The sequence below is a fragment of the Anomaloglossus baeobatrachus genome, chromosome 10 (assembly GCF_048569485.1).
Source record: "Anomaloglossus baeobatrachus isolate aAnoBae1 chromosome 10, aAnoBae1.hap1, whole genome shotgun sequence".
In the NCBI taxonomy this organism is placed as follows: Eukaryota; Metazoa; Chordata; class Amphibia; order Anura; family Aromobatidae; genus Anomaloglossus; species Anomaloglossus baeobatrachus.
The window spans coordinates 79,281,997-79,570,354 of record NC_134362.1 but is presented as its reverse complement, the minus strand read 5'-3'; positions in this window follow the sequence as shown (position 1 = coordinate 79,570,354).

The following is a 288,358-nucleotide window of genomic DNA, read 5'->3' as shown; positions in this document are numbered from 1 at the left end:
TAAAAGTCCTGGCATAAACTATTATACATAAAGAGATCTTTATGAAAAGTATTTCTAAGGATCCTTTATGATATGCTAGTGAGCACAGGGACTAGTCGCAAAGGAATTATTTCCCCTGACTAGTCCACCCACAAGGGCGTGCTAATACAAGATTCAATGTCCAGCATCATCAGTGGTGATGGGCGTACCTGTGTCCATTGTCAGCGCCCTCGGTACTTTCAGTCATGTCCACTAGACCTCTCTAAAGCCTGGACGCATATACCCGGCTTCATAGTGCGCATGACTGGAAGTGCCGGGGACTTGTGATCATGTGCATTGAGCCTTAAGTTATTGAAGTATTAAGTAGAGTTGAGCGCGGTTCGCGGTTCTCCAGTTTGCGGCTCGAGTGATTTTGGGGGCTGTTCTAGATAGAACTAGAACGCGAGCTTTTTGCTAAAGCTCGATAGTTCTAGATACGTTCGAGAACGGTTCTAGCAGCAAAAAGCAGGGTTTTTTTACAGCTACAGTGTGCAGGAGCCATCGCTGGCAGCCTGCCAGAAGCTGGTAACGAAGATAAACATCGGGAATCCAAGCAAAGCGCTTTGGTTAGTAACCCGATGTTTATCCTAGTTACATGCAGGAAGCCCACACTTCCCCGCTCAGCTCGCTCCGCCCCCTCCTGCTTGCGACATGTACACATACATACACACACACACACACACACACACGTCCCCAGCCATGCAGTCCACAACACTGACGTCCTCCTGGTACTCTGCACACATGGTCCCGCTCGGCTTACCTGCGGTGATGAAGTCCCGACCTCAGCGCTGTCACTGTCCTCCATGGCCGCCACTTGTCACATCACCTTCTCTCGCTTTCGACCCGAGACTGACTAGCGGTGACGTCACGGGCCTCTCGCGATACTTGGCTGTGAAGGCGGCGGTCATTGAACTCAGTGACAGGTGCTGTCGGCAGTGCAGGAGATCAGCGCAGGTAATGTACCTCGCTGACAGCAGCACTTGTCATGCCCTGCAGTGACCTGGGCTGACCCATTGATGTTAGCTCAGGTCACTGCACTGCTCTCCCAGCCAATGGGGAACATCCTGCTCTTCATTGACTGGGACAGTGTGGATCGTCATGGCAACCCCTTGGATTACACCAGACCTGGATTTGGTTTTCTTTCTAATAAATTGGTTAAAGAGGGAATGTATTGGGGAGTATTTTTTCAAATAAAAATGTGTTTGTCGTCTATTTTTTTTTATTACTGACTGGGTTGGTGATGTCGGGTATCTGATAGACGCCTGACCTCACCAACCCCAGGGCTTGATGCCAGGTGACATTACACATCTGGTATTAACCCCATATATTACCCCATTTGCCACTGCACCAGGGCGCGGGATGAGCTGGGGAGAAGCACCAGGATTGGCACATCTAATGGATGCGCCACTTCTGGGGCGGCTGCGGCCTGCTATTTTTAGGCTGGGGAGAGTCCAATAACCATGGACCTCCCTAATCTGAGAATATCAGACCCCAGCTGTCTGCTTTACCTTGGCTGGTGATTCAATTTTGGGGGGACCCCTACGTGGTTTTTTTTTTAAATTATTTATTTAATTTAAAATAACAGCGTGGGGTGCCCTCAGTTTTGGATTACCAGCCAAGGTGAGGTTGCCAGCTGTGGTCTGCAGGCTGCAGCCGTCTGCTTTACCCTAGCTGGCTACAAAAATAGGGGGAACCCTACGTCATTTTTTTTTTCATTTTTTTGGCTAAATACAAAGCTAAGCACCCCTTAGTGCCACATGAAAGGCACCAAAGGGTGCAAAATTACAAAATGCAGGAGAGTGGGACATTATGTGTCTTTCTGCCTTTATAATGACAGAAAAGACTGATATGAAGTGCACAAGCACAAGAAAATCACCAGAGCGCTCTACGCTGTGAAAAGCAGTAGAAAATGGCACTGGAGTGAACATGTGACCGCCTCATGTAGGATGAAGCTATGGATCCTGGGTAAATTTATGCATTTACCCTCCTTCAGTTTTTTTGCAGTACACAAAAAAAATGGAAGGCACACGGATGACAAACAGATGACATACGGACCGTCTACGGAACGGAAACTGATGCCACACGGATGCACCCGTGAAAAAAAACGGACTGTTTTTTGCAGACCGCAAAAATGGATCGGTCGTGTTAATGTAGCCTTATTCTGATCTGCCGTTTATAAACAGCAGGCAGAAATAAGTGAATAACGCCACCCAGCGTCAGAAAATCTCCGGGGTTTCAGGGCTAGCTGAGACTCTGGAGATCATGATTCAGGACGGTTTTTCCGGTCCCCGCTCACGTGATCACAGGTATACACCGTACACCGATGATCACGTTACAGTAAATGACAGCGCCGGTAAAAAATTATTTATCTCCCATCTGGCATGAACAAACATGATAAATCTCCTCCCCGGTCCCCTCCGGTCCCCCGGTGTCGCCAAAGTGCCCCCCCTGATGCCCTCCCAGAAATCCAAGATGGCCGCGCGCACAGCAGCGCGCCTGCCACATTCACCCTACTCCTCTGATTTCTGTCGCATGTGCCATGACACATGCGACAGAAAACTCCTCCCCAGGCCCTGCCAGGTCACCCCCTATAACCCCACCGGTGTTCCCCGGTGTCCCACGGTACCTGTGCAGCGTTGATCCCCCCACAGCCCTCTCCTTCACAATAGACGCTACCGCATGCACAGAGCGGCTGTCAGCTGAGCTTCCTGTGTTCAGACACAGTGAGTGGTGGTTATGCATCTGTAAGCTAAACGGGCGGCACGGTGGCTCAGTGGTTAGCACTGCAGTCTTGCAGCGCTGAGGTCCTGGGTTCAATTCTCACCAAGGACACCATCTGCAAGGAGTTTGTATGTTCTCCCCGTGTTTGCGTGGGTTTCCTCCAGGTACCCCGGTTTCCTCCCACACTCCAAAGACATACAGCGCTATGGAATTAATAACGCTATATAATGAATAAATTATTATTTTTACTGCAATGCCCTGCTCATGAGGTAAGGAACATAATTGATCAGGAGAGCTATATACTACATTTCCAAATGGAGGGATTTGCTTTTATAGTTTCCCTGCTGAACGACTACCAAACATGAGAGTCCGTTATATGCCACAAGAAAACACATCTAAATAGCGAGCTCTGTTGTTAAGTATTCATTCAGCTGGATAACTGGGCTTAAAGAATTATTCCATCTCCAAGATCCTATCCCCAATATATAGTAGGTGGAATAGCAATAATATCAGCAAATACCAATATTTGGAAATGTAGAATAGTTCTCCTGATTAGGCATGCCCTTACCTCATGAGCAGGGCATTACAGCTTTGGTAGCAACTATTACGACATGGACTCTGCTGCTGTGGACCCGGGGAGAGTGAGTGGAGATTCATTGCACCCACACTCCTCCCATGAAGGGTCTGCACTCCTAGAAAATGGGGGATACGTTCCCTGAGTGTCTCCCCCCCATATTCTAGACGGCCCAGAGTCGTCGTGGGACTCCTTTATTTTTTTTCTTACAAGAAATTGGTGAAAGAGGAAATGTTTTGGGGACTGTTTTTTCAAATAAATTTCTTTTGTTGATTTTTTTTTTTGTTAGTACTTACAGTTTATGATGTTGGGTATCTAATAGACGCCATGACATCACAAACTGCTGGGCTTGATGTCAGGTGACCTTACAGCTAGTATCAACCCGATTTATTACCCCGTTTGCCACTGCACCAGGGCACGGGATGAGCTGGGGTGAAGCGCCAGGATTGGCACATCTAGTGGATGCGCCACGTCTGGGGTGCCTGCGGCCTGCTATTTTTAGGCTGTGAAGGCCCAATAACTATGGACCTTCCCACCATGAGAATACCAGACCACAGCTGTCCGCTTTACCTTGGCTGGTGATCCAATTTGGGGGGGACCCTACTTTTTTTGTGTAATTATTAATATTTATAAAATAGTTATAAAAAAATAGCCTAGGGCAGGGGTCTCAAACACGCGGCCCGCGGGCCGCATGCGGCCCCTGAGGCTGCTTGTTGCGGCCCGCAGACCCCGTGACAAATCGCTGCTCTATGCTGAGGGTCGGCGCCGGCAGGAACTTGCATTTGAATCCATCTGCGGTGCCGCGCAAGGAGCTGTCAGTTCTATCCCAGTTGCTGCTGCTGCCTGCCAATCAGATGCAAGGAGGTGACGTCATACAGCGACGTCACTTCCTTGCATCTGATTGGCAGGCAGCAGCCATTGGTCCAGACACAGCTCCTCTGCGCTGCACCGCAAATGGATTCAAATGCAGTGAAGTTCCTGCCGGCGCCGACCCTCAGCACAGAGCCGCGATCATCACGGGCCGCGACAAGCAGGTAAGGTACGTGCTGAAGATCAGGACCCGCTGCGTGCTGGACACAGCGCGTCCTGATCGGCGGGGCCGCAAGTCTGCTCCTTAGGAGACCGCAGCTGCCCGTGCCTGCGATCAGGGGTTCGGGCCGCTGCGGTCTTTTCGCTGTGCTCTGCCTAGGGAGGACGCTACAGACGCCGCAGCATAAATTCACATGCTGCGGCCTCTGGAAGCCACACCGCAGTTCCGTTTTCACTGCGGGCCGTACACGCACAGTGGGCATGGGATTTTTAGAAATCCCATGCCCACTGTGCTTTTACCATACATAGCAGGGTTTTGGACGCAGCTAAAGCATGCTGCATCCAAAACTCTGCAAGTACTGATCGTGGGCACACAGGGAACGAAGGAAAGGTGAGGAAATTTTTTTTTTTTGTTTGCGTATTACTAAAGGATGGGCAGAATACTACAAGGGTGGGCAGAATACTACAGGGCTGGCCACAATACTACAGGGCTGGCCACAATACTACAGGGCTGGCCACAATACTACAGGGCTGGCCACAATACTACAGGGCTGGCCACAATACTACAGGGCTGGCCACAATACTACAGGGCTGGCCACAATACTACAGGGCTGGCCACAATACTACAGCGCTGGCCACAATACTACAGGGCTGGCCACAATACTACAGGGACGGGCAGAATACTACAGGGCTGGCCACAATACTACAGGGCTGGCCACAATACTACAGGGCTGGCCACAATACTACAGGGCTGGCCACAATACTACAGGGACGGGTAGAATACTACAGGGCTGGCCACAATACTACAGGGCTGGCCACAATACTACAGGGCTGGCCACAATACTACAGGGCTGGCCACAATACTACAGGGCTGGCCACAATACTACAGGGATGGCCACAATACTACAGGGATGGGCAGAATACTACAGGGATGGGCAGAATACTACAGGGATGGCCACAATACTACAGGGATGGGCTGAATACTACAGGGATGGGCTGAATACTACAGGGATGGGCAGAATACTACAGGGATGGGCAGAATACTACAGGGATGGGCACAATACTACAGGGATGGGCAGAATACTACAGGGATGGCCACAGTACTACAGGGATGGCCACAATACTACAGGGATGGCCACAATACTACAGGGATGGCCACAATACTACAGGGATGGGCAGAATACTACAGGGATGGGCAGAATACTACAGGGATGGGTAGAATACTACAGGGATGGGTAGAATACTACAGGGATGGGCAGAATACTACAGGGATGGGCAGAATACTACAGGGATGGGCTGAATACTACAGGGATGGGCTGAATACTACAGGGATGGGCAGAATACTACAGGGATGGGCAGAATACTACAGGGATGGGCACAATACTACAGGGATGGGCAGAATACTACAGGGATGGCCACAGTACTACAGGGATGGCCACAGTACTACAGGGATGGCCACAATACTACAGGGATGGCCACAATACTACAGGGATGGGCAGAATACTACAGGGATGGGCAGAATACTACAGGGATGGGTAGAATACTACAGGGATGGGCAGAATACTACAGGGATGGGCAGAATACTACAGGGTTGGCCACAATACTACAGGGTTGGCCACAATACTACAGGGATGGGCAGAATACTACAGGGATGGGCAGAATACTACAGGGATGGGCAGAATACTACAGGGATGGGCAGAATACTACAGGGATGGGCAGAATACTACAGGGATGGCCACAATACTACAGGGATGGGCTGAATACTACAGGGATGGCCACAATACTACAGGGATGGGCTGAATACTACAGGGATGGGCAGAATACTACAGGGATGGCCACACTACTACAGGGATGGCCACACTACTACAGGGATGGCCACACTACTACAGGGATGGGCAGAATACTACAGGGATGGCCACAATACTACAGGGATGGGTAGAATACTACAGGGATGGGCAGAATACTACAGGGATGGGCAGAATACTACAGGGATGGGCAGAATACTACAGGGATGGGCAGAATACTACAGGGATGGGCAGAATACTACAGGGATGGGCTGAATACTACAGGGATGGGCTGAATACTACAGGGATGGCCACAATACTACAGGGATGGGCTGAATACTACAGGGATGGGCTGAATACTACAGGGATGGGCTGAATACTACAGGGATGGCCACAATACTACAGGGATGGCCACAATACTACAGGGATGGCCACAATACTACAGGGATGGCCACAATACTACAGGGATGGCCACAATACTACAGGGATGGCCACAATACTACAGGGATGGGTAGAATACTACAGGGATGGGTAGAATACTACAGGGATGGGTAGAATACTACAGGGATGGGCAGAATACTACAGGGATGGGCAGAATACTACAGGGATGGGCAGAATACTACAGGGATGGGCAGAATACTACAGGGATGGGCTGAATACTACAGGGATGGGCAGAATACTACAGGGATGGGCTGAATACTACAGGGATGGGCTGAATACTACAGGGATGGGCTGAATACTACAGGGATGGGCTGAATACTACAGGGATGGGCTGAATACTACAGGGATGGGCTGAATACTACAGGGATGGGCTGAATACTACAGGGATGGGCACAATACTACAGGGATGGGCACAATACTACAGGGATGGGCACAATACTACAGGGATGGCCACAATACTACGGTAATTGGCAGAATACTACAGAGCACAATACTACAAGGATGAGCACAATACTACAAGGATTGGAACAATATTACTGGGCACAATACTACATGGCACAAGGATGGGCACTATACTACTGGGCACAATACCACAAGGATGAGCACCTTACTACAGGGCACACGGATGGGCACATTACTACAAGATTTTGGCTAAGATTACTATATGATGTTGCTAATTGTAAAACAATTACAAGAAGGTGATAAAATGTAAAAAAAAAAAAAAATCCTAAAGCATGACTTTTTTTATTCACATTAAAAATGCTTTTCTGTATATAAACTTAACAAAAAAAGTACACGTTTGTTATAATAAACAAGCGAAAAATGTTTACAAAAGTGATCCAAGATGTATAGAAAAAAAACATGGATTCATTAAAAATGTTCACTTTGTCCTGCAAATAATGCGGCCCCCCTCATTTTTTTTTTTCTATATGCGGCCCATACACCCAGCTGAGTTTGAGACCCCTGGCCTAGGGGGACCTCCACATTGGATCCCCAACCACGGTAAAGCTGCCAGCTGTGGTTTTCAGGCTACAGCTGTCTGCTTTACCCTAGCTGGCTATCAAAAATGGGGGGACCCAACTTCATTTTTTTTAACTATTTTTTAAATAGAAAAAATTAATGGGCTTCCCTGTATTTTGATTGCCAAGCAAGGTAACGGCAGGCAGATGGGGGTGGCAACCCATAGCTCTCTGCTTTATCTGCGCTGAGAATCAAAAATACCGCAGAGCGCTACGTCATTTTTTTTAAAGATTTATTTTTACAGCACTGTGATGTCCAGCAATCAAAATACAGGGAATCCCATTTTGTTTTTAGTTATTTAAATAAATAATTAAAAAAAATATATATGGGCTCCCGCTGCATTTTTTGTATTGCTAGCTAAGGGTAATCCAAGCAGCTACTGGCTGCTAACCCCCACTGCTTGGTGTTACCTTCACTGGCAATGTAAAATCCAGGGAAGCATTTTTTATTTTTTTTGCCAAAAAACTACAAAAAAAGGATGTGAGCTTCGCCATATTTTTGTATGCTAGCCAGGTATAGCAGGCAGGTGCTGGAAGAGTTGCATACAGCGCCAGAAGATGGCGCTTCTATGAAAGTGCCATTTTCTGAGGCGGCTGCAGACTGCAATTCGCAGCAGTGGGGCCCAGAAAGCTCAGGCCAACCTGTGCTGCAGATTCCAATCCCCAGCTGCCTAGTTGTACCTGGCTGGACACAAAAATGGGGCAAAGCCTACGTCATTTGTTTTCTAATTATTTCATGAAATTCATGAAATAATAAAAAAAGGGCTTCCCTTTATTTTTGGTTCCCAGCCGGGTACAAATAGGCAACTGGGGGTTGGGGGCAGCCGTACCTGCCTGCTGTACCTGGCTAGCATACAAAAATATGGCGAAGCCCACATAATTTTTTCAGGGGGCAAAAAACTTCTGCATACAGTCCTGGATGGAGTATGCTGAGCCTTGTAGTTCTGCAGCTGCTGTCTGTCTGTATGGAGAAGAGCAGACAGCAGCTGCAGAACTACAAGGCTCAGCATACTCCATGGAAAGTAGAGAAAAAAAGTATTCAGCTCACCCATGTAAGGTCCTCCAGTCTGCGGTTGATGCACGTAGTCCTGCGGACAGGCAGGTCCGGCTTCAGAGTAAACGGTAATAGAAAATGAGTGGGACTCAGCACCAATATGGATGAATAAAAATCTTCATGCTTTATTTGAGAAGTTTAAAAATAGAGAAAAAGGTCACAAATCATCCAAAATCGCCATGAGACTTGCCGTGCGGCTTGACGCGTTTCGGACACAAAGGGGGGAATTAAAAACAGTCCTTAATCATAAGCGGCTTATGATTAAGGACTGTTTTTAATTCCCCCCTTTGTGTCCGAAACGCGTCAAGCCGCACGGCAAGTCGCATGGCGATTTTGGATGATTTGTGACCTTTTTCTTTATTTTTAAACTTCTCAAATAAAGCATGAAGATTTTTATTCATCCATATTGGTGCTGAGTCCCACTCATTTTCTATTACCGTTCAGCATACTCCATCCAGGATTGAATTTTAATTGAGATTTTTTTAAATAAAAAATCCCCAATAAACCAGCACTGATGAGAGGTTATTTTATTAATATTTTATACTTTTTATTGCTATCCTTGTTTTAGACACAAATTTATTCAAAACAATTCAAACAATAGAACAAGGAAAAAGAAAGAAGAATAAACCACATATAGTAGAAATAAAAATAAAAGTAAAAATAAAGAATAAGTAATTGATAGTGCAGCAAACAGATACCAGGTGTCTGGTTGCAGTATCCCGGCCGGTAGTAGAGCAATTATTAAATCTAGTATAGTATATTAAGTGATGCTTCAAGGCATATGATATTTAATGCCAATTGAAACTATCACTGCAATATGATTTTTCAGATACCTGGAGAGTTTTTTTCAATCCATAAGCAAAAAGGTTTTTAATAGAGGCTTAAATTATAAGCAGCAATTTCAGCTTTCCAAGTGCCTTTAATTTGAAGAAACTGCACTTCAGGATTGTAGTGAGGATGAAGTGCCCCAGCTCATCAAGTGTTCCAATAGGAGTTTACCTGCAGTCAAGTTCAGGCAGCAATTTCAGCGTTCCAAGTGCCTTTAAATGAATTTGAAGAAACTGCACTTCAGGATTGTAGTGAGGATGAGGTAAACTCCTATTGGAACACTTGATGAGCTGGGACACCTCATCCTCACTACAATCCTGAAGTGCAGTTTCTTCAAATTCATTTAAAGGCACTTGGAACGCTGAAATTGCTGCTTATAATTTAAGCCTCTATTAAAAACCTTTTTGCTTATGGATTGAAAAAAACTCTCCAGGTATCTGAAAAATCATATTGCAGTGATAGTTTCAATTGGCATTAAATATCATATGCCTTGAACCATCACTTAATATACTATACTAGATTTAATAATTGCTCTACTACCGGCCGGGGTACTGCAACCAGACACCTGGTATCTGTTTGCTGCACTATCAATTACTTATTCTTTATTTTTACTTTTATTTTTATTTCTACCATATGTGGTTTATTCTTCTTTCTTTTTCCTTGTTCTATTGTGTGAATTGTTTTGAATAAATTTGTGTCTAAAACAAGGATAGCAATAAAAAATATAAAATATTAATAAAAAAAACTCTTATCAGCGCTGGTTTATTGGGGATTTTTTATTTTAAAAAATCTCAATTAAAATTCATTTCTGATTCCAGGCAAATTAAAGGGGATTTTTTGCCTACAAACCTAGCTGCAGATTTAATGGTTATTGGGGTCAAGCGCTAACAATTGTCTGTAGACTACTTGGTATATCCATCCAGGACTGTATGCAGAAGTTTTTTGCCCACCAAAAAAATGACGTGGGCTTTGCCATATTTTTGTATGCTAGCCAGGTACAGCAGGCAGCCACGGGCTGCCTCCAACCCTTAGTTAGGCTGGGAACCAAAAATATAGGGAAGCCCATTTTTTTAATTATTTCACTTATTTCATGAAATAATTAAAAAACAAATGACGTGGGCTTCGCCCCATTTTTGTGTCCAGCCAGGTACAACTAGGCAGCTGGGGATTGGAATCCGCAGCACAGGTTAGCCCGAGGTTTCTGGGCGCCTCTGCTGCGAATTGCAGTCCGCAGCCGCCCCAGAAAATGGCGCTCTCATAGAAGCGCCATCATCTGGCGCTGTATCCAACTCTTCAAACAGCCCTGGAGCCGGGTGGCTTGTTGGGTAATCATGAGTTAATACTGGCTTTGTTTTACTAGCCAGTATTAAGCCAGAGATTCTTAATGTCAGGCACGTTTGACCCGGCCATTAAGAATCTCCAATAAAGGGTTAAAAAAAACACCACACAGAGAAAAAATACTTTAATAGAAATAAATACACAGACACATTAGAGACTCCATCTTTATTACCCCCTGTCAGCCCTCAACGATCCATGGTCTTCTATCTTTCTCGTTCAACAAATGCAGCTCTGCTCCATCACTGCTGCATGGGGGAAGACGCTGCTTCCCGTGCAGCCTTCACTCCGTGAAGGCTGCACGGGAAGCAGCGTGCAGCCTTCACTCCGTGAGAGATCAGTGCTGCTGGCTGTCAGCGGTAACAGCGGTAACGCTGACAGATGCATTACCATAGCAACGGTGCTCCTGGAGCCGCGGTTAGCGGTGACGTCACCGCTAACTGCGTTGCTATGGCAACGGTGATCTCCGTTAATGACCGGCTGTGTCAGCCGGTCCCTAACGGAACGGGGAGTCGACCGTGTGCTAGAGCATGTCGCCGGTAAACGGCGATACACAAATGTGTACCGTGTACCGGAGAGATGCACTCGCAGGTCCTACATGATGCGTCAAAGTCATGTGACCAGTCTGTAGCCAATGAGATAATAGCCACGTGACTGGTCACATGGCTATTTTGACGTCACGATAGGTCCTGCATCACTGCTGGCAGTGCTGGTCACCGGGAGGATTCAGCGATCATCGGATGGAATAGCGGCAGGAGACAGAGGGCAGGAGAGATCGCGGGGACCGGTAAGTGTTATGGCAATGTTTATTAACTGTTTGTGTACATTTATCATGCATTTTTATGTGTTTGTGATTGCCTCCCATTATATCCTATAGGTTCCAGTTTGGTTCGTCGAACCTTCGACGAACCGAACTCGAACGGGACCTCCGTTCGACGAACCGAACTCGAGTCGAACCACGACCGGTTCGCTCATCTCTAGTATTAAGTAGAATCTGTATTGAGGCTTTATTTACTTTCAGTTGGGCTCTAGAATTCTGTAATATTGCTGGGCACTATAATTCTGAGATATTATGTTAGAATAGTTTTTATTAAAAATAAAAGTTATAAAACTGGCACAAAAATGGGAATGAAAGCAAGAAGAGTATTATTGAAAAGGTTAAATGACTTTGAGCCGCTGATGTCACAATACAGACACACAGATAGTGATGCCTCACATCTAATTCCGGTCACCCCAGCCTGGCAGAAAATACACAGGACTGCAAAAAAAATTTTTCAAGACCTGTTTTGGTTATTCCACGTGATCTTTATATTATTGAGTGCGCTGAATCAGAAAATGACCTCCATTTTGTCATAGGACAATACGTTTTCTGACAATTTAATTAACTATGTTAAAAAAGACATTACCTCAAAATAAATGAAAATAGACTCCTAAAATGATTTTTTTATTACAAATGTTTCATGAAAATCATTTTTTTAACTGCAATGAGCTCACTAACACACACTAAAATCGATTCTTCTTCCCTGTGAGGCTTCTCTTGGTACATTTACGCTTGTTAGTAGCATCTGTAATGTCTCTCTGAAGCATCCAACAGTAGTCTGCCATCATTGTAATGCTTCATCTTCCCTGGTATCTTCTTTCCATCTCTTTAATGTCCTGGTGGAATCGTTCACCTTGCTCTTCACTCACAGCTCCCAATTTATCAGGAAAGTTGTCAAGGTGGGAATGGAGAAAATGCACTTTCAAACTCTTCAGGCAACCTAAAGCTTGAAATGCTTTCAGTATTCGTCTGACGATTTGTTTGTAGTTAGGGTCTTTGTTATTGCCTAAAAATTTCTCTACGACCTCTTTAAATGCAATCCACCCTTCTTTTTGAGGATGCGTCATGGTATTGATAAACTCTTGATCAGCTATAAGCCTTCTAATGTCTGGTCCGACGAACACACCTTCCTTCAATTTTGCCTCCGAAAGGCCTGTAAACTTGGCAACCAAGTATTTGAAGCATTATCCATCTTTTGGAAGTGATTTTACGAATTGCTTCATTAATCCCAATTTGATGTGGACAGGTGGTAGAAGAACTTTATGGGGAGGAACCAAAGTTTCTCGGAGGACATTTTTTTCACCAACTGTGAGCACCATCGGCTGCCAATTCATCTTGGTCCAGTGATTTTGTCGGTCTCGACTGTCCCATAGGCACAGAAAACAAGGGTATTTGGTATACCCAGCTGGTTGCCCGAGCAGCATGCACAAGACTTTCAAATCTCCGCACACTTGCCAACCGTGGTCTTCATATTTAAGTTTACAAAGAACCAATTCCAAGTTCTCGTAGGTTTCCTTGAGGTGTATTAAACGACCTACAGGGATGGAAGCATAAAAACCGCCGTTGTGGAGTAAAACTGCTTTGAGAGTTCTTTTTGAAGAACTTAAAAATAAATAATAAAAAGCCGCCATTGCACTGAATCATATTGGATTTTGAGTTGACCCATCAAACCTTCGACATCGATGCAATAAACCAACTTATCTTCCTGGGCAAAGTAAGAAACAAACTCGCCTTCACGATGTCTGAACCATGAAAAAGACACTCCTGGCAACAATAAATTCTTGCTTTTGAGCCTTGAGCCGAATAACTCAGCGACATCTTTGGAAGATTTAAGTTTCTTACCAAATCATTCATCTCCTCCTGGGAAAACAATTTTGGTCTTGCATCATCTTCAAAGTCAGAAATTGATTAATCTAGTTCAGGTATGACTCCACCTTCATCGGACATAGTTATCTCTTCCAAGGTAGTAGGGGCCTTGGGTACTGGTATATCTGTGCCATGGGGGATGGGATGAATTGCTGAGTGAATATTGAGCTATGAAATGGAATGCTTCCATTTTGAATTATACCCTTTCACATCCCATGAACAAAAGTAACAATCATCACTATGGTTCTTTTGCTCTCGATATACCATAGGAATTCCATAACGGAAAGCTTTTTTCTTACCCTTGAATTTAACTCCATTTATTATATGCTGATGACGCCTATGATTAGTCGATGGGTCGTTAGTAGAGATGAGCCACCCCCCTAGTGTTCGAGTTCGGTTCGTCGAACGGCAGCTTAGTTCGGCAAACATTCGACGAACACCTTTGAACCCCATTGAAAACAATGGGAGGCAAACACAAACACATACAAACACATTATACATGTACATATACAGTTAATAAACATTGCCATTACACTTACAGGTCCCCGCGACGCGTTCTGCACTCTGTCCCCGACGCTTTTCCTTCCGATCATCGCTGCACCCTCCCGGTAACCAGCACTGATGATAGGACCTTCCGTGACGTCGTCATAGCATGTGACCAGTCACGTGTTTATTATCTCATTCGCTACAGACTGGTCACATGGCTAGACGTCATGCTAGGTCCTGTCAGTGCATCTCTCCGGTACACGGTGCTCGTTTGAGCATCTGCGTGTAACGGCGAGATGCTTGGGCACATGCTTGGCTCCTCGTTCCTGCATGTCAGCGCTCTTTACAGAGTCAGCCCACATGCAAGGACTGGATGCCACAGCCGGTTACTATAGCAACGGTGGCAGAGGTGACGTCACTGCTTACAACCCGCAGCCTCTGCTCACTCACTGAATGATTAGACTGCACAGGAAGCAGCGTCTTCCCCCATGCAGCGCTGTCTGATGTAGCAGAGCTGCATGGGTTGAAGGAGAAAGAAGACAGATGAAAAGGATCGTGGAGGGGTGAGAGGGAGTAATAAACATGGAGTCTCTAAGTGTGTCTGTGTATTTATTTCTATTAAAGTATTTTTTCTCTGTGTGGTGTCTTTTTTTTAATCCTTTATTGGAGATTCTTAATGGCCGGGTCAAACTTGCCTGACATTAACAATCTCCGGCTTAATACTAGCTAGTAAAGCAAAGCTAATATTAACCCATTATTACCCAGCGAGCCACCGTCACCAGGGCAGCTGGAAGAGTTGGATACAGCGCCAGATGATGGAGCTTCTATGAAAGCGCCATTTTCTGGGGTGGCGGCGGACTACAATTCACAGCAGAAGGGCCCAGAAAGCTTGGGCCAACCTGTGCTGAGGATTCCTTTCCCCAGCTGCCTAGTTGTACCTGGCTGGAAACAAAAATGGGGTGAAGCCCATGTCGTTTTTTTTTTTTAATTATTTCATAAAATAATTAAAAACAGGACTTCCCTATATTTTTAGTTCCCAGCCGGGTACAAATAGGCAGCTGGGGGTTGGGGGCAGCCGTACCTGCCGCTTGTACCTATCTAGCATAGAAAAATATGGCGAAGCCCACGTCATTTTTTTGGTTGTCAAAAAACTCCTGCATACAGTCCTGGATGGAAAAGGAGGGGAGCCAGCACTGCTTATGAATGGCATGCAACAATGAAGAAATAAAAAGTGTAATATTTACAAATTCATTCCTACTGTAACAATTCAATGAGATTTTTTGCAAATGATTGATCAATGATTTGAGCCCCCTGCCCCGTCACGGCAAATCTCTATAGGGGGTCCCTAACGCTATATTATAAATTATTATTGTACCATAAGGTCTCATATAATGAGCAGGACCATATGAAAACACCACTTACCCGTGACATGTCTGAACCGCTCCCATGCTGCAAGGACTGACAACCGCGAATAAAGGCAGCCCAGGTGCCAGTGTGTGTGGCAAAACCACACACACCAGCACAATGTCAGGACTGGCCCTCACAGTGCCAGACCAGCAAACATGGATGAGGGCGGAATAAGGTTCAGGCAGGTGGTGTTTAAATAATGATGCCTGTGGAGCAGGAGGCGGTGGCTGTATGTGAACAAGCACCAAACTGAATTTTGATGGCGACAGAAGGAATTTGCAAACCACACTGGGCGTGCATGGCATGGTGGCGGTCGACAACCTGACCAGTAAACGAAAAAGGAGGGGAGCCAGCACTGCTTATGAATGGCATGCAACAATGAAGAAATAAAAAGTGTAATATTCACAAATTCATTCCTATTGTAAAAATTTAATGAGATTTTTTGCAAATGATTGATCAATGATTTGAGCCCCCCTGCCCCGTCACTGCAAATCTCTATAGGGGGGTCCCTAACTCTATATTATAAATTATTGCAAAAAATGTCATTGAATTGTTACAATAGGAATTAATTTGTGAATATTACACTTTTTATTTCTTCATTGTTGCATGCCATTCATAAGCAGTGCTGGCTCCCGTCCTTTTTTCAGTCCTGGATGGAGTATGCTGAGCCTTGTAGTTCTGCAGATGCTGTCTGCTGTCTTTCTGTATGGAGGAGAGCAGACAGCAGCTGCACAACTACACTACCGCACGCATCATCCTCGCACACACGCAGGCATTACCTCAGTGACGTCCCCGCTGACAGTGCGGCTCACGTCAGTTGCTCCGTTGATCTGACACAGAGCGCTCATGTTCTACGGCGCTCCTGTCAGCTTCATGTAGCAGAGCTGGATGCATCGCGGGACCTCTGTGGATTACGCCGGACCTGGATGGGTATTTGGGGATTTTAATAAAATGGTGAAAGAGGGTGTTTTTTTGTCTTTTTTTCCAAATAAAGGATTTTTCGTTGTGTGTGTTTATTTACTTTCACTTACAGGTTAATCATGGAAGGTGTCTCAGGGAGACGCCTGCCATAATTAACCCCTTATTACCCCGATTGCCACCGCACCAGGGCAATTCAGGATGAGCTGGGTAGAGTCCCAGGACTGTCGCATCTAATGGATGCGGCAATTCCGGGTGGCTTCCTGCTGATATTGTTAGGGTGGTGGGCTCCCCATAATGTGGCGCTCCCCATCCTGACAATACCAGCCTCCAGCCGTGTGGCTTTATCCTGGCTGTAAACAAAATTGGGGGAACCGCAGTTTTTTTTTTAATTATTTTTATTTATTTATTTATTTTACTGCACGATATAGACCCGCCCACCGGCGGCAGTGATTAGTTGCAGTGAGACAGCTGTCACTTATCATCACTTATCATGGGGGCGTGTCTGACTGCAACCAATCATGGGTGCCAGTTGGCGGGGAAAGCAGGGAATACCAGATTGAATAATGAAGCAGCAGCCATTTTCAAAAGAGGAAAATCCGCCGGAGCTTTTTGACAGCCGTACAGCGCCGCGTCCGTGATCATTGAGTAGGAAAGAGAGAGGGATTGTGCTGGGCATGCAGGATGCATGCGGATACGCAACATGCGCACATAGCCTTACTGTGAAAAGCTACTCTTTTGGTGATCGAACCGTTATCGAATGTAACTCGAACTGCCGAACTTGAAGCAAATCGTTCGAGTTCGTCGAACGACTCGAACACCGCCCAAAATCACTCGAATTTGAAATTGGAGAACCATTCAAATCGAACATCGCTCAACTCTAGTCGTTAATTCCCCAGACTAGTCAGCCTGTTGCGGGCGTGGGCCGCTGCCGCTTCTCTCGGGGGCCTGCTCGGATCTGGATTCGCTGCCGCGGCTCGAGTGGTGACCGGACCCGGGCTTGCACGGCCGCCCATCCTCACAACCATCGGAAAAGGGGATATTTACAAGGGAGGTTGTCTGTGACGCCACCAGTGGGTTACATAGTTACATATAGTTACATAGTTACTTAGGTTGAAAAAAGACCTAGGTCCATCTAGTTCAACCTTCCTCCACCAGTTCTACATTTAGTCACTAAGTCATTTATAACCAACAATGTTTTGTGTACTGAGGAAATCATCCAGCCCTTTTTTAAAAGCTGTTATAGTATCTGCCATTACTACCTCTTGTGGTAGTGTATTCCACAGTCTGACCGCTCTAACTGTAAAGAACCCTTTCCTATTTAGGTTTCGGAATCGCTTTTCTTCCACCCGCAGTGAGTGCCCCCTGGTCCTTAGTACTGTCTTTGGAAGAAATAAGTCATGTGCCAGTCCTTTATATTGACCACACATCTATTTATACATATAAATGAGATCTCCTCTGAGACGTCTTTTTTCTAAGCTAAACATATCTAACTTTTTCAACCTGTCATCATATGGGAGGCCTTCCATTCCTTGTAATAGTCTAGTTGACCACCTTTAAACTGACTCTAACTTCTGAATGTCCTTTTTAAAATGTGGAGCCCAAAACTGGATCCCGTATTCCAGATGTGGCCTTACAAGTGATTTATAGAGTGGTAACAATACGTTGGGATCACGGGATCTAATCTCTCTTTTTATACACCCTAAAATTTTGTTTGCTTTAGCAGCTGCTGCTTGACATTGAGTGCTGCTGCTCAGCTTATTTGTAATGAGAATACCCAAGTCCTTCTCCTGTTCTGTAGTCCCGAGTTTACTTCCATTTAATGTATACGCAGCTATAGGATTACTCCGTCCTAGGTACATTACTTTACATTTATCAACATTAAATCTCATTTGCCAAGTATCTCCCCATTCTGACATCTTATCCAGATCTTTTTGTAATATTGTACTATCCAGGTCAGTTTTTAATATCCTACATAGTTTGGTGTCATCGGCAAAGACTGACACTGTACTATCAATCCCATCCACAAGGTCATTAATAAAGAGAGTAAAAAGAATCGGTCCAAGCACAGATCCCTGCGGCACCCCACTGCTGACTATAGCCCATTTAGAGAATGTACCATTTATGACTACTCTTTGTTTCCTATCTTTTAGCCAATTCCTTACCCAGTTGCATATTGTATCCCCTAGTCCTTGCTTCTGGAGCTTTAGTATAAGGCTATTATGTGGTACAGTATCAAATGCTTTTGCAAAGTCCAAATAAATCACATCAGCTGCATTACCAATATCCAGGTTTGAACTTACCCCCTCATAGAACCCCAACAGGTTGGTTAGACACGACTTATCTTTCATGAATCCATGCTGTTTGTCAGTTATCATATTATTTTCTGCAATATATTTTTGCATGTCATCCCTTAAAATGCCCTCAAAAACTTTGCATACTACTGATGTCAGGCTTACCGGACGGTAGTTGCCTGGATCTACCCTCTTACCTTTCTTAAATATCGGTACCACATCAGCAATCCTCCAATCCTGAGGCACCAACCCTGTTACAAGTGAGTCTAAAAAAATGAGATACAGCGGTCTGTCGATTACGGAGCTCAATTCCCTCAATATTCGTGGATGAATGCCATCTGGCCCTGGGGATTTGTCAATGTTTAATTTACTCAGACGTAGGCGTACTTCATCTTGTGTTAAATTAATTATATCGGGTGGTGGACTTTGATTTTTCACTTGTTGAATGATCCCTGGTACAGTCAGTTCCTTGGTGAATACAGATGAGAAATGCCTATTTAATATCTCAGTCTTTTGTTTGTCCTCTATAACTAACTTGTTATTATATTTTAAGGGGCCAATACTATCCTTTGTTTTCCTTTTGGCATTAATGTATTTATAAAAGATTTTGGGATTTATTTTAATGTCATTGGCGATTTTTGTTTCAGTAGCTAATTTTGCTTGTTTGATTTCTTTTTTACATTTCCTATTGATATCTTTATACTCCTGCAATGCTATTTCTGTATTCTCAGCCTTTAAGATTTTAAATGCCCTTTGTTTTTGTTTTATTATACTTTGTACAGTCTTATTTATCCATAGTGGTTTCTTTTTATTCCTGGACATTTTATTACCAGAGGGTATACGTTTTTTACAGGACTCTAGTAGTAAATCCTTAAACTTACCCCATTTATGTTCGGTATCCCCAGTTACCATGACTTTGTCCCAATCTACACATTTAAGCTCTTCCCTTAATTTGTTGAAATCAGCTTTCCTAAAATTCCAGGTTTTAGCATTCCCCCTTTGAAATGTTCTATTGAATATTATGTTGAAGCTTACCATATTATGATCGCTGGTGCCCAAGTGCTCCCGGACCTGTAGATCTGAAATTGTATCCGGTCTATTTGACAGGACCAGATCTAGCAAATTATCTCCCCTGGTCGGTTCACCTACCATCTGAGAGAGGAAATGGTCTTGAATGGTAGATAAGAACTTACAGCTTTTAGCAGAACCAGAAGATTCTATGTCCCACTGAATGTCTGGATAGTTGAAATCCCCCATAATAAGAACCCGATTATTATTATTATCTGCCTTTTCAATTTGTTCCAGCATTTCACCCTCTATTTGTTCAGGTATGTTAGGAGGCTTATAGCAAACTCCAATTAGCATTTTTCCATTATTCCCATCCCCATGTACATTTACCCATACTGACTCTACATTGTTGCTGTTCCCCTCAATGTCATCATACAACACAGGTTTTAGGTTAGATTTAATAAATATACACACCCCACCACCTTTTTGGCCTTTCCTGTCCTTCCTAAATGTACTATAACCCTGTATGTTTGTCACCCAGTCATGGCTTTCATCCAGCCAGGTTTCCGTAATGCCCACCACATCATAATCCATGGTTGACATAAGAGTCTCCAATTCATTCATTTTGTTTGCAAGACTTCTTGCATTTGCCAGTAGACATTTAATCCTATTAACACCTTTATTACTCCTAGCCTCCCTACGTTCCTTGTATGTCCCATCCCCCCCTAATCCTTCATTGACCCCTACCGTCTCCCTGTCTCTATCTGCTCTATCTATCCCCTTATTTGCTCCACTACCCTCCCTCCCCCCCGATCCTAGTTTAAAAGCTCCTCCATCCGTCTGACCATTTTCTCCCCCAGCACAGCTGCACCTTCCCCATTGAGGTGCAGCCCGTCCCTACCGTAGAGCCGTAGAGGGTTGCGGTGAAGGATGTTGGCACCGCCGCTGTCTGTTGATGGGGCGCCCGGGGCTAATGGAGCAGGGGGCAGCAAGATGGGATCCTCTCCACGGGTAGGGTAAGCGTAGTACCGGGGCCCGGAGGAGACGAACATGCGAGTGATGGCTGCTGGAGGTGGCGCGCCAGACTGGACCGGGGGACAATGGTGTACTCTCAGTTCAATAATTTCACACAAGTCCAGTAGTAAACCAAGTTGCCAGTGGCCGCCTGCCTTTGGAGGGTGCATTTGGGTCCCGCACCCAGGTTGATGAGCAGTTAACCGTGGCGCACAACATTGCTAACACCTGTCACACATACTTACCTGCCCTGCAATGTCGCTGTGGCCGGCGATCCGCCTCCTTTCTAAGGGGGAGGTTCGTGCAGCGTCACAGCAATGTCACACGGCAGCCGTCCAATTGCAGAGGAGGGGCGGAGATGAGCGGCCGGAACATGCCGCCCACCTCCTTCCTTCCTCATTTCCGGTGGATGCAGGTAAGGAGATGTTCGTCGTTCCTGCGGTGTCACACATAGCGATGTGTGATGCCGCAGGAATGACGAACAACGTCGTACCTGCAGCAGCACCGGTATTAACGAAATGAGCGATGTGTCAACAAACAACGATTTTTCATGTTTTTGTGCTCATTGATCGTCGCTCATTGGTGTCACACGCTGCGATGTCAGTAACGGCCCCGGATGTGCGTCACTACCGACGTGACCCCGACGATATATCGTTACCGATGTCGCAGCGTGTAAAGCACCCTTAAGTGTGGGTTGTGATGGTAACAAGGAGGATGTGAACTATTTGTGACTACCTGGTTTTGCCAGGGCGTCACAAGCCCACCTAGCATGTTATCAATAGGCACTCAGGGGGCGTCATTACTTTTTAAAGGGACTTGTGTTATTCCTAAAGGGGGCAGTCAAGAGCGTATTTTTTGTCTTCTTATTACTGCTCTAGGGGGCCAATAATTACCTTGCCCCAGACGCAGGCAACACACACTACGTCACAACCTAGAAGTTTTACAATTATAAAGTATGGTAATACAAAGATAAATAAATATAAGTGAATGATAAAAAAAGCATAATAATCATAACAATAATAAAAAAATCTTTATTTCAACAGCGCTGTACAATTCAGGAGGATCAGATACAAACAAGTAACTTATAGAAAATACAATAATTAGAGTCGTAAAAAAAGACAACCATGCTCGTGAGAGCTTACAATCTACAAAGATGTGTGGGGGGACAAGGTACAAGTGCTTATTTCCAATGACAATCCAGCCATCTCAAAGAAATGGGGGATAGCATATTCACTTAGCGCACGCGTCTGTCCACACAATGAATGAAGACGTACATATTACATATGTGACAATGTGCAAAAAAGGGTAGTTCCAAAAATTGTTCATACTCTGCAACATTGTGCACTGGATTCCCAGGGATTACTTTTAGGGATTATCTGAACATGAAAAATAGGTAAAATTGCAAAGTGCTTATATAAAAACAAGGGACTTTATAATTTATTTGTTTTTAGAAATCCTCTCTGACATCTAGACCAGAGAGACATTTAATGTTTTAGCTTACAGCATGTTGCAGAGATTACCGGCCACCTCTGGAGTCTATCAGTGGTGGTCGGACTGATAGTCAATACGTGTAGCTTCAGAGCCCCAGGATCCGGTCAGCTTCATCCTCCCTGCACTTATTTAATGCTGCAGAGGAAAGCTGCCTCCTATAGCAGAATGGGAGAACATCCACTGCCGGCCAGTGGCTCAGCCATGCCGCCCACCCAGAATGGCACGGAGAACATATGAACAATCAGTGGGGCCAACAATGTATACCACAACTATAAATGACAAGTAATGATTGGAGGAAGCCGGGCACAGGTTATCATAGGATATATCCATCTCTGGACTCTGCTGGTCATCTTTGGTTATGTTGAGTAGATGAAGAATAAACTGTGTTCTATGATTTACCACCTGATTCTTTTCTCTTCTGTTGTATTTTGGTGCAACTTTGACGCAATTTAAAATATAAGTGCAACAATCTCACTGCAATACTCATCAATGGAGCCGAGCAAGACTGACATGAACCACCTGCATTGGGCGGCTGCAGATGTCACAATATATCACATGTTCCATGAGGTTCTCTGTGATGTCATGCTGCTCTGTGACATCACATAACCTGTGACTTGTGCGCTCGGCCATCTTCTTTCCCTCTGTGGACCTTTACCGTCTGACGTGTGAAGGTGCACTTTTTTTTTCTCTTGCTCAGTGAACTTCTGATTGTGATAATACCACAAGATGAGAGTTAGAGTGGGAAAAAAGCGGAAAAATACTTCCAACAGAGAAGAGACAACCAGTTCTAACAACAGGGATGGTCTCTTATTTAGATATAGTGATGTCCCTCGCATCACCAGAGTGGACACTAAGAGGGAGTGTAACACCCCCAACTTACAGCCTCTCCGAAGAGGAAGAGACAAGTCTAGGACTCAGGAATCGAGGACCAGAGATGAGGCTCCTTATAGAAAAAGGAGATGTGTTAATGCTGGAGAGGGTGAAGCCCTAAACAGCCCCCAGAAATGCAGGTGGGCCCCAGAGTTTTCAAAAGTAAGAGAGAACAACTGGAAGAGAAATGATCCTCCACTGATAGATGGTTGTTATGTAAAGCTAAATATCGTCATCAGAACCGTCAAGTCTATGGGTGCACAAAAAAAATCAGACCCCACACAGATCATCCACATTGCATCCGATTTTTCCAGAGACTTTGCAATTATTAACATAAGAAACTGTATTTGGTTTAGGAAATTTTATCAATTGTGTATATGTATATATATAAATATATATACTCTGGATGAAACTCAGATGATTCTTTTATTCGCTCATATGAAATTGTCCTAATGACTCCATGTTTACTGCTCTTTATCTCACCAGGAGAAAGCTCCACCAGGTCAGCTGCCACGTCATCCTCTTTGCCAGACACCCCGATGGTGGAGAGCTTCATCTACCACGAGGTTCTTGGGAAGGGACGTTTTGGAAAGGTTTGTAATTAATGGATTTTTCTCAAATTTGTACTTTTTTGACTAATGCTCATAAACTGTGAAACCCATAGAAAGATTGGGGTTTAATGATCCTCTCCTCATCATCAAAAGGGGTTATTAAGGATTAAAGACATCACTGTCTACTCTCAAAAACAGAGCCTCATCTGCAGCCCAGCTCCATTGAATTCAGAAGGATTGTATTGCTATTCCACACACAACCTGTAGACAGATGTGGCGCTGTTTGGGAAGAAAGTGGCTATATTTCTGTGCTCCCGGCAGCCCCTGTCACCTGGTTAGAGGGTTTTTTACTGTTTGGAATCTCAGCATTTCTCTGTAATTGTAGGGAAACCAACATCATATATTTAATATCACATGTGAAATACAACAGTACATGGTGTTTGTCAGGAAAAGGCGGGGAAGTCACTCAGAAATCCGCAGCTGTTCACTGATTTGTCACAAACACGACTACTCTCTAGCACCTCCCTTGTCTGCAGGCCACTTTTGGTACTGCAGGGCAATGCATAAGATGAGGCTGCTGAGCTAATAATGCCAAATATTGGAGGTCTCACAGCAAGGGTAAATGTATATATCACAGATTCCCGCTAATGGAATATATATATCCTCAGTACCCTTAATGATAGCACTCCAATAATTCTATGCAATAATAATTACGCTGCCACCAGCCAGGTAGCTGGGGACCCGTTTCAGATAGCATTAGGCCCTTCGGGTTTATTGGATTCGTATATGAAGCATGAGTAAAAGAAACTCTTAAATTTTTATATTTAATCCGAAAATAGGCAGTGTTTAAAAAAATATACAAGAATTTACAAAAGGGAACAATACACATACAGTATAGAAAGTTACATAAAAATAAAAAGTATAAACATGAAACTTACTAAGCTTGTGCCATAGAAGTGGCGTTTACTTAGGGAGTGGAGGGAACTCCAAGATGGTAGAAGAACGACCAGCATCACCCTTCATGATGCCCTCCAAGTACTGACTGACCCCCCAGAAAGGAGCTAGTTCCTATTATACCTTAGCTAAGCCCCCCTTTCTCTGCGACATTATTTTACAGTCGCTTGTGGGCTGTGCTCCGATGTTCACCAAGTTCCATAATTGTAGGGTTTTTCATATGTTTGCTCCTGGGTCACACAGGTGAAAGATATTAGCGTCATATTTTATATCTCGATTTTACAGTTACATTGATACCAAACACAACGCCTCTAGTACGATTTTACTGGCCAATACTAATTGGTCGTGATTCCGGCGATCTCCCCGTCGGGCGAGACGGTGCGCTGGGTTCCGCACGACACAGGGATTCTGGCAATATGTTTTTCATTTTTCTAGCATTAAAGCAGCACTTAAAACGTGCTTTGGAAGTTTTCCCGCCCAATAGCACAAAGGATTGTCTTTCTCTGCATCTTCTTTTTCTGTAGCTCTTCCATCACCCATGTCGTAAATACCTTAAGCTTTCAGGCCGATCAGATAATCGTCATGACGATCTGTAGCTGATGGTGGAAATGAGGGGGGCGAAGACCCTTCAACAGTTTTACATGACACCTCCCCCTTTTTGAGGTAGCATGGGAGATCGATTTGCCAATCGTCTCCTAAGCCTACCTCGCTGGCATCTCCCTGCCGGGACAACGCGTCAGCGTTGCCATGCTCAACACCCTTCCTGTGTTGAATGGTAAAATAATACTGCTCTAGTGCCAAGCTCCACTGCAGTAGCTTACCATTGTCGCCGGCCACCCGGTGTAGCCAGCTGAGAGGGTTGTGGTCTGTTACTATGGTGAAGTTGCGCCCATATAGGTAGGACTGCAGCTTCCGCAGGGCCCACACTATAGCGAGGCACTCCTTCTCCACAGTGGTGTAGGCCACTTCCCGAGGTAAGAGCTTACAGCTGAGAAACACCACCGGATGCTCTTCTCCCTCCCCATTTACCTGGCTGAGTACTGCACCCAGGCTAAATGCACTGGCATCTGTCTGAACTATGAACCGTCGGGTGAAGTCTGGGGCTTGTAGGATTGGGGAATTGGTGAGGGCAGCTTTCAGTGCCCACAGTCATCTGTCCAGGTGACTACTTGCGGTAGCTTCTTTTTGGTGAGGTCCGTCAACGGCTTAGCAAGAGCACTATAGTTAGGAACAAACTTCCTATAGTAAAACCTAAAAAATGTAACCCCAATTTTTCAATGAATAAAGGTGGGGATACACCAAAAAGAGGACCACGAATAGTCAAGGTGAAATACAAAATTTAATAATTTGTACAAAAGGTGATACAGGACACACAGTGGAGGCAGGCTAGATGGAAACAGCCTGCCAGGAAACAACCCACAGCAATACCAGGACACCCCACCAGATGACAGCCTGCTGACAGGCAGCAATGTAATAAAGATGGTACAAGGTAAAAAGGTAAAAAGAGGCCCAAGAAAAGTCACAAGGGACAGTGTGAAAGATGGATTATACAAAGGAGATCTGTAAAACCCCCTAAAAAGTCCCAAAGAGCACGAGGGCATAAATAACTAATCACTGTTACCTTGCGTCATGTCAGAGCAGGAATGGTGGATGTGTCCGGGCGTGGGGGCGGGGCCTCGACGCGCGTTTCACCAAAGGCTTCGTCAGCTAAGTGGACTTTTAGCCAGAGAAGCAATGGCATGTGTGATAGGATGTCCATGTCACATGTCCCTGCATTATAAAAACGGGTATCTGCCCGTCTGGACGCCATTATCTCTTCTGCGTCTGGGTGTCAGTCACCGCTGGCGTAGCTCCTGTCTCCAATACTGCTGTGTACGCTCTACACACAGCGCTATACAGAATAGGGATAGAAGTTTCTATTAGCCCTTGTAAGGGCTAATAACAGCAGGCTCAGAGCCATAGGTGACAGTCAGGTCCGTGGAAACGGATTTTAACAGCTACAGAAGATAACAGCGCCTGCGTAGCTAAGGTCAGGGACTTCCTCGCTGCTTTTCCCCATTAGGAGGGATAGAAAGTGAGGCTTCCTTTCCTGTACACTGACCCACAACCCTGCCACTGTACCCTCCTGCCCTTTGCACACTCAAGTTCATTGTTACTAAGCCATTATACTAGCAAACACTGAGTAAACTTAGTGGCATCCTAAAAGTGGCTGTTGGACTTCCATTAGTGTCCCACTAGTGCAAATCTATTTGCAGCACCACTGCATTGCACACTCAAGCTCATTGTTACTACGCCATTATACTAGCAAACACTGAGTAAACTTAGTGGCATCCTAAAAGTGGCTGTTGGACTTCCATTAGTGTCGCACTGGTGCAAAGCTATTTGCAGCACCACTGCATTGCACACTCAAACTCATTGTTACTAAGCCATTATACTAGCAAACACTGACTAAACTTAGTGGCATCCTAAAAGTGGCTGTTGGACTTCCATTAGTGTCCTACTAGTGCAAATCTATTTGCAGCACCTCTGCATTGCACACTCAAACTCATTGTTACTAAGCCATTATACTAGCAAACACTGAGTAAACTTAGTGGCATCCTAAAAGTGGCTGTTGGACTTCCATTAGTGTCCCACTGGTGCAAAGCTATTTGCAGCACCACTGCATTGCACACTCAAACTCATTGTTACTAAGCCATTATACTAGCAAACACTGAGGAAACTTAGTGGCATCCTAAAAGTGGCTGTTGGACTTCCATTAGTGTCCCACTAGTGCAAAGCTATTTGCAGCATCACTGCATTGCTCACTCAAGCTCATTGTTACTAAGCCATTATACTAGCAAACACTGAGTAAACTTAGTGGCATCCTAAAAGTGGCTGTTGGACTTCCATTATTGTCCCACTGGTGCAAAGCTATTTGCAGCACCACTGCATTGCACACTCAAACTCATTGTTAGTAAGCCATTATACTAGCAAACTATGCTGCCAGTTTAAGGGCCGTAGTTGCATTGTCAGGGATAGTTATTGTTGTTTATTCTGCTATTAATAAAGATAGACCACGGCTGCAATCTACACCATCTCTCAATTTTTACTACCATATTTTAAGTGCACAATCTTGTCGCAATCAAAATGAGTGGCAAAATGACAGATGCTGGAGGAAAGGGGAAGAGGCGTGTTGGAAAAGGAAAAAAGGGTTTGTCCATGGGGAAGGTGGCAAAGTTCCATTAACATCTGCTGAAGATAGACCATCTTCCAGCAAAAGTAAGATGTCTACTACTTACCGTGGACAATCCGATGTGCTCCCTTTTTACGGACACTAACAACTGGAACAAAGGTAGATGATGGCCAAAAAAAGAAAATGCTTGAATGGATCTCAAGTTGTCCAACAAGTGCCCTCTCCGCCACCTCAACTACTGCATCCAAAAAACACCAGTCCTCTGAGTTGTCATCCCAATCACACTTGCTTTCTCCCAGCTCTGAAGTCTCCATCCGCCCTGCACAGTATGGTGGAACTGAGATGGCTGAGTCTGCAGAGCTGTTCAGTCACACTACAGCCTGGGAATCAGAGGTCTGCTCCCAAGCTTCAGTGAGTAAAGACCAGGAAATGGTCTGCAGTAATGCCCAGAACCTTTGTGACTCAGATTCAGGCCGTGAGGACCAAGTTTCTGAGCATAATGTTGACCCTTATTCACAAACTGTAACATCTGTTGTTATAGACAAAGAGGAACATACTGATGACGATGAGACGCAGATACCAGATTGGGATGACAACTTAAATATTGGTTTACGTCAGGAAGAGGCTCGGTCTGAGGGTGAGGGGAGTGCAAACACAACGCTTGATGAGGAAGTTCTAGATCCCACCTACTGTCAACCCACAGTCAGGCACTCGAGGAGGTCAACAGAGGCGGTGGAGGAGGATGCTAGTGACGACGAAGTTACCTTGCGCCTTCCTGGACAGAGGAGTAGTACCGGTAGCACGTCTACAACTGCATCCTCAGCCACCACTCTGCCTCTGAGCACTAGTCGGGGGGGCTCAGCAGGTCGCATGCCCTCTAAGCCTTGCCTAGCCTGGACCTTTTTTGACATAGAAAAAGATCGCCCGAATCATGTGATATGTAAAATTTGTCATGATTCTGTTAGTAGAGGGCAAAACCTCAGGAGTTTGACAACTTCTTCCATGAATCATCACATGAATAAATATCATATGTCCCAGTGGAAAGCTCACCGTGCTGCAATGCGGTCTAGCGGAGCGAACCATCCACCGCCTGCCCCTTCAAGTGCATCCGTGCGCTCTTCATCTTCTAGGACTGTGAGGACAGCTGTCACACCTGGTTTTCCACGCACAACTTCCACCACTGTAACCTCAACAGGCAGTTTGCTTGGTAGGTCGTCATTTGGTTTGGAAGGGGAAACAAGTGCGTGTGTACAGCTCTCTCAGACATCGATAGCATCAACGTTGGATGAAGGCGACATCATGTCTACGCCTGCACTTTCCTCACAAACCTGCATTTTTTCAGGGACACCCTACTCACCACCGTCTACACACAGCAGCCAGATCTCTGTCCCTCAGATGTGGACAAATAAAAGGCCATTTCCTGCGACCCATGACAAAGCTAAGAGGTTGATGTTATCCCTCTGTAAGCTCTTGGCTACCGAAATGCTGCCTTTCCACCTGGTGGACACACAGGATTTTAGAGACCTTATGTCTGTCGCTGTGCCCCAGTACCAGATGCCCAGTCGCCACTACTTCTCTAAGAAAGGTGTGCCTGCGCTACACCAGCATGTCGCACACAACATCACCGCTACCTTGAGAAACTCTGTGTGTGAACGGGTGCATTTCACCACCGATACTTGGACCAGTAGGCATGTACAGGGACGTTACATGTCGCTGACTGGGCACTGGGTAACTATGGTGATAGATGGTGAGGGGTCTGCTGCACAAGTCTTGCCGTCCCCACGACTTGTGTGTCAATCCTCTGTCTGTCCAAGTTCCGCCACTGCTTCTGCCTCCTCGACCTCGTCTGGGTCCTCCACCTCCGCCCCAAGCCTGCCTGGTCAGGCCACCTGCATTGTAACTGCGCAGAAGGAATCACGCACCCCTCATTACTATGCTGGCAGCAGAGCGCAATGGCATCAGGCGGTCTTTAGCTTCAAATGTCTTGGAAATAAGAGTCACACAGCGGCTGAGTTGTGGGCAGCTCTGGAAACTGAGTTTAATAAATGGTTGTCTCCACTCAACCTGCAGCCTGGTAAGGCCATGTGTGACAATGCTGCAAACCTGGGTGCGGCCCTTCGCCTGGGCAAGGTGACACACGTGCCTTGTATGGCTCACGTGTTGAACCTTGTTGTCCAGCAATTATTAACAGACTATCCCGGCCTAGATGGCTTTCTGAACAGGGCACGAAAACTGTCTGCTCACTTCCGCCGTTCAACCACCGCTGCTGAGCGACTTTCATCGCTCCAGAAGTTCTTCGGCCTGCCGGTTCATCGCCTGTAATGCGATGTGCCGACACGCTGGAATTCGACACTCCACATGTTACAGCGACAGTGGCAGCACCGTCGAGCCCTGGTGCAATACGTCATGACGTATAGCCTGGGCCAACGAGATGCAGAGGTGGGCCAGATCACCCTGATGGAGTGGCCTCAGATTAAGGACCTATGCACCCTTCTGCACAGTTTCGACATGGCGACGAATATGTTTAGCACTGACAATGCCATTATCAGCATGACAATTCCAGTCATTTACATGCTGGAGCACACACTAAACACTATTCGGAGTCAGGGGGTGGGAGAACAGGAAGGAGAGGAACTACAGGAGGATTCATATGCGCAAGACACAACAACGTCACCAAGGTCCAGAAGTTCATCATCACCAACGCGGCAGGCATGGGACCATGGGGGACAGGGATCAACAAGGGCGCAAAGTAGCAGGCGAAATGTTGAGGAAGGTGCAGGAGAACATGAAGAAATGGAGGACGAACTGTCCATGGACATGGAAGACTCAGCGGATGAGGGAGACCTTGGTCAAATTTCTGTTGAAAGAGGTTGGAGGGAGATGTCAAAGGAAGAAAGAACAGTTAGCACCTCTATGCCACAAACACAGCGTGGACTTGGTCCGCATGGCTGCACAAGACACATGAGCACCTTCTTGCTGCACTACCTACAACATGACCCTCATATTGTCAAAATTAGAAGTGATGATGAGTACTGGCTTGCCACACTATTAGATCCCCGGTACAAGTCCAAATTTTGTGACATAATTCCAGCCATAGAAAGGGACGCACGTATGCAGGAGTATCAGCAGAAGCTGTTACTCGATCTTAGCTCGGCTTTTCCACCAAACAACCGTGCAGGTGCAGGGAGTGAATCTCCCAGTTGTAACTTGACAAACATGGGACGGTCTCGTCATCTTCAACAGTCTACCCGTACCAGTAGCACCATATCTGGTGCTGGTAACAGCAATTTTATTGAATCTTTTCATAATTTTTTTAGACCTGATATGGATAAACAGTGGAAACCACCCAAGTGACTCCATTTTGGAAACTAGACCCCTCAAGAAAGTGTTCTAGATATGTGGTGAGCACCTTGAACACCCAGGTGCTTCAAAGAATTGTATAAAATTGAGCTATAAAAATAATGTCACTTTTTTCCCACAAAAATGTTGTTTTTTTTCCAAATTAAGCAATTTTACAAGGGTAACAGGGGACATTTCACCATCAAATTTGTTGTACGATTTCTCCTGAGTATATGGATACCCCATATGTGATAGAAAACTACTGTTTGGGTGCACGGCAGGGCTTGGAAGGGAAGGAGCGCCATTCCACTTTTGGATTTCAAAATTGACAAGAATTGTAGCATTTGGCTAGCCCCTGGTGTACATAATCAGTGGAAACCCAAGACAAGTGACCCCATTTTGCAAACTAGACCACTCAAGGTATGTATCTAGATGTGTGGTTTTATCTCCATATTTAGCATTTGCACAAGGTTAATAAGAGAAATTGCGCCATACAATTTGTTGTGCAATTTCTCTTGATTACGCTGGAATTCCATATACTCCTCAGAAGGGAAGGTGCATTATTTGATTTTTGAAGTGCAAAAAGTGACACCATTTTGGAAACTACACCCCTCAAGGAATTTTTCTAGGAGTGTGGTGATCATCTTCAAGCCTTTGGTGCTTCACAGAATGCTATATATAATATTGAAAATGAAATTTATTTTTTTTTTCAACTAAAATGATACTGAAGACATAATTTTTAAATTTTACAAGGTTAGCAAGAGAAAATGGACCACAAAATTTATTAAGCAATTTTTAGAGTGTTAATCAGCAGGGCCGAAAGGGGAGGGGACGCCAACATGGGTCCCGACATCTCTTCCCGTGCCGGTCAACTGTCGTTGTTTGCTGTCGGCACAGATCTATCACTGACTGTTTTCATACAGTGACAGTTTAAAGCCATGACTGACATAGCACGCCATGATGAGGGAACTGACACTTGATCATGTCGTACTATGAACATTGTACCGCCCCCGTAGCAGCGGCCGAGCCACTCGGATCCGGAACCGCAGTGGCTCGAGGGGTCTCCGGACCCCTGTGGTGAATTACACCACAGCTGCCGCAAATACTGCGGGACCTACTGAAGCCCATATGGATCCAGAAAACAGTTAAGTTTGGAGGAGGAAAAATCATGGTCTGGGGTTACATTCAGTATGGGGGTGTGCGAAACATTTGCAAGGTGGAAGGCAATATCAATAGCCTAAAATATCAAAAAGTATTAGCTACCTCTAGGGGTCAAATTCTGCAGCAGGATGGTGCTCCATCTCATACATCCATTTCTACAACAAAGTTCCTCCTGGCAAAGAAATTCAAGGTGCTTAAGGACTGGCCAGCCGAGTCACCAGAGATGAACATCATTGAGCATGTTTGGGGTAGGATGAAAGAGGAAGCTTGGAAGACAAAACCAAAGAATCTAGATGAACTCTGGGAGGCATGTAAGACTGCATTCTTTGCTATACCTGATGACTTCATCAATAAATTGTATGAATCATTGTTGAACCGCATGGATGCAGTCCTTCAAGCTCATGGAAGTCACACAGAATATTAAATATGGCTCTAATAGCACCACAACTCATTCACCAATGTTATGCAACATATCTTTGTATTAGAAGTTAATTATTTGTTTGAATTTCACATTACTTTCTGTGGGCGACAAAACTTTTGTCTTGCCAAAATCTGACCTTTCTGTGTTCATTAAATGATCATTATTTCAGCTTTGCAGCAATTTTATTTTCATAACCTAAACCAAATTCGGGAGGGTTTCAGCTTTCAAAAGACTAATTTATAAAACCAATGGATGAATTTAAAGTCAGGTTATAAACTTTTTACATACTGTAACATGGATAAGCGACAGAACTTCTGTCAGAGACTGTAGTACAGCCATACTGATGGTCACTATAAAATTAATAAAACATAACGGAAAACAAATAGATTAATTTTATTTTATGCACTCTTTAACCCCTTCACCCCCGGGAAATTTTCCGGTTTTGGGGGTTTTTTGCTCCCCTTCTTCTGAAAGCTGTAACTTTTTTATTTTCCACCAATTTTGCCACATGAGGGCTTGCTTTTTTGTGTACTTTTAATTGAATCCATAATTTTACCATATAGAATACTGGAAAATGGCAAAAAAATTCCAAGTGTGGACAAATTGCGAAAACAGTGTGATTGCATGATTGTTTTGGGATTATTTTATTCACTGTGTTTACTATATGGAAAAACTGATGTATTGGTGTGATGCCTCAGGTCAGTATGAGTTTGTAGACACTAAAGGGGGCTTTATACAGTAGCGATATCGCTAGCAATATGTAGCGATAGCGAGCATGTAAGTACCCGCCCCCGTCGCGCATGCGATTGTTTGTGATCGTTGCCGTAGCGAACATTATCGCTACGGCAGCATCACACATACTTACCTGGTCGGCGGCGTCGCTGTTACTGCCGAACGATCCCTCCTTCAAGGGGGAGGGACGTTCGGCATCACAGCGACGTCACTGCAACGTCACTAAGCGGCCGGCCAATCAAAGCGGAGGGGCGGAGATGAGCAGGATGTAACATCTGTTAGGGCCAGGTGGACAGGCAGACCCAGGAGGTGGATCCACTGGGCTGAACACCTCACCGAGGGCAAGGTGCCCGGTAGCCGGAGCACTACAGGTAGCAGGACAGTCCGTTCAGAGGAGTGTAGAAGTCCCTGGGACCACGGAGTCACTGAAGGTAGTCCGGGTGACGGAGCTCAGGTTCGGAGGCCGAGATGACGTCAGGCAGAGTCCGGAACCGACGGAGCGAGAAGACGGGTCACCACAGGGATCGGAGATGGTATGAACTTGACGGGATGGCAGACCGTCACCGTTCGGGGTTCGGGTATCGTCAGAACCGGTTGGCGAGGCAGGAGCGGCTCTAGGAGAGAGATAGGTAAGTATACCACAAAACACAAGGAGACCTGACTCCTAGCTTAGCAAAACACGAAGAACAGGCCCCGCCCACTTGGAAAGGATCTCCCTATATACTCTGTACCTGATTCTTCAATATCCTGTTGGAGGACACTGGCCCTTTAATTTAAGAGAGGGTCAATGACCGCACGTGCGCCCTAATGCGCATGCGCGAGGCCCGGGTGCCAGAAGCCAGAGCAGGGAGCGGTGAACAGGAGGCAGGAGAGCCGGGCTGGAGCAGAGTTGCCGACGGGCGCCGGGAGCGGGGACCAGGCTGCCTGGGGACTGCAGGTGATGGGACATGGAGGCTGTGGAGCGGGGGACGCCTGGCAGAGGAGCCGGGAAGCGAGGCAGGGGAGCCGGGGAGCGTGGCAAGGGAGCCGGGAAGCGAGGCAGGGGAGCCGGAGAGCTTGGCCAGGGAGCCGGGGAGCGTGACAACATCCCGCCCACCTCCTTCCTTCCGCATTGTGGACGGCGGCAGGTAAGGAGATGTTCCTCGCTCCTGCGGTGTCACACATAGCGATGTGTGCTGCTGCATGAGCAATGAACCACCTGGATAAACAACCCTTACAGATTTTTGAGTTTGGGACGACCTCTCAATGGTGAACGATTTTCACCATTTTTGAGGTCGCTTAAGGTCGCTGGTCAGTGTCACACGCTGCGATATCGTTAATGACGTCGGATGTGCGTCACTAACAACTTGACCCCGACGACAAAACATTAACGATATCGTAGCGTGTAAAGCCCCCTTAAAGGCCCTGTCACACACAGAGATAAATCTGAGGCAGATCTGTGGTTGCAGTGAAATTGTGGACAATCAGTGCCAGGTTTGTGGCTGTGTACAAATGGAACAATATGTCCACGATTTCACTGCAACCACAGATCTGCCAAAGATTTATCTCTGTGTGTTCTCATTTTTTGGGACATGCGACTCAGTGAAAGCTTATTTTTTGTGTTTCGAGCTGACATTTTTAATGGTACCATTTTTGCGCAGATGCTACGTTTTGATCGTCTGTTATTGCATTTTGCGCAAAATTTGGACAACTAAAAAATGTAATTTTGTCGTTTGAAATTTTTTTGCTGGTACGTTGCTTACCGGTCAGATTAACTGATTTTATAATTTCATAGACCGAGCATTTCTGAAAGCAGCGATAGCAAATAAGTACTCATTCCTCCCGGAAGAAGCGGTGATAACCGTGAAACGGCCGTCGGAGGTTCCCTTCTGGTCTGTCCTGGCTCCCCTGCACCACCACGTTTATTAGGTAAGCGCTCCACTCGCCCTGTGGATATGGACCAAAGTTATTAGCTTGTACTTAACCTCTATGCAGTTTACAAATGGTCCATCCCCCCTCAGGGCTTCATGGAGTCCTTATGCACATCTTCCTAATCTGACTCTGTGACATTTTTAAGGGCTTCTTTTTCCTATGAACTAAGCCACATTATTAGATTTCACTAATTTTATGACTGTGGCCTACGGGACCCGGACTTCTGCTGGAGGTCCCCCTCCGGTCCGGCTCCCTTATACCATCACCGTGAGCAGGCAAGCATTTTAGTGATACTTATACAGGGTAACATATTGATTGACCAGTTTTTATATATATACTGTGACCCCCCTTATGTCTTGCCTGACTCCTTATAATATCTGTGGATATTCTTAGCTCAAGCCCTACTATACTGATCTACTATACAGTCTTTTTCATTGTGGTCCACGGGACCCAGGTATTTATTCCCCCATTTGTGCTTTAAAAATGTCCTTCTTACCTGTTTGTTATGTATTGTGATTGAAAATAAATTTTCTATTTTTGCACCAGTACTCCTAGTGCTCTTGTTTATTCGATAGCAAATAAGTGTATATTTTTTATTTTTTTAACCCTTTCATTTTCAATGGGGTGAATGGGGGTGATTTGAACTTTTATTTTTTTTGTTATTTTTTAGATCTATTTTCTTACCTTTTTTATTGTATTAGTCCCCCTAGGAGACTATAAGGATCAGCAGTCTGATTGCTGATTCATTTCTCCTGATCAGAGCAGCATCGCTCTGAACAGGAAAAATACTACGTTACTGTTACAGCCAGCGCTCTTCTTGCTGGAACAGGAACTACATTATGATAGTGAGAAGAGTCGTCATATGACCCTGTGCTACCATGGCAACCATCTGCTGCCCATGATCGCGGCGCTTTAAATTGCACTGTTAAATTTTGACAGCGTGATATAAGGGTTATCAGGTGTAGGTGGATCGCGGATCCACCTGCATCTACAAGGCGCATATCTTTGCTGTACAAATCAGCAGACATGTGCAGGGATCTTCGCCAGTGCACCGCAGCAGACGGCAGTGACTACCCCTTCATGATTTAGGACGTACCGTAACGTCCTAGGTCATGAAGGGTATTAAACAATAATAAATATCACAAATCTGAACATAAAGATATGATTAGTATCCATGTAATTGTTATGCTGGCTTTACATGTTATGATCTATCGTGCGATTGCACGTGCGATCGTACCTGCCCTCGTCATTTGTGCGTCATGGGCAAATCGCTGCCCGTGTACCACAAAGTCGTTAAACCGCCATCACACGTACTTACCTGCTGAGCGACCTCACTGTAGGCGGCGAACATCCTCTTCCTGAAGGGGGAGGGACATTCGGCATCACAGTGACGTCACACAGCCGCCGGCCAATAGAAGCGGAGGGGCGGAGATGAGCGGGACGTAAACATCCCGCCCACCTCCTTCCTTCCGCATAGCCGGCGGGTGCCGCGGGACGCAGGTAAGCTATGTTCGTTGTCCCCGGGGTGTCAGATGGAGCAATGTGTGCTATTCCGCGTACGATGAACAACCGGAGTCATGTTAAATAAACAATTTTTTAAAACTTAGCGACGAGTACACGACTCACGATTGGCTCGGTGGTGTCACACGAGACGACGTCGTGAACGATACCGGATGTGCGTCATGAAAACCGTGACCCTGACGATGCATCGCACGATAACTTGTCTCGTTTAAAGCCTGCATAAGAATCCACACAACACAGCAATCAGATTATTTATGAGGATCAATAAGTGGCTTAAAAATATGACGCAATTGATTTTATTTTCTATAAAACGAATAAATAAATAATGTAACACTGAAAATTCACATGTAGTGCATACTCTCCGTTTTTTTGTGCTGCTTATGTACCGCCCCCATAGCAGCGTCCGAGCCGCTCGGATCCGGAGCCGCGGTGGCTCGAGGGGTCTCCAGACCCGGGGGTTCGCGCGGACACTCGAATGAAAAAGGGTTGGGAGGTATGTACAGGAGGGTTTAGGAAAGTTTGTGACGCCACCCACAGTGCGTGGTAATGTGAGGGACCACCGCTGTTGTTGGGGAGCGCGGTGACGATGGTGCGGCAGCCAGATGTTTAACCCCTCCGTGGGTAGGGGGTTTGTGTCCCGGGGCCCGTTGATGGTGTTTGGGTGCCATTGGGGAATAGGTGCAGGGGGAATGTCCAAGGTACTCACTCAGTCTTAGAATAACTACACCGACAACTGGTAAACCAAAGTTCCGTGCACCGCTTTAGTCTGCGGGGAGTTCGCCTGGATCCGTGCCCCTGGTGTTGTTGTTGATCTGTGGCCCTATATCTGGCAACTTAGTCTCACTTGGACTCGTCGGTATGAAACTCTCTGGGTCCCGCTCACCCGTATGGCTAACGGAGTGAGCTTGCTCTCAGGGTTCACGCGTAAGATTTCTTTGGACTGTAGTTGGAAAGTCCTATCCCATCGGTGCGCTAGTACCCCGATTTTGGAGCGGGTTGGGGATGACACTTGAAGTCTTCACCCCCGTCGGGTAAATTACTGGAACGCGTGAAGCTACTTTCCAGCCTAGGGTCCACGTACTCCATTGTGCCCTGGCCCCTGCCAGGTGTCCAGCTCAAGGCCACCGGCTGCCCCTTCTCGGACGTCCGTGCCCTTTGACACTGTCCCATGCAACCGGGTTCCAGCTCCCACCAGGCCCAGACCAACGTCTGCCACCTAGGATCCAGGAGCTCTCCTCCGTGGCCTCTCCGCACGAGAGCCATTTCACCTCCACTCTTCTCAACTATCTCCACACGACTCCAACTCGGCTCCAACTCAACTTCAACTCAACTGACACTGTCCTCACTTTTCCTTACCAACCCACCCATGTGGGCGGCCTTATTCCCTTCAGGCCCCCCATGGTGTGTCTGGTAGGTTCCAGTGGGAAGTGTTCCTAGGATTTTAATTGGACTAGCTGTTAACAACATCGAAGGACTGGGATCCGTTAACCAAGGAGGGTGGATACTGTGTGGGAGGGCAGATTGCACAATACCCTGTGACGACCTGATAGGCCAGGGCACCACACTTATTTTTCGGTATGTTTTCTGGAGATGTCCGCACCAAACAATGAAATGACAATCTTCTCAGATTACTGCGTGTTTGCTACTTTTCTTTTATGCATTTTCTTTTTTATTTGATGTTTTTGGTGCAGAATAGAAGCTGCATTTTTAACACTTTTTAATACTACAATAAAGCTTTGATTTCGTGCTAAAAAACACACTTTTTTTCAATTCATTTTTTCTAGCTCCACATAAAAGTCAATAGAGAAAATGCTCCAAAACAGCACAGTTCAGCAACGTCTTTTGAAGCACCGATGGCAGAAATTTCATGAAATCACATTGTTTGCTTGGGTCGTGGTGATGATGGGCACCACCGCTGCTGGTGACAGGGATCCCGGGAGCGATGGCAGGGATCAGCTAGGATGTTGTCCCCTCCATGGGTAGGGGTTGGTGATCCCGGGGCCCGGTTGTGGAACGGGGAGGCTGGATGGCTGGGGTGCAGGGATGCAGGGGCAGTGCGGCGCGGAGCCGGATGGCACTCTGGTACTCACTCAGACACAGATGCACAGAGTCTCTGGTAAACCAAACGGCTGGATGGACGGGTCCCATAGCCGGCTGCAGTGTTTGTGCTCTCCCCGGACAGGGTGATGGTGGCTGTCTTCCCCTGCACCTTGTTAGAATGTTCTGACTCCTGTGGTTACCCACTGGTAGTCCGCTCCCTGGCGTATAGGTACCGAAGGAGCCCGTTTTGCCCGCAGGCGCTGGCCCTTGTGTCTCTAGCCTATGGCGGTGGCTGTGTATCCTCACGGTGTGGACTGTTGCCTTCTGTCGGGTCTTGGTTGTTAGGAAACCCCTGGAGTTCCAGTCACTTTCGTATTTGACCGTTGTCGGCGGCTCCAAGCCTAGTCGGGGTCCGATGGCCCTGCCTTTGTGCTTAGCTTCACTCCATTCCCCGGTTCGGTACCGGCGACTGCCTAGCTCCGCCCCACCTGTTGTGGACATCAGACCCTGGAGGGAGGCAACAAGGGTTTTGTTTGACTGGTGTGAACTGTCCAGGGTAGGGGATGTGTGTGGTGTTATGTCTGTGACTACCTGGCTAGTCCAGGGCGTCACACATGCACTAGGGTTTTTGCATCTTCTTCGGAAAAGAATGTACGAATCCGGGAAATATTTTTGAGTTGGAGGTGGCAGGAGGTGAAGAGGACTTGGATGTGTGGCTTGAAAGAAAGATCAGAGCCTAGATTTATTCCCAGGTAGCGACCACATTGGACTGGAAAGATTGAGCAACCATTAACTTTGATTGATAGGTCAGTTGGGGAGTGGAGTGAGGAGGAGGAAAGATAAGGAATTCTGTTTTATCCATGTTCAGTTTTAGAAATCGAGCAGAGAGAAAGGATGAAATAGCAGACATGCATTGTGGGATTCTAGTTAGTAAGGAGGTGATGTCAGGTCCAGAGAGGTAGATCTGTGTATCATAAGCGTAGAGGTGAGGACATAGAGGTTAGGGGACACTAACAGATAGGGGGCGAGGTGAGGATGTGGTCTGAGAGTAAGAGATGCTTAAAGTCTGGTCTATTAGGTAAGAGGACATCCAAGATAGCGCCAAGTCTGTGATGCCCATGTGACGCCCTGGGCAAGCCAGGGGTCACAGGTCATCACACCACCACACCCTACACCCCAGTTAGGAACACCCAAGCTACCAAAATCCTTGTTGCCTTCCTCCAGGGGCTGATGTTCACAACAGGGGGTGGGCCAGGCGGTTGGCTCCGCCCACCGAGGAGTACACAGCCCTGGAGGCAGGAGGAACCAGGCAGTTCAGTTAAGGAAGTGAAGGAGTAAACAGGAGAGTCGAGTGAGGAAAGTGAAGTGAAGTGGAAGGAAGGAGTAGTGAAGCTAAAGAGAGAAGCTGAAGTGACAGTAGTAAAGCCTGAAGTTGGTCCGGCTGTGTGCCCGGACAGTGTCAGCAAGGTCAGCAGACGGCGGTGATTGTCTGGAGGGGTGACTGCTCGGAGGTTGCTGGAAGGACTGCGGACGGGTAGTGGCCCGGCGGTCTGGAGCAGTATACAAAGGACAGTCAGCACCAGGGCAGGGGCCTTTCGGACCCCGGCAAGGCTAGGAGTCGCCATAATTTGCCAAATCCGTCAGTGAAGGGGACGACTGTCTCCCAACAACCAAGTCCCGATTGAAGGCAACAGTCCGACCATTACGGAGAGACACCGCCACCGCCAGGGCACCAGTTTCTCAGGGCCAGCGCCTGCGGGCAAAGTAGGGCTCCTTCGGCCCAGATTGAAGCCGAGGAGCGGGTTACCGGTGGGAACCCATCGCTACCAACACAGAAACATTAGGTGCAGGAAGAGTGACCGTCACCGTCACCTACTGGGGAGAGCAAGTGCAGCCGTCCATGGGAACCGTCTTTCCAGCCGTGTGTTTTACCGAGAACTGTGTCATCGTCTCAGGCTGAGTGAGTACCACAGTGCCGCAAGGCACAGCGCTGCCCCCGCGTCCCTGCGCCCACCAAGCCCTGCATCTCCCACCTCATCACTGGGCCCCGGGATCACCAACCCCTACCCACGGAGGGGCAACACAACAATTAGCTGCTCCCCACCATCATTCCCGGGATCCTCATACAGAGCAGCGGTGGTGCCAACAAATCACCACAACCGTGGGTGGCGTCACGGACAATAAACTATATCCCAAAACCCAATCCCCTTTCACTCACGGGCGAGGAGCGCCGCTAGAGTCCCCAGGATCCGGCCCGTCGCTCGAGCCACCGAGCAGCAGCAGGCCGCAGCAGCCGCGGCAGCCGGACCCAAGTAGTGGGAGAGAGCGGTGTCCCCTCCACCGCCCGCGACACCCAGAGACAAGAGAATCTGTAGTAGAAGGGATGGTCTACTGTGTCGAAGGCAGAGGACAGGTCCAGGAGGAGGAGGGTAGAGTAGTGTCACTTGGCTTTGGCAGTGAGTAGATCATTGGTGACTTTGTGATGCCCTGGCAAAACCAGGTAGTCACACATAGGCCCCCGCATAACACCATCCCTCACCTTGGTGACATACAACCGACCTGAAACCCTAGTCACCCCCCCTTAGGGCAAGGCAGGCACACCAGTGGGCAGGACCAGGCGGTAAGGAAACACCCACCTAGGGGTCTAGACAGCCCAGGGCGGGAAAACAGCAGTTCGAGTTGTAGTTCAAGTTGAGAGGAGTATGGGCTGGAGCTAGGTGTAGCTCCAGCAGATAAAGTTCAAGTTGAATGGTGCTAGGGTCGGAGCCCTGGTACCTTGACTAGGTGGCAGACGGTGGTCTCCATCAGCAGAAGACGGGAAGATGGCTCGGCAGATCCGAGAAGAACCAGAGAAGGGTTGGAGCCCACCAGTACCGACACCGGAGAGCTGACCGGAAACAGAGGGGGTACTCGGACCCTGAAGCCAGGACTGAAACCAGCAGCCTAGCTAATTAACCGATTGAGGGCAGGATTGCAGGTCCTGTCCCAACCACAGTCCCAAAAGAGGACCACCATTCACAGATAGGGATAGGGCAACCGCCAGGGCCCATAGATCCCACAGGTCAGGGTCAGCGGGCACGGCTTCTTAGGCACACAGAAAGCTGGGAGTAGTCTCCTAAGTTACAAACCAGGCAGCCCACAATACACAAAACAGTGCAGAGGAAAGGACAGAGACCACCAGCCCGGGTGAGCGGACCAGAGTACAACCAGCCATGGTGGCCGGCCACCAGCATCTTGGTTTACCAAAAGACTTGTGTGATTCATTCCATTGTAAGTAAATGACTCGCCCACCCCAGGGCTAGGGGACACCCGGTGTCGGGCCGGACTAGTCCGGGGGACGTCAGTGGTGGCGGGGCCCGACTCTGTGCCCTGGTGGGGTCAATTAGTATGGCTGCAGTGTTGGGGGTGATTAAAGTTTATATTTGTCGTGACGCCACCTGTGGTTTGCGGCTATTAAGCCACCGCTGCTGTATGGGGCCTCCGGGGCTGATGGAATGGCAGCTTGGATGGTCCTGCTCCCCACAGTTGGAGCGGTGCCCCGGGGCAACAGTTGGTGCTTGGAAGTGTCTATGGTGATGTTGGTGTGAATGATATGGTGCAGGGCCGACAGGCAGTGAAACAGTCACAAACAGTAGTCTCTTTACCTTCTCCTCTTTTACTTTGAGAACAATCCAGTCCTGGGAGACCGTTACAGGTGGTCGAGGCCTCCGGCCGGCCTGGAAGTAACGGAGGTATCTTTTTGGCCAGATGAGTATGAGGCCTACTCCTGTTCTTTCTTTGCTGTTATAGGACCCTGCACTCTGGATTAGCAATTGCCCTCTTGCTGCTGGGACTGATGATACGTCCCTCTGCCTGTGTGGTAGGCTGCGCAGGCCCTCTCTGGTGCTTCTTTGCTGGAGTCCACACCGGGCCCTGGTGATGCAACTGTACCTTCAGGTTGTTTATGGGCCAGGTGCTTGCAGCTCTCCTGCCCTTCGGATTCAGTTACCAGGGAATATTTTAGGCCCTGGTAGCCACAGACTCCGATCTCCAAGTCTACTTCTTTGCCTCTCTGCAGCTCTGGCCTCCCTGGACTGAGCTAACCAGCTCCAGCCCCAGTTCACCAGACTGCACACTCTGCGTCTGCTCTCTCTGCCTTCTCCTCACAGACTGACCACTAACTCCTCCCTCAGGTCAGACTTAAGGAATGCTCCCTGGAACTCCAGGTTCAGAGCTCCCCCTGCTGGCCTGAGGGAGAAACTGCGTTGGATGTTGAACTTACTGGCCAATGATTCCCCCAATTACCTCCAGGCTCAGCATTAACCCTTTGGAGAGGCAATGCTTTTGTGGCGACCAGGTCCTGGGGCGCCACATAAACAACTTTCCCCTGGTTCACCTGGGCGTGCAAGGCCCTGCCGTCACCATACGCTGCACAGAGACACTGGGCCCCGGGGCAACCATCCCTACCCACGGAGGGGTTAACATGTGGCTACCATTACATCTTCCCCTGGGTATCCGACAACAGCAGCGGTGGTGTCCCACTTCACCACACTCCGTGGGTTGCATCACAGACATTCTACAATCAATCCAGTACAATTATGTCACACTTTTATTCGGAGTGTCCGCGCGACCCCCGGGTCTGGGGAACCCCTCGAGCCGTACCGTAAGCCCCGGATCCGAGCAGCACCGGCTGCTGGCACGGGGGCGGCACACCCCAAAATTTGGCGTTACGAATAGGATTCCAACCCATCCACCTACCTGGTGGAAGTGCGCCTTGAATTGGACAGTCAGCGGTGATCCGTTGAGAAATCTTCAGAAGTCACCATTTTTGCCGCCATTTTTAGGCGTGAAAAACTACAGCCCAGCTTCTTCTCCCCCGATAAAGGGCGCGAAGCTGAAGCCCCACCCCCTGGGAACATGGGCGGAAGGTAAACCCCGAGGTCGTAAAACAAAACTGATCAACCGCACAAGGGAGTGCTGGCAAAAGACCAAGGGGGGGGTGAAGAATCTGCAACATGTGACCCGAGCGGTTAAAGGGCAGGACTCTGCCACCATTTTGTTCCTGGATCCCGACAGAAGAAGATGGCCGAGCAGTCTGGCAAGCCCATCATGGAGAGATTTGTGCCCGGAACAGCCGACTGGGTGGAAGCCCAGACAGCACGGATGTGCCACAGGATACAGGCTCAGGCCAACGTTCTATTAAGGCGATGGACGGCCGAGATGGCAGAGCTGGCTGCAGCTGTTCGGGCTCGCGAAGTGGAGGCAACCTCAGAGGAGCGGGTAAGCGACCCACGCCCCTATGTGCCACCAGGACTGGCCCACCAGGGGCCCGGTCTGCCCCCATCCGCCACGCTGCCTCCCTCACCACCCGCATCTGCAGCCGACACCCCGCTTGGTCCGCTACCACACGCAACGGCAGCGGTACTTGTCCCATCTGCCTGTGAGGACCCGCCAGCGGAATCCTCAGGCTGCGAGCACTCCACCGATCCAGCACCTGCACCAGCTCCAAGCCAGACCACGTCCCGGCAGATGTCCCGTCCGGTTCGGAGCCAGGCCTCAACCCTGATGACATCACCCCCGGTCCCGGAGAAGGCAGCGCCCGCGATGACGACGGCCCCGACAGTCCGCCCGGCCGCAGCGGAGGCAGACCCCGACCAGGACTCTGCGCCGCCAGAAACGCTGACCGCTCCCAAGCTCCCGGCCTTGGCTGAGGCACAGCGGGGATGCACCTGCAGGGCAGCAGAGCGGGCCATGACACAGCGGAACCCTCCATTGCCAGTGGTGCTGGTCGTAGCCGGCACGTAGGGAGTCCAGCTGGACCCAGCCCCCGCGCAGGTGGAAGCAGAGCATGAAGCAAGTGCTCCGTGGGAACGGCGGTGGCGCCAGCTGAACAAAGAGATAGCGGCCCGGGAGAAGAGAAAGGCGGAAGTACTGTCCCAGACGTACACGAAAAAGGACCATCTCCGAAATGCCCCTTTCCGGATGCGGGGCCCAACACATCCGATTGCCATTACATCTCCCCCGGGTATCCCACAACAGCAGCGGTGGTGACCCACTTCACCACACACCATCGGTGGCGTCACAGACATTCTACAATCAATCCCGCACAAATATGTCCGCTTTTTATTCGGAGTGTCCGCGCGACCCCCGGGGAATCCCTTGAGCCGTACCGTAGACCCCGGATCCGATCAGCGCCGGCTGCTGGCACGGGGGCGGCACAACTTTAGTTAGGGCAGTTTTAGTGGAATGATGAGGTTGGAAGCCAGATTGTAGCCGATCAAAGAGGGAGCAGGAAGAAAGGTGTGAGGACAGTTCAAGATGGACATGCTATTCTAGTAGTTTTGAGGAGCAGGGGAGAAGTGATATGTGACGATAGTTTGACACAGAGAAAGGGTGAAGGAAGGGCTTTTTGAGAATACGTGTGATGGAGGCATGTTTAATGCATAAAGGGAATACACCGGTTGTTAGTGATAGGTTGAAGAGGTGGGTTAGGGTTGGGATGAAGACTGTGGTGAGATTCGGGATGGAAGTGGGTCAAATGAACAGGTGGAAAAATGATCTTCTGTCATAGTGTAGAAGCTGGATTTGGAGGAAAAATACTGAGTAGTTATGTGGAGGGGCTGTGGGGATTGTTGGCCAAAGCTTGCTCTGACGTTGTCAATCTTCTCCTTGAAGAAAGATGCAAAGTCTTCAGCTATGATGAGAGGAGAGGGAACTTAAAAGAAGTTTTAAAAAATATAGAAAAAAGGAATCAACATAAAAGTTCAAATCACCTTTTACCCCATTAAAAATAAAGATCATACAAAAAAACCCACATATGTGGTATCTAAATACAATTAGAATCACCAGATCCATTTTAAAGATATATTCATCAGATACCCTATAATCCCCAATTAACTGATTAGATCTATTAATGACCAAAGGCCTAAAGTAATCAAAATAAAGTCCAAGTGGACAAAGATTATCAATAACAATTCTTAATTGCAAAAAATATATAAGTTAGATCACACAGTGTAGATTCAGTGAGTTAAAAACAATCGAAGAGGAATTTCAAAAGAGAAACATACACAGGGCAGTGCAACTGGAGACACAGTTAAAGGTTATACATAATATAGACTCATTTGATGGTTCAGATCTAAATCAGTTCCTATCACAAATACTACTTCAATATAATTTATGTGGCAAAGTTAGCTTGAGCAATAGTAGCATATGTATCATCGTTGCATTCAGAAAACTCTGGTCTATCAAAAAATATAAAATACAAAAGTAATTAACCCCATCGTCAAATAATGTAAGCAAAAAAAAAATTAAAGAACGCCAAGATGGCGGTAGCCGCGTATAATAATACACTCGCATTACACTAAATGTATATATTCACAAAATTAGTGAAAAAAAGTTCATAGAAAGCTGAGAGGGATAGAACCCAGCCTGAACAATAGTACATACATTTTTATAAGAGTAGACTATAACGTGACTTTTGCTTTGTTGCTTCCTTTTGTTATGCGCCAGATTATCGCTTCAAAGTCATTTATGGTTTAGTTGTCAAAAGTCACAGCTCAATAATTCCCAGGAAAATAACTATGTATTTAACATTATGTTTCATGCAAAAGCCTTTATGATGGAAACTATATATGACCTTGGTAGAGGTCAATGAGGAGAACAGTGCCATTAATAAGCCAGTCTGGTAAATATAGACTGAACAGAGCAAAGCACTTGCATATTAAATGGAACACGTATGATGTATTGACCTGAGTTTACTTTGTGAATTACAACACTATGACAATAATTACCGGCTTTATGTAATCATTTTCCATATTTACAGTGTCCTTCTCCAGTGTCCTCCTCTCAGTACATGCATTCTGAAGAACTGGCCTTCAGGGGATGATGAAACATGGAAGAAAAAGCGCCAGCATCCACAAGAATGGTGATAAGTAGAGATGGTCAAATAGTCAAATATTCAGGTTTGGATTCTTGGTGCTGAACAGTTTCTATTATTCGTGTACCGTAATCGTTTTGAATAACGAACCTAATGCAAGTCAATGGGAAACTCAAATAATTGTCTGGAGGACCTTGGAAGGGCTGATAGGGCTGTGAAAATGCTGCAATGGATGGAAAAGTGTTGAAACTCAATGGGTACAGCTAGGGGAAGAAGCCTGGATGCATTTCTGACTCACATTTGGTTTCTGTGAATAATGTTGTCAGAGTATGACAGGAGTTAAAGCAGGAGAATTATACTCACAGTTCACCATGGCTGACACACAGCTTCCGGGCTGAAACATTAAAGTTCATGAATATGCACTGCTTCTACCGCCCACCCTCTGTAACAGTGTCTGTGATAGGTTCCAGTCCTACTTCCCCACCCACCCCCTCCTGTAATGGCATCTGTGATTGGTTGCCCTCATACTAGCTGTCTGGTTCAGGAAGTGGAGTGTAAAAATATATAAATAATTATAAAAAATGGTGCACTGTCTCCCGTATTTTGATACCCAGCACAAATAAAGCAGAGAGCTAGAGGCTTCAGCCTTCAGCTGCGCACGTTGTCTTGTCTGTGTATCAAAATACAACGGAGCCAAGCATTTTGTTAAATTATTGAAATAAATAATTTTAAAAACCGTTATGAGGTGCCTCCCAAATTTATTACCCAGCCAAAATAAAGTGGGGGATTGGGAAATCTTATGGTTATTGGGCCCTCCCCAGCCTAATAATAGCAGCCTGCAGCCACCCCAGAATTGTCACATCCATTAAGCCAGCTTTACACGTTGCAATTTCACATACGATATCGTATGCGATTTGCAACGCCCCCATCGTATGTGCGGCACGTTCAATTTGTTGAACGTGCCGCACAAACGATTAACCCCCATCACACATACTTACCTTCCATACGACCTCGATGTGGGCGGCGAACGTCCACTTCCTGGAGTGGGAGGGACGTTCGGAGTCACATCAACGTCACGCGGTAGACGGCCAATAGATGCGGAGGGGCGGAGCTGAGCGGGATGTAAACATCCCGCCCACCTCCTTCCTTCCGCATTACCGGCCGGGAGCCACAGGACGCAGGTAAGCTGCTGTTCATCGTTCCCGGGGTGTCACACACTGCGATGTGTGCTACCTCGGGAACATTGAACAACCTGACGTTCAATCTATGAGGAATGAACGAAGTGCGTGCGATGAACGTTTTACCGTTCAATCGCAATCGCACGTACCTGTCACACACTGCAATGCACCTTACGATGCCGGATGTGCGTCACTTATGACGTGACCCCGCCGACGCATCGTAAGATACATTGCAGCGTGTAAAGCCAGCTTTAGATGTGTCAATCCTGGCACATTACCCAGCTTATCCCAATTTCCCTGGGATAATGTAAGAGATTAATTACAGATGTGAATTGTCAAAACAACACAGATGTCTTCAAGACTGACGTTAGTAAGGAGGAGGGGTCTATGAAACCCTCTCATTACTAATCATGAAAAACAAAATAAATGCACACAAAACACAAAGGAAAATCTTTTATTTAAAGAAAACACTCTCTTTCTCCAATTTATTAACCTCTAAAACACCCCTGAAGGTCCAACATAATCCACAGACACGATATCCCATGATGATCCCGCCTCTGCTACATCTGAGGTTGCAGTGAGCCTTCATCTTTCCCTGCACATTTTGGCTGATCTGATTAGCCGTCATGTGCCTTTAACAGCCATGGTTGGATCGGAAATCCACCAGTTACTGCTAACCAGTTAAAGGGAATCTGCATGTCGGTGTTCATAGGAGATGATGATTTCCACTGTACAGAGCAGTGCTGATGCATTGCTCTGTACACTACAAATGATCGGATGATCACAGCTTCAAGTCCCCTAAGGAGACTAGTAAAGACAATTAAAAGTAAGGAAAAAATGTTTTTAAAATTACAAAAAATACAACAAAAGTTCAACTCACCCCCAGAGTTACGTTTTTGGGACCACCATAACATTACAATAAAATATAATAAGACCTAAACATAGTGTTTACCCCAAAATGTTATCAGCAAAAATGTAAGGGGATTTTTGCACATAACACTCTTAATGCATACTGAATAAATCAAGAATTTTTGAAAAGTTGTTTCCATTTTTTTATAATCTGCTTATCATTAACATATCTGTTTGTAGGAGAGTGACTTGTAACCTAAAACCCCATAAAGATGTCATTGCTTTATCAGAGTGCACAACATGTATTTATATATGTAGTAGCATTAAGATGTAAGTTCCCTTTGTGTGTGTCTATGGGTACCTTCACACTTAGCGATGCAGCAGCGATCCGACCAGCGATCTGACCTGGTCAGGATCGCTGCTGCATCGCTACATGGTCGCTGGTGAGCTGTCAAACAGGCAGATCTCACCAGCGACCAGTGAACAGCCCCCAGCCAGCAGCGACGTGCAAGCGACGTTGCGCTTGCACGGAGCTGCCCTCTGGAAGCTGCGGAGACTGGTAACTAAGGTAAACATCGGGTATGGTTACCCGATGTTTACATTAGTTACCAGCGCACAGCTGTGTGTGCAGGGAGCAGGGAGCCGCGCACACTGAGCGCTGGCTCCTTGCTCTCCTACCATAGCTACAGTACACATCGGGTTAATTAACCCGATGTGTAATGCAGCTACATGTTCAGAGAGCAGGGAGCCGCGCACACTGCTTAGCGCTGGCTCCTTGCTCTCCTAGCTGCTGTACACATCGGGTTAATTAACCCGATGTGTACAGCAGCTACATGTGCAGAGAGCCGGAGCCGGCAGCACAGGCAGCGTGAGAGCTGCAGAGGCTCGTAACTAAGGTAAATATCGGGTAACCACCTTGGTTACCCGATGCTTATCTTGGATACAGCTTACCTCAGCTGTCAGATGCCGGCTCCTGCTCCCTGCTCGCTTCATTTGTCGCTCTCTCGCTGTCACACACAGCGATCTGTGTGTCACAGCGGGAGAGCGGCTTTGAAGAAAACGAACCAGGGCTGTGTGTAACGAGCAGCGATCTCGCAGCAGGGGCCAGATCGCTGCTCATTGTCACACACAGCGAGATCGCTAATGAGGTCACTGCTGCGTCACAAAAAGCGTGACTCAGCAGCGATCTCGGCAGCGAGCTCGCTGTGTGTGAAGCACCCCTATGGGTGCAGTGCTATCAGCCACCATTAGATGTTTACAGTTTTAGGTTCCTTAGTTGTAAAGGAAGCTTAGGCCTCAGTGTATAGTGACAGGGCTGAGGTGGTTAACTAGACAAGCCGGCCATAGTGTAGGGAATATAATGGGTATTTCCTGATTTTAGGGAGTTCAGTTAGTAGTGAGGTGTGGAGAAGAAGTAACAGTAGTGTGGTTTGGAGAGTAAGCCAAAGCAGACATTTTGGGCAGGAGGACCAGGAAAGTGAATTAAGGGTACCCCCCATCATAGTGTAAATTGTTCAGACAGTGCGGGTCAGTGTTGACTGATGGTCACTGACACTGGGGAAATCGACTTTATGAGTGATCCCGAAAAAGTAGCATAGCCATGTATGGTACTCTAATCACAGCAATACACATTGACCCATGTGGTCAGATACCCAGAAGACAGAGATGCGCCAACTGCCCCAACCTTCCTTGGTAGCCGATGTGAATTTGTCTGCAGCCATAATGGAAGAGCCGGTCTGTACTGGAATGTTAAAGGGAACCTGTCACTGGATGTTTATAATACTCACCTAACGGTCAGTGCAGAGCAAACTGGTCGGATGGGCGTCTCCGTTCTCCGGGTTTGCACCGCCTCTTTTGGCCATCTTTGTCCTCCTTTTGAAGCTAGTGTGAATGATGAGTTCTATGTCATGCACACAAGCCGACATTGAGGTCCTGCGCAGGCGCACTTTGATCTGCCAAGTAGGGCAGATCAAAGTATCGTAGTGTGCATGCGCAGGACCTCAATGTCTGCTAGTGTAGATAACATAGAATGCATTATCCACACTAGCTTCAGAAGGAGGAAAAAGATGTCCGAAAGATTAGGTGTGGACCCGAAGAACGGAGACGCCTATCCGACCAGTCTGCTCTGCACCGACCGTTAGGTGAGTATTATAAACATTTGGTAACAGGTTCCTTTTAATGCCTTGTGAGAAACCAACTGTGAAACCTGTCACCAGAGAAGTGACACAGTGTTGTAAACTTGTTATCAGTAAAGCCTGCTTTACATGTTATGATTCTGCATACGATATCGTATGCGATCGTAACCGGCCCCATCGTATGTGCGTCACGCTCAATTTTGTTGAATGTGCCGCACAAACGATTAACCCCCGTCACACGTACTTACCTGTCCATACGACCTCGCTGTAGGCTGCCAACGTCCACTTCCTGTAGTGGGAGGGACGTTCGGCACATCGACGTCACGTGGCAGCCGGCCAATAGAAGTGGAGGGACGGAGATGAGTGGGTCGTAAACATCCCACCCACCTCCTTCCTTCCGCATTGCTGGCCGGGAGCGGCAGGACGCAGGTAAGATATGATCATCGTTCCCGGGTGTCACACACTGCGATATGTGCTACCCCGGGTACGATGAACAACCTGACGTTCAATTCATGAGGAATGAACGACGTGCGTGCGATGAACGTTTTACCGTTCAATCGCAATCGCACGTACCTGTCACACACTACAGTGTAACTTACGATTCCGGATGTGCGTCACTTACGACGTGACCCCGCCGACACATCGTAAGATATATTGTAGCGTGTAAAGCGGGCTTAAGCCACATGCAGGTTTAATCCGTTGTGGACTCATCTTAAATAACCATGAATGCGGAAACGCACAGTGTGAACAAGACAATGAGAAACTAGCTTGTGCCCAAGAAGTACCGCTGTGACCAGATAACACCCCCACACCCACTCATACTCTCGTATATGTAGTATGACGGGGTAAGCATCGTTACATAGGATTAATATCAAATGTAAAATAATTTTTTCCATCTCAAATGTGTACACAATATTTAATTCTAGACTTTCAACAAACCAGAAATGAATGTCCCTTCTGCAGAAGCAACAAAATTATATGACATTTAAGTGAATTATTTTTTTTAATCTCCCGACATTTGTACTTATAGAAATTGCAAGGTTTCTTACTTTTCAGTACCAAATTACTGGGGTGAAATAAGGGTAGGGAATGACTTGGCATGAAGTAGAAGTGAAAGTACATTGTAGCCAAAGGGATGATGGTACAAATTGCACATGTCAAGTCAGGTTACCTCCTCAGGTCATTGTCATGGAATATACAGAATTATTATCCAACCAGCCCAGAGCAATTCTAGACTATATTTTGCCTATGAACGAACATGAAATGACAATTCTTCACCTGTCAGCTTGTCACTTTAGGTATTATCTTTAGTAAGTCTAATACTGAGTTTAGATACAGTCATGAACTTGTTCCATACAATTAAGTATTTTTCCCAGAAAATGATTGCAATTGCACTTATTTTGTCATACACATATTTAATTCCTTTGTGTGTATTGGAACAATACAAAAATAGACGAAAAAAAGGCAAATTGGACGTAATTTCTCACAAAACTCCAAAAACATGCCGGACAAAATTGTTGGCACCTTCATCTTAATATTTGGTTGCACTCCCTTTGGAATTAATAACTGCAATCAATCACTTCCTATAATCATCCACAAGCTTCTTAATCCTCTCAACTGGAAGTTTGGATTCTTCTTTTACAAACTCCTCAAGGTCTCTCATATTTGAAGGCGCCTTCTACAAACAGCAATTTTACGATCTCTCCACAGATGTTTAATGAGATTTAGATTCAAACTCATTGCTGCTGTGGCGCCCTGGACAAGCCAGGGGCCACAGAGCACAACACCCACACACCCCACACTCCCAGCAGGCACACCAAAGCCAGAACACAAAACCCTTGTTGCCTTCCTCCAGGGGCTGATGTCCACACCAGGGGGTGGGCCAGGCGGTTGGTCCCGCCCGCCGAGGAGTACACAATCCTGGAGGTGGGAAAACCAGGCAGAAGAGTTTGAGATAGAGTTTGGAGAGGAGTGAGATCAGTTTGAGAGTGAAAGTGAGAGGAAGGAAAGTGGTAGTAGAGCAGCCTGAAGTTGGTCCGGGTGTGTGGCCCGGACAGATCAGCAAGGTTGGCAGACGGTGGTGACCGTCTGCAGGAGTGGCCGATTGGAGTCTACCATAAGGACCGTGGATGGGCGGTGGCCCGGCGGTACCGGACCGGTACACAAAGAGGAGCCAGCACCATCTGGCAGGGGCTTTTCGGACCCCGGCAAGGCTAGGAGTCGCCGTGAATTTGCCGAATCCGTTAGTGAAGGGGACCTCCTGGGTTTCCAAACAGTCAAGTCCCGACAGAAGGCAACCGTCCAACCGAGTGAGAGAGACACCGCCACCGCCAAGGCAACCGTTTCTCAGGGCCAGCGCCTGCGGGCAAAAGGGGCTCCTCCGGCCCATATCCAAGCCGGGGAGCGGGTTACCGGTGGGAACCCGTTGGAACTGTACAGACATCTTAGGTGCAGGGAAAGACAGTCACCACCAACCTGCTGGGAGCAACAACACCGCAGCCATCTGTGGGACCCGTCCATCCAGCCGTGTGTTTTACCGAGACTGTGTCTTCATCATTGGGCTGAGTGAGTACCACCGTGCCGTGCGGCACAGCGCTGCCCCTGCGACACTGCACCTCGCCAGGCCCCGTAGCCCACCTGCCATCAATCCCTACCCCATCACCGGGCCCCAGGACAACCAAAGCGCTACCCATGGAGGGGAGAAATAACAACCAAGCTGCTCCCTGTCACCGCTCCCGGGATCCCCGTCTAGAGCAGCGGTGGTGTCACCATTATTACCACAACCATGGGTGGCGTCACGGACAATAAATCCCCACAATCAAATCCCCTTTTCACTCACGGGTGAGGAGCGCCGCTCGAGTCCCCGGGATCCGGCCCACCGCTTGAGCCACCACCGAGCAGCAGCAGCGGCCGCAGCGGCAGCCGGACCCGAGCAGTGGGAGAGCGCAGCGTCCCCTCCTCCGCCCGCGACACTGCCACTTCAGAAGTCTCCAGTGCTTTGTTTCCATCCATTTCTGGGGGCTTCATGCAGTATGTTTGCGGTCATTGTTCTGCTGAAAGAATCATGAACTATTGTATGACAAACAGGGCCGCCATGAGGGCATTACTACTGTGCCTGGTGTAGGGGGCCTGGTGAAGAGAGGGGGCCCAGACAGACCCGGGGTAATTAATTAGCTTTTTTAAGCACCTGGCAGGACAGGCCCCTCCTCTTCACCAGGCCCCAGTCACAGCAGCAGCAGCAGAGGGGCCCCGCAGTGTCACTTCACTTCCTTACATGACTAATTTGCATGCGACAGGGCGGAACATGCAAATTATCCATGTGGTGGAGGGGAGGCAGGGTCATTGGAGCGGAGCAGGGCTCCGGCACATCATCGCTATGCCTTGCAACAGTGTGGTGAAGTCATCACTCTGCGACCTCATTACACTCCTGCAAGTAACAGCGGCAGAGATCAGACAAGGACGCGGCAGCCAGCGGAGACAGGTAAGTGCTGTGAGCTGAAGACAATCGCCAGGTGGGGTGAGGTGGCCCGCCCGTTGATCTCTGCCCGGGGGGCCCGTTCATTGATCTCAGCCCGGGGGGGGCGCTGATCTCAGCCCAGGGGGTGGGGCCCTGATCTACGCTGGGGGGACCGCTGATCTCAGACGGGGGGTGGGAGCGGCGCTGACCTCAGACTGGGGGGGCCTGCCGACCCCAGCCCCTGCCTTGCCTCAGCTTCAGCTAGATGCGCGGGAGGGTGCTGAAATGCATCATGGGCAGGTGAGTATAATGTGAATCATGTGTTATGTGCTGTCTGTATGTGTTATGTGCTGTCTGTATGTGTTATGTATAAGATACAGTAAGGTGTCCTGTATAGTGTGCAATATGTACCTCTCTGTCTATATATACTGTCTGTGTATACTGTCTGTCTGTCTATGTATACTGTCTGTCTGTATATACTGTCTGTCTGTATATACTGTGTCTGTGTATACTGTCTTTCTGTGTATACTATCTGTATGTATAAACTGTCTGTGTATATAGTCTGTATATATAGTCTGCCTATCTGTGTATACTATATGTCTGTGTATACAGTCTGTCTTTATATACTGTCTGTCTATACAGTCTGTCTGTCTGTGTATACAGTCTGTCTGTGTATACAGTCTGTATGTCTGTGTATACAGTCTGTCTGTATGTCTGTTATACAGTCTGTCTGTCTGTCTTTGTATACAGTATGTCTGTCTGTGTATATAGTCTGCCTGTCTTTCTATACAGTCTGTCTCTCTGTATACAGTCTGTCTGTGTATACAGTCTGTCTGTATACAGTCTGTCTGTATATAGTCTGTCTGTCTGTGTATACAGCCTGTCTGTCTCTGTGTATATGTGGCGCCCTGGACTAGCCAGGTCGTCACAGGTAACAACACACAAACACACCCACCCCCAGCAGTTCACAGCAGTCATCCCCAGTGAGACCTGATTTCTTCCCTCGGGTTCAGACAGACACACCAGGTGGGCGGAGTTAAGCAGATAGGCACGCCCACCGAGAGTCTAGCTGGCCTGAGGCAGGAAACAAGTTCAGACAAGTCCAGGCAGAGGAAGGGAGAGGAGGTCTGCAGAGAGGCAGACACAGACTGGGGCCTAGGTTGGAGCCTAGGGCCCTTGTGTAGCCAGCCAGGCAGACAGTAGTGGCCGTCTGCGGGAGCCGGGAAGAAAGTCTTGGTGGAACCGTAGGTAGCCGGGACAGGGTGTTGGCCCTTCCGGTACCGAACCGGGGAACCAGCTGGAAACCGGAGCACAGGAGGAACATACAAGGAGGTGCAGGAAAGGACTCAAAATACCAACCCGGGGTCAGGGGAAAAACACTGCAGCCGGCTGTGGGACCCGTCCATCCAGCCGTTTGTTTCACCAGAGACATTGCATATCTTTGTGGCTGAGTGAGTACAACCGTGCCATCTGGCGCCGCACTGCGCAGCCCAAGCGACCCTGCACCTGGCCAACCCTGCCTCCCCGTCACCTCAACCGGGCCCCGGGACCACCAACCCCCTACCCACGGAGGGGGAAAACATCTCAGCTGCTCCCTAACAACGCTCCCGGGATCCCAGTTAACAGCAGCGGTGGTGCCCAACCTCACCACAACCCGTGGGTGGCGTCACGGACCAAATCACCAAACCAAATCACCCCTTTCACTCACGGGCGAGGAGTGCCGCTCGAGTCCCCGGATCCGGCCCACTGCTTGAGCTACCGAGCAGCGGCAGCAGTAGCCGTGGCAGCACCGGACCCGTGCATTAGCGAGAGCGCAGCAGCGACGGCCTCCTCCCCGCCCGCGACATAACTTGGCATCACGAACAGAATCTTACCATTCTACCGGCTGGTAGAGGTGCGGCTTGTGTCCCGCCGGCGCTACCTGGCCGAAAAATTTCAGAAGCCGCCATCTTGGGCGCGAAGATTTTCCCGCTCGAGTGTCTTCTCGAGCAGTGGAGGCGCGAAAGCCGAAGCCCCGCCCCTGAAGAGGAGGTGCTGAGAAAAGACCAAGGGAGGGTGGATGGCGTCCGGCCGCATGTAAACCGAGGCCATAAAAGCAGGGACGCCAGGACTCTGCACCCGTCTGGTTCTTGGAAGCAGTAGCCGCAACCCCGATGACAGCTCACCCGGCTCCGGCAGTCCGCTCGGCTGCAACGGTGATACAGTCTGCTCCGGCAGTGCGCCTGGCCGCAACGGTGATGACGTTGGCTCCGGCAGTCCGCCCGGCCGCAACGGTGATGACGTCGGCTCCGGCAGTCCGCCCGGCCGCAGCGTTGGCGACACCCGACCGGAAGTCTGCCCCAGAAGCGGTGCCAGCCGCTCCCATGTACCCCGTCCCGGCTGTGGAGCAGCTGGAGTGCACCTGCAGAGAGGAGCAGGCTAGTGAGAGATGGGGCCCTCGGCAGTTAGCGAGGCCGGTTGCAGTTGGCGCCGAGGGCATCCGAGTGGGCCTGGCTCCTGAGCAGGAGGCAGAGCAGGGAACCCGTGCCCCATACTGGGAGTGGTGGCAGCAGCGGTGGTAGCGGAGCATGGACGGCTACCCGGAAGTTTAACGTTTACTGTTTTATGACACACTATGAAGAAAAAGACATGGATCGCACATCCCAAAAATACAATGATCTAAAGCCGCTAGGCAAAAAATTAAATAGAACATGAGGTTCTTTTGTTACCATTCTGATCAGATTGTATTAAGCCCACTGCCACGTCACGGCAAACCTCTTGAGTGGGTCCCTAACCTGACCTTTTTGTGCGGCACTGTGCACTGACCACCGCCGCAGCGACAAAGCATCAGCAGGGCGGGCGACCTGGTGCCTCACAGCACCCATGCTGCAAGGCGAAGCCCCCAAGGCTCCAGGCTGCGCTGCCCCACTGACATGACACCACCACAACAGCAGCCACCACACAGCACCAGCACACAGTGAGAGGAGCTGTGCACTCACCTCCCACTGGCTCCCATATGTGGACTGGGAGCAAAAAGAAGGCTGACCCCTCTTGCAGTCTCCTGCTGATTAAAATCACCTGTGCCAAATGGGGAGAGTGCAGATCCAAGCATTACCGCCGCAGCGACAAAGCATCAGCAGGGCGGGCGACCTGGTGCCTCACAGCACCCATGCTGCAAGGCGAAGCCCCCAAGGCTCCAGGCCGCGCCGCCCCACTGACACGACACCACCACAACAGCAGCCACCACACAGCACCAGCACACAGTGAGAGGAGCTGTGCACTCACCTCCCACTGGCTCCCATATGTGGACTGGGAGCAAAAAGAAGGCTGACCCCTCTTGCAGTCTCCTGCTGATTAAAATCACCTGTGCCAAATGGGGAGAGTGCAGATCCAAGCATTACCGCCGCAGCGACAAAGCATCAGCAGGGCGGGCGACCTGGTGCCTCACAGCACCCATGCTGCAAGGCGAAGCCCCCAAGGCTCCAGGCCGCGCCACCCCACTGACACAACACCACCACAACAGCAGCCACCACACAGCACCAGCACACAGTGAGAGGAGCTGTGCACTCACCTCCCACTGGCTCCCATATGTGGACTGGGAGCAAAAAGAAGGCTGACCCCTCTTGCAGTCTCCTGCTGATTAAAATCACCTGTGCCAAATGGGGAGAGTGCAGATCCATGTTGTGGTGGTGTCGTGTCGGTGGGGCGGCGCGGCCTGGAGCCTTGGGGGCTTCGCCTTGCAGCATGGGTGCTGTGAGGCACCAGGTCGCCCGCCCTGCTGATGCTTTGTCGCTGCGGCGGTAATGCTTGGATCTGCACTCTCCCCATTTGGCACAGGTGATTTTAATCAGCAGGAGACTGCAAGAGGGGTCAGCCTTCTTTTTGCTCCCAGTCCACATATGGGAGCCAGTGGGAGGTGAGTGCACAGCTCCTCTCACTGTGTGCTGGTGCTGTGTGGTGGCTGCTGTTGTGGTGGTGTCATGTCAGTGGGGCAGCGCGGCCTGGAGCCTTGGGGTCTTCGCCTTGCAGCATGGGTGCTGTGAGGCACCAGGTCGCCCGCCCTGCTGATGCTTTGTCGCTGCGGCGGTGGTCAGTGCACAGTGCCGCACAAAAAGGTCAGGTTAGGGACCCACTCAAGAGGTTTGCCGTGACGTGGCAGTGGGCTTAATACAATCTGATCAGAATGGTAACAAAAGAACCTCATGTTCTATTTAATTTTTTGCCTAGCGGCTTTAGATCATTGTATTTTTGGGATGTGCGATCCATGTCTTTTTCTTCATAGTGTGTTGACTGTTTTATGGACTGTCACCCCTGTTGAGCATCCTCAAGTTCCGGAGGGGGCCGTCTGCACCGCAGGTGGGGGGGTGGCAGAACAGTTTAAAGTTGAAGTAATGTGCCTCCCGTTAAGGGAAGATTTCTAAATATGCTTGTTTTATCTTTTTGCAGTTTAAAAAGAAAATAAAACCGGTGATGGACGGGTAGCCCGTGGACGGTCTGCATTTTACCAAGGGGGAATGTGGCGCCCTGGACTAGCCAGGTCGTCAGAGGTAACAACACACACATACCCCCACCCCCAGCAGTTCACAGCAGTCATCCCCAGTGAGACCTGATTTCTTCCCTCGGGTTCAGACAGACACACCAGGTGGGCGAAGTTAAGCAGATAGGCACGCCCACCGAGGAGTCTAGCTGGCCTGAGGCAGGAAACAAGTTCAGACAAGTCCAGGCAGAGGAAGGGAGAGGAGGTCTGCAGAGAGGCAGACACAGACTGGGGCCTAGGTTGGAGCCTAGGGCCCTCGTGTAGCCAGCCAGGCAGACGGTAGTGGCCATCTGCGAGAGCTGGGAAGACAGTCTTGGTGGAACCGTAGGTAGCCGGGACAGGGTGGTGGCCCTTCCGGTACCGAACCGGGGAACCAGCTGGAAACCGGAGCACAGGAGGAGCATACAAGGAGGTGCAGGAAAGGACTCCCAATACCAACCCGGGGTCAGGGGAAAAACACTGCAGCCAGCTGCGGGACCCGTCCATCCAGCCGTCTGTTTCACCAGAGAGCTCAGCAGCGATGGCTTCCTCCCCGCCCGCGACATATACAGTCTGTGTATACAGTCTGTCTGTGTATACAACATGTCTCTGTATACAGCCTGTCTCTGTGTATACAGTCTGTCTGTCTGTGTATACCATCTGTCTGTATACTGTGTGTGTATACTGTCTGTGTGTATACTATCTGTGTATACTGTCTGTCTGTGTATATATATATATATATATATATATATATATCATACATACATGTTTTTGCAAGAGTGGCAGTGAGACTGTAGGAAATTTGAGGGGTTGAGGCGGAGTTGGGGTGAAGCCTGGGCAGAGTCCCAAGGGGGCCCGAAAATCTTGCCAGTATGGGGCCCTGAAATTCCTAGTGGCGGCCCTGATGACAAAAACACAGCTTTCTGACACTGGGCACTACATGGCGACACACAATCTTTTGGTGAACTTCAGACTGCATGATGCCTTTCACACAGTCAAGGCACCCAGTGCCAAGGCAGGAAAGTAACCCCACAACATCTTTGTATCTTCTCCGTATTTGACTGTAGGTACTGTGTTCTTTTCTTTGTAGGCATCATTATGTTTTCAATAAAAAGTAGAATGATGTGCTTTACCTAAAAGTTCTATCTTTGTTTCATCTGTCCAAAAGATACTTTCCCTAATGGATTTTAGCTTATTCACGTACAGTTAGGTCCAGAAATATTTGGACAGTGACACAATTTTCGCGAGTTGGGCTCTGCATGCCACCACATTGGATTTGAAATGAAACCTCTACAACAGAATTCAAGTGCAGATTGTAACATTTAATTTGAAGGTTTGAACAAAAATATCTGATAGAAATTGTAGGAATTGTACACATTTCTTTACAAACACTCCACATTTTAGGAGGTCAAAAGTAATTGGACAAATAAACTAAACCCAAACAAAAAAATTTTATTTTCAATATTTTGTTGCGAATCCTTTGGAGGCAATCACTGCCTTAAGTCTGGAACCCATGAACATCACCAAACGCTGGGTTTCCTCCTTCTTAATGCTTTGCCAGGCCTTTACAGCCGCAGCCTTCAGGTCTTGCTTGTTTGTGGGTCTTTCCGTCTTAAGTCTGGATTTGAGCAAGTGAAATGCATACTCAATTGGGTTAAGATCTGATGATTGACTTGGCCATTGCAGAATGTTCCACTTTTTTGCACTCATGAACTCCTGGGTAGCTTTGGCTGTATGCTTGGGGTCATTGTCCATCTGTACTATGAAGCGCCGTCCGATCAACTTTGCGGCATTTGGCTGAATCTGGGTTGAAAGTATATCCCGGTACACTTCAGAATTCATCCGGCTACTCTTGTCTGCTGTTATGTCATCAATAAACACAAGTGACCCAGTGCCATTGAAAGCCATGCATGCCCATGCCATCACGTTGCCTCCACCATGTTTTACAGAGGATGTGGTGTGCCTTGGATCATGTGCCGTTCCCTTTCTTCTCCAAACTTTTTTCTTCCCATCATTCTGGTACAGGTTGATCTTTGTCTCATCTGTCCATAGAATACTTTTCCAGAACTGAGCTGGCTTCATGAGGTGTTTTTCAGCAAATTTAACTCTGGCCTGTCTATTTTTGGAATTGATGAATGGTTTACATCTAGATGTGAACCCTTTGTATTTACTTTCATGGAGTCTTCTCTTTACTGTTGACTTAGAGACAGATACACCTACTTCACTGAGAGTGTTCTGGACTTCAGTTGATGTTGTGAACGGGTTCTTCTTCACCAAAGAAAGTATGCGGCGATCATCCACCACTGTTGTCATCCATGGACGCCCAGGCCTTTTTGAGTTCCCAAGCTCACCAGTCAATTGCTTTTTTCTCAGAATGCACCCGACTGTTGATTTTGCTACTCCAAGCATGTCTGCTATCTCTCTGATGGATTTTTTCTTTTTTTCAGCCTCAGGATGTTCTGCTTCACCTCAATTGAGAGTTCCTTAGACCGCATGTTGTCTGGTCACAGCAACAGCTTCCAAATGCAAACCCACACACCTGTAATCAACCCCAGACCTTTTAACTACTTCATTGATTACAGGTTAACGAGGGAGACGCCTTCAGAGTTAATTGCAGCCCTTAGAGTCCCTTGTCCAATTACTTTTGGTCCCTTGAAAAAGAGGAGGCTATGCATTACAGAGCTATGATTCCTAAACCCTTTCTCCGATTTGGATGTGAAAACTCTCATATTGCAGCTGGGAGTGTGCACTTTCAACCCATATTATATATATAATTGTATTTCTGAACATGTTTTTGTAAACAGCTAAAATAACAAAACTTGTGTCACTGTCCAAATATTTCTGGACCTAACTGTACATGTGGACTAACTTAAATCTAGCTTTTTTATGTCTCTGTGCCAACAGTGGGACCTCCAGGGCAGGGGCGTGATGATAGTAGTCGCGACTGGGTCCAGGGCTGGAGGGTTCCCACCGGCACCAGCCCATATTTCTGCTGGATGTCCCGCTTACGGCATCACAAGGTCTATCAGTTCTGGTGCGACAAACATGACACTGGAGGTGTATGCTCATAATAGTGAGATCACAGTCGTCCATGCAAGCACCGTGCGATTCATGCAACTAAAGTCTGGGATTGTGGTACAAAAAAAGATGACGAAGCCTCAACTTCAGTATCATCATAGGAAGTATCAGCTCGAGTTTGTAAAAAAAAGTATAAAAAGTGAACAGTAGAAGATTGAAAATGTGTCTGGAAGTAACAAGGGAAAAAAGGGCTAACGGATTGAGAAATTGAAGAAACCGTCAAGTTTGGTGGGGAAGCCTGATGATATGCAATTGCTTCACAGCCAAAGGCATTAAATACTTGATCAGGATCAATGATTATCTCAGTGCTGAGTTGCATGTGAGTATTCTACAAGACAAATAACTTCATATACTGGAGTACTAGGCATAAAAATGATGACATAGTGTTCCAGCAGGACAACAATCCGGATCATATATTGAGATTGGCAACAAAATGGATCAATGACAATGAAGTGGAGGTGCTGGACTGGCCTCCAGAGTCTCCAGACCTCAACCCAATCAAACACTTGTGGGTAGAGTTGAAGAAAAAGCTGCATACATGCCCAACTGAGTCGACCAGTATGCACCAACATTGGGAACGTGTAGAAAAGACTTGGGATCAGAGATCAATTGAGACATGCTTACAATGATTCAGGCAGTATTAAAATTCAAAGCTAGATTTACAAAAACACTAACAAAATGATAACAATTCTAATTTTGATTTTTAGGATCAAAACAGTAACAATTCAGTGACATGACAAGTGACATAAAAAATGTATACCACATATATGACATTCTGGCCCTTCAGCTAATCTGGCCCACAGGCTGATTTTATTTGGCCCATTACGCTGTAAGGAAGGCTATGTGGGGCCATTATTCTGTACAGAGGTCTATGTGGGGCCCAATTTCTATATGAAGGTTTTTTTGGGGCCCATTCTTCTGTATGGAGCAGTATATGGGGCACATTATTCTGTATGGAGGGCTACATAGGGCACATTATTCTGTGTGGAAGGCTGTGTGGGGCACATTATTCTGTATTTAGGGTTATGTGGGGCACATTATTCTGTATGGAAGGCTATGTGGGGCCCATTATTCTGTATGTAGGGCTATGTGGGGCCCATTATTCTGTATGGAGGGCTATGTGGGGCACATTATTCTGTATGGAGGGCTATGTGGGGCACATTATTCTTTATGGAAGGCTATGTGAGGCACATTATTCTGTATGGAGGGCTATATGGGGCCCATTATTTTGTATGGAGAGCTATGTGGGGCATATTATTCTGTGTTGAGGACTTTGTAGAGCCTAGTATTCTGATGGAGCGCTATGTGGGACCCATTTTTTTTTGTTTGAAGGACTATGTGGGGCCCATTATTCTGTATAAAGGGCTATTTGAGGCCCACTATTCTGTATGGAAGGCTATGTAGGGCACAATATTCTGTTTGGAGGGTTACGTGGGGCTCAGTATTCTGTATGGAGGGCTATGTTCGGCCCATTATTCTGGATGGAGGGCTATGTTAGACCTATTATTCTGTCTGATTTTGTCCAATTTTTTTAATTTCGGTTCTTGGTGTATTTGAGTTTGACATCCCTGCCCTACACTATATCATCTACTGTAGTGATAGGCAACGGGAAAATGCAGTGAACAATGGGCCAGCTATTAAGGCTATCTTCAGACCTTGTGACTCGCCCCAGGGCTATGGGGCACTTGGTCCCGGGCGGTGTACTACTGGGACGTGTCACTAGGTGGCCGTTGCCCTGTTCCGTGACCCTGGGGGTCACTTTAAAAGCAGTTATGTACAGGGGAGTATTTAATAAAGTTTATGTCGTGATGCCACTTGCGGGATGTGGTTATGGAGATAGAACCACCGCTGCATAGTCTCTCCGCTGGGGTTGATGTTGACGACAGCCTGAATGTTGGGCACTCCGCAAGTAGGGCCGGGGCCCAAAGGGGTATGTGATGGAGTTAGGCGCAAGAAGAAGATAGGCCACACAAGGGATTGCAGTGTAACTGGGCTCTTTACTCACAGCAGGTTGGTTACTGGTACCCGGAGGAAGGCTGGTTCTCACCGCTGGTTCCCTTAGTCCCAGTGCCGGGTACGTGACCTGGTGGCTTCTTTCCCCTGCACCTTTCTCAAGTTGGTGGGTCCCCGTGGCTTGGAGTGTCTGAGGGTCTCCTCCTGGTAGTCTCTCAGTCTCTGGTCTGTACGGCGGGCAGTGTGAACCCTGTAGGGTCGGTGTTTCATTCCGTTCCCTGGTTCTTCAGTTACTGCTGGTGCCCCCGGACTTTTAAAGTCAGTGAGATCCTGGATGGTCCCCTCATTGTGCAGATTTTATCAGGTGTCTGCCTGGAGCTTTTGCCTGACCTAGGGCTCTGAACCCCTATCAGTGCTATGGTTCCAGGAGTACTCCACCGTACTCCATGGGCAACCATACGCCTCAGGTCACCGTTACACTCTCCTGTCAGTGCTGTTACGTCCGTCTCTTCTCACTTCCACTTACTAACTGGCTGACTGTCTGTCCCTTCCCACCTGGTTGTCGTCTAGTGGACTGGATTAGCTCCACCCCTGGGTGGCCATCCATTGGGTCCAACTCTAGTCTGTCACCAGTCCTAGGGGACGGGGAAAAATTGGGATTATAGTGTGTTTTACTGTTACTGGCTCTGGTCTTCCAGGTCCCTGGGGGTAGGCCCTGCATCTTTGACAGGATGCAGTTGTGACGGGGTATGCGACAGAGCAGTAAAAGACGCTAGGCCAAGGAACAATCCAAAGGGCTTTATTGGAACCACAAAGATAAAGCACCAAATATGAATATAAATCCTTAAAGTCTGCAAGGCGTCCACAAAAAAAAACACAAATCCGGGGGCGCCTCCCGGTATTCCGATGCCAGGGAAAATATGGCAATGGTGCTTATTTGAGTTTCTTGAGCAGTGTGAACAACAAAACATAATCCCAAGTGGCCACTGATCTCCAATCTGTAACAGTCCATACACAGGCACTAGAATCCAGCCTCAGCTATAGATCCTAGTACGTCTCCAGCCGAGATCCAACTAACTAACATTTGTCTCATTGTTCTCTTCTCCTGGGATCAGCCCCTTAGGTGGGCAGAAGGGCCCACCTCCCCTGGACATTTGATACATGACATGAAAGGATTCTAGATGTCCTGGCTCTGTTCTGTTTATCAAGTTGTGGATTGGAGGAGTCCCATGTTAACAAGACAAACAATCCGCACCAGAAGAAGTACAAACAGGACAGTCAAGGAGGGACAGACTATTACACCATGAGCACAGGCAGGGGAAGGACACACTGTTACAGCAGTGCCTTGTAGTGCCCTGATGGGTTCAGGGGCGCTACACTTGCATTTTGCATCGTTTTTGGCAGTGTTTTATAATGAGTTTGATGCATATTAAAAACTGATTTTACAGTCCCAGCAAGAGCGTTTTTGCCTGTGTTTTTCACCATTGAAAACAATAAAAAAAAGTATGCAAAGAAAGCATAAATAGCCCCAATAACGTCCTTTTTTTGTGCTACCATTTTTCTACCAATAGATGCAGAAAATGCCGAAATCTCTGCAACCAAAATATTCAACGTGCGCACACACCCTTAGTGTGAATATAGCCAAAGGGGTGGAGCAGGCAGTTTATCTCTCTAGTTAAATTTGCCTAAAGCAGGCTTTGCACGCTGCGATATCGGTCCCGATATCGCCAGTGTGGGTACCCGCCCCCATCTGTTGTGCGACACGGGCAAATCGCTGCCCGTGCCACACAACATCGCCCAGACCCGTCACACATACTTACCTGCCGGCGACGTCGCTATGACCGGCGAACCGCCTCCTTTCCAAGGGGGCGGTCTGTGCGGTGTCACAGCGACGTCACTGAGCGGCCGCCCAATAGCAGCGGAGGGGCGGAGCTGAGCGGGACGTAACATCCCGCCCACCTCCTTCCTTCCGCATAGTGGCCGGGAGGCAGGTAAGGTGAGGTTCCTCGTTCCTGCGCTGTCACACGGAGCAATGTGTGCTGCCACAGGAATGAGGAACAACTTCGTTACTGCTGCAGTAACGAATTTTGAGAATGGACCCCCATGTCACCGATGAGCGATTTTGCACGTTTTTGCAACGATGCAAAATCGCTCATCGGTGTCACACGCAACGGCATCGCTAATGCGGCCGGATGTGCGTCACCAATTCCGTGACCCCAACGAGTTCGCATTACCGATGTCGTAGCGTGTAAAGCCCCCTTTAGAAACATGTCATTATACAGAAAAGAATGTTTCCTAACATTTTGTCCATTAAAATCTATTTTGCAAATGGTTTTTTATGTTTTCTTGTCAGTCCATTAAAGGGACCTAAGACTCTGACAGCATTGTTTTCAGCTGCTACTTGGGAGTTAGAGATGTGTCCAGGCATCTTCCCCATGCTGTCCCCATTCCATTTAAGTGCTGCTTCCATCCATTTGACTAATTTCCAGGATGACCTCAAACTTCTGGTGGGTCTGCCGGTAAAATGCTAGAGTTTCCCATTGACTTCCCTTATGGTCGTTACTCAAGAAGGGCACCCAAGCATCAGAAATTGCTCTCTTCGAGTAATGAGCACTCAAGCATTTTAGTGCTTGCCCATAACAGCTCATTTTGTCGGCATATGAGGCAGCTTGGTATGAGAAATGTGGTAGAAATGGTGGAAAGGGTTAAATTTAATTTTACTGATGATCACACACTGCCTGTTTTTTGAATTTCGGCTGTGTCCTTGGATGGTCTGTACGACTGAAGATAAGAAGTTTGTTCCTATGAGAAAAAGCTACAAACCCACACAGCACGAAGGCCATGCTTGCTTTAGTTTATGTATGAATGTTTAATTATTTGTCCATTTTAGCCCTGCAGTAGTGAAATAGGGCACGGCAATCCCAAGTACTGAAATAGTGGGCAAGCAAAATGCTAGAGATAAGCAACTGCTATATGACTTCAAGATGTTTTTTTCTTAAATAGATTAAAACTCTAAAGGCCCCGTCACACTAAGCAACATCGCTAGCAACATCGCTGCTAACGAACAACTTTTGGGAGGTAGCAGCGATGTTGCTAGTGATGTCGCTGTGTGTGACATCCAGCAACAACCTGGCCCCTGCTGTGAGGTCGTTGGTTGTTGCTGAATGTCCTGGGCCATTTTTTAGTTGTTACTCTCCCGCTGTGAAGCACAGATCGCTGTGTGTGACAGCGAGACAGCAACAACTAAATGTGCAGGCAGCAGGAGCCGGCTTCTGCGGAGGCTGGTAACCACAGTAAACATCGGGTAACCAAGAAGCCCTTTCCTTGGTTACCCGATATTTACCTTCGTTACCAGCCTCCGCCGCTCTCACTGTCAGTGCCGGCTCCTGCTCTGTGCACATGTAGCTGCAGCACACATCGGGTAATTAACCCGATGTGTGCTGTAACTAGGAGAGCAGGGAGCCAGCACTAAGCGGTGTGCGCTGCTCCCTGCTCTCTGCACGCATAGCTGCGTGCGCTGGTGGTAACCAAGGTAAATATCGGGTTGGTTACCCGATATTTACCTTAGTTACCAAGCGCAGCATCTTCCACGCGACGCTGGGGGCTGGTCACTGGTTGCTGGTGAGCTCACCAGCAACTCGTGTAGCCACGCTCCAGCGATCCCTGCCAGGTCAGGTTGCTGGTGGGATCGCTGGAGCGTCGCAGTGTGACATCTCACCAGCAACCTCCTAGCAACTTACCAGCGATCCCTATCGTTGTTGGGATCGCTGGTAAGTTGTTTAGTGTGACTGGACCTTAAGATTGGATAAACTTATGTAAATTCTGAAGGATGGGTTTTAGGTATAAATGCACGAGCAACTAGGAAACACCATAGAGATTGCTGAATCCACAGCACTGTGAACTTCTCTTCTCTCTGGCCTTTATATCTGTAAACTGTACGCCTATATACTATATACTGTGTACATAACTTTCAAAAAGTTGGCTGCTTCTGTCTTTTAGATCCTATAGTGAAAAGTTTATGGTTACTGAAGTAAAATTATCGGCATTTCAGAAGTTTTAAAACTTATTAATAAAATCATCAGGTTTATACAGTCACTAGCTGTAGTACCCAGCATTGCTCGGGATAGTAACTGTCTCCCTGTCTCTCTCCCAGTCTCTGTCTGTGTGTCACTGTCTGTCTGTCTCTCTGTCTGTCTCTTTCCTTGTCTGTCTGTGTTTATGTCTCTGTCTGTCTGTTTCTATCTCTCTGTCTGTAGTTGTATTAGTCTATCTGTCTCCATCTCTGTGTCTGTCTCTCTCTATCTCTGTCTCTATGTGTATGTCTGTCTATCTCTCTCTATGTCTGTCTCTTTCCCCATCTGTCTGTGTCTGTCTCTTTCCAGGTCTGTCTCTTTTCCCGTCTGTCTCTTTGCCCATCTGTCTCTTTCCCTGTCTGTCTCTTTGCCCATCTGTCTCTATGCCCGTCTGTCTCTTTTCCAGGGCTGTCTCTTTTCCAGTGATGTCTCTTTCCAGGGCTGTCTCTTTCCAGGGCTGTCTCTTTCCAGGGCTGTCTCTTTCCAGGGCTGTCTCTTTGCCCGGCTGTCTCTTTCCAGGTCTTTCTCTTGCGCCTTGTGGTGCGCCAGTAATAGACACGACACAGTTCATGCAGATTAACCGGTATTTACTCACTGGATGTTGTAAGTACCGTTTGGTATGGCTGGTCATCCAACTTTCCTCTGTCCCGGTGCTGACTTGAGACCCAGTTGAGCACTCCATGCACATAAAGAGCTGATGGTCCCCTTGCCTGAAGCTGTTGGTGACCTGCGGCGTTCCGCTCCTTTGTTTTTCCAGGCCCAGTATGACAGGCCTCGCAGTCCCTTGTGGGGTAGGCTACTTCTTGGTGCCCTCTCATGGGTCCTATATATGAGGCTGTGTCCCTGAGCCTATGTGTGGCGTGGTACCCTGGAAGTCACCACACACAGCTGGATCAGCAGACCGCCTGGAGCGGTTGTCTACTCTGGGGTTCAGTATCCCATCTTGCATAGTACCTGGGATCTGTGTACCCTCAAGCAACAACCTCCTAGTCACCCTTTGGGGTCTCCTCACAATCCTCACATCCTTCTCACTCACTGGCTCCTTTCAACTGTCACTCCTTCAACTGTCGTTTTTCCTCTGCCTACTTGTAACGGGGGCAGGGGGTGCCTCAGGGGGTGTAGTCGCGGTCTCTCGCCCTGTGGGTGACAGGCTGGCCCCCGGCCCGGCCGTCACTGTTAAAACAGAGGTGTTGTTTGTGGGGCAGAGTGTGGGTGGCAGGGACGCTTCCATGTGGGACATTTGCTTCTTAGTAACACCTTTTTCTCTCGGTTCACAGGCCTCTTCACCACTCCCAGTGAAGAGCCACAGACAGGCAGTTGGTGAACTAAGAAACATTTTATTGAACACAACTTCCACTCTTCTTTACACCCTTCAGCATCAAGTCACTTTGGTTTACAGGTTACACTTCTTGCTGACGGTTTCCTCTTTCCCCGGTAACTTTCCCTCGCCTGCAGGGGACATACGTTAACCCCCTAGTAGCTGTACTCTGAACCCTGTTTCACTGTAGGGCAGATCTAGCACAAACTACCAGCTCCGGATAAGTTCTCACCTTTCCACTTCTTTGCCGGGGAACTGCTTCACTTGTTTTCTACGGGCGTTCCCATTTACCTTCACTTCTTTGTCAGGGCACTACCCTTTGCCTGCAGGGGCCACTTGTTATCCCCCTGATAGCTGCACTGCACTGTAGTACACACTACCGGCTTTGGGACTAGTCTTGACTCTTCCACTTCTTCTGCCACTGCACCACTTCCACACTCTGCCCCGTCACCTCAGACTTCTTTCTCCAGTCACATCTCACTGCACACTGGACTCTGCATTCAGAACCCTTCCTTCCCCACCTAGGCTGCCCTGCCCCTTCCTTCCCTGCCACTGTTACCAGGGGAACCACTGCTCTACACTGGCACCTAGTGGGGAAACAGTTTATGACAGGTAACATTTTACCATCAACATTTACAATTTGCCACCATACTACTGTGGCGTCTTCAAGGGGGGAAAAACCGCTCCTTCACTACCAGGGGTCCGACTACCCCTTACATACTCTGCCTAGGAACCCCTGTCACTTCCCACTAGCCACGCCCCTTCCCCAGGCTAACAGCTAAGGAATTGGGTCTCACATCTGACTACTTTTAACCCTCTACATGCTGCGCCCAGTTCTCAGGGAATGTACCCCTACCTGTGTGTGAGGTGTGGGTTGTCAGCAGAGGGTGTTCCAGAAAACCTTTGGATCCTGCAGACCACTGGGGTAGCATACCCCAGGGTGCTGCAGTTGCACACGTTTTGGAATAAATACCTGCAATCAATTTCTTTCACACAAGTTTAATACACCTCGCAACTGGAATTTTGGAGCACAAAATATTTTTGAAAAAAATTAGATACTTAGCTGATTAAAGGGAACCTGTCATCAGAAATTTGGCTTTCAACCTAAATGTTTCCCCCTCTGCAGCTCCTGGACTGCATTCTAGTAAGGTTCCTATACTTTTTGTGCCCCCTTTTAAACCAAAATAAATACTTTATAAAGTTATACCTTTTGGTATGAAAATCTTGTAAATTCTCCATGGGGGTGGGCCGTCTGGTGTCCGCTGCTGTCCCTTACGCCGTCCCCCCACGCTCCAAATCATCCCTCAGGACGCCGCCCACTGTGCCCGAGGTCCCGTGCACACCAGGACACCTGGTGACGTGGTCGCAGGCACGAGAGTATGGGCGGCGCTGTGATTGCATCGCAAGTGCCCGCCCATACTCTCGTGGCCGTGCTCTCCCCTCTGTACGTCATTCAGATCCTCTCCGCTTCTCCTGTGCTGTGCTGGTCCGCTCCTCCCATCTATTTCCTGCTGCAGGGTATGATGGGAAGGAGGTGACGTCTGGTCATTTGGACCTCGGGCGCAGTCGGCGGCGTCCTGAGGGATGATTTGGAGCATGGGGAGACGGCGTAAGGGACAGCAACGGACACCAGACGGCCCGCCCCCATGGAGAATTTACAAGATTTTCATACCAAAAGGTATAACTTTATAAAGTATTTAATTTGGTCTAAAAGGGGGCACAAAAAGTATAGAAATCTTACTAGAATGCAGCCCAGGAGCTGCAGAGGGGGAAACTTTTAGGTTGAAAGTCAAATTTCTGATGACAGGTTCCCTTTAAATTTATCAATTTTATTCGAGCCCTGTTACCATGTCACGGCATACCCTCAGTGACAGTGTCCATGATTGGTTGCAGTCAGACTGCACCCCCACCCTCTGTTCCGACATCTGTGATTGGTTTCCCTCACACTATCCATCTGGGTCCCTGAAGTGGAGTGTAAAAATAAATAAATAATTGGCAAAAATGATGTGCGCTCCCCGTATTTTGATACCCAGTGCAGATAAAGCAGACAGCTGGAGGCTGTGTCTGAACTCAACAGGAAGGTCTGGAGAGTAAAACAGCAAAGAGTATGAAAAGTGTGCCTCAGAGGTCCTGTACATGAGCAAGCTATCTCAAAAGTAATTTTATCAGTGGCGGACATATCACCGATGCAGTGGCCCAGGGGCCCAAAGGTTCAGGGGGCCATTGCTGGCTGGTTAATAATCAGAACAATTTGACCTGTTGTCTGAAGCTCCAGGCTCCGGAGGGCCCTGGCCAGACTGCCCTAATCACATGCAGCGTGCCGGGCAGGGAGCGACTATGCAACGCAACACAGTGTTGGCAGCGGAATGCAGAAATCTGTCATCTGTTCACTACCCAGCACTTTCTCTGTGACACACGTGCACGCGCCCTGATGTCGTTGGTACGGCACACATGCGTGTGTCATTTGAAAAGTTCCAAGAGAATAAACAGTTCAGTGTGGGGGCCTGAGGAGGGGACAATAAGGAGGGAGAGGTGAGTGGTGACTAATAATCTGAGAAGGGAAATGAGCACAGTGGGTAAGTGGTGACTAATATTGGGGGTGTAGTGATGTAGTATATTACAGGTGTAGTATATGGGGGTATAGTGATGTAGTATATTACCGGTGTAGTATATGGAGGATGTAATGATGTATTATATTACAGGTGTAGTATATGGGGATGTAGTGATATCATATATTACAGACGTAGTATATGGGGATGTAGTGATGTAGTATATTAGAGGTTTAGTATATGGGGGATGTAGTGATGAAGTATATTACAGGTGTAGTATATGGCGATGTAGTGATATAGTATATTGCAGGTGCAGTATATGGGGGTGTAGTGATGTATATTAAAAGTGTAGTATATGGGGGATATAGTATATTACAGGTGTAGTATATGGAGAAGTAGTGAAGTAGTATATTATAGGTGTAGTATATGGGGGATGTAGTATATTACAGATGTAGTATATGGGGATGTAGTGATATAGTATATTACAGGTAAATTACTGTATATGGGGATGTAGTGATGTAGTATATTAAAGGTGTAGTATATGGGGGTGTAGTGATGCAGTATATTACCGGTGCAGTATATGGGGATGTAGTGATGTAGTATATTACAGGTGTAGTATATGGGGAATGTAGTATATTACAGATGTAGTATATGGGCATGTAGTGATATAGTATATTACAGGTATACTACTGTATATGGGGATGTAGTGATGCAGTATATTACCGGTGCAGTATATGGGGATGTAGTGATGTAGTATTTTACAGGTGCAGTATATAGGGATGTAGTGATGTAGTATATTATAGGTGTAGTATATGGGGTGTAGTGATGTAGTACATTACAGGTGTAGTATATGGGGATGTAGTGATGTAGTATAATACAGGTGTAGTACATGGGGGTGTAGTGATGTAGTGTATTACAGGCATAGTATATAGGGATGTAGTGATGTAGCATAATACAGGTGTATTATATGGGGATGTAGTGATGTAGTATATTACAGGTGTAGTATATGGGGATGTAGTGATGTATATTACAGGTGTAGTATATGGGGACTGAATTGTATATATACAGTATATATATAGGCACTATATATATATATATATATATATATATATATATATATATATATATATATATATAGTGCCTACAAGTAGTATTCAACCCCCTGCAGATTTAGCAGGTTTGATAAGATGCAAATAAGTTAGAGCCTGCAAACTTCAAACAAGAGCAGGATTTATTAACAGATGCATAAATCTTACAAACCAACAAGTTATGTTGCTCAGTTAAATTTTAATAAATTTTCAACATAAAAGTGTGGGTCAATTATTATTCAACCCCTAGGTTTAATATTTTGTGGAATAACCCTTGTTTGCAATTACAGCTAATAATCGTCTTTTATAAGACCTGATCAGGCCGGCACAGGTCTCTGGAGTTATCTTGGCCCACTCCTCCATGCATATCTGCTCCAAGTTATCTAGGTTCTTTGGGTGTCTCATGTGGACTTTAATCTTGAGCTCCTTCCACAAGTTTTCAATTGGGTTAAGGTCAGGAGTAGAGATGAGCGAACCGGTCGCGGTTCGGCTCGAGGTTGGTTCGCCGAACGGACCTCCCGTTCGAGTTCGGTTCGTCGAACGTTCGACGAACCGAACTCGAACTGCATAGGAAACAATGGCAGGCAATCACAAACACAGAAAAACACCTAGAAAACACCCTCAAAGGTGTCCTAAAGGTGACAAACAACTCAAACACATTGGAAAGTGACAAGGACATATACTCATGCGAAAACAAAACAGCTGGACAAGGAAAAAGAGGAGGACACACAGATATAGGCATGGCACGCCCTTCTAAAATCATGTAAAACACCGCAAGGTGACTCCAAGCGGAGTCTCCATTTTTTCCAAAAATTGGGCCACACACACACCCACCCCTTCAGTGGCAGCACTTGTGCCCCAGTTGTACACTTCACAGCTACATTTGCATCAAGCACATTCAAAAATACGCCATTCTTATCCGTCCCCAGGATGACACCGGGGTAGGTAGCAAAGTCTTTCCTGATCCCAGCTCTGTTCATCTTGGCTTCTTTTAAAAACACAGCAAGCAAGGGTTACTCCAAGCGGAGTCTCCCTTTTTTCCAAAAATTGGGCCACACAGACACCCACCCCATCAGTGGCAGCACTTGGGCCCTAGTTGCAAACAGGATGTTTTGATTTGCATCAAGCACATTCAAAAATACGCCATTCTTATCCGTCCCCAGGATGACACCGGGGTACGTAGATAAAGTCTTTGCTGATCCATGACTTGTTCATCTTGGCTTCTTTTAAAAACAATGTAAGCAAGGGTTACTCCAAGCGGAGTCTCCCTTTTTTTCCAAAAATTGGGCCACACAGACACCCACCCCATCAGTGGCAGCACTTGGGCCCTAGTTGCAAACAGGATGTTTTGATTTGCATCAAGCACATTCAAAAATACGCCATTCTTATCCGTCCCCAGGATGACACCGGGGTAGGTAGCAAAGTCTTTCCTGATCCCAGCTCTGTTCATCTTGGCTTCTTTTAAAAACACAGCAAGCAAGGGTTACTCCAAGCGGAGTCTCCCTTTTTTCCAAAAATTGGGCCACACAGACACCCACCCCATCAGTGGCAGCACTTGGGCCCTAGTTGCAAACAGGATGTTTTGATTTGCATCAAGCACATTCAAAAATACGCCATTCTTATCCGTCCCCAGGATGACACCGGGGTAGGTAGCAAAGTCTTTCCTGATCCCAGCTCTGTTCATCTTGGCTTCTTTTAAAAACACAGCAAGCAAGGGTTACTCCAAGCGGAGTCTCCCTTTTTTCCAAAAATTGGGCCACACAGACACCCACCCCATCAGTGGCAGCACTTGGGCCCTAGTTGCAAACAGGATGTTTTGATTTGCATCAAGCACATTCAAAAATACGCCATTCTTATCCGTCCCCAGGATGACACCGGGGTACGTAGATAAAGTCTTTGCTGATCCATGACTTGTTCATCTTGGCTTCTTTTAAAAACAATGTAAGCAAGGGTTACTCCAAGCGGAGTCTCCCTTTTTTCCAAAAATTGGGCCCACACACACCCACCCCTTCAGTGGCAGCAGTTGTGCCCCAGTTGTACACTTCACAGCTAGATTTGCATCAAGCACATTCAAAAATACGCCATTCTTATCCGTCCCCAGGATGACACCGGGGTAGGTAGCAAAGTCTTTCCTGATCCCAGCTCTGTTCATCTTGGCTTCTTTTAAAAACACAGCAAGCAAGGGTTACTCCAAGCGGAGTCTCCCTTTTTTCCAAAAATTGGGCCACACAGACACCCACCCCATCAGTGGCAGCACTTGGGCCCTAGTTGCAAACAGGATGTTTTGATTTGCATCAAGCACATTCCAAATCCACAAGCATTTACTCTCCCCAGGATGACACAGGGGTAGTAAATTCCTTCTGGATCCATGACTTGTTCATTTTGATGAACGTCAGTCTGTCCACATTGTCACTGGACAGACGCGTGCGCTTATCTGTCAGCACACACCCAGCAGCACTGAATACACGTTCAGAGACAACGCTGGCAGCTGGACACGACAAAATCTCCAAGGCGTAACTGGAGAGCTCTGGCCATTTTTCTATGTTTGAAGCCCAAAAGGAGCAAGGCTCCAGTTGCACAGTCATGGCATCGATGTTCATTTGGAGATACTCCTGTATCATCCTCTCCAGCCGTTGAGTATGTGTCAGACTTGTTGTCTCTGGTGGCCTTGCAAAAGAGGGTCTAAAAAAATTATGAAAAGATTCCATAAAATTGCTGTTACCGGCACCAGATACGGTCCTACTGGTACGGGTAGACTGGTGAAGATGACGAGACCGTCCCATGTTTGTCAAGTTACAACTGGGAGATTCCCTCCCTGCACCTGCACGGTTGTTTGGTGGAAAAGCCGAGCTAAGATCGAGTAACAGCTTCTGCTGATACTCCTGCATACGTGCGTCCCTTTCTATGGCTGGAATTATGTCACAAAATTTGGACTTGTACCGGGGATCTAATAGTGTGGCAATCCAGTAGTCATCATCACTTCTAATTTTGACAATACGACTGTCATGTTGGAGGTAGTGCAACAAGAAGGCACTCATGTGTCTTGCGCAGCCATGCGGACCAAGTCCACGCTGTGTTTGTGGCATAGAGGTGCTAACCGTTCTTTCTTCCTCTGACATCTCCCCCCAACCTCTTTCAACTGAAATTTGACCAAGGTCTCCCTCATCCGCTGAGTCTTCCATGTCCATGGACAGTTCGTCCTCCATTTCTTCATGTTCTCCTGCACCTTGCTCAACATTTCGCCTGCTACTATGCGCCCTTGTCGATCCCTGTTCCCCATGGTCCCATGCCTGCTGCGTTGGTGATGATGAACGTCTGGATCTTGGTGATGTTGTTGTCCCTTGCACATATGAATCCTCCTGTAGTTCCTCCCCTTCATGTTGTCCCACCCCCTGACTCCGAATAGTGTTTAGCGTGTGCTCCAGCATGTAAATGACTGGAATCGTCATGCTGATAATGGCATTGTCAGAGCTAAACATATTCGTCGCCATGTCGAAACTGTGCAGAAGGGTGCATAGGTCCTTGATCTGAGACCACTCCATCAGGGTGATCTGCCCCACCTCTGCATCTCGTTGGCCCAGGCTATACGTCATGACGTATTGCACCAGGGCTCTGCGGTGCTGCCACAGTCGCTGTAACATGTGTAGAGTTGAATTCCAGCGTGTCGCCACATCGCATTTCAGGCGATGAACCGGCAGGCCGAAAGACTTCTGGAGCGATGCAAGTCGCTCAGCTGCGGCGCTTGAACGCCGGAAGTGAGCAGACAGTTTTCGTGCCCTGTTCAGAAGGCCATCTAGGCCGGGATAGTGTGTTAAAAATTGCTGCACGACAAGGTTCAACACGTGAGCCATACAAGGTACGTGTGTCACCTTGCCCAGGCGAAGGGCCGCACCCAGGTTTGCAGCATTGTCGCACACGGCCTTACCAGGCTGCAGGTTGAGTGGAGACAACCATTTATTAAACTCGGACCGCAGAGCTGACCACAACTCCTCAGCTGTGTGACTCTTATTACCAAGACATGTCAAGCTAAAGACCGCCTGATGCCGTTGCGCTCGGCTGCCAGCATAGTAATGAGGCGTGCGTGATTCCTTCTGCGCAGTGAGAACGCTGGTGGCCTGACCAGGCAGGCTTGGGGCGGAGGTGGAGGACCCAGATGAGGTGGAGGATGCAGAAGCTGTGGCGGAACTTGGACAGACAGAGGATTGACACACAAGTCGTGGGGACGGCAAGACTTGTGCAGCAGACCCTTCACCATCTATCACCATAGTTACCCAGTGCCCAGTCAGCGACATGTAACGTCCCTGTCCATGCTTACTGGTCCAAGTATCGGTGGTGAAATGCACCCGTTCACACACAGAGTTTCTCAAGGAAGCGGTGATGTTGTGTGCGACATGCTGGTGTAGCGCGGGCACACCTTTCTTAGAGAAGTAGTGGCGACTAGGCATCTGGTACTGGGGCACAGCGACAGACATAAGGTCTCTAAAATCCTGTGTGTCCACTAGGCGGAAAGGCAGCATTTCGGTAGCCAACAGCTTACAGAGGGATAGAGTCAACCTCTAAGCTTTGTCATGGGTCGGAGGAAGTGGCCTTTTATTTGACCACATCTGAGGGACAGAGATCTGGCTGCTGTGTGTAGACGGTGTTGAGTAGGGTGTCCCTGGAAAAATGCAGGTTTGTGAGGAAAGTGCAGGCGGAGACATGATGTTGCCTTCATCCAACGTTGGTGCTATCGATGTCTGAGAGAGCTGTACACACTCACTTGTTTCCCCTTCCAAACCAACTGACGACCTTACAAGCAAACTGCCTGTTGCGGTTACAGTGGTGGAAGTTTTGCGTGGAAAAACAGGTGTGACAGCTGTCCCCACAGTCCTAGAAGATGAAGAGCGCGCGGATGCACTGGAAGGGGCGGGCGGTGGATGGTTCGCTCCGCTAGCCGGCATTGCAGCACAGTGAGCTTCCCACCGGGACTTATGATATTTATTCATGTGACGATTCATGGAAGAAGTTGTCAAACTGCTGAGGTTTTGACCTCTACTAACAGAATCATGACAAATGTTACATATCACATGAGTTGGGCGATCTTTTTCGATGTGAAAAAAGGACCAGGCTAGGCAAGGCTTAGAGGCCATGCGACCTGTTGATCCACCCCGAATAATGCTCATAGGCAGAGTGGTGGCTGAGGATGCAGTTGTAGACGTGCTACCAGTGCTCCGACTCTGTCCAGGAAGGCGCAAGGTAACTTCGTCGTCGGTTGCATCCTCCTCCACCGCCTCTGTTGACCTCCTCGAGTGCCTGACTGGGGGTTGACAGTAGGTGGGATCTAGAACGTCATCATCAATTGTTGTGTTTGCACTCCCCTCCCCCTCAGACCGAGCCTCTTCTTGCCCTGACCGAATATTTAAGTTGTCATCCCAATCGGGTATCTGCGTCTCATGTTCCTCATTGTCTATAACCACAGGTGTTACAGTTTGTGACAAAGGGTCAACATTATGCTCAGAAACTTGGTCCTCACGGCCTGAATCTGAGTCACAAAGGTTCTGGGCATCACTGCAGACCATTTCCTGTTCTGTACTCACTGTAGCTTGGGAGCAGACCTCTGATTCCCAGGCTATAGTGTGACTGAACAGCTCTGCAGACTCAGCCATCTCAGTTCCACCATACTGTGCAGGGCTGATGGAGACTTCAGAGCTGGGAGAAATCAAGTGTGATTGGGATGACAACTCAGAGGAATGGTGTTTTTTGGATGCGGTACTTGAAGTGGCTGAGAGGGCACTTGTTGGACCACTTGAGATCCATTCAAGCATTTTCCTTTTTTGCCCATCATCTACCTTTGTTCCTCTTGTTCGTGTCCGTAAAAAAGGGAGCACATCGGATTGTCCACAATAAGTAGTAGACATCTTACTTTTGCTAGTAGATGGTCTATCTTCAGCAGATGATAATGGAGCTTTGCCACCTTCCCCACTGACCAAACATTTTTTGCCTTTTCCACCACGCCTCTTCCCCTTTCCACCAGCATCTGTCATTTTGCCACTCATGTTGATTGCGACAAGATTGTGGACTGAAAATGTGGTAGTAAAAATTGAGAGGTGGTGAAGATTGCAGTGGTGGTCTAGCTTTATTAACAGCAGAATAATAAAGAATAAATATCCCTGACAATGTAACTTAGTTATAATTCGTTGGAGTGTGCAACGCAGGCAGACGTGCTGCAAATGTCTTGGCACTAGTGGGACTATAGCAAAGTCCAATAGCCACGTATAGGATGCCACTAGGTACACTGAGTGTTTGCTAGTATAATGGCTTCGTTATAATTAGTTGGAGTGTGCAACGCAGGCAGATGCGCTCTGCAAATGTCTTGGCACTAGTGGGACTATAGCAAAGTCCAATAGCCACGTATAGGATGCCACTAGGTACACTGTGTGTTTGCTAGTATAATGGCTGAGTTTAAAAAACTTGGAGTGTGCAATGCAGGCAGATGTGCTCTGCTAATGTCTTTGCACTAGTGGGACTATAGCAAAGTCCAATAGCCACGTATAGGATGCCACTAGGTACACTGAGTGTTTGCTAGTAAAATTGCTTAGTTTAAAAAACTTGGAGTGTGCAATGCAGGCAGATGTGCTCTGCAAATGTCTTGGCCCTAGTGGGACTATAGCAAAGTCCAATAGCCACGTATAGGATGCCACTAGGTACACTGAGTGTGTGCTAGTATAATGGCTTCGTTATAATTAGTTGGAGTGTGCAACGCAGGCAGATGCGCTCTGCAAATGTCTTGGCACTAGTGGGACTATAGCAAAGTCCAATAGCCACGTATAGGATGCCACTAGGTACACTGAGTGTTTGCTAGTATAATGGCTTCGTTATAATTTGTTGGAGTGTGCAACGCAGGCAGATGCGCTCTGCAAATGTCTTGGCACTAGTGGGACTATAGCAAAGTCCAATAGCCACGTATAGGATGCCACTAGGTACACTGAGTGTTTGCTAGTATAATGGCTTAGTTAGAATGAGTTGGAGTGTGCAGAGGACAAGAGGGTACAGTGGCAGGATTGTGGTGCTCTGGGTAGAGGAATGGAAGCCTGCCTTTCTATTCCCTCCTAATGGTGAAATGCAGGGAGGAAATCCCTGACCTGGGCTACACAGACGCTGTTGCTGTTTGCAGGACCTGTCACCTATGGCTCTCTGACCCTGCCGGTACGAGCCCTTAAAAGGACTGCTAGAATGTGCTCTCCCTAAGCTGTCTAACGCTGTGTATGCAGCGCATACAGCTGTATCGGCGATAGGACAAAGGACGGAACTGCGACAGTGATGTCTGACACCAAAGACGCAGAAGGCAGATAATGGCGATCGTGAAGAAAATGTCCGGTTTTATAATGCAGGGACATGTGACATGCAGATCCTATCACACATGCCGTTGCTTCTCTGCCTCAAAGTCCACTTAGGTGTGTGTGTGTCTGTGATTGGCTGACATGCTGGCCAGCCCCACAAGACGCGTGCGCTTAGGGAAGGAAGACAAGAAAAAAAAAAAAAAAAAATGGCGATCGCCATTATAGAAACAGCAGTGATCTGAAGGCGCTGTTCACGCACACTATACACTGAAATGTGATAATAGTTTGATTCACAGAGTGACTTACACTATTACAGCAGAAACCAAGCTAAGATTTAGCTGTTTTTTGGCTGCTAGAACCGTTCTCGAACGTTTCTAGAACTATCGAGCTTTTGCAAAAAGCTCGAGTTCTAGTTCGATCTAGAACATGCCCCAAAATCACTCGAGCCTAGAACTGGAGAACCACGAACCACGAACCGCGCTCAACTCTAGTCAGGAGACTGATTAGGCCACTGCAACACCTTGATTTTTTCCCTCTGGAACCAGGCCTTGGTTTTCTTGGCTGTGTGCTTTGGGTCGTTGTCTTGTTGGAAGATGAAATGACGACCAATCTTAAGATCCTTGATGGAGGAGCAGAGGTTCTTGGCCAAAATCTCCAGGTAGGCCGTGCTATCCATCTTCCCATGGATGCGGACCAGATGGCCAGGCCCCTTGGCTGAGAAACAGCCCCACAGCATGATGCTGCCACCACCATGCTTGACTGTAGGGATGATATTTTTGGGGTCGTATGCAGTGCCATCCAAACTCCAAACGTCATGTGTGTGCTTGGCACCAAAGATCTCGATCTTGGTCTCATCAGACCAAAGAACCTTGAACCAGTCTGTCTCAGAGTCCTCCAAGTGATCATGAACAAACTGTAGATGAGCCTTGACATGACGCTTTGAAAGTAAAGGTACCTTACGGGCTCGTCTGGAACGGAGACCATTGCGGTGGAGTACGTTACTTATGGTATTGACTGAAACCAATGTCCCCACTGCCATGAGATCTTCCCGGAGCTCCTTCCTTGTTGTCCTTGGGTTAGCCTTGACTCTTCGGACAAGCCTGGCCTCGGCATGGGTGGAAACTTTCAAAGGCTGTCCAGGCCGTGGAAGGCTAACAGTAGTTCCATAAGCCTTCCACTTCCGGATGATGCTCCCAACAGTGGAGATAGGTAGGCCCAACTCCTTGGAAAGGGTTTTGTACCCCTTGCCAGCCTTGTGACCCTCCACGATCTTGTCTCTGATGGCCTTGGCATGCTCCTTTGTCTTTCCCATGTTGACCAAGTATGAGTGCTGTTCACAAGTTTGGGGAGGGTCTTAATTAGTCAGAAAAGGCTGGAAAAAGAGATAATTAATCCAAACATGTGAAGCTCATTATTCTTTGTGCCTGAAATACTTCTTAATACTTTAGGGGAACCAAACAGAATTCTTGTGGTTTGAGGGGTTGAATAATAAATGACCCTCTGAATAAACTTTTCACAATTTAAAAAAAAAAAAAAAAAAGAAATAACATTCTTTTTTGCTGCAGTGCATTTCACACTTCCAGGCTGATCTACAGTCCAAATGTCACAATGCCAAGTTAATTCCGAATGTGTAAACCTGCTAAATCTGCAGGGGGTTGAATACTACTTGTAGGCACTGTATATATACTACAGTATACTATACATATCTGCAGCTTTGTCGCCATAGAAGGGGAGCCTAGGCACAATTTCTTGCACAGGGGCCCCAAGATGACTAAGTGACTAAGAAAAATTTGACAGATCAGATGACCTATTCCATAGATGTCCAGAAGGGATGGATAAGAGATACCAAGGAAATGAAAAAAAAATTGTTTAAAAGAACTGAGAGTCCTCAGAGGTTGATACCTTTTAATGGCTAACTGAAAAGATGGTAATAATTGCAAGCTTTCGAGACTACTCAGGTCTCTTCATCAGGCATGGTATAACACAAAATCTGAAGAGTCACATATTTATACACAATGCGGTACATTCTGGTATCCACCTCTCTTCAGATTTTGTGTTATACCATGCCTGATGAAGAGACCTGAGTAGTCTCGAAAGCTTGCAATTATTACCATCTTTTCAGTTAGCCATTAAAAGGTATCAACCACTGAGGACTTCAGTTCTTTTAAACAATTTTTTTATCCCTACTGGCTAACACGGTACAAAGATATATTTTACTTGTATCACCAAGGAAATGGTCATTTGAAGGCCTATAATGTCCTGTTTCAAAAACAACAAAATCTGAACTAACCGCTGTTTATCCAAGTTCGTAAAACACCATCATGAAGACCCGAGCGGGAAATGTATTACCAAAAATGGGAAACATAGAAGAGTATTACGGTATAATGTGGACACGTACTATAGGACAGGAGCAGTATGAAAGGTTATCCCCAATTGTGGGATGTGTCCCAAGCGCTTTGTCCAAAGATGGGCCTAACCAGGGAGCCAATATAGGAGAGATATTTGTAAAGCTTTTCTCAATCTCGACCCACGCTTTGCCAGTGCCATTCCTATACCAGTCTAATATGTTATAATGGTGGGGGGCAATGTAATAAGATTTAAAGTAAGGCAAAGCCCTATCCCCTGAAAATTTAGGACAATGTAATATGGTTCTTCTAATATGAAGAGTTTGTCAGACTAAAACGTGGTTTGTACCGATGCTAAACTTCTAAAGAAGGGCAAGGGAATCCTAATAGGGAGAACCAGTATAACATACAGAATTCGGGGTAGAATTAATGTTCACTTTAAAAATTACTTCTCCCAAACCATGTAAAGATGTTCCTTCTCAATTTTAAGCAGTTCTCTTTCACTAAATTTCATATAGTCTGTGTTTGCATATATCTTAGCACCCACAGAGTGCAGCTGTATCCCTTTTTTGTGTAATGTATATTGATGGCAGCTTGCATGTGTTCACACTTGCTTTTTTCAGTTTGGAGGTGCTGGTAATTTTTTTTGCTTTTTCTGTCATGAGTGTGTCCTGCCCTGGGGAGACCTCAGGTGAGTCTGGTATCAGAAGGTCACAGCAAGACAGATCCACTGCTGGTATTTGAATAATATCTTTTTGCTAGTAGTGCTGTAAGGGTTAAAAATAAACACCCATTCCTGCCTGGCTGCAGTTTTCAGGTGCAGCTGTTTGAGCTCATCCCTATCACTATTTTAGGTCATGTGCCAGATCAGCTGATGCCGGTGTTCCCTCATTTTTATGTGGCTCATTTTGGAAAGAGCCTGCTCTGGAAAAAATGTGTCATATTGTGTGCAGCTGTGGTGTTAGCTGCTCTGAAGCTACCTGAAGTGTTTGCCCTCCTCATGTCTATCCCTCTGTCTGTTTTCCTACCCATGTGTTTCTGTATTGTACAGGTGAGACTAGTGATCTTGCTGGCTTGCTCACTAGCCAGGGTGAATTTAGGGCAAATGAAGACCTTAGACCGTAGTCGGCGATGAGGTGAAAAAACCCAATAAGGACATCAGGGAGTGCAGGGTTCAGCAGATGGTGCCCCTGCTCCCCCCTTCCTAGCGCCAGGGACCTCCATTGTATTGTGACCCCTGTGTTCCCTGTGTGAAGTAACACCTAATGGTTGATTTTAGTATCTGGTTTAACCCTGTCAATCACACTCGTGACATTTTCAGTATACACTCCCTTCTGTCTGAGCACTCTTCCCATCAGCCTTTCTGATTAGCTGGATCCCACGTCGGTGTCTAGGTAGAAACCTGCCAATCCAGGGTAGTGGGGGGATAAGGAGGATAAGAAGCCACCAGGGACCCATCTCTCCGACTAGTCTGCCACGCAGCTTAGGCTGCAACGTTTTTTTGCTGCAAAAGCAGATCCTGTTTTTGCAAAGAAAAACGCATGCAAACGCATGTGTTATTTTGCAGGATTCTGTCACTTTAAGTTCATGGGTGGGCATTGGAGTCATGTGATCGGGAGTGAGGGGAACTGAACGTGAAAGACTGAGAGCTGACATCTGACAGCTGCGGAGGCTCGTAACCAAGGTAAACATTGGGTAACTTGCTTGGATAGCCGATATTTACGTTGGTTACGAGCGTCTGCAGCTGCTAGGAGCAGGACTGCCTTCTCCCTGCACACGTAACCAGGGTAAACATCGGGTAACTAAGCCCGTGGTTACCGATATTTACCTTTGTTACGAGCGTCCTCCGCTCTCAGGCGGGGGAGAGAGGAGAGAGAGGGAGGGAGAGAGAGGGAGGGGAAAGAGGGAGGGAGAGAGAGGGCGGGGGAGGGGGAGACTGATCACACCAGGCTGGTTTCTGGGCATGCTCAGTAGAGCAAGCAGGATCCTGTCTATCAGCATGCCAGTGTTCATATGCTTTTGCGTGCAGTATAGTCAGGATCCAGCAATTTGCAGTATTTGGACGCAGCTCAAAAACGCTACAAGTAGCGTTTTTGAAAAAAGTTAAAAAACTGCAAGTCGCTGGATCCTCACTATAACGCACGCAAATGCATGTCAACGCATGAAATGAAAATGCATTTGCACTGGATCCGTTTTTGCGATAAAAAAACGTTCATGACGCATGTTAAAAAAACGTAGTGTGAAAGCAGCCTTAGGGCGGCTTTGCACACTACGACATCGCAGGTGCGATGTCGGTGGGGTCAAATCGAAAGTGACGCACATCCGGCGTCACTTGCAATGTCGTAGTGTGTAAAACCTTTTTGGTACAATAAACGAGCGCAAAAGCGTCGTTATCGTATCATCGGTGTTTTCTCCGACATTTCCATAATGCTGGTGCAGAGACAGGTACGATGTAGTTCCTCGTTCCTGCGGCAGCACACATCGCTGTGTGTAAAGCCGCAGGAGCGAGGAACTTCTCCTACCTGCCTCCCGGCTGCAATTAGAAGGAAGGAGGTGGGCGGGATGTTTACATCCTGCTCATCTCCACCCCTCCGCCGCTATTGGCCGCCTGCCGTGTGATGCCGCTATGACGCCGCACGACCCGCCCCCTTAGGAAGGAGGCGGGTCGCCGGCCAGAGTGACGGTCGCAGGGCAGGTGAGTGCATGTGAAGCTGGCGTAGCGATAATGTTCACTACGCCAGCTATCACAAGAGATCGCAGCTGCGACGGGGGCGGGGACTATCGCACTCGACATCGCAGCATCGGCTTGCAATGTCGTAATGGGCAAAGCCCGCCTTAGTCCCCAGCGGCAATTATAAGTATGTTTTTCTCTGCAATACAGCAGCATTTCAGAGGTTACATATAACTTATTTTGTTTCTAAAAAGAAGTAGATATATTTTTCGAAATCCCAACAACACTTTTAGGAAAGCCACGGTTCCACTTCCTTGAATATACAGAACATCTCTCAGCTATCAGTAATTCATCTTTTTTTTTACTTAAGAATTATTACTACAATCATGTACCTATTAATATTCATGATATATGAAAATGTCTTGCAGCTCATGCTCGCTGGAAGCTTAATAATATCAGTTCTATCTTCTAAAGATTTTTAGCAAAAGAACTGCAGAGATTAAAGAAGGTAAAGGATGTGGCAGGTAGCTTGTTATCGCTTCTTTATTCCTCTTATTTATGTTACTGTGTTTTTTTATGCTTTTAATTTGCACATTTGAGTGCCTGTTGGCAGAAAATCTGTTTTAAGCCATTCTTTCATTCATGGCTTTAAAAGATAAAAATCCAAATTACTTTTTTATCACAATAATGTACACAATTATTTGTGCATCCTCTATATTGTGACAGGGACCTTACCTATAATTTTCAGGCTCCCCATTTGAATAACATTGGCTTCAGAGAGAGCAATAAAATCAAGCCTCATCCTAATAAATCACATCTTCATTTTCTTTACATGTGCAGAGAAGAAAACCATCATTTTTCCTTGGACCCCAATCACAAGCAAGTTTGCTCTTGCAGAAGCTTATTGAAACATATAGATCAACATAGTCTCCATAGCACAGTCAATTCCAACCTTTCTGAAAGAGTTGGTTGATGAATCCCTCTTTAAAGAGAACCTGTCAGCAGGATTTTGCTACCGTAATTGCTAACATGGCCACACTGGCGATGCTACACTGAAAAAATAATACCTGTGGTGCAGAAATCCATTTTGTGGTTTTTGTGTAATCAGTATTTGAAGTTTTCTAGTAATCATAGTTTGTGCATTAGGACAGGCCTGTGGCAAGGTCTTTTTTTGGCATATTGGTCCCTCTGTTTGCTTCTTGTGTTTGAATAACAGGGCACTTGTCCGACAGTAACCTGTCTCCTGTTTTAAATATTGTATTTAATAAATGTTCATTGGTAAAGGTCTCCAAGGAGATAAAAATAAAGTTTGGAAACCCCTGCTTCAATCTACACCCTGTGCAGAATTATTAGGCAAGTTGTATTTTAGAGGATTTTTTTTTATTATTGATCAACAACTATGTTCTCAATCAACCCAAAAGACTCATAAATATCAATGCTTCATATTTTTGGAAGTTGGAGTGGGTTTTTTTTAGATGTGGCTATCTTAGGAGGATATCTGTTTGAGCAGGTAACTATTACTGTGCAGAATTATTAGGCAACTTGATAAAAACCAAATATATTCCCATCTCACTTGTTTATTTTCACCAGGTAAACCAATATAACTGCACAAAATGTAGAAAAAAACATTTCTGACATGCAAAAACAAAACCCCAAAAAATTAGTGACCAATATAGACACTCAACAGCCTACCATCCATAGATTCTGTCAGTTGCTTGATCTGTTTACGATCAACATTGCATGCAGCAGCCACCACAGCCTCCAGACACTGTTTGAGATGTGTACTGTTTTCCCTCCCTGTAGATCTCACATTTTATGAGGGACCACAGGTTCTCTATGGGGTTCAGATCAGGTGAACAAGGGGGCCATGTCATTATGTTTTCATCTTTTAGACCTTTACTGGCCAGCCACGCTGTAAAGTAGTTGGATGCATGTGATGGAGCATTGTCATGCATGAAAATCATGTTTTTCTTGAACAATACCAACTTCATCATGTACCACTGCTTGAAGAAGTTGTCTTCCAGAAACTGGCAGTAGGTCTGGGAGTTGAGCTTCACTCCATCCTCAACCCGAAAAGGTCCCACAAGTTCATCTTTGATGATACCAGCCCATACCAGTAGCCCACCTCCACCTTGCTGGCGTCTGAGTCGGAGTGGAGCTCTCTGCCCTTTACTGATCCAGCCTCTGGCCCATCAAGAGTCACTCTCATTTTATCAGTCCATAAAACCTTTGAAAAATCAGTCTTAAGATATTTCTTGGCCCAGTCTTGACGTTTTATCTTATGTTCCTTGTTCAAAGGTGGTCGTTTTTCAGCCTTCCTTACCTTGGCCATGTCCCTGAGTATGGCACACCTTGTGCTGTTTGATACTCCAGTAACATTGCAGCTCTGAAATATGGCCAAACTGGTGGAAAATGGCATCTTGGCAGCTTCACGCTTAATTTTCCTCAATTCATGGGCAGTTATTTTGCGCCTTTTTTCCCCAACACACTTCTTGCGACCCTGTTGGCTATTTGCCATGAAACACTCGATTGTTCGGTGATCACACTTTTAAAGGTTAGCAATTTCATGACTGCTGCATCCCTCTGCAAGACATCTCACAATTTTGGACTTTTCAGAGCCTCTCAAATCTCTCTTCTGACCCATATTGCCAAAGGAAAAGAAGTTGCCTAATAATTAAGCACACCTTATATAGTGTGTTGATGTCATTACACCACACCCCTTCTAATTATAGAAATGCACATCACCTGATTTACTTAATTGGTAGTTGCTTCTCAAGCCTATACAGCTTGGAGTAGGACAACATGTGTAAAAAGTATCTTGTGATCAAAATACTCACTTGCCTAATAATTCTGCACACAGTGTATTTGAAGCCTCGGGGTTGACTGATGCCTTCAGCCATCTCAGGAAAAACTGCCACCCACCTTAGCTGGAGCAAAATCAAAGTTGGATGTCTGAAGGTCCTTGTTGTGCCACTTGTACTCTGAGTAGTGGCCTCCAGGACTCCTTTTGTTGGTCAAAAATGTTCTACTTCTTCTAAATGTAAATGTTTTCTGATTCCCTACTCTGTGTGTTCCAGGGTGTATTGGAATTCTTCCTTATAATTTTTGAAAACTCTTAAACATAGTGCATAGGCTTAACCAGTCTAGGAGTCTCATTCCTTCCAAATGGGGAAAAATATTTTCTGAGGCCATGTGTATTCCAGGGTGTATTCCCTCCTTTCAGTTTTTGATAAGCCTTGCACTTAGCGCATAGGCTGGGGTTGATGTCAGCTGTGTTATGTCAGCTGGCATCAAGCCCTGATGTTAGTAATGGAGAAGTCTCTATAAGATACCCCCATTGCTAAACTAGTAATCCAAAATAATCCTACACACAGGAAAAAATTATGTATTTGAATAAAGACTCTCTGACACTATCCCTCAATCACCAATTTACTATCAAAAATTCCCATGAAGTTCCTGCATCATACTCCATGCTCTCCGAATGCAGCTCCGCTGACTGTGAATAGCAGTACAGTACAACTTTTTACAACAACTGACCACAAATCACCAAAAATGGTATTATGGAGAGTATATGGGGGAGTCAGACACATTTGTGGAATGCAGCAAAGAGAGAGTTAAACGTGGTGGCATTTGTTCATAGAGTCAAATACTGATGACAGGTTCCCTTTAAACACAATGATTTAAATACTAAAGTGTGTGCCTTGTTTAAAATAACTTATTGAGCCTTTTATATTGTTCCAATATTCTAATATTACAGGGAACAGGAATTAGGCAGTATTACTGGGCATCGCAGACCACAAAGGCACATTTTATTTAACTTTTTTTATTTTCTCACATAGTCCCACAGTTTGACATGATTTTTTTTTCACTCTCATCACTGATCTCATGTTCCAAACTTCCATGGGTCTTCTCATCTCTAGCGCTATTGAAAAAGGCCCCTCAGTGACCACCGTAAAGAGATATAATCAGCGGTCATTAAGGGGTTAATACAATAGTTCTCTTTTTATTTTGAGAACACCTGGCTTAATTGTCTATTCAAGATACCGTACGCTCCATGACCACACTGACATTGTTGCCATGTTTATTACCGGTCATGAACAAGAAATGTGGCAATGTTGCAACCTACCATTATAGGTTTCATAATTTTCATTTTGGTGGAACATCACTATTTAAAAAAAAAATAAAAAAGGTTAAGGTTTTCAACTGTTTGACTAGTTGCATTTAACAATCATAGGCACCACAGCAATACGGCTGGGTTTTGACAGAAAATACCTTTTGTGTATGCAGTTAGTGACGTTATTATATAAGTTTAAAAAACTAATGTGACGCCGTGGCCTATCAACTCATCACAGGGTATTGTGCAATCTGCCCTTCAGCACAGTATCCATCCTCCTTGGTTACGGGTCCTGGTCCTGGAGAAGTGCACGGGCGGCGGCTATTGCGATTACGTACAAAACCAATAGCCAGGGAGAAACGCCGGAAAAGAGTTGCTGCTCAGGAGCTTGTGAGTGGAAGTGCCACCTGGGTCTGGGACCCATGGAATGGTGGCGGGAGGCAGCGCTGTACCCTGGAGGGGCCACTGGCGCAGATTGATCGTGATTGTCCATTGCAGTAAGCAGCGGCCAAGAGTGTTAAAAATGTTACAGTACCAGTAGTTGCGATGCCATAGAATTGTTAGGTATCGGTGTTTTCGTCTGTTATTTTCCATAGTTTATTATTTTTCATATAGAAAATGTTAGTGAATAAGTGCCTAATCAACCAGTTTTAATACCGGTACCGATATCGCTAGCGTGCATATCCGCCCCCATCGTTTGTGCGACACGGGCATATCGCTGCCCGTCGCGCACAAAATCGCGCTCCCCTGTCACACGGCTTACCTGCCCTGCGACGTCGCTCTGGCTGGCGATCCGCCTCCTTTCTAAGGGGGCTGGTCGTTCGGCATCACAGCGACGTCACACGGCAGGTGTCCAATAGAAGCGGAGGGGCGGAGATGAGCGGGACGTAACATCCCGCCCACCTCCTTCCTTCCTTATTGGCGGTGGACGCTGGTAAGGAGATGTTCCTCGCTCCCGCGGTGTCACACACAGCGATGTGTGCTGCCGCAGGAATGAGGAACAACATCGCTAATGAGAGGTAAACGATTTTTTGTTTCAGGACGACCTCTCCGCGGCAAACGATTTTGGACGCTTTTGCGATCGTTTTAGGTCTCACATAAGTGTCACATGTTGCGATTTCGTTAATGACGCTGGATGTGCGTCACAAACACCGTGATCCCGACGATAATTCATTAACGATATTGTAGCGTGTAAAAACCCCTTTACCTGATTTACAAGTAAATTGCTGAAAAATGTACAACCGGTACATGGACTCCGTTAAAAGTTTTAAATATATTAAGTAAATATGGACCACGGTCACAGGACTGGCGTGACCAACACGAACTTGTGTCTTGTATAATAGTTGGACCTCCTGTGCCAACCAGAGTATTCTAAAATACAACACCCGGGATTGTAACCCGGTCTCGGACTCACCTTGGCTTTCCAGGGGGAACAGGTTGTTTGGGTGGCGGGTTGTGGGGACCGGGACGTTGGGACTGGACTGTCACAGGAAGGGGCTGCAACGGAGTAGGTTGAGCCTCCGTTACCATAGAAACCGGTAGAGTGCCACCATTGGGCGACGAACTCTTAACAAATTTTAGTAACGTTTAAGTGCATTGCCTCCCCTGTGTGGGATGGAACCGTTTAATAAAAATGTGTTAATATGTTATATTTTTCCTTTCTACAGTTAAAAGCAAAACAAAAATAAACCTCTGGTGTCCTGTAGCTCGGGGACGAGCTACGTTTAACCAAGGGGGAATGTGATGCCCTGGCCTATCAGGTTGTCACAGGTTATTGTGAAATCTTCCCTTCAGCACAGTATCTACTCTCCTTGGTTACGGGTAGAGTTGAGCGCGGTTCGTGGTTCGTGGTTCTCCAGTTCTAGGCTCGAGTGATTTTGGGGCATGTTCTAGATCGAACTAGAACTCGAGCTTTTTACAAAAAGCTCGATAGTTCTAGAAACGTTCGAGAACGGTTCTAGCAGCAAAAAAACAGCTAAATCCTAGCTTGGTTTCTGCTGTAATAGTGTAAGTCACTCTGTGAATCACACTATTATGACATTTCAGTGTATAGTGTGCGTGAACAGCGCCTTCAGATCACTGCTGTTTCTATAATGGCGATCGCCATTTTTTTTTTTTTTCTTGTCTTCTTTCCCTAAGCGCGCGCGTCTTGTGGGGCGGGCCAGCATGTCAGCCAATCCCAGACACACACACAGCTAAGTGGACTTTTAGCCAGAGAAGCAACGGCATGTGTGATAGGATGTCCATGTCACATGTCCCTGCATTATAAAAACGGACATTTTCCTCCAGGACGCCATTATCTGCCTTCTGCGTCTTTGGTGTCAGACATCACTGTCGCAGCTCCGTCCTCCTGAGTCCTATCGCCGATAAAGCTGTATGCGCTGCATACACAGCGTTAGACAGCTTAGGGAGAGCACTTTCTAGCAGTCCTTTTAAGGGCTCAAACCGGCAGGGTCAGAGAGCCATAGGTGACAGGTCCTGCAAACAGCAACAGCGTCTGTGTAGCCAAGGTCAGGGATTTCCTCCCTGCATTTCACCATTAGGAGGGAATAGAAAGGCAGGCTTCCATTCCTCTACCCAGAGCCACACAATCCTGCCACTGTACCCTCTTGTCCTCTGCACACTCCAACTCATTATAACTAAGCCATTATACTAGCAAACACTCAGTGTACCTAGTGGCATCCTATCTGTGGCTATTGGACTTTGCTATAGTCCCACTAGTGCAAAGACATTTGGAGAGCGCGTCTGCCTGCATTGCACACTCCAACTCATTATAACTAAGCCATTATACTAGCAAACACTCAGTGTACCTAGTGGCATCCTATCTGTGGCTATTGGACTTTGCTATAGTCCCACTAGTGCAAAGACATTTGCAGAGCGCGTCTGCCTGCATTGCACACTCCAACTCATTATAACTAAGCCATTATACTAGCAAACACTCAGTGTACCTAGTGGCATCCTAAACGTGGCTATTGGACTTTGCTATAGTCACACTAGTGCAAAGACATTTGCAGAGCACGACTGCCTGCATTGCACACTCCAACTCATTATAACTAAGCCATTATACTAGCAAACACTCAGTGTACCTAGTGGCATCCTATACGTGGCTATTGGACTTTGCTATAGTCCCACTAGTGCAAAGACATTTGCAGAGCGCGTCTGCCTGCATTGCACACTCCAAGTCATTATAACTAAGCCATTAGACTAGCAAACACTCAGTGTACCTAGTGGCATCCTATACGTGGCTATTTGACTTTGCTATAGTCCCACTAGTGCAAAGACATTTGCAGAGCGCGTCTGCCTGCATTGCACACTCCAACTCATTATAACTAAGCCATTATACTAGCAAACACTCAGTGTACCTAGTGGCATCCTATACGTGGCTATTGGACTTTGCTATAGTACCACTAGTGCAAAGACATTTGCAGAGCGCGTCTGCCTGCATTGCACACTCCAACTCATTATAACTAAGCCATTATACTAGCAAACACTCAGTGTACCTAGTGGCATCCTATCTGTGGCTATTGGACTTTGCTATAGTCCCACTAGTGCAAAGACATTTGCAGAGCGCGTCTGCCTGCATTGCACACTCCAACTCATTATAACTAAGCCATTATACTAGCAAACACTCAGTGTACCTAGTGGCATCCTATACGTGGCTATTGGACTTTGCTATAGTCCCACTAGTGCAAAGACATTTGCAGAGCGCGTCTGCCTGCATTGCACACTCCAACTCATTATAACTAAGCCATTATACTAGCAAACACTCAGTGTACCTAGTGGCATTCTATCTGTGGCTATTGGACTTTGCTATAGTCCCACTAGTGCAAAGACATTTGCAGAGCGCGTCTGCCTGCATTGCACACTCCAAGTCATTATAACTAAGCCATTAGACTAGCAAACACTCAGTGTACCTAGTGGCATCCTATACGTGGCTATTTGACTTTGCTATAGTCCCACTAGTGCAAAGACATTTGCAGAGCGCGTCTGCCTGCATTGCACACTCCAACTCATTATAACTAAGCCATTATACTAGCAAACACTCAGTGTACCTAGTGGCATTCTATCTGTGGCTATTGGACTTTGCTATAGTCCCACTAGTGCAAAGACATTTGCAGAGCGCGTCTGCCTGCATTGCACACTCCAAGTCATTATAACTAAGCCATTAGACTAGCAAACACTCAGTGTACCTAGTGGCATCCTATACGTGGCTATTTGACTTTGCTATAGTCCCACTAGTGCAAAGACATTTGCAGAGCGCGTCTGCCTGCATTGCACACTCCAACTCATTATAACTAAGCCATTATACTAGCAAACACTCAGTGTACCTAGTGGCATCCTATACGTGGCTATTGGACTTTGCTATAGTCCCACTAGTGCAAAGACATTTGCAGAGCGCGTCTGCCTGCATTGCAAACTCCAACTCATTATAACTAAGCCATTATACTAGCAAACACTCAGTGTACCTAGTGGCATCCTATCTGTGGCTATTGGACTTTGCTATAGTCCCACTAGTGCAAAGACATTTGCAGAGCGCGTCTGCCTGCATTGCACACTCCAACTCATTATAACTAAGCCATTATACTAGCAAACACTCAGTGTACCTAGTGGCATCCTATACGTGGCTATTGGACTTTGCTATAGTCCCACTAGTGCAAAGACATTTGCAGAGCGCGTCTGCCTGCATTGCACACTCCAACTCATTATAACTAAGCCATTATACTAGCAAACACTCAGTGTACCTAGTGGCATTCTATCTGTGGCTATTGGACTTTGCTATAGTCCCACTAGTGCAAAGACATTTGCAGAGCGCGTCTGCCTGCATTGCACACTCCAAGTCATTATAACTAAGCCATTAGACTAGCAAACACTCAGTGTACCTAGTGGCATCCTATACGTGGCTATTTGACTTTGCTATAGTCCCACTAGTGCAAAGACATTTGCAGAGCGCGTCTGCCTGCATTGCACACTCCAACTCATTATAACTAAGCCATTATACTAGCAAACACTCAGTGTACCTAGTGGCATCCTATCTGTGGCTATTGGACTTTGCTATAGTCCCACTAGTGCAAAGACATTTGCAGAGCGCGTCTGCCTGCATTGCACACTCCAACTCATTATAACTAAGCCATTATACTAGCAAACACTCAGTGTACCTAGTGGCATCCTATCTGTGGCTATTGGACTTTGCTATAGTCCCACTAGTGCAAAGACATTTGCAGAGCGCGTCTGCCTGCATTGCACACTCCAACTCATTATAACTAAGCCATTATACTAGCAAACACTCAGTGTACCTAGTGGCATCCTATCTGTGGCTATTGGACTTTGCTATAGTCCCACTAGTGCAAAGACATTTGCAGAGCGCGTCTGCCTGCGTTGCACACTCCAACTCATTATAACTAAGCCATTATACTAGCAAACACTCAGTGTACCTAGTGGCATCCTATCTGTGGCTATTGGACTTTGCTATAGTCCCACTAGTGCAAAGACATTTGCAGAGCGCGTCTGCCTGCATTGCACACTCCAACTCATTATAACTAAGCCATTATACTAGCAAACACTCAGTGTACCTAGTGGCATCCTATCTGTGGCTATTGGACTTTGCTATAGTCCCACTAGTGCAAAGACATTTGCAGAGCGCATCTGCCTGCGTTGCACACTCCAAGTCATTATAACTAAGCCATTAGACTAGCAAACACTCAGTGTACCTAGTGGCATCCTATACGTGGCTATTGGACTTTGCTATAGTCCCACTAGTGCAAAGACATTTGCAGAGCGCGTCTGCCTGCATTGCACACTCCAACTCATTATAACTAAGCCATTATACTAGCAAACACTCAGTGTACCTAGTGGCATTCTATCTGTGGCTATTGGACTTTGCTATAGTCCCACTAGTGCAAAGACATTTGCAGAGCGCGTCTGCCTGCATTGCACACTCCAAGTCATTATAACTAAGCCATTAGACTAGCAAACACTCAGTGTACCTAGTGGCATCCTATACTTGGCTATTTGACTTTGCTATAGTCCCACTAGTGCAAAGACATTTGCAGAGCGTGTCTGCCTGCATTGCACACTCCAACTCATTATAACTAAGCCATTATACTAGCAAACACTCAGTGTACCTAGTGGCATCCTATCTGTGGCTATTGGACTTTGCTATAGTCCCACTAGTGCAAAGACATTTGCAGAGCGCGTCTGCCTGCATTGCACACTCCAACTCATTATAACTAAGCCATTATACTAGCAAACACTCAGTGTACCTAGTGGCATCCTATACGTGGCTATTGGACTTTGCTATAGTCCCACTAGTGCAAAGACATTTGCAGAGCGCGTCTGCCTGCATTGCACACTCCAACTCATTATAACTAAGCCATTATACTAGCAAACACTCAGTGTACCTAGTGGCATCCTATCTGTGGCTATTGGACTTTGCTATAGTCCCACTAGTGCAAAGACATTTGCAGAGCGCGTCTGCCTGCATTGCACACTCCAACTCATTATAACTAAGCCATTATACTAGCAAACACTCAGTGTACCTAGTGGCATCCTATCTGTGGCTATTGGACTTTGCTATAGTCCCACTAGTGCAAAGACATTTGCAGAGCGCGTCTGCCTGCATTGCACACTCCAACTCATTATAACTAAGCCATTATACTAGCAAACACTCAGTGTACCTAGTGGCATCCTATCTGTGGCTATTGGACTTTGCTATAGTCCCACTAGTGCAAAGACATTTGCAGAGCGCGTCTGCCTGCATTGCACACTCCAACTCATTATAACTAAGCCATTATACTAGCAAACACTCAGTGTACCTAGTGGCATCCTATCTGTGGCTATTGGACTTTGCTATAGTCCCACTAGTGCAAAGACATTTGCAGAGCGCGTCTGCCTGCATTGCACACTCCAACTCATTATAACTAAGCCATTATACTAGCAAACACTCAGTGTACCTAGTGGCATCCTAAACGTGGCTATTGGACTTTGCTATAGTCACACTAGTGCAAAGACATTTGCAGAGCACGACTGCCTGCATTGCACACTCCAACTCATTATAACTAAGCCATTATACTAGCAAACACTCAGTGTACCTAGTGGCATCCTATACGTGGCTATTGGACTTTGCTATAGTCCCACTAGTGCAAAGACATTTGCAGAGCGCGTCTGCCTGCATTGCACACTCCAACTCATTATAACTAAGCCATTATACTAGCAAACACTCAGTGTACCTAGTGGCATCCTATACGTGGCTATTGGACTTTGCTATAGTACCACTAGTGCAAAGACATTTGCAGAGCGCGTCTGCCTGCATTGCACACTCCAAGTCATTATAACTAAGCCATTAGACTAGCAAACACTCAGTGTACCTAGTGGCATCCTATACGTGGCTATTTGACTTTGCTATAGTCCCACTAGTGCAAAGACATTTGCAGAGCGCGTCTGCCTGCATTGCACACTCCAACTCATTATAACTAAGCCATTATACTAGCAAACACTCAGTGTACCTAGTGGCATCCTATACGTGGCTATTGGACTTTGCTATAGTACCACTAGTGCAAAGACATTTGCAGAGCGCGTCTGCCTGCATTGCACACTCCAACTCATTATAACTAAGCCATTATACTAGCAAACACTCAGTGTACCTAGTGGCATCCTATACGTGGCTATTGGACTTTGCTATAGTACCACTAGTGCAAAGACATTTGCAGAGCGCGTCTGCCTGCATTGCACACTCCAAGTCATTATAACTAAGCCATTAGACTAGCAAACACTCAGTGTACCTAGTGGCATCCTATACGTGGCTATTTGACTTTGCTATAGTCCCACTAGTGCAAAGACATTTGCAGAGCGCGTCTGCCTGCATTGCACACTCCAACTCATTATAACTAAGCCATTATACTAGCAAACACTCAGTGTACCTAGTGGCATCCTATACGTGGCTATTGGACTTTGCTATAGTCCCACTAGTGCAAAGACATTTGCAGAGCGCGTCTGCCTGCATTGCACACTCCAACTCATTATAACTAAGCCATTATACTAGCAAACACTCAGTGTACCTAGTGGCATCCTATCTGTGGCTATTGGACTTTGCTATAGTCCCACTAGTGCAAAGACATTTGCAGAGCGCGTCTGCCTGCATTGCACACTCCAACTCATTATAACTAAGCCATTATACTAGCAAACACTCAGTGTACCTAGTGGCATCCTATACGTGGCTATTGGACTTTGCTATAGTCCCACTAGTGCAAAGACATTTGCAGAGCGCGTCTGCCTGCATTGCACACTCCAACTCATTATAACTAAGCCATTATACTAGCAAACACTCAGTGTACCTAGTGGCATTCTATCTGTGGCTATTGGACTTTGCTATAGTCCCACTAGTGCAAAGACATTTGCAGAGCGCGTCTGCCTGCATTGCACACTCCAAGTCATTATAACTAAGCCATTAGACTAGCAAACACTCAGTGTACCTAGTGGCATCCTATACGTGGCTATTTGACTTTGCTATAGTCCCACTAGTGCAAAGACATTTGCAGAGCGCGTCTGCCTGCATTGCACACTCCAACTCATTATAACTAAGCCATTATACTAGCAAACACTCAGTGTACCTAGTGGCATTCTATCTGTGGCTATTGGACTTTGCTATAGTCCCACTAGTGCAAAGACATTTGCAGAGCGCGTCTGCCTGCATTGCACACTCCAAGTCATTATAACTAAGCCATTAGACTAGCAAACACTCAGTGTACCTAGTGGCATCCTATACGTGGCTATTTGACTTTGCTATAGTCCCACTAGTGCAAAGACATTTGCAGAGCGCGTCTGCCTGCATTGCACACTCCAACTCATTATAACTAAGCCATTATACTAGCAAACACTCAGTGTACCTAGTGGCATCCTATACGTGGCTATTGGACTTTGCTATAGTCCCACTAGTGCAAAGACATTTGCAGAGCGCGTCTGCCTGCATTGCACACTCCAACTCATTATAACTAAGCCATTATACTAGCAAACACTCAGTGTACCTAGTGGCATCCTATCTGTGGCTATTGGACTTTGCTATAGTCCCACTAGTGCAAAGACATTTGCAGAGCGCGTCTGCCTGCATTGCACACTCCAACTCATTATAACTAAGCCATTATACTAGCAAACACTCAGTGTACCTAGTGGCATCCTATACGTGGCTATTGGACTTTGCTATAGTCCCACTAGTGCAAAGACATTTGCAGAGCGCGTCTGCCTGCATTGCACACTCCAACTCATTATAACTAAGCCATTATACTAGCAAACACTCAGTGTACCTAGTGGCATTCTATCTGTGGCTATTGGACTTTGCTATAGTCCCACTAGTGCAAAGACATTTGCAGAGCGCGTCTGCCTGCATTGCACACTCCAAGTCATTATAACTAAGCCATTAGACTAGCAAACACTCAGTGTACCTAGTGGCATCCTATACGTGGCTATTTGACTTTGCTATAGTCCCACTAGTGCAAAGACATTTGCAGAGCGCGTCTGCCTGCATTGCACACTCCAACTCATTATAACTAAGCCATTATACTAGCAAACACTCAGTGTACCTAGTGGCATCCTATCTGTGGCTATTGGACTTTGCTATAGTCCCACTAGTGCAAAGACATTTGCAGAGCGCGTCTGCCTGCATTGCACACTCCAACTCATTATAACTAAGCCATTATACTAGCAAACACTCAGTGTACCTAGTGGCATCCTATCTGTGGCTATTGGACTTTGCTATAGTCCCACTAGTGCAAAGACATTTGCAGAGCGCGTCTGCCTGCATTGCACACTCCAACTCATTATAACTAAGCCATTATACTAGCAAACACTCAGTGTACCTAGTGGCATCCTATCTGTGGCTATTGGACTTTGCTATAGTCCCACTAGTGCAAAGACATTTGCAGAGCGCGTCTGCCTGCATTGCACACTCCAACTCATTATAACTAAGCCATTATACTAGCAAACACTCAGTGTACCTAGTGGCATCCTATCTGTGGCTATTGGACTTTGCTATAGTCCCACTAGTGCAAAGACATTTGCAGAGCGCGTCTGCCTGCATTGCACACTCCAACTCATTATAACTAAGCCATTATACTAGCAAACACTCAGTGTACCTAGTGGCATCCTATCTGTGGCTATTGGACTTTGCTATAGTCCCACTAGTGCAAAGACATTTGCAGAGCGCATCTGCCTGCGTTGCACAATCCAAGTCATTATAACTAAGCCATTAGACTAGCAAACACTCAGTGTACCTAGTGGCATCCTATACGTGGCTATTGGACTTTGCTATAGTCCCACTAGTGCAAAGACATTTGCAGAGCGCGTCTGCCTGCATTGCACACTCCAACTCATTATAACTAAGCCATTATACTAGCAAACACTCAGTGTACCTAGTGGCATTCTATCTGTGGCTATTGGACTTTGCTATAGTCCCACTAGTGCAAAGACATTTGCAGAGCGCGTCTGCCTGCATTGCACACTCCAAGTCATTATAACTAAGCCATTAGACTAGCAAACACTCAGTGTACCTAGTGGCATCCTATACGTGGCTATTTGACTTTGCTATAGTCCCACTAGTGCAAAGACATTTGCAGAGCGTGTCTGCCTGCATTGCACACTCCAACTCATTATAACTAAGCCATTATACTAGCAAACACTCAGTGTACCTAGTGGCATCCTATCTGTGGCTATTGGACTTTGCTATAGTCCCACTAGTGCAAAGACATTTGCAGAGCGCGTCTGCCTGCATTGCACACTCCAACTCATTATAACTAAGCCATTATACTAGCAAACACTCAGTGTACCTAGTGGCATCCTATACGTGGCTATTGGACTTTGCTATAGTCCCACTAGTGCAAAGACATTTGCAGAGCGCGTCTGCCTGCATTGCACACTCCAACTCATTATAACTAAGCCATTATACTAGCAAACACTCAGTGTACCTAGTGGCATCCTATCTGTGGCTATTGGACTTTGCTATAGTCCCACTAGTGCAAAGACATTTGCAGAGCGCGTCTGCCTGCATTGCACACTCCAACTCATTATAACTAAGCCATTATACTAGCAAACACTCAGTGTACCTAGTGGCATCCTATCTGTGGCTATTGGACTTTGCTATAGTCCCACTAGTGCAAAGACATTTGCAGAGCGCGTCTGCCTGCATTGCACACTCCAACTCATTATAACTAAGCCATTATACTAGCAAACACTCAGTGTACCTAGTGGCATCCTATCTGTGGCTATTGGACTTTGCTATAGTCCCACTAGTACAAAGACATTTGCAGAGCGCGTCTGCCTGCATTGAACACTCCAAGTCATTATAACTAAGCCATTAGACTAGCAAACACTCAGTGTACCTAGTGGCATCCTATACGTGGCTATTTGACTTTGCTATAGTCCCACTAGTGCAAAGACATTTGCAGAGCGCGTCTGCCTGCATTGCACACTCCAACTCATTATAACTAAGCCATTATACTAGCAAACACTCAGTGTACCTAGTGGCATCCTAAACGTGGCTATTGGACTTTGCTATAGTCACACTAGTGCAAAGACATTTGCAGAGCACGACTGCCTGCATTGCACACTCCAACTCATTATAACTAAGCCATTATACTAGCAAACACTCAGTGTACCTAGTGGCATCCTATACGTGGCTATTGGACTTTGCTATAGTCCCACTAGTGCAAAGACATTTGCAGAGCGCGTCTGCCTGCATTGCACACTCCAAGTCATTATAACTAAGCCATTAGACTAGCAAACACTCAGTGTACCTAGTGGCATCCTATACGTGGCTATTTGACTTTGCTATAGTCCCACTAGTGCAAAGACATTTGCAGAGCGCGTCTGCCTGCATTGCACACTCCAACTCATTATAACTAAGCCATTATACTAGCAAACACTCAGTGTACCTAGTGGCATCCTATACGTGGCTATTGGACTTTGCTATAGTACCACTAGTGCAAAGACATTTGCAGAGCGCGTCTGCCTGCATTGCACACTCCAACTCATTATAACTAAGCCATTATACTAGCAAACACTCAGTGTACCTAGTGGCATCCTATCTGTGGCTATTGGACTTTGCTATAGTCCCACTAGTGCAAAGACATTTGCAGAGCGCGTCTGCCTGCATTGCACACTCCAACTCATTATAACTAAGCCATTATACTAGCAAACACTCAGTGTACCTAGTGGCATCCTATACGTGGCTATTGGACTTTGCTATAGTCCCACTAGTGCAAAGACATTTGCAGAGCGCGTCTGCCTGCATTGCACACTCCAACTCATTATAACTAAGCCATTATACTAGCAAACACTCAGTGTACCTAGTGGCATTCTATCTGTGGCTATTGGACTTTGCTATAGTCCCACTAGTGCAAAGACATTTGCAGAGCGCGTCTGCCTGCATTGCACACTCCAAGTCATTATAACTAAGCCATTAGACTAGCAAACACTCAGTGTACCTAGTGGCATCCTATACGTGGCTATTTGACTTTGCTATAGTCCCACTAGTGCAAAGACATTTGCAGAGCGCGTCTGCCTGCATTGCACACTCCAACTCATTATAACTAAGCCATTATACTAGCAAACACTCAGTGTACCTAGTGGCATTCTATCTGTGGCTATTGGACTTTGCTATAGTCCCACTAGTGCAAAGACATTTGCAGAGCGCGTCTGCCTGCATTGCACACTCCAAGTCATTATAACTAAGCCATTAGACTAGCAAACACTCAGTGTACCTAGTGGCATCCTATACGTGGCTATTTGACTTTGCTATAGTCCCACTAGTGCAAAGACATTTGCAGAGCGCGTCTGCCTGCATTGCACACTCCAACTCATTATAACTAAGCCATTATACTAGCAAACACTCAGTGTACCTAGTGGCATCCTATACGTGGCTATTGGACTTTGCTATAGTCCCACTAGTGCAAAGACATTTGCAGAGCGCGTCTGCCTGCATTGCAAACTCCAACTCATTATAACTAAGCCATTATACTAGCAAACACTCAGTGTACCTAGTGGCATCCTATCTGTGGCTATTGGACTTTGCTATAGTCCCACTAGTGCAAAGACATTTGCAGAGCGCGTCTGCCTGCATTGCACACTCCAACTCATTATAACTAAGCCATTATACTAGCAAACACTCAGTGTACCTAGTGGCATCCTATACGTGGCTATTGGACTTTGCTATAGTCCCACTAGTGCAAAGACATTTGCAGAGCGCGTCTGCCTGCATTGCACACTCCAACTCATTATAACTAAGCCATTATACTAGCAAACACTCAGTGTACCTAGTGGCATTCTATCTGTGGCTATTGGACTTTGCTATAGTCCCACTAGTGCAAAGACATTTGCAGAGCGCGTCTGCCTGCATTGCACACTCCAAGTCATTATAACTAAGCCATTAGACTAGCAAACACTCAGTGTACCTAGTGGCATCCTATACGTGGCTATTTGACTTTGCTATAGTCCCACTAGTGCAAAGACATTTGCAGAGCGCGTCTGCCTGCATTGCACACTCCAACTCATTATAACTAAGCCATTATACTAGCAAACACTCAGTGTACCTAGTGGCATCCTATCTGTGGCTATTGGACTTTGCTATAGTCCCACTAGTGCAAAGACATTTGCAGAGCGCGTCTGCCTGCATTGCACACTCCAACTCATTATAACTAAGCCATTATACTAGCAAACACTCAGTGTACCTAGTGGCATCCTATCTGTGGCTATTGGACTTTGCTATAGTCCCACTAGTGCAAAGACATTTGCAGAGCGCGTCTGCCTGCATTGCACACTCCAACTCATTATAACTAAGCCATTATACTAGCAAACACTCAGTGTACCTAGTGGCATCCTATCTGTGGCTATTGGACTTTGCTATAGTCCCACTAGTGCAAAGACATTTGCAGAGCGCGTCTGCCTGCGTTGCACACTCCAACTCATTATAACTAAGCCATTATACTAGCAAACACTCAGTGTACCTAGTGGCATCCTATCTGTGGCTATTGGACTTTGCTATAGTCCCACTAGTGCAAAGACATTTGCAGAGCGCGTCTGCCTGCATTGCACACTCCAACTCATTATAACTAAGCCATTATACTAGCAAACACTCAGTGTACCTAGTGGCATCCTATCTGTGGCTATTGGACTTTGCTATAGTCCCACTAGTGCAAAGACATTTGCAGAGCGCATCTGCCTGCGTTGCACACTCCAAGTCATTATAACTAAGCCATTAGACTAGCAAACACTCAGTGTACCTAGTGGCATCCTATACGTGGCTATTGGACTTTGCTATAGTCCCACTAGTGCAAAGACATTTGCAGAGCGCGTCTGCCTGCATTGCACACTCCAACTCATTATAACTAAGCCATTATACTAGCAAACACTCAGTGTACCTAGTGGCATTCTATCTGTGGCTATTGGACTTTGCTATAGTCCCACTAGTGCAAAGACATTTGCAGAGCGCGTCTGCCTGCATTGCACACTCCAAGTCATTATAACTAAGCCATTAGACTAGCAAACACTCAGTGTACCTAGTGGCATCCTATACTTGGCTATTTGACTTTGCTATAGTCCCACTAGTGCAAAGACATTTGCAGAGCGTGTCTGCCTGCATTGCACACTCCAACTCATTATAACTAAGCCATTATACTAGCAAACACTCAGTGTACCTAGTGGCATCCTATCTGTGGCTATTGGACTTTGCTATAGTCCCACTAGTGCAAAGACATTTGCAGAGCGCGTCTGCCTGCATTGCACACTCCAACTCATTATAACTAAGCCATTATACTAGCAAACACTCAGTGTACCTAGTGGCATCCTATACGTGGCTATTGGACTTTGCTATAGTCCCACTAGTGCAAAGACATTTGCAGAGCGCGTCTGCCTGCATTGCACACTCCAACTCATTATAACTAAGCCATTATACTAGCAAACACTCAGTGTACCTAGTGGCATCCTATCTGTGGCTATTGGACTTTGCTATAGTCCCACTAGTGCAAAGACATTTGCAGAGCGCGTCTGCCTGCATTGCACACTCCAACTCATTATAACTAAGCCATTATACTAGCAAACACTCAGTGTACCTAGTGGCATCCTATCTGTGGCTATTGGACTTTGCTATAGTCCCACTAGTGCAAAGACATTTGCAGAGCGCGTCTGCCTGCATTGCACACTCCAACTCATTATAACTAAGCCATTATACTAGCAAACACTCAGTGTACCTAGTGGCATCCTATCTGTGGCTATTGGACTTTGCTATAGTCCCACTAGTGCAAAGACATTTGCAGAGCGCGTCTGCCTGCATTGCACACTCCAACTCATTATAACTAAGCCATTATACTAGCAAACACTCAGTGTACCTAGTGGCATCCTATCTGTGGCTATTGGACTTTGCTATAGTCCCACTAGTGCAAAGACATTTGCAGAGCGCGTCTGCCTGCATTGCACACTCCAACTCATTATAACTAAGCCATTATACTAGCAAACACTCAGTGTACCTAGTGGCATCCTAAACGTGGCTATTGGACTTTGCTATAGTCACACTAGTGCAAAGACATTTGCAGAGCACGACTGCCTGCATTGCACACTCCAACTCATTATAACTAAGCCATTATACTAGCAAACACTCAGTGTACCTAGTGGCATCCTATACGTGGCTATTGGACTTTGCTATAGTCCCACTAGTGCAAAGACATTTGCAGAGCGCGTCTGCCTGCATTGCACACTCCAACTCATTATAACTAAGCCATTATACTAGCAAACACTCAGTGTACCTAGTGGCATCCTATACGTGGCTATTGGACTTTGCTATAGTACCACTAGTGCAAAGACATTTGCAGAGCGCGTCTGCCTGCATTGCACACTCCAAGTCATTATAACTAAGCCATTAGACTAGCAAACACTCAGTGTACCTAGTGGCATCCTATACGTGGCTATTTGACTTTGCTATAGTCCCACTAGTGCAAAGACATTTGCAGAGCGCGTCTGCCTGCATTGCACACTCCAACTCATTATAACTAAGCCATTATACTAGCAAACACTCAGTGTACCTAGTGGCATCCTATACGTGGCTATTGGACTTTGCTATAGTACCACTAGTGCAAAGACATTTGCAGAGCGCGTCTGCCTGCATTGCACACTCCAACTCATTATAACTAAGCCATTATACTAGCAAACACTCAGTGTACCTAGTGGCATCCTATACGTGGCTATTGGACTTTGCTATAGTACCACTAGTGCAAAGACATTTGCAGAGCGCGTCTGCCTGCATTGCACACTCCAAGTCATTATAACTAAGCCATTAGACTAGCAAACACTCAGTGTACCTAGTGGCATCCTATACGTGGCTATTTGACTTTGCTATAGTCCCACTAGTGCAAAGACATTTGCAGAGCGCGTCTGCCTGCATTGCACACTCCAACTCATTATAACTAAGCCATTATACTAGCAAACACTCAGTGTACCTAGTGGCATCCTATACGTGGCTATTGGACTTTGCTATAGTCCCACTAGTGCAAAGACATTTGCAGAGCGCGTCTGCCTGCATTGCACACTCCAACTCATTATAACTAAGCCATTATACTAGCAAACACTCAGTGTACCTAGTGGCATCCTATCTGTGGCTATTGGACTTTGCTATAGTCCCACTAGTGCAAAGACATTTGCAGAGCGCGTCTGCCTGCATTGCACACTCCAACTCATTATAACTAAGCCATTATACTAGCAAACACTCAGTGTACCTAGTGGCATCCTATACGTGGCTATTGGACTTTGCTATAGTCCCACTAGTGCAAAGACATTTGCAGAGCGCGTCTGCCTGCATTGCACACTCCAACTCATTATAACTAAGCCATTATACTAGCAAACACTCAGTGTACCTAGTGGCATTCTATCTGTGGCTATTGGACTTTGCTATAGTCCCACTAGTGCAAAGACATTTGCAGAGCGCGTCTGCCTGCATTGCACACTCCAAGTCATTATAACTAAGCCATTAGACTAGCAAACACTCAGTGTACCTAGTGGCATCCTATACGTGGCTATTTGACTTTGCTATAGTCCCACTAGTGCAAAGACATTTGCAGAGCGCGTCTGCCTGCATTGCACACTCCAACTCATTATAACTAAGCCATTATACTAGCAAACACTCAGTGTACCTAGTGGCATTCTATCTGTGGCTATTGGACTTTGCTATAGTCCCACTAGTGCAAAGACATTTGCAGAGCGCGTCTGCCTGCATTGCACACTCCAAGTCATTATAACTAAGCCATTAGACTAGCAAACACTCAGTGTACCTAGTGGCATCCTATACGTGGCTATTTGACTTTGCTATAGTCCCACTAGTGCAAAGACATTTGCAGAGCGCGTCTGCCTGCATTGCACACTCCAACTCATTATAACTAAGCCATTATACTAGCAAACACTCAGTGTACCTAGTGGCATCCTATACGTGGCTATTGGACTTTGCTATAGTCCCACTAGTGCAAAGACATTTGCAGAGCGCGTCTGCCTGCATTGCACACTCCAACTCATTATAACTAAGCCATTATACTAGCAAACACTCAGTGTACCTAGTGGCATCCTATCTGTGGCTATTGGACTTTGCTATAGTCCCACTAGTGCAAAGACATTTGCAGAGCGCGTCTGCCTGCATTGCACACTCCAACTCATTATAACTAAGCCATTATACTAGCAAACACTCAGTGTACCTAGTGGCATCCTATACGTGGCTATTGGACTTTGCTATAGTCCCACTAGTGCAAAGACATTTGCAGAGCGCGTCTGCCTGCATTGCACACTCCAACTCATTATAACTAAGCCATTATACTAGCAAACACTCAGTGTACCTAGTGGCATTCTATCTGTGGCTATTGGACTTTGCTATAGTCCCACTAGTGCAAAGACATTTGCAGAGCGCGTCTGCCTGCATTGCACACTCCAAGTCATTATAACTAAGCCATTAGACTAGCAAACACTCAGTGTACCTAGTGGCATCCTATACGTGGCTATTTGACTTTGCTATAGTCCCACTAGTGCAAAGACATTTGCAGAGCGCGTCTGCCTGCATTGCACACTCCAACTCATTATAACTAAGCCATTATACTAGCAAACACTCAGTGTACCTAGTGGCATCCTATCTGTGGCTATTGGACTTTGCTATAGTCCCACTAGTGCAAAGACATTTGCAGAGCGCGTCTGCCTGCATTGCACACTCCAACTCATTATAACTAAGCCATTATACTAGCAAACACTCAGTGTACCTAGTGGCATCCTATCTGTGGCTATTGGACTTTGCTATAGTCCCACTAGTGCAAAGACATTTGCAGAGCGCGTCTGCCTGCATTGCACACTCCAACTCATTATAACTAAGCCATTATACTAGCAAACACTCAGTGTACCTAGTGGCATCCTATCTGTGGCTATTGGACTTTGCTATAGTCCCACTAGTGCAAAGACATTTGCAGAGCGCGTCTGCCTGCATTGCACACTCCAACTCATTATAACTAAGCCATTATACTAGCAAACACTCAGTGTACCTAGTGGCATCCTATCTGTGGCTATTGGACTTTGCTATAGTCCCACTAGTGCAAAGACATTTGCAGAGCGCGTCTGCCTGCATTGCACACTCCAACTCATTATAACTAAGCCATTATACTAGCAAACACTCAGTGTACCTAGTGGCATCCTATCTGTGGCTATTGGACTTTGCTATAGTCCCACTAGTGCAAAGACATTTGCAGAGCGCGTCTGCCTGCATTGCACACTCCAACTCATTATAACTAAGCCATTATACTAGCAAACACTCAGTGTACCTAGTGGCATCCTATCTGTGGCTATTGGACTTTGCTATAGTCCCACTAGTGCAAAGACATTTGCAGAGCGCATCTGCCTGCGTTGCACAATCCAAGTCATTATAACTAAGCCATTAGACTAGCAAACACTCAGTGTACCTAGTGGCATCCTATACGTGGCTATTGGACTTTGCTATAGTCCCACTAGTGCAAAGACATTTGCAGAGCGCGTCTGCCTGCATTGCACACTCCAACTCATTATAACTAAGCCATTATACTAGCAAACACTCAGTGTACCTAGTGGCATTCTATCTGTGGCTATTGGACTTTGCTATAGTCCCACTAGTGCAAAGACATTTGCAGAGCGCGTCTGCCTGCATTGCACACTCCAAGTCATTATAACTAAGCCATTAGACTAGCAAACACTCAGTGTACCTAGTGGCATCCTATACGTGGCTATTTGACTTTGCTATAGTCCCACTAGTGCAAAGACATTTGCAGAGCGTGTCTGCCTGCATTGCACACTCCAACTCATTATAACTAAGCCATTATACTAGCAAACACTCAGTGTACCTAGTGGCATCCTATCTGTGGCTATTGGACTTTGCTATAGTCCCACTAGTGCAAAGACATTTGCAGAGCGCGTCTGCCTGCATTGCACACTCCAACTCATTATAACTAAGCCATTATACTAGCAAACACTCAGTGTACCTAGTGGCATCCTATACGTGGCTATTGGACTTTGCTATAGTCCCACTAGTGCAAAGACATTTGCAGAGCGCGTCTGCCTGCATTGCACACTCCAACTCATTATAACTAAGCCATTATACTAGCAAACACTCAGTGTACCTAGTGGCATCCTATCTGTGGCTATTGGACTTTGCTATAGTCCCACTAGTGCAAAGACATTTGCAGAGCGCGTCTGCCTGCATTGCACACTCCAACTCATTATAACTAAGCCATTATACTAGCAAACACTCAGTGTACCTAGTGGCATCCTATCTGTGGCTATTGGACTTTGCTATAGTCCCACTAGTGCAAAGACATTTGCAGAGCGCGTCTGCCTGCATTGCACACTCCAACTCATTATAACTAAGCCATTATACTAGCAAACACTCAGTGTACCTAGTGGCATCCTATCTGTGGCTATTGGACTTTGCTATAGTCCCACTAGTACAAAGACATTTGCAGAGCGCGTCTGCCTGCATTGAACACTCCAAGTCATTATAACTAAGCCATTAGACTAGCAAACACTCAGTGTACCTAGTGGCATCCTATACGTGGCTATTTGACTTTGCTATAGTCCCACTAGTGCAAAGACATTTGCAGAGCGCGTCTGCCTGCATTGCACACTCCAACTCATTATAACTAAGCCATTATACTAGCAAACACTCAGTGTACCTAGTGGCATCCTATACGTGGCTATTAGACTTTGCTATAGTCCCACTAGTGCAAAGACATTTGCAGAGCGCGTCTGCCTGCATTGCACACTCCAAGTCATTATAACTAAGCCATTAGACTAGCAATTTTTGCTGCCAGTTTAAGGCCTGTAGTTGCATTGTCAGGGATATTTATTCTTTATTATTCTGCTGTTAATAAAGCTAGACCACCACTGCAATCTACACCACCTCTCAATTTTTACTACCACATTTTCAGTCCACAATCTTGTCGCAATCAACATGAGTGGCAAAATGACAGATGCTGGTGGAAAGGGGAAGAGGCGTGGTGGAAAAGGCAAAAAAGGTTTTGTCCGTGGGGAAGGTGGCAAAGCTCCATTATCATCTGCTGAAGATAGACCCTCTACCAGAAAAAGTAAGATGTCTACTACTTACCATGGACAATCCGATGTGCTCCCTTTTTTACGGACACGAACAACAGGAAGAAAGGTAGATGATGGGCAAAAAAGGAAAATGCTTGAATGGATCTCAAGTGGTCCAACAAGTGCCCTCTCAGCCACTTCAAGTACCGCATCCAAAAAACACCAGCCCTCTGAGTTGTCATCCCAATCACACTTGATTTCTCCCAGCTCTGAAGTCTCCATCAGCCCTGCACAGTATGGTGGAACTGAGATGGCTGAGTCTGCAGAGCTGTTCAGTCACACTATAGCCTGGGAATCAGAGGTCTGCTCCCAAGCTACAGTGAGTACAGAACAGGAAATGGTCTGCAGTGATGCCCAGAACCTTTGTGACTCGGATTCAGGCCGTGAGGAACAAGTTTCTGAGCATAATGTTGACCCTTTGTCACAAACTGTAACACCTGTGGTTATAGACAATGAGGAACATTCTGATGAAGATGAGAAGCAGATACCCGATTGGGATGACAACTTAAATATTCGGTCAGGGCAAGAAGAGGCTCGGTCTGAGGGGGAGGGGAGTGCAAACACAACAATTGATGATGAAGTTCTAGATCCCACCTACTGTCAACCCCCAGTCAGGCACTCGAGGAGGTCAACAGAGGCGGTGGAGGAGGATGCAACCGACGACGAAGTTACCTTGCGCCTTCCTGGACAGAGTCGGAGCACTGGTAGCACGTCTACAACTGCATCCTCAGCCACCACTCTGCCTCTGAGCATTATTCGGGGTGGATCAACAGGTCGCATGGCCTCTAAGCCTTGCCTAGCCTGGTCCTTTTTTGACATAGAAAAAGATCGCCCAAATTATGTGATATGTAAAATTTGTCATGGTTCTCTTAGTAGAGGTCAAAACCTCAGCAGTTTGACAACTTCTTCCATGAATCGTCACATGAATAAATATCATATGGCCCGGTGGGAAGCTCACCGTGCTGCAATGCGGCCTAGCGGAGCGAACCATCCACCGCCTGCCCCTTCCAGTGCATCCGCGCGCTCGTCATCTTCTAGGACTGTGGGGACAGCTGTCACACCTGTTTTTCCACCCACAACTTCCACCACTGTAACCGCAACAGGCAGTTTGCTTGGTAGGTCGTCAGTTGTTTTGGAAGGGGAAACAAGTGAGTGTGTACAGTTCTCTCAGACATCGATAGCACCAACTTTGGATGAAGGCAACATCATGTCTCCGCCTGCACTTTCCTCACAAAGCTGCATTTTTCCAGGGACACCCTACTCAACACCGTCTACACACAGCAGCCAGATCTCTGTCCCTCAGATGTGGTCAAATAAAAGGCCACTTCCTGCTACCCATGACAAAGCGAAGAGGTTGACTCTATCCCTCTGTAAGCTGTTGGCTACCGAAATGCTGCCTTTCCGCCTAGTGGACACACAGGATTTTAGAGACCTTATGTCTGTCGCTGTGCCCCAGTACCAGATGCCTAGTCGCCACTACTTCTCTAAGAAAGGTGTGCCCGCGCTACACCAGCATGTCGCACACAACATCACCGCTTCATTGAGAAACTCTGTGTGTGAACGGGTGCATTTCACCACCGATACTTGGACCAGTAAGCATGGACAGGGACGTTACATGTCGCTGACTGGGCACTGGGTAACTATGGTGATAGATGGTGAAGGGTCTGCTGCACAAGTTTTGCCGTCCCCACGACTTGTGTGTCAATCCTCTGTCTGTCCAAGTTCCGCCACTGCTTCTGCATCCTCCACCTCATCTGGGTCCTCCACCTCCGCCCCAGGCCTGCCTGGTCAGGCCACCAGCGTTCTCACTGCGCAGAAGGAATCACGCACCCCTCATTACTATGCTGGCAGCAGAGCGCAACGGCATCAGGCGGTCTTTAGCTTGACATGTCTTGGGAATAAGAGTCACACAGCTGAGGAGTTGTGGTCAGCTCTGCGGTCCGAGTTTAATAAATGGTTGTCTCCACTCAACCTGCAGCCTGGTAAGGCCGTGTGCGACAATGCTGCAAACCTGGGTGCGGCCCTTCGCCTGGGCAAGGTGACACACGTACCTTGTATGGCTCACGTGTTGAACCTTGTCGTGCAGCAATTTTTAACACACTATCCCGGCCTAGATGGCCTTCTGACCAGGGCACGAAAACTGTCTGCTCACTTCCGCCGTTCAAGCGCCGCAGCTGAGCGACTTGCATCGCTCCAGAAGTCTTTCGGCCTGCCGGTTCATCGCCTGAAATGCGATGTGCCGACACGCTGGAATTCAACTCTCCACATGTTACAGCGACTGTGGCAGCACCGCCGAGCCCTGGTGCAATACGTCATGACGTATAGCCTGGGCCAACGAGATGCAGAGGTGGGGCAGATCACCCTGATGGAGTGGTCTCAGATCAAGGACCTATGCACCCTTCTGCACAGTTATTATTATTATTATTTATTATTATAGCGCCATTTATTCCATGGCGCTTTACAAGTGAAAGAGGGTATACGTACAACAATCATTAACAGTACAAGACAGACTGGTATAGGAGGAGAGAGGACCCTGCCCGCGAGGGCTCACAGTCTACAGGGAATGGGTGATGGTCGATGATCACCGTCGACATGGCGACGAATATGTTTAGCGCTGACAATGCCATTATCAGCATGACGATTCCAGTCATTTACATGCTGGAACACACGCTAAACACTATTCGGAGTCAGGGGGTGGGACAACAGGAAGGGGATGAACTACAGGAGGATTCATATGCGCAAGGGACAACAACATCTCCAAGGTCCAGACGTTCATCATCACCAAGGCGCCAGGCATGGGAGCATGGGGGACATGGATCAACAAGGGCGCATGGTAGCAGGCGAGATGTTGAGGAAGGTGCAGGAGGACATGAAGAAATGGAGGACGAACTGTCCATGGACATGGAAGACTCAGCAGATGAGGGAGACCTTGGTCAAATTTCAGTTGAAAGAGGTTGGGGGGAGATGTCAGAGGACGAAAGAACGGTTAGCACCTCTATGCCACAAACACAGCGTGGACTTGGTCCGCATGGCTGCGCAAGACACATGAGTGCCTTCTTGTTGCACTACCTCCAACATGACCCTCGTATTGTCAAAATTAGAAGTGATGATGACTACTGGATTGCCACACTATTAGATCCCCGGTACAAGTCCAAATTTTGTGACATAATTCCAGCCATAGAAAGGGACGCACGTATGCAGGAGTATCAGCAGAAGCTGTTACTCGATCTTAGATCCGCTTTTCCACCAAACAACCGTGCAGGTGCAGGGAGTGAATCTCCCAGTTGTAACTTGACAAACATGGGACGGTCTCGTCACAGTCTACACGTACCAGTAGGACCGTATCTGGTGCTGGTAACAGCAATTTTATGGAATCTTTTCATAATTTTTTTAGACCCTCCTTTGCAAGGCCACCAGACACAACAAGTCTGACACATAGTCAACGGCTGGAGAGGATGATACAGGAGTATCTCCAAATGAACATCGATGCCATGACTGTGCAACTGGAGCCTTGCTCCTTTTGGGCTTCAAACCTAGAAAAATGGCCAGAGCTATCAACTTACGCCTTGGAGATTTTGTCGTGTCCAGCTGCCAGCGTTGTCTCTGAACGTGTCTTCAGTGCTGCTGGGTGTGTGCTGACAGATAAGCGCACGCGTCTGTCCAGTGACAATGTGGACAGACTGACGTTCATCAAAATGAACAAGTCATGGATCCAGAAGGAATTTACAACCCCTGTGTCATCCTGGGGAGAGTAAATGCTTGTAGATTTGGAATGTGCTTGATGAAAATCTAGCTGTGAAGTGTACAACTAGGGCACAAGTGCTGCCACTGAATGGGTGGGTGTGTGTGGGGCACAATTTTTGGAAAAAAAGGGAGACTCCGCTTGGAGTAACCCTTGCTTGCTGTGTTTTTAAAAGAAGCCAAGATGAACAGAGCTGGGATCAGGAAAGACTTTGCTACCTACTCCGGTGTCATCCTGGGGACGGTTAATTATGGCGTATTTTTGAATGTGCTTGATGCAAATCTAGCTGTGAAGTGTACAACTGGGGCACAACTGCTGCCACTGAAGGGGTGGGTGTGTGTGGGGCCCAATTTTTGGAAAAAAGGGAGACTCCGCTTGGAGTAACCCTTGCTTACATTGTTTTTAAAAGAAGCCAAGATGAACAAGTCATGGGTCAGCAAAGACTTTATCTACCTACCCCGGTGTCATCCTGGGGACGGTTAATTATGGCGTATTTTTGAATGTGCTTGATGCAAATCTAGCTGTGAAGTGTACAACTGGGGCACAACTGCTGCCACTGAAGGGGTGGGTGTGTGTGGGGCCCAATTTTTGGAAAAAAGGGAGACTCCGCTTGGAGTAACCCTTGCTTACATTGTTTTTAAAAGAAGCCAAGATGAACAAGTCATGGGTCAGCAAAGACTTTATCTACCTACCCCGGTGTCATCCTGGGGACGGTTAATTATGGCGTATTTTTGAATGTGCTTGATGCAAATCTAGCTGTGAAGTGTACAACTGGGGCACAACTGCTGCCACTGAAGGGGTGGGTGTGTGTGGGGCCCAATTTTTGGAAAAAAGGGAGACTCCGCTTGGAGTCACCTTGCGGTGTTTTACATGACTTTAAAAGGGCGTGCCATGCCTATATCTGTGTGTCCTCCTCTTTTTCCTTGTCCAGCTGTTTTGTTTTCGCATGAGTATATGTCCTTGTCACTTTCCCATGTGTTTGTGTTGTGTTGTGAGTTGTTTGTCACCTTTTGGACACCTTTGAGGGTGTTTTCTAGGTGTTTTTCTGTGTTTGTGATTGCCTGCCATTGTTTCCTATTGGCTCGAGTTCGGTTCGTCGAACGTTCGACGAACCGAACTCGAATGGGACCTCCGTTCGGCGAACCGACCTCGAGCCGAACCGGGACCGGTTCGCTCATCTCTAGTTACGGGTCCTGGTCCTTTGGTGTTGCTAACAGCTGAGGAAATCAAAACCCTAGGAACACTTTACACTGTACCCACCAGACGCACCATTGGGGGGCCTGAAGGGAATAGGGCCACCCACATGGGGAGTTGGTAGGAGAGAGTGGGAAAGTGAGAGGAGAAGTGAAGTAGTAGTGAAAGGAGAAGGAGGTTAAGTGACTCTCGGGAGGAAAGGTCACAGGTAGAGCAGGGCTCCTGAGTACTAAGTGGCAGATGTTGGTCTGGGCCTGGTAGGAGCTGGAACCCCGGTTGCAGGGGATAGTGTCAGGGGGCATGGACTGCCGAGGAGGGTGGCCGGCAGCTTTGAGCTATCACCGGGCAGGGGCCAGGGCACGACGGGGTACGTGGACCCTAGGCTGGAAAGTAGCTTCATGCGTCCTGGTAATTTACCCGACGGGGGTGAAGACTTCAAGTGTCATCCCCAGCCCGCTCCAAAATCAGGGTACTAGCATACCGATGGGATAGGACTTTCCCAATACAGTCCAAAGAAATCCTATGCGTGAACCCTGAGAGCAAGCTCGCTCCGTTAGCCATACGAGTGAGCGGGACCCGAAAAGTTTCAGACTTGAGGGTCCAAAGAAGAAAACACAGGTGCCAAGGAAAGGGTCACAGATTAACTGCAACACAAAGGACACAGACCCAAGCGTGCCCCCTCCCAACTGCAGTGGTGCTCAGAACTCTGGTTTACAAGCTGCCGGTGTGGTTATTTCTGGACTCAGTAAGTACACTGAAAAACCCTTCTCTTGTCCCCAACGGCACCCCTACACCCCCATCACCCGGCTCCCGGGGCAAAAAAACCCTACCCACGGAGGGGTTAAAACACCTTGCTGCCATACCACCGCCACCGGGCGTCCCCAACAGCAGCGGTGGTACCCTATGTTACCACGCACCGTGGGTGGCGTTACAAACTTTCCTAATCTGTGTATATACTCCCCCACTCCTTTTTAATTTGAGTGTCCGCGCGGACCCCCCGGGTCCGGAAATCCCTCGTGCCACCGTGGCTCCGGATCCGAGCGTCTCAGCTGCTGCTACGGGGGCGGTACACTAACATTGATTTTAATCTTAAATCTCTATTTTTTGTAATAATCTAATCATTTTTCTAAAATAATTTAATTGAAAAGTCCCTATTCTTCCTGTTCTCTGTCTAATTCATCTATCTTTATTTTTTACCTACTTTTGGTTTGATGATGCTTTGTTTGAGAATCCCCTGTACATTCTGCGATACTCAAACAGGACCTCATTAGGAGGTATAGACAGCCGCATCCTCTGTCTAATCCCTGAAATGAAGCGACATCAGGGATGTCCATTTCATGTTCTGGGCTAGTCCCTATTGTACTGAGCATGTGACAGCTGTCAAATCCGACGTATGCCCAATACGAGCTCCGTTGTCACTGTCCACTCTCTGAGTCTTCAGCATTGTATGAAAAGGTCACTGGGCAGCTTTGGGTCTTTCCAAATCTAATCAAATAACAAAGTGTTTGAATATGTTTAAAGATGCAAGTTTGAGAAAACTCAACATGAAGTCAATGGAGCCAAAGTCCGTGGAACGATCCACTAAATCTACTCGTGGGTTTATGTCACACGGTGTTTGGCTCTAAACTCACTGAGTGTGTGGCTGTATTAGACGCTGTCCAGACCACAGACTCTGAAACTCCACACTGTGCTTTCCCTGGTGCTTCTGAGCTGCACAGGCAGGCTCAGGCGTCGACCAGCTGTATGCTCATCAGTGGGTGGAATAGCAGGAGTTAATTTCTGCTAGGCTGCAAGTTACCTTTTGGATCACATGTTGCAGGAGACCTGTCACAGTTACTTCCCACCTATTTAAGATGGAGGAATTTGTCTTCCCATGCCAACTATAGCTTTTTGCTAAACAAGTCTGTGTGCTGTTGTGTTCCAGTAACTGGTGATTTATTGTGTGTTGGTGTGCTGTGGAATTCCTCCTGTCGTCTGGTTATTTTCTCCCAGCTCTTTGTTTTCCTCCTTTTCATTTGTGTCTGATAACTCTGTGTGAGCGTGTTGTGTGATAGAGTTTTGATTTCCCCTGTTTGTCTATCACTCTTGGTGTTAATATGCGCCTGTCCTGGGTTCTCCTCCCCCTCTCACTGGAGTAGGGAGAGAGGGAGTATTAGATCAGAGCTGGCCAGGAGCGGGGTCAGACATCCTCACCATCAGAGGTAATTCTGAGATAAGGGATTGCCAGGGACCCCCTAGTCTGAAGGCCAGTCTAGGAAACCTGGTCCTCGCTCTCCCCCAATCACCATGACAGTTTAGCCTTAAGTAGCAATATTTTTTTGAAACCAGTGGTTCCACACCATGTCCCATAAGCCCATTAAAAACATGTTAATAAGTTAATTCGCTTTCTATCAAAATTGTCTTGTATTTATAATTTGTCACTTTAGCTAAGTCCCACTGGGGGCATGGACTCAAATAAGGGGGGGGGGGTGGAATCTCAGTATAGAACTATAGGATATCTTTGACCATTAATAAACTAAACATTCATGTTCACAAAAGACTTTTAATGGCTCGTAAGATTTTAGATTTAAAGAACAATGCCTTACCTTTCGGAATACATATACTGTATATTAGTGATGAGCGAGTACTAAAAAGCTCGAGTGCTCGGGGCTCGGGCCGAGCATCCCAAGATACTCGTGTACTTGGCCCGAGCACCGAGCCCAATGTTATCCTATGGGAGACCCGAGTATTTTTATGAAATGACCCCCGGCAGCATGTAGAAACCCTAAAAATGTCACAAAAGTCTCAGAAGAGTGCTCAAATGACATGGCAACAGCATGGGGAAGACCCCTTGAAGCATTTATCACTCAAAAGTCACAGCTGTGAACAATTTTGTCCGCGTTGTATGCCATTTTTACGGACTCACCAGAAAACCTTCAAAAATGACACCAAAATGAATTTTCATGGCGGAAATGTTAAGGGCACATACCCAATAGTGAGATAGAGCTGGTGTATGTTACTTTTGGAGATTACATGAAAGATTTTACGTGAAAACATTGTGTGGCACTCCGAAGTCCCTGAGAAGAGACGTACATGAAGGCCTCTTGAGTCTAATGTGCCCATTTTGAGGAAGTGAGTCTTTGTAGTATTTTCCTTTGCCAGGGCAGTCCAAAATTGTGAGGTTCACCAATGCCCCTGCATACAGACGTGCATGAGGGCCTGTAAACCTGAAGTGCCCATTGTAAGGAAGTGGGTCTATTGTAGTATAGCCCTTAGGCAGGGCAGCCAAAAATTGGGAGGCTCCACATTGTCACTGGATAGAGACGTGCATGAGGGCCTGTAAACCTCAAGTGCCCATTGTAAGGAAGTGAGTCTATTGTAGTAAAGCCCTTTGGCAGGGCAGCCAAAAATTGGGAGGCTCCACATTGTCCCTGGATAGAGACGTGCATGAGGGCCTGTAAACCTGAAGTGCCCATTGTAAGGAAGTGGGTCTATTGTAGTATAGCCCTTAGGCAGGGCAGCCAAAAATTGGGAGGCTCCACATTGTCCCTGGATAGAGACGTGCATGATGGCCTGTAAACCAGAAGTGCCCATTGTAAGGAAGTGGGTCTATTTTAGTATAGCCCTTTGGCAGGGCAGCCAAAAATTGGGAGGCTCCACATTGTCCCTGGATAGAGACGTGCATGATGGCCTGTAAACCAGAAGTGCCCATTGTAAGGAAGTGGGTCTATTATAGTATAGCCCTTTGGCAGGGCAGCCAAAAATTGGGAGGCTCCACATTGTCCCTGGATAGAGACCTGTTAGGTTCTTAGTGCGTCCGTGCTTGCATTTACAAACCGCACGTGTGTGCCTGTCGGTGGCAGCGTACAGGTGCACTTGTGTGCGTTTTGCACAAACTTGGATATAACGCACAAATCTAGTGAATACACATCAGCACAGCATTGCAAAATGCGCAAGGGCGTTGGCAACGAACAAGGAAGTGGACGTGATGGTGGAGCAGGCAGAGACCGAGGTCGTGTGCAAGCTCTAATTTCGCCACAACAAAGGGCCACATCTACTCGCTCGCACGTCCTGTCCCAAATTCTTGGGGACCGCAGCAGTACACTGCTCTTGAACCAAGACCAGTGTCAACTGGTTGTTAGTTGGATAGTGGATAATGCTTCCAGTCAGATTGGCACCACCACAAACACTCTGTCTTCCACACGGTCAAGTGTCAGTAGCCGTGATACTGCACCGCACATTTCAGAACCTGATCCTCCTTCCTACCACCAGGCCGAGTACACGTCCACGGACACTCGGAAGAGCTGTTCACGTTTCCATTCACACATTCTGGCCTCTCGCCAGCTCCTGTTGAAGTGGGTCATGACGAGATTGTATGTACAGATGCCCAAATATTTGAGCAGCCACGTTCTCACGAAGTTGGCAATGTGTCTCAACAAGGGGTGGACAATGATGAGACACAATTGTCAGGAAGTCAGGAGGAGGAGCAGGGTGCGGAAGAGGAAGACGACGTGGTGGATGATCCAGTAACTGACCCAACCTGGCAGGAGGATATGCAGAGCGAGGACAACAGTGCACAGGGGGAGGGAGGCGTAGCATCCCAACAGGCAGTAAGAAGCAGGGTGGTGGCCCCAGGCAGAAGTCAGGCAACCGTTCCCCGGAACAACAACACGACACAAGGTGCCTGTACAAATGTTAGGTCTTCCCGAGTCTGGCAGTTTTTTAAGTTGGCTCCAGATGATTCTAAAAAGGCCATTTGCAACACCTGCCGTGCCAGCATCAGCAGGGGTACCAAAACTAGCAGCTTGACCACCACCAGCATGATCAGGCACATGTCAGCCAAGCACCCGACTTTGTGGGATGTACAACAGAGTCGAGGAGCAGTGCTTGCTGATGTCAAGCCTCCTCCGGCCCTGCACCAGCAGTTGCCCACGCAGTAATAACACCATCTTCAAGCACGTCCTTGTCCCAGCGCAGCGTTCAGTTATCCATTCGGCAAACCTTTGAACGCAGGCGCAAATACACTGCCAACGCCCCACACGCCACACTTCTAAATGCTAACATTTCGCGACTGCTTGCGCTGGAAATGTTGACTTTTAGGCTGGTGGAGACAGAAGCATTCTGCGACCTGATGGCGGCAGCTGTCCCACGTTACTCGGTCCCCAGCCGCCACTATTTCTCCCGGTGTTCCGTCCCCGCATTGCATAACCACGTGTCACAAAACATGACACGTGCCCTGAACAATGCTATTTCAGCCAAAGTCCAACTAACCACAGACACGTGGACAAGTGCTTGTGGACAAGGCCGCTACATCTCGTTGACGGCACACTGGGTTAATATTGTGGAAGCTGGGACCCAGTCTGACCGAGGGACGGAACACGTCCTTCCCACACCAAGGTTTGCAGGCCCTACCTCAGTCAGGGTTTCACCTACACTCTACAGCTCCGGAATGTCATGCTCCTCATCCACTTTACCCTCCACACCAGTCCCAAGCTGGAAGCACTGCAGCACTGCCTCGGCGAAGTGGCAACAGGCTGTGCTGAAGCTAATCTGCATAGGTGACAAACCCCACAATGCAGAAGCGGTGTGGACAGATCTGAAACAGCAGGCAGATCACTGGCTCACACCTCTGAACCTAAAGCCAGGAAAGGTCATGTGTGACAATGGCCGGAACCTGGTGGCGGCTTTGAGGCGAGGCCAGCTGACACATGTTCCATGCGTGGCCCATGTGCTCAACCTCGTGGTTCAGCAGTTTCTAAAGTCATACCCAGAGCTGTCTGATCTGCTGGTAAAAGTTCGCCACCTGTCTGCACATTTTCGAAAGTCACCTACTGCTTCAGCCGGCCTTACCGGCTTTCAGCGCCATTTGCATCTTCCGGCTCACAGACTGGTGTGTGATGTCCCCACGCGTTGCAATTCAACTCTGCACATGTTGGTCAGGATATGTGAGCAGAAGAGGGCAGTTGTTGAGTACCTGCATCACCTAAGCCGTCGGGAAATGGGTCAAACTCCACACATAACAACTGAGGAGTGGAGATGGATGTCCGACCTATGTACCATCCGCCAAAACTTTGAGGACTCCACCAAGATGGTGAGCGGCGATGAGTTGGAGCAAGAAACAGTAGTGGGTGTATGTGATAACACACAGCCCAGCCTCGTCTCATCACAACGTGCAGTGGAGGACTATGACGAGGAGGAGGATGAAGACATGGAGCAACTCTCCGGCCAAATTGAGGATATGACATGCAGTCATATCCTCAGTTCAGCGTGGCTGGCCAGAGGACAGGGTAGATGATGAGGAGGAGGAGGAGGACAGCATGTTCAGTCATCATGTTGGTCAGGATACTGAAGTGATGTCTGTTAAGAGTCTGGCGCACATGGCTGACTTTATGGTAAGCTGCCTGTCTCGTGACCCTCGCGTTAAGAACATCTTGGCCGACAATCATTACTGGTTGGTAACACTGCTAGACCCATGCTAAAAGGAGAACTTTATGTCTCTTATTCCCGAGGCGGAGAGGTCAGGCAAAATGCAGCAGTTCCAGAAGGCCATAGTCACGGAAGTAGGCAAAGCATTCCCCTCACAAAACGCTAGCGGCATAGGTCAGGAATCAGTGGACAACCAAGGCGTACAGCCGAGAGGGGCACAAGTCCAATCCGCCAGAGGTAGGGGAACAGTCTTTAAGATGTGGGACAGTTTTCTCAGCCCCTCACATACCACAGCCCCTGAGGTGCGGGGTAGTGCCACAAGAAATCCTAAGTTTGCCCAGATGCTCAAGGAGTACCTTGCAGATCGAACAACTGTACTCCGACATTCCTCTGTGCCTTACAATTATTGGGTATCCAAGCTGGACATGTGGCATGAATTGTCTCTCTACGACTTGGAAGTCCTGGCCTGCCCTGCCGCTAGCGTTTTGTCAGAGCGTGTTTTTAGTGCCGCAGGTGGAATCATTACAGATAAACGCACCTGCCTGTCAACTGAAAATGCTAACAGGCTGACTCTGATCAAGATGAACAAGGGTTTGATTGGGCCAGACTTCACCAGCAAATGACAGCGGAATTTAAAGTTTGTAACGGGAATTTGCCATGTACCTCCACTCACCCATGGGTACACACTTCTGGACTTTGGCTAATCGCTGGACTGCTCCTCCTTCTCCTCATGCGCCACCAGGATGGTCGTTACAATAGTTAGGCCATTGTTTCAGGTATACCCCCAGTGGTAAATTTTTTCGCCCATTCTTTCAGAATGGGCATTACAACAACAGGAGACCCGCTCCTTTGCAATGGGAACAATGTTTTGAGGCCATCATGCACGTCTCTATCCAGGGACAATGTGGAGCCTCCCAATTTTTTGCTGCCCTGCCAAAGGGCTATACTACAATAGACCCACTTCCTTACAATGGGCACTTCAGGTTTACAGGCCATCATGCACGTCTCTATCCAGGGACAATGTGGAGCCTGACACTGCCACCGACAGCTACACACGTGCGTCCTGACGTGTATTATTCACTAGACTTGTGCGTTATATACTAGTTTGTGAAAAACGCACACAAATGCACCTGTACGCTGCCACCGACAGCCAAACACTCGCGGTTTTTAAATGCAAGCACGGACACAATAAGAACCTAACAGGTTTTTAGGAGCGACAATTACTGAGAAGTTTGACACTATCAGACACTGCTGACTGACGTGTATTATTCACTAGACTTGTGCGTTATATACTAGTTTGTGAAAAACGCACACAAATGCACCTGTACGCTGCCACCGACAGCCAAACACTCGCGGTTTTTAAATGCAAGCACGGACACAATAAGAACCTAACAGGTTTTTAGGAGCGACAATTACTGAGAAGTCTGACACTATCAGACACTGCTGACTGACGTGTATTATTCACTAGACTTGTGCGTTATATAATAGTTTGGTAAAAACGCACACAAGTGCACCTGTACGCTGCCACCGACAGGCACACACGTGCGGTTTTTAAATGCAAGCACAGACGCACTAAGAACCTAACAGGTTTTTAGGAGCGACAATTACTGAGAAGTTTGACACTATCAGACACTGCTGACTGACGTGTATTATTTACTAGACTTGTGCGTTATATACTAGTTTGTGCAAAACGTGCACCTGTACGCTGCCACCGACAGGCACACACGTGCGGTTTTTAAATGCAAGCACGGACGCAATAAGAACCTAACAGGTTTTTAGGAGCGACAATTACTGAGAAGTTTGACACTATCAGACACTGCTGACTGACGTGTATTATTCACTAGACTTGTGCGTTATATACTAGTTTGTGGAAAAACGTGCACCTGTACGCTGCCACCGACAGGCACACACGTGTGGTTTTTAAATGCAAGCACGGACGCAATAAGAACCTAACAGGTTTTTAGGAGTGACAATTACTGAGAAGTCTGACACTATCAGACACTGCTGACTGACGTGTATTATTCACTAGACTTGTGCGTTATATAATAGTTTGTGAAAAACGCACACAAGTGCACCTGTACGCTGCCACCGACAGGCACACGTGCGGTTTTTAAATGCAAGCACGGACGCACTAAGAACCTAACAGGTTTTTAGGAGCGACAATTACTGAGAAGTCTGACACTATCTGGACTGTTTTAGACTGTGTACACCAGCCCCAGATATGATGAAGGCTGGTATATGGTAACCACTAGGAATGCCTATATACCCAGCCTGCCTGCCTGTATACAGCTACAATAGTCCTGAGAAGGACTCTTCTGGTCACTAGCCTGTATTCCGACCAGGCTATACCCTGCCTGCCCTGCCTGTATACAGCAACAATAGTCCTGAGAAGGACTCTGCTCCTGTACTCCGACCTGGCTATACCCTGCCTGCCTGTATACAACTACAATAGTCCTGAGAAGGACTTCTGGTCACACTGTTTGCAGCCCTGCTACGGAAATAACTATAAAGGGCCGCAAACCTTTCCCTGAAGCAGCAACACTCTCCCTGCACTGACTGTCTGGATAGCTGTGAGCAGAGCACAGCGCGCGCGCCGGTATAAAGGCTCAGTCACGCTGTGCAGGCCGGCCAATCACTGCAATTCCACAACTAACAGGGCTGTGGCATTGCAGTGGTCTGCCAGCCAATCCCTGCATGAGGGCTGGCTCTCAAAAGAGCGCCAACATGCAGGGATGAAGACCACGAGTACAGCACGAGTATCGCGAGATTACTCGGTCCCCGCCGAGAAGCCCGAGTACAGTGATACTCGTGCGAGTGCCGAGTAGTGACAAGCATACTCACTCAACACTACTGTGTATATATATATATATATATATATATATATATATAGTGTATATATATATATACTGTATATATATATATATATATATATATATATATGTGTGTATATATATATATATATATATATATATATATATATATATACTGTATACAGTGCTGGACAAAAGTATTGGCACCCCTGCAATTCTGTCAGATAATGCTCAGTTTCTTCTTGAAAGTGATTGCAATCACAAATTCTTTGGTATAATTACCTTCATTTATTTTGCTTGCAATGAGAAAACACACAAGAGAATCAAACAAAAATCAAATCATTGATCATTTCACACAAAACTCCAAAAATGGGCCAGACAAAAGTATTGACACCCTTAGCCTAAGGGGTACTTTACACGTTGCGACATCGCTAGCATCGGCACATGCGATATGTGGTGATTGCTGCCGTAGCGAACATTATCGCTACGGCAGCTTCACACGCACATACCTGCTCAGCGACGTCGCTGTGACTGACGAACTATCCCTCCTTCAAGGGGGAGGTGGGTTTGGCGTCACAGCGTCGTCACCGCGACGTCACTAATCGGCCGGCCAATAGAAGCGGAGGTGTGGAGATCAGCGGGACATAACATCCCGCCCACCTTCTCCCTTCCGCATTGCCGTCGGGACGCAGGTAAGGAGATGTTTGTCATTCCTGCGGCTTTACACACAGTGATACGTGCTGCCGCAGGAGCGACAAACAACATCGTACCTGCGGTCGACCCGACATTATGAAAATGAACGATGCTACATAGATCACTGATTTTCGATGCGTTGCGATCGTTTATCGGCGCATTTAGGATTTACACGTTGCGATGTCATTACCAGCGCCGGATGTGCGTCACTAACGACGTGACCCCGATGATATTGCGGATGCGATGTCTCAATGTGTAAAGCCCCCCTTATACTTGGTTGCACAACCTTTAGCCAAAGTAACTGCGAACAACCGCTTCCAGTAACCATCAATGAGTTTCTTACAATGCTCTCCTGGAATTTTAGACCATTCTTCTTTGGCAAACTGCTCCAGGTCCCTGAGATTTGAATGGTGCCTTCTCCAAACTGCTATTTTAAGATCTCTCCACAGGTGTTCTATGGGATTCAGGTCTGGACTCATTGTTGGCCACTTTAGTAGTCTCCAGTGCTTTCTCTCAAACCATTTTCCAGTGCTTTTTGAAGTGTGTTTTGGGTCATTGTCCTGCTGGAAGACCCATGACCTCTGAGGGAGACCCAGCTTTTTCAAACTGGGCCTTACATTATGCTGCAAAATTTGTTGGTAGTCTTCAGACTTCATAATGCCAAGCACACGGTCAAGCAGTCCAGTGCCAGAGGCAGCAAAGTGTCACAGGCGGAGGGGCCGCGCTCGCTACGCTCGGGTCCGCGGCTGCTGCTGTTGCTCGGTGGCTCGAGCGGTGGGCCAGACCCGGGGACTCGAGCAGCGCTCCTCGCCCATGAGTGAAAAGGGGGGTGGTTTCTTTTGGGGCGATAGTCCGTGACGCCACCCACGGGTCGTGGTGATAATGGGCACCACCGCTGCTGGTGACGGGGATCCCGGGAGCGATGGTAGGGAGCAGCTAGGATGTTGTTCCCTCCATGGGTAGGGGTTGGTGATCCCGGGAACGGGGAGGCTGGATGGCTGGGTTGCAGGGTTGCAGGGACAGCGCGGTGCCGGATGGCACTGTGGTGCTCACTCAGGCACAAATTCACAGAGTCTCTGGTAAACCAAACGGCTGGATGGATGGGTCCCGCAGCTGGCTGCAGTGTCTTTGCTCTCCCCGGACAGGTTGATGGTGGCTGTCTTTCCCTGCACCTGTGTAGAATGTGTTGACTCCGATGGTTTCCCAACGGTAGTCCGCTCCCCGGCCGGTATGTACCAGAGGAGCCCGTTTTGCTCGCAGGCGCTGGCCCTTGGATCTCTAACCTATGGCGGTGGCTGTGTATCCTCACGGTGTGGACTGTTGCCTTCTGTCGGGTCTTGGGTGTTAGGAAACCCCTGGGGCTCCGGTCACACTTGGATTTGACCGTTATCTGCGGCTCCAAGCCTAGTCGGGGTCCGATGCCCTGCCATTGTGCTTAGCTTCACTCCGCTCCCCGGTTCGGTACCGGCGGGCCACCGCCCGACCACGGTCCTACGGTTCCGCAGAGGTCCACTAACTCCTGCAGACGGCCACCACCGTCTGCCGACCTTGCTGTTTGTGTCTGGGTCCCTACCCAGACACTGACAGTTCTCTCCTCCTCACACTTCCACTGTCTACTCAATTCTCAACTGACTGCTTTTCCTGCCTCCAGGCCTGTGAACTCCTCAGTGGGTGGGGCCAACCGCCTGGCTCTGCCCCACCTGGTGTGGACATCAGACCCTGGAGGGAGGCAACAAGGGTTTTGTTTGACTGGTGTTAACTATCCAGGGGAGGGGGTGTGTGTGGTGTCATGTCTGTAACTATTAGGCTAGTCCAGGGCGTCACAAAAGCAACCCCAAAACATCAGGGTACCTCCGCCATGTTTGACTGTAGGGACCGTGTTCTTTTCTTGAATGCCTCTTTTTTTTCCCTGTAAACTCTGATGGCTTTTCCCAAAAAGCTCTACTTTTGTCTCACCTGACCAGAGAACATTCTTCCAAAATGTTTTTAGGCTTTCTCATGTAAGTTTTGGCAAACTCCAGCCTGGCTTTTTTATCTCTCGGGATAAATAGTGGGGTCTTCCTGGGTATCCCACCATACAGTCCCTTTTCATTCAGACGCCGACGGATAGTACGGGTTGACACTGTTGTACCCTCGGACTGCAGGGCAACTTGAACTTGTTTGGATGTTAGTCGAGGTTCTTTATCCACCATCCGCACAATCTTGGGTTGAAATCTCTTGTCAATTTTTATTTTCCTTCCACATCTAGGGAGGTTAGCCACAGTGCCATGGGCTTTACACTTCTTGATGACACTGCGCACTGTAGACACAGGAACATTCAGGTATTTGGAGATGGACTTGTAGGCTTGATATTGCTCATGCTTCCTCACAATTTGGATTGTCAAGTCCTCAGACAGTTCTTTGGTCTTCTTTCTTTTCTCCATGCTCAATGTGGTACACACAAGGACACAGGACAGAGGTTGAGTCAACTTTAATCCATGTCAACTGACTGCAAGTGTGATTTAGTTATTGCCAATACCTGTTAGGTGCCACAGGTAAGTTACAGGTGCCGTTAATTACACAAACTAGAGAAGCATCACATGATTTTTCAAACAGTGCCAATACTTTTGTCCACCCCCGTCTTTATGTCTGGTGTGGAATTTTATCCAATTTGGCTTTATGACAATTTTTTTTTTTTAATTGAAGACAAATTAAATGAAGATAATAATACCAAAGAATTTGTGATTGCAATCATTTTCAAGAAGAAACTGAGCATTATCCTTTATATATATATATATATATATATATATATATATATATATATATATATATAAAATCAGTACATGTAGTTTGTTTGTTTTTTGTCTAGTTTTGCAAATAAATAGCAGAAAAGTTAGGATTCCATTCAGTTCAGAGAAGCTACAGGCACAAGGTATTTTAGAAGGAAGTTCCTGGCTTGATCTTTTTTAGAATACATGTATTGATTACTTTTGTCAAGACGTCTTCCTGGCCGCCCACCATGGCAGAGAAATGAAGAGTGAAGAACAAGATTTCCCAGAGGGAAGTAGCAAGGAAGTCATGCTCCAGGAGATCCCCCTTGTTCAAATGCAGTTTAGAAAGAGAATGGCCAAACGATATTGCAGCTTTTAATGGAAAGTATTACAGCTCTGTGCACGATAACAGGCAGACGGCTAATTTGTTTCTTGATTTCTTCTTGCTAAGTAAAATTAATTTATAGGCTTTACCGGACAGTTTCCCTAGTTACTGCTACAAAGTAAGTGCACTACCTCTCCTATGGTTTAACTGCCATGAGGCCTTTGATCTGCCTTATGTGCTGACAATCAGTTTAACGTTATTGTATTTATTACTCCAGCACCGCCATGTAGTTTCTGAGCTGACAGATTGGATCTCTTCAGCCAAACAGGTCTTGAAATAGATTTTCAAGAGTAATTTGTGTGTTCAGCCTGAGGACCTCTGACAGCACAATGCGTCTCTGGCATCTAAAGTCAAGTCATTGCATAGGAAAATGGCTTCTACGAGCAACTTTAAGGGCACAAGTAATTATTTGCCTCTTTACAGTGACATTTCTTTTTTGTCTTGTGGCATTCATTGTTAACTTTTGCACCAGGTATTTAAAAACAGCTGATACAGTTATGGGCAAAATAAAAGATGACTTTTTTATGTATTTCATTTTTTGTGACTTTTCTACAGCAAAAAGTCACATAATGCTTTAAAATGTCGCAGGTTAGTCATCAACTTTGCAAAACTAAAATTAGACAAATTTTGTAATCCAGTACAATTGGGCAACTGTTTGCCACATATTGAAAAGATGCAAATGTTGAATAAAGATAAAATATATGAATAAGGAAAATGTCAACCCATCGTCAGGCAAAAAAACAAACATGTAACCAAGTAAAATAAACAAAAAAATAAAGATGGAAATTAAGTAATGAATAAGGTGCAAACATAAGTCGCTAGTAAAACCATTTCTACTCCAAAAAAAGGTGAAAAAATAATGATAACTCAATATTTTATTTAATCACGAATCCTGTTCCTTACTTATTAACCCTCATCAACAATATAGGGATTTAACCAATACAGATTTTTACATTTTGAGCACAAAGGGGATTCTAGTACAGGCAGCTGAGACTGTGAGCACTCTAGCATGAACATACATAGAAATAGAGATATTTACTGTCAATGTAACCTGACAACCTGTTGAAGTACTCAGCACTCCATATTGATGGAAAGTGATAGTCTCTATGTCCATAGTTATTTAAGTTATAATAGTCATAAAGCTGTTGGCCTTGCTACTACAGAAAACAAAATAATGTGGGCATAGACCTTTAAAGATGAACTATCACTGTAACTATTAAAGATTTTGATCCCAAGTCATCAAAATGTTTAAGGCCAGTATTGTGGTATGAAAGGTTGAAAAGTTGCATAATTTTGGGGCAACTGGAGACTAAAATTACTCGACGTTCGGCGTTCTCACGCCCTTTTTTACCAACTACAACAAAGTGGGGGCATTATACCAGGAAGGGGACCAGAATGGGGGTCATTATAACAGAATGGAGTACATTTTTATTGGAAGAGGCCCATGATGGGGACGTTATTCCAGGATGGGGAGACATTATACTAGCAAGGGGCCCCAAGATGAGGGTCATTAAGCCCGGTAGGGGTCCAGGGTTGGGGACATTATTACTGGAATGGGCCCAAAATAAAGAACAAGCTTACTCGAAGGGACACAGAATGTTAGACATTATTGCTGCAAGGGGCCTAGGATGGGGGACATTAGTACAGAATGGGGAATTTATTACATTATAGGTAGAGGTATAAAAAAGAGGTATAAAAAAAAGGGGGATAGTTAGATCTGGAAAAAAAGTATGATTCATTAAATATGAATAAATCTGGACATAAGACAATAATAAAAACATTTTAAAAACCCATTGGCTACACAAGAAGAATGATCCAGGCCAGTATCTGCCGCTTTGGTTTCACCCAGCTCCGGCCTGGTCATGTCAGGGGTTAACTGGTCCCTGCCTCACTCTGGTTTCCAAGACACTATATCCCGGTGCTGCACCTAAAGTTCAGTGCCAGTGATAGTTTATGCTCTGCAACGTGTATTACTGGCTCTGGTGAGTTACCTGATCTGTCCTGCTTTCCTGGTACCTGATTCTGACCCGTACCCTCCTCCGTTTGTCCGTCTGTCCCAGACCCTGGCAACCTGCTCCTGTCTACTGTGTATCCTTCCCTATCTGTCTTATACCAGTCCAGTCCTGACCTGTTTGTCCTCCTCCCTTGTTTGTACTTGGGGACTTCCTGGCATCTGACCTGTATCCACGTTCCTGACTCTGACCTTCATCTCTCCCTTCGGCTGTATCTGTGACTTCTCGGCTTCTGACTCTCAGCTATCACCCGACCACGATTTGTCTATCCCTGTGCTATTGACGAGATCTCCTGCTGCTGACCCAATATTCTGACTACTCTATTGCCCTCTGGTGGTTTACCTGCTAACTGCACTCTGAAGTTACATTGCTGGTAACTTCAGCTTCTCCTAGGGCAGCGTGACAGAACCACAAGAAGATGCAGTTATGATAAGGTTGACACCAAATCCCCATTTGCCAGGTAGACAATACAGCAAAATACAAAAGGCTCCAAGGGTTAATATACCATGTTAAACAGGTGAAGAAGGACATGCAAGTTTTTTGGTTTCTACTTCCTGGTCAATGGGGATTTGGTGTCAGCCTTATCATAGCTGCACCTTCTTTTTGTGTAGCCAATGGGCTTTTAAAATGTTTTTGTTATTGTCTTATGCCCAGCTTTATTCATATTTAATAAAGAATATTTTTTGAAGATCCCATTATTGTTGTATACTTCTTATCTCCTTTTTTTGTGCACTTTATTTTTTTCAAGCATGAATACTGCTTGATCTCTCCTCTTGTTAGTAGTGTCCTCAGGTCTTTTGTTCATTATGGGTGGGGGACACGTATATCTTTATTGGATTTAGAATGCAATAATGGCCCACTCTTCTGACAAACATGCCCAGGCCCAAATTTTTCCCTGGGGCCCATCGGGTTCTAGTTACATCCCTGCTCCAACCCATCTCTTCTTTTCAAGATCAATGTGAACAACACCAGTCTTGATGTATTGGGCTCATTGTATAGGAAATTAGTAAGACATGGTTACTTTCTTCCTGAAACAGTGGCACCCATCTTTGGGCTTTCTATAGTAATGTAGCTCAACTCTATTTACTTGAAAGGGCTAAAGCATCTCAGGTTCCGAGGGGAAAACATCTTTTTTTATTCCTTTTTTTTTTTATTATTTTTAAAGGGAATACACCTACATATATTAACCCCTTTGCAACCATGTCATAAGGTAATAGTATGAGAGGATCAGTCTATTAAAATATGGCATCATCATAATTTAGAAATGAACCAAGAAGATTGCAATCTAACATTTGACCACTGCATGATCCCTATGCAGCTGACCCCCTCCTTTGGAAACAGGAAATTAAGCTGAATGCTCTAATTGATGGCAGATGTGAGCCCAGTCTTTCGCTTGAATAATAATGCAAAGAATGGCAAATTTATGACCAGTAGAGATAAGAGTATCAGCTTTAACAGAAAACCAAAAATCCTTTGTCTGCCTTATAGAAATTATGAAGTAATGTTTAATCCAAAGGGAGTGGGTGCAGTGCTACCAGCCACCACTAGATGTCAGCAGTGCTGAGTTTCCTAGTTGTAAGGGGGGAATTAGGCTTCAGGAACCAAGACAGTCCTGGTAGAGTTAAGCTACAGAGCCAGCTCACAGTGAGGCAGAAATAGAATGTTGGGTTTTTCCTGAATGTAGTCAGTGTATTGTGTGGGGTAAGCCAAGGCAGAAGTAAAATGCAGGATGAAGCAGAGGTGACTGGAGTCGGATTGTAGCGTAAGCGCCATGGAGGTATATTGAGGAGCAAGAGAACCACTAAGCAGGCAAGTGTGAACACTGCAGACAGTGGCGGATCAATTTGTGATAGAAACCCTTTCCGTGAGTGAGAAAAGAGGCCGCCTAGCGGAAGACTCTATGAGTGACCCCAGAGAAGTAGAATATCTCTTCAGGGTACTTAATCACAGCGATACACATGGTTAGATACCCAGGGACAGAGATGAGCCAACATTCCCCTCCACTGTGTGAAGATGTCTGCAACCATAACAAAAGAGCCAACGTGCACTAAGATGTTAATGCCTAGTGAGAAACCAAGTTTGAAACCTGTTGCAAGCAAAGTAGAATGGTATAAAACTCGTGTAAAACACGTATAGGAGACTCATTCAATTGTAGAAATATTAAATTTTATTATAATTCAACCATAAAAGATAAAATTAATTTTCCATATAATATAGATATGAGGTAAGGTGGATTCTTTACACACCCACCCATCAAAGAACCACCCAAATTTAGCCCATCATGATCCCAAGCAATGAGTAATAAAGAGTATATAAACAGCCAGTGCGGTATAATGGGAGAGCACCATGTTGTCAAACAGTCATACTATAGAACAACAGTTTTCAGACTTACTCATGGTGTACAAGCTGAGGGTCTATCAGTGGCGGTTCAGAGGTGGGTAGGTGAGTATCCTTCAACCCGGAAGCGCGTGTCGCCAAAGCTTCATCAGACCCTCAGCTTGTACACCATGGGTAAGTCTGAAAACTGTTGTTCTATAGTATGACTGTTTGAACACATGGTGCTCTCCCATTATACCGCACTGGCTGTTTATATACTCTTTATTACTCATTGCTTGGGATCATGATGGGCTAAATTTGGGTGGTTCTTTGATGGGTGGGTGTGTAAAGAATCCACCTTACCTCATATCTACATTATATGGAAACTAAATTTTATCTTTTATGGTTGAATTATAATAAAATTTAATATTTCTACAATTAATTGAGTCGCCTATACGTGTTTTATAGTTGAATTTTGGAGTATATTCCATGACATCCGTTTATATGGGGATTGTGATATAATCTATTAGGATTAAACTACAACATGGTATCTTCCCCCTTTTGTCTGTGCTATATATCAAAGTAGAATGGTGTTTGAAATGTGTTGCAATTAAAGTATGTGCAGTTTTTAACTATTGTGGACTCTTCCTTAATAGCTTTGACAGCGATATCGCTAAAGTATGTGCACCACATGATTAGAAACCATCCTGTGACAGAGGGGAGTGCCGCCCCCACGCCTGTAGCAGCCGGTGTCACGCTCCCTGGGTCCCCTGTCACGCTCTCCGGCTCCCCTGCCTCGCTCCCCGGCTCCCCTGCCACGCTCCCCGGCTTTCCTGCCTCGCTCCCCGGCTCCTCTGTCAGGCGTCCCCCACTCCACAGCCTCCAGGCCCCATCACCTGCGGTCCCCAGGCGGCCCGGTCCCCGCTCCCGGCGCCCGTCGGCAGCTTTGCTCCAGCCCGGCTCTCCTGCCTCCTGTTCACCGCTCCCTGCCCTGGCTTCTGGCACCCGGGCCTTGCGCATGCGCATTAGGGCGCGCACGCGGTCATTGACCCTTTCTTAAAGGGCCAGTGTCCTCCAACAGGATATTGAAGGATCAGGTACTGGGTATATAGGGGGATCCTTTCCAAGTGGGCAGGGCCTGTTCTTCGTGTTTTGCTAAGCTAGGAGTCAGGTCTCCTTGTGTCTTCTGGTATACTTACCTATCTCTCTCCTAGAGCCTCTCCTGCCTTGCCATACGGGCCTGACGATTCCTGAACCCTGAACGGTGACTGTCCGCCATCCCGTCAGTACATACCATCTCTGATCCCTGTGGTGACCCGTCTTCTCGCTCCGTCGGTTCCGGACTCTGCCTGACAACATCTCGGCCTCCGAACCTGAGCTCCGTCACCCGGACTACCTTCAGTGACTCTGTGGTCCCAGGGACTTCTACACTCCACCCCTTTGAATGGACTGTCCTGCTACCTGTAGTGCTCCGGCTACCGGACACCTTGCCTTCGGTGAGGTGTTCAGCCCAGTGGATCCACCTCCTGGGTCTGCCCGTCCACCTGGCCCTAAAAGCCGGGCTGCTCGGATCCGGACCCGCTGTGTGGCTCGAGGGATCCTCCGGACCCGGGGGTCACGTGGACACGCCAAATGAAAAGGGGGACGTAGTTGTACGGGCTTAGCCGTATTCAGTTCATTACACCACCCATGGTGTGTGGTGAAGTGGGACACCACCACTGCTGTTGTGGGACACCCGAGGGAGATGTAGTGGCAGCTGGATGTTAACCCCCCATTGGTAAGGATGGTTGCCCCGGGGCCCAGTATCTTTGTGCAGGGTATGGTGATGGCAAGGGCCTGCACGCCTGGACGTACCAGGGGGTGTTTGGTTACTCACCATTAAATGAATCACACGAGTCTTTTGGTAAACCAAGGTGCTGGTGGCCGGCCACCGCGGCCTGTTGTACTCTGGTCCCCCACCCGGGCTGGTGGTCGCCGTCTTTTCCTCTGCACTAGTGTTGTTGTTCGTTTGGACTTCCCGGTATGGAACACGGGAGTCTGCTCCCGGCTTTTTGAGTGCCTGAGGACGTAGTGATGAGCGAGTACTAAAAAGCTCGGGTGCTCGAAGCTCGGGCCGAGCCTCCCAAGATACTCGTGTACTCGGCCCGAGCAACGAGCCCAATGTTATCCTATGGGAGACCCGAGTATTTTTGTGACATGACCCCCCGGCAGCATGGAGAAACCCTAAAAATGTCACAAAAGTCTCAGAAGAGTGCTCAAATGAGATGGCAACAGCATGGGGAAGACCCCTTGAAGCATTTATCACTGAAAAGTCACAGCTGTGAACAATTTTGTCCGCGTTTTACGCCATTTTTACGGACTCACCAGAAAACCTTCCAAAATGACCCCAAAATGATTTTTCATGGCGGAAATGTTAAGGGCACATACCCAATAGTGAGATAGAGCTGGTGTATGTTACTTTTTGAGATTAATACATGAAAGATTTTACGTGAAAACATTGTGTGGCACTCCGATGTCCCTGAGAAGAGACGTACATGAAGGCCTCTTGAGTCTAATGTGCCCATTTTGAGGAAGTGAGTCTTTGTAGTATTTTCCTTTGCCAGGGCAGTCCAAAATTGTGAGGTTCACCAATGCCCCTGCATACAGACGTGCATGAGGGCCTGTAAACCTGAAGTGCCCATTGTAAGGAAGTGGGTCTATTGTAGTATAGCCCTTAGGCAGGGCAGCCAAAAATTGGGAGGCTCCACGTTGTCCCTGGATAGAGACGTGCATGAGGGCCTGTAAACCTGAAGTGCCCATTGGAAGGAAGTGGGTCTATTGTAGTATAGCCCTTAGGCAGGGCAGCCAAAAATTGGGAGGCTCCACGTTGTCCCTGGATAGAGACGTGCATGAGGGCCTGTAAACCTGAAGTGCCCATTGTCAGGAAGTGGGTGTATTATAGTATAGCCTTTAGGCAGGGCAGCCAAAAATTGGGAGGCTCCACATTGTCCCTGGATAGAGACGTGCATGATGGCCTGTAAACCTGAAGTGCCCATTGTAAGGAAGTGGGTCTATTGTAGTATAGCCCTTAGGCAGGGCAGCCAAAAATTGGGAGGCTCCACGTTGTCCCTGGATAGAGACGTGCATGAGGGCCTGTAAACCTGAAGTGCCCATTGTCAGGAAGTGGGTGTATTATAGTATAGCCCTTAGGCAGGGCAGACAAAAATTGGGAGGCTCCACATTGTCCCTGGATAGAGACGTGCATGATGGCCTGTAAACCTGAAGTGCCCATTGTAAGGAAGTGGGTCTATTGTAGTATAGCCCTTAGGCAGGGCAGCCAAAAATTGGGAGGCTCCACGTTGTCCCTGGATAGAGACGTGCATGAGGGCCTGTAAACCTGAAGTGCCCATTGGAAGGAAGTGGGTCTATTGTAGTATAGCCCTTAGGCAGGGCAGCCAAAAATTGGGAGGCTCCACGTTGTCCCTGGATAGAGACGTGCATGAGGGTCTGTAAACCTGAAGTGCCCATTGTCAGGAAGTGGGTGTATTATAGGATAGCCCTTAGGCAGGGCAGCCAAAAATTGGGAGGCTCCACGTTGTCCCTGGATAGAGACCTGTTAGGTTCTTAGTGCCTCCGTGCTTGCATTTAAAAACCGCACGTGTGTGCCTGTTGGTGGCAGCTTTCCGCTGCATTTGTGTGAGTTTTGCAAAAACTTGGATATAACGCACAAGTCTAGTGAATACACATCAGCACAGCATTGCAAAATGCGCAAGGGCGTTGTCAACGAACAAGGAAGTGGACGTGATGGTGGTGCAGGCAGAGACCGAGGTTGTGTGCAAGCTCTAATTTCGCCACAACAAAGGGCCACATCTAGTCGCTCGCACGTCCTGTCCCAAATTCTTGGGGACCGCAGCAGTACACCGCTCTTGAACCAAGACCAGTGTCAACAGGTTGTTAGTTGGATAGCGGATAATGCTTCCAGTCAGATTGGCACCACCACAAACACTCTGTCTTCCACACGGTCAAGTGTCAGTAGCCGTGATACTGCACCGCACATTTCAGAACCTGATCCTCCTTCCTACCACCAGGCCGAGTACACGTCCACGGACATTACTGATCCCACACTTGGACACTCGGAAGAGCTGTTCGTTCACGTTTCCATTCACAAATTCTGGCCTCTCGCCAGCTCCTGTTGAAGTGGGCCATGACGAGATTGTATGTACAGATGCCCAAATATTTGAGCAGCCACGTTCTCACGAAGTTGGCAACGTGTCTCAACAAGGGGTGGACGATGATGAGACACAATTATCAGGAAGTCAGGAGGAGGAGCAGGGTGCGGAAGAGGAAGAAGACGTGGTGGATGATCCAGTAACTGACCCAACCTGGCAGGAGGATATGCAGAGCGAGGACAGCAGTGCACAGGGGGAGGGAGGCGTAGCATCCCAACAGGCAGTAAGAAGCAGAGTGGTGGCCCCAGGCAGACGTCAGGCAACTGTTCCCCGGAACAACACGACACAAGGTGCCTGTACAAATGTTAGGTCTTCCCGAGTCTGGCTGTAATACTATTGTATGTATTGAGGATTTCGATTGCGTTAGGGCAATGACAACCAGAGACGAGTTCTTGGTGCAAGACGTTTATAATATGCAACCAGCAAATATGTACATAAACGAAACAAAAACACAGTAGAACATAAATACAGGAAATACCTTCCAGGGACGGAGCGAAAGGGAATTCCCGGGACCGCGCACCGGACTCCCCCAGGGAGACCACCAAGAGCAAACCCCTATACAGGGACTGTCTGGCAATCACCCCAGAAGCCCTAAATGCGCAGCAGCCGGGACACAAAAGGGCAATAGGTAAGTCCAAAAATGTCCGTACGTGATGTGAGTCCAGAGTGGTATTAAACGGAAGGAACCGGGCAGAAGTGCCGACCAAAGACGGCAAACGGAGTCCGGGCACAGCTAGATGATACCAGATGAAGTCCAGAGTCGGTGTCGGTTGTTTTCCAAGAGGATCCGAATAACAATCAGGAACCAAAAGCAGCAGGGCAGGAGCACACAGGAAGCAGTATACTCAGGCACTGGACTAAGCTTTAGGGGCGGCTTTTAAACAGATGGACAGGAAGTAGGGCAACAGAACAGAAAACTCCATGTTAACAAAGGGCAAGCTCTTTCAAAAGAAAACTGGAAAACCCGGAACTCTGACACTGGCAGTTTTTTAAGTTGGCTCCAGATGATTCTAAAAAGGCCATTTGCAACACCTGCCATGCCAGCATCAGCAGGGGTACCAAAACTAGCAGCCTGACCACCACCAGCATGATCAGGCACATGTCAGCCAAGCACCCGACTTTGTGGGAAGTACAACAGAGTCGAGGAGCAGTGCTTGCTGATGTCACTGCTACGTCTTCGCTGGTTGTGCATGCGAGCCAATCCCCTGTCCATGCTGCCTGCGAACAAGCCTCCTCCGGCCATGCACCTGCAGTTACCCACGCAAAAATAACACCATCATCAAGCACGTCCTTGTCCCAGCGCAGCGTTCAGTTATCCATTCAGCAAACCTTTGAACGCAGGTGCAAATACACTGCCAACGCCCCACATGCCACACTTCTAAATGCTAACTTTTCGCGACTGCTTGCGCTGGAAATGTTGCCTTTTAGGCTGGTTGAGACAGAAGCATTCCGCGACCTGATGGTGGCAGCTGTCCCACGTTACTCGGTCCACAGCCGCCACTATTTCTCCCGGTGTGCCGTCCCCGCATTGCATAACCACGTGTCACAAAACATCACACGTACCCTGAACAACGCTGTTTCAGCCAAAGTCCACCTAACCACAGACACGTGGACAAGTGCATGTGGGCAAGGCCGCTACATCTCGTTGACGTCACACTGGGTTAATATTGTGCAAGCTGGGACCCAGTCTGAGCGAGGGACGGAACACGTCCTTCACACACCAAGTTTTGCAGGCCCTACCTCAGTCAGGGTTTCACACACACTCTACAGCTCCGGAATGTCATGCTCCTCAGCCTCCTCCTCCTCCTGCGCATCCTGATCCACTTTACCCTCCACACCAGTCCCAAGCTGGAAGTGTCGCGGGCGGAGGAGGGGACGGTGCGCTCTCCCACTGCTCGGGTCCGGCTGACGCTGCTCTACGGCTGCTGCTGCTCGTTGGCTCGAGCGATGGCCGGATCCCGGGGACTCGAGCGGCGCTACTCGCCCGTGAGTGAAAAGGGGTGGTTTGGGTTTTGGGGATATTGTCCGTGACGCCACCCACAGTTGTGGTGATTGTGTGGACACCACCGCTGCTCTGGACGGGGATTCCGGGAGCCTGTGACAGGGAGCAGCTTTGTTGTTATTTCTCCCCTCCGTGGGTAGGGGGGTTGGTTGTCCCGGGGCCTGGTGATGGGGTAGAGATGGATGACAGGCGGGTTGCGGGGCCTGATGAGGTGCAGGGTCGCAGGGGCAGCGCTGTGCCGCACGGCACGGAGGTACTCACTCAGCCCAATGATGATGACACAGTTCACGGTAAAACAAGTGGCTGGATGGACGGGTCCCTCGGACGGCTGCGGTTGTTCCTCCCTGCAGGTTAGTGATGACTGTCTCTCCCTGCACCTAAGTTAAGTGTTGGTAGTGATGGTTTCCCAACGGTAACCTGCTCCCCGACCTGGATATGGGCCGGAGGAGCCCCTTTTGCCCACAGGCGCTGGCACTGGGAGACGGTTGCCCTTGGCGGTGGCGGTGTCTCCCCTTCACGGTTGGACGGTTGCCTTCTATCTGGATTTGGCTGTTTGGAAACCCTGAGGTCCCCTTCACTAACGGATTTGGCAAATTCACGGCGACACCAAGCCTTGCCGGGATCCGAAAGTCCTCTGCCAATGGTGCTGGCTTCTCTTTGTATACCGGTCCGGTACGGCCGGGTCACCACCCGTCCACGGTCCTTACGGCAGACTCCAATCGGCCTCCACTGCAGACGGTCACCACATCCTGCCAACCTTGCTGTCCTGTCCGGGCCGCACACCCGGACCAACTTCAGGCTCTTTGCTGTCACTTTTCTCCTCTCTACTACTTTCCTCCTTCCACTTCCTTAGCTTAACTCTCACTGCCTGTGTTTTCCCTCCTCCTCGGTGGGTGGAGACCAACCGCCTGGCTCCACACCCTGGTGTGGACAACAGCCCCTGGGGAAGGCAACAAGGATTTTGTGTTTTGACTATGATATGCCTGCAGGGAGTGTGGGGTGTTTAAGTGTTGTGCTCTGTGGCCCCTGGCTTGTCCAGGGCGACACAGAAGCACTGCAGCACTGCCTCGGCGAAGCGGCAACAGGCAGTGCTGAAGCTAATCTGCATAGGTGACAAACCCCACAATGCAGAAGAGGTGTGGACAGCTCTGAAACAGCAGGCAGATCACTGGCTCACAACTCTGAACCTAAAGCCAGGAAAGGTCGTGTGTGACAATGGCCGGAACCTGGTGGCGGCTTTGAGGCGAGGCCAGCTGACACATGTTCCATGCGTGTCCCATGTGCTCAACCTCGTGGTTCAGCAGTTTCTAAAGTCATACTCAGAGCTGTCTGATCTGCTGGTAAAAGTTCGCCGCCTGTCTGCACATTTTCGAAAGTCACCTACTGCTTCAGCCGGCCTTGCCAGCTTAAGACGCCGTTTGCATCTTCCGGCACACAGACTGGTGTGTGATGTCCCCACGCATTGGAATTCAACTCTGCACAAGTTGGTCAGGATATGTGAGCAGAAGAGGGCAGTTGTTGAGTACCTGCATCACCTAAGCCGTCGGGAAATGGGTCAAACTCCACACATAACACCTGAGGAGTGGAGATGGATGTCCGACCTATGCACCATCCGCCAAAACTTTGAGGACTCCAGCAAGATGGTGAGCGGCGATGACGACATTATTAGCGTCACCATACCGCTTCTCTGCCTTCTAAAATGGTCTCTGCTCAAAAAACAACCATGATGCATTGCAGGCGGAGCGCGATGAGTTTGAGCAAGAAACAGTAGTGGGTGTGGGTGATAACACACAGCCCAGCCTCGTCTCATCACAACGTGCAGTGGAGGACTATGACGAGGAGGAGGATGAAGACATGGAGCAACTCTCTGGCCAAATTGAGGATATGACATGCAGTCATATCCTCGGTTCAGCGTGGCTGGCCAGAGGACAGGGTAGATGATGAGGAGGAGGAGGAGGAGGACAGCATGTTCAGTCATCGTGTTGGTCAGGATACTGAAGTGATGGCTGTTAAGAGTCTGGCACACATGGCTGACTTTATGGTAAGCTGCCTGTCTCGTGACCCTCGCGTTAAGAACATCTTGGCCGACAATCATTACTGGTTGGTAACACTGTTAGACCCACGCTAAAAGGAGAACTTTATGTCTCTTATTCCCGAGGCGGAGAGGTCAGGCAAAATGCAGCAGTTCCAGAAGGCCATAGTCACGGAAGTAGGCAAAGCATTCCCCTCACAAAACGCTAGCGGCATAGGTCAGGAATCAGTGGACAACCAAGGCGTACAGCCGAGAGGGGCACAAGTCCAATCCGCCAGAGGTAGGGGAACAGTCTTTAAGATGTGGGACAGTTTTCTCAGCCCCTCACATACCACAGCCCCTGAGGTGAGGGGTAGTGCCACAAGAAATCCTAAGTTTGGCCAGATGCTCAAGGAGTACCTTGCAGATCAAACAACTGTACTCCGACATTCCTCTGTGCCTTACAATTAATGTGTATCCAAGCTGGACACGTGGCATGAATTGGCTCTCTACGCCTTGGAAGTCCTGGCCTGCCCTGCCGCTAGCGTTTTGTCAGAGCGTGTTTTTAGTGCCGCAGGTGGAATCATTACAGATAAACGCACCCGCCTGTCAACTGTAAATGCTGACAGGCTGACTCTGATCAAGATGAACAAGGGTTGGATTTGGCCAGACTTCACCACACACCACCAGCAAATGACAGCGGAATTTAAAGTTTGTAACGGGAATTTGCCATGTACCTCCACTCACCCATGGTAACACACTTCTGGACTTTGGCTAATCGCTGGACTGCTCCTCCTTCTCCTCATGCGCCATCATGGTGACCGTTACAATAGTTAAGCCGTTGTTTCAGGTATACCCCCAGTGGTAAATTTTTTCGCCCATTCTTTCTGAATGGGCATTACAACGACAGGAGACCCGCTCCTTTGCAATGGGAACAATGTTTTGAGGCCCTCATGCACATCTCTATCCAGGGACAATGTGGAGCCTCCAAATTTTTGGCTGCCCTGCCTAAGGGCTATACTACAATAGACCCACTTCCTTACAATGGGCACTTCATGTTTACAGGCCATCATGCACGTCTCTATCCAGGGACAATATGGAGCCTGACGCTACCACCGACTGCCACACACGTGCTGTTTTTAAATGCAAGCACGGACGCAATAAGAACCTAACAGGTTTTTAGGAGCGACAATTACTGAGAAGTCTGACACTATCAGACACTGCTGACTGACGTGTATTATACACTAGACTTGTGCGTTATATAATAGTTTGTGCAAAACGTGCACCTGTACGCTGCCACCGACAGACACACACGTGCTGTTTTTAAATGCAAGCACGGACGCAATAAGAACCTAACAGGTTTTTAGGAGCGACAATTACTGAGAAGTCTGACACTATCAGACACTGCTGACTGACGTGTATTATACACTAGACTTGTGCGTTATATAATAGTTTGTGCAAAACGTGCACCTGTACGCTGCCACCGACAGACACACACGTGCTGTTTTTAAATGCAAGCACGGACGCAATAAGAACCTAACAGGTTTTTAGGAGCGACAATTACTGAGAAGTCTGACACTATCAGACACTGCTGACTGACGTGTATTATACACTAGACTTGTGCGTTATATAATAGTTTGTGCAAAACGTGCACCTGTACGCTGCCACCGACAGACACACAGGTGCTGTTTTTAAATGCAAGCACGGACGCAATAAGAACCTAACAGGTTTTTAGGAGCGACAATTACTGAGAAGTCTGACACTATCAGACACTGCTGACTGACGTGTATTATACACTAGACTTGTGCGTTATATAATAGTTTGTGCAAAACGTGCACCTGTACGCTGCCACCGACAGACACACACGTGCTGTTTTTAAATGCAAGCACGGACGCAATAAGAACCTAACAGGTTTTTAGGAGCGACAATTACTGAGAAGTCTGACACTATCAGACACTGCTGACTGACGTGTATTATACACTAGACTTGCGCGTTATATAATAGTTTGTGCAAAACGTGCACCTGTACGCTGCCACCGACAGACACACACGTGCTGTTTTTAAATGCAAGCACGGACGCAATAAGAACCTAACTGGTTTTTAGGAGCGACAATTACTGAGAAGTCTGACACTATCTGGACTGTTTTAGACTGTGTACACCAGCCCCAGATATGATGAAGGCTGGTATACGGTCACCACTAGGAATGGCTATATACCCTGCCTGCCTGCCTGCCTGTATACTGCTACAATAGTCCTGACAAGGACTCTTCTGGTCACTAGCCTGTATTCCGACCTGGCTATACCCTGCCTGTATATAGCAACAATAGTCCTGAGAAGGACTCTGCTACTGTACTCCGACCTGGCTATACCCTGCCTGCCTGTATACAACTAGAATAGTCCTGAGAAGGACTTCTGGTCACACTGTTTGCAGCCCTGCTCCGGAACTAACTATAAAGGGCCGCAAAGCTTTCCCTGAATCAGCGACACTGTCCCTGCACTGACTGTCTGGATAGCTGTGAGCAGAGCACAGCGCGCCGGCCGGTATAAAGGCTCGGTCACGCTGTGCAGGCCGGCCAATCACTGCAATTCCACAACTAACAGGGCTGTGGCATTGCAGTGGTCTGCCAGCCAATCCCTGCATGAGGGCTGGCTCTCAAAAGAGCGCCAACATGCAGAAATGAAGACCATGAGTACAGCACGAGTATCGCGAGATTACTCGGTCCCCGCCGAGCAGCCCGAGTACAGCGATACTCGTGCGAGTACCGAGTAGTTACAAGCATGCTCGCTCATCACTACTGAGGAGCCGTGCCCGCCTGATGCTGACCCGTGGGATCTACTGGCCATGGCGGTGTCCCTATCCCTCTCCGTAGGTGGTTGTCTACTTTTCGGGACTAAGGTTGGGACAGGACCTAAAATTCTGCCCTCAATCGGTCGGTTAGCTAGGCCGTTGGTTCCGGTCCTGGCTTCAGGGTCCGAGTACCCCCTCTGTGCACAGTTTCCGGTGTCGGTACCAGCGGCGGGCTCCAACCCTGTCCCGGTCCACCTCGAATCTCCGGCTGCCATCTTCCTGTCGCCTGCCGACGGAGACCACGGTCTGCCACTTAGCCAAGGTACCAGGGCTCCAACCCTGGCACCGTTCAACTAGAGCTTCTCCTCTGCTGGAGCTACACCTAACCCCAGCCTCCACTCCTCTCAACTTAAACCTTACACTTCGAACTACTACTTCAACTCCAACTACATGTTTTCCCACCCCGGGCTGTCTAGACCCCTAGGTGGGCGTTTCCTAACCGCCTGATCCCACCCACTGGTGTGCCTGTCTTGTCCTGAGGTGGGTGACTAGGGTTTCAGGTCAGCTCTATGTGACCTAGGTGAGGGAAGTTGTTGTGTGGGGGCCTAATGTGTGACTACCTGGTTTTGCCAGGGCGTCACAGAAGTACTGGTAAAACTTTCACAGACACTCAAAAATTGTCTGTAGCATACCGGTGTAAGGACACAGAGCCCATCGCCCATGATTGCTGCCCCGAGCATGGTTACATATTTTGTGGAGTAGGGTGATGCTACAGACGGTGCGTCGGGTGTCCCAGATACTCACTGAAGGCACTATGAGGCAAGAGCAGCCAGAAACTTGTTGGTGGTGCAGAATTCAAAGAAATGGCGCCCAGAGTTGGCGCATTTGCAGATTGAGCTATCGGCTCAATGATGAGTCAAGATCTCATCTTCGCGTGTGCCACTTCCAAGTGCAATTTTCCTTATTTCCGCTGCTGGGAGATCAATGGACCGGAGGTGGCGTATGTGCAGATGAGATCTTGAGCTGAGAGCTCAATCTGCACATATGCCTACTCTGGGCACCATTATTTCTAGTCCACACCGCCGACATTTTCAGGATGGCCCCTGCCTCAGGACCCGCAGTGAGCACAGCCCAACATTACCATCGCCCACAGAACAGCTCACAGCCTGCACCATTGCCCCTGTCTCCTGTGACCACCCTCCACCATCCGCTGGTAACATACTTTCAGATTATAAAATGCACACCCCATTTTCCTTCCAAATTGTTGGAAGGAAAAGCGTGTTTTATAATCCGAAAAATATGGTACATCATGGTGAAGTGAATTATGCAATTCAAAACTAAAAAACATTCCATAAGCCCTCAATATGGCTACAATGACGGAAAAATACAAAAGTTATGGCTCTTTGGAAGAATGTAAGTGAAAAAATGGAAAGTTACTCACACATGAAGGGGTTAATTTAATGACCCTACAGATTTTTATCCACTGAAAGAACACAATGACTGTTCCTATTAATTGGCAGCAAGAAGTTCTTTCTAAAACTATGACAGAATAGCGTACTCACTGAAATCCAGACTAATTTATTAAGGAGAAAAAAAAAGAAAATTTCGGTATTATGCATTTCTTTTTTGGTACCCTTTTTTTTTAGATGAGTTGATTTATATTTTTGGATAAGGTTTTTATATACTTTATTCATCTCAAGTTGCCTTGTATATTATTTTTTTATAAGAAAGTAAAAGTGTGAATAATGAATTTAAAAAAAAAGGATATAGCAAAGCTTTTCAATTTATTTTTCATGCCACGCTTCATGGTGCCCAGTTTGACAAGAATAAAAAAGACTAAAGCAACAACCAGAAATTAATGAAGCCTCCAGTGAAGTGTGCCCATTTCCTCTACATGCAGTGTGCCATTATGAGAGTGTATCCACTATGAAGAGGTAAATTAAACATTTTTTTTTTATTTTAATTTAGTTGTAACTTATAAAGCATTCGAAAATAGAAATAAACAACTTTTATACTGCACTGTTTATATACAAGAAATATGAAGGATAGAGAAAGAGGGCGCTAGGTTATATAGAACTATGTGTACAAGAAATGGGAACGGTGGGGGATGGAAAGTTCAATGTTTTCTAGAATTACACATACAGTCCTTTACCTACAGGTCTTAGTGTTTCCACTCCTAATAGTAGTCTATCAAATTGAATCAAAAAATAATTAAATATTCAGATGGCTTCCTGGCAATGAGATGATAGGTAGAGTTGAGCGAGTATCTAAATATTCATACTCGCTATACTCATAACTAATACTGTCTAATACTCGTGTATTCATTACGAATAGCGTATGCAATGCAAGTCAATGGGGAAAACTCACAAAGTAACGAGTAACCCGAATTCCGCACTAGTTGCTACTCGCATGAATAGTGCGGCATTCGGGTTAAGGCCGCTTTACACACTGCGATATCGGTACCGATATCGCCATCATGCGTACCCGCCCCCATCTGTTGTGCGACATGGGCAAATCGCTGCCCGTGTCGCACAACATTGCCCGGACCCGTCACACTACTTACCTTCGCTGCGACGTCGCTGTGACCAGCGAACCGTCTCCTTTCTAAGGGGGCGGTTCGTTCAGCGTCACAGCAACGTCACTGCAGCATCACTGAACCGCCGCCCAATAGAAGCGGAGGGGCGGAGATGAGCGGGACGAACATCCCGCCCACCTCCTTCCTTCCCCATTGTGGCCGGGACGCAGGTAAGGAGAGGTTCCTCGTTCCTGCGGTGTCACACGGAGCGATGTGTGCTGCCGCAGGAACGAGGAACAACTTTGTTACTGCTGCACTAACGATATTTGAGAATGGACCCCCATGTCACCGATGAGCAATTTTGCACGTTTTTGCGACAATGCAAAATCGCTCATAGGTGTCACACGCAACGGCATCGCTACTGCGGCCGGATGTGCATCACAAAATCCGTGACCCCAACGAGATCGCTGTAGCTGTAGTTTTTCTCCATTGACTTGCATTGCACACACTATTCGGAATGAATACGCGAGTATTAGACAGTACTCGTTATGAGTATAGTGAGTACGAATAGTTAGGATCAACCCACGTAAGCATGGGCATGTAGGTCATCACTAGCGGACACAGACAGAAAAGGGCCTCTGTGTGAGGACAGTATATGGGCCTTTTACAGTCCAAGGGCTCATAATAATGCACAATTCTTTCTATTTTAGAGTTGTAAATGGGTCCCCTCACCTCTTGGGCTCCTGTGCGGCTGCACAGGTTGCACCAATGATGTGTCCACCACTGTAGGTTATAGATTGTTGAATAAACTTATACCTTAAAATGATAATTTACTGAGGAAAAAATCCACATTTCTCTTAATATGTAAATTAGGTGTTAAGATATCTGTGCGAGTCTGAGATTTTCCCAAAAGTCTGCCTTCAGTGCTTATTTTAATGTTTAGTTATGCCTCTGTATATAAATTGATTCCCTTCACTGCATGTGTGAAATCAGGCTCCATATATAAAAGATGCAGAACTACAAGGCTCAGCATACTCCATCCAGGACTGTATGCAGGAGTTTTTTGCCCCCCCAAAAAATGACGTGGGCTTCACCATATGAAGCCAGCCAGTATGCTAGCCAGGTACAGCAAGCAGGTACAGCTGCCCCCAACCCCCAGCTGCCTATTTGTACCCTGCTGGGAACTAAAAAAATAGGGAAGCCCTTTTTTTAATTAGTAAATGTTAGAAGGAAACAACAGGGCACTACTGCAACAAGATAACCTGCCAAGTTGCTCACAGCAGTCGGTCACAATCAGCGTTACATACGCTTTCAATCTCTGCGACTATGTGGAAACCTCAGGAAGGATAAAAACAGAGTTGCAGCTTGGGGTGCTTATTTCTAAAGTTCAACACATAAAACTTTAGATAAAGAGAAAAAATTGAAACCAGCACTCACCATATTATGCTGTGCAACACTCTGGTGTTTTTTATTTAAAAAAATGTGGATACATTCTGCGGCGTTACAGGGAGGGAAAACAGATGGTCAGCACATGAAGACGACAGCTGTTTCGTCCCTAGGGGTGGGGCTTCTACAGGTCAGGTAGACCTGTAGAAGCCCCACCCCTAGGGCGAAACAGCTGTTGTGTGAAATAAAAAACACAAGAGTGTTGCACAGCATAATATGGTGAATGCTGGTTTCAATTTTTTCTCTTTATCTAAACCTTTTTTTAATTATTTCATGAATTTCATTAAATAATTAAAAAAAAAACAACATGGGCTTCGCACCCATTTTTGTGTCCAGCCAGGTACAACTAGGCAGCTGGGGATTGGAATCTGCAGAACAGGCTGGCCCGAGCTTTCTGGGCCCTTCTGCTGCGAATTGCAGTCCGCGGCCGCCCCAGAAAATGGCGCTTTCATAGAAGCGCCATCATCTGGCGCTGTATCCAACTCTTCCAGCTGCCCTGGTGACAGGTGGTTCGCTGGGTAATAATGGGTTAATACTAGCTTTGTTTTACTAGCTAGTATTAAGCCAGAGATTCTTAATGTCAGGCAAGTTTGACCCGGCCATTAAGAATCTCCATTAAAGGGTTAAAAAGAAAAGACACCACACAGAGAAAAAATACTTTAATAGAAATAAATACACAGACACACTTAGAGACTCCATTGTTGTGAATGTCAGTTATGCTTTTGCTGCTATGTGGCTCCCTCTTGTGGCCAGGAATAGTTTGGACCGAGACTAGATGTGTTGAGCAATGGGCATTTCCATTGCTAACTCTCTGCCTATTTAAACACTGGTCTGCTGGCAGGCTATGCCGGATGTCAGTTGTTCTTTGTTCACCAGCCTGCTTCATCCTGCTCCAGACCACTTCTACCCCAGATAAGTGCTTGGCTCTTTATTTGTTGTTTGGTTCTTTTTGCTCTTATCTGATTTTGTCATTTGCTGTGGTTATTGTCGGTTTATTTGCATGCAGGAGTCTTCCCTCTCTGTTGCTTAGCTGGGATGCTCCCTGCAGCTATGTTTGGAGTATTGCTCCTATAAGTCCATGTGTTTGTTGCTTCTTGAATTTGTAATGGCTCCTGCTTTCTGTTCATTGGTATAACAAGAGCGCCTGGTATACGACGGAGTTCAGATCTAGCGATCTGAGGGCTTTTTGTACTATCAGGTTTCTGTAGGGTTTTTCTCTGTCCACCATCAGTCCCTTTCCTATCCTGTCCTATTTAGTCAGTAGGGCCTCACCTTTTGCTAATCCTATCATCTATCTGTGTTTTGTGTTTTCCTATATCACCGCAGTTTTTGAATGTGGGGGGCTTGCTATTCTTTATCTATTTTCTGAGGCAGAGAGTTATTCATCTTTCCTTCCTTTAGGATAGCTAGTTCTCCAGCTGGGTTCACGGTGCACAGGATGTTAGTTCACCCCTCGGCTACTTCTAGTGTTGATGGTTAGTAAGGGGATGGCGGCAAGATTAGTTGCCAATGCTCTTGTCACCTTTTACCAATGATTTAGGGTGGTCTTCCATTGTTCCGGATCATAACACTCCATGTTTATTACTCACTCTCAGCCCTCCACGATCCTGGTCTTCTGTCTTCTTTCTCCTTCAACCCATGCAGCTCTGCTACATCAGACAGCACTGCATGGGAGGAAGAGGCTGCTGCTCCCATGCAGTCTAATCACTCAATGAGTGAGCAGAGGCTGCGGGCTGTAAGCGGTGACGTCACCGCTGTCACCGCTGCTAAAGTAATCTGACAGGTTACTATAGCAACAGTGCTCCGATCACGTGATTCCCGGTGCCGCAATTCACCGGATGTGGCAGCCAGTCCCTGCATGTGGGCTGACTCTGTAAAGAAGACGACCATGTGCCAGAGCATCTCGCCGGTACACGGAGATGCTAGAGCGATCACCGTGTACTGGAGAGATGCACTGACAGGACCTAGCATGACATCTAGCCATGTGACCAGTCTGTAGCCAATGAGATAATAGACATGTGACTGGTCACATGCTATGACGACGTCACGGAATATCCTATCATCAGTGCTGGTTACTGGGAAAGGTGCAGCGAATATCGGAAGGAAAAGCGGTGGGAGACAGAGTGCAGGACGCGTCGCGGGGACCTGTAAGTGTAATGGCAATGTTTATTAACTGTATGTGTACATGTATAATGTGTTTTTATGTGTTTGTGTTTGCCTGCCATTGATTTCAATGGGGTTCGAAGGTGTTCGTTGAACTTTCGTTGAACGTTCGCCGAACCAAGCCGCCGATCGACGAACCAAACCGAACTCGAACTCTAGGGGGGGTGGCTCAACACTAAACCAGACATCATATGCAGCAATTTACATACAGAGGTGTCGACTTGGTAAGCATTAAAATAAACTTTGAAGTCAGACTCTCAGGAAGATCTCTGTACCACCCTAAGATCTTATCACCTCATTTACATATTTAAAAATTGTTGATTTTTCTGCAGTATGTCATCAGAATGCAGAAGTATTGCCACCACTGGCGTCGCCGCACTGTCCTGCCCTTCGCACCTGGCGTGACATCAGCTCATGCACCCTTCTGTGTCTCTGCTGTCATCTCCAAGGGCCTGTGCATGCCGCTGAGGCCTCCTGGTAGCCCACTTAGAGCATGCGAGCACCTATTCATAAAGAGCCAGCGTGCCCTAACGTGGAAGTGATTTTCAGCCTATGACTGAGAGGCACTATGTATTTAAGGTGCCCTCCCCTTTTAGGAGGTGCCTTAGCAACATGGTCTAACATTTGAGACAGGTTGCTGATTGTTCAGGTCCCCTTCCTATTTGTTGTTTCTGTGTTACTTACACCTGTCTGTTTCATAGTACCAGCTGCTCCTGCTACATTGCTCCATATCAGCTGAGCCTGCTTTATTGGCCGCTCCTGCATTCCATACCGGCTGAACCTGCTGTACCGGCTACCTGCTGCTGCACCTATCTATACCAACCATATATGCCATAAACACTGCTGCATCTATCCATACCAGCCATAATTGCTGCATCAGCCATCTCGGCTGTATCTGCCTTATCAGAGACTGTCATTATCCATAACCCTGGGGTCAGCTGTTGCAGCACCAAGTCTCCCTGAGTACCACCCGGTTGTTACCTGCAGCCCAATCCCCTCTCACTCTCAAAGGTTCTGGTGAATACCCAGTGTACGCCAAAGTCAGGCCCCTTAGATGTACTGTGTGCTGCGGCCCAGTGGGTTCAATTCATGCTCGCACCCGTGAGCATTATAGCAGATAGCAAAGGATGATTTAATTGCACTTTTTATCACCTACATGACCATATAGAGAGCTTAGGAGGGTTGGTCCTATTTAAGGCTCGCTCACATGAGCCTATATGGAACGAGCGATATCCAATATTTTATCAGATAGCACTTGGACCAATGGTATTGTTTGGGGCAGGACTGATCAATGTTTTTTTTCCTCATGCAGATTTGGCATGATAAAAAGATCACAGCATGCACTTATTCAAGCGTATGGGTGCATGGAAATCATTGGACTGCGTTCGGATGTCATCTGAGTGCAGTCTAATTTCCGAGGACTCACAGAATGAAGGTGTAGAAATTCTGTTCTCTGTCATCTCCTAACATTGTGCTCTGATTCTTTCATATGAGAGAATCTGATCACACTAAGCTGACACTCAGGTTTGATCAGTTTGATCACAGTGTCATTACCATAATCAGCCCCATTCTCTAGTATAAGAAATTCACACTTATTTTACTCCAGCCTTAAAGTAAATGCATTCTGCGACAGCAAGCAGCGTTCAACCAACAGTGGTAAAATAACATCATTTTTGGCCCCATGATCATATCTTGTTGTAAGCAGGTCCGAGGAACTTGCATGCAGACCTAACAATTATTCTGTTATTTCAAACAATGAGGCTATTTGGGCTGTCACAGCCTTTTGGATGGCTATAGCCTGTGAAAGAAATAAAAAAGGGTCATTTAATATGCAAGAAAACATCATCATTTTGAATACACCTGTGATTGATGGTTCATTATTGGTACCCCTGTTGTGTGTCCTGACATTTTCACATAATGCAATAACATTGACTCTGCAATCTCATCCAAAAACTGATTGCTGACAGTGAATGCCTTAATCTGCAATGATGAAAAATACGTATTACGCAAAATGTCAGCAGGCACAACAGCAACTACAATAAAGAGAAAAGACTGGATCAGAATTAAGAGTAGACCTAAATCTTATGAAATCCTGCTTTTCTATTCAAATGTTTTTCTACAAGTGAAAGACCTAGCAATGATCATTGCATATTATAAAATCATATATATGTGCTTTGTGAGGTGTTACACCTCATTATTAGTATATATCAGCTCCTTTTATAAGTAATCCTTAACTCGTCAGATGGCACACTGTAGTGTTAAAGAGTTCCTATCAACTTGCCCTGATCCCCCAAACCACCATGTATATTACTATGTTAATATTTATTCTTATGTTAATACCTGACTGAACAAAGCATTTTGATCATCCAACTTACTTCTTCATATTGTACATAAGTATTTTAGAAGTTCATTGGCGATATGTTATAAGCAGGTGGCTAGTCATGAAGGCATTGTTTTTCCATGACTAGTCATCCCATTAATCATATTAGGGCATGAGTAACATAATGTGCAGGAGTGGTGTGACCTCAGACTCCTTGCAAATCTCTGGATTCTTGACAGTGTGTGGTAAGTCAAGTGTATGCAACCCGGCTTTATTGGCACTCTGCGCATGCCTAGGTGGGTGGTAATGATGACAAGAGATGAGTGAACCTGAGGTTCAGTTTTCGAACCGAACAACAACTTAAGAAATCAAGGCTCGGATGCTTGATGTGCGAACTTCACTCACATGACCAATGCTCAGGTACACTCGGTGCTCAGCCCAGTGCTAGCTGCTTGTAATATTTGAACGGTGCACACAGGGGGTGTGGCGCCCCAGTAGTCCGGTTGCCACAGTAGCATTGCCCTCCTCACAGGGGGTGATGTTACGCCTGGAAGCAAGAAGGGGGTCCCCCATGCTAGGTAGCACCTCCTGCTAACGATTTACTGACTCCAGACCAGAAGGGGAGCTCTAAAACCCGGTTTAAGGTAAACTTCCCTATACATTCTGGCCTGGGAGAGAAGTTAGGGAAGGGAGAAGGATGGAGGAGTACGAGGAGAGAGGGGCCTAGCATCCTGAGGACCGGAGGGACCAGAGGGCTCGTCTCAGTGAAGTGGAAAGCCAGTAAAAGAGAGAGAAGTGGACAAAAAACCTGGGAACCAGAGCGGTGACTGAGCTCATGTGCCGCCCCCGTGCCAGCAGCCGAGCTGCTGCTGCTCGGATCCGGATCCGCGGTGGCTCAAGGGGTCTCCGGACCCGGGGGTCGCGCGGCCACTCGATTAAAAGAAGGGGGGGAGATATGTACAGAGGGTTTTTGGAAAGTTCGTGACACCACCCACGGTGCCTGGTAATGTGAGGGACCACCGCTGCCGTTGGAGAGCCCGGTGATGATGGTGCGGCAGCCTGATGTTTAACCCCTCCGTGGGTAGGGGGTTGGTGTCCCAGGGCCCATTGATGGTTGGGATGGTGTTTGGGTGCGGTGTAGGATAGGAACAGGGGTTTCCAATGTACTCATGTCGCGTGCGGAGGAGGGGACGCCGCGCTCTCCCACTGCTCGGGTCCGGCTGCCGCTGCCGCTGCTGTGGCCTGCGGCTGCTGCTGCTCGGTGGCTCGAGCGATGGGCCGGATCCCGGGGACTCGAGCGGCACTCCTCGCCCGTGAGTGAAAGGGGATTGGGTTTTGGGATAGTTTATTGTCCGTGACGCCACCCACGGTTGTGGTGATTAAGTAGACACCACCGCTGCTCTGTATGGGGATCCAGGGAGGGATGGTATGGAGCAGCCAGTTGTTGATTTGCCCCTCCGTGAGTAGGGGTTTTGGTGCTCCCGGGGCCCAGTGATGGGGTTGGAATGGTGGACAGGCGGGTATGGGGCCTGTGGAGGTGCAGGGGCGCAGGGGCAGCGCTGTGCCGCACGGCACGGAGGTACTCACTCAGCCAGTAAACACGACACAGTTCTCGGTAAACAAACGGCTGGTTGGACGGGTCCCTCGGACGGTTACGGTGCTGCGGTTCCCTGCAGTTAGCGGTGACGGTCTCTTCCCTGCACCTATGTAAAGTCTTGTTGGTAGCGATGGGTCCCCACCGGTTACCCGCTCCCCGGCTTGGATATGGGCCGGAGGAGCCTCTCTCTTGCCCGCAGGCGCTGGCCCTGAGAAACTGGTGCCTTGGCGGTGGCGGTGTCTCCCCTTAACGGTCGGACTGTTGCCTTCAATCGGGACTTGGTTGTTAGGAGACAGAGGTCCCCTTCACTGACGGATTTGGCAAATTATGGCAACTCCTAGCCTTGCCGGGATCCGAAAGGCCCCTGCCCTGGTGCTGACTGTTCTTCGTATACTGCTCCGGTACCGCTGGGTCACCACCCGTCCGCGGTCCTTCCAGCAACCTCTAAGCAGTCCCCCTGCAGACTGTCACCGCCGTCTGCTGACCTTGCTGTCTCAGTCCGGGGCACACACCCGGACCAACTTCAGGCTTTACTACTCTCACTTTTCTGTCACTTCAGCTTCTCTCTTTTGCTTCTCTACCACTTTACTGTTTACTCCTTCACTTCCCTAGCTGAACTGCCTGGCTTTCACGCCTCCAGGGCTGTGAACTCCTCCGTGGGCGGAGCCAACCGACTGGCCCACCCCCTGGTGTGGACATCAGCCCCTGGAGGAAGGCAACAAGGATTTTAGGTTAGCCTTGATGTACCTGCCGGGAATGTGGGGTGCATGTGATGTTGTGACCTGTGACCCCTGGCTTGCCCAGGGCATCACATTCCCCCTTAGCAAAACGCAGACCGTCCTCGGGCTGCCCGTCCAACACTGGTTTTATTTTCCTTTTGTTTTTCTGTAAAATAGAAAAAACGGTAACATATATACAATTTATGGCATCATCACACATCGGGAGGTTCAGTGCTTAAACGTTGCAAACATTAAAACGGTTAACGGTTACGGTCTCCGCTCCCTCATACCCAAGTAACCTGGCCCTGATGCTGCCCCTAAAACCCAGGCAGCACCCCTTGACCCCAGTCCTGAACCAGATACCCGAGCGGGATCTGTCCTTCCCCTCCAGAGGGTAGCCACCGGTTCCTGTGGTGGCTGGGCCCCAGCCTGCTCTGCTGTGGGCCCTCCCTCCAACCTGCCTCTCCGGAGGTGGTAATTGCGGAAACGGTAACGGTAACACAACTTATTTACAAGCCACTAGCGTCTGTGGTTGCCCTGCAAGTTCACGGGCTTGTCCATAGAAAGTTCTCTATGCAGCAATGGGTCCCCACGGGGACAACGGTGCCGGCAACGTCCGGTTTCAATCACAGAAGAATCAGATGACTTTTCGGTTCCATTTTACTTATCATCATTTTCAATTTTTAAACAAACACACTGGTAGTCCCAACGGGGACTGTGCAGCGGTGCTCCGCTGCCTTTTGCGGCTCAACAGTCCATTCTCACTCGTGGGGCTCTAGTGCCACCTTCACATGGTGCACCGCTCTGGACCCCAATGGTAGCTCGCTGCAGGCGATCTTCTTCCATATACATGCGGGCATGCACATCCGCTCTACACCCCTCTCGGGCATCGATCTCTCTGCGCAGCTGCTGTTGCCGCCGCTCCCAGCCGGGAGCACTTTCTGTTTGCTCCGGTTCAGCGTGTGCGGGGGACGGACCCAGCCAGAGTCCCTCCGTGTCGGCTACGACCGGCACCTCCAGTAATGAGGGACCCCGCTGTGACATGGCCTGCTCTGCCTCCTGGCAGCTGCATCCCCGCCGTGCCTCCGGTGCATCTTTGCTGACGGCCTCAGCCTTCGGCTTCTTCCATGGAAGCGGATCAGGGTGGTCACGAGCTTCTGCTGCAGGTCGGCCCGCCGAGGCGGATTGGCAGGGTACCGCTACCGCTGGTGGTGGTAGCGGGCCTAGTGGCGGGGCAGCAGCAGCCAACACGAGTAGCGGGGGAGATAGCAGGGCGAGCGGGTATGGACCGGGTCCCTCAGCCGCGATGACCGACCCACTAGGGGTACAGGGGCGTGGGTCACTTACCCTCCCTTCCAAGACTCCCTCCACCTCGCGTCTCCGTATGGCCGCCACCACTTCCGCCATGTCGGCCTCCCACTCCTCCAGGAGGAGCTGCATGCGGACCTGCAGATGGCTGCTTAGCTGGACGGTCCGGACTTCCACCCGCGCTGCAGTGCCAGGCGCGGGGACCACGGTGTTGCTGGTCGGACTCAGCATCTTTAGCAGTGGCCTCTTCCAGGAACCAGTAAATGGCCGCAGGGTCCTGGCGTCCCTGCTTCCATAGCCGCGCTCACATGCGGCCCGCCGCCATTTCGTCCCCCTCAGCTTCTTTCCGGCCCCTCCTCTATCGGGGCGGGGTTTTGGCCTTCGCGCCTCTGCTACTCGAGAAGACGCTCGAGCGGGAACTTTTCGCGCCAAAGATGGCGACTTCTGAAATTTTCCGGCTGGATACCTCTGGCGGTCACAAGGCGCACCTCTACCCAACGGCAGAGCGGTAAGATCCTGTTCGTGACGCCAAGTTGTCGCGGGCGGAGGAGGGGACGCCGCGCTCTCCCACTGCTCGGGTCCAGCTTCCGCTGCGGCTGCTGCGGCCTGCGGCTGCTGCTGCTCGGTGGCTCGAGCGATGGGCCGGATCCCGGGGACTCGAGCGGCGCTCCTCACCCGTGAGTGAAAGGGGATTGGGTTTTGGGATAGTTTATTGTCCGTGACGCCACCCACGGTTGTGGTGATTAAGTAGACACCCCCGCTGCTCTGTATGCGGATCCCGGGAGGGATGGTATGGAGCAGCCAGTTGTTGATTTACCCCTCCGTGGGTAGGGGTTTTGGTGCTCCCGGGGCCCAGTGATGGGGTTGGAATGGTGGACAGGCGGGTATGGGGCCTGTGGAGGTGCAGGGGCGCAGGGGCAGCGCTGTGCCGCACGGAATGGAGGTACTCACTCCGCCAGTAAACACGACACAGTTCTCGGTAAACAAATGGCTGGTTGGACGGGTCCCTCGGACGGTTACGGTGCTGCGGTTCCCTGCAGTTAGCGGTGACGGTCTTTTCCCTGCACCTATGTAAAGTCTTGTTGGTAGCGATGGGTCCCCACCGGTTACCCGCTCCCCGGCTTGGATATGGGCTGGAGGAGCCTCTCTCTTGCCCGCAGGCGCTGGCCCTGGGAAACTGGTGCCTTGGCGGTGGCGGTGTCTCCCCTTAACGGTCGGACTGTTGCCTTCAATCGGGACTTGGTTGTTAGGAGACAGAGGTCCCCTTCACTGACGGATTTGGCAAATTATGGCGACTCCTAGCCTTGCCGGGATCCGAAAGGCCCCTGCCCTGGTGCTGACTGTTCTTCGTATACTGCTCCGGTACCGCCGGGTCACCACCCGTCTGCGGTCCTTCCAGCAACCTCCAAGCAGTCCCCCTGCAGACTGTCACCGCCGTCTGCTGACCTTGCTGTCTCAGTCCGGGGCACACACCCGGACCAACTTCAGGCTTTACTACTCTCACTTTTCTGTCACTTCAGCTTCTCTCTTTTGCTTCTCTACCACTTCATTGTTTACTCCTTCACTTCCCTAGCTGAACTGCCTGGTTTTGCCGCCTCCAGGGCTGTGAACTCCTCGGTGGGCGGAGCCAACCGCCTGGCCCACCCCCTGGTGTGGACATCAGCCCCTGGAGGAAGGCAACAAGGATTTTAGGTTAGCCTAGATGTACCTGCCGGGAATGTGGGGTGCATGTGATGTTGTGACCTGTGACCCCTGGCTTGCCCAAGGCGTCACACTCACTCAGTCTCAGAATAACCACACCGACAGCTTGTAAACCAGAATTCTGAACACCACTGTAGCCTGCGGAGAGCACGCCTGGATCCGTGCTCTTGGTGTTGTTGTTGGTCTGTCGCCCTGTCCCTGGCACTCTAGTCTCGATTGGACCCGTTGGTATGAAACTCTCCTGGTCCCGCTCACCCGTATGGCTAACGGCGTGAGCTTGTTCTCTGGGTTCACACGTAGGATTTCTTTGGACTGTAGTGGGAAAGTCCTATCCCATCGGTGCGCTAGTACCCCGGTTTTGGAGCGGGTTGGGGATGACACTTGAAGTCTTCACCCCCCGTCGGGTAAATTACCCGAACGTGTGAAGCTACTTTCCGGCCTGGGGTCCACGTACCCCGTCATGCCCTGGCCCCTGCCCGGTGATAGCTCAAGGCCGCCGGCTGCCCTCCTCAGTAGTCCATGCCCTTTGACACTGTCCCCTGTGACCGGGGTTCCAGCTGCTACCAGGCCCAGACCAACGTCTGCCACCCAGTACACAGGAGCTCTCCTCCGTGGCCTCTCCTCACGATAGCTAACTCACCTCTTCTCTCTCACCTCTCAACTCTCAACTTTGTACTGTCGCTGTCCTCACTTTCTCCTTACCAACCCCCCATGTGGCCAGCCCTATTCCCTTCAGGCCCCCCAATGGTGTGTCTGGTAGCTTCAAGCGGGAAGTGTTCCTAGGGTTTTGATTGGCCAAGCTGTTAACAACACCAAAGGACCAGGATCTGTAACCAAGGAGGGTGGATACTGTGCAGAAGGGCTGATTGCACAATACCCTGTGACGACTTGATAGGCCAGGGCGTCACACACACCCCAGACCAGAGCGCTAGAAACAGGACGCCAGAGTCCTTAGCTGTTCGGGTACTGAAGTCCCAGCAGCTGAATCTGGAGGGCAGGAGACTGCATGTCTTCTAGCCCAACAAAACGCCCCGTGGCACAGCAGCATATCAGAGACCAGAGGTGCTACCAGAGGAGCGGCACCTGTAAAAGGCTCACGCTGCCTGCCATACAGGTGAGAAACTGTACCAACACCAGAAAAAGGGCAGCAGCATAGCTTTAAACAGCATGGACCTACACAGAACAGTGCAGAAGGAACACCTCTGAACCCACCTGGCTTGGTGGATCCACACTTGCTTCCAGGCTGCCCGGACCTCTGTCACCATCTGAACTAGTTTCTCTGGCCTGCACTGTGGCACCCCTAGGGGTATTATCCACAGTAAAACCATCATTAGTTACTCAACACAAGCACTACCGTAGAGCAGACACCGCACTACCACCTCTGGCCAGAAGGGGGAGCTCAAGAGACTCCCCTAGATATATTCTGATCTGAGGTAAAATTGACAGTTTAGTTTTTTCAGTTGGAGCCAGGACGCTCAGAGGAGTAGTTACAGAGAAATGCTCTGAGGTCCTTAGGAGAGACTGACAATTTCCAGGCCCAAGCCATCGGTCTGAGGAGGAGGAGACAGAGAAGAGGAACATTTTAGGAACCGGGTAGCCATTAATATCTACCCCTGAAAAGGCGCAAATACGGACACCGGATCCGTGGCTGCATTAGTTTTACACAATACAGCAACCAGGAAAAGTGAAGGCGATTCAAGCTTCATCAGGGTCAGACACAGCAGCATCCAGAGAGTTCAGCGGTACTCCCGGAAGGGGTAAGCAGAGGAAAAGGACTCAAGTTGCCTGTTGAAATAGGACCCGGGAGGGACAGTTTGGGCCGGCAGCTAGTTCACACACAGCAGCAGGCCACACACAGACAGCGCAAAGAAGGAGGCCAAGGACCCGGCAGGGCAGAGTAACTTAGTCCTCCTGATACAGACTCCGGTGATGGGACTTGTTGTTATGCAGTTTTTCTTAAAGTAAACCGGTTAAACGTTACATGCGCCTCATTCTCTCATTTGGGCAGTAGCCACCTATCCAGGATTGGGACCATCGAAGCTGAAAAACCTATTGCTGATCAAGTAATAGAGCGTCTGGCAGCCCAGCGGCGCAAGGAGCAGCGCCCATTATGCCATTTCTGATGCCCTATACTCCAGGTGCCCCGTGGCTACCACACTATGAAGGTAAGCCAAATACTCTTGATAACTTTAACGAGAAGCTGCAAGCCTACTTCAACATGTACCCTGCCCTGACAGAGATTCAGCGTGTTGGTCATCTTATGGGACAATTAGCTGGCAGTGCCCTGCGGGAAGTCACAGCCTGGCCAGTAGATGCAAAAGACACTGTTGAACATGTAATAGCCGGATTGAAAGCAGCTTTTGAAATCACTGCCGGCAGTAAGGATAAAACAAGATTCTTTAATTGTAAACAGAAACCCAATGAGAGCATGAGAGACTTTGCTTTAAATCTACAGGAGGCGCTGAAAGCACTTACATTAACAGAACCTGTTTTTACCACAGGAGCAGATAAGCTATTGAAAGATCAATTTATTGAGGGACTCTTAGGCGGGCTTTGCACGTTGCGACATTGCACGTGCGATGTCGGTGGGGTCAAATCGAAAGTGACGCACATCCGGCGTCGCAGTCGATATCGCAACGTGCAAATCCTTTTTGATACGATGAACGAGCGCAAAAGCGTCGTTATCGTATCATCGCTGCAGCCTCCGACATTTCCATAATGCCGGTGCAGCGACAGGTGCGATGTTGTTCCTCGCTCCTGCGGCAGCACACATCGCTGTGTGTGAAGCCGCAGGAGCGAGGAACTTCACCTTGCCTGCCGCCGGCTGCAATGAGAAGGACGGAGGTGGGCGGGATGTTTACATCCTGCTCATCTCCGCCCCTCCGCTTCAATTGGCCGCCTGCCGTGTGACGTCACTGTGACGCCGCACGACCCGCCCCCTAAGGAAGGAGGCGGGTCGCCGGGCAGAGGGACGTCGCACGGCAGGTATGTGCGTGTAAAGCTGCCGTAGCGATAATAATCGCTACGGCAGCTTTCACTAGATATCGAACGTGCGACGGGGGCGGGACTATCGCTGCAGCATCGGTAACACATTGTTACTGATGTCGCAGCGTGCAAAGCCCGCCTTAACCCCTTCTCACAGGGGGCATTTAAGCATGCTGGCCTTTAAAGATCCCGAACTGACATTTGCTCAATTAAAGGAAAGTGCCATTCGTCTCCAGCAGGCAGAGGCGCCCCGGGATCTGGATTTGTCTCAAACTATTGCAGAGGCACCTCAGCAGCAGGGAGTGCCAGTGACCTCAGCCATGTCAGGGGCTATTGCTAAATCTCTGGAGCCTAACACCAATGAGGCTCTCCATCAATAGCTTGCTGCCCTGACAGACACCATTGCTTCAATGGCTAAAATCATTCAAGAGTTGCGTGGATCCCAGACTACACCCAAGATCGAGTTGGCGACCAGCAAAGAGGATGTTCCATGGATGAGGCCCAGGAGGTACCCAGCGTGGAGAGGACGATCCAGCGACCGCTACCAGCCAGATGGACAGCCCATTTGCCGTCGTTGCAAGGAGTCAGGCCACTTTGCCCGGGAATGTGCTTTAAACAAGGATCCCCTCGGAAGGCGGGACGCTTCGCAGGAATGAACTTTCAAGGTCCAACACCCTGGCACGACAAGTACGTAGGAGGGCGTCCCGTTATCCCTATCGTGCTGGACGGTATTCCCCTCAACGCCCTGCTGGACACCGGTTCCCAGATATCATCGATTCCACATATCCTTTATAAGAGGTACTGGGCTGATACAGACATTGATAAAGGACCATCTAACGTTGCATTGAGTATATGGGCTAGTAATGGTGAGATAGTACCGCAAGTAGGTTTTAGGGAAATGACTGTCAAGATTGGTAGGGTAGAATTACAGAAGCAAGGTATTATTGTTGTTGATGTTGACCGGCGAGATCGTGAACCAACTGTATTGATAGGAATGAATGTAATAGAAAATTGTTTTTCCGAGGTCCTTACTGTCTTACAGAAACTCGCCAAGACTGCCAGATGTGACCAGCAAAGAATTCTACAGAGAGAGATAAAAGCTTTGGTGTTAAAGCAACAGGTAGAAGTTGCAGGTGGAGAAATTGGCAGTGTGAGGGTAAGTGATCCAACCCCTATTGTAATTCCGCCTAAAACCGAAATGTTGGTATGGTGCAGAGCCGCAATAGGCATAAAAGGGCGAGATTATCAGGCTTTGGTAGAACCCGTGTACACTGATAGTAGGCCCACTAAACTGACAGCCAGGGGAGTAGTCGAGGTACACCGGGGAAGGGTGCCAATACGTCTTTTAAATTGTGGAGAAGAAGAGGTCACTTTACCAAGGTATGCTACTATGGCAAAACTATATACCGTTGACAACAATGCCATCACAGCCATTGAGCCCTTGGATCCGTCATGCCAGGCGAACGACAATGGTTCACATGGAGAATTGGAGGATTGGTGTCAACAGTTGTACGTAGGAACAGATTTAACACCTACCCATCAAAAACAAGGGGTGTACAGGCTAGTGAGAGAATATGAACAAGTCTTCAGTAAACACCCACTAGATTTTGGGCACATCAAAGGGGTAGAACACACAATACCCACCGGTAACCACCCACCAATAAAAGAGAGATATAGACCCGTACCGCCCGCTCACTACCAATGTGCAAAAGATATGCTGAGGGATATGAAACAAGCCGGGGTAATGATAGACAGCTGTAGCCCCTGGGCGACCCCTCTAGTGATGGTTAAAAAGAAAGACGGAACCATGAGAATGTGCGTAGACTACCGGAAGATTAATCACATTACCCATAAAGACGCGTACCCCCTACCTAGAATAGAGGAATCATTAGCAGCATTAAGATCGGCTAACTATTTTTCCACCTTAGACTTAACAAGTGGGTATTGGCAGGTCCCTGTGGCGGAGAGAGACAAGGAGAAAACAGCATTCACCACACCGATGGGTCTCTGTGAATTTAATTGTATGCCATTCGGACTCTGCAATGCACCCGGTACCTTCCAGCGACTGATGGAGTGCTGTCTAGGACACAAGAATTTTGAAACCGTCCTCCTGTACCTAGATGATGTAATAGTCTACTCCAAGACTTATGAGCAACACCTACAAGACTTGGCAGAAGTATTTGAAGCCTTGTCCAAATATGGCATGAAGATCAAGCCATCCAAATGTGACCTTCTTAAGCCAAAGGTACAGTACCTGGGACATGTTGTAAGTTCAGAAGGAGTAGCACCGGATCCCGAGAAAGTAACCGTGATAAGGGATTGGCCAAGACCCACCAGCGTGAAAGAGGTGAGGCAATTCCTGGGACTGGTGGGCTACTATCGCAGATTCATAAAAGGGTTCACAAAGTTAGCAGCACCCATACAAGACATCCTGGTAGGGCAGCCAAGGAAGCCCTCAGCCCGGAATCCTCCTTTCCAGTGGAGTGACGAGAGGGAAGAGTCATTTGAGAAGCTAAAGAAGGCACTGACAGGAGAAGAGGTTCTAGCATACCCAAATTACCATCAACCCTTCATCCTCTACACAGATGCCAGTAATGTGGGACTAGGAGCAGTACTGTCACAAAAGCAGGGAGGCAAGGAGAAAGTCATCGCCTTTGCAAGCAGAAAGCTCCGGCCTACTGAAAGAAATCCGGAAAATTACAGCTCCTTCAAGTTAGAACTATTGGCAGTAGTCTGGGCTGTAACCGAGCGTTTCAAACACTATCTGGCAGCTGCAGAATTCACCATCTATACTGATAACAACCCGTTGACCCACCTGGATACAGCAAAATTAGGTGCGCTGGAACAACGATGGATAGCCCGGTTGTCTAATTACAACTTTGTGATCAAGTATAGAACAGGCCGCAAGAATGGAAATGCAGATGCCTTATCCCGGATGCCACACTTGGAAAATGTGGAAGAGGAACCGGAGGAGCTTGAAGAAATTGAAGTACCGGCCTTCCATCATCCCAAGATAGGACAGTATCAGTCAGGTGCCTATCAGAAACAACAGCAAGCGAATCTCAACCCATTAGCACACCACAGATGGTCTGACACGCAAGACAGCAATCCGGCTGTGAAGTTGGTAAAGGAACTGCTGACAGAACAAGGTGCATTTCCTAACCAGAATGCCCCGGAAGAGACGCATCAACTCTGGAAAGAGAGAGGCAGAATGTTCTTGTATCAAGGGAAGCTCTGCAGAAGGTACACTAATCCAAGGACACATGATTTAGTCTGGCAAATAATAGTGCCTAAACAGGATGTAAAGATGGTCCTGGAAGCTTACCACAATGGTGCCGGTCATTTTGGATGGAAGAAACTAGAAATACTCTTGAGAGAAAGATTCTACTGGGTTGGTATGAGTAGATCAATTGAAGAATGGTGCAGAAACTGTGGCCCGTGCAACCTCAGAAGGAAAGACCAACGAAACCAAAGAGCACCACTCCAGCCCATAGTCACCAAGCAACCACTTGAGCTTGTGGCCATAGACCATGTGAAGTTGACACCAAGCCGGTCTGGCTATGTCTATGCCTTAACCATCGTGGACCATTACTCACGCTTCTTAGTGGTGGTACCCGTGAAAGATCTCACAGCAAAAACAGCAGCTAAGGCGTTTCAAACATACTTTTGCAGACCCCATGGATACCCTGAGCAAGTACTTGCAGTCCAAGGTACAGCCTTTGAATCAGAGATCTTCAGAGAGTTCTGCAATATGTATGGTTGCAAGAAGATCCGGACAACAGCATATCATCCTCAAACAAATGGCTTATGCGAAAAGATGAACCATATTGTAATTGACTTATTGAAGACCTTGCCGGAGTCAGAAAGAAATCAATGGCCAGAGAAATTGCCCAACTTGGTAGACCTTTATAACAATGTCCCAGTAAGCTCTACAAATTGCACCCCAGCTTACCTTATGCGTTCAAGACCCGGTAAACTACCAATTGATCTAGAAATGGGAATTCTGAAACCGGATGCAGAAGTGCAAGATTCCAATTGGGATACTCTACGTCAACAGCAGTATCGCCAAGTATAAGAGTGTGTGGAAAGAAGTCTCCAGCAAGCTAGAGAAAGACAAGAACGAACTTATAATCAGCATGCTCTAGCAACCCCGTTAAAACCTGGTGACCAAGTACTAAAGAGAAATCGTCGCACCAATAAACTGGATAATCAGTGGGAAACCATCCCGTATACAGTTTTACCAGCAAGAGTGAACAATCCTAAAATGCGCCTTATCAGCAAAAACGGAGGGCTAACATCAGTACTAGTGTCAAGAGACAATCTGAAACTATGTCCTGAAACCTTGAAAGAGCCAGAAGTTATCCAATCGGAACCTGAAGTAATCCAACCCGTACAGGTTCAACCAGTTAAGGAAGACGAAGAAAAAATTCATACAGTCTTAGGAGACTTTCCTAAAACCTGGCCCACGTACCATGGTGCAGTGGTAGTACCAATGATGGCATTTTACCAAGTACCAGAACTAACACCAGAGTCCATACAACCAGAAGCCCCAATACAAACAGAATCAGAAGTTGACCCTGTACCACAAGAAGTCCCAAGACAGGAAGAACAGATTCCTAGTTATAGTGATCCCGGTCACGGTGGACTTGCCAACCCCACAAACATGGAATCACCCTTAGCAGAACCAGAAGCACCCGGTAGGTACACATCCACTAATACCATCACGCTAAGTACGCCTAGTACACTAGCCTTACGTAGGTCCCAGCGTAGTACTCAAGGTCAACTACCGGTAAAATATGCAGATTATCAAATGTGAATAAGTTAAAATGTGAGTTGTGTATATGTTATGTAGTACATTTAACAGAATTTAGAAAAATGTAGTTTAGTCATTAGTAATTAGTTTGCAACGTTTAAGCCCAGTACCTACAGAGACTTTCCTGTATGAACTACTTACATATTCTTGAACTTTTCTTCATTATTAACTATGAACCATGCCACAGGACTGATTGTGGTAAAACTACTTGTAAATAGTTATCAGCCGGAGGTGATAGACTAAAACTCCGGAAAGACTGCTTTTTGATCTTTTTCGACTTTCTTTTAGACTTTCTTTTAGACTCTGTTGGAAAAATGGAACCGAGTTCCAAGACACTAATTGCAGTGCCTTTTCTAGCGGATAGTTAGTTATTTCAATATCTTCAAGAATAGAACTGTATTAATGGATGCTGTTTGAAGTGACTTTTTACAGAACTCTATTTTTGCACTTTGAGAGGTTTTTGTAATTTTTTATTTTTACGACTCTGTACATATTAATTGTTATATCATTTGTTTATTGTATCACAGTCCCGGAGTACTGTTTTTCACTAAGGGGGAATGTGGCACCCCTAGGGGTATTATACACAGTAAAACCATCATTAGTTACTCAACACAAGCACTAGAGCAGACACCGCACTACCACCTCTGGCCAGAAGGGGGAGCTCAAGAGACTCCCCTAGATATATTCTGATCTGAGGTAAAATTGACAGTTTAGTTTTTTCAGTTGGAGCCAGGACGCTCAGAGGAGTAGTTACAGAGAAATTGCTCTGAGGTCCTTAGGAGAGACTGACAATTTCCAGGCCCAAGCCATCGGTCTGAGGAGGAGGAGACAGAGAAGAGGAACATTTTAGGAACCGGGTAGCCATTAATATCTACCCCTGAAAAGGCGCAAATACGGACACCGGATCCGTGGCTGCATTAGTTTTACACAATACAGCAACCAGGAAAAGTGAAGGCGATTCAAGCTTCATCAGGGTCAGACACAGCAGCATCCAGAGAGTTCAGCGGTACTCCCGGAAGGGGTAAGCAGAGGAAAAGGACTCAAGTTGCCTGTTGAAATAGGACCCGGAAGGGACCGTTTGGGCCGGCAGCTAGTTCACACACAGCAGCAGGCCACACACAGACAGCGCAAAGAAGGAAGCCAAGGACCTGGCAGGGCAGAGTAACTTAGTCCTCCTGATACAGACTCCGGTGATGGGACTTGTTGTTATGCAGTTTTTGTTAAAGTAAACCGGTTAAACGTTGCTTGCGCCTCAGTCTCTCATTTGGGCAGTAGCCACCTATCCAGGATTGGGACCATCGAAGCTGAAAAACCTATTGCTGATCAAGTAAGTGTCTGCACCCCTAAAGTCTCCTCACAATACCATTATCTATAACCACCATTGACTTTTACCTCACCTGCCTGGGACCCATAGCCCTACCCGGAAAGGGCTTTCCACCTCAGCTGCCCCACATCATCATCCCCGGCCAGCTACTGGCAGCGGTGGCCATAAATAGCCACATTTATTCCGGGTGGCGTCACGAAAAACTCTTATAAACTTTTATTTATCCCCTGTAAATACCCCCCATTGCACTGTGCATCGCCTGAGACCACAGCCCGGGTCGAGCCACCCGTGACATCCCCTCAAGAAATAGACCCCGATCTGGTGCTGGGTACCCCGGTCTCCAGGGCGACACAAATGCACCAACCACTATCAAGTAAAAAGGTAAAGGAAACTACGGGCTCTGTATCGTCCAGTTATTGGCTATGTCCTTGGTCCTGCACTCCAATGTTAATTCCTTCATCATAGACTATATCGGTTGCCCTGGGGCCCTACTCTACCTGTGGAGAGCTGTACCAACATTGCTGCATCCCCCTTTGCCCCAGTGGTCCCATCCAGCAGCATTGGCCATACACCACAGGTGGCGTCACGACTCATCCCCTGTAAATATCCCACATTTAACGACACCACCAGGGTCACAGCGTCGAGCCCTGCCGCCCTGGCTTCCCAACAGAATCGGCCCGATCCTGAGTGCCCCACGACCCTGGTGAGCATGTCAAGGGTAACATCAGCATGATGACATGTAGTATGCAACCCAAAAAATTGTTTTAAAAAGCCTATCACCCTCCCCCGGAAGTGATCTGCTTATGGCTGGTTGTTTGTGTGGGGAGACTCAAGCTGTCAATCAGTTACTTGCTCTGGCATTCAGGTCAAGCTCGAGCACGTGGAGGCTTGGCTCCTTGGCTGCCAGCAAATCGAACCTCCATGGAACCACTCATCTCTAGTAATGACATAAAACAGCCAGCAGCGAGATTTCCACAGTCGGCGGTAATGACTGGCTGAGTCTTACATTACTGCTGCCTCCCTGGGCATATGCAATTAATGAAGCTGCTGTACATAGCCATACATCAGGCCGACCGCATATTTTAAAGAACACAGAAATATGCAAAGAGCCCTATCCTGTTAGGGTCACATGACTGTGATTTAGTGCAATGATTAGTTTGGATTACACAACACCCACAGCATCGCCATTGCAGTTATAAAATAGTTTTTTGCAATATACATAAATCAAATAAACAACAAAAATGGGGTTGTTAGAAAAAAAAATAACATAGCAGTAAATACATGGTGGTGGTTTGGAAGACCTGAGCAAGCAGTGAGGTTCCCTTTAGCAAGGTAGTGCTAAAGGGACTTCACCTCTCTGCTGTCCAAAATCCCGGAGTGTCTATCAGTCATATCCTCCTTCTCTTACTCTTGCTTCCTAAAGCTCAATGTGGAAAAACTGAACTCATCATCTTCCCTCCATCTCACCTAACTTCCCTCCCTGATCTATCATTATATATGACCTCATGCTTTTCTCTGTACCAGACGTCTGCTGCCTCGGAGTAAACCATCACTCTGCCCTGTCTTTTAAGCTGCCCAATACCACCAGCCCCAGCAGTGAGAGACTTTTCAGCGGTGGCTTTCCCCATGTAGTCGCACACCGCAAGTGGCGTCACGAAAAACTCTTTATTTATATTTTTCCTTTATACAAATTCCCCTTTTAAGCGTCCCCCAAGGTCACGGAAGCGGGCAACAGCCACCCAGTGAACTGTCCCAGTAAATATACTGCCCGGAATCGAGTACCCCAAAGCCCTGGGGTGCGTAATGAGCACTCTATGTTTTGCTTGCTCTGGGAGGGACCTGAGAGCATAATAATGAACATTTTAATAATACCGAATAACATTAATGCACATCGAATTTCCCAGCTGAATGAGTGATCAGCCTAATTCAAATCTTGGTAGATTCGTCCATCTTTCTTTACCAGATTTCATTACTAGAGGTACTTGTTGTTGACTTTGTTCAGTAGGTGAGCTGAAAAGGAACCTGTCACTAGAACAATGCTACCTGAACCACATGCAGCATGTGTGGCGCCCTGGACTAGCCAGGTTGTCACAGGTACTGCAACACACACTCACACTCCGAGACAGGCACATCAGCCAGACACAAAATCCTTGTTGCCTCCCTCCAGGGGCTGATGTCCACACCAGGTGGGGTGAAGCCAGGCGGTTGGCCCCACCCACTGAGGAGTTCACAGTCCTGGAGGCGGGAAAAGGAAGTCAGAGCAGATCAGTTAGGGAAGTGCAAGAGTGAGGAGTGAAGCAGTAGTGGAGGAGTAAAGTGACCGTGTCCGGGTGTGTGGCCCGGGCACTAAGAGCAAGGTTGGCAGACGGTGGTGGCCGTCTGCAGGAGAGGCGAATCAACGCGGAACCGTAGGACCGGGGTCGGGCAGTGGCCCGCCGGTACCGAATCATGGAGCGAAGTGAAGCCAGCACACACAGGAAGGGCCTGCGGACCCCGACCAGGCTTGGAGTCACCGTTGAAGGTCAAATCCGTCAGTGACCGGAACCCCAGGGGTTTCCTAGCAGCCAAGTCCCGATAGAAGGCAACCGTCCGACCAGCAGAAGGAAATACAGCTACCGCCAAAGCTAGAATTCCAAGGGCCAGAGCCTGCGGGCAAAAGGGGCTCCTCCGGCACATATATACGCCGGGGAGTGGGTTACCGGTGGGAAGCCATCGGAGCCGAACATACACAAAGGTGCAGGGAAAGGCAGCCACCACCAACCGTCCAGGAGAAGCCACAGCAGCCGGCTGCGGGACCTGTCCATCCAGCCGTTTGGTTACCAGAGACTTTGCGTACATTTGTGGCTGAGTGAGTACAACTGTGCCTGTGCACCGTGCTGCGCAGTCCAGGCGACCCTGCACCTTGCCAACCCTGCCCCCCCGTCACCTCACCGGGCCCCGGGACCACCAACCCCTACCCACGGAGGGGGGAAAACAGCATCCCAGCTGCTCCCTACCATCGCTCCCGGAATCCCCGTCATTAGCAGCGGTGGTGCCCACCTTCACCACAACCCGCGGGTGGCGTCACGGACTAAATCCCCAAACCAAACTACACCTTTCACTCACGGGCGAGGAGCGCCGCTCGAGTCCCCGGAACCGGCCCACCACTCGAGCCACCGAGCAGCAGCAGCCGCAGCGCCGGACCCGAGCGTTAGCGAGCGCAGCGCCCCGCCGCCCGCGACACATGAATCAAAGCCTTGCTGTACAATTGCAGCCAGATATGTCTTTCTCTGAAACATTGTGGAATTTCAGAGAAGTCTTAGGCGGGCTTTGCACACTACAACATCGCAGGTGCGATGTCGGTGGGGTCAAATTGAAAATGACGTACTACCGGCATCGCATGCGACATCGTAGTGTGTAAAGGCTCGATGATACGATTAATGAGCGCAAAAGCATCGTAATCGTATCATCGGTGCAGTGTCGGCGTAATTCATGATTACGCTGACGCGACGGTCCGATGTTGTTCCTCGTTCCTGCGGCAGCACACATCGCTGTGTGTGAAGCCGCAGGAGCGAGGAACATCTCCTACCGGCGTCACCGCGGCTTCCATAGGATATGCGGAAGGAAGGAGGTGGGCGGGATGCTTACATCCCGCTCATCTCGGTCCCTCCGCTCCTATTGGCCGCCTGCCGTGTGACGTCGCAGTGACGCCAAACGACCCGCCCCCTTAATAAGGAGGCGGGTCGCCGGCCAGAGCGACGGTCGCACGGCAGGTGAGTCCATGTGAAGCAGCCGTAGCGATAATGTTCGCTACGGCAGCTATCACAAGGATATGGCCGCTGCGACGGGGGCGGGGACTATCGCGCTCGGCATCGCAGCATCGGCCTGCGATGTCGCAGCGTGCAAAGTGCCCCTTAGTTTGAACAACAGGTCGGGGAATATATAGAAAGACCTTACTAGTCTGGTATGGCCATTGGATGGCTTCACCCAGCTCCAGTTCAAATGAATGAAAGGTCTCTTCGTTTGTACACACATGGGATAGACCTGTCAATTACCTGAGGTGGGGCGCAGAGAAGTTGGCAAGGGGCTGCACTGAATCATTCAATTCTCCTTATAATCTCCTATTCACTTTTTAGACAGGGTTTTTTCTGAAATGTGGTGGTTCGTGAAAAGACATACCTGGCTGCAATCTCACAGCCATGCTAAGGTTAATGCTGCCCGTCTTTAAAGGGACGCTATCATTAGAAAATAATCTACTGTTTAAATGTTTTTTTTTCTTATATGTATTTTTAAAATAATTTAGGAATTTTTCATACATTAATATTTCTTAGAAAACAAACTTGAATCCATTGTACATTACTGTCTCACCCGTCTATGTGTAATGATAGTACATTAGCATAGGAAGGATATAAATCTCTCTTATCTCCTCCTTCAGGTTAGAATGAGGAGGCTTGTGAAGAGTGATGTGTTTCATAGCTGTCAGCGGGATGACTTCATGTCTGTAAGATGCCAGCGATGTCGCTCTGTAAAATGCCAGCATATTTTTATGCCAACCAAATTAAACCAGGGAGACTCAAACCTACATAAAACATTTTAGCTTTTCATAAATATGAACTGTTCATGATTTGTTCCGTATTAAAGAAAATAATCTGCAATTTGTAGTCTTATCTGTTTTAGAGTGCAAGAGTCTGACCTTTACTGTCATTTCGATTTTATAATACAGGAAGACATTTGTGGAGCCCCAACAGAAATATAGAAAAGAAAGTGAATTCTTGTGATTTTTAGTGTAAGCTATTATTATAATTCTAAAAGCGATCAGGATTTTTTTTTTACATTGAAGAAACAAAACGAGGCAGATCTGATCCAGAAGCAGATTTGGGATTTCCAGCACCTGGAGCAAAAATTTAGCTTGGCGCCTCAACCATGCGGTTTGAGTACTCGTCATGTGACCACTCATTGACTTACAGTCATGTGCCGACAAGCTGCTCTTCCTAATTCTCTCAATTTTCAATGGCAAACTATAGCTCCGGCTTCACTGAGAGAAGCATGAAGAAAAGCAAAGTCAACATGAGACCGTAAGTATGAAAATCGCATATGTGTGGAGTTGTCATATGATAGCCGCTGGAATAAACAAGCAGAGCTGAATCCGGAGAGTGAGTATATTACACACTTTAATGCACACTGCCGGAGATGGTACTGCAGCGAACAAAAGTGAACCCACTGGACAACGGGGAGACCCCAGGCCTACCCTTTTGTGGGGTAAAGACCAGGACTGTGACAGCTGACCCCCATGGCAGGGGCGGATACATGGGCATACAGGGCAGAGTCTCAAGTGCAGACAGGGACAACAGGAGTGGCAGTGGCAGATGACACAGCCAGGAGGAACAAGCAGAGTCACTAACAAGGCTGGGAACACTGTGATGGCTGAGGCTGGTGGCATGGCCGGGGTGGACAGGCACATTCTTTGGTATAGCAAGAGCCATCGGGGTAACTTAGTCTGGAGGCACAGCTGGGGTGGACAGGCACAGTCCATACAGGGCAGGACCGACAGGTAGGAGGTACCAACAGGACTGGATGGACAAGACGGACAAGGGGACCTGACAACTAGCTGACTAGAGCACTGGACACTAACTACCGTGTTTCCCCAAAAATAAGACCTCCCCCAAAAATAAGACTTAGCAGGAGTTTTCAGGGAGGCTTAAATATAAGACATCCCCTAAAAGTAAGACCTAGTCACGGTTCAATAATGAAGTGTCCGTGCAGTGGTAAAAAAGTTAACGAATCCTGCAGGACACTTCATTATAGACAGCGGACACCCCCTAAAAAAAGAAGAAAGAAGATAGAAGACCCCGCAGTCATATTCACCAGACGCCGACTGGGAGCCGGTGAGCGCATCGAGGTCCTGCAGCGGAACATACACATCAGATCACATATACACACACACATCAGATCACACACACACACCCTACAGATCGCATACACACACTCAATACATCCAGCGATATTGCTTGCTTCTCGGCGCGCGTAAGGTCCTGCGATGCTGTGCACTGAGTAGTGAGCTTCTGTACTGCCCCATGGGCTCGGCTGCGACCGCCGAGCCGCTCGGATCCGTGCTCGTACGGTGGGTGGTGGCTCGAGCCTCTCATGGACCCGGGGGTCACGTCGCTCTGCAAGGGAGTTGGCGCTACATGCGGGGATTTGGGTGTTTGGTTTGAAATGATAGTTTGTGACACCACCCACGGGTTGTGGTGATTGTAGACACCACTGCTGTGGTGAAGGTGTGGGGACCCCCGGGAGCGGTGTAGTAGCGCAGCTAGGTATTGACCCCTCCATAGGTAGGGGATGTTGGTCCCGGGGTCCGGCAGGCCGGGGCCCGGGTGCAGGGTATAGTGTTGCGGTTAAGCGCGGCGCAGTGCCTGGTGGCACTGGTGTACTCACTTTGACACAAGACACTGGAGTCACTGGTAAACCAAACGGAGTGATGAACGGGGCCCGCAGCTGGCTGCAGCTTTTCCCAGATTAGGTTGGTGGTGTCCGCCTTTCTCCTGCACCCCTGTGTGTGAATCTTGACTCCTGTGCCTAGACACCGGTAGTCCGCTCCCCGACGTGTATCTGTTATAGGAGCCATTTGCCCGCAGACACTGGCCCTTTGGATATCTTGCCCTTGGCGGTGGAACTTATCTGGAATGGTTGGGCTGTTGCCTTCAATCGGGACTTAGGTAGGAATGAACCCCTGAGGTCCAGACCGCAATCAGTTAATTTGACTATGTTGGTGGCTTCTAGCCTAGCTCGGGGTCTGAGTACCCTGCCTGGTGCTCCGGTATCCATTTGGCTCCCCGGTTCGGTTCCGGAGGGCCACTACCCTGTCCCGATCCCTTACGGTTCCACCAGTCATTTTCCCGGTCTCCTGCAGGCGGCCACTACCGTCTGACTCCTTGCCAGTGGCGACTGGGCTACGACCCAGCCACCTGGTAGTCTCTGGGCAGCCTGGACACAGGACTGCCCGTGAACTTGTCTGCTCTACACTCGACTTGAACTTGACTCTTCCAAAGCTAAACTTCTTGGGTTTCCGCCTCCAGGCCTGTGAACTCCTTGGTGGGTGGAGCCAACCGCCTGGCTCCACCCCCCTGGTGTGGACATCAAACCTGGAGGGTGGTGACAAGGCTTTTAAGTTTGACTGATGTTACCTAACTGGGAGAGGGGTGTGGTGTTGTGTGTGACTACCTGGGATGACCTGACTAGTCCAGGACGTCACACTTCCAGGACCTTGCATCACATGGTCAGAAGCACGTGGTATCTCCGGATGTTGTGAGTGTGTGCACGCGATTGTACAGGTATGTGAGATTTCGTGAGTGTGTGTGAGTGTATGCGATCGGATGTGTGAGTGTGTGTTCTGATGTGTGACTCTTGGCAAGAAGCAGAGGAGGACGGCGTGCAGCACAGCTGCCTGGAGCACCCATCGGAGATCACAGGGAGGAATGATGGGAAATCTGATTGTGTGTGTGTGTGTGTGTGTATGCTATCTAATGTGTGTGTGTTCTGATATGTGTGTCAGTCAGATGCAGGGGAGGACGGTGTGCTGCACAGAGTTCACAGGGAGGAATGATATGGAATCTGATGTGTGTGTGTGTGTGTGTGCCTCTATGACTGTATGCCATCTGAAGTGTGAGTGTGTGATCAGAATTATGTGTGTCGGCCAGACGCAGGGGAGGCGTGCAGCATACCTGCTGGGAGATCACAGGGAGCAATGATGTGGAATCCGATGTGTGTGTGTCTATATGAGTATGAGTATGAGTGTGTGTTTGATCTGATCTATGCGAGTGTCCACCAGATGCAGGTGAGGATGACGTGCAGCACACCTGCTGGGAGATCACAGGGAGATCTGGGAGCCATACAGACACCCAGGACTGGTAAGTATGACGATCCTGGGAAGGGGGGTCTGCTTTTTGTGGGGGGTAAACTTACCACCAACCATGTCTCCTCAAGAATAAGACACCCTCTGAAAATAAGACCTAGTGCTTTTTTCAGGGCAAAAAAAAAATATAAGACAGTGTCTTATTTTCGGGGAAACAGAGTAGCTAAGCTAGGGCGTTGATCAGGCATCTCCCCTAGTGGGAGCATGTCTTAAATATCCATTACCTCTGGGTGATAGGCTGAGAGGCACTTCCTTAGAGTGGCATTCTGGCTCTTTAAGACAGGGGCAGTGGTGCACGCGCAATCCCTAGGAGCACTCCCAGAGGTGCTGTGACACATGCACAGACTTCAGGAAGGGGGAGGAGGAGGCACCTATGTAAAGGAGCGCAGGGACACCGGATAGCATAGAGGGAGTCGGCCACAGTGGCGAGTGACACTGCAGGAGAGGAGAGCAAAGAGTGCAGGAATGCAGCGCTACACACACTGGTAGGATTAGGCATGCTAAAGTGCTTAATTATATGATTAAAGGGCTTGTTCAGGTTTTTGATGAAAGTCTGCAGTGACTCTAGGTGACTGCAGACTTCTAAATTTTTACAGCACTTTTAGAATTATCCCTTCCCAGCTGTAAGAGTGAACAGTCATATGAGTGCAAGTATACGATTTGCATACTTCTGGCTACATTCTGACTAGATGTGTTCAGCCTCACTCAATTCATTTGCATACTTGCCATTTTGTGAACTCCCACTCTCACTGCAGGCACCAGAGAATCCTTACAGCGTGCAGTGCATGCCTTGTGAGAATTCAGAAGTCTGTAGTCACATAGAGTGACTGTGTGGCTTCAGTCGCCACTAAAAATTGCACCCAACATTGGGTGCATTGCTAAACCCAGTTCCTGAGTAGGTCAGTCCCGGTTTCACCACATTACTCACTCAATACACATCAGGGTCATTTAGGGTCTCCTGTTGGTGAATGGGGGCGCCACAACCCTAGGGCATCATACCCTCCATTGCTAGGTAGGGAGAGCTACTTTACGGACATCCAGGGACAGTCTTTTCCCGTCTCCCTTCCTAGTCTTTGTTATTATACACCCTGCATAACTGTTGTCTGTATTATTGTGGTTTTTAATCTTTTAATGGTTATTATTAAAAGTTATTTTTTAATGGGGATTAATCTTTGGTTTTCCTAGGGTCGGGTAATCAAGGAGTCGCCAACAAAGGAAGCATTTATAGGACGCCCTTAATAGGGGCCCCAGTCCCACTAGTTTAGTGTGCTGCCCTTCCGACAGCCGACGGGCTGCTCGGACCCGGATCCGCAGTGGCTCGAGGGGTCTCCAGATCCGAGGCGGCGTCGCGCTGCACCCTCGGAAATAAAGGGGGGGAATTGTTTATGGTTTTCGGATAATGTTCGTGACGCCACCCATGGTGTGTGGTAACGTGAGGGACCACCGCTGCCGGTTTTGAGGAGCCCGGGGATGCTGGTGTGTGGCAGCCGAAGTTGTTAACCCCTCCGTGGTCAGGGAAGTGGTGTCCTTGGGTCCGGTGATGGATGGCGTGGGGAACCCGTCGGGTGCAAGGGGGGTAACGAATACTCACACAGTCCAAAGTCATTGATGCTGACACCAGGTAAACCAAACTCTTGAGCACTCTGTGGTCCTTGGGCGGGCACGCTGGGTCCGTGTCCTCTTGGTGTTGCCTGTTGACCTGAAGCCTTGTCCCTTGGCACTGTGTGTCCTACGTGTGGATCCCTTACACTTGAAGCGTTTCGGGTCCTGCTCACCTACACTAGCAGGGTGAGCTTGCTCTCAGGGTTCACATTTGGGATTTTCTGGGCGGTTGTGGGAAGTCCTATTCCACTCGTTGCGCTAGTACCCAGATTCTGGAGCGGGTGGGGAACGGTTCCTAAAGATTCCGTTCCCGTCGGGTGAATTACTGGGCCGCGTGAAGCTACTTCCCAGCCTAGGGTCCGCGTACCCCGTCGTGCCCTGGTCCCTGCCCGGTTGTAGCACAAGGCAGCCGGCATGCTCTCTGTAGCAGCACCATGCTCCCTGCCACTACCCCCTGCGACTGGGGTTCCAGCTCCTTCTGGCCAGGCCAACGTCTGGCACCTGGGACGGGTACAGGAGCTCTGCTCCACAGTGTGACCTGCACTGTCACTGCTGTCTCTCCTTCCACCTCCACTCTCCAGCTCTCCAACGCTACAACTGCACTGACACTTCTGCCCTGCTTCTACCAGCTCTCCATCTGGGTGGCCCTATACCCCTCAGGCTGCCCAATGGGTGTTAGTGGGTGTGGTGCAGAGTGTTCCTCAGGATTTGTGTACACCTGTTGGTAGCAACACCAAAGTGACAGGACCCGTAACCAAAGAGGAGTGGGTACCATGCAGAAGGGCAGATTGCACGGCACCCTTGTGACGACCTGATAGGCCAGGGCGTCACATTAGAACCTGCAAGGGGGGAGGTGCAGCCAGCAGGGGGAGTCAGGAGCCAACACAACATTTAGAAAGTTCTCCAGCAGGAGAGCAGCGGAGCAGTCACATCTATAGGTGCTCTGGTGGGAAGAAGGAGAAGTTCACAATGGTTGCAGTGGGGAGAGGTATCTCTGCTCCCCACGGAACCGACACCACTCAGGGCGGCAGGACCCTAGGGAAAATCATTCTTCACGTTGGTTTTCCGGAATCTGCTTGGACAGGGAAAGTTTCAAACTTCCCTGACCAGACAGCGCCCGACAGCACAGTGCCAGATAGGATCCGGGGCCTTGCTTCAAGCCGGACCTTACATCAGAACCAAGGTACCTGCACATACAGTTAGGTCCAGAAATATTTGGACAGTGACACAATTTTCGCGAGTTGGGCTCTGCATGCCACCACATTGGATTTGAAATGAAACCTCTACAACAGAATTCAAGTGTAGATTGTAACATTTAATTTGAAGGTTTGAACAAAAATATCTGATAGAAATTGTAGGAATTGTACACATTTCTTTACAAACACTCCACATTTTAGGAGGTCAAAAGTAATTGGACAAATAAACCAAACCCAAACAAAATATTTTTATTTTCAATATTTTGTTGTGAATCCTTTGGAGGCAATCACTGCCTTAAGTCTGGAACCCATGGACATCACCAAACGCTGGGTTTCCTCCTTCTTAATGCTTTGCCAGGCCTTTACAGCCGCAGCCTTCAGGTCTTGCTTGTTTGTGGGTCTTTCCGTCTTAAGTCTGGATTTGAGCAAGTGAAATGCATGCTCAATTGGGTTAAGATCTGGTGATTGACTTGGCCATTGCAGAATGTTCCACTTTTTTGCACTCATGAACTCCTGGGTAGCTTTGGCTGTATGCTTGGGGTCATTGTCCATCTGTACTATGAAGCGCCGTCCGATCAACTTTGCGGCATTTGGCTGAATCTGGGCTGAAAGTATATCCCGGTACACTTCAGAATTCATCCGGCTACTCTTGTCTGCTGTTATGTCATCAATAAACACAAGTGACCCAGTGCCATTGAAAGCCATGCATGCCCATGCCATCACGTTGCCTCCACCATGTTTTACAGAGGATGTGGTGTGCCTTGGATCATGTGCCGTTCCCTTTCTTCTCCAAACTTTTTTCTTCCCATCATTCTGGTACAGGTTGATCTTTGTCTCATCTGTCCATAGAATACTTTTCCAGAACTGAGCTGGCTTCATGAGGTGTTTTTCAGCAAATATAACTCTGGCCTGTCTATTTTTGGAATTGATGAATGGTTTGCATCTAGATGTGAACCCTTTGTATTTACTTTCATGGAGTCTTCTCTTTACTGTTGACTTAGAGACAGATACACCTACTTCACTGAGAGTGTTCTGGACTTCAGTTGATGTTGTGAACGGGTTCTTCTTCACCAAAAAAAGTATGCGGCGATCATCCACCACTGTTGTCATCCATGGACGCCCAGGCCTTTTTGAGTTCCCAAGCTCACCAGTCAATTCCTTTTTTCTCAGAATGTACCCGACTGTTGATTTTGCTACTCCAAGCATGTCTGCTATCTCTCTGATGGATTTTTTCTTTTTTTCAGCCTCAGGATGTTCTGCTTCACCTCAATTGAGAGTTCCTTAAACCGCATGTTGTCTGGTCACAGCAACAGCTTCCAAATGCAAAACCACACACCTGTAATCAACCCCAGCCCTTTTAACTACTTCATTGATTACAGGTTAACGAGGGAGACGCCTTCAGAGTTAATTGCAGCCCTTAGAGTCCCTTGTCCAATTACTTTTGGTCCCTTTAAAAAGAGGAGGCTATGCATTACAGAGCTATGATTCCTAAACCCTTTCTCCGATTTGGATGTGAAAACTCTCATATTGCAGCTGGGAGTGTGCACTTTCAGCCCATATTATATATATAATTGTATTTCTGAACATGTTTTTGTAAACAGCTAAAATAACAAAACTTGTGTCACTGTCCAAATATTTCTGGACCTAACTGTAGGGACAAGAGTACATCTCATGAAACCCCGGGTCCCCATGTAGCTTCAAGCTAGGTGATCCACAGACAGGCGTTACAAGGATAAACCCATTGAATACCAAACGGGCTGACCTCTAAAGGAATTTAGGTTCGACGGAGCCCATCATAGCAAGTGATTGGTATTACCTGGGTGAGCGGCATTGTACAAAAGTCAGTAAAACAACCTGGAACTGCAGCCATAGACTCTGACTCTTAATTACCCGTACTGCCACTTCCCGCCGCCATTACTACTCCCCTCATCATCCTCCCCAGGGCCCGCTCTACCTGTGGAGAACAATACCATCCCTGGCTGCTACTACCATCTGCCCCGGAGGACAGCGACAGCAGCAGCTGGCCGCATACCAAAGGTGACGTCACGACAAACACCTCACAACTACCCCCAACATCTCTTCCCTGCCATCTTCTGTACACTTCGGGGCAACGGAGCTGGGCTAGGCTGCCCGTGACAATGAAAGTTGATGGCCCGGCGACGAGGTAGGTTAAATGCAACCTACCCCTTGGGGCACTATATTGGTGTCATGAACAGGATAACATATTCAGCCTAAAAATCTGGGTACTGTGCACCTTATGGACTGTTGAAAGACTGTTTAATTGTGACCAGTAGCCATTATTGAACAAGAAGGGGTTAAAGAATTACCGTCCTTCGTGGGCTGGCAAGGACTGTGGCGCAAAAATCAAAGCCCATTCCCCTCACAGACGCGGGAAAAGAGGAAAATGAAACTAACATGAGGAAGGGGGCAGAAAACCTAAGCCCCACTTCCTGGTGTGCAAATGCACTGAAAAACGAAACTTATGGAGTGAGAGTCTGGAGCGCAAAGAAGTCGGACGTGCCGGGATCACCTGGGGTGCAGGGAGTCAGTGTGAAGCCCCGCAGGTGTTGTGTCGGTGCATTACCTTCAGGGACTCCACGGGGATGGAACAGTCTGGTCACAGGTAAGATGTCTTCTTAGGATTGTCGTGACGCCACTCTCGGTATTGCGGTCAGGGTGACCGCCACTGCAGATTAAGGGGTGCCTGGGGCTGATGGTGGGTGCAGTCAGTTGTAGTGGCCTCCCGAGAGTGAGGTAAGCCCCAGGACCCTGTGTAGGTGTGTGGAACCACAAGGCGCAGAATGACTCAGGCACAGTCCAAACAGTCTTTCAGCGATTTTACTCACTGATTGTGGCAGGGTGAGTAACCCGGGCGTAGCTGGGATGAACCAGGCTGGAACCAGGCGTCCTTCAGGCTGACTTGTGAGGGTGGCTACTGACTCGCTTTTTCTAGCCCTTCTGTTGTTTGTGATGACCCTGACTTGCAGTCCCTACGGGGGTCACCCAGGGAAGTTGCTGCTCCCCTCGTTTCGGCCCGTTTGCTTGTAGCCTGGACCAGGTCACTCCGGCTGCTTGCCTCCTGTGAACTATGGGCCCTCTCTTTGCTACGTGGCTGCGGACTCTGTGGTGTTGTCTTGAGGGTCTGAAATGCCGCCTCAGGCAGGTTTGACAAAAGAAAGATGAATCTATCTCTGCATCGGGACCTGTTACCCTTTGCGGGCCTGGCACCTCCCCAGCAGTCCCCTTACTCTGCCACCCGTTTGCTCTCTCTTTAGCCTTGGGTGGATTTCGGGTGGCACTGCTAGGTGACCGATCTCCCCCGTCAGTAGTCACTGCGCGGACGCTGTTAGATTGCAAGAGCTCCAGGGTCTGCTCCTCACGTCTGATCTCCCTGAGCTGCACACTAAACTGGCTCACTCGTGGGTTCTGCACGTCTGCTCTCTCTGAGCTCCACTTCTCAACTCCTCACTCCTCAACACTCTGCTTCAGACTCTTGTTCCTCCAATTTCCTCTTTCCCAACTGTGCCTGCCTACGCCACCTAGCACAACCAGGCTCTCCACCACACCCCTTGAGTGGACATGGAGGCCACGCCCCCTCCTGGAAGTTCTCAGGAGTCCTCCCAAAGGTACACGTGTGGGACCTGATTACTATGCGCCTGTATAGTCACACCTCAGTCAGCCTTCTGGATTACCTGTATTGTACTGCTCCCAGCATAGGTGCAGTACTCAGTAGTGCCTGACCAGGTCAGGGGTGTCACATTAGCAATGGCAAACCCTAGCCATCATGGGGCAACAGCAGTACGACCCCTGTTCTGGAGTGCTCGAGATATGGAGGCAGAGGTGGTTCGGATGAGCCAGATGCTGAGGAGGATGCAGTTGGACGCCATCCATGAATGGGAGGCGTCCATGATGGGAGCAGTGGGAGCCATGGGGCCCACGAAGAACTGGAATCGCAGAACCTGGAGGGATAGGAATCTGTAAGGGAAATTGCAGAGACCCCGGTCACCATTGTAACCAGCGACGCCCTTCAAGGCCCGCCGTGCAGCCCAGCATCCTCGGGAGCAGTCGCATCTATAGGTGCTCCGGTGGGAAGGAGGAGAAGCTCACAACGGTTGCCGCGGGGAGAGGGATCTCTGCTTCCCACGGAAACGACACCACTCAGGGCAGCAGGACCCTAGGGAAGATCATACTTCACGTTGGTTTTCCAGAATCTGCCTGGACGGGAAAAGTTTCAAGCTTCCCTGATCACACAGTGCCCGACAGCACAGTGCCAGATAGGATCCGGGGCCTCGCTTCAAGCCGTACCCCACATCGGAACTGCGGTACCTGCACATAGGGACAAGAGTACATCTCATGAAACCCCGGGTCCCCATGTAGCTTCAAGCCAGGGGATCCACAGACAGGTGTTACAGGAAGAAACCCACCGAACATCAAACCAAGCTGACATCTAAAAGGATTTGGGTTCGACGGAGTCCATCATAGCAAGTGACCGGTATTACCTGGGTGAGCGGCATCGTACAAAAGTCAGTAAAACAACCTGGAACTGCAGCCATAGACTCTGACTCTCTATTACCCACACTGCCGCTCCCCGCCGCCATTACTACTCCACTCATCATCCTCCCCGGGGCCCGCTCTAACTGTGGAGAGCGATACCATCCCTGGCTGCTACTCCCATCTGCCCCGGAGGACAACGACAACAGCGGTGGCCTATTCCCTGGCCGCATACCACAGGTGGCGTCACGACATACACCTCACAACTACCCCCAACATCTCTCCCCTGCCATCTTCTGTACGCCTCGGGGCAACGGAGCCGGGCTAGGCCACCTGTGACAACAACAGTCGACGGCCCGGCGACGAGTAGGTTAAATTCAACCTGCCCTGTGGGGTGCTACAACTGCAGACTTTCACCACAAACTTGCACAACCTCTTTAATGCTCGTAACATAAACAAACACATAGTACCCCTTAACTTGTCAGATGGCACAATACTTTATTAACATAGCCATGTATGACGTAATCTTATAAGTTATGGATTGTTACATGTTTAAAAGATCAGAAGCAATAACAATAAAAGAATAATCACCAGAACCATCATCAGTACAGACACACAGCATCACAACACCCATCAGTACAAAAATACCTCACCAGAACTACCAGATGTAAAGAACTACATCATCAAAGTCACCAGCAGTACAGAAATACATCAGTAGAACCCTGATCAGTAGAGATACACAGCAGCACAACCCTCATCAATACAGAATTACATACTGTTCCCTTACACATGCATCCCCTTCTTATTTGTCATACTGTTTCCACATTCATCCGCTCTCTCACTCTCCACAGTGTGTCATCAAATTTCCCCCCCTACCCTTTGCTTTCATTCTGTGTTCACATTTATCCTCCCACAGCTCCTCATTCTGTTCTCGAATCCCCCCATTACAATAAATCTTTGCAGTCTTCAGCTCCATTGGAGAACTTACCACCAACGTTGTTTGCGCCGTTCCTCTGCAGTGCCAGCGAGGGATGTTAGCAATGTGATCAGATGTCCTGACCATGCTACTGACGTCACCCTGACCCAGAAGTGCTGGGGGTGAGTGCTTCAATTGTACTCTCGCCCGAAAAATGGCAAAATCCCAGTCCAGGGGTGGCAAAATGCACCGCCGGGGATACACCTCGGACTGTCACGTCACATAACCCAATAAGCACCTTACTGACTGCAGGCTGGGCCTGAGGCAAATGCCCTGCACACCCCTCCCTCGATACACTCCTGTCTTATCAAAAATACAAAAATGTAGTCAGAGGTGACAAAATCAAAATTAGAAAATAAAGAAAGTGAAAAAGCCAAACGTGTTGAGAAGTGCTATTAATCAGGATCTAGGAATCAAAACACCACAATACCAAATTAGAACCACAGACCAAGCAAAAATTTAAGTGATTTCATTCCCCTATGTACAGTGCCTTGAAAAAGTTTTCATAGCCCATGTATTTAAAATACTTGCTACTTGTGTTGGTATATTACATAAATCCCAATAAAATAAATTTAAGTGTGTGGGTATTTTGTGAAACAAATGTGAAAACGTTCACAGGGTATGAATACTTTATCAAGGCAATCTGTTTCTTACTTTACAGTTAGGTCCAGAAATATTTGGACAGTGACACAATTTTCGCGAGTTGGGCTCTGCATGCCACCACAATGGATTTGAAATGAAACCTCTACAACAGAATTCAAGTGCAGATTGTAACGTTTAATTTGAAGGTTTGAACAAAAATATCTGATAGAAATTGTAGGAATTGTACACATTTCTTTACAAACACTCCACATTTTAGGAGGTCAAAAGTAATTGGACAAATAAACCAAACCCAAACCATATATTTTTATTTTCAACATTTTGTTGCGAATCCTTTGGAGGCAATCAATGCCTTTAGTCTGGAACCCATGGACATCACCAAACGCTGGGTTTCCTCCTTCTTAATGCTTTGCCAGGCCTTTACAGCCGCAGCCTTCAGGTCTTGCTTGTTTGTGGGTCTTTCCGTCTTAAATCTGGATTTGAGCAAGTGAAATGCATGCTCAATTGGGTTAAAATCTGGTGATTGACTTGGCCATCGCAGAATGTTCCACTTTTTTGCACTCATGAACTCCTAGGTAGCTTTGGCTGTATGCTTGGGGTCATTGTCCATCTGTACTATGAAGCGCCGTCCGATCAACTTTGCGGCATTTGGCTGAATCTGGGCTGAAAGTATATCCCGGTACACTTCAGAATTCATCCGGCTACTCTTGTCTGCTGTTATGTCATCAATAAACACAAGTGACCCAGTGCCATTGAAAGCCATGCATGCCCATGCCATCACATTGCCTCCACCATGTTTTACAGAGGATGTGGTGTGCCTTGGATCATGTGCCGTTCCCTTTCTTCTCCAAACTTTTTTCTTCCCATCATTCTGGTACAGGTTGATCTTTGTCTCATCTGTCCATAGAATACTTTTCCAGAACTGAGCTGGCTTCATGAGGTGTTTTTCAGCAAATTTAACTCTGGCCTGTCTATTTTTGGAATTGATGAATGGTTTGCATCTAGATGTGAACCCTTTGTATTTACTTTCATGGAGTCTTCTCTTTACTGTTGACTTAGAGACAGATACACCTACTTCACTGAGAGTGTTCTGGACTTCAGTTGATGTTGTGAACGGGTTCTTCTTCACCAAAAAAAGTATGCGGCGATCATCCACCACTGTTGTCATCCATGGACGCCCAGGCCTTTTTGAGTTCCCAAGCTCACCAGTCAATTCCTTTTTTCTCAGAATGTACCCGACTGTTGATTTTGCTACTCCAAGCATGTCTGCTATCTCTCTGATGGATTTTTTCTTTTTTTTCAGCCTCAGGATGTTCTGCTTCACCTCAATTGAGAGTTCCTTAGACCGCATGTTGTCTGGTCACAGCAACAGCTTCCAAATGCAAAACCACACACCTGTAATCAACCCCAGCCCTTTTAACTACTTCATTGATTACAGGTTAATGAGGGAGACGCCTTCAGAGTTAATTGCAGCCCTTAGAGTGCCTTGTCCAATTACTTTTGGTCCCTTTAAAAAGAGGAGGCTATGCATTACAGAGCTATGATTCCTAAACCCTTTCTCCGATTTGGATGTGAAAACTCTCATATTGCAGCTGGGAGTGTGCACTTTCAGCCCATATTATATATATATAATTGTATTTCTGAACATGTTTTTGTAAACAGCTAAAATAACAAGACTTGTGTCACTGTCCAAATATTTCTGGACCTAACTGTATGTATATCAACATTATAGGGATGATCGGTAGGTACAACTCATGTAACTGTATATATTGAAGTACATAAAGAACAATGTTCATGTTGTCTAATGAACAAAGTTATGGTTGGGAAAAAAAAACTCCTTCCCGAATTCAATGGTAGTCTTTTAAATCAAGCCTGGGAACATGCAAATGTTAAAATGACCCTCCACACTGGCACTAACAATTGACTGTAAATTTGTCATGGTAGTAACCTTATCTGGTGTCTTCCGTTTGCTTCCCACTGCCTCCATTGTTGACATCAATGTTCCAGTCCTCCTGCATCCAAGATGGTAGCTATATGTGGTATAGTCAGCAGTAGTAGGCCTAAATCCCTCCTCCAAAGTACAGGGAAGGCAGGGTTTTTTTCCTTCAGATTATCATTGTGCCCCTGCTGTGGCTATCTTGGATGCATGAGGTTCGGACTTTAACTCTCAGAGGAGGCAACAGAAGAGAATTGTAGGGCACCTGGTAAGGTCACTATTAGAGTTGAGCGCGGTTCTAGGTTCGAGGTTCTCCAGTTCGAGGCTCAAGTGATTTTGGGGCTGTTCTAGATCGAACTAGAACTCGAGCTTTTTGCAAAAGCTCGTTAGTTCTAGATACGTTTGAGAACGGTTCTAGCAGCAAAAAAAAAACAGCTAATTCCTAGCTGTCTTTCCGCTGTAATAGTGTAAGTCACTCTGTGACTCACACTATTATGACATTTCAGTGTATAGTGTGTGTGAACAGCGCCTTCAGATCACTGCTGTTTGGATAATGGCGATCGCCATTTTTTTTTTTTTTCCTTGTCTTCCTTCCCTAAGCGCGCGCGTGTAGTGGGGAGGGCAAGCATGTCAGCCAATCCCAGACACACACACAGCTAAGTGGACTTTTAGCCAGAGAAGCAACGGCATGTGTGATAGGATGTCCATGTCACATGTCCCTGCATTATAAAAACGGACATTTTCCTCCAGCACGCCATTATCTGCCTTCTGCGTCCTTGGTAGAGATGAGCGAACCGGTCCCGGTTCGGCTCGAGGTCGGCTCGCCGAACGGGGGTCCCGTTCGAGTTCGGTTCGTCGAACGTTCGACGAACCGAACTCTAACGTATAGGCTATAATGGGAGGCAATCACAAACACATAAAAATGCATTATAAATGTACACAAACAGTTAATAAACATTGCCATAACACTTACCGGTCCTCGCGATCCCTCCTGCATTCTGTCTCCTGCCGCTATTCCATCCGATGATCGCTGAATCCTCCCGGTGACCTGCACTGCCAGCAGAGATGCAGGACCTATCGTGACGTCAAAATAGCCATGTGACCAGTCATGTAGCTATTATCTCATTGGCTACAGACTGGTCACATGACTATGACACGTCATGTAGGACCTGCGAGTGCATCTCTCCGGTACACGGTGCACATATGTGTATCGCCGTGTACCGGCGACATGCTCTAGCACACGGTCGACTCCCCGTTCCGTTAGGGACCGGCTGACACAGCCGGTCATTAACGGAGATCACCGTTGCCATAGCAACGCAGTTAGCGGTGACGTCACCGCTAACCGCGGCTCCGAGAGCACCGTTGCTATGGTAACGCGTCTGTCAGCGTTACCGCTGTTACCGCTAGCAGCCAGCACTGATCACTCCGTGGTGTGAAGGCTGCACGCTGCTTCCCGATTGTAGTGATGATTGTAGTGAGGATGGAGGTTCCCCAGCCCCAAGTGATGAGCTGGTGAATCTCATCCTTCCTCACTACAATCGTCACTACTACTACACTAGAAAGAAAGAAACAACAAAGAGCCAGCACCAATGTGCACTAAGGCATCAAATATTCCAAACTGCATTATAAAAAATTTTTTTTGAGATTTTTGGCAAAAAATTGCAATTTCTTGAGCTGCTTCGCCACGTCACGGCAAATCTCATTTGAAGCAGTCCTACACTAAAATATTTTTATAAAATGTGCCATGCGGCCTCACATATAAATAGCAGAACTGCTCTCAGCAGCACTCACCTGGTCTATTGCAGTCCCGTACCCATGACTGAGTCATGGCTGTGGGCGGGACAGGTCCAAGCAAATGCTGCATGAAGTATATATATAGCCTGTGGACAAAGCCTGATGACCCAATGTGAACAGTCACCAAACGCCAAAATCTATACAGATGGAATACATCCCAAATTGGGGTGCATAGCAAGGTGGAGGTCAACCACCGACCAATTCAACAAAGAAACAACAAAGAGCCAGCACCAATGTGCACTAAGGCATCAAATATTCCAAACTGCATTATAAAAAATTTTTTTTGAGATTTTTGGCAAAAAATTGCAATTTCTTGAGCTGCTTCGCCACGTCACGGCAAATCTCATTTGAAGCAGTCCTACACTAAAATATTTTTATAAAATGTGCCATGCGGCCTCACATATAAATAGCAGAACTGCTCTCAGCAGCACTCACCTGGTCTATTGCAGTCCCGTACCCATGACTGAGTCATGGCTGTGGGCGGGACAGGTCCAAGCAAATGCTGCATGAAGTATATATATAGCCTGTGGACAAAGCCTGATGACCCAATGTGAACAGTCACCAAACGCCAAAATCTATACAGATGGAATACATCCCAAATTGGGGTGCATAGCAAGGTGGAGGTCAACCACCGACCAATTCAACAAAGAAACAACAAAGAGCCAGCACCAATGTGCACTAAGGCATCAAATATTCCAAACTGCATTATAAAAAATTTTTTTTGAGATTTTTGGCAAAAAATTGCAATTTCTTGAGCTGCTTCGCCACGTCACGGCAAATCTCATTTGAAGCAGTCCTACACTAAAATATTTTTATAAAATGTGCCATGCGGCCTCACATATAAATAGCAGAACTGCTCTCAGCAGCACTCACCTGGTCTATTGCAGTCCCGTACCCATGACTGAGTCATGGCTGTGGGCGGGACAGGTCCAAGCAAATGCTGCATGAAGTATATATATAGCCTGTGGACAAAGCCTGATGACCCAATGTGAACAGTCACCAAACGCCAAAATCTATACAGATGGAATACATCCCAAATTGGGGTGCATAGCAAGGTGGAGGTCAACTGACTCGCCCACCCCAGGGCTATGGGACACCCGGTGCCGGGCCGGACTAGTCCGGTGGTAGTCAGTGGTGGCTGGGCCCGGCTCCGTGGCCCTGGTGGGTGTCAGTTGAATATGTGGCTGATGACTTTAATGTTTGTGTTCGTGACGCCACCTGTGGTATGCGGCTATTAAGCCGCCGCTGCTGTGTGAGGCCACCGGGATGATGTTATGGCAGCAATGTTAGTACTGCTCCCCACAGGTGGAGCAATGCCCGGGGCACAGTTGGTGCTGGTGGAAGTCTATGGTGCTGCGTGACTAACACGGTGCAGGGCCGACAAGCAATGAAAGAAACAGGCACAAACAGTAGTCTCTTTACCTTCTCCTCTTTTACTCGGCAGAAACTTAGTCCAGGGAGACCGTCACAGATGGTATAGATGATCCGGCCGGCCTGGAAGTGCCTGGGGTGATCTTTGGCCAGTTGAGTATGAGGCCTACTCCTTAATCTTTCTCTGCTGTTTTAGGACACTGCACTTTGGGTTCGCAATTGCCCTCTTGCTGCTGGGACTTGTTGTTCGTCCCCTCTTCTGTGTGGTAGACTGCGCAGGCCCTCTCTGGTGCTTCTCTGCTGGAGCCCACACCAGGCCCTTGGGATGCAGTGGTACCTTCAGATTGCTTCTGGGGCAGGGGTCTTACAGCTCTCCTGCCCTCCGGATTCAGCTACCAGGGATGGATTTTATGCCCTGGCAACTACAGACTCCGATGTCCGAGTCTCTGCTGTGCCTCTCTGCTCCCCTTGCTTCACTGGGCCAAGCTATCCCAGCTCTAGGCCCCAGTTTACAAGGCAGCACTACTCTGCGTCTGCACTCTTTCACTCCTGTGTCCCGACTAACTACCACTTCCTCCTTCCAGCCAGACTTAAGGAATGCTCCCTGAAGTTCCAGGTTCAGAGCTCCCCCTGCTGGCCGGAGGGAGAACTGTGTTGAGTGTTAACTTACTGGCCAATAGATCTCCCAATTACCTCCAGGCTCAGCATTAACCCTTTTGGGAGGGCAATGCTGTTGTGGCGACCAGGTCCTGGGGCGCCACACTCCCCCTTAGTTAAATTCAGTACTCCCGGACTGTAGAGACAAACATGACATGTTAGAACATTTCATCCCATTATGGGAGGCGCAATTACTTTAACGTTACAACCTTAAACATTACTATAAGAGTCCAGTGTGGCTCCCTGCCGGGTGTCCATTACACTGCTCCATGGGGGACCCGCCGCGTTCAAACCCCCAACGTAGGCTCTGGGCGTGCGTCAGAGCATTGATGACCCCACTCTATGCACGCCGGACGGGTTTTTTTTCAGGGGTGTTGAGCACACTGGTGCTAACTATGAACAATTTAGGTGTTGGCCACCCATAGTCCAGTGGCCCAATTGTCCATTTTCGCAATCAAAGAAAAAGAAAACATTTTGTACACAACATGGCAGACATTTTGCATAACTATTTACATCCTAATAAGTACTCTTTCCCTTATACAGTTGACTCCCTATACCTTAGAGGGGGTTGTCCCCGAGTGCTGCGCTGGGACCTACGTAGCTCTGGTGTTTGCCCCTGACTACGTGGTGCGTCTTCTATCTCAGCACTACAGGTGGGTCTAACCCCCATAGGTAAGCGTGATGGTTGCCTTTGTGATCTAAGAGTCGCCAAGGGTATGACAGGTTCACCACTGACAGGGGGTTGATCCTCCTGTTCCACTGCTGGCGTGTCATCTCGTGCTGGAGCGGACGATTCTTTAGGTGGATCCGGAACCTTTTCTGTTTCTGGCTCGACCAACTGCGGAAACGTCAAAACTGGTACCACTATGGCATTGTTTATTCGGGTCCAAGTTTTGGGGAACTTTCCAAGGATGGTTTGAATCATCTCCCCTTCTTTCTCTTGACTTTGGGGACTTCCTTGTACTCCTTCCATTTCTCTTTGGATTCTGCACCGTTCAGGGCACGCTTTCAGGCGGTCTCGGGAAATTGCTTGATAGGTCTTGCCTTCATCTTTGCTTATGAGGCATACCTTACTATTGTCAAAGTTAGAGGGGATAATGGTGTAGGGCTCGTTTTCCCACTGATCATCCAATTTATGCGTCTTCCGCTTCTTCTTGAGGACTTGTTCTCCAGGTGCTAAGGGAGTTGCTGGGGCTGTTTGATTGTAATGCTGTTCTTGTCTCGTTCTTGCTTGAGACAGGCTCCTCTCTACGCACTCCTGGACCTTACGGTACCGCTGCTGCCGTTCTGTATCCCAATCCTCTATTTCTTGAACCGCCTCAGGCGACACAGTCCCCATCTCAAAGTCTACAGGCAACTTGCCTGGTCTGGCTCGCATCAGGTAAGCGGGGCTGCAGTTGGTCGAATTCACTGGGATGTGGTTGTACAGGTCTACCAGATCTGGCAACTTTTCTGGCCATTGGTTCCTTTCCTCCAGCGGTAGGGTCTTCAGCATATCAATAACCACATGGTTCATTTTCTCGCACAGTCCATTGGTTTGGGGGTGGTACGGTGTGGTTCGGATTTTCTTACAACCGTACATGTTACAGAACTCTTGGAACACTTCAGCCTCGAATGCAGGACCCTGATCAGTCAGTACCCTTTCCGGATAGCCGTGAGGTCGACAAAAGGATGCCTGGAACGCTCTAGCTGCTGTCCTGGCTGTCTGGTCCTTCACAGGCACTACTACCAGGAAACGAGAGTAATGGTCCACAATGGTGAGGGCGTACACATAGCCTGACCGGCTTGGTGTTAACTTCACGTGGTCCAGGGCCACCAACTCCAGGGGCTGCTTTGTGACAATTGGCTGTAGGGGAGACCTTTGGCTGGCATCGTCTTTCCGCCTCAGGTTACACGGGCCACAGTCTCGGCACCACTTCTCGATCATCTTTCTCATGTGCACCCAATAGAACCGATCACGGAGTAGGGCTTCCAACTTCTTCCACCCGAAGTGTCCTGCGTTATCATGATACGCTGCTAGGACCATTGGAGCATCTCTCTGCGGAACCACTATCTGCCAGACAAGTTCATTTGTTCGATAGTTGACATATCTCTTGCAGAGCTTGCCTTGGTAGGTGAACAGTCGTCCCCTCTCCTTCCACAGCTGCTGGGCTTCCTCTGGAGCGTCTGGGCCAAGATGGGTCTCAGCTTGCGCTAGCTTCTCTTTGACCAATCGCACGGCCGGGTCACCGTTCTGTGTTTCTTCCCAATTATGGTGGAGTAAGGGGTTGACCGAGACCCCGTGCTGGCTTGAGCGCTTCACTCCTACAGCATGCTCACACTGGGACACACCTTGGTGATGGAAAGCCGGTAACTCTATCTCTTCGAGTTCATCCATGTCTTCTCCAGACTCGGGCAAGTGAGGCATTCTGGACAGCGCATCAGCATTGTTATTCTTCTTGCCAGCCCGATACTTGATGGTAAAGTCAAAGTTAGACAGCCGGGCCATCCATCGCTGTTCCATCGCACCTAACTTGGCTGTTGCCAGGTGTGTCAACGGATTGTTGTCCGTGAAGATGGTGAACTTGGCCGATGCCAGATAGTGCTTGAAGCGTTCAGTCACTGCCCAAACAATAGCGAGGAACTCCAGCTTGAAGGAACTGTAGTTTTCTGGATTCCTTTCTGTGGGCCGAAGCTTCCTACTGGCGTACGCTATCACCCTCTCTCGGCCTCCCTGTACCTGGGACAGAACTGCTCCCAGTCCCACGTTGCTGGCGTCTGTATACAGTACAAACGGTTGGCTGTAGTCAGGGTAGGCCAGAATTTCTTCTCCCGTGAGAGCCCCTTTCAGCCGGACAAAGGATGTTTCCAGTTGGCTGCTCCATTCAAATGGAGGGCTCTGCTTCTTAGCCTGCTTTGGCTGGCCCACCAGGAGATCTTGAAGGGGCGCTGCTATCTTGGTGAAACCATCAATGAACCTTCGGTAGTAGCCCACCAGTCCAAGGAACTGCCGCACCTCCTTCACTGTGGTGGGTCTTGGCCAGTCCTTGATTACGGTGACTTTCTCCGGATCAGGTGCCACACCTTCTGCGCTGACCACATGACCCAGGTACTGTACCTTTGGCTTCAAGAGGTGACATTTGGACGGCTTGATCTTCAGGCCATATTTCGACAAGGATTCAAACACTTCTGCTAAGTGCTTCAGGTGGTCCTCATAAGTCTTGGAGTAGACTATGACGTCATCCAGGTACAACAGCACGGTTTCAAAGTTGTGGTGGCCCAAGCAGCACTCCATCAACCTTTGGAATGTCCCTGGGGCGTTGCAGAGCCCGAATGGCATACAGTTGAACTCACAGAGACCCATTGGTGTCGTGAATGCAGTCTTCTCTTTGTCCGCCTCTGCCACGGGAACCTGCCAATACCCACTGGTGAGATCCAAGGTGGAGAAATAGTTAGCTGACCTTAAGGCTGTTAGTGACTCCTCTATTCTGGGCAGTGGATAAGCATCTTTATGTGTAATGCGGTTAATTTGCCTGTAATCTACACACATTCTCATTGTACCATCTTTTTTCTTTACGAGCACTAGTGGAGCTGCCCAGGGGCTACAACTATCTCTGATAACCCCAGCCTCCTTCATTTCCCGTAACATTTCCTTGGCACACTGATACTGTGCGGGGGGTACAGGGCGGTATCTCTCTTTAATGGGATGATGATCACCCGTGGGGATTTGATGTTTAACCCCTTTCACCTGCCCAAAATCTAGGGGGTGTTTGCTGAAGACCCGCTCGTACTCCTGTACCACCCGGTAAACCCCATGCTTTTGGTGCGAGGGGGTGGAGTCGGTGCCTACATGTAATTTTTGGCACCAGTCTTCCGGCTGCCCCTTGGAGCCATTGTCTTCCGCCTGGTCGGACGGGATCAAGGGTTCCACTGCTTTAATGGTATTGTTACTGACAGTGTACAGTTTTGCTACAGTGGCGTACCGGGGCAATTTGGCCTCCTCCTCCCCACAATTCAGGACACGGACGGGCACTCTCCCCTTGCGGACGTCCGCTACCCCTCTGGCTATCAGGACTCCAGGCCTACTGTCTGAATACACCGGTTCTACCAAGGCATGGTAATCCTGACCCTTGAGGCCTATTGCTGCCCGACACCATATCAACATTTCACTTCTTGGGGGTATTACAATGGGGAGGGGATCACTTACCCTCACACTGCCAATTTCTCCTCCGGCTAGCTCTACTTGCTGCCTCCTCATCAGGGCTCTGATCTCCCTCTGTAGGACACGCTGCTGCCCGGAGCTGGCAGTTTCAGACGCCTGTTGCAACAAAATTATCACTTCGGCAATACAATTTTCTATCACATTTGTACCAAGGGTTAGCAGTGGGTCAGATTCTTTGCGATCAATATCTACAATTATCATCCCCTGACATGGCAATTCCACCCGCCCCACTTTAATGGTTACTTCTTTGTACCCAATTTGAGGTAAGGGCTGACCATTACTGGCCACAATCGTTAAATCATCATCTGGGCCATGGTCAATGTCTGAATCAGCCCAATATCTTTTGTACAGTTTGTGGGGGATGGTTGTTACCTGGGACTTCGTATCCAGGAGGGCATTCAAAGGGATCCCATCCAGCACAATGGGAAGGACCGGTCGTCCTCCCACATACTTGCTGCGGCTGGGGTTTGAGCCGGGCTTCCTCACACCTGGGGGTTGGCTCCTGGCCCCAGGCTCAGCCCGTTTAAAGGACAGCGTCGTGCAATGTGGCCCGCCTGGTTGCAGTGGCGGCAGATCGGTTGTCCTGTTGAATCATACCGGTCTGTGTCTCTGCCTCGGGTCGGCGGAATCCTCCTTTGTCGCATCCATGGGACGTCTTCTGGGCTGGAGGCCAACTCGATTTTTGCAGGCGAGGGGGTCATTTGTAGAGACTGCACGGTCTTGGCAAGGGCAGCCACAGTCTTGGTCAGCTCCTGGAACTGCTGTCTGAGCTCTGCCGTGGGATCCTTATCCAGGGACTGCGCCTCAGCCCCTGCAGTGGCTCGTGTTGCAGGCACCACCCCGGGGTACGTGATAGCAAGAGGCCGGAGGGGTACTGGGTCATTCGGTGTAGATTCTCTCAGTACCCTGATGGCCTGGTCCTTAAACTTTGCAAAGTCCAGAGCAGGGTTCTGCAGGACCATGATACGCAGCTGTGTCCTGTGGGCGTCTGACAGGAGCCCTTCTATGAACTGCTCAGTTAGGAGTTTGTCTTCTTCACGTACACTCTCTGGGTCCACCTGTTTAACTGCTTTCAGGGCCTCCTGCAAGTTTAAGGCATAGTCCCTTATGCTGTCTGTGGCCCGTTGCTTGCACCCAAAGAATCTCATCTTTATCTCTGCTGCGGTGCGGGTGTCAAAAGTGCTCTTTAGTTTGGCCAGTATCTGGGCTGCTGTCCCTTTATCTGTATCAGGCCAGGACTTCGCTTCACGCTGGGCTGCGCCGGCTAGCTGTCCCATTAATATGCCCACCTTCTGGCTCTCAGTCAGAGGATACACCCGGAACAAGCTGTGCAGGCTTTCTCTGAAGTCACTCAAGGTATGGGACTCCCCGGAGTACTGCGGCAGCCATTCTGCTCCTGGTATGTACGGCATGGTGATCGGCATTACCGGCGCTATAGTGGGGGCTGGGGCGACGGCGACTGGGACTACTTCGGCCGGTGCTGCGGCGCCCTGGGCGATGGCAGCCACCTGCTCTCCCTCGGAGTCGGACATCTTCCTCCCCCTTAGTGAACCTTACCAGGCTCCGTTCACTTTTCAAATTTTCTTCCGGGTCGCGCGGGGTTAACAGCGCTCTGCTCTGATGGCGCGCTCCCTTCGCGCTCTTTGTCAGGCACGCCCCCCTTCTTCCTGCGCTCGGCACGGCTAATGGCGGCGGCAATTTACAACCAGTACACAGTCTTTTACACAGTTCTTCAGGCGCACAGTACCCGGTGTGACCGGGCACGAAATCCTGTTCGTGACGCCAAAAGTTGACTCGCCCACCCCAGGGCTATGGGACACCCGGTGCCGGGCCGGACTAGTCCGGTGGTAGTCAGTGGTGGCTGGGCCCGGCTCCGTGGCCCTGGTGGGTGTCAGTTGAATATGTGGCTGATGACTTTAATGTTTGTGTTCGTGACGCCACCTGTGGTATGCGGCTATTAAGCCGCCGCTGCTGTGTGAGGCCACCGGGATGATGTTATGGCAGCAATGTTAGTACTGCTCCCCACAGGTGGAGCAATGCCCGGGGCACAGTTGGTGCTGGTGGAAGTCTATGGTGCTGCGTGACTAACACGGTGCAGGGCCGACAAGCAATGAAAGAAACAGGCACAAACAGTAGTCTCTTTACCTTCTCCTCTTTTACTCGGCAGAAACTTAGTCCAGGGAGACCGTCACAGATGGTATAGATGATCCGGCCGGCCTGGAAGTGCCTGGGGTGATCTTTGGCCAGTTGAGTATGAGGCCTACTCCTTAATCTTTCTCTGCTGTTTTAGGACACTGCACTTTGGGTTCGCAATTGCCCTCTTGCTGCTGGGACTTGTTGTTCGTCCCCTCTTCTGTGTGGTAGACTGCGCAGGCCCTCTCTGGTGCTTCTCTGCTGGAGCCCACACCAGGCCCTTGGGATGCAGTGGTACCTTCAGATTGCTTCTGGGGCAGGGGTCTTACAGCTCTCCTGCCCTCCGGATTCAGCTACCAGGGATGGATTTTATGCCCTGGCAACTACAGACTCCGATGTCCGAGTCTCTGCTGTGCCTCTCTGCTCCCCTTGCTTCACTGGGCCAAGCTATCCCAGCTCTAGGCCCCAGTTTACAAGGCAGCACTACTCTGCGTCTGCACTCTTTCACTCCTGTGTCCCGACTAACTACCACTTCCTCCTTCCAGCCAGACTTAAGGAATGCTCCCTGAAGTTCCAGGTTCAGAGCTCCCCCTGCTGGCCGGAGGGAGAACTGTGTTGAGTGTTAACTTACTGGCCAATAGATCTCCCAATTACCTCCAGGCTCAGCATTAACCCTTTTGGGAGGGCAATGCTGTTGTGGCGACCAGGTCCTGGGGCGCCACACAACCACCGACCAATTCAACAAAGAAACAACAAAGAGCCAGCACCAATGTGCACTAAGGCATCAAATATTCCAAACTGCATTATAAAAAATTTTTTTTGAGATTTTTGGCAAAAAATTGCAATTTTTTGAGCTGCTTCGCCACGTCACGGCAAATCTCATTTGAAGCAGTCCTACACTAAAATATTTTTATAAAATGTGCCATGCGGCCTCACATATAAATAGCAGAACTGCTCTCAGCAGCACTCACCTGGTCTATTGCAGTCCCATACCCATGACTGAGTCATGGCTGTGGGCGGGACAGGTCCAAGCAAATGCTGCATGAAGTATATATATAGCCTGTGGACAAAGCCTGATGACCCAATGTGAACAGTCACCAAACGCCAAAATCTATACAGATGGAATACATCCCAAATTGGGGTGCATAGCAAGGTGGAGGTCAACCACCGACCAATTCAACAAAGAAACAACAAAGAGCCAGCACCAATGTGCACTAAGGCATCAAATATTCCAAACTGCATTATAAAAAATTTTTTTTGAGATTTTTGGCAAAAAATTGCAATTTCTTGAGCTGCTTCGCCACGTCACGGCAAATCTCATTTGAAGCAGTCCTACACTAAAATATTTTTATAAAATGTGCCATGCGGCCTCACATATAAATAGCAGAACTGCTCTCAGCAGCACTCACCTGGTCTATTGCAGTCCCGTACCCATGACTGAGTCATGGCTGTGGGCGGGACAGGTCCAAGCAAATGCTGCATGAAGTATATATATAGCCTGTGGACAAAGCCTGATGACCCAATGTGAACAGTCACCAAACGCCAAAATCTATACAGATGGAATACATCCCAAATTGGGGTGCATAGCAAGGTGGAGGTCAACCACCGACCAATTCAACAAAGAAACAACAAAGAGCCAGCACCAATGTGCACTAAGGCATCAAATATTCCAAACTGCATTATAAAAAATTTTTTTTTGAGATTTTTGGCAAAAAATTGCAATTTCTTGAGCTGCTTCGCCACGTCACGGCAAATCTCATTTGAAGCAGTCCTACACTAAAATATTTTTATAAAATGTGCCATGCGGCCTCACATATAAATAGCAGAACTGCTCTCAGCAGCACTCACCTGGTCTATTGCAGTCCCGTACCCATGACTGAGTCATGGCTGTGGGCGGGACAGGTCCAAGCAAATGCTGCATGAAGTATATATATAGCCTGTGGACAAAGCCTGATGACCCAATGTGAACAGTCACCAAACGCCAAAATCTATACAGATGGAATACATCCCAAATTGGGGTGCATAGCAAGGTGGAGGTCAACCACCGACCAATTCAACAAAGAAACAGCAAAGAGCCAGCACCAATGTGCACTAAGGCATCAAATATTCCAAACTGCATTATAAAAAATTTTTTTTGAGATTTTTGGCAAAAAATTGCAATTTCTTGAGCTGCTTCGCCACGTCACAGCAAATCTCATTTGAAGCAGTCCTACACTAAAATATTTTTATAAAATGTGCCATGCGGCCTCACATATAAATAGCAGAACTGCTCTCAGCAGCACTCACCTGGTCTATTGCAGTCCCGTACCCATGACTGAGTCATGGCTGTGGGCGGGACAGGTCCAAGCAAATGCTGCATGAAGTATATATATAGCCTGTGGACAAAGCCTGATGACCCAATGTGAACAGTCACCAAACGCCAAAATCTATACAGATGGAATACATCCCAAATTGGGGTGCATAGCAAGGTGGAGGTCAACCACCGACCAATTCAACAAAGAAACAACAAAGAGCCAGCACCAATGTGCACTAAGGCATCAAATATTCCAAACTGCATTATAAAAAATTTTTTTTGAGATTTTTGGCAAAAAATTGCAATTTCTTGAGCTGCTTCGCCACGTCACGGCAAATCTCATTTGAAGCAGTCCTACACTAAAATATTTTTATAAAATGTGCCATGCGGCCTCACATATAAATAGCAGAACTGCTCTCAGCAGCACTCACCTGGTCTATTGCAGTCCCGTACCCATGACTGAGTCATGGCTGTGGGCGGGACAGGTCCAAGCAAATGCTGCATGAAGTATATATATAGCCTGTGGACAAAGCCTGATGACCCAATGTGAACAGTCACCAAACGCCAAAATCTATACAGATGGAATACATCCCAAATTGGGGTGCATAGCAAGGTGGAGGTCAACCACCGACCAATTCAACAAAGAAACAACAAAGAGCCAGCACCAATGTGCACTAAGGCATCAAATATTCCAAACTGCATTATAAAAAATTTTTTTTGAGATTTTTGGCAAAAAATTGCAATTTCTTGAGCTGCTTCGCCACGTCACGGCAAATCTCATTTGAAGCAGTCCTACACTAAAATATTTTTATAAAATGTGCCATGCGGCCTCACATATAAATAGCAGAACTGCTCTCAGCAGCACTCACCTGGTCTATTGCAGTCCCGTACCCATGACTGAGTCATGGCTGTGGGCGGGACAGGTCCAAGCAAATGCTGCATGAAGTATATATATAGCCTGTGGACAAAGCCTGATGACCCAATGTGAACAGTCACCAAACGCCAAAATCTATACAGATGGAATACATCCCAAATTGGGGTGCATAGCAAGGTGGAGGTCAACCACCGACCAATTCAACAAAGAAACAACAAAGAGCCAGCACCAATGTGCACTAAGGCATCAAATATTCCAAACTGCATTATAAAAAATTTTTTTTGAGATTTTTGGCAAAAAATTGCAATTTCTTGAGCTGCTTCGCCACGTCACGGCAAATCTAATTTGAAGCAGTCCTACACTAAAATATTTTTATAAAATGTGCCATGCGGCCTCACATATAAATAGCAGAACTGCTCTCAGCAGCACTCACCTGGTCTATTGCAGTCCCGTACCCATGACTGAGTCATGGCTGTGGGCGGGACAGGTCCAAGCAAATGCTGCATGAAGTATATATATAGCCTGTGGACAAAGCCTGATGACCCAATGTGAACAGTCACCAAACGCCAAAATCTATACAGATGGAATACATCCCAAATTGGGGTGCATAGCAAGGTGGAGGTCAACCACCGACCAATTCAACAAAGAAACAACAAAGAGCCAGCACCAATGTGCACTAAGGCATCAAATATTCCAAACTGCATTATAAAAAATTTTTTTTGAGATTTTTGGCAAAAAATTGCAATTTCTTGAGCTGCTTCGCCACGTCACGGCAAATCTCATTTGAAGCAGTCCTACACTAAAATATTTTTATAAAATGTGCCATGCGGCCTCACATATAAATAGCAGAACTGCTCTCAGCAGCACTCACCTGGTCTATTGCAGTCCCGTACCCATGACTGAGTCATGGCTGTGGGCGGGACAGGTCCAAGCAAATGCTGCATGAAGTATATATATAGCCTGTGGACAAAGCCTGATGACCCAATGTGAACAGTCACCAAACGCCAAAATCTATACAGATGGAATACATCCCAAATTGGGGTGCATAGCAAGGTGGAGGTCAACCACCGACCAATTCAACAAAGAAACAACAAAGAGCCAGCACCAATGTGCACTAAGGCATCAAATATTCCAAACTGCATTATAAAAAATTTTTTTTGAGATTTTTGGCAAAAAATTGCAATTTCTTGAGCTGCTTCGCCACGTCACGGCAAATCTCATTTGAAGCAGTCCTACACTAAAATATTTTTATAAAATGTGCCATGCGGCCTCACATATAAATAGCAGAACTGCTCTCAGCAGCACTCACCTGGTCTATTGCAGTCCCGTACCCATGACTGAGTCATGGCTGTGGGCGGGACAGGTCCAAGCAAATGCTGCATGAAGTATATATATAGCCTGTGGACAAAGCCTGATGACCCAATGTGAACAGTCACCAAATGCCAAAATCTATACAGATGGAATACATCCCAAATTGGGGTGCATAGCAAGGTGGAGGTCAACCACCGACCAATTCAACAAAGAAACAACAAAGAGCCAGCACCAATGTGCACTAAGGCATCAAATATTCCAAACTGCATTATAAAAAATTTTTTTTGAGATTTTTGGCAAAAAATTGCAATTTCTTGAGCTGCTTCGCCACGTCACGGCAAATCTCATTTGAAGCAGTCCTACACTAAAATATTTTTATAAAATGTGCCATGCGGCCTCACATATAAATAGCAGAACTGCTCTCAGCAGCACTCACCTGGTCTATTGCAGTCCCGTACCCATGACTGAGTCATGGCTGTGGGCGGGACAGGTCCAAGCAAATGCTGCATGAAGTATATATATAGCCTGTGGACAAAGCCTGATGACCCAATGTGAACAGTCACCAAACGCCAAAATCTATACAGATGGAATACATCCCAAATTGGGGTGCATAGCAAGGTGGAGGTCAACCACCGACCAATTCAACAAAGAAACAACAAAGAGCCAGCACCAATGTGCACTAAGGCATCAAATATTCCAAACTGCATTATAAAAAATTTTTTTTGAGATTTTTGGCAAAAAATTGCAATTTCTTGAGCTGCTTCGCCACGTCACGGCAAATCTCATTTGAAGCAGTCCTACACTAAAATATTTTTATAAAATGTGCCATGCGGCCTCACATATAGATAGCAGAACTGCTCTCAGCAGCACTCACCTGGTCTATTGCAGTCCCGTACCCATGACTGAGTCATGGCTGTGGGCGGGACAGGTCCAAGCAAATGCTGCATGAAGTATATATATAGCCTGTGGACAAAGCCTGATGACCCAATGTGAACAGTCACCAAACGCCAAAATCTATACAGATGGAATACATCCCAAATTGGGGTGCATAGCAAGGTGGAGGTCAACCACCGACCAATTCAACAAAGAAACAACAAAGAGCCAGCACCAATGTGCACTAAGGCATCAAATATTCCAAACTGCATTATAAAAAATTTTTTTTGAGATTTTTGGCAAAAAATTGCAATTTCTTGAGCTGCTTCGCCACGTCACGGCAAATCTCATTTGAAGCAGTCCTACACTAAAATATTTTTATAAAATGTGCCATGCGGCCTCACATATAAATAGCAGAACTGCTCTCAGCAGCACTCACCTGGTCTATTGCAGTCCCGTACCCATGACTGAGTCATGGCTGTGGGCGGGACAGGTCCAAGCAAATGCTGCATGAAGTATATATATAGCTTTTTGTTTTTTCTTCATTGAATTGGTCGGTGGTTGACCTCCACCTTGCTTTGCACCCCAATTTGGGATGTATTCCATCTGTCTAGATTTTGGCGGTTGGTGACTGTTCACATTAAGTCATCAGGCTTTGTCCACAGGCTATTTACTTCATGCAGCATTTGCTTGGACCTGTCCCGCCCACAGCCATGACTCAGTCATGGGTACGGGATTGAAATAGACCAGGTGAGTGCTGCTGAGAGCAGTTCTACTATTCATATGTGAGGCCGTATGGCACATTTTATAAAAATATTTTAGTGTAGGACTGCTTCAAATGAGATTTGCCGTGACGTGGCGAAGCAGCTCAAGAAATTGCAATTTTTTGCCAAAAATCTCAAAATTTTTAAAATAAGTACAGTTTGGAATGTTTAGTGCTGTAGTGCACATTTGGTGCTGCTTTTTGTTTTTTCTTCATTGAATTGGTCGGTGGTTGACCTCCACCTTGCTTTGCACCCCAATTTGGGATGTATTCCATCTGTCTAGATTTTGGCGGTTGGTGACTGTTCACATTAAGTCATCAGGCTTTGTCCACAGGCTATTTACTTCATGCAGCATTTGCTTGGACCTGTCCCGCCCACAGCCATGACTCAGTCATGGGTACGGGATTGAAATAGACCAGGTGAGTGCTGCTGAGAGCAGTTCTACTATTCATATGTGAGGCCGTATGGCACATTTTATAAAAATATTTTAGTGTAGGACTGCTTCAAATGAGATTTGCCGTGACGTGGCGAAGCAGCTCAAGAAATTGCAATTTTTTGACAAAAATCTCAAAATTTTTAAAATAAGTACAGTTTGGAATGTTTAGTGCTGTAGTGCACATTTGGTGCTGCTTTTTGTTTTTTCTTCATTGAATTGGTCGGTGGTTGACCTCCACCTTGCTTTGCACCCCAATTTGGGATGTATTCCATCTGTCTAGATTTTGGCGGTTGGTGACTGTTCACATTAAGTCATCAGGCTTTGTCCACAGGCTATTTACTTCATGCAGCATTTGCTTGGACCTGTCCCGCCCACAGCCATGACTCAGTCATGGGTACGGGATTGAAATAGACCAGGTGAGTGCTGCTGAGAGCAGTTCTACTATTCATATGTGAGGCCGTATGGCACATTTTATAAAAATATTTTAGTGTAGGACTGCTTCAAATGAGATTTGCCGTGACGTGGCGAAGCAGCTCAAGAAATTGCAATTTTTTGCCAAAAATCTCAAAATTTTTAAAATAAGTACAGTTTGGAATGTTTAGTGCTGTAGTGCACATTTGGTGCTGCTTTTTGTTTTTTCTTCATTGAATTGGTCGGTGGTTGACCTCCACCTTGCTTTGCACCCCAATTTGGGATGTATTCCATCTGTCTAGATTTTGGCGGTTGGTGACTGTTCACATTAAGTCATCAGGCTTTGTCCACAGGCTATTTACTTCATGCAGCATTTGCTTGGACCTGTCCCGCCCACAGCCATGACTCAGTCATGGGTACGGGATTGAAATAGACCAGGTGAGTGCTGCTGAGAGCAGTTCTACTATTCATATGTGAGGCCGTATGGCACATTTTATAAAAATATTTTAGTGTAGGACTGCTTCAAATGAGATTTGCCGTGACGTGGCGAAGCAGCTCAAGAAATTGCAATTTTTTGCCAAAAATCTCAAAATTTTTAAAATAAGTACAGTTTGGAATGTTTAGTGCTGTAGTGCACATTTGGTGCTGCTTTTTGTTTTTTCTTCATTGAATTGGTCGGTGGTTGACCTCCACCTTGCTTTGCACCCCAATTTGGGATGTATTCCATCTGTCTAGATTTTGGCGGTTGGTGACTGTTCACATTAAGTCATCAGGCTTTGTCCACAGGCTATTTACTTCATGCAGCATTTGCTTGGACCTGTCCCGCCCACAGCCATGACTCAGTCATGGGTACGGGATTGAAATAGACCAGGTGAGTGCTGCTGAGAGCAGTTCTACTATTCATATGTGAGGCCGTATGGCACATTTTATAAAAATATTTTAGTGTAGGACTGCTTCAAATGAGATTTGCCGTGACGTGGCGAAGCAGCTCAAGAAATTGCAATTTTTTGCCAAAAATCTCAAAATTTTTAAAATAAGTACAGTTTGGAATGTTTAGTGCTGTAGTGCACATTTGGTGCTGCTTTTTTTTTTTCTTCATTGAATTGGTCGGTGGTTGACCTCCACCTTGCTTTGCACCCCAATTTGGGATGTATTCCATCTGTCTAGATTTTGGCGGTTGGTGACTGTTCACATTAAGTCATCAGGCTTTGTCCACAGGCTATTTACTTCATGCAGCATTTGCTTGGACCTGTCCCGCCCACAGCCATGACTCAGTCATGGGTACGGGATTGAAATAGACCAGGTGAGTGCTGCTGAGAGCAGTTCTACTATTCATATGTGAGGCCGTATGGCACATTTTATAAAAATATTTTAGTGTAGGACTGCTTCAAATGAGATTTGCCGTGACGTGGCGAAGCAGCTCAAGAAATTGCAATTTTTTGCCAAAAATCTCAAAATTTTTAAAATAAGTACAGTTTGGAATGTTTAGTGCTGTAGTGCACATTTGGTGCTGCTTTTTGTTTTTTCTTCATTGAATTGGTCGGTGGTTGACCTCCACCTTGCTTTGCACCCCAATTTGGGATGTATTCCATCTGTCTAGATTTTGGCGGTTGGTGACTGTTCACATTAAGTCATCAGGCTTTGTCCACAGGCTATTTACTTCATGCAGCATTTGCTTGGACCTGTCCCGCCCACAGCCATGACTCAGTCATGGGTACGGGATTGAAATAGACCAGGTGAGTGCTGCTGAGAGCAGTTCTACTATTCATATGTGAGGCCGTATGGCACATTTTATAAAAATATTTTAGTGTAGGACTGCTTCAAATGAGATTTGCCGTGACGTGGCGAAGCAGCTCAAGAAATTGCAATTTTTTGCCAAAAATCTCAAAATTTTTAAAATAAGTACAGTTTGGAATGTTTAGTGCTGTAGTGCACATTTGGTGCTGCTTTTTGTTTTTTCTTCATTGAATTGGTCGGTGGTTGACCTCCACCTTGCTTTGCACCCCAATTTGGGATGTATTCCATCTGTCTAGATTTTGGCGGTTGGTGACTGTTCACATTAAGTCATCAGGCTTTGTCCACAGGCTATTTACTTCATGCAGCATTTGCTTGGACCTGTCCCGCCCACAGCCATGACTCAGTCATGGGTACGGGATTGAAATAGACCAGGTGAGTGCTGCTGAGAGCAGTTCTACTATTCATATGTGAGGCCGTATGGCACATTTTATAAAAATATTTTAGTGTAGGACTGCTTCAAATGAGATTTGCCGTGACGTGGCGAAGCAGCTCAAGAAATTGCAATTTTTTGCCAAAAATCTCAAAATTTTTAAAATAAGTACAGTTTGGAATGTTTAGTGCTGTAGTGCACATTTGGTGCTGCTTTTTGTTTTTTCTTCATTGAATTGGTCGGTGGTTGACCTCCACCTTGCTTTGCACCCCAATTTGGGATGTATTCCATCTGTCTAGATTTTGGCGGTTGGTGACTGTTCACATTAAGTCATCAGGCTTTGTCCACAGGCTATTTACTTCATGCAGCATTTGCTTGGACCTGTCCCGCCCACAGCCATGACTCAGTCATGGGTACGGGATTGAAATAGACCAGGTGAGTGCTGCTGAGAGCAGTTCTACTATTCATATGTGAGGCCGTATGGCACATTTTATAAAAATATTTTAGTGTAGGACTGCTTCAAATGAGATTTGCCGTGACGTGGCGAAGCAGCTCAAGAAATTGCAATTTTTTGCCAAAAATCTCAAAATTTTTAAAATAAGTACAGTTTGGAATGTTTAGTGCTGTAGTGCACATTTGGTGCTGCTTTTTGTTTTTTCTTCATTGAATTGGTCGGTGGTTGACCTCCACCTTGCTTTGCACCCCAATTTGGGATGTATTCCATCTGTCTAGATTTTGGCGGTTGGTGACTGTTCACATTAAGTCATCAGGCTTTGTCCACAGGCTATTTACTTCATGCAGCATTTGCTTGGACCTGTCCCGCCCACAGCCATGACTCAGTCATGGGTACGGGATTGAAATAGACCAGGTGAGTGCTGCTGAGAGCAGTTCTCTATTCATATGTGAGGCCGTATGGCACATTTTATAAAAATATTTTAGTGTAGGACTGCTTCAAATGAGATTTGCCGTGACGTGGCGAAGCAGCTCAAGAAATTGCAATTTTTTGCCAAAAATCTCAAAATTTTTAAAATAAGTACAGTTTGGAATGTTTAGTGCTGTAGTGCACATTTGGTGCTGCTTTTTGTTTTTTCTTCATTGAATTGGTCGGTGGTTGACCTCCACCTTGCTTTGCACCCCAATTTGGGATGTATTCCATCTGTCTAGATTTTGGCGGTTGGTGACTGTTCACATTAAGTCATCAGGCTTTGTCCACAGGCTATTTACTTCATGCAGCATTTGCTTGGACCTGTCCCGCCCACAGCCATGACTCAGTCATGGGTACGGGATTGAAATAGACCAGGTGAGTGCTGCTGAGAGCAGTTCTACTATTCATATGTGAGGCCGTATGGCACATTTTATAAAAATATTTTAGTGTAGGACTGCTTCAAATGAGATTTGCCGTGACGTGGCGAAGCAGCTCAAGAAATTGCAATTTTTTGCCAAAAATCTCAAAATTTTTAAAATAAGTACAGTTTGGAATGTTTAGTGCTGTAGTGCACATTTGGTGCTGCTTTTTGTTTTTTCTTCATTGAATTGGTCGGTGGTTGACCTCCACCTTGCTTTGCACCCCAATTTGGGATGTATTCCATCTGTCTAGATTTTGGCGGTTGGTGACTGTTCACATTAAGTCATCAGGCTTTGTCCACAGGCTATTTACTTCATGTAGCATTTGCTTGGACCTGTCCCGCCCACAGCCATGACTCAGTCATGGGTACGGGATTGAAATAGACCAGGTGAGTGCTGCTGAGAGCAGTTCTACTATTCATATGTGAGGCCGTATGGCACATTTTATAAAAATATTTTAGTGTAGGACTGCTTCAAATGAGATTTGCCGTGACGTGGCGAAGCAGCTCAAGAAATTGCAATTTTTTGCCAAAAATCTCAAAATTTTTAAAATAAGTACAGTTTGGAATGTTTAGTGCTGTAGTGCACATTTGGTGCTGCTTTTTGTTTTTTCTTCATTGAATTGGTCGGTGGTTGACCTCCACCTTGCTTTGCACCCCAATTTGGGATGTATTCCATCTGTCTAGATTTTGGCGGTTGGTGACTGTTCACATTAAGTCATCAGGCTTTGTCCACAGGCTATTTACTTCATGCAGCATTTGCTTGGACCTGTCCCGCCCACAGCCATGACTCAGTCATGGGTACGGGATTGAAATAGACCAGGTGAGTGCTGCTGAGAGCAGTTCTACTATTCATATGTGAGGCCGTATGGCACATTTTATAAAAATATTTTAGTGTAGGACTGCTTCAAATGAGATTTGCCGTGACGTGGCGAAGCAGCTCAAGAAATTGCAATTTTTTGCCAAAAATCTCAAAATTTTTAAAATAAGTACAGTTTGGAATGTTTAGTGCTGTAGTGCACATTTGGTGCTGCTTTTTGTTTTTTCTTCATTGAATTGGTCGGTGGTTGACCTCCACCTTGCTTTGCACCCCAATTTGGGATGTATTCCATCTGTCTAGATTTTGGCGGTTGGTGACTGTTCACATTAAGTCATCAGGCTTTGTCCACAGGCTATTTACTTCATGCAGCATTTGCTTGGACCTGTCCCGCCCACAGCCATGACTCAGTCATGGGTACGGGATTGAAATAGACCAGGTGAGTGCTGCTGAGAGCAGTTCTACTATTCATATGTGAGGCCGTATGGCACATTTTATAAAAATATTTTAGTGTAGGACTGCTTCAAATGAGATTTGCCGTGACGTGGCGAAGCAGCTCAAGAAATTGCAATTTTTTGCCAAAAATCTCAAAATTTTTAAAATAAGTACAGTTTGGAATGTTTAGTGCTGTAGTGCACATTTGGTGCTGCTTTTTGTTTTTTCTTCATTGAATTGGTCGGTGGTTGACCTCCACCTTGCTTTGCACCCCAATTTGGGATGTATTCCATCTGTCTAGATTTTGGCGGTTGGTGACTGTTCACATTAAGTCATCAGGCTTTGTCCACAGGCTATTTACTTCATGCAGCATTTGCTTGGACCTGTCCCGCCCACAGCCATGACTCAGTCATGGGTACGGGATTGAAATAGACCAGGTGAGTGCTGCTGAGAGCAGTTCTACTATTCATATGTGAGGCCGTATGGCACATTTTATAAAAATATTTTAGTGTAGGACTGCTTCAAATGAGATTTGCCGTGACGTGGCGAAGCAGCTCAAGAAATTGCAATTTTTTGCCAAAAATCTCAAAATTTTTAAAATAAGTACAGTTTGGAATGTTTAGTGCTGTAGTGCACATTTGGTGCTGCTTTTTGTTTTTTCTACACTAGAAAGAAAGAAGACAGAAGAGCAGGATCGTGGAGGGCTGACAGGGGGTAATAAAGATGGAGTCTCTAATGTGTCTGTGTATTTATTTCTATTAAAGTATTGTTTCTCTGTGTGGTGTCTTTTTTTTAACCCTTTATTGGAGATTCTTAATGGCCGGGTCAAACGTGCCTGACATTAAGAATCTTTGGCTTAATACTGGCTGGTAAAACAAAGCCAGTATTAACTCATGATTACCCAACAAGCCACCCGGCTCCAGGGCTGTTGGAAGAGTTGGATACAGCGCCAGATGATGGCGCTTCTATGAGAGCGCCATTTTCTGGGACGGCTGCGGACTGAAATACGCAGCAGAGGCGCCCACAAACCTCGGGCTAACCTGTGCTGCGGATTCCAATCCCCAGCTGCCTAGTTGTACCCGGCTGGACACAAAAATGGGGCGAAGCCCACGTCATTTGTTTTTTAATTATTTCATGAAATAAGTGAAATAATTAAAAAAAAACGGGCTTCCCTATATTTTTGGTTCCCAGCCGGGTACAAATAGGCAACTGGGGGTTGGAGGCAGCCCGTGGCTGCCAGCTGTACCTGGCTAGCATACAAAAATATGGCGAAGCCCACGTCATTTTTTTGGTGGGCAAAAAAATTCTGCATACAGTCCTGGATGGAGTATGCTGAGCCTTGTAGTTCTGCAGCTGCTGTCTGCTCGTCTCCATACAGACAGACAGCAGCTGCAGAACTACAAGGCTCAGCATACTCCATCCAGGACTGTATGCAGAAGTTTTTTGCCCCCTGAAAAAATTATGTGGGCTTCGCCATATTTTTGTATGCTAGCCAGGTACAGCAGGCAGGTACGGCTGCCCCCAACCCCCAGTTGCCTATTTGTACCCGGCTGGGAACCAAAAATAAAGGGAAGCCCATTTTTTATTATTTCATGAATTTCATGAAATAATTAGAAAACAAATGACGTAGGCTTCGCCCCATTTTTGTGTCCAGCCAGGTACAACTAGGCAGCTGGGGATTGGAATCCGCACCACAGGTTGGCCTGAGCTTTCTGGGCCCCACTGCTGCGAATTGCAGTCTGCAGCCGCCTCAGAAAATGGCATTTTCATAGAAGCGCCATCTTCTGGCGCTGTATCCAACTCTTCCAGCACCTGCCTGCTATACCTGGCTAGCATACAAAAATATGGCGAAGCTCACATCCTTTTTTTGTAGTTTTTTGGCAAAAAAAATAAAAAATGCTTCCCTGGATTTTCCATTGCCAGTGAAGGTAACACCAAGCAGTGGGGGTTAGCAGCCAGTAGCTGCTTGGATTACCCTTAGCTAGCAATACAAAAAATGCAGCAGGAGCCCATATATATTTTTTTTAATTATTTATTTAAATAACTAAAAATAAAATGGGCTTCCCTGTATTTTGATTGCTGGACATCACAGTGCTGTAAAAATAAATCTTTAAAAAAATGACGTAGCGCTCCGCGGTATTTTTGATTCTCAGCGCAGATAAAGCAGACAGCTATGGGTTGCCACCCCCATCTGCCTGCCGTTACCTTGGTTGGCAATCAAAATACAGGGAAGCCCATTAATTTTTTCTATTTAAAAAATAGTTAAAAAAAAAAAAATGACGTTGGGTCCCCCCATTTTTGATAGCCAGCTAGGGTAAAGCAGACGGCTGTAGCCTGAAAACCACAGCTGGCAGCTTTACCGTGGTTGGGGATCCAATGTGGAGGTCCCCTCAGGCTCTTTTTTATAATTATTTTATAAATATTAATAATTACACAATAAAAGTAGGGTCCCCCCCAAATTGGATCACCAGCCAAGGTAAAGCGGACAGCTGTGGTCTGGTATTCTCAGGGTGGGAAGGTCCATAGTTATTGGGCCTTCACAGCCTAAAAATAGCAGGCCGCAGGCACCCCAGACGTGGCGCATCCACTAGATGCGCCAATCCTGGCGCTTCACCCCAGCTCATCCCGTGCCCTGGTGCAGTGGCAAACGGGGTAATAAATCGGGTTGATACTAGCTGTAAAGTCACCTGAGATCAAGCCCAGCAGTTTGTGATGTCATGGCGTCTATTAGATACCCAACATCATAAACTGTCAGTACTAACAAAAACAAAAAATCGACAAAAGAAATTTATTTGAAAAAACAGTCCCCAAAACATTTCCTCTTTCACCAATTTATTGTAAGAAAAAAAATAAAGGGGTCCCACGACGACTCTGGACCGTCTAGAATATGGGGGGAGACACTCAGGGAACGTATCCCCCATTTTCTAGGAGTGCGGACCCTTCATGTGAGGAGTGTGGGTGCAATGAATCTGCACTCACTCTCCCCGGGTCGACAGCAGCAGAGTCCATGTCGTAATGGTTGCTACCAAAGCTGCAATGCCCTGCTCATGAGGTAAGGGCATGCCTAATCAGGAGAACTACTGTAGAGGAAGCTCTGCTCACTGGTATATAGGTGCTCAGAGGTAATAATAGATAAAATTAGTGAGTAACCTCGGCACTCTATATCTCCCAGACTAAGTCAGTAAGTCACAATGGATAGTAATGCAAAATCACTCTTTATTAGTCCGTATTAAGAAAAAATTTTTTTCATAAGCATATATGTTTTTGTCCAAAACAAGTTACAAATGACGTTTCGGCCTGAGTCTTCGCCAGATTGGACTTATCTGCATGTAATCATGAAAAATGACAATAATCAGTATCACATAAGAGTGAGAGAACAATATCATAAACTCGAACAATGTAGAGGTACAATTGGGATGCAGCAAAAAAATTGCAACACAGCAAGAAATGAAACACATGATACAAATGTCATAATACAGTACAAGGACAATATAGTAATGACAAATATGGGGTCAGAGTAGGCTTAGACAGCTCTGGTACGAAAGAGATGTCAATCATAAAGTAACATGTGCAGTAGGTGTAGAGCTACAGTATGCATGGCAGAGCTAATGGGTAGACCGACCATAGAAAAAGAACGGAGAAAAAGTGGAGAAAAAGTGGAGAAAAAAATGGAGAAAAAGTGGAGAAAAGGTGGAGAAAAAGTGGAGAAAAAGTGGAGAAAAAGTGGAGAAAAAGTGGAGAAAAAGTGGAGAAAAAATGGAGAAAAGGTGGAGAAAAGGTGGAGAAAAAGTGGAGAAAAAGTGGAGAAAAAGTGGAGAAAAGTGGAGAAAAAATGGAGAAAAGGTGGAGAAAAGGTGGAGAAAAAGTGGAGAAAAAGTGGAGAAAAAGTGGAGAAAAAGTAGAGAATAAGTGGAGAATAAGTGGAGAAAAAATGGAGAAAAAGTGGAGAAAAAGTGGAGAAAAAGTGGAGAAAAAGTGGAGAAAAAATGGAGAAAAAGTGGAGAAAAAAATGGAGAAAAAGTGGAGAAAAAGTGGAGAAAAAGTGGAGAAAAAAATGGAGAAAAAGTGGAGAAAAAGTGGAGAAAAAGTGGAGAAAAAGTGGAGAAAAAGTGGAGAAAAAATGGAGAAAAAGTGGAGAAAAAGTGGAGAAAAAGTGGAGAAAAAGTGGAGAAAAAGTGGAGAACTAAATGGAGAAAAAGTGGAGAAAAAGTGGAGAAAAAGTGGAGCAAAAATGGAGAAAAAGTGGAGCACCCTTTGGTGCCTTTCATGTGGCACTAAGGGGTGCTTAGCTTTGTATTTTGCCAAAAAAATGAAAACAAAAATGACGTAGGGTTCCCCCTAGTTTTGTAGCCAGCTAGGGTAAAGCAGACGGCTGCAGCCTGCAGACCACAGCTGGCAACCTCACCTTGGCTGGTAATCCAAAACTGAGGGCACCCCACGCTGTTATTTTAAATTAAATAAATAATTTAAAAAAAAAAAAAAACGTAGGGGTCCCCCAAAATTGGATCACCAGCCAAGGTAAAGCAGACAGCTGGGGCCTGATATTCTCAGACTAGGGAGGTCCATAGTTATTGGACTCTCCCAAGCCTAAAAATAGCAGGCCGCAGCCGCCCCAGAAGTGGCGCATCCATTAGATGCGCCAATCCTGGTGCTTCGCCCCAGCTCATCCCGCGCCCTGGTGTGGTGGCAAACGGGGTAATATATGGGGTTAATACCAGATGTGTAATGTCACCTGGCATCAAGCCCTGGGGTTGGTGAGGTCAGGCGTCTATCAGATACCCGACATCACCAACCCAGTCAGTAATAAAAAAAAATAGACGACAAACACATTTTTATTTGAAAAAACACTCCCCAAAACATTCCCTCTTTAACCAATTTATTAGAATGAAAAACAAATCCAGGTCTGGTGTAATCCAAGGGGTTGCCATGACGATCCACACTGTCCCAGTCAATGAAGAGCAGGATGTTCCCCATTGGCTGGGAGAGCAGTGCAGTGACCTGAGCTAACATCAATGGGTCAGCCCAGGTCACTGCAGGGGATGACAAGTGCTGCTGTCAGCGAGGTACATTACCTGCGCTGATCTCCAGCACTGCCGACAGCCCCTGTCACTGAGTTCAGTGACCGGCGCCTTCACAGCCAAATATCGCGAGAGGTCCGTGACGTCACCGCTAGTCAGTCTCGGGTCGGAAGCGAGAGGTGATGTGACAAGCGGCCATGGAGGACAGTGACAGCGCTGAGGTCGGGATGGCGGGACTTCATCACCGCAGGTAAGCCGAGCGGGGGGGGGGGATGTGTGTGTGTGTGTGTGTGTGTATGTATGTGTACGTGTGTGTGTGTATATGTGTACATGCCGCGGGCAGGAGGGGGCGGAGTGAGCTGAGTGGGAAGTGTGGGCTTCCTGCACGTAACTAAGATAAACATCGGGTTACTAACCAAAGCGCTTTGCTTGGATACCCGATGTTTATCTTGGTTACCAGCTTCTGGCAGGCTGCCAGCGATGGCTCCTGCACACTGTAGCTGTAAAAAGCCCTGCTTTTTGCTGCTAGAACCGTTCTCGAACGTATCTAGAACTATCGAGCTTTTGCAAAAAGCTCGAGTTCTAGTTCGATCTCGAACAGCCCCAAAAATCACTCGAGCTTAGAACTGGAGAACCTCGAACCGCGAACCGCGCTCAACTCTAGTCCTTGGTGTCAGACATTACTGGCGCAGCTCCTATCGCCGATACTGCTGTATACGTTCCATACACAGCGCTGGACAGCTTAGGGATAGCACTTTCTATCAGTCCTTTTAAGGGCTCACACCGGCAGGGTCAGAGCCATAGGTGACAGGTCCTGAAAACAGAGTTTAACAGCTACACAAGATGACAGCGTCTGTGTAGCTAAGGTCAGGGATTTCCTCGCTGCATTTCCCCATTAGGAAGGATAGAAAGGCAGGCTTCCATTCCTCTACCCAGAGACCCACAACCCTGGCACTGTACCCTCCTGTCCTTTGCACACTCCAACTCATTGTTACTAAGCCATTATACTAGCAAATACTGAGTGTACCTAGTGGCATCCTAAACGTGGCTATTGGACTTCTGTATAGTCCCACTAGTGCAAAGATATTTGCAGCACGTCTGCCTGCATTGCACACTCCAACTCATTGTTACTAAGCCATTATACTAGCAAGCACTGAGTGTACCTAGTGTCATCCTAAACGTGGCTATTGGACTTCTGTATTGTCCCACTAGTGCAAAGATATTTGCAGCACGTCTGCCTGTATTGCACACTCAAACTCATTGTAGCTAAGCCATTATACTAGCAAGCACTGAGTGTACCTAGTGTCATCCTAAACGTGGCTATTGGACTTCTGTATAGTCCCACTAGTGCAAAGATATTTGCACCACCTCTACCTGCATTGCACACTCAAACTCATTGTAGCTAAGCCATTATACTAGCAAACACTGAGTGTACCTAGTGGCATCCTAAACGTGGCTATTGGACTTCTGTATAGTCCCACTAGTGCAAAGATATTTGCAGCACGTCTGCCTGCATTGCACACTCAAACTCATTGTAGCTAAGCCATTATACTAGCAAACACTGAGTGTACCTAGTGGCATCCTAAACGTGGCTATTGGACTTCTGTATAGTCCCACTAGTGCAAAGATATTTGCAGCACCTCTGCCTGCATTGCACACTCAAACTCATTGTAGCTAAGCCATTATACTAGCAAACACTGCTGCCAGTTTAAGGGCCGTAGTTGCATTGTCAGGGATATTTATTCTTTATTATTCTGCTGTTAATAAAGCTAGACCACCACTGCAATCTACACCACCTCTCAATTTTTACTACCACATTTTAAGTGCACAATCTTGTCGCAATCAAAATGAGTGGCAAAATGACAGATGCTGGTGGAAAGGGGAACAGGCGTGTTGGAAAAGGAAAAAAAGGGTTTGTCCGTGGGGAAGGTGGCAAAGCTCCATTAACATCTGCTGAAGATAGACCATCTTCCAGCAAAAGTAAGATGTCTACTACTTACCGTGGACAATCCGATGTGCTCCCTTTTTTACGGACACGGACAACTGGAACAAAGGTAGATGATGGCCAAAAAAGGAAAATGCTTGAATGGATCTCAAGTGGTCCAACAAGTGCCCTCTCCGCCACCTCAACTACCGCATCCAAAAAACACCAGTCCTCTGAGTTGTCATCCCAATCAAACTTGCTTTCTCCCAGCTCTGAAGTCTCCATCCGCCCTGCACAGTATGGTGGAACTGAGATGGCTGAGTCTGCAGAGCTGTTCAGTCACACTATAGCCTGGGAATCAGAGGTCTGCTCCCAAGCTACAGTGAGTACAGAACAGGAAATGGTCTGCAGTGATGCCCAGAACCTTTGTGACTCTGATTCAGGCCGTGTGTTACGGGGGGCTGTCTGATAATAACTGAAAGGAGTATCAGACAGTCAGGGTCCACCGTGCAAAGACTTTGCTGCAGACTATGGCAGAGTGCAATACCTCTGTTAACTCACAGAAGAATATAATAAGTAAGTAAAGCAATTCCTCCCTTACTTGGAGGGTGTGTGGAATGATCTCTGTTAACAATCACAGAGACAAAGGCAATGTGTGCGAAATGGCACCTATCTAGGTCCGCTCTTCTAGTGGTGCAAAAGAGACGAACAGCAGCGTAAGCCGCACAAAGCTCCTACCTGCGTTCGCTCCACTAGTGTGCGAGGACACGAACCACTAGATATGGCACCTGCCTAGGTCCGCTCTTCTAGTGGTGCAAAAGAGACGAACAGCAGCGTAAGCCGCACAAAGCTCCTACCTCTGTTCGCTCCCCTAGTGTGCGAGGATACGAACAACTGCCAGACGCAGTATAAGGAACGTTACCCTAGTGGCAACGTCCACCTACGAGTAGAATCACAAGGCCCAGCCAGACCATGTGCCTCAGGCACCTGCCTATGTCCGCTCCCCTAAGAGGTAAGGATACGGACAGCAGCCGAAGCTGTAAGGTATAAGAACGCTACCCTGCCGGTAGCGCTCACCTAGCATAGACAGAGGAATGCCTAGAGGAACGCGCACAGAGCGTCTACTCATATGCATGAACCAAGAGGACTGAGCACCATGCGGCGTGTGTCAGGGTCTTATATAGACTCTGTGCCTCATCCAAGATGGAGGACACCAGAGCCAATCCGCTGCCAGAACGACAGGAGTGACGTCATGCTGGCCTATCACCGAGCAAGACGTCACAAGCACATGACCAGCGACCAATCGGCATAGAAGGTGTCAGAGACATGTGACCTCGTGTCAGCGATGATGTCACCCGCACATGTGCAATGGCTCCAAGATTGGACTTAGTCTCCGGCGCTCGCACATGTGCAGTAGCAAGAAATCTGGACTTAGTCTCCAGCGCTCGCACATGTGCAGTAGCAAGAAATCTGGACTTAGTCTCCAGCGCTCGCACATGTGCAGTAGCAAGAAATCTGGACTTAGTCTCCAGCGCTCGCACATGTGCAGTAGCAAGAAATCTAGACATAGTCTCCAGTGCTCGCAGCAACCGTAACAGTACCTCCCCCTCAAGGACCCCCCTCCCGGCGACGCAGGTAATCGGCAACTAAGTCGGGAGCATGGACAGCCTCCTCAGGCTCCCAAGAGCGATGTTCCGGGCCATAGCCATCCCAATCTATCAAGAAGAACCTGCGCCCTCTAACCATCTTAGAACCAACTATGGCTCGTACCTCATAGCTAGAGCGAGAGGAATCAGAGGCAGGAGAGTGCACTTCACGAGCATGAGGTAAAATAGCCGGCTTTAGCAGTGAGACATGGAATTTGTCATGAATCCTAAGATGAACAGGTAACTTCAATTGATAGACTACAGGATTTACCTGTCGAAGAACCTCATAAGGACCCAGGAAGCGAGGAGCAAATTTGACAGAGCTCACTCTAAGTCTCACGTGTTTTGCAGAGAGCCACACAAAGTCCCCTGGAGAAAAGACAGGAGCCGGGCGACGAAACCGATCGGACACCGTCTTCATACGGTCCTTAGCTGCTTGGATCGACTCTTGAGTCCGATCCCAAACCTCTCTGGCATTAGTTGCCCAGTCGGCCACAAGAGGAGGAGGTGCAGCAGCGGGAAACGGTACTGGTACCCTAGGGTGTTGCCCATTATTGAGTACGAACGGTGTCTGCCCAGTGGCCTCAGCCAGCGAATTGTTAAGGGCAAATTCTGCCCAGGGTAGGAGGGAGGACCAGTTATCGTGGTTCTCAGCAACAAAGTGTCGAAGGTATATAATCATAGATTGATTGGTACGTTCAACCAAACCATTAGTCTCCGGATGGTATACCGAAGAGAGATTCAACTCAATTTGCAGAAGGCTACAAAGATCTCGCCAGAAACGGGAAGTAAATTGCGGGCCTCTATCACAAATGATACGATCTGGCATCCCGTGAAGCCTAAAGACATGCTTGAGGAATAGTTTGGCTAGTACCCTGGAAGATGGGATTCTCGATAACGGTACGAGATGAACCATCCGGGAGAAATGGTCCGTAATGACCCACACAAATCTATGTCCCTGTGAACATGGAAGATCACCCACAAAGTCCATGCCTACCACCTCCCATGGTCTATCTGGCACTGGTAAAGGATGCAAGAGCCCAGCCGGTCTCTGCCGTAATGGACGGTTGCGAGCACACGAGTAGCAGGAACCGACATATCTCTTTACGTGGCTGGCTAAGTGTGGCCACCAATACCACCTCTCCAGTAACTCTCGTGTCCGCCTAATACCAAAATGCCCACCCACCTTTGAGGTGTGGGCCCATGACAGTATATCATTCTGTCGATCAGGCGGAACAAAGGTCTTGCCCGGTGGGATTTGGTCTAACGTCACAGGGGAGAGCGTATGAAAAACCCTGGAGGGAAGGATAAGACGAGGTTCGTCAATCTCTTCCTGGGTAGAAAGCATAGAGCGAGACAGGGCGTCTGCCTTGTTATTCTTACTCCCAGACAGATAGTTGATGGAGAAGTGAAAGCGGGAGAAAAACAAGGACCAGCGGGCTTGGCGAGGATTCAGACGCTGAGCGGTTTGTAAGTACGTCAGATTCTTATGGTCTGTATAGACCTGGAAAGGATGTTTCGCTCCTTCCAGCAAGTGACGCCACTCCTCCAAGGCTAATCTCAAGGCGAGCAGTTCCCTATCCCCAATGGTATAGTTTCTCTCTGCCGGTGAAAAGGTTTTAGCAAAGAAGAAACACGGCCTTTTTCTACCTGCACCGTTCTTTTGATACAAGACTGCACCAGCACCCACTGAAGAGGCATCAACCTCTAAGAGGAAGGGCTTATTCTCATCGGGTCTTTGAAGAACGGGAACAGTTGAAAAGTGTCTTTTTACTGCCTCAAAAGCCTGAGATGTCTCAGTAGACCAGGCTTTGGGATTAGCACCTTTCTTAGTCAAGGCCACCAAAGGGGCCACCAAAGTAGAAAAATGGGGTATGAACTGCCTGTAATAATTTATGAATCCTAAGAAGCGTTGCACCGCCTTCAAGGAATGAGGTTCGGACCATTGAAGGACAGCAGAGAGCTTCGCAGGATCCATAGCCAGACCCTCTTGTGAGATAATGTAACCCAAAAAAGGCAATGAGGACTGCTCGAATACACATTTCTCGAGTTTAGCAAACAATGAGTGCTCCCTTAAACGGGAAAGGACACGAACGACATCCTGACGATGAGTCTCCAGATCAGGAGAAAAAATCAGGATGTCGTCCAGATACACCACTACTGAGGATAACAGTAAATCCCTGAATACATCGTTTACAAAGTCCTGAAATACTGCGGGTGCATTACATAACCCAAAAGGCATGACGAGGTATTCATAGTGACCGTCTCGGGTGTTAAAAGCGGTCTTCCATTCGTCACCCTTTCGAATTCGTACCAAGTTATACGCACCCCGCAGATCCAACTTCGTAAAAACTTGAGCTCCTCTCAGTCTGTCAAAGAGCTCCGAAATTAAAGGTAATGGGTATTTGTTATTTATTGTGATTGCGTTGAGACCCCTGTAATCTATGCAGGGACGCAAATCACCCTCTTTCTTCCGAACAAAGAAAAACCCAGCTCCCGTGGGAGAGACAGACTTACGAATGAACCCCTTCTCTAAACTCTCTCTTATATAGGTCGACATGGCCTCCGACTCAGGTATCGACAGGGGGTAAACCCTGCCTTTAGGTGGAACCGAACCTTGGATAAGGTCTATGGCACAGTCATACGGCCTATGGGGTGGAAGAACCTCAGCACCCTGTTTGGAGAACACGTCAGCGAAATCCAAATAGGGTGTAGGTATGGGAGAGAGATCAGTTGATGCAACCGCAACGACCTTAGGTGGTAAGGGAAGACATCGGGACTGACATTTCGAACCCCAACTAATAATGCTGTCAGACTCCCAGTCAATGTGAGGAGCATGAGTCCGAAGCCATGGAAGACCCAGAAGTACGTCGTCTATACCCTCAGGCAAAACAAGAAAAGAAATCTCCTCTATGTGACCCTGAGACAGGGAAAGGCGCAAGGGAACTGTCCTCAATGTAATGGAGTCAGACAACATAGTTCCATTAACAACACGGACAGGAATAGGCGCCTCTAACATGATAGAGGGAATATTGTATCCCTTTACAAATCCTGATGACACAAAAATCCCGTCAGCTCCGGAATCCACAAAAGCCATAATAGGCCATGTATTCTCAGATAACGAGAGCTGACCTGGGATACAACACTTAGAGGGTGCAGAAGACGTCTCTAGTAACCCCCCTCTAATGGTTACTAGGCCAGGACGTTTCCCTGACGACTAGGACACTTGTTGGCATAGTGCCCAGCCTGACGACATACGTAACATATAGGAGGACCAGACTTGCGTAGTCTGGAGGACGTATGACCTAACTCCATAGGAGTGGGAGATGTTTCAGATGCTGAGGAAGATGGTAGTGGACCCTCAACAACTGGAATAGCCCGATGCTTAGGGCGTGAGGAAGAGACCTCGAGTCTACGTTCCTTATGGCGTACATCGATCCTCGTTGCTACTGTGATCAAGTCCTCCAGAGAAGCAGGGACCTCACGAGTAGCAAGGGCATCCTTGACATAGCCTGCCAACCCTCTCCAGAAGATAGGAATCAACACCTTCTCTGGCCAATCTAGTTCTGCCACCAGAGTTCTAAAAGCAATGGCATAAGAACTAGTGGATAACGAACCCTGAGATAGATCTAACAGTCTCAGGGCCGCATCATGGGTAACCTGCGGACCCATGAATACCGCCTTAAGAGCATCAAGAAAGTCTTGATGTCTCAGAGTAACCACATCAGAGCGCTCCCATAGGGGAGTCGCCCATTCTAAGGCTTTGTCCTGAAGTAAGGAGATGATAAAGCCTACTCTGGACCTCTCCGTAGAGAAGCGAGAAGAGTTGACCTCTAGGTGTATCTGACACTGACTAATGAAACCACGACATGATCTGGCATCGCCAGAATATCTGTTTGGCAGAGCAAGTCGAGGATCATGTGCAGATGTCACCATGGTCTGAGGTTTATCCTCTATACTCTTGAGCCGTGACTCAAGTACTTGTATGTAACGGTGTAACTGCTGATATTCTGCCATAACTGCCAGACCCTTGGCTCAGTCCTAATGTTACGGGGGGCTGTCTGATAATAACTGAAAGGAGTATCAGACAGTCAGGGTCCACCGTGCAAAGACTTTGCTGCAGACTATGGCAGAGTGCAATACCTCTGTTAACTCACAGAAGAATATAATAAGTAAGTAAAGCAATTCCTCCCTTACTTGGAGGGTGTGTGGAATGATCTCTGTTAACAATCACAGAGACAAAGGCAATGTGTGCGAAATGGCACCTACCTAGGTCCGCTCTTCTAGTGGTGCAAAAGAGACGAACAGCAGCGTAAGCCGCACAAAGCTCCTACCTGCGTTCGCTCCACTAGTGTGCGAGGACACGAACCACTAGATATGGCACCTGCCTAGGTCCGCTCTTCTAGTGGTGCAAAAGAGACGAACAGCAGCGTAAGCCGCACAAAGCTCCTACCTCTGTTCGCTCCCCTAGTGTGCGAGGATACGAACAACTGCCAGACGCAGTATAAGGAACGTTACCCTAGCGGCAACGTCCACCTACGAGTAGAATCACAAGGCCCAGCCAGACCATGTGCCTCAGGCACCTGCCTATGTCCGCTCCCCTAAGAGGTAAGGATACGGACAGCAGCCGAAGCTGTAAGGTATAAGAACGCTACCCTGCCGGTAGCGCTCACCTAGCATAGACAGAGGAATGCCTAGAGGAACGCGCACAGAGCGTCTACTCATATGCATGAACCAAGAGGACTGAGCACCATGCGGCGTGTGTCAGGGTCTTATATAGACTCTGTGCCTCATCCAAGATGGAGGACACCAGAGCCAATCCGCTGCCAGAACGACAGGAGTGACGTCATGCTGGCCTATCACCGAGCAAGACGTCACAAGCACATGACCAGCGACCAATCGGCATAGAAGGTGTCAGAGACATGTGACATCGTGTCAGCGATGATGTCACCCGCACATGTGCAATGGCTCCAAGATTGGACTTAGTCTCCGGCGCTCGCACATGTGCAGTAGCAAGAAATCTGGACTTAGTCTCCAGCGCTCGCACATGTGCAGTAGCAAGAAATCTGGACTTAGTCTCCAGCGCTCGCACATGTGCAGTAGCAAGAAATCTGGACTTAGTCTCCAGCGCTCGCACATGTGCAGTAGCAAGAAATCTAGACATAGTCTCCAGTGCTCGCAGCAACCGTAACACCGTGAGGACCAAGTTTCTGAGCATAATGTTGACCCTTTTTCACCAACTGTAACACCTGTTGTTATAGACAATGAGGAACATACTGATGACGATGAGACGCAGATACCAGATTGGGATGACAACTTAAATATTCGGTCAGGGCAAGAAGAGGCTCGGTCTGAGGGTGAGGGGAGTGCAAATACAACAATTGAGGAGGAAGTTCTAGATCCCACCTACTGTCAACCCACAGTCAGGCACTCGAGGAGGTCAACAGAGGTGGTGGAGGAGGATGCAACTGATGACGAAGTTACCTTGCGCCTTCCTGGACAGAGTCGGAGTACTGGTAGCACGTCTACAACTGCATCCTCAGCCACCACTCTGCCTCTGAGCACTAGTCGGGGTGGATCAACAGGTCGCATGCCCTCTAAGCCTTGCCTAGCCTGGTCCTTTTTTGACATAGCAAAAGATCGCCCAAATTATGTGATCTGTAAAATTTATCATGGTTCTCTTAGTAGAGGTCAAAACTTCAGCAGTTTGACAACTTCTTCCATGAATCGTCACATGAATAAATATCATATGTCCCGGTGGGATGCTCACCGTGCTGCAATGCGGCCTAGCGGAGTGAACCATCCACCGCCGGCCCCTTCCAGTGCATCCGCGCGCTCTTCATCTTCTAGGACTGTGGGGACAGCTGTCACACCTGGTTTTCCACGCACAACTTCCACCACTGTAACCGCAACAGGCAGTTTGCTTGGTACGTCGTCAGTTAGTTTGGAAGAGGAAACAAGTGCGTGTGTACAGCTCTCTCAGACATCGATAGCACCAACGTTGCATGAAGGCAACATCATGTCTACGCCTGCACTTTCCTCACAAACCTGCATTTTTTCAGGGACACCCTACTCAACACCGTCTACACACAGCAGCCAGATCTCTGTCCCTCAGATGTGGACAAATAAAAGGCCATTTCCTGCGACCCATGACAAAGCTAAGAGGTTGACTTTATCCCTCTGTAAGCTCTTGGCTACCGAAATGCTGCCTTTCCGCCTGGTGGACACACAGGATTTTAGAGACCTTATGTCTGTCGCTGTGCCCCAGTACCAGATGCCCAGGCGCCACTACTTCTCTAAGAAAGGTGTGCCCGCGCTACACCAGCATGTCGCACACAACATCACCGCTTCCTTGAGAAACTCTGTGTGTCAACGGGTGCATTTCACCACAGATACTTGGACCAGTAAGCATGGACAGGGACGTTACATGTCGCTGACTGGGCACTGGGTAACTATGGTGATAGATGGTGAAGGGTCTGCTGCACAAGTCTTGCTGTCCCCACGACTTGTGTGTCAATCCTCTGTCTGTCCAAGTTCCGCCACTGCTTCTGCCTCCTCCACCTCATCTGTGTCCTCCACTTCCGCCCCAAGCCTGCCTGGTCAGGCCACCAGCGTTCTCACTGCGCAGAAGGAATCACGCACCCCTCATTACTATGCTGGCAGCAGAGCGCAACGGCATCAGGCAGTCTTTAGCTTGACATGTCTTGGGAATAGGAGTCACAGAGCTGAGGAGTTGTGGTCAGCTCTGCGGTCCGAGTTTAATAAATGGTTGTCTCCACTCAACCTGCAGCCTGGTAAGGCCGTGTGCGACAATGCTGCAAACCTGGGTGCGGCCCTTCGCCTGGGCAAGGTGACACACGTGCCTTGTATGGCTCACGTGTTGAACCTTGTTGTCCAGCAATTCTTAACACACTATCCCGGCCTAGATGGCCTTCTGACCAGGGCACGAAAACTGTCTGCTCAATTCCGCCGTTCAACCGCCGCAGCTGAGCAACTTGCATCGCTCCAGAAGTCTTTCGGCCTGCCGGTTCATCGCCTGAATGCGATGTGCCGACACGCTGGAATTCGACTCTCCACATGTTACAGCGACTGTGGCAGCACCGTCGAGCCCTGGTGCAATACGTCATGATGTATAGCCTGGGCCAACGAGATGCAGAGGTGGGGCAGATCACCCTGATGGAGTGGTCTCGGATCAAGGACCTATGCACCCTTCTGCAGAGTTTCGACATGGCGACGAATATGTTTAGCGCTGACAATGCCATTATCAGCATGACAATTCCAGTCATTTACATGCTGGAGCACACACTAAACACTATTCGGAGTCAGGGGGTGGGACAACAGGAAGGGGATGAACTACAGGAGGATTCATATGCGCAAGACACAACAACATCACCAAGGTCCAGACGTTCATCATCACCAAGGCGGCAGGCATGGGACCATGGGGGACAGGGATCAACAAGGGCGCATGGTAGCAGACGAGATGTTGAGGAAAGTGCAGGAGAACATGAAGAAATGGAGGACGAACTGTCCATGGACATGGAAGACTCAGCAGATGAGGGAGATCTTGGTCAAATTTCAGTTGAAAGAGTTTGGGGGAAGATGTCAGAGGAAGAAAGAACGGTTAGCACCTCTATGCCACAAACACAGCGTGGACTTGGTCCGCATGGCCGCGCAAGACACATGAGCACCTTCTTGCTGCACTACCTCCAACATGACTCTCGTATTGTCAAAATTAGAAGTGATGATGACTATTGGCTTGCCACACTATTGGATCCCCGGTTCAAGTCCAAATTTTGTGACATAATTCCAGCCATAGAAAGGGACGCACGTATGCAGGAATATCAGCAGAAGCTGTTACTCGATCTTAGCTCGGCTTTTCCACCAAACAACCGTGCAGGTGCAGGGAGTGAATCTCCCAGTTGTAACTTGACAAACATGGGATGGTCTTGTCATCTTCAACAGTCTACCCGTACCAGTAGCACCGTATCTGGTGCTGGTAACAGCAATTTTATGGAATCTTTTCATAATTTTTTTAGACCGTCCTTTGCAAGGCCACCAGAGACAACAAGTCTGACACATAGTCAACGGCTGGAGAGGATGATACAGGATTATCTCCAAATGAACATCGATGCCATGACTTTGCAAATGCAGCCTTGCTTATTTTGGGCTTCAAATCTTGAAAAATGGCCAGAGCTCTCAACTTATGCCTTGGAGATTTTGTCATGTCCAGCTGCCAGCGTTGTCTCTGAACGTGTCTTCAGTGCTGCTGGGTGTGTGCTGACAGATAAGCGCACGCGTCTGTCCAGTGACAATGTGGACAGACTGACGTTCATCAAAATGAACAAGTCATGGATCCACAAGGAATTTACTACCCCTGTGTCATCCTGGGGAGAGTAAATGCTTGTGGATTTGGAATGTGCCTGATGCAAATCAAAACATCCTGTTTGCAACTAGGGCACAAGTGCTGCCACTGATGGGGTGTCTGTGTGGCCCAATTTTTGGAAAAAAGGGAGACTCCACTTGTAGTAACCCTTGCTTGCTGTGTTTTTTAAAAGGAGCCAAGATGAACAAGTCATGGTTCAGCAAAGACTTTATCTACCTACCCCGGTGTCATGCTGGGGACGGTTAATTATGGCGTATTTTTTAATGTGCTTGATGCAAATCTAGCTGTGAAGTGTACAACTGGGGCACAACTGCTGCCACTGAATGGGTGGGTGTGTGTGGGGCCCAATTTTTGGAAAAAAAAGGGAGACTCCGCTTGGAGTAACCCTTGATTGCTGTGTTTTTAAAAATGATCCAAGATGAACAGAACTGGGATCAGGAAAGACTTTGCTACCAACCCCGGTGTCATCCTGGGGACGGTTAATTATGGCGTATTTTTGAATGTGCTTGATGCAAATCTATCTGTGAAGTGTACAACTGGGGCACAACTGCTGCCACTGAAGGGGTGGGTGTGTGTGGGGCCCAATTTTTTGGAAAAAAGGGAGACTCCGCTTGGAGTAACCCTTGATTGCTGTGTTTTTTTAAAATGATCCAAGATGAACAGAGCTGGGATCAGGAAAGACTTTGCTACCTACCCCGGTGTCATCCTGGGGACGGTTAATTATGGCGTATTTTTGAATGTGCTTGATGCAAATCTAGCTGTGAAGTGTACAACTGGGTCACAACTGCTGCCACTGAATGGGTGGGTGTGTGTGGGGCCCAATTTTTTGAAAAAAAGGGAGACTCCGCTTGGAGTAACCCTTGATTGCTGTGTTTTTTTAAAATGATCCAAGATGAACAGAGCTGGGATCAGGAAAGACTTTGCTACCTACCCCGGTGTCATCCTGGGGACGGTTAATTATGGCGTATTTTTGAATGTGCTTGATGCAAATCTAGCTGTGAAGTGTACAACTGGGGCACAACTGCTGCCACTGAATGGGTGGGTGTGTGTGGGGCCCAATTTTTTGAAAAAAAGGGAGACTCCGCTTGGAGTAACCCTTGATTGCTGTGTTTCTTTAAAATGATCCAAGATGAACAGAGCTGGGATCAGGAAAGACTTTGCTACCTACCCCGGTGTCATCCTGGGGACGGTTAATTATGGCGTATTTTTGAATGTGCTTGATGCAAATCTAGCTGTGAAGTGTACAACTGGGGCACAACTGCTGCCACTGAATGGGTGGGTGTGTGTGGGGCCCAATTTTTTGAAAAAAAGGGAGACTCCGCTTGGAGTAACCCTTGATTGCTGTGTTTTTTTAAAATGATCCAAGATGAACAGAGCTGGGATCAGGAAAGACTTTGCTACCTACCCCGGTGTCATCCTGGGGACGGTTAATTATGGCGTATTTTTGAATGTGCTTGATGCAAATCTAGCTGTGAAGTGTACAACTGGGGCACAACTGCTGCCACTGAATGGGTGGGTGTGTGTGGGGCCCAATTTTTTGAAAAAAAGGGAGACTCCGCTTGGAGTAACCCTTGATTGCTGTGTTTTTTTAAAATGATCCAAGATGATCAGAGCTGGGATCAGGAAAGACTTTGCTACCTACCCCGGTGTCATCCTGGGGACGGGAAATTATGGCGTATTTTTGAATGTTGTGAGGCAGTGACAGGGGTAATATTTGAAGACCGCTATGTGTCCCCCAGAATGTGTCTGGAAACCCTCTGAGTTTGCTATAGCTATTACTGGGAGTATAGCACAAAGGGTAACAGGGAGACAGATCCCTCCTCCCAGTCCAGGTTTTGTAGCAATCCTCATGTCCGGCATTTTCGTTTAAATCATGCAGAGCACAGCAGGGTGTGTCTCAGTTGAGAGCCAGGCTTGGTGAAGCTAACACATGCTGTGTGAGCTGGGCTGGCTCTGTGTGGAGTGAACACAGGCCAAGAGTGTGAGCCTAGGAGAACCTTACACAGATCCCTGCGGTTAACGGGGTCCTAAGGTAACAAGACTTTTTGATGCAAAGAATTTGTCTATATGCACCGGCTGTGATCCGGAAGAGACTTTGACAGTGGGAAATTGGATCTATTTATGCTGCAACAATAAATAGACTGTTGGTGTGAACACGCTGCTGCCTCACTGCCTCACGTTTTTGCCCAAACAACGCTGCTACCTCACATTATGGTGGAGAATGCGGGCATGGCAGCCTGGTTGCTAAGGGCAATGGCCTAAGAGGTACTTACCCGGAAAAAAAAAATTTTTTTTTTACTGACTGTTTGTGGTGGATTGGCGGGTCCACGAAGCTTACAGGCGTGGCAGCCTGGTTGCTAGGGGCAACAACCCAGTTTTCACATGTTTATGATCAAGCCTGCAAAGTTACAGTTTACCTCAGCAGCCACTATGGAGGATCTTGTAAAGCAGCTGGCCCAGTCTACTGCTCAACTACAGCAGGTTTTTGCACAAACCAGTGCACAACAGCAACAGGCTAATGCTCAGCACCAGCGGGCGTTAGCTCAGCAATAGGAGACAAACAGCTTGTTGATTAAGCAGCTTTCTGCTCTGCAAGAAGCGCTCCCAGCGGTAACTCCAGGTCATCCAGTCCTTCCTGCGGCCCAGGACAGAGTAAGGGCGGCACTTACGAAGATGAGTGCAGAGGATGACCCGGAAGCCTTTCTCTCCGTGTTTGAGAGGACCGCTGAGCGAGAGAAATTGTCTATCGACCGTTGGACTGATGTCGTGGCCCCGTTCTTGGTAGGTGAACCCCAAAAAGCCTACCTGGATCTCAGCACGGAGGATGCCAAGGACTATGGCACACTGAAAGGTGAGATCCTTGCACGAATGGGGGTTAACACTTATCTCCGGGCCCAACGAGTGAATCAGTGGTCCTTTGAGGAGGGATCTGTCTCCCTGTTGCCCTTTGTGCTATACTCCCAGTAATAGCTATAGCAAACTCAGAGGGTTTCCAGACACATTCTGGGGGACACATAGCGGTCTTCAAATATTACCCCTGTCACTGCCTCACATATCCCCCCCCTCAGTTCAAACGGGCGGGGTTGAACTTTTGCCAACAAACAGGGACACCTCTGCTGTTATGTGATGGCGGTGCCATCAGCTCGGGCATGTGATGGCACAGTGCCCACTCACATCAGAACCCATGGACTGCCAGTACGCTCGCCGGGTATCCATGTATGCCCATACTGTTTGTACCATAAGCACTGTTACTATGGGGGAGGAGCCCCATCTCTGCAAAGTACGTGTTAATGGCTATACAGCAGAGGCTTTGTTGGACTCAGGAAGTGTAGTGACTCTTGTACATGCCTCCTTGGTCTCCGGGGAAAACCCTACGGGACATAAAGAAGGGGTACTTTGTATTCATGGAGACCTACGTGAATACCCTATGGAAAGGGTCACCATTGCTACCTCGTGTGGAGAGGTTCAACATGAAGTGGGGGTGATGAAAAGACTTCCATATGCTGTTATTTTGGGAAGAGACTTGCCCCTGTTCTGGACATTATGTTGGAGGTGACCTAGCCCTCCGAGGTGTATGATTGAACCAGGCCCTGAGCCGGACGATCCCGACTCAGGGATACCTGCCGTAGGGGTCACCAGTATAGGGACAGAGTGTAATCCTGCCAGGTTTCCCCTAGAGGTAATGGCAGGAGAGGTTGAGCCACCCGAGGCAATCCCGGAGTTGAACGTGTCTCCAGATAATTTCGGAACAGAGCAGCTCCGGGACCCCACATTGGTTCCTGGACGTGGAAATGTACAGGTAATTGATGGGGTACCCCAGCGGCCTGGTGCCAGGCTGGAAACTCCCTACATGGCTCTAAAGCGAGAGTTGCTCTATCGGGTTGATACAATCCGGGGGGAAATAGTGGAACAGTTGGTGGTCCCTCAGCCGTACCGCCGTCAGACCTTGGAATTGGCTCATAACCACCTAATGAGTGGGCACCTAGGTGAAGAGAAAACGCGGGAACGCATGTTTCAGCGGTTTTACTGGCCAGGGGTCGGCGCAGAAATTAAGAGGTTCTGTGAATCCTGCCCAATTTGTCAGTTGACCGCACCAACGCACCGTTTCCGTAGTCCTCTGATACCTTTACCCATTATAGAGGTGCCTTTTGAGCGGATTGCTATGGATCTGATCGGACCCATTGTAAAATCAGCCCGTGGTCACCAGCACATCCTGGTAGTGATGGATTACGCGACACGTTATCCGGAGGCCATTCCACTACGTCACACCTCAGCGAGGCTTATTGCTCGGGAGTTGTTTGCTATGTTCTGTCGCGTAGGGTTACCCAAAGAAATCCTGACCGATCAGGGCACTCCCTTTATGTCTAAAATTACAAAGGAACTGTGCAAACTCCTCCAGATCAAGCAGCTACGCACGTCAGTGTACCATCCTCAGACTGATGGTCTAGTGGAACGTTTTAATAAAACTCTGAAGGCTATGTTGAAAAAGGTGGTCTCCAAAGAGGGGAAAGATTGGGACATGTTATTGCCCTATTTAATGTTCGCTATCCGCGAGGTCCCACAATCTTCCACCGGGTTCTCGCCATTTGAGTTACTGTATGGCAGACATCCGCGGGGACTGCTGGATATAGTTAAGGAAACTTGGGAACAGGAGCCCACCCCTCACAAAAGCACAGTGGAATACGTTATGGGTATGCGGGATTGTATCACGGCAATAATGCCCATTGTTAAAGAGCATTTGCTGGATGCTCAGGAAGCCCAAAGTACTCAGTATAATAGAAAGGCCTCCATCAGGTTTTTTAAACCGGGAGATCGTGTCTTAGTCCTGATACCTACTGCAGAAAGTAAGTTCTTAGCCAAATGGCAAGGTCCCTATGAGATCCGGGAGAAAGTGGGGGAAGTAAACTATAAGGTGTATCAGCCAGGTAGAAGAAAACCATAGCAAATCTACCATGTAAACCTGCTGAAGGCATGGAAAGACAGGGAATGTATGGTGGCTGACGTAACGTTGGACCTAACCTTTTCAGGTGCCTTGACAACAACAAAGGAGGAGTCCCCTGATGATGAATTGGGAGTGAGGATAGGGGATTCTCTCTCAAAACAGCACAGACGGGAGTCTCGGAGGTTAGTGCAGCGGAATACGGATGTGTTCTCAAGCCTACCAGGCCGAACAACCATAATCCACCATGATATTGTCACCGAGCCTCAAGTAAGGGTACGCCTGAGGCCATACCGGGTACCAGAGGCTCGTAGGCAAGCCATTGCGGAGGAGGTAAAAAAGATGCTCCAACTAGGGGTTATTGAAAAATCCACGAGCGAATGGGCCAGTCCCATTGTACTGATCCCGAAACCAGACGGTTCTTTAAGATTCTGTAATGACTTCCGAAAGTTAAATGAGGTTTCGAAATTTGATATGTATCCCATGCCCAGGGTCGACGAGCTGATAGAGAGACTGGGACGGGCCTAGTACTTCACGACTCTCGATCTCACTAAAGGTTACTGGCAGGTGCCGCTGATAGAGGCGGCAAAAGAAAAGACCGCTTTTGTCACGCCAGGGGTGCTCTATCACTATGTCGTCTTGCCATTTGGTTTACATGGGGCTCCGGCCACGTTTCAGAGATTAATGGACATAGTGTTAGAACCCCATCAACCATATGCCTCCGCATATTTGGATGACATCATCATCTATAGCAGTGACTGGAGCACCCACTTATCTCAGGTACAAGCAGTAGTGGATTCGCTCAGAGCTGCTGGTCTGACGGCGAATCCAAGCAAATGTGCTATGGGTCTCAAAGAAGCCCGTTACTTGGGGTATGTGATAGGCCAAGGGGTTATCAAGCCACAAGTAAACAAAATCAAAGCCATTCAAAACTGGCCTCGTCCCCTTACCACAAAACAGGTAAGAGCCTTTCTGGGTATAATGGGGTATTACCGACGATTCATACCCAATTTTGCTGGAAAGTCGGCGCCTTTGACCGATCTCTTAAAAGGGAAGAAGTCGGCCATGGTCCACTGGACTATGCAAGCAGAGGAAGCCTTTCAGGCGCTAAAGGTAGTCCTATGTGGTCAGCCTGTCCTTGTCAACCCTGACTTTCAAAAGGAGTTTATAGTACAGGCAGATGCCTCTGAGGTGGGTCTGGGTGCAGTTCTGTCCCAGGAGGTAGATGGAGAGGAGCACCCGGTCACCTATTTGAGTAGAAAACTCACCCTGGCAGAGAAGAACTATAGCATAGTGGAGAAGGAGTGCCTGGCCATAAAATGGGCTCTGGAATCCCTCCGCTACTACCTGCTGGGGCGACACTTTTGCCTGGTGACAGACCATTCCCCTTTGGTCTGGATGAGGAATGCTAAGGAGAGAAATGCTAGAGTCACCAGGTGGTTTCTCTCCTTGCAGAACTTTCACTTTTCTGTGGAACACCGGGCTGGTAGGTTGCAGGGCAATTCGGATGCCCTGTCCAGAGGTCCCTGTATGTTGGCAAAAGTTCAACCCCGCCCGTTTGAACTGAGGGGGGGATATGTGAGGCAGTAACAGGGGTAATATTTGAAGACCGCTATGTGTCGCCCAGAATGTGTCTGGAAACCCTCTGAGTTTGCTATAGCTATTACTGGGAGTATAGCACAAAGGGTAACAGGGAGACAGATCCCTCCTCCCAGTCCAGGTTTTGTAGCAATCCTCATGTCCGGCATTTTCGTTTAAATCATGCAGAGCACAGCAGGGTGTGTCTCAGTTGAGAGCCAATAATAAGGAATAACGTTTGGAACACCATTCTAAGTCTGAACTGGGTTCAAAAACCTAAAAAAAACATAAAAAAAACATCACTATGGGGAGATAAGGTATGCACACCAGTGACTATGTAAGGGGAATACATGAAATAGCAGAAACTGCTGTGTGAATACTGACTTGAAAAATCCAATAGCTATATGTAAGAGTGAAAATGTGAAAAATGGAATCTGCATTACTGCCATGAACATATGAATCAAGAGAAATTTAGCTACTGAATTGATCAATGCAATAGACCCCCAACACTATGCCAAAGTATTTCTCTACGTTGGGGTCCCTAGCTTGTGTGTGTCCTCTCATGCAGTTAAAAAACTTACCGTCTATGGGAAGCTGAGACCCAGGCTATTTATGCGCATGATATGGATTGGCAATAGGTGTGGTTGGGGAGGGTTCACAAACGAAAAACTACTAACAATAAGGAATAACGTTTGGAACACCATTCTAAGTCTGAACTGGGTGCAAAAACCTAAAAAAAATCACTATGGGGAGATAAGGTGTGCACACCAGTGACTATGTAAGGGGAATACATGAAATAGCAGAAACTGCTGTGTGAATACTGACTTGAAAAATCCAATAGCTATATGTAAGAGTGAAAATGTGAAAAATGGAATCTGCATTACTGCCATGAACATATGAATCAAGAGAAATTTAGCTACTGAATTGATCAATGCAATAGAGCCCCAACACTACGCCAAAGTATTTCTCTACGTTGGGGTCCCTAGCTTGTGTGTGTCCTCTCATGCAGTTAAAAAACTTACCGTCTATGGGAAGCTGAGACCAGGCTACTTATGCATATGATATGGATTGTCACTGGTGTGCATACCTTATCTCCCCATAGTGATGTTTTTTTAGGTTTTTGCACCCAGTTCAGACTTAGAATGGTGTTCCAAACGTTATTCCTTATTGTTAGTAGTTTTTCGTTTGTGAACCCTCCCCAACCACACCTATTGCCAATCCATATCATACGCATAAATAGCCTGGGTCTCAGCTTCCCATAGACGGTAAGTTTTTTAACTGCATGAGAGGACACACACAAGCTAGGGACCCCAACGTAGAGAAATACTTTGGCGTAGTGTTGGGGCTCTATTGCATTGATCAATTCAGTAGCTAAATTTCTCTTGATTCATATGTTCATGGCAGTAATGCAGATTCCATTTTTCACATTTTCACTCTTACATATAGCTATTTGATTTTTCAAGTCAGTATTCACACAGCAGTTTCTGCTATTTCATGTATTCCCCTTACATAGTCACTGGTGTGCATACCTTATCTCCCCTCAGTTGAGAGCCAGGCTTGGTGAAGCTAACACATGCTGTGTGATTTGGGCTGGCTCTGTGTGGAGTGAACACAGGCCAAGAGTGTGAGCCTAGGAGAACCTTACACAGATCCCTGCGGTTAACGGGGTCCTAAGGTAACAAGACTTTTTGATGCAAAGAATTTGTCTATATGCACCGGCTGTGATCCGGAAGAGACTTTGACAGTGGGAAATTGGATCTATTTATGCTGCAACAATAAATAGACTGTTGGTGTGAACACGCTGCTGCCTCACTGCCTCACGTTTTTGCCCAAACAACACTGCTACCTCACAATGTGCTTGATGCAAATCTAGCTGTGAAGTGTACAACTGGGGCACAACTGCTGCCACTGAAGGGGTGGGTGTGTGTGTGGCCCAATTTTTGGAAAAAAGGGAGACTCCGCTTGGAGTAACCCTTGATTGCTGTGTTTTTTTAAAATGATCCAAAATGAACAGAGCTGGGATCAGGAAAGACTTTGCTACCTACCCCGGTGTCATCCTGGGGACGGTTAATTATGGCGTATTTTTGAATGTGCTTGATGCAAATCTAGCTGTGAAGTGTACAACTGGGGCACAACTGCTGCCACTGAAGGGGTGGGTGTGTGTGTGGCCCAATTTTTGGAAAAAAAGGGAGACTCCGCTTGGAGTAACCCTTGATTGCTGTGTTTTTTTAAAATGATCCAAGATGAACAGAGCTGGGATCAGGAAAGACTTTGTTACCTACCCCGGTGTCATCCTGGGGACGGTTAATTATGGCGTATTTTTGAATGTGCTTGATGCAAATCTAACTGTGAAGTGTACAACTGGGGCACAACTGCTGCCACTGAATGGGTGGGTGTGTGTGTGGCCCAATTTTTGGAAAAAAGGGAGACTCCGCTTGGAGTCACCTTGCGGTGTTTTACATGATTTTAGAAGGGCGTGCCATGCCTATATCTGTGTGTCCTCCTCTTTTTCCTTGTCCTGCTCTTTTATTTTCGCATGAGTATATGTCCTTGTCACTTTCCCATGTGTTTGTGTTGTGTTGTGAGTTGTTTGTCACCTTTTGGACACCTTTAAGGGTGTTTTCTAGGTGTTTTTATGTGTTTGTGAATGCCTGCCATTGTTTCCTATGCGGTTCGAGTTCGGTTCGTCGAACGTTCGACGAACCGAACTCGAACGGGACCTCCGTTCGGCGAACCGACCTCAAGCCGAACCGGGACCGGTTCGCTCATTTCTAGTCACTATACATTACTATGCATGACAAATATATAATCACTCTTCAATGCCACGGTAGAGTGTTGCTTTGAAGTAAAACCCCAAAATGCAACATACATTTATCCCCAGTCTTAAAAGGGGTATTTAAAAAACTCCCCTCTTCCCGACTACTTCCACTAGGTTGAGTTTATAAGTTAATCAGCCTCTCTTGGTCAATTGCTTTCTGTCCACTGGTCATGCAGAGCCACTATGCCCAGTGATTGGCTGCAGTGGTCATATGTGCTGTTGCCAGGATATCACCAGATTCAAGGCAGTGGGGAAAGGCAGCGCCAGAACTCAAGAGAGTGAATAAACCCCTGAGTTTACTTTTCTAAACTGAATAAAGTCAATGGACTGAATAAGTTATATCCTTACAGGGAACCTTTCATTAGATTCATGCTGCCTGAACCATGGAAATAATGGGTCAGCATCTGAATGCATGACTGCAGCCAGGTATGTCTTACCCTGAAATGTTACAGTGTTTCAGAGAACACATAGTTTGAAAAGCCAACAAGAGACTTGACTGGTCTGATGCAGCCACAATCTGGCTTCTCCCTAAGGCTGCTTTACACGCAGCGACATCGCTAGCGATGTCACTAGCGATAGCACCCGCCCCCATCGTTTGTGCATCACGGGCAAATCGCTGCCCATGGTGTACAATATCGCCGGTAGACGTGACACCAACATACCTTCCTAAAGACGTCGCTGTGGCCGCCGAACAAACTCTTTTTTAAAGGGGCAGTTCGTGCGGCATCACAGCGACGTCACACAGCGGGTCACTAATAGAAGTGGAGGGGCGGAGAGCAGCCGCATGAATGTCACTCCCACCTCGTTGCCAGAGGACGCAGGAACGCTGTTGTTCGTCGTTCTCGGGGTGTCACGCGTAGCGATGTGTGCTGCCTCAGGAACGACGAACAACCTGCATACCAAACGAGAAACGATTTTATTGGAAACGACGTATCAACAACCAACGATTTTGGTCACTTTTCGGATCGTTAGCGGTCACTCGTAAGTGTCACACGCAACGACATCGCTAACGAGACCGGACGTGTGTCACGAATTCCGTGACCCCAGCGACATCTCGTTAGTGATGTCGTTGCGTGTAATGAGGCCTTTAGTCCAGTTGATTGAAAGGTCTTTACTTATTTAAAGACAAAAAAGACTGACTGCACTCCTCGACCTGACGTGTAAACAGGTGCATAACTGAACATGACATAAAATGCAAAAAGACAGTTTGCACTCTGGTAATGCTAAAGTATGGAAACCATGAATTTGTGAACATGGACCTGCATTACTGCTAAGGAAAATCTGAGAAAAATGAGATATTTAGCATATATAAATGGCCATTTGTATATCTGCCCAGTTGCCCCTTCATGGCATATCTCGTAACTGGGTCCCTAACGCTATACTGAAGCCTCTCTCTAGGTTAAAAACCTCCTGTGGATGGGCACGTAGGAACCTGCTATATAGGATAAGATTACCTGTGGCAACTGGGGGAAGGGTGCACGGTCAGAAGGTATGCCTCCCTTCATATAGACAAAATAGACTGACTGCACTACTCGACCTGACGTGTGACCATTTATATATGCTATATATATAATTTTTCTCAGATTTTCCTTAGCAGTAATGCAGGTCCATGTTCACACATTCATGGTTTCCATACTTTAGCATTATCAGAGTGCAAACTGTCTTTTTGCATTTTATGTCATGTTCAGTTATGCACCTGTTCACACGTCAGGGCGAGGAGTCGTCAGGGCGAGGAGTCGTCAGGGCGAGGAGTCGTCAGGGCGAGGAGTGCAGTCAGTCTTTTTTGTCTATATGAAGAGGGTCATACCTTCTGACCGTGCACCCTTCCCCCAGTTGCCACAGGTAAGCTTATCCTATATAGCAGGTTCCTATGTGCCCATACACAGGAGGATTTTAACCTAGAGAGAGGCTTCAGCATAGCGTTAGGGACCCAGTTACGAGATATGCCATGAAGGGGCAACTGGGCAGATATACAAATGGCCATTTTTACTTATTTAAACTGGGGAGAGATCTGTCAATCAACTGGAGTGGGGCAGGGAGAAGTTAAATAGGGACCACCCTGGACTAGTCAGGTCCCTCCATTTAGTCCCTAGCTGGCTATTCAAACTATATTTTCTCTGAAACACAGCGGCATTAGAGAGTGCGGCATAAATGGCTGCTATCGTGCCAAAAGGCTCTGATACATACAGCCAGTGTTTCGACCAATATGCACCTAGTGACAGGATGCCTTTAACCACCTTTATACTTGTGTAGCCCTACATGAACCAGATAGATTTAGTGCAAACTATGAACAATCTCTCTCTGTAATCCAATTCTGCAGTCAAATGCTACATTACTACCGCCGCTGTTTCTCGCTAATTTACTTTTAAGCTTTATAGCGGTGTCTGAGGCCAGAGCACATCAGCATTATTCATTATACATCAAATAATAGGTCATGAAGAAACTCCTGGAGAGTGATGAGGGAGAAAAAAAATGAAAGAATGCAAGAGCACTAGGAAATCAGAGAACACAAGCTTCCCAAGGAGAGAACACCATTCAATATGCAGCACCGTATTCAGAGACAATAGAGAAACCAGGTCTTGAAAATAAAGAAATACAAAAACTCTAATCAGCAAACAATATAGTACTTCTAAACTACTTCTAGGTACATACAATAGATGTGAAACGGGGGCAGAGGTACCTCCGTTAGGCAGAGTTCATTTGCGGTAAAGGAGATGAGGATACAGAAACAAGGGAGCAGCATTTATTAATGGAAAAGAAATATAGGAGTAATATGGTATGAGAACAACATACTTTACAACCACTGCAGATTCTAGCTGGGCAGCACCATCACTGTGTCTCCCCAACTATCACAAATACCAATACAGCAGAAAACCCTACAAGAAGAATTTACTTATGGCTATGCTAAAAACCTAATTGGTCTCTGCTAATCGGCCCACATGGATACCATGCTCTAGCCCATGGGTCCCCAATTCCAGTCCTCAAGGACCGCCAACAGTGCATGTTTTCAGGATTTCCTTAGTATTGCACATGTGATAATTTAATCACCTGCACAGTTGATTCCAACACCCATGCAATGCTAGGGAAATCCTGAAAACATGCACTGTTGGCGGCCCTCGAGGACTGGAGTTGGGGAACCCTGCTCTAGCCACTGAGGCATATGCTAAACCCTATCTGGTGTACACACGGGTAAAGGACTCACTGTACTGTTGAGGGGGGACAAGTCCGCTTCTGGGAACTCAATGCTGTGATACCAGGATGGCTCATCAGTGAGCATTTTCCTTCCAGGGCAGGAGACCAAGGGTACCTTGACTATTCCGTATGGCATCTCTTCTCATCTCCAGGATCGTCGACCTCAGGAGCTTCTCAGTCTGGTATGGGCATGACGGCTACTAGGGCTCTGCCGTGGTCTGGCTTGCAGTCTCTTTCTTGCAGCCCGGCACTGCGCTTCTTTCCCAAACACCGTTCTCAGACACTTGTCAGGCAGCGTCTCCTCTCTCTCTCTCTGGTGACCTGACTTCTCCTCTTCCTGCCCAAAGTTCTTCTCCCGCTCGTTTTCCTCTTCTCACACTATTTGGGCAGGGTAGTCCAACTGTACCCTTTAGTGGGGAGCGCAGCTCTGCCAGCTCATCCACAAAACATAGAATACAGGTAACACTGTCTCTGAGGCCCCCTTCACACGTCCGTGATACACGTGCGTGTTTGGTCCGTTTCCGTATATACCGGAGACACGGCCAAACGTGCACCAATGTTAATCTATGATTGTGGTCACACGTCCGTTATTTCATTATGTCCGTGTGTGCGTGTCCGTGATCCGCATGTGTTTGCGTTTGGCACGGATGCATGTCCGTTATCTGCACGGAGCACGCACACGTGGACACAATGAAAGTCTATGGGTATGTGCACACACGTTAGTAAACACGTATGCATATACCTATAGTCCGTGTCCGTTTGGTGTTTTTATTTCTAGTGATGTCGGCTATTCTTTCTATTTCTGTGTATGTCGGTCAATCTCCCTGAGTCCGTCGGTCAGTCTCTCTGTCTCTCTGTCGGTCTCTCTGTCTGTCTGTCCCTCTCTCACAGTCTGTCGGTCAGTTTCCCCCCCTCTCTCATACTTACCGTTCCCCGATCTCCGGCGCAGCGCTGCACGGCATTCACACTGCTGCGGCGGCTTTTACTATTTTGAAAAAGCCGGCCGCCCATTAAACAATCTCGTATTCCCTGCTTTCCCCACCCACCGGCGCCTATGATTGGTTACAGTGAGACACGCCCCCACGCTGAGTGACAGCTGTCTCACTGCACCCAATCACAGCAGCCGGTGGGCGTGTCTATACTGTGCAGTAAAATAAATAAATAAATAATTAAAAAAAAACGGCGTGCGGTTCCCCCCAATTTTAATGCCAGCCAGATAAAGCCATACGGCTGAAGGCTGGTATTCTCAGGATGGGGAGCTCCACGTTATGGGGAGCCCCCCACCCTAACAATATCAGTCAGCAGCCGCCCAGAATTGCCGCATACATTATATGTGACAGTTCTGGGACTGTACCCGGCTCTTCCCGATTTGCCCTGGTGCCGTTGGCAAATCGGGGTAATAAGGAGTTATTGGCAGCCCATAGCTGCCAATAAGTCCTAGATTAATCATGTCAGGCGTCTATGAGACACCCTCCATGATTAATCTGTAAGTTACAGTAAAAAAACACACACACCCGAAAAAATCCTTTATTTGAAATAAAAAACACACACAAATTCCCTCATTACCAATTTATTAACCCCGACAAACCCTCCATGTCCGGCGTACTCCACGGACCTCCAGCGTCGCGTCCAGCTCTGCTGCATGGAGGTGACAGGAGCTGCAGAAGACACCGCCGCTCCGGTCACCTCCACGCAGCTAATGAAGACAGCCGTGCGATCAGCTGAGCTGTCACTGAGGTTACCTGGATCCAGCACTGGATCCAGCACTGGATTCAGCGGTGGCCGCGGGTAACCTCAGTGACAGATCAGCTGATCGCACGGCTGTCTTCATTAGCTGCGTGGAGGTGACCGGAGCGGCGGTGTCTTCTGCAGCTCCTGTCACCTCCATGCAGCAGCGCTGGATGCGACGCTGGACCATCCAGGAGTACGCCGGACATGGAGGGCTTTTTCGGGGATGATTAAAGTGGTGAACCAGGGAATGTGTGTGTGTTTTTATTTCTAATAAAGGATTTTTTCTGGTGTGTGTGTGTTTATTTACTGTAATTTACAGATTAATCATGGAGGGTGTCTCATAGACGCCTGACATGATTAATCTAGGACTTATTGGCAGCTATGGGCTGCCATTAACTCCTTATTACCCCGATTTGCCAACGGCACCAGGGCAAATCGGGAAGAGCCGGGTACAGCCCCAGAACTGTCGCATATAATGTATGCGGCAATTCTGGGCGGCTGCTGACTGATATTGTTAGGGTGGGGGGCTCCCCATAACGTGGAGCTCCCCATCCTGAGAATACCAGCCTTCAGCCGTATGGCTTTATCTGGCTGGCATTAAAATTGGGGGGAACCGCACGCCGTTTTTTTAAATTATTTATTTATTTATTTTACTGCACAGTATAGCCACGCCCACCGGCTGCTGTGATTGGGTGCAGTGTGACACCTGTCACTCAGCGTGGGGGCGTGTCTCACTGTAACCAATCATAGGCGCCGGTGGGCGGGGAAAGCAGGGAATAGGAGATTGTTTAATGAGCAGCCGGCTTTTTCAAAATAGTAAAAGCCGCCGCAGCACTGTGAATGCCGTGCAGCGCTGCGCCGGAGATCGGGGGATCGGTGAGTATGAGAGAGGGGGGGACACTTCAGTCACTCGGGGGATTAGCGGTCACCGGTGAATCCTTCACAGGTGACCGCTAATCAGTACTCGACACAGACAGAGCCGCGGTATGAGGATGAAGTCGGGTGAAGTTCACCCGAGTTCATTCTCATCGCGCAACTCTGTCTGCTGTCAGCCGACATTTATAAACGACATTGTGCATCACACACACGGACATTACACACGGACATTACACGTACACATACACGTTAATTCCACACGCACACACGGACGTTCTGCACACAAACACGGCTAGCATACGCAATTCACACAGGTGCCACACGGACCATAAAAACGGACACAAAAACGGGACACGGACCCGAAAAACGGCCCGTAACACACGTGCGTGTTTTTCACGGACGTGTGAAGGGGGCCTTAAAGTCACAATGTGTTCATCAGTCCGTAGGGGCCACACCCTATAGATGCATAAGGCCCCTTTCACACGTCAGTGATTCTGGTACGTTTGTGCTTTTTTTTAAACGTACCAGAATCACTGACATACGCAGACCCATTATAATGAATGGGTCTGCTCACACATCAGTGATTTTTCACTGCACGTGTCTCCGTGCGGCGTACCCGCGTGTGCATGATTGCTGCACGGAGACATGTCCATTTTTTTCTGGCATCACTGATGTTCCACGGACCACGCAGTGGTGTGGTCCGTGAAACACGTGCCAGAAAAAAACGTGCATTTAAAATAATAAACATTTTAACTCACCCGGTCCAGCGATGTCCTCTGCAGCCCTTTCTCCCTGCTGCTTCTAAGCCGGCTGATTACTGTCGCGCATATTCATTATGCGCGACACAGCCGACCCGGAAGCAGCTGCTGAGGGGGTCAGTGCCAGCCGGATGCTGCGTCGTGGGAGCGATCAGCACCATGGACAGCGGGAGCGGGCGCAGGTGAGTTGATTTCTAAGTGCAATCACGGGCCACGGATAAAGGAGCCCGGATTGCATTTAGACAACCCACGTGTGCCGTGATTCACGGCACACGCAGGGACATGTGCGTGTTTTACACGCCAGTGAAAAACGTCACTGTTTTTCACTGACGTGTGAAACGGGCCTAATATGGATAAAGCATTAAATAAAAAGGTAATTTATGTAGATACTTGTATTTACTTATCTTGAGCTGCTACTTGACTATGGAAGTTTTTCTGTTGTGTTTTGGGTTTTTGTTTTGTTTTTTGTTTTTTTAACTACAGCATTGGTCTCTGGTTTATTGTCATTTTGCAAAGGTTTGGTAATACAAGTAATATTAAGGATTTGGAACCTTTGCATAAAAAAATGACATCCATAGTTGCATAAATATTTGGGGGCTATCTCTTGTGATTTGATAGCTAGATGCATGTATGCTCCAAGCAGATTTACATCCAGCAATCTATATGATGCACATGTGGCGCCCCTGACCTGGTCAGGCACCACTGAGTACTGCACCCATGCTGGGGACAGTACAATACAGGTAATCCAGAAGGCTGACAGGGGTGTGGTACACAGGCGCATAGTGATCAGGTCTCACACATGTACCCATGAGAGGACCCCTGGGGATCCCAGGAGGGGGAAAAGCCTTGACCTTCACTGGAATAGTGGAGGGGGCCAAAAGCCTCCATCTCCTCTCAAGGGGTGTGGTAAGAGAGTCTGGTTGCTAGGTGGCGTAGGCAAGAACAGGAGAGGAGGGGCAGTGAGTCAGTTAGAGCAGAGAACTCCAAAGGGCTCAGTGAGGAGCAGACCTGTGGGGCTGTTGCTGTCTAACAGCGCCCGCGCAGTGGCTACTGACGGGGGAGAACGGTCAACTAGGAGTGCTACCTGAAAGCCAGCTTCAGCTAGAGAGAAAGCACGGAGTGGGAAGTAAGGAGACTGCTAGAGAGCACCAGGCCCAACCGGGCGGCAGATCCCGAAGCGAAGATAGATCCAGCTTTCTTCTGCTAAACCTGCCGGTGTGGGGCTCTCAAAGCCCACACCACAACACCACAAAAGCCGCAGCCACGTAACCGCAGTGAGGGCCCATAGGTCACAGGAGGCAAGCAGCTGGAGTGGCCTGGTCCGGGGAACAAGCAAACGGCAAACAAAAGGGGGAGAGAGGCTGCAGCATCTTCCCTGGGTGACCCCCATAGGGACTCAAAGTCGGGGTCACCCCAAACCACCAAGGGCTAAGGAAGGCGAGTCAGTAGTCACCCTCATAAAGTCAGCCGGAAGGATACCTGGTTCCCATCTGGTTCATCCCAGCTACGCCCGGGCTACTCACCCTGCCATCAAATGTGAGTAAAGCCCTTGAAAGACAGTTCTGCCTGTGTGAGTCATTCTGCGACTTGTGGTACTACAAACCTACACCGGGCCCTGGGGCTTGCCTCACTCTCAGGAGGCTATCCCAACTAACTGCACATACCATCAGCCCCAGGCGACCCTCAACCTGCAGTGGCGGTCCCTACTGGCCGCAATACTGAGAGTGGCGTCACGATCAAAACCGAAGATTCCCTACCTGTGACCAGCACCAGCTACGTGGAGTCCCTGAAGGTATGCACCGATACAACACCTGTGGGGCTTCACATCTGGCGTCACGAACAGGATAAGGACTAGACCTGTTCAGACAGGTGACCATGTGCCTGGGCGGTCCGCTTGAAAAATTGGAAGCGCCGCCATATTGCCACCATGAAAAGCGCGCTGAAAAACAACAGCAGCCCGCGCTGGAAGAAGTTACCGCCCACGAAGAGGTGTGGCTACCCAGAGATCCCCTGCAGAGTTCTGAGCTTGCCAGCGAAGAGAGCGGAAGCGTCCGGAGACGGCGGAGCAGAAGAGAAGCCAGCAGCTTGCTAATGGAGATGGCGTCTGAGAGCAGAGATTCAGAGCCAGGCTCCGCTGCCTGGTGGTGTCGGGAGCTCGCCGAGTTCTGCGATCAACTGGAAGCCAGGGTCGGAAGGCTGATCAGAGAGGGACGCGAGGAGTTCCTATGGATGACCGCGGCGGTTCGGGCCTACGAGGAGAGAGCCGCGCACCGAGTGCCAGATCGGGCGGTGACAACTCAGACCCCGATGCTGCCAACGATGGGTGAGTCGAGTGATGCCCCGGCTAGCGCAAGTGCCCCGACCCCTACTGCCACGCCCGCGGTCCCTGAAGAGGCGCCCGGCGCGGCGACGCTGAACCAGGCCGCAGCCACGCCAGGTGCGGCCCGCCAAGCCCCGGACGCCGCAACGATGCCCTGCTCGGCCCGCCAAGCCCAGGCCGCCGCAGCGATGCCCTGCTCGGCCCGCCAAGCCCCGGCCGCCGCAGCGATGCCCTGCTCGGCCCACCAAGACCCGGTCCCTGCAGCGATGCCCAGCCCAGCCTGCACAGACCCCATCGCAGCTGCGACGCCGATCCAGGCCGCCGCCATACAGGGCGCGGCCCGCCAAGACCAGGCCGCCGCCATGCCAGGCGCGGCCCGCCAAGACCAGGCCGCCGCCATGCCAGGCGCGGCCCGCCAAGACCAGGCCGCCGCCATGCCAGGCGCGGCCCGCCAAGACAAGGCTGACGTACCATTTACCCCGGCCCGCAAGGCCAGAGCAGACAAGGCTCCCCAGGTTCAGGAAGTCCCTGCTAGGCAATCCCTGGTAGGTGAGGACTCCGCATACTGGCAGCTAAAAGCCGACCTGGAAGCTAAGTTCCCACGGGAGATGGTGGAGCGGTACATGCTCCCTCCGCACACCCCAAAGAGTATCCCGACAGCTCCCGCAGCAACCACGGCAAAGAGTTCCCCACCTGGGCCGGCAGAAAGAAGTCCATCCCCAGCACTGCTACCCAAGGAGTGCCAGGAAGAACTAAGGGGGGGAGGAGGCCAGGAGGTTGAGGGGCTGACTCCAGAGCCATACCCAGAGCCAGAGATGCTGCCTTATTCTCGCTGGGATGAGGAAGACCTGACACCATCTGCAGAAGAAGAACTGCCCAAAAGCCTTACCTGGGAGTTTGTGAGCTGCACCCTACAGAATCCAGCCCGTAAGACACACCGCAACAGAACGCAACTATCCCCTGCACCGTCATCCCCAGAGCAGAGAGAAGTCACCGCCAGAGACCTGCAAGAAAAACGAGCCCTGAGAAGGTCCAAAGCCCAGGCCAGAGGACCCCTTTTCAGAGGAGTAGTGGAGGACTTCAGCCTCAAGTCAGGATACGGGTTCATAGTAGCACCTGGTATAAAAGAAGGTATTTTTGTCAATCGGAGAGACGTCAGAGCTAATCTGCCCAGAGGACATCCTGGAAGGAACCTGCGTACAGGAGACTCCGTACAGTTTACCCTGCATCAAGGAGAAAGAGGCTGGTATGCCCTAGATGTAGTGCCATGTCCCAAACAAGAAAGAAAAGACAGAGATAAAGACACAGATGAAGATCAAGAAAGAAAAGACAAGGAACCTACAGATGAAACTACCTCAGACGACGACAAAGAGCAGGAAAGCAGCAGGTGCCACCGCCATACAGGCTCAAGCCCTGGTAAAGAGGAGTAAAGAAAAGTAAAGTAAAGAAAGAAGTTACTGTTTTGACCAGTTTTGAAAAGTTTTGTTTTGCAACGTTCAAGTTTAAGCATGTGCCCACAAAAACTATTGTGAGAAAAACCATAAACCTGAAGGCTATGAACTGGCTATAGCCACAAACTCTCGCAGTGTAAATAGTTACACCAGAGGGCACCACCACCACCAGAGTCAGCCTGTTTAGGGGCTTGGCTCGTCTGCAACCAGGAGGAGCCCGTCCGTATATAGGGCCTTGGCTCACCTGCAACCAGAGAGCATGCCTGTTTATGGGGCCTTGGCTCACCACCACAAAGAGGGTACCTGGTCAGCACCAACTGTGGAGGCCGCCTCTGCATCCTGCCAGAAGAGGCTGAAGGCGCGGATCCACCAGGCCAGGTATACCCTGAAAACCACCAGCCCATGTAAGCCGCCTCTACATCCTGCCAGAAGTGGCTGAAGTTGCGGCCAACGTGAAAGGGTTTTGGGTGGGTTAACGGACTTGTGGGTGGAGGGTGGTGATGTATGGTACCTGGTGCTTTTAAATGTTTTACATGTTTTAATGTTTTATGCATTTTAAAAATGTTGTCTTGCAGCCCGAGGACGTGCTGGTGATAACTAAGGGGGAATGTGGCGCCCCTGACCTGGTCAGGCACCACTGAGTACTGCACCCATGCTGGGGACAGTACAATACAGGTAATCCAGAAGGCTGACAGGGGTGTGGTACACAGGCGCATAGTGATCAGGTCTCACACATGTACCCATGAGAGGACCCCTGGGGATCCCAGGAGGGGGAAAAGCCTTGACCTTCACTGGAATAGTGGAGGGGGCCAAAAGCCTCCATCTCCTCTCAAGGGGTGTGGTAAGAGAGTCTGGTTGCTAGGTGGCGTAGGCAAGAACAGGAGAGGAGGGGCAGTGAGTCAGTTAGAGCAGAGAACTCCAAAGGGCTCAGTGAGGAGCAGACCTGTGGGGCTGTTGCTGTCTAACAGCGCCCGCGCAGTGGCTACTGACGGGGGAGAACGGTCAACTAGGAGTGCTACCTGAAAGCCAGCTTCAGCTAGAGAGAAAGCACGGAGTGGGAAGTAAGGAGACTGCTAGAGAGCACCAGGCCCAACCGGGCGGCAGATCCCGAAGCGAAGATAGATCCAGCTTTCTTCTGCTAAACCTGCCGGTGTGGGGCTCTCAAAGCCCACACCACAACACCACAAAAGCCGCAGCCACGTAACCGCAGTGAGGGCCCATAGGTCACAGGAGGCAAGCAGCTGGAGTGGCCTGGTCCGGGGAACAAGCAAACGGCAAACAAAAGGGGGAGAGAGGCTGCAGCATCTTCCCTGGGTGACCCCCATAGGGACTCAAAGTCGGGGTCACCCCAAACCACCAAGGGCTAAGGAAGGCGAGTCAGTAGTCACCCTCATAAAGTCAGCCGGAAGGATACCTGGTTCCCATCTGGTTCATCCCAGCTACGCCCGGGCTACTCACCCTGCCATCAAATGTGAGTAAAGCCCTTGAAAGACAGTTCTGCCTGTGTGAGTCATTCTGCGACTTGTGGTACTACAAACCTACACCGGGCCCTGGGGCTTGCCTCACTCTCAGGAAGCTATCCCAACTAACTGCACATACCATCAGCCCCAGGCGACCCTCAACCTGCAGTGGCGGTCCCTACTGGCCGCAATACTGAGAGTGGCGTCACGATCAAAACCGAAGATTCCCTACCTGTGACCAGCACCAGCTACGTGGAGTCCCTGAAGGTATGCACCGATACAACACCTGTGGGGCTTCACACACATATAACTTTGATAACACTATATCTCAAGACCCACCTAAGTTCATTTTAGAGCACATGTGTTTTAAGAAGAGAGAGCAAAATAAGTTGCTACAAGATATCTCTGGCAATGGTGTATCTCCCATGACAGCAAAAGGATTGGAAGTGAGCATTCACTTGGTCACGCAAAACGTCCAAGACTCACTAATGCAAGTTAATGGGTGCAGGGACAAAAAAAATTGGACTTCACACAATCCATTTGTTTGCCTTCCAATGAATACTATGAAAGAAAAAAAAAAAAAAGCACAAGATATTCAAAGCATCCCATAACAGGAAATTAGGACACAGGGAGGTATTTGCACCTTCTCTTAACTGACCCAGAGCTCCCAAACGTGTACACTAGTGATGAGCGAGTACTAAAATGCTTGAGTGCTTGATACTCGAATTAAGCAAGTTGGATGCTCAGACTGGCTCGACTCGAGTACTGAGTAGAAATCAATGAGAAACGCAAGCATTTTTCTGGAAGAGCCTAAAGCCCGCCTTACACGCTGCAATGTATCTTACAATGTGTCGGCGGGGTCACGTCGTAAGTGACGCACATCCGGCATTGTAAGGTACATTGCAGGGTGTGACAGGTACGTGCGATTGCGATTGAACGGTAAAACGTTCATCGCACGCACGTCGTTCATTCCTCATGGATTGAACGGCAGGTGTTCATTGTACCCGGGGTAGCACACATCGCAGTGTGTGACACCCCGGGAGCGATGAACAGATCATACCTGCGTCCTGCAGCTCCCGGCCGGTAATGCGGAATGAAGGAGGTGGGCGGGATGTTTACATCCCGCTCAGCTCCGCCCCTCTGCTTCTATTGGCCGCCTGCCACGTGACGTCGATGTGACGCCGAACATCCCTCCCACTCCAGGAAGTGGATGTTCGCCACCCAGATCGAGGTCGTATGGAAGGTAAGTACGTGTGATGGGGGTTAATCGTATGTGCGGCACGTTCAACGAATTGAACGTGCCGCACATACGATGGGGCATTGCAAATCGCATACGATATCGTATGCGAGATTGCAACGTGTAAAGCAGGCTTAACGGGAGAGCTGGGGAGGAAAAAAAATCCATGAAATGGATAGAAACAGCGCTCAAATAGAATGGGAACAGCATGGGGAAGATGCCTGGACACTTCTCTAACTCCCAGGTCGCTGCTGGGAACAATGTTGTCAGTATTATGCCAGTTTTATGCATTGACAATAAAACATACAAAACCGAAGATAAAATATATTGTACAGGAAAAAAGTTAGGAAACATTCTTTCCTGTGTAATGACTTGTATATAGGGCAAAATTAAAAAGAGGAAAAAAATGACTACGTTGGAGCTGTGGGGATTATTTTATTAATAATAAATTGGAGCTATTTACAGGAGATTAGTGAATAAAGTTTATTTGTGACGCCACTTGCGGTGTTGCGGCTAAGTGTAGGGGTCTGGTCGTATTAGCAGCTAGTATGATAGTCCCTACACAAGTAGGGTATTGCCCCAGCAGGTGTATGGTGTAGTATGCATCAGAAGAAGGAGTCCAGACAGGTATTCAGTGCAACTGGTTTACTCACTTGAGATGTTAACTGGTTGCCTGAGGCCAGCTGGTTTCACCTCCAGATCCCCTTCGTCCCAGTGCCAGTCTGGTTCTCTGGTACCTTCATCCCCTGCATCTGTCTCTGGTAAGTGGATCCCCGTGGTATAGAACACTGGGGTTTCCCATTCTGTGGTTTGTCCACTTCTGTCCGCCTGACGGTAGCGTGAAGCCTGTGGGGTTGGAGTCTCTGGTCCTGTCCCCGGTTCTCCCTTTGCTACTGAGTCTTCGGATTCTTTAGGTTCAGCAAGGTCCTTGATGGTCCCCTTTACTGTGCAGGTGTTAACAGGTCGGCTTGAAGCTCTTTTCTGTCCTAAGGTCCTGTACCCCCGTTGGTGCGTAGTTCCGGGAGTACTCCACCGTACTCCACCAGCAACCCCTACTCCTGGGTACCAGGTCACCGTTAACCCGAGTCAGGGTGTCACTTCACTTCCACCTTTACACCTCTGCTGTCAACTATCAACACACTACACTCCACAGTCTGCCCCTCCCACCTGGTCAACTAGTGGACTGGAGTGGCTCCACCTCTAGGCGGCCATCCATTGGTCCCACCCTAGCTAAGTACCATTGTAAGGGGGATTGTTGGCGAAAACTGGGATTACCTGGGTTTTTGGTGTTACCGGCACTGGGGGTCTGGGTCCCTAAGTGGGTAGGCCCTGCATCCTTGTGGGAATGCAGAACCTTGTAGCACCCTGAGGGATTCAGGGGCGCGACATGAGCACTTACCCATTCAAGTCGGTTACGACAATGATCTTCAGTCAGGTCCTTAATGACGATGATGAGCAGCAGATGAGCGTCCCTGGTACAGTTTTTGACAGTCTGTGCAGAAATTATTTGGTTATGCAAACCGATTGTTGCAGAAGCTGTCCCGGTGGCCGGTGTCAGATGATCTTGGAGGTGAAGATGCTGGATGTGCAGGTCCAGGGCTGGTGTGGCTACACATGCTTTGCAGTAGTGAGGCCAGTTGGATGTTCTGCAAAATTCTCTGAAAATCTTTTGCAGAAGGCTTATGGTAGACAAATGAACATTCAATTCACAGGTAACAGCTCCAGTGGACATTTCTGCAGTCAGCAGCCAATTACACGCTCCCTCAAAACTTGCAACATCTGTGGCATTGTGCTGTTTGATAATACTGCACATCTAAGAGTGGCCTTTTATTGTGGCCAGCCGAAGGCACACCTGTGCAATAATCATTCTGTCCAATCAACATCTTGATATACCACACCTGTGAGGCGGATGGATTATCTCGACAGAGAAGAAGTGATCACTAACACAGATTTAGCCAAATTTGTGAACAATAATTAAGAGGATTCAGCTCATGGAAAATGGAAGCAAAAAAGTGTTGAGTTTATATTTTTGTTCAGTGTAATAACATTTGTATAAAGTAGATATTAGAGCCGCAGAACAGAATGCTTTTATCTTTCAGCCATTTTTTTTATTTGAGCACTTCACTTATGATTAAACATAGTTAGTGTTACTTTCAGCCTTGGTGTCAGCTTTACAAGGTGGTATATTTAGGAAAAATTGATTTTATGTCACCTTTCTTCTTCATCAGCCGAGTTATTACAGTAGTGGTAATGTCAGAGAGCATTGCTATCAATACTGTACAAGCCCAACCAAAAAGAGAGAATGATTATTTAGATTAGATTTTCCCTCAGAGAATCGGTCGGCTATTAGCGGTACAGTTGAACTTTTCCACAGAGAAAATGAAACGTCTTTAAATTGGTCATTGAGTAGAAAAATGTCTCACACAATGTAGTAACTGGCCACAAGGACATGAAAGCAAAATATCAAAATGTACTTAATTTTACAGTGTGTGCAGCAAGGTGGCATCATCCAAACCCTAATGGCTTTGTGTGAAGGACAGTTTATTTACCGTCTTGGAAAGGATCCATACAAAGATTGAAGAAAGAAAATATTTTTGCACTCTCATACTGCTATGATCTATCAGCAATCACGTAAGTAATCTTTCAATATAGGACAAGTCCTAGATTGCTTGACAATCAAAATTTCAGGAGAAAAATTGTTCAGTTCCACTTGTTTCCTAAACTAATGAGTGTCTTGACTTCAGCATTGTAGAGGCTTCCCCACCGACTGAACCTACTACCCCCCACCATTAACACATCCACCCTTCGCCCCTGATTCCTTCCCAATAAACACACATACCACAGGTTTGGATGAACTGAATCAGTCTTTATTTTTCAAACGTAACAATAATAAATTATTTAAAAGTAAGGAGGTTCTTGTAACTCCAAAAACCTGGTGGAAACCAATCTAATAAGTTCGCTATCCAGCTTTACTGACAGCCGCAACCACAGGCTTGGGGGCAGCTCTATTGTTGGAAAACCTTTTCCATATCACTATATCTCAGGGACCCCACTATGAAGAGTCCCAAAATCCTCCATGCAATTAACCAGAATCCAATCGTAAATAGGAGGTTGCCATCCCCCTGATGTACAATGCCCCCACCACAGTTTTGCCACCAACTTCAAGATCTCTAGATGAACAGGCAGTTCCCTGAAGGGAAGTACAATCACCATTGTGTTGGAGCCTGAAAGACACAGGCCCGGTCCCATGATCAGTTGATGGCCCGCCCACCGCCACTGGCCCCGTCTGCCTGGATGAATTCCTCCCCCGTCATGACCTGTGACTTGCGGAAGCCAAAGACAGATCCCGATGAGGAGGGTCCCCAAAGGGGCTCCTGCGACGCCGCCGAGACCTAGGAGTCCCATTAAGGGAAAGTCTCTCCAGTGGCCTTACCCTGCGTGCACGCCAGGCAGAAGGGAGTGCAGCTTCACCACCCAAAGCCGGGGCTCCCAGGATCTCCTGCATCTTGTCCCTGACTGATGCTTCATCTACACTGTCAGCGGCTTCCTGCAACTATTCAGGTTGTCCTGAATTGCCATCATTCCAGTCAGAGCAAAGGAGCCGGGTGATGAGAGCATTGGACCTTTCCTTATGTTTCCTGCATGCCATTTGATAGCCCCCACCCTGTCCTTGATTATATATAGGGCCATTCATAATTATATATGCCATTTTTTATAGGGCTTTTCTCAAATCACAATACTGCTAGTCATTCTTTAATGGGAAGCTTTCAGCAGATTTTTGTTATATAGTCTGAGGGCAGCATGAGACTCTGATTTCAGGGCTGTGTGTACATCTAAAAACTCTGATTGTGTCACAACTTCTGCACCCATTAAACTAAGAGACACATCACTGGAATCAGGCACTCTTTAACTACATTATGGTTCCCTCAGATGAGGTAGAAAAAGCCTGGTGACAGATTCCTTTTAACGGGATTCTGTCATCAGGTTATTGCTATGTAAGCTGCTACAAGGGTTAACAGAAAGTTAAAGGGGTTAGCCGGCTTATTTTGCTTTTTTTTTTTTTTTTTGGATTTCACTATTGGGCTACATAGGGGCAGGTAAGTAGATAGCAACTACTTACCCACCCTGCTGCCAGCCCCTCTCCCCCCAGCTCAGAGCAGTCATGTGACCGCTCCTGCCTGGATTTTGCTGCTTCCTGTAACGTCACGACGACAGAGGCAGGAACTTGTAGAAAGGCATCACAGTCAACATCATGTTGCCACCCTGCTACCGACCAGGCACAGTGCGACACAGCCCCTACCCCCTGTCATACTACACCACCCCTCCCCACATTCCATACTCTCCTCCGCCCCCTGTGCTATCTGTGCCCTGTATGTGCTGGGCCCTGGACAAATTGGGGGCTCACTCATTGTTAGGACCGCGCTATTTGCCCGACAGTGTCCTCAGCTCTTTATGATGTATGGGCCCGGGTAACTGTCTCCCCCTCCCCTGTGCACTGTGTCTCTGCACTATGTGATGAACGCAGCGTCAGCGCCTGGCGTTTGAATACTGCCAGGAGCAGAGTACAGTGACGTCACCTGACACCGCGGTCAGCAGCACTGAGCTCCGCACCGCTCAGCTGTAGGGACAGCACGAGGTGAGAGACAGCACGCAGGGGGGAGAGAAGAGAGTGCACGGGTGATTGGTTGAGTGGTGAAAGGGGGGAGTGGTTCTATGTGTGAGTATATATATATATATATATAGACACACACACACCATATACCCATGGTGTATATATCTACTATACAGTCATGGCCAAAAGTTTTGAGAATGATACCAAAATTATATTTTCACATGATCTGTTGCCCTCTGGTTTTTAATTGTGTTTGTCTGATGTTTACATCACATACAGAAATATAATTGCAATCATATTATGAGTACCAAAAGGTTATATTGACAGTTAGAATGAGTTAATGCAGCAAGTCAATATTTGCAGTGTTGACCCGTCTTCTTCAGGACCTCTGCAATTCTCCCTGGCATGCTCTCAATCAACTTCTGGATCAAATCCTGACTGACAGCTGTCCATTCTGGCATAAGCAATGCTTGCATTTTGCCAGAATTTGTTGTTTTTTGTTTGTCCACCCGTCTCTTGATGATTGCCCACAAGTTCTCAATGGGATTAAGATCTGGGGAGTTTCCAGGCCATGAACCCAAAATCTCTATGTTTTGTTCCATGAGCCATTTAGTGATCACCTTTGCTTTATGGCAAGGTGCTCCATCATGCTGGAAAAGGCATTGTTGGGCGCCAAACTGCTCTTGGACAGTTGGGAGAAGTTGCTCTTGGAGGACATTCTGGTACCATTCTTTATTCATGGCTGTGTTTTTAGGCAAGACTGTGAGTGAGCCGATTACCTTGGCTGAGAAGCAACCCAACACATGAATCGTTTCAGGATGCTTAACAGTTGGCATGAGACAAGACTGGTGGTAGCGCTCACCTCTTCTTCTCCTAATAAGCTGTTTTCCAGATGAAACAATCGAAAAGGGGATTCATCTGAGAAAATGACTTTACCCCAGTCCTCAGCAGTCCACTCCCTGTACCTTTTGCAGAATATCAGTCGGTCCCTGACGTTTTTTCTGGAAAGAAGTGGCTTCTTTGCTGACCTCCTTGAAACCAGGCCTTGCTCAAGCAGTCTCTGCCTCACAGTGCGTGCAGAAGCACTCACACCAGCCTGCTGCCATTGCTGAGCTAGCTCGGCATTGCTGGTAGTCCGATCCCGCAGCTGAAACTGTTTTAAGATACGGTCCTGGCGTTTGCTTCTTGGGCACCCTGGAGCCTTTTTGGCAACAATGGAAGCTCTCTCCTTGAAGTTCTTGATGATGCGATAGATTGTTGACTGAGGTGCAATCTTTGTAGCTGCGATACTCTTCCCTGTTAGGCCATTTTTGTGCAGAGCAATGATGGCTGCACGTGTTTCTTTAGAGATAACCATGGTTAACTGAAGAGAAACAATGATACCAAGCACCAGCCTCCTTTTAAAGTGTCCAGTGGTGTCATTCTTACTTAATCTTGACTGATTGATCGCCAGCCCTGTCCTCATCAACACCCACACCTGTGTTAATGGAACAATCACTAAAACAATGTTAGCTGCTCCTTTAAAGGCAGGAATGCATTTTGGGGGTTAAAGTTCATTTTCTTAGTCAATATTGACTTTGCAAGCAATTGCTGTTAAGATGATCACTCTTTATGACATTCTGGAGTATATGCAAATTGCCATTAGAAAAATTTAAGCAGTAGACTTTGCAAAAATTAATATTTGTAGCATTTTCAAAACGTTTGGCCATGACTGTAGACTCCCATTAGATGCTACACACAATGAGTTTGCAGAGGGTGGGGCTGAACACTGAGGCTGGGTGGTGCCAGCTGTGACTGTGAAGTTCAGCAGTAAAACATGTCATGTTTGGTTGAGCTGCAGGTAAAGTGGCTACAGAAAAAAAAAGTGAAAATTCAGGAGGAACAAAGGTTATAAACAAAAAAAATAATGTAGGGATGTGTTAAATGATAATACAGCATGCATTAGCTTAAAAAAAATATATATTTTGTGGCCCAACAACTTCTTTAAGTCATGCCTGTTTTGTCACAGTCCGATCTTTTATTTGCTGTTTGTATAATTTACATCATTTTTAAATATTACATTTATGTCTTGCACGCTGAGCCTGCATCTTTCCCTGTAGATGATGGCTGAATGATATAGCCATCATCTGCCTCTAACAGCTGCAGGTGAAACAGAGCTTTGACGCAGCTGTTAATGTGTTAAATGCTGCTGTCCATCTCTGACAGCAGCATTTAACAAGTGCTGACATGGGATGGGCGTACCATTCTATTCGGCATGCCTGTGACATGACTGTGAGGTGCAGATGGATTGCAATGACTGCTGGGGGTCTGCTGAAGAACTCAATGTTTGTCTTGATTCGCCTGTGAAAGCCAGCATTCAGCAGGCATTAACAGAAGACCATGATTTTCACTATACATAACGGTGCAAATGCACCACTGTGTATATTTCAACTGATCAGATGTCTGCAAGTTCAAGTCTTCAAATGGTATTAACATATTAACAAACATAGTGAAAAGTGAAAACAAAGATGTTTTTAAAATATGAAAAAAATCATTGTACTTATAAATAACTAGAAGGTGACCCAATTCTAACGCATTGAGTATTCTAGAATTTATTGTGTAGTTAATGTATGATTTTTGTTATATATATATAGATGTTGTTGTGTGTAGTTGCCAAGTGTTTGTGTAGGGCGCTGTAAATGTTCTGGGTGTTGTCTGGGTGTGGGGGTGTGTGAGAGCGATGTTGTTTGTGTGTTGCGTTGTTTGTGGAGCGCTGTGTGTCTACAGAGTTGTGTGTGTGTGGTGCTGTGTGTGTTGCGCGGTTTGTGTGTGTGTTTTGGGGGGAGGTATGTTTTGTGCAGTGTGTGTGTGTTGGAGGAGTAGTCCTGGGGAGAGAGGAGTATAATAGGAGGAGTAATCCTGGGGAGAGGAGTATAATAGGAGGAGTAGTCCTGGGGAGAGGAGTATAATAGGAGGAGTAGTCCTGGGGGGAGAGGAGGATAATAGGAGCAGTAGTCCTGGGGGAGAGGAGAATAATAGGAGGAGTAGTCCTGGAGAGAGAGGAGTATAATAGGAGGAGTAGTCCTGGGGGGGAGAGGAGTATAGTATAAGGAGTAGTCCTGGGGGGTGAGGAGTATAATAGGAGAAAGTAGTCCTGGGGGGAGAGGAGGATAACAGGAGGAGTAGTCCTGGGGAGAGAGGAGTATAATAGGAGGAGTAGTCCTGGGGGGAGAGGAGTAGAATAGGAGGAGTAGTCCTGGGGGGAGAGGAGTATAATAGGAGGAGTAGTCCTCGGGAGAGAGGAGTATAATAGGAGGAGTAGTCCTGCGGGGGAGGAGTATAATAGGATGAGTAGTCCTGGGGGGAGAGGAGTATAATAGGAGGAGTAGTCCTGGGGGGAGAGGAGTATAATAGGAGGAGTAGTCATGGGGGGAGAGGAGTATAATAGGAGGAGTAGTCCTGGGGGGAGAGGAGTATAATAGGAGGAGTAGTCATGGGGGGAGAGGAGTATAATAGGAGGAGTAGTCCTCGGGAGAGAGGAGTATAATAGGAGGAGTAGTCCTGCGGGGGAGGAGTATAATAGGATGAGTAGTCCTGGGGGGAGAGGAGTATAATAGGAGGAGTAGTCCTGGGGGGAGAGGAGTATAATAGGAGGAGTAGTCATGGGGGGAGAGGAGTATAATAGGAGGAGTAGTCCTGGGGGGAGAGGAGTATAATAGGAGGAGTAATCCTGGGGGGAGAGGAGTATAATAGGAGGAGTAGTCCTGGGGGGAGAGGAGTATAATAGGAGGAGTAGTCCTGGAGAGAGAGGAGTATAATAGGAGGAGTAGTCCTGGGGAGAGAGAAGTATAATAGGAGGAGTAGTCTTGGGGAGAGAGGAGTATAATAGGAGGAGTAGTCCTGGAGATAGAGGAGTATAATAGGAGGAGTAGTCCTGGGGAGAGAGGAGTATAATAGGAGGAGTAGCCCTGGAGGAGAGGAGTATAATAGGAGGAGTAGTCCTGGGGAGTAGTCCTGGGGGGAGAGGAGTATAATAGGAGGAGTAGTCCTGGAGGTAAGGAATATAATATGAGGAGTAGTCTTGGGGGGAGAGGAGTATAATAGGAGGGGTAGTCCTGGGGAGAGAGAAGGATAATAGGAGTAGTAGTTCTGGGGGAGAGTAGTATAATAGGAGGAGTAGTCCTGGGGAGAGAGGAGGATAATAGGAGGAGTAATCCTGGTGAGGAGGAGTCTAATAGGAGGAGTAGTCCTGGGGGAGGAGTCTCATAGGAGGAGTAGTCCTGGGGGGAGAGGAGTCTAATAGGAGGAGTAGTCCTGGGGGAGGAGTCTAATAGGAGTAGTCCTGGAGGGGGAGGAGTCTAATAGTAGGAGTAGTCCTGGGGGAGGAGGCGTGGCCGAGCGGGCATAGTGTGGGGGGGTGTGGCGAGCGGGCATAGTGTGGCAGGGGCGTGGCCGAGCAGGCATAGTGTGGCGGGGGCGTGGCCGAGCGGGCATAGTGTGGTGGGGGGACGTGGCCGAGCGGGAATAGTTTGAGGGGCATGGCTGAGCGGGCATAGTGTGTGGGGGGCGTGGCCGAGCAGGCATAGTGTGTGGGGGGTGTGGCCGAGCGGGCACAGTGTGTTTGGTGGGGGGCGTGGCCGAGCGGGCATAGTGTGGTGGGGGCATGGCCGAGCAGGCATAGTGTGGCGGGGGCGTGGCCGAACTGGCATAGTGTGGCGGGGGGACGTGGCCGAGCGGGAATAGTTTGGGGGGCATGGCTGAGTGGGCATAGTGTGTGGGGGGCGTGGCCGAGCAGGCATAGTGTGTGGGGGGTGTGGCCGAGCGGGCATAGTGTGTGTGGTGGGGGGGCATGGCCGAGCGGGCATAGTGTGGCGGGGGCATGGCCGAGCAGGCATAGTGTGGCGGGGGGACGTGGCCGAGCGGGAATAGTTTGGGGGCGTGGCTGAGCGGGCATAGTGTGTGGGGGGTGTGGCCGAGCAGGCATAGTGTGTGTGGTGGGGGCGTGGCCAAGCGGGCATAGTGTGGGGGGTGTGGCCGAGTGGGCATAGTGTAGGGGGGCGTGACCAGGTGGGCATAGTGTGGGGGGCGTGGCCGAGCGGGCACAGTGTGCGGGGGGCGTGGCCTTGGTAACTATGCAAAGCGGTTTCCATAGTAACCCGATGTGTACCATGGTTACCAGCGTACGCCAGCTCCGTCACGATCCCAGCAACGCAAGGGTATGTCTCGGCTGGGTTGCCTGTGTGGGCTCCCGGGGGTGCAGCAGTCACCTGGGAGTCGGGGCTCCGTGTGGGTTCGGGGAATGCGTGTGGGGGGCGGGGCCAGGCCAAGTGTCCAATGCTTGAGGGGGGCGGCGCCTTACCGAGCGGCCAATGCGTGCAGGGGGGCCGGGTAAAGCGGCCAATCCATGCGGGGGGCGGGGCCAGGCCGAGCGGAGTGGCCAATGCAACGGTTGTCGCTGTAATGATGTCATTTTGGAGCAAGACAGACAGACAGAATAAGGCAATTATATATATATAGATTCTTCGTATATTTACAATTTACTAATCACTGAGAAAATACACATTTAACCCCTTTACGACCGCCGATACGCCTTTTAACGGCGGCATATTAGGGTACTTTTTCCGATCCGCCGCTTTTTAACGGCGGTCGGAAAAAAGGGTCTAGCGCCCCCCAGAGTCGGAAAATTTCCGGGGTCTCAGCTGCCGGGGGTAGCTGAGACCCTGGAGATCATGATTCTGGCTGGTTTTTCCGGTCCCCGCTCACCTGATGACCGGTATACACCGTATACCGATGATCAGGTTACAGTAAATGACCGCGCCAGTAAAAAATGATTTATCTCCCATCTGGCATGATCAAACATGCCAGATGGGAGATAAATCTTTTTCCCGGTTCCCTCCGGTCCCCTCGGTATCCCCAAAGTGCCCCCCCCGACCCCCAACCCCCTCCCGAAAATCCAAGATGGCCGCGCGCACCGGCGATCACAGCAGCGCGCCGGCCGCATTTCCCCCTTTCCTATGGTTTCTGTCGCATGTGCCATCACACATGAGACAGAAACCTGCTCCCCAGGCCCTGCCGGGTCCCCCCCTATCCCCCCCGGTGTTCCCCGGTGTCATACATACCTGTCGGAGCGCTGATCCCCCGCGGCCCCCTCCTCCGGCTCCTTCTCAGCAGACGCCGGTCACATGTGCAGAGCGCGGCTGTCAGCTTCCTGTGTTCAGGACGCTGGCTGCTGCTGCTGCTCGGCACTGTGCAGCTGTGACCCGGGGAGGGTGGGTGCAGATTCTTTGCACCCACTCTCCTGAAATGGAGGGTCTGCCCTCCTAGAAAATGGGGGATACGTTCCCTGAACGTGTCCCCCATATTCTAGAAGGTCCAGAGTCGACGTGGGACGTCCAAATGGATTACAGCGGATTTTTTTTTCTTTTCTTTTCAATAAATTGGTCAATCAGGGAATGTTTTGGGGAGTGTTTTTTCAAATAAATTTTTTTTTGTTGTCAATTTTTTTTTTATTACTGTCAATTAGTTATGTCTGGTATCTGATAGACGCCGTGACATAACTAATTGCTGGGCTTGATGCCAGGTGACATTACACACCTGGTATCAACCCCATTTATTACCCCGTTAGCCAACGCACCAGGGCGCGGGATGAACTGGGGCGAAGCGCCAGAATTGGCGCATCTAATGGATGCGCCACTTCTGGGGCGGCTGCGGCCTGCTATTTTTAGGCTGGGAAGAGTCCAATAACCATGGCTCTTCCCATCCTGAGAATACCAGACCCCAGCTGTCAGCTTCACCTTGGCTGGTGATCTAATTTGGGGGGACCCCACGTTTGTTTGTTTTTTTTAATTATTTATAAATAATTAAAAAAAAAAAAAAACAGCTTGGGGAGCCCTCCAAATTGATCACCAGCCAAGGTGAATCTGTCAGCTGTGGTTTGCAGGCTACAGCTGTCTGCTTTACCCTAGCTGGCTATCAAAAATAGGGGGGACCCCACGTCATTTATTTTAATTATTTTTTTTTCTTTTTGGGCTAAATACAAGGCTAGGCACCCTTTAGTGCCACATGAAAGGCACTAAAGGGCGCCAGCTTAGAATATGCAGGGGGTGGGACGTTATATATGTTTGACATCTATCCATTCATCCATTGTAGCATTTTAGGCTGTGTGCCCACAATCAGGGTTTGCAGCGTTATGGGCGCAGAGTGTTTTCCCTGCGTCCATAACGCTGCGTTGTGCAGTAGAAGCACAGTGGAAGGATTTTTAGAAATCCCGTGCCCACTGTGCTTCTTTTCTCCGCAGCATAAACCGACCTGTGGCGCAGCTTCCTGAGCCTCAGCATGTCAATTTATGCTGCGGAGATGAGTGTTCTCTGCAGGTAGCATAGAGCTCCACAGCAGCCTGAACCCAAATCGTGGGCATGGGCAGCTGCGTTCTCCCGTGGACAACACTCACATTTCTGCAGGAAGGCTGACACTGTGTACTGGACGCCGTGTCGCTGGATCATGGCCACATAGCCTAAAAGAGAGACATTTGTTGCTACAGCAACATTTTTGTGAAGTACCTGTGGATTCAAAATGCTTACTATACTTCTGAATAAAATCCTTGAGGGGTCCAGTTTCCAAAATGGAGTCACTTGTGGGGGGTTTCTAATGTATAGGTACCCAAGAGGCCCTGCTAATGTGACATGGTGCGCGCAATTTATTTCAACTTTTCCAAAATTCAAATGGTGCTCCTTCCATTCCAAGCCCTCCCATATATCCAAACAGAGGTTTTTGGCCACATATGGGGTATCCCTGTGCTCACAAGAAATTGGATAACAACCTGTGGGGTCCACGTTTTGTTGTTGCCTCTTGAAAAAGTGAGAAATGTGATGCTAAAGAAACATTTTTGTGAAAAAAATGAAAATTTTCAATATGGCAACCTAAGCTTATCAAATTCTGTGAAGTATTCGTGGATTCAAAATGCTCAATATACACCTAGATAAAAGCCTTGAGGTTTCTTGATTCCAGAATGGGGTCACTTGTGGGGGGCCTCCACTGTTTAGGCACTTTAGGGGCTTTCCAAATGCGACATAGCGTCCACTAATTATTCCAGCCAAATGTTCAGTCAAATTGCACTCCTTCCCTTCCAAGACCTGCCGTGTCCCCAAACAGTTGATTTCCACCACATATAAGATATCACCAAACTCAGGAGAAATTGCACAATACATTTCATGGGATTTTTTTCCTGTTACCCTTGTGAAAAAAAAGCTACCTGGTTGAAGTAACAATTTTGTGGTAAAATTTTATTTTTTTATTTTCATGGCTCAACGTTATAAACTTCTGTGAAGCACCTGGGGGTTCAGGGTACTCACCAAACATCTAGATAAATTCCTTGAGAGGCCTAGTTTCCAATATGGGGTCACTTGTGGTGGTTTTTTGCTGTTTACGTACCTTAGGGGTCCTCCAAATGCGACATGGTGCCCGCAATCTTTTTCAGCCAAATTTCCTTTCCAAAATTCAAATATTGCTCCTTTCGTTCCAAGCCCTCCCATTTGTCCAAACAAAGGTTTCAGACCACATGTGAGGTATCACCGCGCTCATAAAAAAGTGGGTAACAAACATTTGGGTCAAATTTTTGGAATTACCTCTTGAAAAAGTGAGAGAATTGATGCTAAAGCAACATTTTTGAGAAAAAAATTACAATTTTCAATATGACAAAGTAACGTTATCAAAATCTGTGAAGTACCTGTGGGTCCAAAATGCTCAGTATACCCCTCGATAGAAGCCTTAAGGGGTCTAGTTTCCAAAATGGGGTCACTTGAGGTGGGTTCCTGCTGTTTAGGTACCTTAGGGGATCTGTAAAAGCAACATGGTGCCCGCAATCTGTTTCAGCCAACTTTGCTTTCCAAAATTCAAATATTGCTCCTTTCATTCCAAGCTCTCCCATTTACCCAAACAAAGGTTTCTGACCACATGTGGGGTATCGGCGCGCTCATAAGAAAGTGGGTAACAAAGTGTGAGGTCCAATTTTTGGTGTTACCTCTTGAAAAAGTAAGAAAATTAGTGCTAAAGTAACATTTTTAGGTAAAATGTTAATTTTTATTTTTTTTCATTCCATATTACTTTAGTTCCTGTGAAGCACCTGAAGGGTTAATAAACTTCTTGAATGTGGTTTTGAGTACCTTGAGGGGTGCAGGTTTTCGAATGGTGTCACTTTTGGGTATTTTCTGTCACCCAGGCCTCTCAAAGTCACATCAAATGTGATGTGGTCCCTAAAAAAATGGTTTTGTAAATTTTGTTGAAAAAATGGGAAATTGCTGATGAACTTTGAACCCTTCTAACTTCCTAACCCCAAAAAATTTTGTTTCAAAAATTGCGCTGATCTAAAGTAGACAAGTGGGAAATGTTATTTATTAACTATTTTGTGTGACATAACTCTCCGGTTTATGGGCATAAAAATTAAAAGTTTGAAACTTGCAAAATTTTTAATTTTTTTGTCAAATTTCAGATTTTTTCACAAATAAAATAAAAAAATATCATCCTAAATTTACCTCTAACATGAAGCCCAATATGTCACGAAAAAACTATCTCAGAATCACCGGGATCCATTGAAGCGTTCCAGAGTTATAACCTTATAAAGTGACACTGGTCAAAATTGCAAAAAATGGCCTGGGCATTAAGTACAAATCTGGCTTCGTCCTTAAGGGGTTAAAACATACCTTTTAATAATATTTTCTAAAAGAGGACTAAAAATTAGGTCCAATTATTACAACATGACAAAAAAAATCTATAAGTGACTATGAGGAAAAGAGGAGAAAAATGGGTAAAAATTGCCTCGATATGGCCCTGATCTTTACCAGTTATTCTCTTCCTACCAATGGAGATTTTTTTTCACCCTAGAGTTCAAGTGGTGCCCCCGTTCCATGACAGCTTGCCCTATTGCGCCCTTCTCTCCCCCCTATAATTTTTTAAGGTGCAGTGTTGTTAGGTTGTCCCTTTCACTGTCCAGAAGAAGGTCTATCCCCAATCCAGATTTACCTCAGAGGGTATCTAAATAACCTACCTGAAAAGGGCAACCTATTTATAGACACAGACACTGGCTACCCATACCATCAATTGTTCTGAAACATTATCCTATTGTAGGTTCCAATAAAGGAAACCACTATTGCCAGATACCAAGTATATTCAGCTGTATTTTGAACAGTCAATAATGGATATTTAAAGCTTAAACTCCTATTGCTCCAAAAAGATCATTATTGTGGGCCCATAGTTATCAGACCACATCCAAGATGACAAAAATTCTCAAACAAAGATAAGCATCATTTTTCTTTTACTCATCTCACGTGACGCGTTTCCCCCACTTCGGGTTAATCCGAATGCCAGATACAGCAAGAGTTCCTCTGGGTTACAATGCCCCAGATTTGACAGTAAAATACTTGTCCACTCTCTATTTCAATATCACAATGATTGATTCATGTCCATCGCATAACCTCATTGATGGTATAGATTAGCCTTTTAAATGAGTGGCCCAGAAAAACATCATTCCTTCAAACCACAGGGATGAATCAGTGCCCTCTTTTTTTCTGTGGCCTTAAACATGAAGACCCTTTGTAGATAAGCTAAATATGACTCACATCACATATGGCGTCTGCCATTATGAAAGAAAATATGAAAGAACAAAAATCACCCCCCTTTGCCCCATTAAAAATAAAGCAATAAAAAATACAATTATTTTGTATCTCTGCATTCCTAAAAATCCAATCTATCAAAATATAAAATAAATTAATGTGATAAGTAAACAGTGTAACAAGAAAAAGAACCAAAACACCAGAATTATGTTTTTTGCCCACCACAACATTGCAATAGAATGCAATACGGGCCATAAAAACATTGAAAAAACGTCAGCTCAGGATGCAAAATGCAAATCCTCACAGCCTCATATCCTGAAAATGTAAAGTATTATGGGTCTTGGAAAATGGCGACACAATAAAAGTTTTTTTGTGGGGGGGGGTCTAACAAAAATTCAGAATTCTTTTTCACCCATTAACTAAAACACAGTGTTACATGTTTGGTATCTGCGTAATCATAGTGACCTGGAGAATCATACTGCCAGATCAGTTTTACCATAAAGTGAACATGGTAAATAATGAAAAACTTATACGTGTAGAACTGCAATTTTTTTTCTGGATATTTCAACGAATTTGTAATTTGTTCCCTGATTTCCAGTGTATCACATGATAGAATGAATGGTGTCATTCAAAAGTACAACTTGTTCTGCTCAAAACAAGCACTGAAATGGTTGTGTGGACAGAAAACTAAAAAAGTTATGGCTCTTGGTAGAAGGGGAATAAAAACGAAAACGAAAGAATGAAAAAAAAACCATGGACTGATGCTGATAAATTTTTATGTGGTAGAGAGTCATTTTGGGGCCTCAGGCACAAGGAGCGTGAAGCTGGCGGTGATTGGGCGTGGTGCTCACGTAGGGTAACAACCTCAAGCGAGACCCTGGAAAACGAGTGCCGACACTGCCAGAACGGTGCTGCCACGAGAGGTGAATATAAACTAATAAGGCCAAACATATAGAATGAGAAGTTAGTCGACAACCTTTTTAAGTTTTAAGTTTCTATTAAATGTTTTTTTTTTCTTTTTTAGTTATTACATCTAATTTCTGTGATTTGCAATTTTTTATCAATTTCACTGATTGCAAAAAGCCATTTTTTTCAAGGATGATGGAAAACACTAAACAGTTAGTTCGTGTACAATTTTTTTGAAATCCCGGAATATCTTAAACCAAATAGAATAAATTCCCAACCCTTAACAGAGCTCTGATTACCCTGAGCCGAGTGAATGATTTTTCAGCTTACTAAAATCCAAATAGAAAATCCATAGTGACAGAGAGGAGTATATGAAGCGTGTAATTGAAAGCATATACAGTTCTGTGCTCTATTTTAAGGATTCTTTTTTTTTTATTCAAGTTTAGATTAATATTCCATTAATATGTTTTTAGAGATTCTGAGTCAGTCCAATGTTTTTTTTATTGCACCGCTGTAGTAGTGCTTTAGATGCGAGACCCCTGTCTGATACTCACCTTCCCATGGCTTCACCTGCTATCGCTATCGCCGTTGCTTGTTGGGTTCCGCACAATTTTACCAATGCCAGTGGTAAGATCTTGTTTTATACCTTATGCCTAAAATTCTAATCTCACTAATTTATTAACATACCTTTATAGTATGGATAGTTTTCTGATATACTTGACTACACAGTGAGAGCAACTGAGCTCAGTAAGGGGCTATTGATGTGACAGCACTGCTACAAACTACAGACATTGATAGCCATTGTTGGACCAGGGTAGGCTAAGCTCTAGCGTTATGTGCTGGGACAGAATCTATCTCCAGTCCCAGTACATTATCCCCTTAGACACAGCCGTTAATAAATTTGGCATCTACTAGGTTAACTGTCAGTCAAACACTAAGGGGTACTTTGCACGCTGCGACATCGCAGGTGCGATGTCGGTGGGGTCAAATTGAAAGTGACGCACATCCGGCATCGCAGGCAACATCGTAGTGTGTAAAGCCTAGATGATATGATTAACGAGCGCAAAAGCGTCGTAATCGTATCATCGGTGTAGCGTCGGCGTAATCCATAATTACGCTGACGCGATGGTCCGATGTTGTTCCTCGCTCCAGCAGCAGCACGCATCGCTGTGTGTGAAGCCGCAGGAGCGAGGAACATCTCCTACCGGCGTCACTGCGGCTCCTGTAGGATATGCGGAAGGGAGAAGGTGGGCAGGATGTTTACATCCCGCTCATCTCCACCCCTCCGTTCCTATTAACCGCCTGTCGTGTGGAGGCGGGTCGCCGGCCAGAGTGACGTCCCAGGACAGGTGAGTCCATGTGAAGCTGCCGTAGCGATAATGTTTGCTACGGCAGCTATCACAAGGATATCACAGCTGCGACAGGGGCGGGGACTATCGCGCTCGGCATCGCAGCATCGGCTTGCGATGTCGCAGCGTGCAAAGTACCCCTAAGGGCTCCAATATGTAGAGTGGAGTGGGTCGGTAGCCGTGGTCAAGGGATTGCTCAAGATTCCTCAGCATGCTACATGAAATACATGGTCCTGGCTGCGTGTGTGGACCTGTAAGATATAGATACTTCGCCTGTGCAGGCTGTATATTGCTGCTAAAATTTACTGACCAGAACCAGATGATGACTCGTTTCCACAAGAAAACCACCAGTTTGGGTTTAACAACAACATTTTACTTAATGGTTCACCTTCATTAACAACTTTTTGCACCCAATAGAGGGCACATACCTTGCAGAACATTTCAGTTCTACAGAGTAGAGATGAGCCACCACCCTAGTTGTTCAAGTTCGGTTCGGTTCGTTGAATGGCGGGTGTGTTCGTCGAACGTTCGTCGAACACCGTCGAACCCAATTGAAAACAATGGCAGGCAAACACATACAAACACATAGAAAACACCTTCTAAGGTGTCCAAAAGGTGACAAACAACTCAGAAGACACCACAAACACATGGAAAAGTGACAAGTACATACAGTGCTGGCCAAAAGTTTTGGCCCCTGCAATTCTGTCAGATAATACTCAGTTTCTTCTTGAAAATGATTGCAATCACAAATTCTTTGGTATTATTATCTTTATTTTGCTTGCAATGAAAAAACACAAAAGAGAATGAAACAAAAATCAAATCATTGATCATTTCACACAAAACTCCAAAAATGGGCCAGACAAAAGTATTGGCACCCTTAGGCGGGCTTTGCACGTTGCGACATCGCAAGCCGATGCTGCGATGTCGCACGCGACAGTCCCCACCCCAGTCGCAGGTACGATATCTTGTGATAGCTGGCGTAGCGAAAATTATCGCTACGCCAGCTTCACATGCACTCACCTGCCCTGCGACCGTCGCTCTGGCCGGCGACCCCCCTCCTTCCTAAGGGGGCGGGTCATGCAGCGTCATAGCGACGTCACACGGCAGGCGGCCAATAGCGGCAGAGGGGCAGAGATGAGCAGGATGTAAACATCCCGCCCACCTCCTTCCTTCCATAGCCGCCGGCGGCAGGTAAGGTGATTTTCCTCGCTCGTGCGGCTTTACACACAGCGATGTGTGCTGCCGCAGGAGCGAGGAACTACATCGTACCTGTCGCGGCACCGGCATTATGGAAATGTCGGAGCCTGCAACGATGATACGATTGACGCTTTTGCGCTCGTTCATCGTATCATCTAGGATTTACACACTACGACATCGCAAGTGACGCCGGATGTGCGTCACTTTCAATTTGACCTTACCGACATCGCACCTGCGATGTCGTAGTGTGCAAAGCCGCCCTTAGCCTAATACTTGGTTGCACAACTTTTAGTAAAAATAACTGCGAACAACCACTTCCGGTAACCATCAATGAGTTTCTTACAATGCTCTGCTGGAATTTTAGACCATTCTTCTTTGGCAAACTGCTCCAGGTCCCTGAGATTTGAAGGGTGCCTTCTCCAAACTGCCATTTTGAGATCTCTCCATAGGTGTTCTATGGGATTCAGGTCTGGACTCATTGCTGGCCACTTTAATAGTCTCCAGTGCTTTATATCAAACCATTTTCTAGTGCTTTTTGAAGTGTGTTTTGGGTCATTGTCCTGCTGGAAGACCCATGACCTCTGAGGAAGACCCAGCTTTCTCACACTGGGCCCTACATTATGCTGTAAAATTTGTTGGTAGTCTTCAGACTTCATAATGCCATGCACACGGTCAAGCAGTCCAGTGCCAGAGGCAGCAAAGCAACCCCAAAACATCAGGGAACCTCCGCCATGTTTGACTGTAGGGACCGTGTTCTTTTCTTTGAATGCCTCTTTTTTTTCCTGTAAACTCTATGTTGATGGCTTTTCCCAAAAAGCTCTACTTTTGTCTCATCTGACCAGAGAACATTCTTCCAAAATGTTTTAGGCTTTCTCAGGTAAGTTTTGGCAAACTCCAGCCTGGCTTTTTTTATGTCTCGAGGTAAGAAGTAGGGTCTTCCTGGGTATCCTACCATACAGTCCCTTTTCATTCAGACGCCGACATATAGTACGGGTTGACACTGTTGTACCCTTGGACTGCATGGCAGCTTGAACTTGTTTGGATGTTAGTCGAGGTTCTTTATCCACCATCCGCACAATCTTGCATTGAAATCTCTCGTCAATTTTTCTTTTCCTTCCACATCTAGGGAGGTTAGCCACAGTGCCATGGGCTTTAAACTTCTTGATGACACTGCGCACCATAGACACAGGAACTTTCAGGTCTTTGGAGATGGACTTGTAGCTTTGAGATTGCTCATGCTTCCTCGCAATTTGGATTCTCAAGTCCTCAGACAGTTCTTTGGTCTTCTTTCTTTTCTCGATGCTCAATGTGGTACACACAAGGACACAGGACAGAGGTTGAGTCAACTTTAATCCATGTTAACTGGCTGCAAGTGTGATTTAGTTATTGCCAACACCTGTTAGTTGCCACAGGTAAGTTACAGGTGCTGTTAATTACACAAATTTGAGAAGTATTCCAGCCTAGATGGCCTTCTGCAGAGGGCACAGTGTAATGCCTGCCTGGATCCACACACTCAGACTAGCTGTAAAGGATAGGCTAGAGGGAAGCCACTCACCAAGCAGGACCCCTAGAACCCTGAAACCCTTTAACCCCTATACAGTGATTTGGAATTACACAGGACCCAAGGTGATCAATACCTGAGGAAGGATGCAGTCCGAGAGAGTAGTAGTCAGGCAGGGTCAAACCCTGAATTGAGGAACAGGAAAAGAATCGGACGTCAAGGATGTAATCAGAAAACAAGCAGAGGTCAAATGCGAATTGTGCAACGAGGTACATAAACAGCAGGCAGAAAATGTAGTCAGGAAACAAGCAGTAGTCAGCACACAAAATCACAAAACAGAACTGGGCGAAACAGGAACCAGAAGTTCAGAACTATGTCTGGCAGTGGTCAGCAGACAGGAGGGGCAGGGCCAGCGTCAGCACGCGGCACACCCGGGCAAATGCCGGGGCCCTCGAGAGCTGGGGGGGCCCACTCGGCCTCGTCAGTTATGCTGCCCCCGGGCCGAGTTCCGGGGACCGCAGTCCTAGGCAGGAAACTGTGGCTACCGTCCCTTTAAGGCACACAGACCACAGTGTTCGCTGCATGCTCCTGGATTGAGCTTCATCTGTGGGCGGAGCTAGCACTGCATCATGCTCGGTCCCCCAGATAAAGGAGGCGCAGTGCTAGCCAGCGACCCACAGCACAGCGCTTCCCTCGGTGCTGTGTGGACCCTCTCTCCACCGTGACCTGAGCGGTATGTGGGACCCCCTCCTCGATTTGTATATGCCCTCCCCGCCCCCCGTTTTTTGGTTCCTGGTGAACTGTATGGGCCTCTCCCCCACGCGATGTATGCCCTGCCCACCTCTCCCCTCCCCAAAGCCGTATATGCTGGCCCCCGGAACTGTCTGTGTGGACCCCTCAGAGCCGCATGTGTGGGCCCCGCAGAGCCGCGTGTGTGGGCCCCGGAGAGCAAGGTGTGTGTCTGTCTGTATGTATGTATGTATATATGCAGCAGAGCAGTATGGGTATGTCTGTATGTATGTATGTATATATGCAGCAGAGCAGTATGTGTGTGTCTATATGTATGTATGTATATATGCAGCAGAGCAGTATGTGTGTGTCTGTTTGTATGTATATATGCAGCAGAGCAGTATGTGTGTGTCTGTATGTATGTATGTATATATACAGCAGAGTAGTGTGTGTGTCTGTATGTATGTATGCAGCAGAGCAGTATGTGTGTGTCTGTATGTATGTATGTATATATGCAGCAGAGCAGTATGTGTGTGTTTGTATGTATGTATATATGCAGCAGAGCAGTATGTGGGTGTCTGTATGTATGTATGCAGCAGAACAGTATCTGTGTGTCTGTATGTATGTATGCAGCAGAGCAGTATGTGTGTGTCTGTATGTATGTATGCAGCAGAGCAGTATGTGGGGGTCTGTATGTATGTATGTATGCTGCAGAGCAGTATGTGGGTGTCTGTCTGTATGTATGTATGTATGCAGCAGAGCAGTATGTGGGTGTCTGTCTGTATGTATGTATGTATATATGCAGCAGAGCAGTATGTATGTGTCTGTCCGTATGTACAGTTAGGTCCAGAAATATTTGGACAGTGACACAAGTTTTGTTATTTTAGCTGTTTACAAAAACATGTTCAGAAATACAATTATATATATAATATGGGCTGAAAGTGCACACTCCCAGCTGCAATATGAGAGTTTTCACATCCAAATCGGAGAAAGGGTTTAGGAATCATAGCTCTGTAATGCATAGCCTCCTCTTTTTCAAGGGACCAAAAGTAATTGGACAAGGGACTCTAAGGGCTGCAATTAACTCTGAAGGCGTCTCCCTCGTTAACCTGTAATCAATGAAGTAGTTAAAAGGTCTGGGGTTGATTACAGGTATGTGGTTTTGCATTTGGAAGCTGTTGCTGTGACCAGACAACATGCGGTCTAAGGAACTCTCAATTGAGGTGAAGCAGAACATCCTGAGGCTGAAAAAAAAGAAAAAATCCATCAGAGAGATAGCAGACATGCTTGGAGTAGCAAAATCAACAGTCGGGTACATTCTGAGAAAAAAGGAATTGACTGGTGAGCTTGGGAACTCAAAAAGGCCTGGGCGTCCACAGATGACAACAGTGGTGGATGATCGCCGCATACTTTCTTTGGTGAAGAAGAACCCGTTCACAACATCAACTGAAGTCCAGAACACTCTCAGTGAAGTAGGTGTATCTGTCTCTAAGTCAACAGTAAAGAGAAGACTCCATGAAAGTAAATACAAAGGGTTCACATCTAGATGCAAACCATTCATCAATTCCAAAAATAGACAGGCCAGAGTTAAATTTGCTGAAAAACACCTCATGAAGCCAGCTCAGTTCTGGAAAAGTATTCTATGGACAGATGAGACAAAGATCAACCTGTACCAGAATGATGGGAAGAAAAAAGTTTGGAGAAGAAAGGGAACGGCACATGATCCAAGGCACACCACATCTTCTGTAAAACATGGTGGAGGCAACATGATGGCATGGGCATGCATGGCTTTCAATGGCACTGGGTCACTTGTGTTTATTGATGACATAACAGCAGACAAGAGTAGCCGGTTGAATTCTGAAGTGTACCAGGATATACTTTCAGCCCAGATTCAGCCAAATGCCGCAAAGTTGATCGGACGGCCCTTCATAGTACAGATGGACAATGACCCCAAGCATACAGCCAAAGCTACCCAGGAGTTCATGAGTGCAAAAAAGTGGAACATTCTGCAATGGCCAAGTCAATCAGCAGATCTTAACCCAATTGAGCATGCATTTCACTTGCTCAAATCCAGACTTAAGACGGAAAGACCCAGAAACAAGCAAGACCTGAAGGCTGCGGCTGTAAAGGCCTGGCAAAGCATTAAGAAGGAGGAAACCCAGCGTTTGGTGATGTCCATGGGTTCCAGACTTAAGGCAGTGATTGCCTCCAAAGGATTCGCAACAAAATATTGAAAATAAAAATATTTTGTTTGGGTTTGGTTTATTTGTCCAATTACTTTTGACCTCCTAAAATGTGGAGTGTTTGTAAAGAAATGTGCACAATTCCTACAATTTCTATCAGATATTTTTGTTCAAACCTTCAAATTAAACGTTATAATCTGCACTTGAATTCTGTTGTAGAGGTTTCATTTCAAATCCAATGTGGTGGCATGCAGAGCCCAACTCGCGAAAATTGTGTCACTGTCCAAATATTTCTGGACCTAACTGTATGTATGTATGCAGCGGAGCAGTGTGTGTGTGTCTGTCTGTATATATGTATGCAGCAGAGCAGTATGTGTGTGTCTGTCTATATGTATGTATGCAGCAAGCAGTGTCTTTCTGTATGTATGTAGCAGAGCATTATGTGGGTGTCTATCTATATATACGTATGCAGCAGAGCAGTATGTGTGTGTATGTATGTATGCAGCAGAGCAGTATGTGTGTGTATGTATGTGTGCAGCAGAGTGGTATGTGTGTGAGTGTATGTATGTATGCAGCAGAGCAGTATGTGTGTGTCTGTCTATATGTATGTATGCAGCAAAGCAGTATGTTTGTGTCTGTCTGTATGTATGTATGCAGCAGTGTATGTCTGTCTTTATGGATGCAGCAGAGCTGTATGTGTCTGTCTGCATGTATGCAGCAGAAAAGTGTGTGTCTGTCTGCATGTATGCAGCAGAACAGTGTGTGTGTCTGTATGTATGCAGCAGAGCAGTGTGTGTGTGTGTGTGTGTGTGTGTGTGTCTGTATGCAGCAGAGCAGTGTGTGTATGTATGCAGCAGAGCATTGTGTGTCTGTATGTATGTATGCAGCAAGCAGTGTGTGTCTGTCTGTAGCAGTGTGTGTATGTATGTATGCAGCAGAGCAGTGAGTGTGTCTGTCTGTATGTATGCAGCAGAGCAGTGTGTGTCTGTATGCATGCAGCAGAGCAGTGTGTGTTTGTATATATGCAGCAGAGCAGTGTGTGTGTTTGTATGTATGCAGCAGAGCTGTGTCTGTATGTATGCAGCAGCAGTATATGTGTCTGTCTGTATGTCTGTATGTATGCAGCAGAGCAGAGTGTGTGTGTCTGTATGTATGTAGCAGAGCTGTGTGTATGTATGCAGCAGAGTAGTGTGTGTCTCTGTATGTATGCAGCAGAGCTGTGTGTGTCTGTATATATGTATGATGTGTATCTATGTGTATATGACTGTATATGACTGTATAGATTTGTCTTTTTATATGTATTTTTGTGAGTTTGTCTTTAAATATGTATATGTACGTGTACGTATATGTGTATGTGTGTGGATGGGGCCCACTGGCGGAAGCCCAGGGCCCACAAAAACCTGGAGCCGGTCCTGAGGAGGGGCATAAAAAAGGGTGTTCTGTCTTCCCATTGGTTGTAGCTGAATGATGGTACTTCAGCTGTGAGACACCCACCACCTACAGTCAACCAGTGGTACTGCAGATCTCAAGGTAACCCAGCCCAGTGGATGAGCGGAATCTGTGCCCACCGGCGCCGCTGGCATCAACTCCTCTCCCATCACCAGCACTATCTACGAAAGGAACACGGTGTCACCTAGCGATCGGAGTACAAGTTGCTGGAGCAGACTCCGGTGGTGATATAACAGCCGTGTGCGACAACGATGCAAACCTGGGTGCGGCCGTTCGCTAGGGCAATGTGACACACGTGCCTTGTATAGCTCACGTGTTGAACCTGGTTGTCCAGCAATTTTTAAACCACTATCCCAGCCTACATGGCTTTCTGCAGAGGGCACGCTCGCTATGTGCTCACTTCCACCGTTCACACCCCGCAGCTCCAGAAGTCTTTCAGTCTGACAGTTCAATCCCTGATATGTGATGTTCCGACACGCAGGAATTTGAATCTGCACATGTTGCACGATGCAGAGGTGGTATAGCTAAATTGTCAGCAAAGGAGCCCTAACATAGTATTCCAGACAATGGAAGCATTGCCCTAAATACTGCAGCACTTTTTGAAATTAAAATTGCGTAGCAAAAATGGACAGGTGGTAGACAATGCACAGGTGGTGTAGCTTGCTTGGTAGCAGAGGAACCCTCACTTTATATCCCTGACAATGAAACTATGCCCCAAGTAATTGCCTGAGTTGATTTAGCCAGACGCTGTGATATAAACCCCTGCACAGCACTGGCACAGACCTGCCTAGCAACAATGGCTATGAACGGCTGTTATGTAGCCCTGAAAAGGGCTGAAATTACAAGTAGTCCCTAATCCCTAAAGCGATATGTAGATTGCACTGTATGTCTATAGCGCACACAGCAGCAGCAGCAGGAGCGGGAGCTATGAAAGAAGAAGAGAAGGGGAAAATGGCCGGGTCTTATAGGGCAAGGACATGTGACATGCACAGCCTATGACACATGCCCTTGCTTGTCTGGCAAAAATCCACTTCGTTGTTTCGCTGTGTGTGTGTCTGTGATTGGCTAACAGCTTGGCCCGGCCCACTGTCTGTGCGGTTAGGAAAAAAAATGGCATTCTTTCAGCACTCAGCAGCACTGATCTAAACCCCGTCCCCCCCGCACACTATATGTTGAATTTTGATAATATCATTATTAACAGTGACTGACACTACTACAGTGAAAAGCCAGCTAGTAACTAGCTACTCTTTTGGTGATCAAACCGTTATCGAATGGGAACTCGAACAGCCGAACTTGAAGCAAATCGTTCAAGTTCGACGAATGACTCGAACACCGACCAAAATCACTCGAATTTGAAATTGGCGAACCGATCGAATCGAACATCACTCAACTCTAGTCTCAACACAGAAAATAGCCAGATATCCCTCCAGGAAGGACCTAGCCAAGCAGTGGCTCTTTTTAGGAGACCACCAAAACCACCATATTAAGTGGCCCTTTTAGTCAATATCCAGCTCTTGACGAGTTTAAAGATAAGACAAGGGAAATACTAAGGCCAGGTATCCATCCACAGACAGCTGTTTCGGGGTATTGCCCCTCATCAGTGTGGAGTAGGATTTTAATTTAGTGTAGGTACTCGCAAGTGTGAGAATCCTTGAGGAACGGATTGCGAGCTTACATATTTTGGGCCAAAATATAAACTAATATCTCACTATTTGGGGTATGGCACGTTTTATCGATTTTTGCAGGATGTGTGTTGACCTTTTGAATTCAGGTGGTTAAATGGTTGAGCCTGTCATGTGTTATGTACTCATATAGTGCTAACTTACCCACCTGACCTGGTGTTGTGCATCATTTATAGGCCATAATTCAGACACTGTGCATCTCGCGTATCCGTTTGAGATGCACATATATAGTGCTGTTTAGCCCGCCTGACTTAGGTTTTTGGCGTCATTTATAAGTTACAGTTCAGACACTGTGCATTTCACTCATTATATGATGGGCTCCCAGTGCAAGCCTTATGAGGGTGCATGTCTTATACTAAATAGCCGCCCTCCCCCTTGGTGTGAAGGCCGTGTGGCTGTATCATCAGTATCATGCACCTGGGCTGCAGCCATTTTTATGAGGAAGGTCCACCACATTCTGTGTGTGCACATACATCTGTCTTGGCTCCTTTTTTGGGGAGTAGGATTCTGGCCAGTTGGGAGCAATGCCTGGTAGACCAGCAAGACAAAACAATCACTTATTTAGAGCTTAGTAGGGTTGACTAAGTGATCATCCCATTCGCTCCCTACCTAGAGCCTACTTCAGGGTCAGTCAGGGTCACGTATCCAGCTCGGTACATAGGTGCAAAACCTATCTAGGGTGGTGAGGGAAGCCAGGGTCCAGTGGTAGGCTTGTTCAGGGGTCACCATCTCCCCGTTCCCTAGAAGCAGAGTTTCCCTTCCCTTACGCTGTTTGCTTAGTACTTCCCCATACCTAGCTTAACACAGTCGCGAAATACCACATTTTGAAGTTCCATATAGATATGTGACTTCAGGTAGTCAAAACCTGCAGCATGCACGCAGCTTTAAGCTCAGGATCTGGTAGCTTTCTCTCCTGCCCTGCACCGATCAGGCTAATCAGTGTTTGGCTGGTGGAGAGAAAACTTTGCTGCTGCATGGTTCTCGCAGTGATTGGAAAGGACAATATCAGTATTTCTCCTGATCGTAGGGAGATACATCTAGACTGTAAGTCGCACACACTTTTCAAGGGTTTTTTTGTCAAAAAAGTATGGTGGTATATTTAATTTGTGGTATACATTTTTTTGTTTGACATACAAAATCTTTACAATAAATTTACATAAAAAATAGTATGTGTGAATTCTGCAGAATTGTAATGTGTCAACAAGTCTGCACAAATGTAATATTTTTTCTGTGCAAAACAAATAATGTTTGTGAGGATTTAAGAATCTTATGGCATAAGGATATTAAAAAGTAAAGCTATTGTGATTTACAGATTGCATACAGAGAAAAGTAAAGTATATTTAGAAATTGTCATAAGAAATTCTATAAATATTCTGAGATGCTTCCTATGAAGGTGATTATCATGGATGTGCCTACCTGCATTTAGACTATATTTGCCCCAGGGCATTTGGCATAAAATTCCATTGGTCATTTAAGACAGGGATTGTCAAAGGAGTTAATTAAAGTAACTGCTGAGTAGTGGGGCATGTCGCCACAAATTCAGCACTTTGTCATGATAAGCCCCTGTGCCTATTCAGGAAGTTTGTTGCTAAAATCTAAATCGGTTGGATCACGTGGGAAAAAAATCTACAAGCAATATAGATGAAAAAATATATAGAAAATAAAATAATGATCTGGCAGCCTAATACTGGACAAGGAAAAAATCCTTAAACTCCAATCCTCTTTTAAATTAATTCACACATTCTGTTATGAGGGAGAACAGCAAAATTTACATCTAAAATAAATGTAGAAAGTCCACAAATATACGTAGCAGGAGCCCCTTCCTCCCTTGTGTCTTATCCACTGTACTTTGTATGTTACACTGGTTGATTGCAATTCTGAACAATTGATGTGTGCTATAGTTATACAGGCTATAGTAGACAGCAACTTTTAAAATTTTTCAGTGAACTTTAGTCTAAAGCTGGCCATACGGGAGATAGCTCTGGGCTGAACGATCAGACCGCGTTCTGTCAATGCTCTCCTATAGACATATTAACTGAGCTCAGTCAACTGCTCATAGGAGTCCCAACAGAGAGCGCATAAAGCAGCTGCCAGACTCTTCTGGCAGCACCTTATCTCATCTGAAAGCAAAAAGATTGGGCGCTGAAATTCCAGCTGAACAATCCTTCTTTCCCCAAAAATCATCTGTTGTGCGAAAGTCAGAAATGCCATAAACACTGACAAGCAAAAGGGTAACAATGTTTTGAACATTTGACTTTCAAGCTCCATATCTGACTCACTATTCACTACAGCATTTAGCTAAGACTACCTTCATTATATAGTTAAACATCTTGGCTATTTCATACATAAATTCTTGTCATATCACTGCATTGTTGCTGATTTGCTCCTAAAAATATAAATTTAAATTTTTCTTGGCTTTCCCCACTGCCTGAATCCTTCTGGGTTTGCTCCTAATCAGGTTCAAGCATCTCTGGACCAAAATGTCATCCTAGGTCTCTTCTACACGTTCCCAAGGTTGGTGTATACTGGTCGGCTCACTTGGGTATGTATACAGCTTTTTCTCCAACTCTACTCACAAGTGTTGGATTGGATTGAGGTCTGAGGACTGTGGGGCCCATCAAGCACCTCTACTTTATTGTCATTGCAACATTTCTTAGCCAATCTCGAAGTGTGCTTCAGGTCGTTATCCTGCTGTAACACTATATTATCCTTTTCCTACCCATAGTACTTGAGTGTATGAAGTAACTTATTTTGTAGGATACTTACATATAGCTCAGCATTGAGACAAAAATCAATCATGGTCATGTTTTCAATGCCCTTGGCTGTGAAACAACCCCATATCAATAGGATTTCTCCACTGAACTTGACAGTTCCTTCAATTTCTCAATCTGTTAGTTTCTTTTCTATTGTTTCTTCCAGACCCATTTGCCCCCATCAGAGCCTAGTCTATTAACTTTCATCTCATTGCTCCAAATCATCTGTTTCCAATCTTCTACTGTTCACTTTCTGTACTTCTTTGCAAACTCGAGCCGATGCTTCTTATGATGATATTGAAGTCGAGGCTTCTTCACCTTTTTTTGGGCAACAATTTCAGACTTGTGTAACATCTGTTGCACAGTGCTTGCATGGACAGTTGTGATCTTGGGCCACCTTCAATTTACAAAACATATGAGCCACCTCCAGTGCTGTGGTTGTCATGCCAGAACTGATAGACGACCCCTACCCTTACCTACTGTATCTTCACCAATCCCTTGTAGATTGTGAGCCCTCGTGGGCAAGGACCTCAGTCCTCCTGTACCAGTCTGTGTTTTGTATTGTTTATGATTATTGTGTGCCGCCCCCACGTCAGTAGCAGCCGGGCTGCTTGGATCCGGATCCGCAGTGTGGCTCGAGGGATTCTCCAGACCCGGGGGTCGCGCGGACACTCCAAATAAAAGGGGACGTATTTGTACGGGATTTGCCGTAATCAGTCTGTGACGCCTCCCACGGTGTGTGGTGAAGTGTGGCACCACCGCTGCTGCTGTGGGGGCACCTGGGGGTGATGGGTGGCAGCTGGTTAATGGTTGCCCCGGGGCCCGGTGACTCGGTGCAGGGGACGGTGATGGCAGGGGCCGGTGCGCCTGGTCAAACCAGGGAGTCTCAGCTTACTCACAGTTAAATAAATCAGACAAGTCCAGTGGTTATGTGAAGCCCCACAAGTGCAGTGTCTGTGCATTACCTTCAGGGACTCCACTCGGCTGGATCTTGTCACAGGTAGGAAACCTTCTTCTAGGATTGTCGTGACGCCACTCTCAGAATTGCGGTCAGTGGAGACCGCCACTGCAGATTAAAGGAGGCCTGGGGCTGATGGTGGGTGCAGTCAGTTGTAGTAGCCTCCTGAGAGTGAGGCAAGCCCCAGGACCCTGTGTAGGTGTGTAGAACCACAAGGCGCAGAATAACTCCACACAAGCAGAATGTCTTTCAGGGGTTTTACTCACTGATGGTGGCAGGGTGAGTAACCCGGGCGTAGCTGGGATGAACCAGGCTGGAACCAGGCGTCCTTCAGGCTGACTGATGAGGGTGGCTACCGACTCGCCTTCCTTAGCCCTTCTGTGGTTTGTGGTAACCCCGACTTTTAGTCCCTATGGGGGTCACCCAGGGAAGTAACTGCTCCCCTCGTTTGTTTGCCGTTTGCTTGTCGCCTGGACCAGATCACTCCAGCTGCTTGCCTCCTGTGAACTATGGGCCCTAACTGTGGCTACGTGGCTGCGGCTTTTGTGGTGTTGTGGCGTGGGCTTTAAGGGCCCCACACCGGCAGGTTTAGCAAGGAAAGGTGGATCTATCCCCGCTCCGGGATCTGCCGCCCGTTTGGGCCTGGTACTCCCTGACAGTCTCCTTACTTTCCACTACACTGCTCTCTCTCCAGCTGTGTGTGGTGTTCGGGCAGCACTACCAGGTGACCGTTCTCCCCCGTCGGTAGTCACTGCGCGGACGCTGTTAGACTGCAACAGCTCCAGGGGTCTGCTTCTGCTCTTCCTGAACTGCTGCACTAAACTGGCTCACTCGTGGGACCTGCACTGCTGCTCCGGTCTGAGCTCCACTTCCATGCTCCTCACTCCTCCACACTCTGCTTCAGACCGCTCTTCTCCTCCTCCTTCCTCTTTTCCCTTTTGTGCCTGCCTACGTCACCTAGCAACCAGGCTCTCTACCACACCCCTTGAGTGGAGATGGAGGCTTCGCCCCGGCTTCGCCCCCTCCTGGAATCCCCAGGGGTCCTCCCAAAGGTACATGTGTGAGACCTGATCACTATGCGCCTGTGTAGTCACACCTCGGTCAGCCTTCTGGATTACCTGTGTTGTACTATCCCCAGCATGGGTGCAGTACTCAGTGGTGCCTGACCAGGTCAGGGGCGCCACATTCCCCCTTAGTTATCACCAGCACGTCCTCGGGCTGCAAGACAACATTTTAAAATGCATAAAACATTAAAACATGGTAAAACATTTTAAAACCACCAGGTACCATACATCACCACCCTCCATCCACAAGTCCGTTAACCCACCCTAAACCCTTTCAGGAGGCAGGTCACCGGTTTCTTTTGGTAACCAGGTCTGGGCCATCCACTTCCCCAGACCTTTCCTCCAATCTGCCTCTCCCGTTGGCCGCGCCTTCAGCCACTTCTGGCAGGATGTAGAGGCGGCTTTCATGGTCTAGTGGTCTTCAGGGCATACCTGGCCTGGTGAAGCCGCGCCTTCAGCCACTTCTGGCAGGATCCAGAGGCGGCCTTCACAGTTGGTGCTGACCAGGTACCCTCTTTGTGGTGGAGAGCCAGGCCCCATAAACAGGCATGCTCTCTGGTTGCAGGCGAGCCAAGGCCCCATAAACGGACGTGCTCCCTGGTTGCAGGCGAGCCAAGCCCCTAAACAGGCTGGCTCTGGTGGTGGTACCTCTGGGGTAACTATGTACACTGCGAGAGTTTGTGGCTATAGCCAGTTCATAGCCTTAAGGTTTATGGGTTTCTCACATTAGTTCATGTGGGCACATGCTTAAACTTATAAACGTTGCAAACTTTTCAAAACTTGTCAAACTGGTAACTTCTGTACTTCTTTCTTTACTTTACATAGATTCCTCCTTACCAGGGCTTGGGCCTGTAGGGCTGCGGCACCTGTTGTTTTCTCCATCTCTGTCTTTTCCTTCTTCTTCTGTATCTGTTTCTTTTTCTGTTGAGACCGCAGGTTCACTGTAGGGATGTCTGGGACATGGTGTAACATCCAATGCATACCATCCCCTTTCTCCTTGGTGCATGGTGAATTCCACTGAATCTCCTGTCCGTAGGTTCCTTCCTGGATGTCCTCTGGGCAAATGGGCTCTAACGTCTCTTCTGTTAACAAAGATGCCTTCCTTCATACCAGGAGCTACTATGAAGCCATATCCACTCTTCAAACTGAAGTCTTCCACAACTCCACGACAAAGTGGACCTCTGACCTGGGATTTGGCCCTTCTCAGGAACCGTTTCTCTTCCAAGTCTCTGGCCATGACTTCGTTTTTCTGCTCTGGAGACTGCTGTGCAGGGGAAAGCTTGGTTCTGCTACGGCGCCGTGTCCTACGGGCTGGATTCTGCTGGGCTGTTACTTCACTGCCTGCAGGCCCCCAGGTGAGGTTTCTGGGCAACTCTTCCTCTTCATCCCAGCGGGAATACGGCAGCATCTCTGGCTCGGGGCATGGATCCACTGCTGATGGCTCCGGGGTCAGCTTCTCAGCTTCCTGGCCTCCCCTCCCCCTTAGTTCTTCTGAGCACTCCTGTTGTGGCAGCGCCGGAGATGGGTGGTCATCAGCAGGCCCGGGCGGGGGACTCTTTGGCGTGGTTGCTGCAGAAGTCGCCTTGGGGGTGTGCGGAGGGAGCAGATACCGATCCACCATCTCCTGTGGGAACTGGGCCTCTAGGTCAGCCTTCAGCTTCCAGTATGCGGGGTCCTCTCCTATCAGGGACTTCCTAGCAGGGACCTCCTTAGACTGGGGAGCGGTGTCTGCTCTGGCCTTGCAGGCCGGGGTAAACAGAGGTACATTCTTGTCTTGGCGGGCCGCGCCTGACATGGCGGCGGCCTGGTCTTGGCGGGCCGCGCCCTGCATGGCGGCGGCCTGGATCAGCGTTGCAGTTTCAATCAGGGCGGCAGCCGGATCTTTGCGGGCCGGGCAGGGCATCTCTGCGGCGGCCTGGGCTTGGCGGGCCGCACCTGGCGTGGCTGCGGCCTGGTTCAGCGTCGCCGCGCCGGGCGCCTCTTCAGGGACCGCGGGCGTGGCAGCAGGGGTCGGGGCACTCGCGCTGGCAGGGGCAACACTGGACTCACCCATCGGTGGTATCATCGGGGTCTGAGTCGTCGCCGTCCGGTCTGGCACTCGTCGTGCGGTTCTCCCCTCGTAGGCCTGAACCGCTGCAGCCATCTCCAGAAGCTCCATGCGTTCCTCTCTGATCTGCTCTACGACCCGGGTCTCCAGTCGGTCGCAGAACTGGGCAAGCTCCCGATACCACCAGGCAGCGGAGCCTGGTTCTGGGTTTCTGCATTCAGACGCCATTTCCTCTGCGCCTTCTTCTGCACGATTTCCCAGCAGTGGACTCGTCGCTGCCTCCAGTTGCAGGCTCTTCAGTTTCTGCTCTGCCTCTTCCAGCAGCAGGCTTCTGGCTCCCTTTCTGTCCCGACGTCTCTGAACGCCTCCGCTCTCATCACTTGCGAGGACAGGACTCTCCAGGGGATCTCTGGGTAGCCACACCTCTTCGTGGGCGGTAACTTCTCCCAGCGCGGGCTGCTGTTGTTTTTCAGCGCGCTTTTCATGGTGGCAATATGGCGGCGCTTCCAATTTTCCAAGCGGACCGCCCAGGCACATGGTCACCTGTCTGGACAGGTCTAGTCCTTATCCTGTTCGTGACGCCAGATGTGAAGCCCCACAAGTGCAGTGTCGGTGCATTACCTTCAGGGACTCCACTCAGCTGGATCTTGTCACAGGTAGGAAACCTTCTTCTAGGATTGTCGTGACGCCACTCTCAGAATTGCGGTCAGTGGAGACCGCCACTGCAGATTAAGGGAGGCCTGGGGCTGATGGTGGGTGCAGTCAGTTGTAGTAGCCTCCTGAGAGTGAGGCAAGCCCCAGGACCCTGTGTAGGTGTGTAGAACCACAAGGCGCAGAATAACTCCACACAAGCAGAATGTCTTTCAGGGGTTTTACTCACTGATGGTGGCAGGGTGAGTAACCCGGGCGTAGCTGGGATGAACCAGGCTGGAACCAGGCGTCCTTCAGGCTGACTGATGAGGGTGGCTACCGACTCGCCTTCCTTAGCCCTTCTGTGGTTTGTGGTAACCCCGACTTTTAGTCCCTATGGGGGTCACCCAGGGAAGTAACTGCTCCCCTCGTTTGTTTGCCGTTTGCTTGTCGCCTGGACCAGATCACTCCAGCTGCTTGCCTCCTGTGAACTATGGGCCCTAACTGTGGCTACGTGGCTGCGGCTTTTGTGGTGTTGTGGCGTGGGCTTTAAGGGCCCCACACCGGCAGGTTTAGCAAGGAAAGGTGGATCTATCCCCGCTCCGGGATCTGCCGCCCGTTTGGGCCTGGTACTCCCTGACAGTCTCCTTACTTTCCACTACACTGCTCTCTCTCCAGCTGTGTGTGGTGTTCGGGCAGCACTACCAGGTGACCGTTCTCCCCCGTCGGTAGTCACTGCGCGGACGCTGTTAGACTGCAACAGCTCCAGGGGTCTGCTTCTGCTCTTCCTGAACTGCTGCACTAAACTGGCTCACTCGTGGGACCTGCACTGCTGCTCCGGTCTGAGCTCCACTTCCATGCTCCTCACTCCTCCACACTCTGCTTCAGACCGCTCTTCTCCTCCTCCTTCCTCTTTTCCCTTTTGTGCCTGCCTACGCCACCTAGCAACCAGGCTCTCTACCACACCCCTTGAGTGGAGATGGAGGCTTCGCCCCGGCTTCGCCCCCTCCTGGAATCCCCAGGGGTCCTCCCAAAGGTACATGTGTGAGACCTGATCACTATGCGCCTGTGTAGTCACACCTCGGTCAGCCTTCTGGATTACCTGTGTTGTACTGTCCCCAGCATGGGTGCAGTACTCAGTGGTGCCTGACCAGGTCAGGGGCGCCACAGTTAACCAAGGTGCTGGTGGCCGGCCGCCGCAGCCGGGTGTACTCTCGTCCCCCAGCCGGGCCAGTGGTCTGTGTCACTTTCCTCTGCACTGTGTTGTGATGTGGTGGACTTCCCGGTGTGGAACGCGGGAGTCCACTCCCGGTACTTCTGTTGGGAGCTGTGCCCGCTGATGCTGACCCGTGGGATCTACCGGGCCCTGGCAGATGCACTATCCCTCTCTGTGGGTGGTTGTCTGCTTTTGAAACTTTGGTTGGGACAGGACCTATAATCCTGCCCTCTGCTCTTAGTACTTGAGCTTCACCTTCACGCTACTCCTCCACTACTACTCCACTTGAATTACCAAACTTAACTGACTGCTTTTCCCGCCCCGGGTTCTCCAGACCCCTAGGTGGGCGTTCTCCATCTGCCTAGTCCCGCCCACTGGTGTGTCTGTCCTACCCTAAAGGGGAATGACTAGGGTTTCAGGTCGGCTGTATGTAACCCTGTGAGGAAAGGTGTTGTGCGGGGCCTTTACTGTGTGACCACCTGGTGGCGCCAGGGCGTCACATTTGTACTTGTCCCTATTATGTATACACCTTTCACATGTAAAGCGCCATGGAATAAATGGTGCTATAATAATAAATAATAATAATAATAAATTTGGAGGAGGAGATAGGACAGATTCTCCATTTCCTCCTGGTCTACAAAGACATCTCACAAACATCTCACTGATGTTCATCAATTTGTCATGAAACACCTCTCTGGCGCCCCCATACAGTCAGGACAATTACAGAATTGACAGACAATAAGTAAATTAAGATGCTGCTGTACTGATTTTATGCTGATTATTGATGTGCTCACAGTAAGGGTAATGTATATATCATCGATTCCAGCTCATGGAATATATATATACCTTTATTAAAATCACTCCACAGTCCCACCATAACACATGCAAAATACTCACTGCAACCACTCATCGATTAGATTGGACACTTGTTAGATAATGTAAGGCGTACTCGGGTTCGTGGTTTATATAGAACAAGAGGAACGAACGTATTAAATTGATATATTTAATCTGAAAGAGTAGGCAGAGTTTATAAAAATATACAAGATTTTACAAAAGGGAACAAGGCAGTGCTGCAGTGCTTCCAGTTTGCAACTGATATGGATGACGTGCTTCAAGATGATAATTCGAAGATAGAGGAGGAGGGGGTACAGAAACTGGTGTAGGAGGTCCAGGAAACCATGATGGAGCCAGAGCCCACAATCCTCTGTGTTGTTATCATGTCACTGGGCCTGACTCAGTGCCAGCCTCCACAAGGTCCACCCAGTATGTGTACCGCCCCGTGCTCGGCGGCAGCCGAGCCGCTCGGATCCAGACATTTAGTAGGTGGCTCCAGGGTCTCTGGACCCGGGGGTCCTGCGGTCACTCCAATCAAGAGGGGGTTTGTGGTTTGGGGACGTAGTTGTACGGCCGTAGCCGTGTTAAGTTCGTGACGCCACCCACGGGATGTGGTGAAGGTGGACACCACCGCTGCAGTTACGGGGCACCCAGGGGAGATGTTTGGCAGCAAGTTGTTAACCCCTCCGTGGGCTGGGATGGTGGCCCCGGGACCGGTTGGGGGTGTTTGGCGGTGCAGGGAGATGGGCGGCCGGAGAGCACTGATGTACTCACGATTAGTAAACACACAAGTCTCTGGTAAACCAAGGTGATGGTGGTCGGTGCCTGCAGCCGGCTGCAGTCTGGTCCCCCACCTGGTTGGTGGTCTCTGCCTTTCTCCTGCACCTGTTTGTGATGGTGGACTACCTGCGTTTGCAACTTCAGGAATCCTCTCCTGGCTAGTGGTCACCTAAGGAGCCCTTTGCCGGCAGACGCTGGCCCGTGGGATCTCTGAGCCGTGGCGGTGGCATTCTTTCCCCCTCGTTGGGCTGTTGTCTTCGGTCGGGACTTTGGGTGGGACAGGACCTCTAGTCCTGGCCGCAATCAGTTAATTAGCTAGCCCCCAGTAGCTTCTGGACCTAGCTTCAGGGTTTGAGTACCCCCCTTTGTGCTCCGGTTTCCGAGTCGGTTCCCCGGGTCGGTACCGGCAGGTCACTACCCTGTCCCGGTCCACCACGGTTCCACCGAGCAGTCTTCCCGGCTCCTGCAGGCAGAGGCCTCCGTATGCCTCCTAGCCAAATGTACCAGGGCTCCTACCCTGGCACCTGTCAAATTGGGTTCTCTCCTCTGCTGGAGCTGCACACAGCCCCAGCCACACACCTCTCCAACTTGAACTTGAAACTCAAACTGTTTACTTTCCCGCCTCAGGCTGTCTGAACTCTTAGGTGGGCGTCTTCCAACCGCCTGGTTCCACCCCCTGGTGTGTCCATCAAGCCCTGAGGGGGGGACTAGGGTTTTATATGTTTGGCTGCTGTCACCTCGTTAGGGAATGGTGTAATGCGGGGCCCTGTCTGTGACTACCTGGCTGGCCAGGGCGTCACACTCCCCCTTGGTTAACCACAGACCGTCCGCGGGCTGTCCAACCACCACCGGTTTATTTTGCTTCATATTACAATTATAATATATGCTTGATTGTACAAATGTTATGTGCATTTCTTCCCTTGCGGGAGGCAGGTTACTTTATCGTTGCAATATAAAAAACATTTTTATTAACCGGGAACGGAACGGGACCGGGTCCTTCCATTTTGCCTACCCAAACAAACCTAAACCTTGATGTTGCCTCTAAAAACCAGGTCAGCACCCCTTTTCCCCAGTCCAGGAAATGGGTTTGGGTCCGGGTGTTGCCCACACGGGCCGGATAATAGGTTCCATACCCGGCAGTCTCTAAGAGGCCCCACATCCAGGGGACCCCTGGCCTGGAGGGTCGTCACCGGTTTCCTTGGTGACAGGACCTCGGCCATCGCTTTCCCGCAGGCCCTTCCTTTAGGGTTTTATATGTTTGGCTGCTGTCACCTTGTTAGGGAACGGTGTAATGCGGGGCCCTATCTGTGACTACCTGGCTGGCCAGGGCGTCACATATGCCGTCAGGGAAATGTAGTGACCCTGGCCACAAATAGTTTTCCACTTGTTGGTTGCTAAGCGAACCTTCCCAGTAACTGCATTGGTCAGGGCGCAGGTGAGGTTATGGGACAAGTTCTGTGTAAGGCGGGGATGACACACTGGGAAAAATAGTGGCAGTTGGGGATCAAGTACCAAGGGACGGTCACCACCATGAGGTTTCAGAAAACCTCAGTGTCATAAGCCTAAACAGCAAGATTTCCAGCTGAAGCAGTATGGAAACGTGCCTGTTTAGTGTTTGGGTCTGAGGATGGGTGGATGGCTTGGTTTTTGCATTTGCATTCCAAGCCCTGGGGTAAGGCCAGCTGAGCACTGCGCTGGACAAAGAATCAGACAATGTTGCTGATGGTGCTTGTGAATATGCAACAACAGGTAAAGGACCGGGGACAACCGCACCTGCATACTAGACAGGGGCTTTGAAAGCATATAGCACATGATGTGAAAAGGCAGTGGTGTCACCCAGAAAACACTGATTGTAGTCCAAGTCGTTTGGCCCACCTCTTCGGGTGCTTTGATGACATGTGCCTGAGCGTGCTGGTGGTGGTCAGGCTGATAGTGGTTAGGACCCTGCTGATCTTGGTATGGCACAAGTTGCAAATGACCATTCTTTTATCATCCACACTGTCTTTAAAAAAAGCACCAGATTGGGAAACACCTAACCCTTGGCCTCGGTTTTTGCCAATCGTGGATTATCTGTGGAACAGTTGCCTGGCTCCTTCCTCTGGCACCCCACTTCCTCTAATGGGCCGCTCAAATTTCAGTGAGGGTCGCCTGATGGCTCTCTAAAAATTGTTGAGGGTAGCCTAATGGTCCTCTAAAAATTGAGTGAGGATTGCCTACTGGCTCTCTACAAATTATGAGCAAGTGCCACATGATGACTATGTAAATATGGTGGTGGAGGAGGCAGACAAGAAAAGAAAAACAATAAACTATGTACAGTTTTTTTGGATGGGAAGGGGTGCATGGAAATACAGCAGAAAAAAATAACATTTGAATTGGCTTTATGTTCCACTATTATCATCTGGTAGAGTTGAGAACCTCAGATTTGTCTCAAATCCAGGTATTGAATTTCATTGGCAAACGTCTACAAGAAGATAAATAAAATGTTTTGAAACCCCTGGTTCAATCTATTTGAAGCCTTTGGGCTGCCTGATGCCCAAAGCCATCATAGGAGAAACTGCTGCCCACCTTAGCTGGAGCAAAATCGGAGTAAGATGCCTGAAGGTCTGGTGGTGTGCCTCGGAAACATAAGTCCAACTCCTTCTAAATGCAAATGTTTTCTGAGGCCCTACTATGCATGTTGTCTAGGGTGTAACGGACTGCATCCTTCTAATTTTTGGAAGTCCTTTCAGAGTGCATATGCTTTTACTTTACCAGTCTAGGAGTCACACTTCTTCCAAATGGGGAAAAAATGTTTTCTTCTAGGGCCATCCATTACCTGTATTCCATAGTGTATTACAATCCCTCCTTTCAATTAAGTGCAAAAGATATGTTTGAACATAGCCTAAGGGGTGGAGGAGTTGTTTGGTCATTTTTTCTTTTTAAATTTGCCTTAAATACAAGTCATTATACAGGAAAGAAGGTTTCCTAAAATTTTTCCTGTAAAATCCATGTTATCTTCTGTTTGGTATGTTTTATTGTCAGCCCGTAAAAAAGGTGTAACACTCTGACAACATTGTTACCAGCAATGACCTGGGAGTCTGAGATGTGTCCAGACGTTTTTCCCATGTTGTTCACATTCCATTTGAGCACTTTTCTATCAATTTCAGCTATTTTACTGCTTTCCAGACCTCCTGGGAGGGTCGGCCGGAAAAATGCTCAAGTTTCCCATTGACTTGCATTATACTTATTACTAGAGACGATAAAAATTGGAGGACAAGGAGTACAGTGCAAATAAGTTTAATAAAGAGTAACTGGCACAGGAAGGATTAGCAGCAGACAAGCCGGCAGATAAAACAATTGTACATAAACCAATATATGTTACATACATGTAAAAAATGGTAGGTCATAGGCTGGGTCAATGTTATTACATACAGAGAAGCATCCAGCACAAATTGGGCATGATATAAAGTTTAGACAATTGTTGGGATAAAAACCAGCACTAAATAAATACTGCAGTGCATATATGCACTCTGAAGTAGCAGAGATACATTCAGTACATACAATAAGGCTCAAATGTCACTTAGTAGAAAGCTACAGGTGCTGGTGGAAGGCAGACTCTGCAAAAACAGAGTGAATGGTAAAACAAAAGTCAGAGCTTAACAATCAAAGGTGGACAAATATAGCCACTATAAAGTGCTCAATGGATGCATATAAACAATCAGGTATAGATGTAAAGGTACCTTCACACATAACGACTTACCTGCGATCCCGAAAACGATGCGACCTGATAGGGATCGCAGGTAAGTCGCTGGGAGGTCGCAGGTGAGATGTCACACAGTCAGATCTTACCAGCGATGCAGAACAATACAGATCATAAAACAAGAATAGGGACACTTAGATCTATCATAGTTGGTGAATATCACTAGACCCCATAATAAGCATGAAGAAAAACACGAGAAAAATACGGGGGTTTCTCCTAGTGAGACCAAAAATGGTCACAAAATAATGCACAAACAATCAACCTCTTGAAATATAAAAGGAATTTTTATTGACAACAATTATTTATAAGAGGAGAAAGTACATTTTATTATAATTTACATAAATAGAATGAACCAGGTAAAGACGGGAAAATACCGCGACCCAGACACGCCAGGTGACGCACAGATGGGAAAACAGGAGTACGTGCACTGATTGAAAAGAATATATAAGGCTGGATATAGTCAAAAGACAGTTCAGGGCTAAATATCTGCCAAAAGCTCATTAGAGAAAATCTAAATAGATATTGTCAAAAATGACAAACATAAAGGGGTGTCTGCAGATAATGATATATATATAATAATCTAGATTATTATATATATATCATTATCTGCAGACACCCCTTTATGTTTGTCATTTTTGACAATATCTATTTAGATTTTCTCTAATGAGCTTTTGGCAGATATTTAGCCCTGAACTGTCTTTTGACTATATCCAGCCTTATATATTCTTTTCAATCAGTGCACGTACTCCTGTTTTCCCATCTGTGCGTCACCTGGCGTGTCTGGGTCGCGGTATTTTCCCGTCTTTACCTGGTTCATTCTATTTATGTAAATTATAATAAAATGTACTTTCTCCTCTTATAAATAATTGTTGTCAATAAAAATTCCTTTTATATTTCAAGAGGTTGATTGTTTGTGCATTATTTTGTGACCATTTTTGGTCTCACTAGGAGAAACCCCCGTATTTTTCTCGTGTTTTTCTTCAGAACAATACAGATCGCAGTAGCGACCTGTATAACGATCTCAGCAGTCACTGTGACCCTGTTACACAGTGTCAAACACAGCGATGTGTCCTGCCCAGCAGGATATCGCCTTTGAAGAAAATGGCCTGGACCATTCTGCAACGACTAGAGATCTCACAGCAGGGGCCTGATCGCTGGTAAGTGTCACACATAACGAGATCGCTAACGGGATCGCAACTGCGTCCCCAAAACGGTGACTCAGCTGCGATCTCGCTAGCGATCTCGTTATGTGTGACAGTACCTTAAGACATGAACATTGAATTAAAACCCAGCCAAGAGAGTAAACATACCCATAAAAAGTACAAAGCCGGCCTGATAGCAGCAGAGCGGACCCCCCAGTGAGAGCCCCTCACTTTTCCCACCTACTTTATAGTGGCTATATTTGTCCACCTTTGATTGTTAAGCTCTGACTTTTGTTTTACCATTCACTCTGTTTTTGCAGAGTCTGCCTTCCACCAGCACCTGTAGCTTTCTACTAAGTGACATTTGAGTCTTATTGTATGTACTGAATGTATCTCTGCTACTTCAGAGTGCATATATGCACTGCAGTATTTATTTAGTGCTGGTTTTTATCCCAACAATTGTCTAAACTTTATATCATGCCCAATTTGTGCTGGATGCTTATCTGTATAAACACGATCAAAGACCAGAGGGAAAAATTCGGTAGGTACATTATATAACCCAAGAGTATATTTTAAAGTGATTCCCCAAATATTGGATTAATTATCCGGAAAAACTCCATCTATACAATTTGAAAAAATATGTATGAACCACACACAAAGGAGTACTGTTTCCATAAAATATAACAATCTTTATTGAGATTCAAAAAGACATACATATATGAATTAAAATATCATTATTCATCAATAAACAAAATATGTAGAGGTATAAGGAGGACTTCTACCAGCAATCACCCCCCACATAAGTATGTGTGTGGATCCTAATCAATAAATGTAGTTGCAAACATGCATAGTCTATACTGGCAGCAATAGCAGGATATCTGCTTCAGTAACAAAATGTCGTCCCTAGTGGACCAGATTAGTCAAAAACTGCTGCACATATATAGAAAAATAAAGCCTAAAGACTGTCCAAGGGTAATCGCCAAACTCTGTATAAATATCAAAGAAGAATTTGTGAAT